Genomic DNA, 246,617 nt, shown 5'->3' on the forward strand with positions numbered 1-246,617 from the left:
GTCATTTCCCAATTTTTGTTGACAACAAATTTAAGGTAAAAGATGACATCAAATTTTTGCAAAAGGCAAGCCTTGCTAAAAATCCGAAGTAACAAATTTTCAAATCCCTCCAAACAACAAACGGGAAATTAATGAGAAGGCCCAATTCCCGAAACGTCGGCACCCGCTTCTTTGACCTCGCTAATCCGACGGTCCAAAAGCGTTCTTCAAAAAACTAGGAACTAATCGTGACCGTCAGATCTTTCCTTTATTTCTTAAGGGCTTACAACACACAGTGCGTCAGTGCCGGTTCCCCTCCCACTTCTTCTTCTACACAAACACAGTCCTTTCACTCAATTCACTCTCTGTGGGAAAACCGCCGCGCTTTTCTCAATCGCAAAAGCGGTTCTTCCTTCATCACAGATCGGCTTGTGCTGTTTCGATCCGCGTTTCTTAGGTTCGTTTCTTCTCTCACTTCGTTTCTTTTAGTTCCTTTTAAGGTTTTTTGGTTCTTCAAAACGCTTGCCGTTCTAAATCATATAAGCGTCTGTTTCTCAATGAAATTCGAAACTAGCTTCAGTTTTCGTTTCAACAGATGAAGGAAGCCTCTAAATTCCACTGCATATCTGTTTTTTTTTTAACGAAAATTTATTGTCATAAATAATTTTCGTTTCTTTTTTGGGTGCTTTTCTGGATAAATGATATATCTTTATTTAGTGTGTTTTTTCTTTTCTTTTTGGCTTTTCTGCTTGTAGTATCGTCGAAACCAAACAAATTTTCTTGGGAAAGAAGGAAAGAAAAATTAAAAATTTGAAAATTTCTTTTCTTATTTGTATTGATTTTAGCAAATCTTGGAAAACAAGAATTCCGAATTTCTCTGAAAAATATCTTCCCTTTGAGATATTTCGTTTAAAAATCTAATTATTTTGTCCTCGTAATTTTCCGCTGAGATTTATTTCGGTAAAACTTCCAATTTTGTTTTAAAGAAAAAAATAAAATAAATTAAGACGACCCACATGTCGTTATCTGAAGGAAAAGGGGAATCTAATGTTTTCCAAGGCAGAATCGAATATTTCTTGGTTTTGCTACTGTGCGCCTCTTGCATAAGTTGCCCCTCTTATTTTTTAAATTTCTTTTGAAATATATTATTTTTCGGTCAAATTTTAAATAAAGAAAACTTAAGGGTTAAGTTCATTGTGAATTTATAATTACAATAATTATATTTTTTTAATTGGAAAGTTTAATCAGTTAGGGCAACACAGCTGGGCTTCTATAAGCACTAGGAGGGGAGAATAGTGCTTTCCCTTGTTACTAACCCTTGTTTTTTTTTCCCCTGTTGTTCGGTTCAAGGTTTGAATTGTGTTTAAGGATTGGTAATGGCTGGCGAAAAGAAAATTGAGAAAGGTATTTTATTTGTTCTTTTAGTTAATTATTCACCAAGTCGTTAGTGCAGTTTGTTTGAACTTTTGGCAGAGAGTCATGTTTGCATAGTTCCTAGGTTGACAGAATTTCCCGGGTTTCTTTTAATTTATTCAATGAAGTGTTTTGCTGCAAATAATTTTCAAAGCTGTAGATATGAGCTTTAACGAAAAAAAGTTCATGGGTTGTTTGTATTGCAGCAGAACTCTCTTTTGTTACTGCAGTTGTATTTAATTGGTACTGCTGAAAAAAGAAACCGTTGTTTTTCTCCCTCAGTTGCAAAGCTGCAATTTTTGTTTATCGTCTTGCAATCTTCTGGTGTAGTGATGCAGAATGTTTCTTTCGTATGATTTCTGTACTAAAATATCAGGTGTTGGATTTTCCAGAGTTATGCAATGTGATGATTGGTTTGAAATTTTGTTCAGTATGATGGACCAATTGATTTCAATTTCTGCATACTTGATTGAAATATTCCTTTGGATGCAATTAGTTTTCTGTTTTTATAGTTGTGTTGTTTTCTTGACTGTCTGTTTTCAGGAGAGCCTATATCCACTGTACTGACGGCAGATTCTGTTACTGGATTGAGTCAGCAAGAAGTGGTATGTCAAAATTCCTTTTCTTAGTGTTTTAACCTTCACCTTTTCTCTCTCTCTCTCTCTCTGATCATGTGTGTCCCCGCCCTCTTATCCCGTTATTTCTATCTGTGTTTACTGTTTCGTAAATTTATTTGATGTTTTTGTCGATTAGTACCAACTTTGCTAAGACTGCAGTCATTGATGTGCATGAAAGCGTGTTTCACATGCTTAAAGTAAGAAATTTTCAGACTGTAAGTTGGGATGTTTATACTTATGGTGCTGAAAGAAGGGTAGAGCTTTAGAGGGAAGAGTTTAATTTTGGTTGTTGTAAGTATAGTTGTTGGCTTAAATGATTATAAGCTGCCACCTGGGATTCTTAATCTTTTGTACCTGAAGACCTGAATGAACCCAAACAGATTGAGTTTTTTATTATTTGGATTTTCTTGCATACTTTATGGTCTGGGTCTGAATACAACTGACCTGACTTGGGTTTGTGTATCGATTTTTCTTTTGGATTGTTCTATCTTATTCAAAAAGATAGTTTTTTTTCCTTATATATATTTGTTTTTATTTTTGTCGGTGAGAGCTCAAGTTTAAGTTAATGTGTGGACTTTCGCTCAACTATAATTTTTTTCTTTGCCGTTGTTCTTCTTGTATTTCTCTTGCAGGTATCTGGAAAAGACGGAATACCATCTGATCCAATCCCCTCTATGTCTTCTTTATTGGATTCCAACTCTAGCATCAAAGGTGAGACTGATCAAGATTCAGTTGGAGAGCATGGTGTTTACTATCAACCTACTAGCTGTTACAATTATTATTACCCAGGTTAGATGTGAAAATGATTTTTTGTATTTAATCTGATTTTTATAATGATATATAGTTCTAGTTGGCCTCGAGATTTTGTATATTTCCTTTGAAAAAAGAAATATTTAGTGTCTAATTGAACCTCAAGTCAATAAATGAAAAGAGCATTGTAGTTATGGCATACAAACGAAATAATATTTTTCTTGCTATACTAAAATATGTTCCTTTAATGGAACGCTATACTACCTTACTAAAAATTGTGGTGTTTTGTTATCCCTCTATATCTACTCTTGGCAGAAGAGTAAACTTTGTCTTAGACAGGGTGGTAAAAATCAGTAGGTCAATTGGGAGTACTTTTTTGAATATCGTATTTGGACAGTTTGGGATGCTCAGTTAGATTTCCCCCACCCTTGGGGTGAATTGGCTGTTACTAGTCTGGACTAGAGTAACAAGGCTATCAGTTTGAGATTGAAGTATACAGTAGAAACATGAAACCCTTTATGAATGGTGTATGTAATACAATTTTTGTTTGTTGAAACTCTCAAGTCGTATATATCATTAGAAACATGAAATCCTTTATTAGAAGTGTATGCAGTAAAAAACATGAAAACCTTTTTTGGAAGTGTATGCAATAAAAAACTTGAAAGCATTTAAGAAGAGTGCATCTAGTAAAATTTTGTTTGTTAAATTTGTACTTTTAGTTAAACTACCTATGAATTCTTCATTGTATATTCATTTTCGTCAGAAAAAAAAAAAAATGAAACTCTTGTATATTTAGCAGGTTATAATGGATCGTTTACACAGATGGATGATCATGGGTATTTACACGCTAATAATCAGCATACGGTATGTTCTTCCTTTTTCTATATGTCAATCAGGTTTTGGAAGATCAAAGTTTATCATGAATCTGTCCTTACTGGTTGAACATAAAATGATTTTACTCTTATCACCTTTATTCTGATCCAGGGTGTGCAGTCAGACAATGGTTCAATGGTCTATTATCTTCCGGGCTATAACCCATATGCCCCGGGAACTCTTATGGGAATTGACGGCCAAGGTGTTGGTCAACAGCAGTATTTTCCTTCCTCAGGATATATGCAACCTCCTGTTTCCTATGGTTCAGAAGCTGCGCCTTGTTATTCGTGGGATTCAACATTTGTTGGAGACGTCTCTACTGCAGCGAATTCTGGTTTTGGAAATGTAAAGGTCGGTCCAGGTTCTGCTGCTTTGTCTAAGTCGGGTGGCTTTATTTCGACTAAAACCAATGGCAATCTTCCAAGCAGATTTTCCAAGTCCCTCCCTCATACACAACCCTTCAAATCATTAAACAAGGTTTGCAGTTTGCATAATTTTCTGTGCAACTTTGATTCGGTAACATTATGGTTTTGATAATTTTTCACGTTAGCACTCAACTTATAGCTTCACTTTATTTGTTACTGTAGTGGGTGGCTTTGCTGCTTAAGTGTTAGAGAAGATTCCTGCATTTGCTTTAGACCATTAATAGGATGTTATGTGTTGTATTGTATTTGCTTGACATGAATAGCCTTCGAAATGTTGATATAGAACTTTTGAATTTTATTCTACAGGTACCGCATTTGGGCAATGATTTCTCAGCGGGTCTTTTGAAGGGGTACAACCCAGCTGGAAGGTTCTCATCATTTGCTAACCAGAAGTATGGTCTTTTTCCTCCAAATGGTCACATGAACTACAAATCTAATGCGAGAATTTCGAATGGAAATGATAGATTTAAGTCCAGGGAAAACTATAACAGGAATGAAGATTTTGAATCCTCAACTGAGCTGACACGTGGTCCAAGGTCCCGAAACAAGAGTGCTCCTTTAGATTCAGCAATTGAGAAGGAAGAACTATCATTTACAGTCCATAGAGATCAATATAATCTACCAGATTTTCAGACTGATTATGAAAAAGCGAAGTTTTATGTCATCAAGTCTTACAGTGAGGATGACGTCCATAAGTCCATTAAATATGATGTTTGGGCCAGCACTCCAAACGGCAATAAAAAACTAGATGCGTCATTTCGTGATGCTGAATCAAAATCTAGGGAGACAGGCACACGGTGTCCCATCTTCCTCTTCTTCTCGGTGAGTTTGATATATGCAATAATTGATATGAATTGACATTGTAGGATGTGGGATCCATGTCACACATTTTCACATTAATATCTCTTGATTTTTTGGGTTATTGAGATTTTTGTTATGTGGCATGCTCGGTAATACAATTGAACTCTTATTCTCATTCTCAGGTAAATGGAAGTGGACAGTTTATTGGCCTAGCTGAGATGGCTGGCCAGGTGGATTTTAATAAAGATATGGATTTCTGGCAAGTTGACAAGTGGAGTGGTTTCTTCCCAGTAAAATGGCATGTAATAAAGGACATACCTAACACTCAATTGCGGCATATTATCCTCGAAAATAATGATAACAGACCTGTAACTTTTACCCGGGACACTCAAGAGGTACTACTTTGTTTTTTGTTTTCCATTGGTTACATTTTATTTTAAATAACTTTGTTTTATATACTAATGAAAGTTTGCTAGGTCTTGCTTTGGTTAGATTTGTTATTTTCTTTTTAGTTTGTGCATTGAAACACTGAAACATAATTTGCATTGATGACAAGTCTGTTAAATTATTAAGCATATTTGGTCCTAAAGTTGAGGTTGTGCTATATGTATGATGCGTAAATTAGGTTTCATTCAGGTCTTGCTTAGGATTTGTTTTTTAGTGTTTCTTTTTATTTTTTGCATTGAAACATAGTTTGCATTGATTACAAGTCTGTTAAATTATGCATTTTGGTCCTTAAGTCAAGGTTGTGCTATATGCATGATGTGGAAATTATGTTTCTTTTTTTTTGTTTTCTCTGTTGGATGTTCAGATTGTTCTCTGCTCCATTGTTTTTATTGTGTTTATTATTTAGACTGTTCTTTTGTGTTTTATAATTTTCAGATTGGACTGAAGCAAGGTTTGGAAATGCTGAACATATTTAAAAGCCACACAGCTAAAACATCATTGTTAGATGATTTTAATTTCTATGAGGATCGAGAAAAGTCTCTGAAAGCCAAGAGGAGCAGTAAGCCTGCAACTTTGAAGATGGAAACTTATGACAATAATGATATTAGTGTAAGTTCTGTTTTTCCTGGTTTAATATTGGGTGCTACATCTACATCCTTTATTTGATTCTCTTATTAGCAAGCAATGCACTAAACCCGGGACACTGTAAACACTGCTTATGCTTATGTGTCCCATGATTATTATTTGGTTGATTTGTATTTTATTGGCATATATTAGGCTGTTCCAATTATATTGTAGATTAAGGTTTAAGTTGCCATTCATAAAAAAATAAATAAATAAAATGATATAGAAAAAAGGTAGATTAGGGTTGAAGGGTATTTTGCTGATGTTTTTAAGGGGCAGGCTTGTTCGGTTGGTTGCGGTTAGCGATGAAATCTTCATCCACAAAAAATAGTGAACAATAGATAGAACAAGAGCGCGTTTTCACTTTTGAGATATTTTTCCTCTAAAGTTGAATGATGTTGGAGATTCCACTCAGACAAAAAATAGTGGAAATGAAATGTTCTATTGTTCACTTCTTTGGTTAATGCTTAAATGTTCCTACTTTTCTTTATCATCTAAATAGCTGTTAAAGTAGAGTTTGAATTTCTCACTTCATTGCCACATTTTGCAGAAACATATAAATGCAGGAGGGAGAAACGTTGATGATGAATCAGCTGGAATAAGGATGGCTTCCGATCGAGCATCTCTCATTTCACTCACCAAAAATCTTTCCCTCAATGGTTGCCCATGATGGATGAGGAATGGGATACATTCCTTGTCTGCACTTTAGGCATTTTGTGAGTTAGTCAAAGCACCTTAGGTCTAGAGATTTTGTTTCTTGGTTCTCTTTTTTGTTTTTGTTTTTCAGTCTATGTTATATTTTTCTTTCCTGGTTTTCTATCTAGCTGGTGTGCGTGTTTAGTTTTTATTTTTATTTTTTAGTTTCTTGGGTCAGTTAGATGGTGAGTAGTAGTGATTCAAGTTGAAATTCTGGTGAACAATTGGAGTTTGGGAAATAATTTGTCTTTTTTCCCCCACTCTTGTAACAGATTGATTATTAATTGAGCAGTCTGCGTTTTTGTGAGAAAATCATTGCACTAGAGAAGCGAAGAAACATAACTTGTAAATCCGGAAAATTGAAAGAAAGAAACTTTATGAATCATAATTAATGGATGTCTATAAATCACAACCATTTGAGTTTAATCACAATCACATAGTGAACTTACTTAGTATCAGTGCACTTCCACTTGACAACCTATAAACGGCTTCTCACCGTGACCTTTGAGTATCAGAACTTACGTTACTGGTACCAGAGAAAGAAGTCAAGTACGACGCCATTAAACATAGTCTTAAAAAAATGTAACAGGTATTGGACTCGCTCCAATTGTGTGATTCGAGCACCGAACAAATTTTGGATTGGTTTAGTATTATCGTCTCCAGTCCAACGCAAGACATGCAAATTGCAATTGAAGAAAAAAGGTGAACTAGTAGAGAGGCATTTTCTTGTTTACTGTCAATCCTGGTTCTGGTTTGATATAGTCCTGCATCCAAACAGTAGCTAAAGCCCTCAAACCCTGTTTTCCTAACGTTCGAAACCTCACACTCGCAAAACCCTAGCAGACTCCAATTTACTGTTCGGGGCCTGAGAAATTGCTCGAAAATCAATGACAGAAAATTTGAAGCACTCACTAGATACTATTAGTAGCTCCCATTCTCCGCATAGGCCTTTAAAGATTTCCAAAACCACCGACGATCTCAGCGACGACGAACAACAACAACAACAACCAGAATCAGAATCGATGAGCCAACGCCCTGGAATTCAACGGTATCTACTCGCAATAGAGTACATTGGGACTCGCTTCTCGGGGTCTCAGCAACAGTCCAATTGCCGTACAGTAGTTGGCGTTCTTGAGGTGATTCATTCATTTTCGTTTTAGCCTTTGATCAAAGTTTGACTTTTGTTATCTTCGTTTGCAAAAGGAAAATCAATAGACGGAAGTTCATGAAATAATACTGTGCTCTGATTTCTGTTTGGTTGGTGAGAAAATGGAGGAAGTTAAAACACATAGGTGGTTAATATTTATGATACTTTGTTTTCTCCGTCTGGGTGCTGATAGAAAATGCGAAAAAAATAAATTAGAGAACTACATTTATGAATATTATGTTTTTGGTTACTTGTGGAAATTTCGTTGCTTTTGAGTTCTGTTGTCCTTTCATTTCCTTCCTCGTCTCTGCAACTAATGGGATCCTTGAGCTGCGGTTTATGCTTTATTCAAAATGCTATTTTTATTCCAAATCAAGTGGTTCTTTTATTTGTGTAGGAGGCTTTTCAAAATTTTATTGGCCAGCCGGTTTCAATATTCTGTTCAAGTCGAACTGTAAGTCTATTTTGTATTTACTGGTGACTTTCTTGTATTTGGGGTTTATTACCACTGTTTTCTTCTCCTTCTAATCTTATTAAACAATATAGGATTACTAGTATTAAGTGCCACTTTGTCGCGGTTGTTTTCTAGCATGCATTACATTTGGTGGGAAATGAGGTGGATGCATTCTGTTTTTTGTTGTTGCAGGATGCAGGAGTCCATGCCTTATCAAACGTTTGTCATGTAGATGTTGAGCGCATAAGCAAAAGGAAGCCTGGTGAAGTGGTATGTCATTTTTAAAGCTAGTATATTATATCATCTATGCACTGCAAATAATGGATAGGACAAATGAAGTTTTAACTCAATTTTGGTTTTTATTTTTCTCAGATTTATGGGGTTAGTGAGGAAATAGTAAAACTCCTCTTCTTAACAAATAAAGGAAAATAAAAATTGAGTTAACCAATTTGAGAAGTCCCATTTCTTTCTTATTTTTACCTTCAAGATTCATATTGTGGTTTTGATTTGAAGGTCTGTGATATAATCACTTAGTGGTGAAGCTGTCTCATTCCATTGAGGTCACAGTTAAATTTGATGTTGTCTGATCAATCTGTTACAGAAGCAGCATACTTTTGAATTGCACGTAAATTTCAAAGACTTTTTAGTTGAAGAAAATGTGTACATGATAGTTTTTGTCTTTTAATATCCCTATTTTGGTATTCGGCTTGGGGTAGAATATAGCCTCTGATATCCTGGAGAAGGGGAGGATCATTTTGTTTCATCTGGTAAAATTCAGAGGAATCAGTTCACCACTTCATGTTACACCGCCAGGTGACCATAGAATTGTGGGATTCTTTCCTTGCCTCTTTTGGTGTGGTGGGTCATTCCTAGATCAACAAGACACTTCTCATGGTCATACAGGGTTTACAAAGTTAGTAGGGAGTTTAGATATTGTTGGCTCACGGCTCCCTTGTGTAAAGGAAAGGAAAGGAGAGGAACAATAGTTGTGTTTTTTGAGAATGTGCAGGTCCCAATGGGGTAGTTTAGATGCATTTTGCATATCGCGTCTTTTGGGCCAAAGGGCAACCTTTCTTTCGAGCATTTTTGTCTTGTAGTTTAGAAGAGCCATTGACTTTAATTCTATGAACTAGAGAGTGAGAGTTGATTGAGGATGTGTTGCAATGCGGAGTTCTACGGGCATATAGACTTTTGGTACCTGTTAAACAGGGTTATGTAGTTCCTCATGCAACTGATTCTACGTTTGACCAACATCACTCCTATTTATTTTGGTTTGATTTGAGTCCTTCAGTTGGTTCACTACAACCTTCTACAAGATAAATTATTTCACGACTGAATATGTAGCTAGTTACTGTGGTTATCATTTAAAGTTTGAGTCTCGAAATTCAAGATGATTGGCAGTCAGATAATTAGTTAATCTCCTGTTAAAATAAAAAATAAAAAAAATCCTCCATCAAATCCTAACTTGATTTGATCACAAGTACCAGATCATCTTCATGATCACAATCTGTTGCCTTTGTCCAATTTGCCAGAAGGGTTAGTCCAATTGACCGTACCGATATCGATCCTGCATTATCATGCAGTCACATGGTGATAACATCAAATATTTATAATTGGCACACAAAATTTCATGAGTACCACATGTGTGAGGTGTCACTTTATAAATTAATCCATCTTTATTCTCTTTCCTATGTGGGACTTTTACTCAGATTTCTTGCAGGCTTTCTTCATCCTCTGAAAAATCAAAACAACAAAAACCTTGATTATATTATAAGTCAACAACACTTTACATAATTGACATTAGTATAGTCAGATTTCCAAGTTATTGGCAACTTAACATAAGGTTTTGAAGCATTTCTTCTCTAGTTTCTCTTGGCTCTGTTGCTATGATATAAGATTGTTGAAGTGTCCTAGTGTGTGTCCCTCCCCTTATGCCATTGCCTGAATCACTTTACCAACGGCTTTGTATTTTGATATGATAGTTTGTATGAATTTACATGCATCCACATGGAAATCTCAAAGCATTTTGAAAACTTTTTGTTGTATTTGTTCTTAAGTTGATTTTAGTTTAGTTTTGCTAAACATTCTTTTCTATTTCAGGTCACTTTTTAAAAATTTAAATTTTCTTTGTAGTTTGTGTCTGCCGGATAAGGTAGAAGAATTATGAAGATGTTGTATTTGAACACTTCTGGTTGCTGTAAAAGTTACGTTTATTTCTGTTGAAGTGCAGTTAGAACCCCATGAACCTGCAGTAGTCAAAAGAGCTGTGAATCATTTCTTACAGGTGTGGTTTGTTTTGATTTGTTGAAACGCAAAAATATCAGATTGGAAACTCAGTTTGACTTTATATCTGGAATTGTGGATCTGAAACCACAGCCGATTGATACTTGAAGTTTTGCTTTAATGATGAGATTCTGACACTTTGTTTTGTTCCATCAGAAGAATGAAGGTGACGTAATGGTGATTGATGTTCAAAGTGTGCCAGCTAATTTTCATGCTCGATATAAAGCCCAAGAGCGCACGTAGGTACTCATGAATCTAAAATTATGTAAAAATAATGTACAATCTAAGGTCCTGGGACACATGTCTGTGTTATTAATGGTACCCATGCTCATTTTTCTGTACGCATTTGACTTGAGTGTATAACTTTGAAGTTAGTCTGGTAAATGCACATTAGGTTGCAGCTAGGTGCCTTTTCACACAGCATGGTGGTATCCACCAGAGACAATGCTGTAGAATGAATCATTACCTTCCAATGGTTGAGTTACAGTAAGCTATTACTGTTAAAATATTTAACATGACAGTAATAATGATGTAGTTAGGCCTGCTTTATGTACGATCATATTTAATGAACCATATAGGGAAATTGTTTGACTTGCTTCATTCGAATTCTCTTCAGGTACTTCTACCGCTTGCTGTCTGGGGCAGAGCCTTTGTCAACCTTTGAAAAAGACCGGGCATGGCATGTACCAGAAGAGCTGAATCTTCGAGCTTTGCAGGTTCATTAATAGTTTTCAAAATATTATGCTTGCTTCAAATATATCTGGTCATTAGATTATCATGTCCAATGCAATTTCATTTATGCAGGAAGCATGCAAAGTTCTGGTTGGACATCATGATTTTAGTTCCTTTAGGGCAGCAGGTTGTCAGGTTGTCCCTTACCTCCTAATTAGTTAGGATTTAATAATTTTTCTCCCCTTGTTCTTGTTGGTGATGTTATTCTATGAGTTGACATCTTTATATATCTAAACGCATGTTGGCTGCCTTGCTATTGACATTATACCATAGCATACTCAATCTAGCTTGTCTTGCATATTCTTTGGTTTTATTGCCTGTCTGTTGGACGTTCTCTAAATATCCTTTTTTAAAAAAAAAAAGAAAAAGGAAAAGACTATTGTAATGTTTTAAAACTACGTTATTTACAGGCAAAATCACCAATCAGAACATTAGATGAACTTAATGTGTCTGAGGTAGTGTCAACTCCTTGCTTTCCATCAATCATGGAGAGGAAACAAAACAATTTAGAGGAAGATCCTCATGCCGGCATGAACAAATCTGAGACTGACCCACCCCCTAGTTTCAATGGAGGGGCTGATCTAGGATTTGGCTTGAGAAAAAAACACCGTTGCTTTGTGGTAACAGCACGGGCACGCTCTTTTCTATATCACCAGGTCAAGGTTCTGCTTTCTAAACATCACATTTTTATGATTGTTTTAATGGCCTGCAGTATGTTCTCTAGATTTCCGCCCTTAGGGTGACGGTCATGTTTTTTGAGTTTGTTTTGTTTTTGGTTACTTTTGAGTTTATACTTTATAGTTTCTTATAGTGTTGCGGTATACATCTAAGTACAATTTTGTTTACTTTGGCTTAAACATTATCCTTTTCTCATTTCATTTCTGTGTTCTCTAGTTTTTTATGTTGTCAATGCCTACGCAACTTTGAGCATTCATAGTTGGTCTTTGGGGTATTTGTGCCCCATTTGGCACCGTGGTATGAATTCTACAGAAACGTCTAAATTAGCATAGCCAGGGTTTTTTTTTTTCCAACTGATGCGAACTGAACTTCTGAGTTGTAGCTCAAAGTAATTGGAAATTCGTCTTGTAGTCTTATTGTAGTCCGTCGTCCTACCCTCAGTTCAAGTCTTTCTGGACCTTTTACTGAGATTGTTGAGATTTATGCAGGTTAGACTGCTTGTTGGTGTACTGAAAGCTGTTGGAACTGGAGATTTAAAAGTACCAGATGGTGGGGTGCATCAAATTATTATTATTATTTTTAAATTCTTTGTATTTTGATTGTTTTCTTGTAATGAATGAACTAATTGTTTTTGCTTTCCTGATAAAAATGGAATTTTCAGTTGAGAGGATCTTGAATGCAAAGACAGTGACTGCTGCTAGTCCCATGGCGCCTGCTTGTGGTCTTTATCTTGGACGTGTAAAATACGATTTGCCTTGAGAGGAAAACTGTAACTCTGTCAGATTTTTACAATGGACTTCGGCGGAATCTTAAAGAAGACGCGTAATCAGGGCTTGTGTTCAGGGTAAACATTCTATCTTTGAACCAGTTCCACTATTCTTGGGACGGACACTTGCTCCAATTCTTCAATGCCGACAGTAGATATTTGTGATCAAAATTTCAAGGGTTATACCCCGGCGCCAATTCTTCACAGCCTACAGTAGACATTGGTGATTCAAATTTCTCAACTGAGTTCGTAAACACCAGAAGCATTTGTAAGCAGTAGATGTCAATTTAATGGTTGGAAATATGCGAACGATTGCATGTAAACTATGTTTTATGTCCCAAAAGTATGGATTGCCATTGCTAATACTATCTGCTTGGCGCAATAAAGAAACTTGCTGCCTGTTTTGTATTTTGGTTGCATGTAAGCTTTGTGTTAAGATCATCTTGTACACTTTTGTACTCCAAAAACCACAGGTGAAGTAACTTAAATAAGGAAACTTAATAAACTCAACTCAATATATTGTTGCTTTTTGGAGTGCGAGAAACATGAAGTTTCCTCTCAATGGGAATTAAATACTCTTAAATTCAACAATCCCATGGGCGGGTACGGTCTGGATTGGATTGAATCGGATCGGTTTCACCTCAACACCACGACTGAACCAATTGCAATATAATAATTTGATTTGGTTCAATTTGATTCATGTAAACAAACAATTTCATGTAAAATCAAGGTTTTAGAACTTTTCATCTTCCACCAATGATAAAATACAATTTTCAACCATTCCACATTTATCTCATCAAAGCGTTGTGAGCCTTTGATCGTACTAAATCGTTGTGTTCTTCAGGGACATGACCTCAAGGTATAGTCGGGGTTCATGATTAATTCATGAAGGCACCCAAATGGACTCTGGCCTGCTTTTACCTACAACAATGCCAGAAAATCTGCTTCCCATGTACCAATCACCCTTTTGTGAATAAAATAAAGCTTCGATCAACAAGCAAATAAACAAAGCAATACAAATTCAAAAAGGAAAAAGACAAATTATAGTTGCTACTACAGCACTCAACCACTATTAGTGATGTGCAGCGTCGTTAGCTTGCCCTACTTGGCCACAACATTCGCCATCCTTTTGTAACTTCTTGTAGAGAGATGAAGTAAAAAAATTCCTGTCATTTACCTATTGATTCTGTTGTAGCCGAGCTGCTTGTTAAAACCTACAAAATTTGAAATAGTTTGTGGAAGATTACATGTTTTATGTGGGAGGATAAACAATTGGTTGCCACCGCGTCAACAAAAAGAGAGTGAAAATACTAGATTGCCCTCATTTAATTGCGGGAAAGGTCAAAATCAGCTCAATAATAAGAGTGTTGACTCAATCCAAGTCATCTGTTTTAGCCCGCAAAAGTAAAGGGATGTAATCTTGATCCCGACATGCCACTTAGATTTGGGGTAGGACTCAACTTTCAAGTGATCATAAACTAATCCGATTGAGGGGAAATCAACTCCTACAAGGATCCTAAAGTATGGTATGCGATCGTTCGAGGTCTACTACTGCAAGTTCGATATTTGCAAGATTAGTGCTCAAGTGTTGAAAGCAAGTAGTTGTATCAAACTCTAATAAGATTCCAACAAATTTCATCAAAAATCTTATGAAATTCAATGGAGTTCAAGAAAGGCAAATAAAATCCATACTAACTATTTTAAAATCCATTATAATCTCAATGAAGATTTTGACGAAATGCAATGAAAGATTTTGATGCGGACAGAAAGATTTGCATTGACTGATTTGAAAACTGAAGGACACATATGAAGACTTGTAAAAATTCCCAGAACCATTAGTGTAAAGATTCTTCATCACTTGTAACAAAAAAAAACAGCTATTATGAAAACACAACTGAAGCTATGTAACTGATTTTACCAAGTAGCTATTGGTTAAGTGGTATTTGTCTCTGGATTGTTTGGATGTGATAGAAAGTTAGAAGATTCCTGCTCCCTACAGAAAAGAAAAACCACAAACATACAAACAAACAATGTCTACATTCTGATTCTACTTAATTTGCTTTATTAGAACCACTGGATGGAGTGCCAAACGATGTCAAATAAATATACATATACAAAGGAAACAGGGATTTCCAGATGCTCCTTGAAGTAACTTGCTACTACATATCTAAATAAAGTATAAGTTCTATGGGTTGCTTTTTGTCACCCTTTATGGGAAAGAACCATAAACCCTTCCCCTTCTGTTGACAAAGAACTGACCAAAATATACAATGGTAAAATCTCTTTACTCCCCAAACACAACCAGAACAGAAGTAGAGAATCACCGGAAATGGAAGATTGCAATATAGGCAATTTGTCCATAAAGCTGAGTTCCATCTGTTGCTTGATTGAGATTACACATAGGTAACGATTAAACACTGCAATTGTGCACAAGCATGCATGTGTATAAGAATTTGCAAAAACCTATTATGCGTTTCGTAAGGTAGTTTTAGTACAGAAGAAAATCAAAAATCAAACTCCTTTTTCATTTTTTGGCTAGAGATTTGATGAACATATATGGGGGGAAAAGGAGGCATGGAGGAAGAAATGATGTATGAAACAAAAAAACTTTGAATAGTTTCAGTTTTCGGTTTTTAATTCCCTTTTATTTCTAACACAAAAATAAAAACACCAAATGGGTCCTTGCGTAATAAAAAGATTAAGTTACCTCATGAGCAGGCACTTAGGATGGGAACTACTTCATGAGCATGTTAATAGCTGTGTGAATGGAACTGGTATGAGAGCTGCGATGCTGAGCCAGTGAATGGGGACCACTCCAGATAGACTTACTATTGTTAGGGAAGAGAGTCCCACATAGATCCAAAAGCATGGGATTTTCAAATTGCAAGTGTTCATAAGCTTTAACTTTCTTATGCCTCTCTTGCGATTCCTGCGACTAAATTAGGCAATTTAGTAAAGTTTCACATACACATCTGAAACCTCATAAAAATATGAAATGTCAAACGTGCACGTTTTAGAGTAGGAAATTTGTTAAACTGCACAGTTAGATTGTTAAAAGAAATAAACTAAACTGTGAGCTCAATTATTTTAATTGAAAGAAAGTTCTGTTGCATTTTGGTTAGTTTGAAATTCAACGACTAAACTAACCCTTACATCCTATATTTGATTTGCTACTAAAGTACTAAAGCAAAAATTTAAATTTATTTATACAAAAAAAAGAAGATAATTTGAAGTTTCTGAGTTTTATGAATATATACTTGTATGAAAACGTTCTATGATATTCTTATACTATCTACTATTATGTACATATTTTTCTTAGAAATTGAATCATTTTTTATTCTATTTTAATTTTGGGCACGCTAGTTTCTCTTGTATATATGGTAAAATTTAAAAAGTTTGATGAGTTATAAGTTATAACCAAGGCCACCCTACATAAGGACTATGCAAGATGTGACATCTAATTATAGCAAAATACCATTGTTATCCCCCACCCCCAAAAAAACACATGGCTGATGCCAAAGAAAATAAAATGTTATACCTTAGGTTTATCTGCTACAGTTTCTTCCTCATGCTGGATCACCACATTCTCTTCATTTCTATTAGTTTGGTCTCCGGCAGCAACCTTCTCCACTGTTATTGGTTGTGATTGTCTATTAGGCTCCTCTCTTGATTTGTCAAACTTCTCTAGTGCTTCACCATTACCTTCATCTTTCATCTCTGTGTCACTGTCTTCCTCCTCATCCCCCTCATCACCATCATCCTCTTCCTCGTGCTTCTCCCCTGAAGGGCCATACTGCTGTTTGGATACCCCCATTTTCACCTCTTCTCCTTTATCTTCTACCTCAGCATCAGGATTGGGATCCAATGATCCATCCATATCGGAAGAGGAATTCTCACCAGATGGGCTTTCCCCAAGTGAAGCTTCCTTAAGAGAGAACACTTTTATTCATTAAAAGTTTAAAACAAGATTCCTGAGTAACAATAAGAACAGTAACAGCAACAAAAATAACGATAGTAATAATAACTAGGTTAACCAAACATGCAAATTTAACTGTTAAAAGGCCTTTTTCACAAGTAAAAGCCACTGTTTAAGGCAGTCTTTTTCACATAAGACCTGTCAGTTTAACTCTAAAAGAAAATTGCATTCTAAATTTTAAATGTTATACAAAGAGCTCACGGTGAATTAACAAAAGATTTTACTAGTTCATGTGATCTCCTAAAATTTCTCTCATCGTCTTTATGTTTTTATAATTTAGTTAAAAAGTTGCTGAGCAATGCATCTGATTACAGGAATTCAAAGTGAAAACCTACTTTAATAATCATTTTCCAAATGGACCAAACAGAGTCATTGGATAAACCTTCCAATTTACCTCTTGCTTTAACTCATGAGTAAGGTTATTATCACTAGCTCCGTGCTGGCTCTTTGCAATTCGAGCATTCTCCTCACGCTCCCTTCTACGGCGCTTTAGAACACAAATAGCACATAAACAATCGGATTTATGACGCCTTCTGCAAATTGAAGAAACCCCAAAGATAAGAACAAGTTTTCTACTATAACACTAGAAAAGCAAAAGCTATCTAGATTAAATGCTTTCGAGGAGAAACTAATCCTAAAATGAAAAGATGCGTGTTGTGGAACACATACATCTGTCATGTTTCAACAAACATGAGGCATCAGGCACAAAAACTTCCAAAAATTCTAGGCATGAAGAAATGATATACATTTGTCATTTTGAAGTTGTAACATTACATGCAATTTATCAGTGTTTGTGCTGATTGCATGGGGAAGAAGTACAGGATATGATGTTCGCTTCTGAAGGTCAACATTCAAACAAAAAACAACAGAGAAAAAAACTACAATTCTTGTAATATAGAACATTGATGAATACAGTAACTACATACACTACCTAGCCAGATATACATGAGAGAAGAAAAGGCAATTACAACAGTTTCGATCAACTTTCCAGGCACTTTCATCATATGGAACATGTCTCCACTCAGGAATACACCTTATAAATTCTTTTTTTTTTTTTGGGGTGAAAATACACCTTATCAATTCTCAAACATACAAATCCCTCTGCCTTAAAACACAGAGAAATTAATAAAAACGTCATGGTATTTTTGCAGACTAACAATGCAGTCAAAAAATGATACAAATATGTAAGCTCATCAGCACGACACTAACCATTAACTTGAGTGCACGAATGCACAGAGAAATCATTGTTTGTAGATGAAAAGAAAATGAAACAAGGAAGTAAGTTATGAAGTTAATGAGAAAGCACATGTCATCATCATCAGGAAATAAAAAACTTCCCCTTCCACAATACTTGGTTAACCCAACTTAACAAGGGGAAGTCATTTACTAGATGAAGGGTGGGTTTGAAGCCTTACCTAATTCTCGGACAAGAAGAGGCTCATAGCTAATTTGTTATACTATAATATAAAGATACCAGTAAATGAGGTCTGGAAACCTACTAGTATAATGGTGGTTGCCTGCTAGTATAAAAGTCATTCAATATTCACTTGTAATTTGATAGAATAATATGAGCAAAATCCCTTTTCTTCTCCTGATTAACGTTTCTATTTTAGGAATTACAAACATACTGTGCTCTCAAATTCGTAACACGGGAGTCTAAGGAATGAAAAGAAACTAAAAACAATTTCCAAACTATATGGATTAAGAGTTCAAACAGCAAATCGATAGAGACTAATATGCGAAAACATACCCATGACCCTTTCGTGTTTTCTGCTTCGATTGGCTACCTTTAAGATGTACTTTTCCCTGATCAGATGGTTCCATAGTATCTTGAGTGCTTTCAACACCTAGCATGAAAAAGATACAATGCTTAGATTGCTGTTATAAACATGGACACTAGCATCCCCAAAGTCCAAAACAGCAAAGGGAAGAGCATGATAAGCCATAATAAACCACTGAACAAGCTGCATAGGTACTTAAGTTCAGGTGATAATCTGGTATAACCAGCATTTTCGGAAAAGAAACCATCCGAATCAGAGTGCACCACTTAGCATATCTTTGCATAACACAAGCAGAGGAAACAACCAACTATGTATAAACTTCCAGGGTAAATGATTTGCTTTAATTTTTAATAAATTTTTAGAGTTAGCGTAAAACACTTCAACATTAAGCATCCCTTACACTCAACTCAAACAATATATTTTTCAACAAAAGTGGTTCTAAACATCAACCTATAGTTAGTGTCCCATCAAGGGATGCTCACTATTTCCGTCTCCTTCTTCCAATAAGGTAACACAACCATTGCCGTAAGTGCATCTTGTAGTTCTTTCAATTATTGATCGGTCATTGACTCTAGGAAATCTTGTAATAATACATGTGCAGGTAATGGGTAAATTCCCAAAGAAGGCTATAGTATTCATATCAAAACAGGAGATTGGTTGTCAAATTCAGGATAGAAAAGACTATTAAAACGGATGACTAAGGAAAAAAGGCAAAGTTATAAAGCCCTCACCACTAGTTCCTCTTGGTTGTCCACTATACAACCCAGCTGCTGTCCAATATTTTGTAAAATTTTTCTTCACACGCCTCATAAGATCCAAGATGTAGTCACCCTTATTGTTGTACTTATAACAGTTGTCCCAAATGTACTGAACATCTTTGAATACATCCTCAGAACTTAAATACTTAACACCCTGTTCAAGATTGCTGCATATTGTTCCAAAATCCATTGGTGTATCTATCACATCAAAATAATCCTGACTCCAGACAAACCATGTAATGAATCAAAACATTAGACAAACAAAATAGGCATGATGCAACATTTATAGCATAACATACAGATATAAATGCTCAACGAGACGAAGGAAAGCATGCAACAAACATAAAAATTGAAAAGAAGAGGCACCATTCAAGCTCACATCTTTGTTCAATGCGTGTGTGATGTGACAAGAGTCACATGCAATAAACATTAACAATCAATTCCCAAAACTCTTAACAAAAAAAGGCTCCTCATAATGAAGCACTTGGGTGGCAGCATGAACTTTTAGGAGTCCTGTGATCATCTGTATAGTATATTGGATATCACAAACATATAATTGAGTCTCATAAAGTCTAGGAAGCACTGAGCTGAGGGCAGAGACCAATCAATTCAACTGAGTTTTTGGTATACATATGCTTTGTATATTAGGGAGGCATGGTTTTTTTTTTTTTGACAATATCAAATACAAAATCATTTCTTAGTTGGAACTCCAGAAACCAAACCATCATGCCCACTTGTAATCACATTCCAGTAATGACCCAACAAAATGAATTAAGCCTCAGTCATAACACAATAGAAGTTGTCTTCCAGCCAAGACAACAGCATCTAGTGCCACAACCCTCTAAAGAGCCGTTGACATCACAAAAATTATAAACAAAGAAAAGAAAAGAAAAACTTACAAAGCTTACTTCATGGGGAAAAAAGGGTACGAAAAAAGCAAAGAGATTGAAAAGCATAGAGCGTCAAAGCAAATTGGAACCTTTTGAAAAGGAAATTGACATAAGATTTGTTGAAGGCAAAACATCTTTTATCTCTCCATTGGTCCATACTTTGTAAGAAACATGGGGATGCGGTTTCGCTAATGGGTTTTATCTCAATCAGCTTCCCATATTTTCAGCATGGATTTTGGAGGTTTTGCAAAGACCAAGAGGGGTTCAGTTTTATGGAAAAGTGCAGTGCAAGCATTGTCATGGGTCGCGTGGACTGAGAAATAATTGAATTTTGAACAAAATAAAGAAGATTAAGAAATACTTTGAAGGAGAATTATGTATTTGTGATTTTCCAATTGATGTAGTACAGCCCATATGTATTAGATTAAGCACTTAAACAATAGAACAGAGAAGAATATAAGAGATCGTGGAGATGGAAATATAGATCGAAAAGACGAAAGAAAGGGCAGAACAGTAGAACAAGAAGAATATCAGAGATCGAGGAGAAGAAAATATAGATCGAAGGGACAAAAGAAAGGGCAGAAATCAGAGAGTTCTAGCAAACTAAAACCTAGAGATAATAGGATAAAAATCCCTTGCTTAAACAGAAATCCTAACCCAAATAAAACAGGAAACTTAAAACTAGAAATCTGGAAAAGTAGAAATCCTACTAGAATTTGGAAAACTAGAGAATCTAGGAAACTAATAAATTTAGGTCCTACACGTCCTGCATCAATTTGGCTTTGTTATGATCTTCAATCCCAACTGATTATGAAGGAATTTTTAGTTCCCTTTTGGGAATTGGAAGAGTGTTGTTACTGTTTTTACTTTTCCTTAATGTGTCGCATTGTTTTCATTCCTATTGATCTGTTACCCTAGAATGGGCTATTGGTCTCACTTTCTTTACTTTGTATTCTTCCTCTATTCAAAAATAGGAAAAGAAAATTTGTTTTTTTATTTGGAAAGACAATGATAGCATAACATATTTTTTGCACCAAAAAACATGCATGCACGTGCTAAATTTGTACTTACCGGTATTCCCAAAGCTTCTGGATTCACAGGGACATTGAAGGGTTCAGCAGCATCCATTTTCATTACCTTCTTTATTATCTGCGATGTGATAAATGAAGATAAATATAAGTACGGAGGCATTTAAGCACACTTTGAACAGAAACCCATGACACTAGATTAAAGATTTACATGACCCAAAATAATCACAAAGATGCAAAATTCTCAACATACCATCAGTGCAGTATCTAATTCTTCCTTATTATATCGAGAATCTTGATCAGACATCTTTGGTTCTCTGTCGTACGGACTCTCACTCCGTGCAGGTACAGGATCAATACCATGGTTAACACTAGACCCCAACGCTTTCGATGATTTAATCTTTATACTCCCAACTTTCTTTGACACATTCCCAGAAGCACCAATTTTTACTTCAGCCAATGAATTGGCACTATCCTCCATTTTCTCAGAAACCACACCTTGTTTTTCCAAACCAATTTGTTGGCTACTCTTATCTGTATCACTTTGTGTATATGCATCAGAAGAAGTAGGCTGAGATTCCATTGTTCTCGAAGTCCTAAGCTTCACTTTAACTCTACCCATGGATTTCCCGACCGCCCTATCAATCGAACCATCAGGATTAATATTGGCAAGATTGCAATGTTGATCTGTCCCAGTTGAAGAAGGGGTATCAACCTCCATTGCAGACTCGGATCTATTCTCGTAATTACCGTCTTCATCCAAATTTGCATCATCCTCCAAATTTACAATAACCCCCCTTGAAAGTGCCTCATTTTCACCAGCCACAGACCCTTTAGGCTTTCCCTTCTTGTTCTTTCGCTTCCGCTTCATTTCTAACCTAAAATTAAACTCTGAACACCTCACACTGCCTGTAACCACAAAAGTAAGCTGAATTACTTAAATTTGCATTCCAATTCATTCCAAGAAAGAAAATAAAGGTCATGAAATATTTTCATATGAAAAATAAAAAATTAAAAGCAACAAACAAACATAAATTTTAAGCATAAATTTTATGACCCCATATCCCACAATGGAAAAATAGCATATCTCATGATGGTTTAAGAGCACTCTTACTTTACAAGCCAGTTTTTAGGGGCAAGTTCTACAAATGGGCTCTTATCAATTGGTATCAGAGCATTGCCATGCAACTGGGCCAAACTCTGCGAGAGGGGGAACCTGGGTAAAGATGATCAGTATTATCTATGGGCATATTATTGAGTCATTAAAATACTCGTGGATGAGTGAAGCCGCCTCAAAGGTTGAATACAGAAGCGTGGTGGACATTGGCTTGTAAGAGAAGGGTGTCTTTTAAACCATCCCAAGATATGCTATTTTTCCAATGTGGGACATTTCGTCCTAATAAAAAACTAATAAACAACCCGAGTCTCCGTTTCCATACACTGACAAACCGAACCCCCATAAAATACAAATTAAAATACAAATTTATAAATAAACACAATCCTAGACATGTATTTATAAAAAAACCCAAACACTATTTAAACATAGAAACACACCCAAAATCAACAATTGTATATTTTTTGGGTGTGTTTATCAATGGATTTTGAGTGTGTGTAATGATGGGTTTTGGGTGTGTTTATAAAGTGTTTTGGGTGTTGGGTTTTTTTATAATTTCAGCCCCCATTTTGGGTGTTTTAGTGAAACTACAACTGAAGAAAACAAAATGACTAAAGTTCCCAACAATTTGATCAACTAAAAAAAAACAATAAAAATGTAAAAGGTCTGCGATATAAACAAATTCTTAATTTTACTCGAATTTTCCAAGAATTTCAATAATTTAAGAAGAACAAAATTATTCTTTTTTCAGCAATTTTCTAAGCCCTAACAACAAGTAAAAGAAAGAACAAAACTTCATTGAAAAAGCAAACAAACAACAGTAGAAAACCCTAGATTGTTCAACACCAAGGAATTAATTTATACAAAGAAAGTATTAGTGTATATCTTGCTAAGCGAGAACCGAATGGTCCGTCGGAAATCGAATACAATCGCAATCGGTTAGCCATGAATACAGAAAACGAAAAAAAAAAAAAAACTAAACTAAACTTTAGACAAGCAAGAGAGGTACGTACCACTGATTGAAGGTAACGTTTCGGAGAAACATTTGAAAAACTAGTGTAGCGCGAGCCCTTTTGGTGTCTGCGAGAGAGAGAAAGAGAGAGAGAGAGAGAGAGAGCGGTGAGATTATTGCAAATGAGAAGTATAAGTTGCTAGCTGCTGCTGGGCCTTCTAATTGGGCTAGAATTTGGCTGATTATCCCAATAATTTTTTTATTATATATATATACTCGTTAACGCATAACACGCGCGAACTGTGCGCGGCTATACTATATATTTAAAAAATTAAAAAAGGGCCCACTGTATCGCCGCTCGGCTATACAATTTTTTAAACAAAAAATTTAAAAAGGGCCCACCGTATCGCCGAGCGGCTATACTATTTATTAAAAAAATTGAAAGGGGACCCACGTATAGCCGGGCGGCTATACGCATCGAATATATTATATTTACAACATATAGCCGCGCGGCTAGAAAGGGCCGCAGTATAGCATAGCCGTGCGGCTATACAATTTATTTAAAAAAATTAAAAAGGGATCGCAGTATAGCCAGGCGGCCAGTCAGAAGCGAAATCTGAGATTGGGTGGCAGAATCTCAGAGAAAATAGGCCGACTTCAGGTGCTTCGAAAGCTCAGCCTCCACGACAACCAGATTGCGGGTCCGATCCCTCAGTCGTTGGGCTTACTTCCAAGCCTCAGTGGAGTTCAACTAACAACAAATAGGCTCTCCGCTTCAATCCCCCCTTCATTGGGTTTTAGTCCTCTGCTTCAGACCCTTGTCTTATAGCCGGACGGCTATACGCTTTAAATATAAAATAGCCGCCCGGCTATACTCTTTAAATATAATTTTTAAATTAAAAGAGACACCGCATTATAGCCACTCGGCCAGTCGGAAGCGAAATCTGAGAGGAGTCCAAGTATTCAACAATAGGCTCTCTGGCTCTATCCCTCCTTCATTGGGTTTTAGTTCAGACCCTTGATCTTAGCAACAACTCTCTCACTGACAAAATCCCATATAGTCTTAAAACTCTACAAAGCTTTACAGGCTCAATCTGAGCTACAATTCATTTTCTGGTTCTGTCCCAGTTAGTTTCACTCGCATTCTCTTACCTTGCTCTGCAACAAAACAATCTCTCTGGACCCAAAAAAAAACCCCGAGACCCCAGACTATTACAAAGGAGGACAAATACATTATTACAGTGGGGTTTTTTGTTCTCTTTTTTCTTCAGGCCATGGGGGAAAATAACAGAGGATGGGGGGAGCGAATGGGTCTGTGTCTGGGTTTTTTCGTTCTCTTTTTCTTCAATTTTTTCCAAAATAAAAATAAAAAGTGAACGAATGTAGAAGAGGCCAATAGAAGCCGAGGCCACGACAATTTTGCCCAACCCCAGCATACTGTAGCCAAATCATTCTCAGAGAGAGAGAGAGAGAGAGAGAGAGACAAGGGGGAAACGCCCAGTTTTCCAGCTATGAGAAGAAGAAAAAAATCACCCCATGACAAGAGGAAGAAGAAAACTGGCAGGGAGAAAGAAGAAAAAAAAAGCGAGAGAAGGAAAGGAAATAAAAAAGGAAAAAGAGGAGTAAACTCGGGGTGAGGAAGAAAGAAGAAAGAAGAAGAATAGATATCCAATCTGAAGTATTAAAATCATCCCACGGTCAAAAATAGAATTCCGTAACCAATTCGCATTGATGGACTCTGTAATGGAGAAGCTCCGATGCTCTTATATCCCTTGAGTTTATCAATTACTAGTGGAACATATGTCCATGTAATTCATTCACACAACACATTTGATGCATCAAATGTAATATGATACTACCAACCAAATATCAACTTCTTGCCGAAAAACAAAACATAAACATAGCTGATATGTATTTCATCTTCTAGGTCGGGTCGTTCGTGGGCGGCCTGAAAACGAACAAAAAGAATAATAGTTACCACATCCAACACTAAGGGAATTGGACCAAAAGAAGCAATAACATTGATATTTATAGTTCAATTTTAAACATAATCAAATGCCTTTGAGGAAATCAGCAGGAATTTGAAATACCCACATGATCAAATAATACCTATTTTGTATTAAAAGATTAGTGATACCAATTCAGACACCTCCAAACAACGAGTAGGACATTATTAGAATTACCACATCTTCAATCCTGATCCAAGTGAAATAACATGAAACTAATTTGAGGGGCATCAAGAAGAAGCTAGTGGCATACTTGATTCCATTTGATTTCACAATATATGGAGACAGTAAGGGGTAAATCTTCATGCAGTTTCGACCCAGCACAGTGATAAAGACAGAGTATACACAACGCCAAATTTTCTCTAGGGAGATGTAGCACAATGTATTTGGGATCTTGCAAACCATGTGCAGTGACATCACATGATGGTGCAAACTATGGTAGTTGTTAAACCAAATCAGAAACTGAAAGTTTTCCATTCTTAATTACACAAGAGGAAGCAAACAATGGAAAATGATGACAATTACACCTCCTATCACCGCTCTCACTGATTCTAGGAGGGTGAGTTATTCATGGACCAATAGCTATTAGTACATATATGTCAAAAGTTATGATGGACAAAAAACACAATATGTTGCAACTCGAAAGGCTTTTTTCTCCGCATAAAGAGATCATTGAACAAAACAACACACATAAACTCAACCTTCATTGAGGCCCAGCATTGGGTATACTTCTTTCTCAATGAAGAATTATGAAACAGTCGAAATATTGTGGTGCCTGACTCATATTCTTCTTCCCTACTTTTACCAAACAAGACAAACGCAGAATTCTCAATTCAAATGAGTCACATAAATTGTTCAAAGATTGTAATTCCATTTTTCCAAAAACCCTATATGAGAATTCTTTATAAAGTATGTAATCAAAGATGCATACCATTTCGGGAGAGTGAAATTTCAGTACACCTCTCAATCTGGGCCGGGGAGTGCATATGACTCGTCAACTGTACTAGTAAACCTTCAAAGCGATTCATTTGAGCTGATAGCAAACCCTCAACCCGACCAAGTTGCTCTTTCAAGCCCTGTACCTCAGCAGCACTTCTTTGTTCAGACTCCTCTTGTCGCTGCTTTGATTCCTCAAGTTGCCTTCTGAGTTCATTAACAGTAGATGATGATGATGATGATGGGCCCCATAACTCTTTGGGGGTTACACCATCCCCGTAACCACGCACCCGACTCGAACGCTCAGGTCCAAAAACCTTTACAAAAATCTCGTCTTCAGTCATCTGTGAGTTCTCCGCAGATATTTGAGTATAAAGTTTCTTGAGCTTTGACTGCATTCAGAAAATGGAACCAATAGGCACAATGGAAAAAAAAACTTAAGAGAGAGCGAGAGAGAACCAAATCTATATATATTTTTAAGAGAAGCATACTATTAAATTAACTGAAAATTAGGTGTGCTTGCATATTCAATTTAATTTCGGGATCAATATATACCAATGCCTCCTGTGAAGCTGGATTTGCAGCTAGTCCATCAGGCCGCACATGGGTGAGTTCCCATAGGAGAGTACGTCCAGGGTCATTTCCAGTTTTCTTTCTCTACCATGGGACAAACATAAAAAACTAAGAACAATGAGAAACACAATAAAATATTACTCAAGAAGTGAATAGTCATACCTCTTCCTCGCGGATTTGCGAGAAACTCTTGGAGCCAGATGTGTGGATTATGTTATTTTTGGAACCATTCTCCTTGTTTTTCATACTCATTGACTGCATTCAAGGAAGACGATGAATGTATAAAAATCTAAGGAGAAAACAGAGTAGAGATAACTGAAAGGAAAATTGGAAAATTGGAAAAAATGTAAAGTTTCTTTCATCCTCAATATTTTCTTTCATATGCAACATTTTGTGGTACCTGCCATTCAGGTGAGCTCCACAGGTTTATAAGATACTGCCAATCATCGTCCGCAACATTTGGTGGTACTTTTTTCCGTGCTTCCTCAGTTGTCTCACACGTTTCATACCACATCTTCTTGAGGTGATGCCGATAATTGTGGTAGGATCTATGAATCTGATCCAATACCCATGTCATGTGATCTTCGACTTTGAAACGCTTCTGAGAACATGTATGAAGAAATATTACAAAATAAACATGCAAAAATGAGGATTTAAGGGAACTACTTCCTTCAAAATCTTTTGTTGTACTAACCAACATATGTTCAAATGCCTTCTTTTTAATATCAAATGGGATTTCCTTCCATGACTTGACCTGAAGGGGTAGGTCCTGGGTTTGCCTAACAAGGGCTGTACACTCTGCTTTGAAAAACGTGGAGCTTTCACCTACAGCTCTCCGGTTCCTCCAGCTGATTTCAAATCTTTCCCCAATTGGAATTTGAGCTAGTTTAAGGTTACGGGTGGGCCCTCGTGTTCTCCTTTTCCCCATGTTAGAGCTTGTTAAAACTAAAAAAGGAAAAAAACCAAAACCTAACGAAATTGAAACCAGAAGTAACCTACACTAATGATGAAAAATATAATATGCAGGCCTCATCCTAAGGAACTATCATAATGGAAAATTAAAAATTTGCTGTCAATTTGAGTTTCGAAGTATATATACTCACCATTCATACAGCAGAATATGGAAACTCCTCTACTTTGTCTTGAAAATGAGTGAGACGCATATAAGCATATATGAATTATTAATAAATCATTACAAGAAAATACAAACAAAAAAAAAAAAAAAAAAACCTCTAGTTCCCTAAACAAATTCAAATGCATTGAAGATACTGATTCAGAAAAAAAATGATTAAATAATAATATTTATTATTAACAAATAAAATAAACTCAAATATAATTTTTTTTCATCATAAACACTATCATCTTAATATAACAACATTATGAAAAAGTTGAATAATGATACATACAAAAGTTCAAAGGATTTATGAAGATACTGCAACCTTAAGGGCAGTGAAAAGAAGAATTAATCCAACACGATATGGTTTCCCTATTGGCTCCTTTACAACCAAAAGAAAAACGATAAATCTGTTTGTACACATATACTTAAGGCCAACGTTTGAACTTTGAAGAATTGATCAAAGCCAAAGCATATTGTATCTAAACCACAACCATGAAACACACAATGACTAAAGAGTTATTGTTCTAGCATGAGACCTACGAGGACTTTATAGAACAATTCAATAAATGCAATCTTTCTTGATAAGTGCTTCGAGCAACTGTAAAGTCTTGTAATCATTTGAAGACCACTTATTTTGTTGATACGTTTATCAGAGCTCAAACTCATCGAAGGAAATGTATGTATGAAATGCATAGTTTATCAATTATTTATGGAAGACGGTCAGCTCTCTTCTAGCCATTCTAGCAACCTGCCTCTACCCCGAGATCACAAGTCTTTCCAATCCGTTGTCAAACACTCAGCGATTGAATATTCTTAACTATTTTTTTATAGGAAGATTTTCTTAATCATCACATAAAGAAGGGATAAAAATCTAAGATATATGAGATAGGAAAGAAAAATAAAAGGTGAAATATGTGCTGATTCAAATATTCTGTAATCTTTTAATTAGTTTATTTGTTTGTAAGTGCTTATGCATGCAGGAATGGATCTTCTTTTATACTGTGCATAGAAACCCAAGTATGCAAATTATAATCTAACAAACAAACAAACAAACAAAATAAGTGTAACTCTAAAAGTACTGCATACTGGGAATAGGAGCATGCCACCTCCCGGTACCCAACAACCCAACCATACTGGGATCTTGGTAACTTTACCAATTGATATAAAACCTACTCTTGAATTCTTTTCTTTGGTTAATAACAGCAAAACCTCACTCCTGATGGTGATCACAGAATCAAAAGAGGCCATGCTGAAATGCACAGTAACAGAGACAAAATGAAATACGAGAAGGCAAACCAATATCTTACATACAAGGACAACCAAGGATGATATAATCAACCATGCAAACAATATCGTACTTAAACGTAAACATATATCGACTGATATTTCCATGTAGTTTCCGATATCAGTGACTGTCAATGAAAAATGACGGATATCGGCTTTAAAACATGGAAATTTAAATGAAACATTAAGAAATGTTAAATCATATAATATACTTTGTCTATCATATACTACAACATGTAATAAACAATTATATTTTATAGTATACTATGCCTATGATAAGTAAATGATATGTATATGAAAATAAAACTTGAACTACATATACCGTTATCTAGGGTTACTCTTGTATATGACGGAAATGATTTGACTTAATTAGCATTTTTAACACGGATTAGAGTGGAATTTTATCTGTTCTTCTTTCAGTTTCAGCAAATTGTCACTGATTCTGTCCAAATATCAGTGGCGAGATATCTGGGAACAGGAAAGAAATGGTTTCACCCCCCCTATCTATATTGGTGGCCAAAATCTGGATATGTTGGCAAGTAGGCATGTATTGAATGCATAAATGACATCCATCAAGTTTATATATGCTAACTGCCTCCCAAGTGAAAATTTATCACCAACAAGTTTAGCACAACAACTATCAAATTGAAGTATCAAAACAAAAGTAATGTTAAACCCTTACCACTACTTGTCCCTGGTTCTTTAATGCACAAACCAGCAGCTGTCCAATATGTCATGAACTTCTCCTTCACCCTTTTCATAAGGTCCAAAATAAAGTTACCCTCATTGTAATAGTTGCAGCAGTTCTTCCAAATGCATTGGACGTCCTTGAATACATCCTCCGAGTTCGTATACTTAGTACCATTTTCAAGATGGTTGCAAATTGTTCCAAAATCCATTGGTGTATCTATGACATCAAAGTAATCCTGGTTCCAACCATCAACACACCCCAGAAAGGAAAAAAAAAACAAGGAAAGTAGAAGATAAAACAGTAAGGGAGAGAAGAATTATGAAAGGAACATAGCAATGCATTTCAGAATAGATAAGACATCTATGACAGCAATGCTGCATTGTGGAACTGTCTAATTAGATAAGCTGAAGAATTAAAATCATCCCTAAGAAATTCAATATTTCCAACTTATTGTTTCAGGAAACATAATAAAACCTTAAAACCTTGCAGTTAACATATTTCTCCTTTTCAAATACATGATATGCTACAGAATGTCCAGAACATGATATGAACCCAAATGTGCATTAACTTGCAGATATATATGTACATGAAAAACAGAGACATACAATCCTTATAGAATATCCAAATCTTCCATGAACACACTATTGCATCTGCGCCAAGAATTAAGTGCATTTCAGGCATTTAATGCAGGGTCATTTTTGGTACTTTTGACCCTGACTTTGTAACCTTTGTCCTATGCCCTAGGTATTACTTATATTTTGCAACATAGACAAAGTAGAATAATATATGTATATACAATTACATATATAATCAAAAGTGACGTGTATGTATACTTAAATGAAAACAAAACAGGTTTTTGACCAGCTTTTTCAATGAAGTCATGTGTGTGTGTGTGTGTGTGTGAAAATAAAAGGTTTTGTTCTCTCTAAAATCCAAGGTGTACTGCAAATTGCAAAATAGCATACTCATCGTAGTGCAAACAGATATAGCAAACCCAACAAACATATAGATATAGCTTGAAAGCTGTGGATTTAAAGAGAATTGAATTTAAAAATAAGATCATCAAAATAAAACAGCTATACCATATATATGGTAGGAGTTGCTGGACATGAAAGGCACCTTAAAATTTTGGAATTACTACTATAGTATGTTATTAAAAAGTTAATATAAATATGTACATATATATAACAGGTCATTGCAGAAGACTCGCATTATTACAACAAAAAAATGATGTTTAAATTCAACCAAGTCATTTTTCCACTAAATTTACAAGCTTAGTGACTAGTCATGCTTGTACCCCAAAGGAAATAGTTTGACATTGTAACTCAATAAACTTGAAGCTAGAACCCACAATCCCCTCTTAGAAGCCCGCAAAAGAAATAAGGGATTATTACTCTTTTTACAAAGAACAATAAGACAGATTCTGGAGCATGGTGCATCATAACGATTACCATATCATGTTATCACTCAAGAAAAATATTTAGAAAATATGTATATTTCACACTCACATGTAATCTCAGAGCAATTGGATCCACAGGAATGTTGAAAGGTACAGCTGCATCCATTTTCATAACCCTCTTAATAACCTGAAAGGTGAAATAATTCGAGAACAGCAGTAAGTTCAATCACATTACGGATAATATGGTCAGAAAAGCTATCGCAACAAAATGTCTGGTTAGAAAAGCACTTCAATTGTTTACGAAAACCAAAAACATCTATGAATATACAAAAGACTACACACCTAAATCTAAAGCTAAAATGTCATAACAGAAACCAATTACAGAATTTCCATCATACCGACAAAGAAGCACTCAATTCTTTCTTGTTACAGCGAGGATCATGAGAAGGAGCCTCTTGCTCATGCTGGAATCTACTCCAAGAACCAAATACTTGCAATGGCTTAGTTTGTGCAACATCAATCTTCTTGGATGAGTTTTCCATCTGGAGATTCACTTCACCATACTTCCTAATCAACCTCTGCACTGTCCTATCCACGGAGCTCACATTTTGATCACCGTACGACCAGTCACTCCCCATAGAAGAAGCAGAAGAATTGCCTGAATCAATCTCCATTTCAGGGTTAAATTCCTCATCGTTATGGTCTTCGTCATCAGATTGATTCCACCCAATATCATTTCCTTCAATATTTTGACTCACAAAATTCAAGAATGCTCCTTCTTTCTCATTGACCACCTTCTCACTGACTACTCTCTCACTTACCAGTCTCTCACTGACCACATTGGGTTTTTTTCGTGGCCTTCCCCTTCCCCTGCATGCTTGTTTGCGCCTCATGATCTACTATCAAAATTAACAAATTAAAAAAGAAAACCAATCAGTCAGAGCAAACTGGGTTACTCGGAAAGCTCTTTAAGTAAGACAGACTACAATATTTAATATAAGCAGTAATTATATGCTTACAAGCTTCAAAATTTGTTAAATTCGTTCAAATAAGAGTACGAAAATCAGTCAGAAAAAATAATTAAAGAAAAAACTTTTGTTGTCACCAAAAAAGTTATTATCTTAGTCACAATGGAGCAGCATATAAGCTTAACCGCAGCCGTTTCACTTCACACCCATACAAATATACAAACAAATAGATATATAACGATTTTCCTTTATCTGAAGCAAAAAGATCGAAGACACATGTGTATGTAGAGTGAGAGTGAGAGTGAGACAGAGAAAGTTACCTTTGCTTGAATCAAATGGATCGTAGAGATCAGGCTTGGGACTAGTTGGGCATTTGGGGATTAGGGTTTTGATTACTTCGTTTTTCACTGGGATTTTGGTTTGCAGGGACTAGCACACAGACTCGTGGCTCCAAGTGTGTGCTAAACGAACATGCCGCTGCTAAATGCTAGTTTGCATTTTCCTTGACCACGGTAATGCCGCGACCATAGTGGCCACCAAAGGCAAATAACCATGGTTACTTTTTGTAACCAACCAACTACATTATTGTCATTAAAGATGGAAGTGCTCATTGTAGTGCTTAAGGGTCAGTTTGGCATTGCTGTATTGTAAAAATAATAGTTGTCAGATTTGCTATAAGAGAAAACAGTTTTGCATTTGGTAAACTATTTGTTAAAAGTGTTATTGGTACAATAATCAATTTCTAAGTACTTATTAATTTTTTTTTTTTATGAAAGTGCGGTGAGTTGTGTATAATGACTAAGAAATGCATTATGTTGAAATTGTTTTTCTGTTAAAATGTTTAATAAAAGAGAAAGTACTTTCACTTTCACTTATCACTCAAAATAAGTAATGTCAAACAGGCACTAAGTGTTTATTAATGGATTAATGTCCTATATTGATTCTCCCATCTTTAAGGGCCTGTTTGGTTCGCAAAATAAACTTCTTTAGAATAAAATGCACATGTCTAATCCCACGAGATATAAATGGTAAATATTAATTCTCGTGTTAGGAATATTGGGAAATGAGTATTAAGAAATGTCACTTTCTTTTGTGTTGCATTAGGAATTGAAAGTTGTTGACTCTTCTAATAATACATTTTTTTTTTAAAGAATAATGCTACTTTTATCACATTTGTATACCACATTCTCATACTATTTAATGTGGCAGATGAAGTGAATAACCACATCAATTAAAAAGTGTCAATAAATAATATGTTCCTTATGATTCCTAAGTTTGACCATTGATAACTCTCACACAACACACACTTTTCTCATTATCTTCCAAGTTGAGAGCTCCAGCTCTCTTTCTTCACGTTAGTCCTTTTAACTGCTTCAGAACCCACTCTCCTCAATTCAAAACAAAATCCTTCCTTCTTCAAACTTGTTCATCGGGACTAATAGAACATATAAAAAAATTAGACCAATCGAAGAAGTAAAGCTACCTCAAACGAAATTTACGTGCAAGCTGTTCATCACAAACCTTGTGTTTTGTGTTATGCACGGATTTGTCCTTGCATGGCAGTTTCAACTCCTCTTTTATTGAAATGTCTTCGTAAAACTGGTTCCTAAGGTCTACATCTTCAAAATATCCAAAATTCAAAGCGATTGGACATTTCTATCCACCTAAAATGGTATTCGAGGTGAGACCTAGTCACCACTGTCTTTCTGTCTACTCATTTCACCCTAGGATAAACGTGTTCACTATTGCATCGCTAAACCTCATCCCCCAATTTCAACCCTCTTTCTGGAATAAGGAGCTTGAAGTAAGGTTTGGGTCTTGAAAAGTTTAATATGCCGACCCCTTGCACAAGCAAAATTTTGGATGAAAAATTGGATGGTGTGTTAGTGTCAAATGCAATTTCATGGATTTTGAAAAATTGAGGTGATGTTTTTCTTAAATTTTTCTTTAAAGTGACAAATTAAAATTGGTGTAAAAGTTCATGTGACATTTTGAAAATTTTCCCTTTAATTATACTTCCTCAAGATTAGTGAAAGCACAATTATACATGGAAGTTGATCCTGCAAGAAACAAGCTCAAATCCATGATATGAATTTTATTTTTCTGAGTTGTAATAAAGTGGTATCCTCTTCCTTAAAAATAAAATAAAAATTAATGACCACGAAGTTTATATTAAGATAATATACAGCAGAAGATTCCGTGCTAGCTTAATTAAAAGATGGGAAATGACTTGTCAAGATTGTATAAATAAATTGTCAAAATTGGTGAACATGACTAAAATGACATTGTTAATTAGTATTGCACATATGCATTCAGATACATAACGTCACGCATATGAACATGTGAGAATATACAGCCCGTGAACATTGAAGATGTCAAAAGCTTGACCTAACAAGAAACTCATGGAAACAACCACCTTCCAAGACAAGCAACAACAACTAACGTAACGTTCTTATCATTTTCCATCCACCTAACCAGAGTTCTTTCTCGCTATATATAATATAGCTCTCCCTAACCATCATCAAAACCATTAATCTACCCCCATACGCCAAGTGTCTCCTCTAAATACTAACAATTCTCAAAGCCACCACAATCGCGGCCGCCAACACCACCACATCTTCCGCCACAGTCCAACATGTCTCTTAGACCAAGACCAACACCTACAAAGCAACCATCGATATCAGATGCAGTTTCCATTACTACCAACCCACCAGCCTCCACCACCAGCTCCGAATCGGAACCTGACACCCCGAAAAGCCCTCAACTGCCACAACCCACCCTCTCCCAACGTGCCATCTCCCAAACCCTAACAAGCACAGCAAACCTAGCCAACCTCCTCCCAACAGGCACCCTCCTCGCCTTCCAACTCCTCATCCCAATCTTCACCAGCAACGGCTCTTGTGACTCCGCTACGCGCCCCATGACCCTCATCCTGCTCCTCCTCTTTGCCCTCTCGTGTTTCGTCGCGTCCCTCACCGACAGCGTCAAGGCCTCTGATGGACAAGTCTACTACGGCCTGGCAACGACCAAGGGGTTATTTTTGTTTGACTACCCGGATGCCTCAGGTTCAGGTCTGCCTGATTTGAGCAAGTACAAGATAAGGTTCATGGATTTGGTTCATGCAGTTTTGTCTGTGTTTGTGTTTGGGGCTGTGGCTTTGAGGGACAAGAATGTTGTGGGTTGCTTCTACCCTACGCCTGGGCATGAGACTCAGGAGGTTTTGAACATTGTTCCAGTTGGTATTGGGCTTATTTGCAGCTTGCTGTTTGTGGTCTTCCCCACCAAAAGACATGGCATTGGATACCCTCTTACATCTGGCAAATAAATTATCATTGGTTTTGTTGTTTTAACTTAATTTTTTTTTTAATCACTTCTACCCCTCTGTTTTGCGTGGAAGGGTTGTTTACTCTTTGTTGACATCTCTCTTAATTGAATTATTAATTAAGTTTAGCTTTGGCAGATCATGAATAAACTAATGACATGTGTAGTTTGATTTGATTCCTTCAAGACTATTGCAACTGCTTCCTTTTGTCATCTCCATGTTGTTGGTCAAAGAAAAAAAAGGGTCAACTTTTAAAGGCATCTCAGAAGTTGCCTGACTTTTGGTAAATTATAATTGCTATCTACCATTCCAGACAAAGTCGGTATTGACTATGTAATTAGCCATTTGAACAAGTCACATTATGATGATTACATTCATACAAATGCTGTGAGGAAAGGCAGGCTTGCCACAATGAAGAAACCAAAGACTGATTTTTTTTCCTATTTTGGGCAAGAATCTATCAAATGTGACTTTCAGAACTTCTTCAAAATCATGTGTGTTTTTTTTTCCTGAATATATATTTTTTAGTTTATGGATAAGAATGGTTGGCCGCCTTTCATTATGATTTAATTTTTAATTTTTTTTCCATTTGGTGCAAATTTATTGTCTGCATCAGCATAAAATTTGCAATCTGCCTGCAAGCGAAATTATATAACGAAAAACTTGAGGATGGAAAACATTCCAATATCCCACAAGTGTTGGGTTGAACAATGAAATATTCTCAGATTCAAGGGTGGAAAACATAACTAATTATATGAAATGACTTTGTACCAAAGTAAAAAATAAGTGTGCAAAATAAAGTATACTTTTAAGCCTTAAAGGCACACAATGTAATTAATTATAGATGAAAGGACATATACCAAAGTAAAAGAATGACCTATATATACTTGGTAAAAATGGCTTATACTTCAACCCTCAAGGGCACAAAATTAAATTAATTGTAGGAAAGGACGGACCTATACGAAAGGAAAAAAGAAAAAAAGATCTCTAGTACTTCTCCATGGTAAATAATAATAATAAATAGAAGAAAAATTTGATAAAGAAAGACAAAGAACGAATGATATGTGTGACTTTCAAAAAATTATACTGTCCGTTTGATTATCATTTCAATTTTATTTTTTAGTTTTCATTTTTTTTTTGTGCTAGAGTATAAAGGAAAAAGAGGAAGAATAATGAGAGTGGAGATGAGATTGAGAAGGAAGATGAGAGGAAATGATGGAGGGAGTAGTAACCAAAGTGAAAACAAAAATTAAAAACTGAAATCTATTTGAAATTATTTTCATTTTTGTTCCTCTCATCATCACTCTTATTCTCACTCTCATTTTCCTCTATATTATAGCCAAAAAGAAAAGGAAAAAAAGAGAGTAGTGCTACTCTTACTACGTTTATATCACATTATGTAGATGAAGTGACAACCACATCTATTTAAAAGTATCAATAAATCATAAAAGAAAATAAAATGTTAAATTAATTTAATTGATATGGTTGTCCACCTCATCTGTCATATAAAGTGGTATGAAAATTAATATATAAATGTGGTAAGCGTAACATTATTTTTTTAAAAAAAACTTAAAAATTAAAATTAAAATAATTATCATACGAGCCGAAATTAGTGTACAAAGCCCAAATGAACCCACATCACACGCATGAGAAACAAAGGAGAGCCCACAAAGCCGCTAACGGCCATAACCAGGAAGACAGAAGCAGGAAGCAGCCTCTTTGCGTGTCCCGCTGACTGTCAGTGCCACAAATCATTACTCTGAAGAACTACAACAAAAATCACCGAATGCAAAATCTAGAAGAAGACTAGAACCGCATTGTTCTTTCTTTTCTTCCAAAATTACTCTATAGACTGAGTGATAGATTAACCATAATCTTAAGTTAACCATGCCCCTCGCTTTCAGACTCAGTTGCTTCACTTCACCTCCCAACTTAACCCACCAAAGAATCTCTGTTAGACCCAAAACGCCTTCACATTTTCCGCCACCAAAGCTCACAACTTTACCAACAATCAGAGCTGTTCAAGAAAATTCTGAACACTTTGCTGTGTCTCCAGGCAAACCCAGATGGGAAAACATACTGTCCACTGCAGCAAGCTTGTACCCTTTCTATGTGACTGCTGGGGGTGTTGTTGCTTGCCTCAAACCCTCTGCTTTTTCATGGTTTGTTGAGAGAAGCCCAGCTTCATATACCTTGTCTCTTGGGTTGATAATGTTGTCAATGGGTCTCACTTTGGAGTATAAGGACTTGCTTGGCTTGTTCCGCCAAAGACCCCTTTCAGTAAGTCTTGTCTTGAACAGAACTGCATTTTAATTTGGGGTTTCTTGGTAAATTGATTTGATAATGGGAATGCTTTACCTTTTGGCATTTTATGTGTACCTTGTTTTCTCTTTTTAATCAGATACAGTTCAATTTTATGTTTAGAAACTTTGTTATCAAATTGACTTTTCCCAGTTTGCAATTAATGCTTTAACGTATTTATTGTGAGTTATGTATTCAAGTGACTAATTACTTTTTAGTTAAGATGGTTCTGCCAATATTGGTTTTTGTCAAATAAATTGTGTTGCTCATGAAGAAAGTGTAACTCTATCTTTGCTCCACAAAGAGCTGCTAATATAAATGTGTACTCCTGTTAATAGTTTCTTATCTGTCACTTTTGTTCAGATATTGTTTGGATGTGTTGCTCAGTACACTATTATGCCCGTGTTTGCAACACTTGTTGCTAAAATATTTGGGCTTCCACCGTCTCTCTCAGTTGGTTTAATATTGCTTGGCTGCTGCCCTGGAGGTACTGCCTCCAATGTGGTAAGTTTTGTTTAGTTTTGTTTCTTCTTCAGCTTACATCCATTCCTAACTCATATAAAGCACATTTTCCAGAGTTCTTGATGTTCTGATTGACAATGATATGGCTCTATTAGTAATTTTCTAATTCAATGTAGTTAGTGACGATGCCTCGTATTTTTGTGCAGAATGTAAAAGTATTTGGTTGCATTTAATAGATTTATTTTCATTATGATTTTCTGTCTTTAAGGAGCATATCCACCAGGATAAACTTTTCTAGCATTTTAACTTCTCTTTTTAAAGGGCAATGAACCTGTTTATTTTCCTCTTAATTTGTTCCTGAACAATGCTTACAATTTACTGAAGCAAGGTTAAGGATTCTTAAAGCCAAAAGAATGATCAGTTGGTTGGTAACATTTAGAGATAGCTTGCTACTGCTTATACCAACATAGGCTTAATTATTTGAATCTGTCAAATGATATGAGTACATATGCCATAACTATTAGAAGTATATTAAATTTTCTGGATATAATGAATGAATTCTTACCCCAAATAGGTGTAGAGGGACCCCAAAAAAAAAAGAAGCATTTTCAACGACACAGAAATCTGTACAATTCAATTCTTAATTCCTGTTTCCTGTTTTGCTCTACCTTGGGCATGCTTTAATGCTTAAGGTACCATCTTTTTGCTCACAATGGATGATGGTCTTTATTCTCACCATTTCTTCTAACGATGACAAACTGGTGACATCATTTTTTTCTGATGTACTCCCAGAAGTACCATTTTGTATAGTCAAATTATCAGGCTGACCATTTTCGATTTTGCCATCTCTTCCTTCACTCTTTCTGTTTCTAACTTATTAACTTCCGTTCTAATTCACCATTACCGACCATTTGTCACAAATCATAGTCTCAGCTGTGCTTGGTTTATGCAAAAAAAAATTTATTACCTAAAATCATGTGTTTGGTGGTATGACATACTGCATGCCAGGTGGCCAATTAGGTTTGGTGGTATGACAGACTGCATGCCAGGTGGCCAATTAGGTTAGGTTTTTATGTTTTCCCAAATTCTTTCCTAATTTAGGTAATGTAGAACGTCTAGGATAAGGGAGATCAAGGAGAAGAATCAGAGATTGAAGGGACAAAGGGACGAAGGGAAAGGGAAGGAATCAGTGAGGAAATTTATCATTAATCAAGTCTGCCTTAAAATATTACAAACTGCTCTATTTACAGAGGCACAACCCTTTGCACTCTAGGAAAAGGAAAAGTAAACTTTAAGAAATAGGAAAGCAAATTAACTAATAGGAGATCCTTCAACAACAAGGAATCCTTAACTGAAGTAATAACTAATCCAAATGGAATAAAGAAAGCTAATAATAATTCATCCAAATAGATTTAGGAAAACTAATCACATGCATTCTGCATCATTAGGGTTTTCGTATTTATTATATTTTTCAGTCCTTGCCTTCCCCCTTCCTGTTTTGCTGAATGAAACTTTTCAAAGTTCTGTGCTTCTTTGTGGTCACTCCCTTACTGGTTAATCACCATTAGTAGAAAAAGACAGTAATCTTTGAACAATGCCTTTATGTTCTGAACAAACTTCTCTAGTTTTTATTTTTAATACAAAGGTGATTCTAAACTGGAAATGCAATCTTGCTAAAAGAAACTTTGTATTTCCTTTTAATATAGACTTGAAATTAGTTATGGATCTAGTGTTGTTTGAACGCAATGCCTTAATATTTTCAAATTGTGAGATACTCCATTCAATGCTTTTTATGATAGCTTTTCAGGTGACCTTAATTGCTCAAGGGGATGTTCCTCTCTCTATTGTAATGACGGTATGCACAACTCTTGGGGCAGTAGCCCTGACTCCTCTACTAACAAAGATATTGGCAGGGACTTACGTCCCTGTGGATGCTGCGAAACTGTCAATCAGCACCATTCAGGTTAAGTTAAATATAATAAACTTCAGTAATATTATATTATCCATCAGCTGGGGCTTATGGTCTCTATTCTGTCATCTGTAGGTCGTTGTTGCTCCAATTTTGTTAGGTTCTTATATGCAGAGTGCATTTCCTGCAGTGGTTAAAATTGTGATACCTTTTGCACCACTTTTTGCTGTTCTAGCTGCATCACTGCTTGCATGCAGGTACATTTGTTATGCATATAAATATCTTTTTAATTACTTATATGTAAAATATGATTGTCTTGCGTGTGGTTCTTTCCAAATATGCTCTCTTTCTCAAACTACTAGATTTTATTTTGTGGGCCAGTGTATTCTCTGAGAATGTTGTCCGTCTCAAAGCTTCAATGGTTGCTGTAACATTGCCGGCTGATCTGTCTCTAATGGCTCGTGCTCAGACAATGTTATCTGGAGAAGTTGGGGTGGTTATTCTTTCTGTGCTGTTAGTACATATTGCTGGTTTCTTTGTTGGGTAAGTTGCCTTTAACTGTTTGTGACTTTAATTGTTAAGTGTGTTGTGGAAAAACCTCAAGGTAATGTATACATTTTTTCAGTATGTATATGTAAAGAATCACTCTAATTTTAGCTCAAAAATTCTAAAAAAAATTACGTTGTAGCCTTGTATTAATGTATTATTGCTGTTTGATTTAGCTTCTGTCAAGTTTGATATATAAATCATAGAGTGAAGTTAACTATACTTTGAAAAGAAAAAAAAAGTAACATAATTTGTAAGCAACAGTTGAGAATCTATAGTTTGCTGTCATTATGACTTCATATCCATGAAAGCTATTGCAGTAAGAAAGTATATATTCAATCTTCTTTGTCTATGTGGATTTTAATTTTACATATGAAGATAGAATCTAGTTTTGTATCCAAGCATTGTTGGCAGAGTTTGCACTTATACAAATATTCTTTAAGGTTGTGGTGCTGGGCCTGTTTGTTTAGTTTGTTTTGGAGTTTTTGCGGTGCAAATGTGCAACTTGAGGAGTCTTTTTTGATCAAGGAGAGTCTTAATTTGCAGGTATATATCAGCAGCTGTTTGCGGGTTTAGAGAAGCACAAAGACGAGCAATATCAATTGAGGTATTAATCAAATAGAATGTAAACCTTAAGACATGATCTGGCTTTCTATGAATCCTTGTGTTCCAGTTTTGTTTCGGCTTTGGTCAAATTGGTAATAAAGATATAAAAATTATCTTCTTAAACTTTATTGTAAGTCCATAGAAGATCTTCATTGTTTTATACTCAGGTTGAAAATGTCAAAACTTTCATAAATTTTGGTAGGCATGCAATACTAATCCTTCGTTTACATGTTTGACATTTGCAGGTTGGTATGCAAAATTCTTCTTTGGGTGTGGTTTTGGCCACTTCTCATTTCACCTCGCCAATGGTTGCATTACCCGCTGCATTGTCTGCTGTGATTATGAATATAATGGGAAGCAGTCTGGCATTCTTTTGGAGATATGTTGATCCTTCTGACTCCAAGGAGACTCCTACAGTTGAGGTTAAGTGACAACTATAGCACCCTTTCGAAGTTTTCCCTAACCCGGCAATATCTGCTGTGAGTATGAATACAATGGGCAGCAGCAGTTTGGGTGTCCTTGGAGAAATGTATCCTTTTGGCTCCATTAAGTCTCCAATAGTTGATGTTAAGTGACAGTAAAAGCCTTTTCTAAGTTTCCTAGCATACTTATGGAGTTCAGATTCTTTGTTTTATTTTTTATGTGAAGATATTGTTAACTAATAGTCTAAAACAATGTCGTTTTAGGTCACACTGATACTTCAAATATAAATAAGCATCCTATTTTATCATTAATATGTCATGTACCTCTAGAATCTCATGGTCTTTACCTCTAGCATCTTGTGGTGCCTAGTTTTGAGCGAGATTTGAACTCTTCTACGGAAAAATGTATAGCCACGCGGCTATACTCGGGACTATACCCACGATTCTTCATATACAAACAAAAAGGTATAACAGCGGCCAGGTCTGGGGCCTCTTTTATTTATTTTTATTTTATAAATAGTATAGCCGCGCGGCTATACTGTTTATACAAAAAACTAGGGGTGGCATTTTAGACCGAAAAACTGCAAAAACTAACTGACAATATACTGCAATGGAACTGCAATCGCGGGAAACCAAACCGCATTTGTGGTATGAAGAACCGAACCGCATTTGCGGTATTTGATTTCAAAACTTGCGATTACTGCAAACCGCGACTATATTTATAAATAAATAAAAATTGCATTTTTTATATAGCATTGGTGCTCAAACAAAACAACGGGGTCCTTCAAATCCACTTACCACCACCAATACTTGAGTTTGTAACTTTAATTTGTAACATTGATGCATTGCATTTTCCTTTTAGTTTGTAACTTTAATTAACTTTGAATTGAATTTTTCCTTTGGGTTGTAACTTTAATTCATTTTGCATTGCATTTTCCTTTTGGTTTGTAAGTTTAAAGGATTTGGATTTGGAATGCTTGAGAAGTTGAGGTTGTGAATGCTTGAGAAGTTTAACTTTAATTGTAATGCTTGGAATTGCAACTTTAATTTTTTTTAGGTTGTAAATGCTTGAGAAGTTGAGGAGGTTGAGAATTTATATATGCTTGAGAAGTTGAGGTTGTGAATTTATATTTTTGGGTTAAAGTATGCTTGAAATCAAAAGGCTTCAAAAAAAGCATCAAAATTAGGCCTAAAATGTGGAAGATTGGTTTTTATGACACAAAAAGAACTTGCGGTTTTAAATCGCTAATTTACGGTAACCGTCTGCTTTTGCGGTTTCAAAAATCATCATATCGCAAATAGTCGGTTGGTTTGCGGTTTGGGCAAAAATTCGCAGTTACCAAATCGCAACTACTCCTACAAAAAACCGTAGTATAGTCGTACGGCTATACTGTTTTGACACGTGGCTAGGAGCTACACGAGTCCTTTTGTTTTAAACAAATAGTATAGCCGTATGGAATTTTTGTTTTCAAAAAAAGTGTATAGACGCGTGGCTGTACTGGGATCCTTTATTTTTATTTTTATAAAGCGTATAGTCGTGCTGCTATACTCTTCACATAGATGCTGTTATCTTTCTTTTTTAAATTGTTTTTCCCCGATTTTTGTTTATCAATAGTTTAGAGTATTATCCATTATTATTAGGCCATTACTCGAGTCTCTATTATCCTGTTTTTAGTTTTCCAGAGTTATTACACGTATAAAGAATTTAGCATTTTCACCTTTAATACTCATATTGTACACTTGCATACATATTTTTCATGTTTAATACACTTAAATTAATATCTATAAAGTATAAACTAATGCAATTAGATATTAATTTAATAATTTTTTTTTAGTATCACTAGAGAAAACGAGGTAGACCAAAGGTAAACATTCCCAAAAAAAAAAAAAATGATGAAAAAATTGAACTCTCAAATTGATTTACTGTGAAATTTTTCTCTCTTCAATATTTGCTTTGGAGATGTCGAAACTAGCAAATTAATAACTATAAAGTAAAACAATGTCGTTTGATGTCACACTAATACTTCAAATACAACTAAGCATCCTATTTTATCATTAATATGTTACGTACCTCTAAAATCTCATGGTCTTTCCTCTAGCATCTTGTGGTGTTTAGTTTTGAGCCATATTTGAACTCTTCTACTTAAAATAGTGTGAAACCAGGGCTCCTGAACCCTCTTAGAGCACTTTCACCCACAAGGGCTAAGTCTAAGGCAAGGGCAAGTAAGAGCTGCCACTATTCACGTGAATAGTGTCAGCCTTTGCATTTGTGGTTCCACCCATGAGGGCAAGTCTAAGGCAATTACTATTCATTGTACTTCATTTCTTTTTTTTTTTTTTTTTTTTATACTTTAAACCATTAATTTTGATAAGCTTTTTATATTATATTTTCGGTTGTCACGTGTCACTATTTATTATAAAATTTTCATTTAAAATTTAAGATAACATTTTTCGGATAAAATTTTCAAATAAAATTTTACAAATTTATAAATAAACCCAATCCTAGACATGTATTTATAAAAAAAACTCAAACACTATTTAAACATAGAAACACATCCAAAATCAACCCCCAAATCAACAATTGTATATTTTTTGGGTGTGTTTATAAATGTGTTTTGAGTGTGTGTAATGATGGGTTTTGGGTGTGTTTATAAAGTATTTTGGGTTTTGGGTTTTTTTATAATTTCAGCCCCCATTTTGGGTGTTTTAGTGAAACTCCCATAAAATTTTCGGTTGCCACGTGTCCATATTTATTATAAAATTCACATCTCACTCATCATACAATTGAAATACCTACTTACTCATCATACAATTGAAATATTCTTGGTTCTCATAATCCGACACAATGGAATACAAGGACAATTCCATCATTGGAGGAGGTGGTTCCACCGGATCACAACGTGGGGGAGTATTTTCCTTCGGATGACGTAATAGTGCCATTATTTCGATCTGAACGCACTGATTGCGGGCATTATTCACTTGAGGTGCCATGTGTAATGGTTTTCTTCTTTTTTGTTTTGCCTTGACTATCTATTAAAAAAAAAAGAAATTGGAAATGCAAGAAATATATATATATATATATATATATATATATAGACATTAAATTGAATAAAACGGAATTTTTTTATTTTTTACCTCTTTGCCAAGATTTTGACATCTTCGAACATTTGTCCACGACCCTCCGGCTTCGATGGAAGATGACATTTGTATTTTTGAACAAATGAAATTTTGTAGTAGAAAATTTGGTGTGGAAAGTAAATAAAATTGTTAGGTATTTATAGGGAATGGAATTTTTTTTTTTTTGTTTTTTGTTGTTGTAATTTTTAAGCCAAAAAGCAAAGTCACGATTTCTAGAAAAATTGCATCGGAGCGTCTAGAAGCGCCACATGGCATATTCCGTTAGGGACTGTCATAAGTGACATCATCTTGGCGTCGAGTGAAAATAAATTATTTTTCTTGTTGGCGAGTGAAATTCACGCGCCAACGGTAAAAATTGATTTTCCGTGCGTCACGAAACTCGAGTGAAGCTCAGCAGAACTTGCCTCGCCGCCTGGTGGGACCAGCGCCGGGCTCGATTCTCTCTGAGGCGCTCGGCTCACCTGGGGGCCCTTTCCCCTGGTTTTGGGTGAGCGCTGGAGATGCTCTTAGGCCATCCTCAATGGGGGCTCTATTTGGGGCTCAACCACCACAAGGCTCCAATATATACAAACTCTCGTTTAAAAAGGCATCCTCAATGGTGCAAATTTGGGGTTCTAAAACTTAAAACCCAACCGGAGTAGCAGCTAAATGTATGAGCTTGGTTGAAGCCCTGGAAATCGAGTGGGACCCACCAATTGAAAAAGCTGCAGCCCACTTTTGTGCTATTTCTCACTTGCCTGAGACTATACAAGACATACTTGCCTTAAATTTGGTTGTCCATTTGCATGTTGGCCCACGTGGCATACTTGCCTTTAATTTGGTTTTTCCATTTGCAAGTTGGCCCACGTTCATTTGCATGTATTACCAAATTTACAAAGCTGTGTCAACAACTCTATTTCAACTTTGGGATGAGCTTGGTATCTATGAAATAAAATGTTGATTTCCAAATCTTGTCCAAATTTTGATTTTTTTTGGTTGAAATGTTCACAAAATAAAAAACTAACATAACATGAACAAACATTAAAGTAAAATAGTTAACAAAAAAATAAAAATAAAAACATGTAAATCAAATTACATCATAAAAAAATATAGAGCCTCCTATTGAGAGATTCCTTTTTCAAAGATTCCATCAGCTCTAAATGGGGCTCTATAAACCCTTTTTAGAGCCCCAATCATTAGGGATGGCCTTAGGAACTCAATCTTATCAATATAGCCAGGCTATGGCTTTTGCCGACATTCAACCACCATTTGGATTTCCATTGTTGTCGCCTCTGTTGAAATTTTTTTCCATGGCCATTGTTTTGGTTGTTTCTCTCCAGCGGCCAGGCAAAAGCATACTTCTCTTTTTATGCCTTGTGATAAGAACTTGAGACTTTGCCAATGGGGTCTTAGCTCAATGGTAGAGATGTTGGCATGTAGGCTAGCGATATGCGGTTTGATATACCCTCTTTCTTCCTAACTGTGGCAAAAAGGAAAAAAGATAAAAACTTGAGGCCTCAGTCATTAAACTTAATAAACCAAGTACTTTAAACCTAAACCCGACTAAAATAAAGCAATGACCGTCTTAAAATTACAATCTTCTGGGATATTCATGATATGCTAGACTAGACTGAATTTGCGGTAATTACATTAATGTAAAATTTTCGAAAAAAAAAATGTAAGACAATTTCAATAAAAAGACAAGATATAGAAATTGCACTTGCAGAAGAGCATGCATGCCGAGTTTTTCTTAGAGTGTGAATAACAGTTGTCTGAAAAATTGGTATAAATTAATGACATGCCTTGCAATGCCCGGCATTATTTTCTTGTGCTTTTATATTGGTCATAGAGAGAGATTTTGTTGTTTCCTTTTTAACTGATACGTTATAACTATATAATATTAGTACTTGTAATTGTCTATTGGTCTATTTCAAGGTGTCTTTCTCATTGGTCTATTTTTTTATGGGCCATGAAAAGCACATGAGTATACATCACAATACACGTGCGTGTATGCTTATAAAAAAATTGCTAGAATGTTTGTTTTTCTCTTTTTTATTTTTTATGGATGGTGACAATTGACAAGAAATTCCAACCTCATTTGATTCCATTTGCAAGGGTTGTAGCCAAAATGACAAGAACATTTGTTGCAATGACCAGCAAATGCATGAAGGTTGTGTCTTTTGGAGCTTCAACGTTAAGATAAGATGAATTTATGTAATTTGAAAATGTATTTTCTCACTGTTTTCATAAATAGAGCTATATTAGTATAATATATTTTTCCTGATACAAACACTATTACAGGAAATAGAATCAAACACGATATAGAGCAAATGAGAGAATCAAACACAAGACATCAAGCGAACGGGAGAATCGAACACAAGAGATATCAAGCGAACAAGAGAGTAAATGCTTTTTATAACTCTAGTTACATACCACTTACTATATGTTTTGGGTGAAGCTAATTCGGTTGCATATTGGCATCATTAGATATAGGAAAATTTCAGTAAATTTTCTTGGAGAGAAGAAGCATATAGGTAAATATAGATAAATATATAAGAACATGAAATAGGTAACTTTTGCGTCGGCAGCAGCTTTCTGAGTTGCATGGAAAAAGCATGCACTCATTTTTGCCAGCAACTTCAAATCTCAAGTCCAATAATGAAAACTTTTAATTATTTGAGCTACAAGTCATTTGCTCCACTGAACTCCTTATTCACGTCTTGTTTAGGTCAGTCAACTCAAAGTAAACGATCTTGACTATGCGCCTAATCAACCCTTATTGGGGGATGATGTACCATCAGTGAATTAATTGTGGGAAGAAAAAGGCAACGCTGACCGTCCCTTTCGTTTTGTCAATTTTCATATTTTTTCTCTCTCTGATGTGCTTACTATGGTAAACTAGATTGGAGCTTCCAAGCAACATCCCATCAAGCTTCAGGCAATAACACGGCAAAGAGGTCAAGTCACCACCGTCAAGCTTCAAGCAATAACACGGAAAAAATCGTGAAAATTAGGGCATCAAATTCTCGAGTTTAATTTCCACCAAAATAGGCGTCATTTCACAATTTTCATAGTGCCATTTACAAAATTCGACATACATAATTCCAAACACTGAAATCTTCAATTGCCAGAAATTGAAATGATGGAAATCTAAATTCCGTCATTTTAGAATTCTATGTAATTATCAATTTCTTCATCCAAAATGGAGGGTAATAGTGTGCCTTTTTCCCAGAAATCAAATAGACAGATATAGAGAAAAATCAAACCTGCAACTTAGAAAAACCAAATTCATATAGATAAAGAATGAGATCATTCCTAAATATCGGTTGAACTCCTTACTTTTGTTTTTCCTAATATTCAAGAGGAAAAAATCTAACCTAAAATCTCAAGTCCAATAATGAGAACTTTTAATTATTTGAGCTACAAGTCATTTGCTCCACTGAACTCCTTATTCACGTCTTGTTTAGGTCAGTCAACTCAAAGTAAACGATCTTGACTATGCGCCTAATCAACCCTTATTGGGGGATGATGTACCATCAATGAATTAACTGTGAGAAGAAAACGACAACGCTGACCGTCCCTTTCGTTTTGTCAATTTTCATATTTTTTCTCTCTTGATGTGCTTACTGTGGAAAACTAAATTGGAGCTTCCAAGCAACATCCCATCAAGCTTCAGGCAATAACATAGCAAAGAGGTCAAGTCACCACCGTCAAGCTTCAGGCAATAACACGGAAAAAATCGTGAAAATTAGGGCTTTCTCGATGAATTATATATGAATGATAATTTATCGTTTTATTTTTATGGGATGAATATTTATGTTTTTCTTGATTAGTTGTTGAGGTTTTTTATTTTATTTTTCTCCAAGGAGGTTTAATTTTGGTTAGTTACCTTTAGTTTGAATAAAGGATTTCTTAATAATAAAAACATTTATGGGTATATTTTGTATACATTTTTTTTAACCTTTTAAAAGTTGACCCCAGAGGGAAAATTCCTGGATCCGTCCCAAGAAGGGATGAGAACATAGCATAACCCATGGATGTTCAGAAGCAAGACGACATCTTTTGCTCTTAACATGTGTTTGCCAATAACGCCAAACTGTACCAAATCGAAGGAAATCTGATACGTGCTTTCTACCTCCAATTACATATTTTGGGTCATAGGGTTATATGAGAGAGATCCAGATCTGGTGTGGAACACAGAGAGAGAGAGAGAGAGAGAGAGAGAGAAATGAGGCTTTGCTGGCGGCAAGGAGGAGAGGGTTTGCTGCCGCCGGGGTGGGGTGGAAGATGAGGTTGGGTGTGGAGCTTTGGTGGCTGTTCACTTTCTGCGTTCGGTTACTTCTTTTTGTTTATGCGTTTACAACTTTAATTTTTTTTATTTAAATTTCATATTTCCACACTTATCCAATTTTTTATTTTTTTTATTTTTTGGGGTCTGAGTTTTGTTTTATCTTTAAGAATGAGTTTTTTTGTGTTTTCCACGATGATAAAAGAAACAGGAGAATTGGACTGGTTTATCAAGGACAAATATGGAAACACAATTAATATTTTTTTCTATAATTAAAAACATTGATTTAAATGGAAGAGAAGTGACACATGTCATGCAAAGAATAGAGAAAGTCTAAAAATCTAGCATTAGAGGAAAAGTAAATGATATTCTATTCTATGTGAGAAGAGAAGATCCCATTTGGACACGTCCTCTCCCCCAAAGATGTATAAATAGCACTGTAGATGACTCATTATTGCTCACAGAGTAAGTATTTAGCTCATGAATATGGGTAGCACTGTTGTCAGGTTTCTAAGCATTGCAACCTTATTTACCATTTGCTTATTATTATGCAATGCAAATCTGAGTGCGCCTTGCAAACAAAATGAGAGACAAGCACTTTTGAAGTTTAAGCACGATCTTCGAGATGATCCTTCAAATCAGCTTTCATCTTGGGCTGGTGAAGGAGATTGTTGCAATTGGGCGGGAGTTGTCTGCGACAATTTAACAGGTCATGTCCTCGAGCTTCACCTTGCTGGATATATGCCTTTCACCCCGTCTTTCAGTGGTAAGATAAATCCATCTCTACTCAATTTAACGCATCTTACCTACTTGGATCTAAGCAACAATGATTTTGAAGGAATGCAGATTCCTAGCTTCTTAGGTTCTCTCAAAAGTTTAAGATATCTTAACCTCTCATACTCCTCGTTCGTCGGATTAATTCCTCATCAATTGGGAAATCTAACGAGTCTACAGGTTCTTGATCTGGGCGATTATTCGGAACGGGAGGTTGAGAGCCTTCAATGGATTTCTGGTCTTTCTCAATTGCAACACTTGGACATGAGTGGTGCAAATCTTAGCAAAGCATCTGATTGGTTGCGGGTGACAAACACACTCCCGTCTTTGGTAGAGAACTTGGATATGTCTCGTTGTGGACTTTATCACATACCTGGTGGTATTGCCAACATGACTAATCTTAAATTCCTTTATCTCCATCTCAACTCTATCAGTTCTATACCTAAATGGTTGTACAGGCTTAGCCATCTTCAGTCCCTAAGTCTTTCCTCCAATTTTTTCATGGTGAGATCTCGTCTTCCCTTGGAAACCTCACATCCATTGTCAATCTTGATATTTCGTCGAACAATCTCAATGGAAGCGTGTCAGAAATTTTTGAAAGTTTTTCTAGGCGTACTTCAGGTCAAATAGAGTCATTGAGTCTATCATCGAACGATCTTTCTGGCCATTTAACAGATAAGCTTGATCATTTTGAAAAGTTGCGCGTCCTTGATCTTGCTAGTAACTCAATATCAGGTCCCCTTCCACCGTCCTTTGGCAATCTGTCATGCCTAGAAGTTTTGAGAATTGATGATAATAATTTAACAGGTGTTGTCTCTCAACTACATTTCACCAATCTTAAAAAATTGGTGCAATTTGAAGCAAGTGGAAACTCATTGACTCTTGAAACTACTCCACACTGGCTTCCTCCATTTCAACTTTCTATTTTGGATTTAAATTATTGGCATCTGGAGCCATCGGAATTGCCCATGTGGCTTCAGAGTCAAACGCAGTTGGAGATTCTTATCATGCCCAACACAAGAATTTCAGGTACCATTCCGACTTGGTTTTGGAACTTTTCTTCCCAATTATGGTGTATTGATCTCTCTGAAAATAAATTGTATGGTGAGGTTCCACATGTATTTCCCAGTTCGCCGTCTCTGGTTATTCTCTTAGGTTCTAACCAGTTCAATGGTTCATTACCTCTTGTTTCATCAACAGTGGGGTTACTAGATCTTTCCAACTCATCGTTTTCTGGAACGCTCTTTCACTTTTTCTGTAATAATAATAGTGAACCAAAGGCACTTTCATTTCTTCATCTGGGCAACAATCTTCTATCTGGAAAAATTCCTGAGTGTCTCAGAAACTGGAAAAAGTTGTCAGCTGTAAATTTAGATAGCAACAATTTAATTGGGAATATTCCAAGGTCTTTGGGCTACTTACTCTCCCTCGAATTCTTGGACTTGCGCAATAATCACTTGCATGGGGAGTTGCCTCCTTATCTAAAGAAATGTACACATTTGACTATTCTTGACCTTAGTTACAATAAGTTTCTAGGAAAGATACCAATGTGGATTGGAACAAGCCTTTCAAATTTGAGGGTTCTCAGCCTTCGTTCAAATCAGTTTCATGGCCACATTCCGTACAAGCTTTGCGATCTCACATATCTCCAAATATTGGACCTCGCACATAACAATCTCTCAGGAAGAATGCCAAGGTGTTTGCACAATTTTACAGCAATGACCATCTCTTCAGAAAATACCCTCCCTATAGACTCGCTTAGAGAGAATGCAAACGTGGTGACAAAAGGCAGAGAAGTGAAATATGGAAGCAGTCTTCTTAGCTTGGCAATTAGTTTGGACCTTTCAGACAACATTATCTCTGGAGAAATCCCTGAAGAACTTACCAGCCTCATCTGCTTGCAGTCGGTGAATTTGTCTTATAATCTTTTGAGTGGAAGAATCCCTCCCAAGATTGGTGATATGAGAAGTTTAGAATCTCTTGATTTGTCCAGGAATCAACTTTGTGGTCAAATTGCTCCAAGTATGTCAAGTTTGACATTTCTCAGTGTCTTGAACTTGTCCTACAACAATTTGATAGGCGAGATTCCGAAAAGCACTCAACTTCAGAGTTTTGATCAATTCAGTTTTATTGGTAATAAACTTTGTGGCCCTCCACTTGAAGTGAACTGCAGTAATACCAACGGGACAGTACCACCGGTAGCAGATCAGAAACACGGAGGAAGTTATTTGCTTGAAGACGGTTGGTTCTATCTGAGCTTGGGACTAGGATTTCTGTTCGGTTTTTGGAGTGTTCTTGGCTCGTTGTTGTTGAACTTGCCATGGAGCATTGTTTTTAATCGGTTCCTAAATAGCATTGTGAAGAAGCTTTATGGGGTAATTGTTGAACATTTTTAACTATTTCTGCAGGTAGATTGACCTTGGTTTGTTCTTTTAGATGTTATCGTTTCCAAAAGTTTAAGAGATGCTTTAGATAGGATGTACTTTTCTTGGATATCGATGCTTGTAATCAGGGTCAGGCTTTAAGTCCCCCCCTTTTTTTTTTTTCAGTTGTTAATCAATAAAGTTATCCCTCGTACCACCGAGGTTTCTTCCAAAAAAAAGGAGATGCTTCAAAAATACAAGTCTACTAAATTTGAATGGGATAAATAGATCCCAATCAATACGATCAAAGGCTTGTTTATATGTTTTTCTTAGGAAAGAAGATAACAGCTCATGACGGATGAGAATATTATATATCTTGAATTAGTAAGAATCAAAATCCAGGAGAGGAGGAAGACATTAGATGAACACAACCAAATCACTGCATGTGTTTCAAAGGGTTGGTTATTGAGTTCACGAACGCCTCTTCACACATAAAAACAATTACATACACTGATTATACAGGCGCTCCTAGTCTTAAAGACTACCAGAAATCATTGTGCACTCGTTTATTACAAATGACAATTCCAAAACTACATTTAAAAAAATATATAAATGTTAATTACACATTTATATGTATTAACAGTTAGCTATTAATTACAGCTGCTATAGGCCTTTGCCACAAGGTATCAAAAAAAAAAAAATTTATTTATCCATGTCTGCCACATTGTTATTTGGATAATTCCCTTTATAGCACTATGTGTCCTTTGTACTTTTATTCCTTTTGATGCCTTTTTATAAATAAATAAAAGTAACTAAATTACACCCTATTCAATTACATACAAATTTACATGGAATATCACAAAATATTGAAATGAAACATTAAAATCAGCATTAAATAAATAAAGCTATAAAACAACACATTAAGTGCATGTTTGGCATTGCTTATTTGGAGCAAAAATCACTTTCTTATAAAGTTTTCTTCCACCCAGCTGTTTGGTAAATGAAAAAATAATCTGATTATATGAATAATTGCTGTCAGCCACAGCAATTTGAGGAAGCTGGTCAGGGGGTGATTTTATTTCTGCTTATGCGGAAAGCGGATGGGGAACCGGTGCTCTTTAATGAACTTTTTTAAAATGCCCAAATTATCCTCATTGGCTTTTGCAAATTACATCCACTATCCTCTTCATTTGATCCTATATTCTTGAATCGCTCCTTTCTCTCCTCTCGCGTTACATGGTGAGTTCAGTTCTTCTTCTTCTCTTCACACCTTTCTTCTTTAATTTGTCTCCAAGATTCCTACAACCCCAGATCTAAAGTTTGTTTATTATCTTTTTTCATTCTGGATTTGGGGCAGTTTCAAGGTCCTTTCTGATGGTCCAATCCTGGTAGTCGTGCCGCTAGTTCTCAACAAAGAACAAATCTTAGTGGTCCTTCAAATCAACGGATTGGATCCAGTATCAATTTCATCATTTTGGGTCTTTAGATGCTGGGTTTTCAGTGCAACAGAGTGATAATGTTTTAAATTGTTTCTCATTTACCTGCTATATTGTTTTCTCGTGTTTGATGGGTTGCAATGAATTTGTAGGTTCTGGGTTGTATCCTCTGTGTTCTCTCTTTCTGGGTTTCTCTTGTTCTAGTCCTCATTTGCAACTTTATCCAAATTGTTTTTTATAAATTCTCTGATCACAACCTTATTATTTTTAATACTCATTCTAAACTGGGTTCCTTCAATCTTGTTTTTCGTTTTCAAAATCATTGGCCCTATAACCTAGAGTTTTCTCAATTACTTGTTACTGCTGGGTTTCAATGAAATGCTATATTAATTGACAACAAACAAAACAAAACAAAACAATGTAGGATGAGCCCACATAACGCATCTGGAAGAAAGAGGAGGAGAATGGTCTTAATTTCTAAATTTACTTAAACAATAAGGAAAGGAATGCATGTATGCAAGTATGACTGTATGAGTAGCAACATATATACTCTATGGGAATTGGCAATTGGTTGTCGCCCATGGAGTTAAATGGTGTGAAAAAAATTATTAATGAAGAGGCAAGAGGGCACTGAATACTGGAATCGTGATAGGAAGATTTTGGGTTGTTATTATATTCATTTGTGAATTACAATCGTTGAGTTTTCCAATTGGTCATAATTTTCAGGTTTTAGGTATTGCAATTAAAAATAATAACCGCATGTCCTTTCTAGTCATTATACATAGTCTAAACACTTTCACACAAAAATTTACCAAACACTTATAAACTGCTTATTGTTTCAACATCACTTTTAACAAAAAGTTTACCAAACGCCAAACTGATTTATTTCACAGCTGATTTCTCATACAACAAATTTGACAGTGATTATTTTCACAGCAATGCCAAACTGGCCCTAAGTAGGGGTATTTTTGGATGCAAAATATATTAAGTTTGAGATATTATGCCTAATTATGTAACTTATTTAATTGAATTCTAGTTATTGGATTTTATTTATAAAAATTAAAATTTTTTATTTATAAAAAAATAAGATGATGGACTGCACGTAAGAAAAAATTAATCTTAAGAAAAAAAGCCAAATTTACTATAATAATAAAAGCTCGTGATTGAGATTGCTTGGCTGGCCTACAATGAATAAATATGTTCAGTATAATTTATTCATCTTGGCAAAAGTGCAAGAAAAAGGCTACTTCCAAAGAAAAAAAAAGTGTAGAATTTACCCACCAATAAAATTATTTCCAAGGGTTGAGCAAAAAAACTTTTCCTCGAGTTATATTTGTGATCGAAAACAAAATGTCTATATATAAAAAAATTTAAATATAAAAACTCTAGGCTGGATGATGTTATGTCGGCACTCCAAATTGCACCTCCCACACTTTCAAATGGTTTGAGTTTGAGAATGAAGAAGACACGGAGGCCATGAGAGAATGGTCCGTCGGTAAAAGAGAAAACTAGCACATACTTTCCTCCAATTAATTTAATAATTTTCCTTTTTCTCTTGACAGACCGATAGATAACGAGTCATTGTGGGGCTGTATGTGGTTTCGGATTTTTTTTTAATTTTCCCCAAGAAACAGAGTATACTTCACTTTTATTTATAAAAGAGTGAACATTGGGAGTTTTGTATATAAGTAATTGGGGATTTAATTCGACAATTGCAAATTGTGCAAGTTCTGCATAGAGGGAAATTGGAATGTGGAATGTGGCTGGGCAGTGTAACAGAAGAGCTGAATTGTCAGGTAAAATTACGCATTAACGGAGTCAAGGAAGTACATTAATACCGCCATATTTTGCCAAAATTAAAGTATATAAGTTGTCATTAGACATGGATAATAAGAAACAGTGCCAAAATCCCTCTATGATGATATAGTATGAGAGTCACGTGCTTTTAGTCCCTCAAACTGTTCTTCAGTGGCTAATACTATTAGCTAGTCAATGTCTTTCAGTGCCCAATAACATTACATTTACATGCTCCTTCTCTTCATCTTTACTTACTCATCCTCACGGACCCATCGACTTCTGAGTGTCTGAAGAGAGAGGATTGTCTTTTGTTAATGTGCCTAAATTTGGTTCAAGAGAGGATGATCTCTTAGAGATCGAGGTTGGGCAATTCTTACAGACTAGACTAGCATAATCAACCAAGTCGTCCTTGAGAACTTGCAAAACAAAAGAGCTAATGGTGGGTGACACCGGTGTGTTGCCGGCCAAGGACCCTCCGATGCTTAAGCCAATCGAGTGTTTGAGAGCACATCACACAATAGATTTTGGTACTTATAATGACACACCTTTGAGGAAGGGTCTCTTGATCAACTTTTATATCATCATAGACGACCTAGTCCTTCTCATAATAGAACTCTAGAACAACCTAACCCTCTTCAAACTAGGACTCCAGAACAACCTAGTCATCCTCGAACTATAGGACTCCATTTATGTAGGTGTCTTGGTGAGCTTGAAACATCTTATCTTCTCTAGGATTAGAAGTCCTCTTGGTGAACACCACGTAAATTAGGCTAATGCCAGCCTTACCCACATCAGATCGAAGCTCATGGACCAATGGGCTTACAAGCCTACCTGAGCTAAGGTGGAGAAAATGCATAGCGATCAGGCTCAAGCCCAGCTCGTCCATTGATATCGAAATCAACTCGACCACCTGGACTAGAGCTCAGCTTAGTCATTTGTACTTTAGCTCAGCTCGACCAAGAGGTACTTTACCTCACAAACAGAAATCCCCCAAGTCTCTAGACGAGAGTTTTGTGTGGAGAGTTGCATCTTTTGGACAACTCCTTTTTGGGACCTTGGTCCCTTTATCCCCCACCTACGTTTTGTGAATTATTTGGTATGCTGCATGCCAAAACTTGTATATGTTGCTTGTGTTTGTTGTACCAAATTCCAATTGGATCATGTTTGTGAAAAAATGGTCACACCAATATGCACCTAAACTGAGGCAAAAATCCAGTATAACTTGTATGCAATTCCATGTGTTTGCCAATCTGAAACTTGACCCATGCATATGCAATGCCTTTGGGTTTCAAAAATAGAAATCCATGAGATGTGCTTATGGCATTTATCGGGTGAGCTTGTCATTGTTCCATTGTCAGTAGCGAGAAATTCCCCCGAATGCAAGGCAATTGTCGAAATACGGAGCTGTCCATAGGTAATGGCTTGGGAAAAACGCTGCAACACCGCTAGGAAGCCATGTGCTAGCTGTTTTTTATCCTTTGCTGAACTCGCCTTAAACAGTAGGCTACTGTCTAAAATACCCCCTTTCCTTACCCCGAAGGCTAGGCGTAGTGCAGTAGTTCTTGGGCCAAACGAATTTGAGGGAAATCACTTCACAAAACAGACCAACTGATGGACGAATTTCCAGGAAATCTTTCATCTTTAAATGATTAGCCCCAAAGAAAAAAAGAGGAAACCCGAATCGGCATGATTATATATACACATTTTTTAAAATTTTATTACACGTGGCGCTCTTAGGATTGGTGCTTCAACCGGTTATTTTGCATAAAATCGGCCGCACCCGATTAAGTGACTTATGCGTCAATCCTCCGCCACTGTTCTTCTTCACTCGACGACGCGCAGCAGCAGCAGCTGCTCAATCTCAGGCCGGCCTCCGCCACGTCTCTCTCATCTCAATCTCAGGCTAGCCTCCGCTCTCTCTCTCTCTCATCTAGCGGCTTATCTCTCATATCAGCCTCTTCTCTAACTCTCTCTTTCTCATCTCGATGGGCAGCTTTTCAATCTCCAACTAATATGTGCTCGCTAATTTAAATAAATTAGGGTTTTTGATGAAATAATTTTGGCTTTCGGTTTCAATGGGGCTGTTGGAGTTTTCTGAGCTAATTTCAAAGGCTTTATAGCCTAATTTTATTGGTAGCCTGTACATAAAACTGAATTAGGGTTTTGTATGAAATTGAATTGGGGCTTGGATTTAATTTGTGCTTGCTGTTGTTGGATTATGTTATGTTGGTAGGTTCTTGGGATATTTCTGCTGTTTCTAAGGATGATTTAACGGGTTAATTACAGTTTAGTATCCTATGGTTATACCAGACATATGTGATTCCAGTGATTAGGGTTTTTGTCAAATATGTCCGTTAGTTGCCTACGTCGCAGTATGAATTAGGGTTTTACATTTTTTGTTAATTTTAAATTGATTAAAAAAAAATTTAGGAAAATGTTCAGAAAATGAGAAGTAAAAATCCCCCCCAACCACCTGCGATTTTCTTCTCCCCTCATTCCCCATGACCACCACCCGTAGCCATCCTCCAACCCCCAACCCCAAACGAACCCAGAACCCCAGCCCGCAACCACTCAGATTCCCTCCCCTTCCCCCCCTGCCCCGACCCCGAACTCCGGTCCCCACCTACCAACCATAGCTTGCCGACCACTCTCTCTCCATCTAAGAAGCACGGACACGGACACGGACACGGACACGGACACGGACACGGATACGGATACGGTGATACGACACGACACGGGGATACGGCAAATTTTCAAAAATTAGGATACGATACGTCATGGATACGGCTATTATAAATATATATTAATAAATATATATAACCTAAAACAGAGAACTTCCATTGAGGATCCTCAAATAAGCTTATTTGAGGACACCCCTTGTAGGCTCCACTCCGAATTGTATTTCACTAATCCAAACCGTCTATTTTGTAGATACTTATTCAAAGATCATCTTTACAAAAAATCACTTGAATCCGATATCATTTGACAATTCAATTGATTTATTGAAATTTTAGTACTTTCTTGAAGCACCGTGTTCATTGATTTTGTAGGATACAATTGGATGTCGAAACGGTTTCCGATTTGTCTAATTTTTTGTAAGGATGATCTATGAATGAATACCTAAAAAATAAATGGTTTGGATCATTAAAAAAAAAATTGTAGTGTACCATAAATGGCGTCCCTCAAATAAAATTATTTGAGGGATCCCTCAATAGAAAAGATATTTTAAATAGATTATAAATTATAAATTATAAATATAGTGTAGCATTTTGGGCTTTCTTTTCTGATTCTTTATATTTTTAGGCATCTATAGCTTTTTTCACCCAAATATATCATTACCCAAAGCCCATTTGTTTAAGACCCAAACCCATAAACAGATCTACGAAAAAATATATATATACATATATATATTACAAATCCTGTTTTAGCAAACGACGTCGTCACTTGAGATCAGTCTGACATCTTCTTCTTCTCTCCCTCTCTCCTCTCTCTCTCCCCCTCTCTGACATCTCTTCCTCCAGTCTGACATCTTCTTCTTCTTCTTCCCCCTCCCTCCCTCTTCACACGCAGCACCCAGGGGCTCCTCAACGGCAAACTTCGCCCGGAGGTTCGTATCCGAAAAGTCAGATACTCGTGTCTGGAATGTCGGATACTCGTATCCGTTAGTCAACTGACGTATCCGTTGACTGCGATACGTATCCAATGCGTATCGGACCGTATCCGAAGCGTATCGTATCCAAACGAGTATCCGATACGGGATACGCCATCCTCCAGAGCTCGTTCCCGCCCTCGCCCGACGCTTTCCGGCGAGATCTGACGGTCTGTATCTCTCTCTCCTCTCCGCTCTCTACCCCTCTCTCTGCAAATTTAAAAACCGACAAATTGGAAAAAAAAAAAAATAGTTGGTTTTTGAATTTTGGTGTTTTGATTTATTTTATTTCCTCAATACATAACTGTACAATTAGCGTTATAATTTGGTGTCTCGTAGTTGTGGTGAATGTGATTATGAGAATTTTGGGTTGGCTTGTGTCTTCTCCCCTGTTTGGTAGATCATGAACTGATGGAAAGAAAACAGCAGGCAAAAAGTTTTCTTTTCTTGAAGTCCGAGACTTTTGCGGTTTTGGTAAAAATCCCAGTTTTGCAAAAAAAAAAAATCGTTGGTTTTTGGTGGGTGGGGACTGGAGTTTGGAGTCGGGGCAGGGGGTTTGGGTGGTTGCGGCTGGGGTTTTGGGTTCGTTTGGGTGTGGGGTGTGTTAGGGTGGTTTGGGGTTTGGAGGGTGGCTGCGGGTGGTGGTCATGGGTGAATGGGGAGAAGAAAATCGGGGTGGGGGCGGCTCTGGTTTGGGAGGATTCTTTTTCTGCAATTTTTTTTTCCAAAAAACAATATTTTAATCAATTTTAAATTAATAAAATGTGAAAAATGTGGGACCCATACTTAGAGATCTGACGGAAACTCTAACAGAGGAACCACATTGTAACAAATTTAAATAACCGAGGTATTAATTGTAAAAATTGAGAAGATATGGACTAACATGTCTTAAGGGTGTAACCACATGGTACCAAAGTATAATTAACCCTAATTTAATTTATGCTTGCCAATTTATCGAAATTTGTGTCTGTCAATTGAAATTCAAATTAGGGTTTGTGAATGGCAATGGGTTTTGCAATTGAAACTATCATTTGGGCTTCTTAATTGAAAGTTCTTGCTAGCTAGTTTAAATCAATTTTGGTTAGGGCTGTTTTGCTTTTGTATTTCCAAATTAAATGCCTGCTGTTAGTTTGTATTAATGTGTTGGAACTATGTTATATACATATGCTGACCTGGTTTTCGGTTCTATGTATAGCTCTATAGTTGATGTGATGAGGTGTTAAAAACTCCATAAATATTGATAAAGCACCACATAATTAATTAGAAAATCTACTATCCACGAAGTTCTCTTGTCCTTAATTGTACCCAGGGTTATGAAAACAGTTTAGTTATTCACCAATGTTTGTATTGTTCATGCTACATGTTAGAAAAACCTTTTCACCTATAATGTATATTTTCATTTACTTCTATTAATATAGGATTCTAAATATTTGATAATGAAAAACATCAATGAGGCTGTACACAGACACTAGACTGTTATAGGGTTATGGTAAATTTAGGATTGAATAAATTTGTTCTTAGAGATTATATTTTAGCTATATTTTTTAAGTGCCTCTTTTGTCATAATCATAAATTGCATCTATAATCGCATAATTTAATTTAATTTATAAATAAATGAATAAAAACTAATTGTACCACCTCAACTCATCATGTTGTGCACCTCTTTTACAGAGATGGCAAAGAAGATGGTTAGTTGAGATGGGAAAGAAATAGAAGGATTTTTTACGATGTTAGAGGGGAGGAGGTGTATAATTTGTGGGAGAGGTCTGATCTTGGGCTACTTTATGGGCTTCAGACCATTCTTTTTATGTTATACTGTCAGATTGAAATGTTTTATTGTCTTGAGTATTTTTGGTAGTCTGCTTTCTGTTGCAAGTTTGTTTTTTTAATAAAAAAGATAAAAGATAATACAAAGAGTGGTACAAATTTAATTTAACTCGTAGTATCTGCACCGGATATGGCACCCTGGTTTATTGCCTGACTAATTGGAGTGTGGTGGAGTTCATTGGATAGCTCTTATGTGAACTTTCTACTCGTGCAGGTGGGTGTAGAGCTACTAAGAGCAATGGCGCCACCCAAGAGACCGCTTGCCAATGCCCAAGTGAACTTTCTAGGCATGCAGGTGGGTTCTTGAAAATACGCAGAAAGGCTTCTATACCATTTATACCTGCCTCAATCACACACACAAATTCATTATAGCTGTACCCTGTGAACCATACATGGCTTCAAAACTAATGCAAATCGCTCCCCACGAAGCCGAAGACCCAACAGAGCTCTCTCTGAGGCAAGCCTTTGAGCTTCTTGAACCAAAACTAAGACCCCCATTTTCAATAACGATTCCAAAGCCACAAGAATACTCGCTGCTCAACAAAGCGATACTTTATGGAGTTTTATATGAATGCCATTTGGGAAAAACACATATTAAGCACTTGCATGCCATTGTCACTGATGGGTATGGCTTGTTTGTTAGTTTCCTCACCAATGTTGTGAATGAATTGTATGTGAAACTTCTTGAACCAATCAAGTGCCAACTGATTTGGGTTACTAAGGAGTTGATTGATGTTCTAGCAGTAGGCGTTGATGGTTTGTTGGTTTGTTTGCTGAGGCAAATTGTTGGTGGGGATTTTAGTGAAGGAAATTTGTGGCTGTGTTTTGAGATGGTGAACATACTTTTGACCAAATGGGATTGTCTTTTAGAAGTAGAATCGATGATCTTGACGAGTGGGTTGTATACATATCTTCGGTTATTAGCTGATCACTGTAGGCAGTTAAGTAATCCAAAATTAGAGGCGTTAAAGCAATTGGAGATTGACTTTTGTATTAAAGTTTTAAAGGAGCAGTTTCCTTTGTGTTTGAAGATTGGCAGGGATCTTGTTCGACTCCTACAAGATTTGGTCCATTTACCCAAATTTAGAGCTATATGGAAGGATTTAGTACTGAACCAGGGTGAGTTTAAGAGTCTGGGATTTTCTGGTATTGCACAGCTCTATATCACAAGGACTCCAAGTCGGTATATGTTACTTCGGATTACTCCAGAAATGGAGGCACAGTTGAGATTTTTACTCACGCATGTGAAGTTGGGGAGTCATAAGCGTCACCAGGCATGGTTTGCCAAGAAGTTTCTATGTGAGCCAAACAGAGAGACTCTCATAGTCGACATTGTTCGTTTTATATGTTGTGCACACCACCCGCCAAATGAAATTATTCAGTCAGATGTCATTCCAAGATGGGCTGTTATAGGTTGGCTATTGAGATCTTGTACGAAGAATTATGTTGAGGCTAATGCGAAACTGGCTCTACTTTATGATTGGCTATTCTTTGAAGAAAGAGTAGACAATATTATGAATATTGAACCTGCAATGCTGTTAATGGTATACTCTGTACCCGGATACATTGATATAACACACACTCTTCTCGAATTTCTGTTCCTTTTGATGGACAACTATGATGTGGAACATTATGATATCTTAGTTAAAGGTGTGTCATCATCATTTAGTGTATGTGTAAAGAAAGGAGTGATCCGTTCACTTGATGTCTTGACCTCTTGTGATGCACTGTCTCCTATATTGAAAGAGAGGCTTGGTAGGTTTTTGTTAGGTACAAAATTTGAAATCTCTGGAAAGTTGAAACAAGCTCGTCTTCCCGGTCGCTTTGAGAGAGTGAAAAATTCTACCTGTATGGAAACTCCAACACCATCACCAGAAAGCATGAGATGAATTTTATTTCTTTTCTATGCTTGCTACCAATGAAGGCATGTTTGCTTGACTATAATACCTATTGCTATGTAAACTGTTGCCCATCATGAAATTTAGGGGGGATATACTGTTATTCATTCTTCTCATGTTATGACGTTTGAAACAGGAGTTATACTAGTGATAGGATGTATTTTCAATATGCAATAAGAACTATGACTGAAGTTGAGAGGAATGGGCAAACCATATGTATTTGCCTTTTGTTCTTTTACTGTTGCTATGGTTATTTTCATCAATTGCTTTTTGGCATAGCCACCATTTGTCATAACTTGTATTTTGCTTAGTGTAAGATTCTTTTTCAATCTGGGATATCAAAGTATACATTAGAATTGACTTTGATCCTTCTTCACCTAATTTGTTAACAGAAGGTTTTATAAGTTTAAAGGCAGTGGAAGGTGTGACGACCACAGCTCTGCTCCTCCATGTGCAGGGTAAGCAACTTCCTATGCAGTAACCTCTATGTTTATATTTCTGATCAAAGTTTCCTTTCGGGGGTTTGCTGTTGGTTTGCTCTACATTACGTGTTTTCTCAGTTGGAGTGTTAATTTTGGCATTTCTCTTCACTCATTTCAAGTAAAATTAGAATTGTCTTTTGGGTGGTTGCTGCAATGCAATACAGGGAAAATGATATGGAATCTTAGAAAAATTGGTGGTTGGGTTTGAGTGGAGAGACTGTTTTCTTGAGTAGGTTTGATTTGTATGAAGCATTTTCACTCTTAGGATTCTCTTCTTAAAATTATGGGATGATTTAAATTAGAAAATAAGGAGGCACAATAATAATCAGTGCCAAGGAGAGAATATGAGTTCTATATTTCAATTGTAGGCTATTGTATTGTATGGATGGTTGCTTTTAAAACTAAATAAATCATTGTATGAGTTATTTCTGATATGGGCTTTGATGTTTAGGTTTGATGATTCACAGTCATGGCTTTGCCTCTGATTAGGTTGCTTCCCCACCGGTTCAACACCGTCAGGGCCTTTGTAAACGCCAAGGTAAAATGGGTCAGAGATCCATACTTGGACTACGCAGTTGAAAGAGAGAAAGACCTTAAACAAGTCATTTCCTTCAAGAACCAAATCATCTCCAACCCTTCGAAGTCCCTCCCTCTCTCTGCAGCCTCTTTGCTCAAACCCCACCTAAACCTCCCTACCACATCCTCCAAATTCTTCCAGAAATACCCCTCATTCTTCTCCATATTCCAGCCCTCCCCTGGTCTCCCGCCCCATGTCAAGCTCACTCCACAGACCCTCTTGCTCCACAAAAAGGAGTCAACCATTCATACCTCCATGTCTAACAAATACAACACCACTGAGCGACTTGCTAAGCTTTTGATGCTCGCTGGAGTGACCAAATTGCCCATGCACCTGATTAACAGGTTGAAATGGGATCTGGGTCTTCCTCATGATATTGTGGGTACCCTTCTTGCTGATTTTCCTGACTACTTTGAGGCTTGTGAAGTTGGGGATGCGGTAACTGGTAAAGTAGAGATTGCTTTGGGTCTTGTTTGTTGGAGAAAGGAGCTTGCTTTCTCTCAATTGGAGAGAAGGCCAATAATGGTCTGTGCCCCGAATGCAAACTTATCGAAGCACATTGGGTTTCCAATGAATTTTCCCAAGGGGTTTGATTTGGAGAATAGGGTGAAGGAATGGGTTGAGGAATGGCAGGCATTGCCATACATTTCGCCATATGAAAATGCAACCCATCTTTCACCAAATAGCGATCAGGCAGAGAAGTGGATGGTGGCAATGCTTCATGAGGTTCTTTGGCTTATGATTTCCAAGAAGACAGAGAGGGAAAATTTGTTTGTTTTGGGAGAGTATTTGGGGTTCGAAAGGTCGAGGTTAAAAAAGGCTGTGGTGCATCACCCAGGAATCTTCTATGTTTCAAATAAAATTAGGACACAAACTGTGGTCCTAAGGGAGGCATATAGGAAGGACTTCTTGATTGAGAAGCACCCATTAATGGGTATGCGGTATCGATACATTCACCTAATGAATAAGATGCAAAGAAGGGATGAAGCGACTCTTGTTTCGCCTTCTGGTGGTTGAAGACAGATTTCCATCTGCTGATGGTGGCGGTATAGAAGAACTAGGAGAGCAGACAGTGGGAATGGCTCTTCAGATGCTGCGTTTTAAGATTGTTGCAATGCTGTGATGATATGGAAATATGAGGGAGGTTGTAGGGAGATTGATGTGATCAATATAATTCTTAGGAGGCTTGATGTTGGTGCTACAGAAGTAAGATATGCTGATCGGGATCTCATGCAAGCCAAGCTGGTATTACCTCCGGTGAGAGGATGTGAGTTGTTGGAAATTCAGCAGTTAGTTTCGAGTAATAGTGGAAGGTGATTGTGTTGACCAAAAAAAGTGGCAGGTGGTATTATAATAAACATCGACATTGCATCAATTTGAATCTTTCTTTCTTTCTTTCTTGTTTCCTTTTGCTGCATACCAATTGCATTCTTTTCCCATGGTTTGGAATTTGATCTTTTCCCGTTCTTTTCTGCTCCTTGACATGGTTTTGTTCAGATGCTTTATCAACTTAATAATTTCAACTTTGCCAACAAATGAAATTGCGTTTAAATGTCCTAAAAAAGATTGCCTTGTGTATGCTAAGGTTTGGATTTCATCATAATGATTAATTTTTCAGTTACCTCTTTTCATATCTTCTGTGGGTACTGGGTACAAGTATTAGAAGTCAGATTTTTGAAGTCCTTTTTTTTAACTATCCTACCGTGTTTACTTTTGGGAATGAAATTTGAAGTTCATATGCAACAGTTTATAAATTATAATAAGTTTCTAGACTTGAGAAGTTTTTAAATTGCCAACATTTTGGTGTAGAAGCTCATGGGGTATTCACTCAATTCTTATTGCAAAACCTTTTCTTTTGTGCATAGAATTGATTCACGTCTGCACATTATTGTGACTTGAAACTTGCAAGCAAGTTTTGACGAACCATACTCGGGATTCATCGCCTTTTTTTAATAGAGCATATCCATATCCAGCAAACTTTCTATCCTCTCATCCATAGCTATTTTGGCTAAAAAGAAGGAAAATTCTCCTTCCAGCAGACTCCTTTCCTGGCCCTCTATTTTGGAGAACTAACTTTTGGCTCTCTATATCTGGCAAGGAGAAGAGAGAAAAAGGGGGAGAGAGATGGACATTTGGGAGGTTGGTGGGGTTGAGGTTTCTATTTTTCATTTTAATATATTGGATTTACAAGAGAGAGGGAGAAAGAGAAAATAATAATAAAGTATTTCAGATTAGTCAAAATAGAGAACATAGCTAGAGGAAACACCAAGTGGTTTGCTATAATGGCTTTCTAGCTATTTTAGCTAGAACTCGGCTAAAATTTAGAGACTATCCGAGAGATGCTCACCTTCTTCTATTCATAAGGTCCACTAAGCTATTATAATCAGTCACAAGTGATACTGGTTGATGTGAAGCTGGACGGTGCCCGAGTGGTGATAGAACCAGGTAAAAAGATATATAAACAAGAAGGTCAGAGTCTAGCTTAGAAACATTGTGACATGCAGCAGTAGGCTGGGATGTGCATGTAGTAGGCTATAGCCACACTAATCCACCTGGAAAAGGCTTCAGATGTGAAAGAGGATTTTTCAAGAAGATAAAGTAACATTTCTGGATAAATGTTGCGGGATGTGAGTAGAAGACATCCTGCAACAATTATCCCGCACGCGAGAATTTATGTCAGAAGGTAGAAGTAGGTTTGAAACCTACCTTTAATTGTCAACAAAACCAGCTGTGGCTGAGAGTATAAACGTTCCGATCGATTAAAACGTGTACTAGCAATAATTGGAATGTTTATGTGAACGCTATTCTCTCTCTCTCTCTCTCTCAACAAAGAAAAGGTCTCCCTTGTTGTCTCTCTCTACTTAAAGAGTTTAGGTGGCAAGTCTTTACCAGGTGTTACATCAAACATGTGCTGATTTATTTTTCTGGGACATTTTCACGTGCTACAACCCCACCAAGTTGGTTTTTTGCTACCCTACCCTGTCTCTTTTGTTGGTTTTTTGCTCTCGAATCCAGACATGCTGGTTTTTGTTTCTCACTATCATCCGTCTTTTCACATTTTATAGGAAAATATCCAGAAAAAATATAAGACTGTTGTGGTTTTTATGACAAATGATACCTGAATTCTTTTCTTTCATTTTAGTTTTTAACTCTTAAATCAATCAATATAGTTCTTCATCTTTTGGTCTAGACATCAATTGAGTTCTCTAAATTTTCGTTAAACTTGGTCATCTGACTTGATCTTTTGGTCTAAACATCAATTGAGTCCCTAAATTTTTGTTAAACTTGGTTGTGTCATCACTTGACCAACCTTAAACAAGCATTTTCATCGAAATATAACTCATTTTAGTCTTTAAACTTATGTCTTTGTATTCTCAATAAGGTTATCTATTCACCATTTAGGGTCAGCAAAAGCAAATAGCCACGTTAAACAAAAAACTCTAACTTTACTTTTTGTGATGGGTAAATATATTGTATTTTAATGAAAATACCCTTTTTAAAGTTGATCACTGTTATCATGTGACTAATTGACGTGTTAATGAAAATTATTAAGGATCACATTGATTGATTCGAAAGTTTGTGGACTCAAACTAAAACTTTAGAAAGAGAAATTCAAGAACCATTCTTGATTGAAAACCAAAAACACCCCCTAAAAGAATACGAGAGTACAATTTTTTTTAATAAAAAATATCTCTTTTAGTTTCTACTTAATGGGTCCTCCAAAAACTCTATCATGATAACTGATCAAATTGAATCCGGACCCACCTCTCTTTTTAAAAATGAATTTGCCTAAATTTATGGACCTATTCAACCACCATGTGGTCTGTTTTGGATTGGTTTTATTTGACACAATTGACATGAGGAAGGATCACATGCTCATATTTTGCTAGATTTTTTTTTAGGGAGTTTCACTAAAACACCCAAAATGGAGGTTGAAATTATAAAAAAACCCAACACCCAAAACACTTTATAAACACACCCAAAACCCATCATTATACACACTCAAAACCCATTTATAAACACACCCAAAAAGTTGATTTTGGGGTTAATTTTGGGTGTGTTTCTATGTTTAAATAGTGCTTGGGTTTTTTTATAAATACATGTCTAGGATTGGATTTATTTATAAATTTGTATTTTTTTTATCACATCCCACATATAATTCGTCAAGTCAATCAACTTTGAAAATAGTTGTATAATTTATGCTCGAACAGTTAATGGGCATTGTACGTGATGGCATTAATGTTAGTTAATTAATTAACGTTCATGTTACTCAGTATATATGTATTTTCCAGTTTTGAAACTCCTTTAATATACACACTCTCAACTTGTACCAAATTTCATTTTGATTCTCCAACTCATTTTTTAATCATTTTGGTTCATCAACTCTAGCACATGTTCTAATCTAGTTACTTCGTAATTAGGGACAGATATATAGGATTCTCAGTATGAAAGGGCCAAAATTTGTAACTTACTTGCGTATAGCTTTCTCATCTTCAATTGGGGGCCTAACACTAAGTTAATTGGAGAAATTGCATTATAATAGCATATGTTTTGTAATAGATTATATAGGTTTGGAAAATAAATGAAGGGGCAAGGCCAGGTGTTGCTGTAGCTCCGCCCCTATCTGTGACATTTTTCATTGGGTTTTAGAAGATAATTGTATCCAAATTGACGGTTTTACTCTTTAAATAGGTAGAAAAATTAATAGAATAACTACACTGAAATATGTGCGAGAGTTTAAAGAAATAATGTTACTCTTACCACATTTGTATACTATATTCTCATACCACCTTATGTGGCAGATGAAGTGGATAGCCACGTAAGATCTAAATATAGAGACCATTGCTATTAAGATCCCATACATATATTATATACAAAGATTAAATACATAGTGATCAGAGATGTCCAATTCTTCAATTTATAAAGGATAACCTAAATTATTTCAAACAAGAAAATTCACACTATCAAAATAATCTCCAAACCTTTTTTTTTTTTTAAATTTCAATCAATCTAGCTATTGTCAGAGTCCTAGTATTTTCATCCAAAATGCCGTTGAATAAAGTTGTATCACATTTTAGGGCTTGATCATTTCATGCTATATTCTCGTGTTAACTTCATTTTTGTTGACTACATTGTATCGTACGTATTCCCTCTCACGTATAAAAATGTTTGTTCACCTTTAAGAAAAAAAAAGAATACAAATTTAGTTATATACCCAATCTTAGATATAGTCTTATAAAGAAACCCTATACTATTTTAAAACTATAAATACAAAAAAAAAAACAAAAACCCAAAAATCACAGCTGTCAATTTTTTCAATTTAATATCTATTTTTTAGTTTATTTGTGTGTGTACAATACCTATATTGCCCTTGTACTATGGATTTGAGAGGAAAAAAAAAATCAAATCTGCCTAGATTTGCCAAAAAAGCAGATTTACCAAAAAAATCAGATCTGCCAAAAAATCAAATCAGATTTATTTTCTCCTTTCTCGCTGGTGCTTTCTTTGTGTTGGAGCAAAAGGAGCTTCCATTGAAGCTCAGTCTCAGGTCCAACTATATTCTTCTTCTCTTATATACAATTTTCAATATTTCACCTTCGATTTCTTGTTCCAAAATCGTGCTTCTATTGATTTTTCTTTTTTGAATTGTTTGGAACCTCGAACGAACCTCGATCAGATGCTCTTAGCTCTACTCCTCATCTTCGAGCTCTAATCCTCCTTCGCCACGTCATTGTCGTTATCATCGTCATCGTTGTCATCGTCTGGTTTGGACTTGAGATTATGTGTTTCTCTTTGGATTTTAGTTGATTTTCGAAATGTATTTTAAGCTTTGATAATCGATTTATCTTTTGTTACTATTTCAGTTATGGATCTCATTTTTGTTTAACAATGTACTTCTATAACAGAGTATTAATAATGTACTTTATGACATAATAGTATTAACAATCTGGGCTCGGCTTGTTTTGAGTTGGTCTGGTTTGTTATTTCTTCATCTTTTCTTTGGTGAACATGTACTAGAAATAGCGACATGACAAGCATTAATCAACATGACAATAAACTAGCAATGTTATTACCCTAGATTAGAACATTGCAGAGGTAGACATGCATTAGAAATAGGATATCATAGGAAACTAGTAGTATTATTTCCATAGACTGGAACATTACAAGGGTAAATATGCATTAGAAATAAGAAGTCATAGAAAACTAGCAGTGTTATTACCCTAAACTAGAACATTACAGGGATAGATATGCATTAGAAATAAGATGTCATAGGAAACTATCAGTGTTATTACTCTAGACTGGAACATTACAGCCATTAATAAACATGACAGTAAATTAGCAGTGTTATTACCCTAGATTGGAACATTACAACCATTAATCAACATAACAGTAAATGTGTGAAACATTATAGTCATTAGTCAACATGACATGTTAATGACGCTACGGTTTTCAAAACGTTTTGTTTGTAATAAATTGTTTGGGTTTTTTTTTATAAAATTGGGATGTGCTTGTTTTGGGTGTTATTTAAATTTTTTGTGTTGGACTTCTTTTAAGTTGATCAATGACAGTCGCGTAATTTATAGGAACTTCAACACCAATTTCTTATGTAGTAAATGAGTTTTGGGTGTGTTCTAAAATGCATTCCATATAGGTTTTTAAAATAATTTCAGCCTCTCTTTTGGGTATATTAGTGAAGCTCCGAAACAAGAAAAGTACAGTTTTTTTTTTTAAACTTTTATTTAAATTTCTGGAATCTTCTTTCCAATTATTTATGGACCCCATCTCCCTCTGTGCTTATCAGCCTTTATATAACCCAGTATACTCTCTCATATCACCACCACAATAAACGAGAGAGAGAGAGAGAGAGAGAGAGAGAGAGAGAGAGAGGAGAGGATGAGGAATGCAAGTGAGTTTGAGGATACAGAAAGGTGGATTTCATCTTCGGAGCTGCCTCAGCTGTGTTTAAATCACGTGTCATTTGTTTGCAAGTCAGTAAGCAAGTCTGTGAGGTTTTATGAGCAAGTATTGGGTTTTGTGCTCATTAAACGCCCTTCTTCCTTCAAATTTGAGGGAGCTTGGTACGCCGCCCTTACCCTTATCCCACTAATTAACCTCTTCTATTTCAAAAACACGCACACAGCCTTTCGCTCACCCCTCATTATAATCTTTTTTTTTATATCTTTTTTCTTATTTCTTATTTCCATGTGTGGAACTTTTGCTCAGCTTATTCTTTTCCTAATTACTATTTCATAATTAATTATCTAAGATTATTGCTAATTGAATCATCATCATATCTCAGGTTGTTCAACTATGGAATTGGTATTCATCTGCTAGAGTCAGACAAAAATATCCCAGAAAAGAAAGGCAAAATCAACCCAAAGGACAACCACATTTCATTCCAGTGCTCAGATATGGGGATGGTTATTCAGAAGCTGGAGGAGATGAGGATAGAGTATGTGACAGCCAAGGTGGAAGAAGGTGGTGTTATTGTGGACCAGCTCTTCTTTCATGATCCAGACGGCTACATGGTTGAAATTTGCAATTGTCAAAATCTCCCAGTTCTTCCAATCTCCTCATGCCCTATCAAGCTTATTACCAACACCAACGCAAACCATACATCATCATCATCATCATCATCCTCATCATCATCATCATCTTTTTATGGTAGGTCTGCCTCTCTATTATATGTTCTTGATCTAGTGCTAGGATGCTATATGATTTTTGGTCTTCGTAATTTGGGTGAAGTTCTACTTTGGTGCCTGGATTTTAAGTTTCTTTGATTTATTAATCCTCCTATAGTTTACTAATTGTTATCATCCAAACACAATGACCTACTTACAAGGGGTTTGTAGCTCCAGTAGTTTAATCATGCCCCCGAAGTCCTAGATTTGATTCCCCTTCCGAAGTCCTAGATTTGATTCCCCTTCCCCACTTGTATTTTAAATTGAAAACCCTTGTACATAATCTCATGACTGTAATAAGAGTCTTTAAATCAACGGTTGAGGTCATTTTCATTTCATCATAAAAAAAGTGTTAAAATTAAGAAGAAAATGCAGGGGAACAAAGACAAGAGATGAGCTGTTCTGGAGAAGCTGCGACGCTGATGATGGAAGGCTTAGTGATGGACGTCATGAACATTTCCATGTGAGAGCATTGTTGCATTCTCAGGATTTTGTTTTGGTTTATTTGGGTGTATTTGTGGTGCTCTGTTGGGAGATTCATCTTTTGGCCCTCCTCTTTCTGCAAACGCCATCGATTGCTTCTCCTTATTCGGAGATGTCAACGCTGGCTGTGAAATTATTATTTTTTTAATCTTTTACTGCTGGGGTTTGCTTGTATATTAATGCTTTGTTTTGTTGTCGGCAATTATCCGGCCCTTGGCTTTGTTGGGCTTTGCCTCTTTCGGGCCTTGTACTGGAACTTTCTATTTAAATAAAGGCAAAATTGTAGCAATAATTCCTGAATTAAGGATCAGTTTGGCATTGTTGTGTTGTAAAAATAGTTGTTGTCAGATTTGATATGAAAGAAATCAGCTTTGTGAGAAAGCAGTTTGACGTTTGGTAAACTTTTTGTTAAAAGTATTGTTTATACAATAATCAGTTTATGAGTATTTGGTAAAGTGCTGTGAGCTGTGTATAATGACTAAAAATGGCATTATGTTGAAAGCTTCAACCCAAGACTAATTTTCTTCCCTTTTAGACAAAACTTTACTTTTCGTCCTTCATATTGTTAAATTGTTACGGTGGTGTTTCAATTAGATCTCATGTTGCATCATTGGTCTTTTCATCAACTTTTAATTAAATTTTCTATCAAAATTAAGGGCAAATTGGGAATTTCATATATATATATATATCTCTCTCTCTCTCTCGACGATTTCTTCTTCCCCCATGACTACCACCTGCAAGCTCCAACCTCAAACCTATCCCACAGCCACCCTCTCCTAAAATAAAAAAAAATTATAATGTCATGTGTACATTGCCAAGAAAATCGCACTATCAGGCAGTTGGATGTGCGATAGAGTCATCAATTGACAAGAAATTATATGTTCCATCAAGATCCATGGAGTTCAAGGAAGAATTAATTGAATTCCTTGATGTCTCTGAAGTACCATCTCTTGCTGCTCCAGCATCTCTTTCGATTGAGATTGCATCTTGGATTTCCTTGAGAATTTCTAAGATTGATGGCCTCATGAATCCATGTGCTTGAACACACATTAAGGCTTTCTCTGCTATCTTCCACATTGACTGGATGTCATATTCACCGTGCAGTGAAGGTTGATGGGTATCTAGGTGGGCCGCTTGCATTGTCTGTCTCCTTAGTGGGAGGATGGATCGCCTTCCATCACCTTTTGGGTTTTTGGCTGCACTGAAAATCGCTCCTCATATAGGTTTCAATTTCATGTACTATTTTGTCATTTGTTCTTGCGTTCTGTTGGCTCCTCGTGGCTTTAGCCTTCTGTTTGTATCTCTATTCCCTGTTTTGGGGTTTTATGAATACAACATGAATTTCAGACCAAAAATAGCTAAGTCATGCTTGGCTGATGAATAAATAGAGAGGCCATTCTTTTTGTCAGCAAAGAAATTTGGGGCTGGGAAGAAATTTGGGTGTGTGAAGAAATTGGTGGGGAGGAGAAGAAATATGGTTGAGTGACTAGTTGAGTGAATTTTGAAGTCTAGTGGTTCAAATTTTACAAAAATGGTGCGGTTAGGTTGAGTGAACTTTGAAAGCGGGGATGCATAGATATATATATATATATATATATATATATATAGAGAGAGAGAGAGAGAGAGAGAGAGAGAGAGAGAGAGAGATTTTATTTAATTTTTTAAATTTTGTGTGAAAAGATATTTTTGCTCAAGTCAAGTAGGATTTGTTATTGTCATGATGTTATTATTTTTAACGAAAAGATTGACTGAGATGAGGGAAATGACGATTTTGAAAGTGAAGGCATAATTAAAGTACCACCGTAACAATTTAACAATACGATGGACGAAAAGTAAAGTTTGGTCTTAGTCCAAGGACCATTGCTACAATTTTACCTTCAATAAATATTCAATTACAACCTAAATGCTAAAATTAGACAAGCCCTAGCAGTAGTACTAGCTGGACCCAAACAAAACAAAAACTCTACCTTATGTCATAATAATGTTCATTTATCATTTGTGGTTGGTTGAGGAGGTTCCCAGCAAGACGATAGAAACATGTCGTGCAATTAAAACACGTTTTCAGTAGTTTTGACTTGTCATGATTCATCAGATAAATTATAATGAAAGAAGAAGTCCCACTTGTTGAGTAGTACTTAAACCAATTTGCGTTGCCCTCCTCTCTCTATTATCTCTTCTTACGTCGCCTATCAAGGGAGGAGAGAGAGAGATTTATCATCGTGTTATTGCCTTCTTTTTATCTCTCTCCCTATGTCACCTATTAAATGAGAAGAGAGATAGAGAGAATGGTGAGTGACAGGAGGCCTATACTTTGCTTTTGTTTTTCGTATTTTTTTTTCTTTTTGATTCGGATGTTGATATGCTACATACTAATAATAGCCTGTTTATCACTTGCATCCATCCTTTCAAATTTAATTATAGAAAATGAATTGAAGAAAATTCCTTTAAAAAAAGAAAAAAACAAGTTCCTTTGTTCTTTTTATTAAGCCTAAAATCTAGGCCCACCATCTCCTTTTGGGGAATTACCTTTTTCTTTATTTATATAATTGGAAGAAGTGAGAATTGAACACATTCATGATCTACCATACAAGGGCAGAGCTAATGCGGTTTTTGAACTGGCATGAATCTCAGATATCCATATGATTAAACCACACACAATGGATTATCAAAACTTACAAAAAATGTATCGTCCAAATAAATACGAAGGATTTGAACTGACATGAACTATCTCTTGCTGTATTTAAAAGGAGGTAGGAAAACAGGTTATCCAAGAACATAAACATCATTTTTACATAAATTTTGTAATGAATCGAATTCTCACTTTCGGCGTCAAACTTAATTGAATTTACAAAATCCTAATTTAATCAATTGTCACATGTCAGAAGGATCTTACAAAGTAATTCAACCTCGGGGTTCACAGGAATTTCTCCATAAAACATATTTTCCATCACAATAAGAATATACTCATTTTTAAACAAGAAATATTTAGAATTGTACAACATGAATGCCCATCATCCAGCCAACTAACTTCATATTCTGATTTAAGTCACCATTCGCCCATTGATACAACTACCTTTTCAGGTGGGAAGGGATGTCATCCTCTTCAGCAAGAACTGGCACTTTCCCGGAATCATGACCGAATCCGCTTCCCCAATGAATACAAAATATTTCTCAGTATGTACTGGTAATATTGGTGAGGTGGGGGAGGGGAAAGAAGGGCAACTCCTGATTACTGCAGATGTCAAGCGTAGACCAGTTTAGCACTCCTTTGTTAAATTAGGTTCATTCACTTATGGAGATGACCACAAAAACGTCATCATGGGACCATTTTCTTCGTTCTGACTTCAGTGATGGGTTAATTATGGCCCGCTCTGTGTTTGCAAGCCGATATCCAATCACGATTTCCTGCCTTTGACGACCCCTAAGCATTATATCATAAAAGCAGAGTTCTTCCTGGTCATATAAATAGAGTTCTGCTGGTTTTATGCACATCTCATTCCCCTGTCCAAGCACAAAGAACCCGAAGCTTTAGTCTTTTAGTTTTTAATTTCAATCACTAATTAAAATAGAAACATATCCGAAAATATTAATAACTATCAGAATTTTAGAGTAAATACTCTGGAAAAACACCTTTGAGAAGTGTCAAGAAAATATGTGTGTTGTGGGATCCTTCTTTTAAGAAAAGAAAGGACCAGTATCGTGGTCTATCCTGCAATGTGATTCATCCGAACAGTATACTTCTAAGGTCCCGTTCATGGACACAAATCCAGCCCAATTATATTTGATAACTTCTTTCTATTCAAATCCTATTTGCTTCATCTATCCCACATAGAATATCTACAATCTTTCCTACATAAATTATAATTATATTTTTTGGAACTGTTATTGGCACTCCAAAATAGTCATCCTACAGTCCTCCAAGTGCAATTTCTCCCTTGTGTTTTTAGAATAAAGGAGTGCGTGATGACTCTTTTGGATTGCCAAAACAGCTCCTTACTTTGTAATGTAATTATAAAACATTCATCACACATTTATAATAACATAAAACAGAGTATGAAGAATACCTGTTCAGCAAATAGCTCCTCAAGGACACGATTGATTTGCTTGTCTTCAGCCACCATTGCCAGCGCCATACTAACCAGTTCATTTGATAGCACATAATCACTGATTCTAGACACCGAGACCAAGTTTCTAGTCCTAGAATCCAGAATTTCACTAATTATTATTGATTTGTCTGAAGCTTGCTGCATTTCACGGATCCAAGAGCTGTGTGAAAATGCAGACAACCGTAAAGAAGTTGGCTTTGTATCTTTGTCAGGGAGACGCTTTGACTGCAATCCAAAAGTGAAGAAGTAGCTTATATTAGTAGTCATTATTGAGTTGCAACATCTTCAATGCCAAATTTACATAATCCAACTTCCACATAATCATACTTAAAATATAAAGCAAATCCAATCCCTAAACAGAAAAAAGCCATGATCTGAAATTCTATGCACCAAAATCATAACCAAAACATGAAATTTTAAAATATTAACCATAATGGCAAATCAGATGCACCAGATTCATAACCCAAGTACAGCGAATACTTTGATTTTTCCTATAAGCAAAAGAAAGGAGATACATATAATATCTGAAATCTCAAATCAAAGCTTGGCAACCACATTTAATTGAGCGTTGAGTCTGAGGAAGTCAGGAAATGTTAAAATAAAACAATCAGCACTCAGATGGATCAGGCCAAAAAATAGAACTCAGATTATTCTTTTAGAAATCCAGCATTTCTGGTTTCATTTTGATGATGAAAGCTCCGGAATGAAGGTTAAGATTCTTGTTGGGTACACGTTTGGGAAGGAGCATCTAGAGCAGAGGTACTGCGAGTTTGTGGGGCTTCATTCTTTTTCATTTGTTCAGGTGCTCAATGAGTGGTTCGGTTAAAATTAAAGATCTGCCATTAGAGAGAGCTCCAAAGCTATACCTCCAGGTTTAGAGAGGGAGACATAGAGAGAAGAAAAAAGAGGAAGATGGGAAAATGGTTTGTGCGAGACACAGGTCCCAGCCCAACAAAATGTTAGCCACATTGGGGCCACATCAGCAATACAAGGGCCAAAGTGACAGCAGTTGACGAATGGGGCATTTTAAAATACTGGGACAAGTTAAGGCATAAAGAGAGAGAGGTGTAATAGTTCAGAAGGAATAGGTGTAATTAAGCCTAAGAAAACCCTTGACCATCCTAAAATCAATAAGCTTCATGAGGATTAATCTGATATGTTACTGCCCTCAGAGATAAACAAAGAAACAAGCAAGTGGATAAGGAATCCACAAGAGCAAAACAAAAGTAAACAGCAACCTCAACACCAAAACAAAATAAAGAAAAGAGAACAAAAGAAAACAGCATTTATCTCAAATAACAAGAATGTCCCAAAGTATTAGATTACTAGGAATGACAGGTTTACAAAATGGATTAAAACCTTGACAAAATAATTCAGATCAATAGGGAGGAATTTCTGAAGAATGAAGATGCAAGAGTTAATTTAACTGGTGGTGATGGATAATCAATTTTTGAAGAGTCATTAGGACTAGAGCTGATTCAGTCTATGCCTGATTGTCTGAACTTTCCCTTACATATGCATACATGCATGTATGTACATCAGTGATGACAGATTTTTTTATCAGCGCTCTTACACGCCTATGGCAGGATGCAGCAATTGAAGTTACCTGTATATCTCGTATAAGGAGAAGAGTGGCAAGGGATCTTGAGTCAGAATGAACAACAGAGTCCTCTAGTGATTCATCTGCAAGAATTAATATCTGTCCATTTAGAGTTAGTAACAAGTTGAAGAGTAGAGTCTACACAAGAAAGTTTCAAAGCAACTCATTTTGTCCAAGCAAAATAGAATTCTATTGAATTTCTAAAGTAGCTCTTTGGGCTACTATTACAGCATAATTTGATGACCTTTCTTTTTCTAATATTGAATTAGCTTGGAGGGAAGCTGTGTCTTCACTATGGTCAAGAATCAGATACTCTGTATTGTTTCTTTCAGGTGGATTTCTGGTCCAGCCCACCCTTTGTACAGATTTATTATTCTTAATAAAATTTATGTTTCTTCTGAAAAATTATGTTGACTCAAATAAGTTGGCATTGTGGCTTAGGGGAAAGAAGTTTTCTAGTGAAGTCCTTCCTATTAGATCACTTGGTTTCAAGGGATAAGAAGTACGTTCCCCAATAAATTTAGATTTAGCAGTTATGCACCAGCAGAAAACATTCTGAAGGTCAGGGCCAAATTCTGAAATATGAGATGTGGTGGTATCTCATTTTCTTTCTTCTTTTTTTCATCGGAAATATAAACTTTGATTACAGAAAGGAAAAAATACATACAAGATGAGAGAGAGAGAGAGAGAGAGAGAGAGAGATCAAACTTACAGAATCAAAAGTCTCCAGAGGAAGACTCTCTAAATGCCGTTTGATCACAGCATTTCCTTCTTTGTGGACAAGCTTTATGTTCTCCAATCTAGAAACATCCAGTCCACCATCTGTAAGTTTCCTATCTCTTTCTATTACAGGAACTTCATTGAACATCCAAAGTTCTGAACCTGGAGGCAAGAATGCCTCTAGAACCTGAAAAGCAGAATTCAGCAACAAATCAAGTTGGAGCTAAAACTTGAATTATGCAGAGATTCCAAAAGTACTAGTTTATTAGTGACCCTTTCTTAATTAGCAGGTGGGAAAGAAGAAACCACGAAGCCGCCCCAAAAAAAAAAAAACAAAGGAAGGAAAAGAAATAGCCAACAAAAGATTAAGTGAGAGACAAAACCATTCCTATAGTCCAAAAGTCCCAGACAGCCCAACCCAAAGTGAGAAAAGGTTAATAATAAGAGGCAGGAAAGAGAAAAATGAGAGAGAGAGAGAGAGAGAGGAGTGATTGTGATGTAGAACAGTCCGTAGGTTTAGAGTAAACACTTGAGCAGTAGAACAGAGAAGAAATAAGGGATCGAGGAGAAGAATTAGAGATCGAAGAGACGAAGGGAAAGGGAAGGAATCAGAGAGTTTAAAGTAAGGAAATTTATCATTAATCAAGTCTGCCTTCAAAGATTACAAACAACTCTATTTATAGAGGCAAAACCCTTTTTAGTCTAGGAAAAGGAAAAGTAAACTTTAAAAAATAGGAAAGTAAATTAACTAATAAGAGATCCTTTAACAAGAAGGAATCTTTAAGAATTAGGAAAACTAATAATATGCATTCTGCATCAGATTGTTTTAGTCAGCATTGTCCGATTCAGCTAAGATTTCAACTCTGCCACTAATTGTTCCCCGGATAAAGTAGAACCATACACTGAATCCACAGAAACACCACAATTTTGGTGGAAGCACCATATTTTTTAAGGAAACTGTTCTAAATGGCACCTTTTCAACTGAAACTTTGAGGTATCAAGATTCGACATAGGTTTTGTGTCAGTCTTCTTGTAAATGAAATTTTTTGCATGTTTCAAGTAAAATGAAAAAAAAAAATTGTTCCCTTTGTATGCTGAACGCCAATGAATGCAGTTAATTTCTATTCCCCATGGATATTGCTGATTACTATGCTATTTTTGTTGACTAGTACTGTTGCTTTACACTTTTTTTTCCAGAAAAGATAATGTTTATGAGACAATATTAACTGAGTTACCATAATCATATCGTCTATGTCACGACGCCAGCCACAGAACAATATCTTCTCAGGGTATTTGGGAGGTTCAACTGTCTTTGGACAAGAGCCTGCGCATACCTGCACAAAGGACACAACATGAGCTCAGGCATGTCAAATGTCATCATTCCTAATTTTCTTATACATATTCAGGCAAATATAATAATGGCATCCAAGGCATCCAGTAAACTTAGCAGATAATTTTACATTAATTTTCAGAAAGCTATGCGGGTCTGACGACAAAAGAAAAGGAAAAAGGAAAACAAGAAAACAGTGAATGTGTATGGACCTAGTTGACCATTTGCTTTCCTGTTAAACAGCAATCCATTGGTTGTGCTTCTAAACCAGCAAATTTATACCTAGTAACCATGCCAGGTGCATGTCATATAGGTGAACCCAAAAACCATACAAATTGGAGGGTGGGGGGAGAGTGACAGAGAGACAGAGCAAAGAAAGATAACCTAGTTTGATTGTTAATCCTTAAAAATTTATTGTTCAGTTGTTAATCCTGTATAATGGGGATTCATCAACTAAGAATCAAAAATATTTTCTACAAATGAGTGAGTTGCTTAATGTAACTGCTGGGGTCTTCATACTTCACTATTAAATCTGAGAATGATATCATTATCAGCATAATAGTAGCAGTGTAGCACAAAATATAGTTTTGAAACTTTCCAATTTTTACAGTATATTGTTGGTACATAAAGAAAATATTGATAACCTCTGGACAGGGGCATGGAGCATAAGTGTCATCATCTTCTGCTATAACCAGAACCTCATCCCCATCTTTCAGAACATAATTATCATCTGGATTTAAGATTATCTTCCCACCATCTGCAGCAACCTTAATTCCACAAGGAATTGCATCAGGAAATGAAATAAGCACATTTTCAAAACGAAGACCATCCAATTGAGGCCACCTTTTGATGTAAAACTCAGCATTCTCAAACCCCAATATGTCCTCCCATATCTGACCAAAGAAAATTAATAAATTAGTGAAAAAAATAATTTATTGAAAAATATAAAGCATATATGGTTTTTCGGATATGCAAAAGAGATAATATAGAATCCCAAGGTTTAAATAATGTAAGAGAGATATTGTCTATGTTCTCATGAATCCTACTTGAGACATTTGATGGATAACCCTTCTCTTTCTCCTGTCATCCCCTCAAATGCATTTTGGAGGACAAAAGTACCTCCTAAGGTTTGGGTGTTAGCACAGATGGTCACTGATGTTAGGGTTACAGTTCAAGAAATAAAAATTCCTCATTGTCTTCTTCCTTAATGGTATGTGATGTGCAAAGATGGAGCAGAAAGCGTGAACCATTTGTTTCTGCACTCCAATTGCCTTATCCTTTGGATTGGTCTGCCATTTTAGACTGTGTGGGTTGTTTGCTTTGGTTTGGTTTGGGGTCTTGCTGTTTTTGGTTTCATCTTTACGTGATTCTGATGAATCCCTCTCCATCATGTTTTGTACTTCTCTCAACTCTTCAAAATATTTCTTGCTGTTCTCAACAAAGATTGATTTTCAGCCATACAATTGGAATGATCAGTAACTGTAAACTTAATAATTGAGAATGTTTCCTAAAATGCTCATTAAATGGCATTACTTTTTCCTTGGGTTTTCCCCTTTCCACATAGGTTTCACTCTTCAATATGTGGCAAGAATCGACTGGTTCTGCACAAATAATGTTTCCTATTTGGAGTAGAACCGTTGTGGTAAACTATATCAATTCCTTGTAGAAAGCTACTCCTACCCCTAATGTAACTAGGCTCTTACCAAATATATACATAATTCATTAAAATAATGAAGCAATATTTAACAACTGTAACAATATTAAATAAAACAAAATAAAAACTATTTAGGTATACAAGTGTGAGCCTCGGGCTAGCTATTGGGCCATGCTGATTCATGGCCTAAAACAGGCTGGCACACTGTTCCCTGGGCCATTTTCGAGCCCTACTCAGCCCAGTGAACCTTGTCTCACCAGACAAATATATACTTAAATGGAATTAAAATATTATCAGAACTCAGGAAAACAAACTTAATCACAGAAGGAAAGAACTAGTCTTATATGACTTGCACAAGTTTTAAGAAGTGTAATTAAAGCTTAGCTCCCTAGAGTTACCTGTGCAAGACCAGGCTGCAGAGCACACTGTATCATCAGCCTTCCAATCACATCATGTGCTACAACTGTTTCTATGAGTTCTCCTCCAACAAGCTTCACCAGAGGCTCATTGTCAAGGTCACTCATCTCTACAACAATATGACCCCTCAAACCCTCTTTCACCCCAGTTAGGCTGAGCACAACCCTCAAAGCACGTGCATCACTCTGGAAACATAATACAACCAATGTAACTAAAGTTTGATGCGCAATAATGTAAACCTTTGAGAAACTTAAGAGGACATCTGAAATAAGAAATAACCTGATCTGCATTTTCATCAGATGCCAATACAATGATAGCACGTGCCTTTGAAACTGAGACCTGCAAATGACAAAACAAAACCCAATCTGAATCAGCAACCATGAGAGAGAGAGAGAGAGAGAGAGAGAGAGAGAAGGAGAAACAATAACATTATGAAAAGAGGATGAAGCACCTATAACTACCTTGAAAAATATATGTTCCAATCAAAATAATACTACCAGCAGTTGAGAAAATGAAATACATAGTATTGAACCCTTCTACGAACAAAACTACAATCATTAGTACTAGTAGTATATAAGAGGAATATCAAAGACACCCAACGTACCTTCTTCAGGTCAGCTAGTATAAGAGGGCTGCCACTTCTGCATATAACAGAGGTCCCCATGAAGTCAAATTCAAGCTTTGCTATATCCAGCTCCATTTCCTCCTTGTCTCTTTCAGCAAGTACAACAACAACACCACCACCAACACTCTTGTTTGCTATTGCTAGCTGCTTTAGAAGTGAACCCTGAAGCAGCAAAAAAACGAAAATTTTAATTCCCTTCTTTCTTTCCTGTTTGACTCCTTAACTATAACGCTCACACAGAGAACTTCTTTTGTAAGATATAATGGCGCTTAGTTTCATAGACGATAAGGAAAGAGAGGTTTAGGGGCCTTTAAGGAACGTTTTTCAATTGCAAGAGAAACATGAATTTACAAGAATCTATCTGTGAAACCAGTTAAAATGAATACAGAAGAAGTGAAACAACAAAGGACTTAAAATGAGTCCCTAGAGACAATTATAATTACCCATACAGCACTAACTGCCAAAAGTACAAATCTAAAAGCATATTCAAGAAGCAAGATGGACATATCACTTAAAGACTAATAGTCATGCAAACACCTAAGTTCCCTATTCTTTTTGGTATGTGTTAACAACTAAGTTCATGTTTCACATCATACAGTAAATGCCCAACAATACAATTTTAAAGAAATTCAAGTCGTATGGCATCCCAGAATTTGTGAATCACATCCCAAATCTAAAACAAAATTAGAGATCCAAAGAAGAAAAAAGTTTAAAGGGAAAGCAAGATTGAGATATCACTTGAATATAAACCATGAATTTTACATAGAGGGTGTATCCAATTTAAAAATGGTTGAGAGTTTACCAGTTTGTCACTCCATCCAAGAATTAGGATGTGGTTCATTTCAATGACTTCACTCTTCCCTTTCCGCAGTGAATCAACCTTCTCTGATATAGCATCAGAAACAAGCCCAAGCATCATTGCAAATATTAGCATGCCTCCTGAACTTATAGAGACAGAAACTATCCTTGGCCCAAGGCCTTCTGTGTCAGCATGGTTTCCAGAATCAGCAACAAAAGTCCATGAGAGCCAAAGAGCTTCAGCAAAGCTATTTTTATTGACTGCATACAATGCCAATCCACCAAACACTATAAGAAATATTGTAGCAAACAGAAGCGCAAGCAGTTTCGCATATGGATAGACAGAGAAACACACATCCACCATATATGCAATCCTCTTCTTTATGGGAACCTCCTCATTGTTACTCTTCAACCTTTTTGAGAGATTCCTTATTTGGGAAAGATAATCAAGATGTTTGTACAATACAAATGGCATAGTAAGAATAATGACCACAGCATACAAAGCAACAGTTCTTCTTTCAGCATTAGCAAAATGGAAAAAAAGGGGAGTCTTCTCAGCCAGAAAAAGACTAAAGCTGCTATTTGAATCGATATCTTTTTCGGTACACCATTCCTGAAAGCAGCGTGATTGATTATTAGGGAGACTACTAAAGAGAATGTCAAACCAAGAACCGAAATAGGGTTGAAGCCATGAAACATACCTCAAGTTGTGCAACTCTGTGCCGCAGATAAAATACATAAGTTACAGATAATACACAAGTGAAAGTGAGCTGCAACAGAAGAAGTTTATACAAAATTATTAAACTCGTAATTTCAACAATACAAAAGTACAACATCAGAAGCAATATCTGGTTGACATAGATTTGCACAAAGAAAGGCAAAGGAGGTGCTGATAAATTAACATAATTTACTATTTATTTCTTAAAAATCCAGAAAATTCCCGTAATCAGTGAGCAGCTAAACAACTAAAGAATAAGACAATGGTAGTACATCTTATTATATGACGTAGACATAGGCACATCACTTCTCCTCATGGTATTTAGCATTTTCGGTAACTTTAATACAGAAACAGCTTCTATCCATAAACAGCAGATGAAACCAACATACGACTGCAGCATAAATGGGAACAGTGTGATTGCAAGGAGTAAAGTTTCTTTTTTTTCTCTCTCCTTTTTGTTGGAAGGACTTGAGTCATAAATAAATTAGCATTATGTTATTTTAAGTAGTTCATTCAACCGATTGAAAACCTTATACATACGTAAAATTCAACATAAATTAGTATAGAATTGTGGATATGCATTTTTTTTCCCATTAAAAAAAAAAGAGCTTTTACCTATACATAGGTATATGAGAACATAAAAAAACGTTGTTTTTAAAAGCATTTGTTTCCTAGAATCTAGGGGAAGTTGAAAAACGGTATCGTAGAATTTACAAAAGCCTACATTCCTTTCAACAGAAATCAGAAAATCTAGTAGTTGAGCTCAGCTGAGTGAAGTTAGAGAGTACGAAAATTGATGCAAATTCTGAAAATGAATCAAATGGCTTACCACAACTAGTAACAAATAACGTTTAAGTTCCCCAGGCCGCCTCGAACTCGGCCGAGTCAACTCACTCGAAGAAGAAACCGGAGCTCCACTTGGCACCACCTTCAATTTCTTCCTCTCAGCCTCCGGCTTCGGCACCGACGCAGCAGGCGGAGAATGGGACGCGATCCGGTGCGACGCGTCGACAAGCTTACCATGCGCCGCAGCCGTACGCGAATCAGAGGAGGCGAGCTTCTTGCCGCGTTTGGAAGTGTTCTGTGGGACGACGAAGGAAGGGAAGACCCAGTCACGGTCGGAGAAGTCTCGGTGGTCCGCGGGCGCATTGGAGGCGCGGCGTTCGGGCGGCGGCCACTGGCGGGAGGCAACGGCGGTGGAGATGCGTCGGACGGCGGGAAACAGTGGGCCAGGGAAAATTGGGGTTTGGGTCCCGCGTCGTCAGTGGCGGTGGTGATTGCGGTCCGAGATTTCTTGAGCTGTGGTGGGCTCTCGGCCTTGTTGGGCTTCGAGGGCTCTTCGTTGCCATCAAGCATTTTTTTCGGATTTTATTTCTCACAGAGAGAGGGAGAGAGACATGTTGAGCTTCGAAGTTGCAGTGACGGAATTGATATGGTTTCTATATTTTACTGGTGTTTAAGGTGGGCCCAGAAACAAAAAAGAAAGATAAAATGGGTTGGGGTACGGTTTTTTATGCTTCTTTCTGGTGACGGTGGTAACTATTTCTGTCTAGGGGAGTTCAAAATGGGCGACGCTCGAGTCACTTGGCACACATGTTCTTTCCTCCTCCTTCCCCGACTCTTCTCTTCTCCTCCTCTTCCCCGCACTCTCTACCTCTCTCACTCGTCGCCTGAATATTTCCATTCGGATTTCCAGACCGCTGTTTAATTTACATTTTTCTTTTTCTTTTCTTGTATCATATTTAATTGTTCAATTTAATAATTAATTACTGCTAGTATCGTGGAAGGAAATTGGAGACTCCATTATTATAGCAAAGCTCCTGTATTTTGTTTCCAGTTCGAAATCCATATGCAACTTCTTTATAGTATTCGATTAGCAATTACATATTTACTTGATTTAAATAAGAACAAGAAAATGGGAAGGAACTAATCTGCATTTAAATTTCATTGATCAATCTAAGCTTAACCTCAATAAGATCAACCATGCAGGACCCTGTAATCAAAATTTAAACTGAGGGAGAGAGAGAAATAAAGAGTGAGAGATGGAGAGAGAAGAGAGAAGGGTCGGGGGAGGAGGAGAGGGAAATCTTTTTATTTTTATTTATTTTTAAAAGGGAAAGGAGGAAAAAGAGGGAGAGAATCGGGCTGTTGGCTCTTTTCTGAAATTTTTTTAAAAATTTCATATAAAATTTAACTAAGGTTTAACTATGGTAAGCAAAAATGCTAATTATTCACATTATGGTATTCCCGACCGGTATACTTTTCGAAATTCCACCTACAGAGTATCGCCGGGCGGCTATACGTTAAAAATTTTAACTACAGAGTATAGCCGAACGGCTAACCCTTTGAAAATTCTATTTACAGATTATAGCCGGTCGGCTATACTTTTAATAAATTCTACTTATAGCATATAGCCCCTCGGCGATACTTTTCAAATATTCTGTCTCCACGATATAGCCGTTCGGCTAGATGTTTGAAAAATCTATTTACAGCGTATAGCCGGTCGGCTATATGTTTGAAATATTCTATATCTTAAAGATATTTAATTACTTTCATTAGTTATTATGTTATAATTATTGTTTCAACAGTATAGCGCACGGCGATACTCTCTTAATATCATAATGTATTTTCTTTTTTAATTACTTTAATTACTAGTTATGTTTTAATTATTATTTACCTAGTGAATAATTAGTATTTAAATATTTTTTAAAGAAAAAAAAATTAAAAAAATTAATTATTATATATTAAGTAATATAATTTGTGAAGTTAATTAAAATATTTAATACTAATTATTCATTAAAGAAATAATAATTAAAACATAATTACTAAAAGAAGTAATTAAATAAGGCTAAGATATGATTCAATAAATAAAAATAAATATTTTTGTAAAATATATATATATATATTTATATATATATATTGACTTAGAGATACTAAAAAGAAACTTCTTCCGATGAAATTTTGTGGGGAGAAATCTAATCCAGCAAATATAAATTCCATATTTTTATTGTTGATGCAATGTGGAAATATTTTAAAGCATATAATATTTGAAAAGTATACTGCGCGGCTATAACCCATAAATATAATTTTTTTTTAAAGAAGAGCCGCGCGGCTAGACTGAATAGAATATTTCAACAGTAGAGCCGCGCGGCGATACCCTATAAATATCATAATGTGAGATAACGAAAGGAGCATACTTACGTCCCCCTTCAAATTACCAATATTTGACGCTCATTTGAACTCCTATAGTTGTAGAACAACGTTGGTGGTTTGCAGTTTGAATGATTTCAATTTTTTGAGTTTATTTTGTTCTTCCCTCGTAGCAGGAAATTTGACACAAAATTATCTCAAATTTTTGTCGTCAGTTCTGTTTGCCTCCTTCAGCATTGGAGTGCAGAAATGAACATTTTCAGTAAAGAAAGACCTTTGTAAGAGTTTCTGCAGCAATGAAGTTAGGTACACTGTTAACGCACAAAGATGAGTGGCTCCGAAAAATGTCAACAAAGAAATGCTGGGAGTTTTGCGGCATTGAGTTTTGGTACATTCAGGACCTATTGATGTGATAACGTTAGAGGCAAACTAATTCAGACAATTAACAGTACAAGGCTGCAAGGGTGCGGAACCAAAACTTATGGCAGGCAAGACTCGGCTAAATATCACAAGGACATTAAATAGAAGATGAAGAGGAAGAGGAACCAATGACAAATAAAATTCAAGAATCAGCTAGCACGGGTCATTTTTATTTTCGGCATTGCTTTCTTCATCTGACGAGCACGCTCTTTTGCTTCTTTCTTGCGAATACTCTCTGCGCTGAGCTTAGCCTCGGCCTCTTCCATCATCTTTTTCCTCTCTGCCTTCTTTCTTTGCAAGGCCTCTTGCCTAGCATTTTGGAGTTCCTTGTAAGCCTCTTGAGCAGCTTTTGATCTGATTGCTTCTGTTTTTGATCGAGCCTGCATTAGAACATTTCGAAATTAGAAAATTAGACCAAATGGCAATTTTTGTTCTAAACTTTGATTCCACAATATAACCGGAAGCCGACCAACCTGACTACTTAGTTTGTAGCGCCCAATCAAATCAATATAATAAGGTACCAGAGCCACCAAACGAGTCATATCCGCCATGTTACTGGCATCTGGTAGGGCAAACTTGAACAAAAGCATCTTCTTGTGTGTCCCTGGATGTTGATCTGAAAAATGCATGTAGATGAACCCCTTTCCAAATTTCTGAAAAGCTTTCTCACCAAAAACCTGCAAATACCAGATGTATCAAATATTTCTGCCGACTCTGTGATTGATCCAACAAATATTGTATAAGTCTAGAATCAACACCACAATGTCTAAACAATTGAATGAATGGAAAGAAATGTAACAGCTAATCAAGAAACCACACATCAAAAGGTAAATGTTAGGGAATCAAGAAACAGAATGGACAACTCAGACGGAATTGGGACTTAAGAGGCACAAGTTATAGGACTAAGAAGCATAATAATGAACTTGGGTGTTCCGGTTAAATGGTTGAATAAGATTTTAAATTCCCCAGGAACCCGATCATGCAATACATTATATAGAAGTCAATCAGTGCACAAGAAAAACCTAATGATAAAAGGACCAAAAAAATATGCAACACTCCTTTCTTCCCAATTGCATCTAGGTATGGGATTGAACAGGCTAATTAGGGCACCTACAGCGCCCTGCCCTGTAATCTTGCCGGATCAAGACTCAAATATAGATTCAAAGTGGATCCAGGTTCAATCTCCTAGAAATCAGGAAGATCAAATTGGGTCTTAGGCTAAACCTATGATAAGAGAGGGGATTGACTCATTAAAGGGGAAAATGACTGGGGCTTATGTTGTTCCTCGAGTATTATCTTCTTGTTTGATTTGAAACCTCTGAGAGAGAGAGAGAGAGAGAGAGAACTAAAACTAAAGCAAATTTTATTATGAGAGAAGAATAAATAAAGAACAGCACTTTTCCATGGCAATTATGATAGGGGAAAGGTGTTTTATCATTCTCACAGCCTCTCCTACAAAGGCCCATAAGGAATGCACCCCACATTACAAACAAAAGTTGCAGGTAATAACAAAGCATAATGTGACTAACAACCAAACAGAATTTCTCTAAGGCATATGAGAGTTTGTACATTACTTGCGCATCTCTCATCTGCCACTAGATTAAAAAGATTGATCCGATTTTGGAAACGCCAGCAGGTCACACTTATACAAGCACCCAGTTTGTGCCCCCATTATATTGAAAGGTTGGCTGAGATACCATCTTTTAATCCAACACCGTGGGAGAGTAATGCAAAAGTAATACAACTTTCTCACCCGCATTACATAATTCTCAGCCGCCATAATTGACTCAACAAAACAAATTCCACCTTCATCGGTACTAATTACGATATCAAACCTTAAAGGAGAAATAATACCTATCCAGAGATTCTGCAATAGTTATGCATTCCCACACATAATGCATAAATTTAGTTAGCACACTTCTATTAAAAGTAGGCATCAACATGAGAGCAATTCTAAAACAGAGTTCATTCACTCATGGCCAGACTACACATTAAAGCCCGACAAACAGAGCAAAATGATCGAAAATCCTAAAACAATTTACAAAATCACTGACAAAGAAACCTGTAAATGTAATCAGATAAAGAGTATTCAATCATTGGCCTAATGAACTGGGCCAAAGGAATAAAATATTTGATTGGAATACTAATTCCAGTTATGGCTAGAATGCACCAATGATATAATGGAAATCAAACTCTTCTTATTTCATTTCACTAAAATGCACCATTAACAAATATATATATATACACACACACACACACAAATATAACACTAACTACCACTAGTCAGAGACATTAACACTTAACCACTAACAACTGAGTTCATGAACTGAACAGTAGATCAGAATTAAGTACTCAACTAACCCACTACCACCCCATACATGCGAAATACTCAGGATAGTGGCCTATCATGGGCCTTCAATCCTATGGTTGGCCATCACATCAAACCCCAAAACAACTGTTATAATAAGCATAAGTTGTTTATGATTCTTCAGTTTTTCAGTTTTGCAGTTTATATGGTCTTCAGCATTATCATTGCAGTAAAACAGAATCTTATTATTACCTGTATATATGTGCAATACAGCCTACCCAATATATTCAAACACATAATCACTTGATCGAATGCAGTTCATACTATCAAGAAAACTAAACACTTGAAAGCACACTCATTGCAAGCAAGTAAGAGTGCAGAGCCCGAATTAAACAATAACCACTCAAACCAAATAACATCTGAATGCAACGATAAACCAGATTAATAAAAATAATAAAAAATAAAAACCATAACAAATTTGCCATGAAGAAGAAAATAAACCAACCTGATCAAGCACAGCCTCGGTGATCAAATCCCCAGCTACCTCCTTCGACTCTGAGATAACAGCCAAGTCCTCAGCAACCCACTTTCTTCCAGTGGGCGGCGACAGGATCCCGGCAAACTTCTGCAAGTCGGGAACCTCCTTCTGCATTGCTTTGGCCGCCTTCTTCCTCGCCACGGCGAAAACCACGTGGTCCATCGCATCATCATTCATATAAACCTCGAGATTGATCTCGTCCCTACTCGGCACCGCCAAGTTGAAAATGGAGGAGATCAAATCGTGGCGGCTCTTGAGCTCCATCGTCGCCAAAAGCCCCTGGCAGCACCTCCGCCCACTCGCGTAGAACTTGAACACGTTCTGCCCTTCCTTCAACAGCAACGGCGAATCGTCGCCGTCTCCGACCCCCAAAAGGCTGAAGTTCTTCTCGAAGATCGAGTCTTTCGTCGCGAATTTCGCAGCCCAAGCTAGGGCGATGTTCTCGTTCACACGCTTTCCGGTGAAGTAGTTGATAGCGAAGACGATGAGGAACCCTCCGCACGCAATCTCCACGACGAACGATCTAGTTGCGGCAAGGGGTTTGGGGTCGGCGGAGGGTTTGGGATCGGAATCGGAGGAGGGAGTGGCATTTTCGGTAATTTTCTGGTCGTCGAGGGGCGGTTGTTTAAGTGGTTGCTCAGGTTGGATGGGCAGGCCTTCGAACTCGTCCTCGTCCCAATACTCGAAGCTGGTGGAGGAGGGTTTGGGAAGATCGGTGGGCGGAGGGTCCAAATTGGGGGTCGGGTTGGGATCCGGGGAGGGTTGAGAGGGATCCGGGGAGGGAGGCGAGTCGGGCTGGGAGGGGGTGGTGGTGAGGGGTGTTTGGGAAGGGCGGTTGAGGGTGGAGAGAGGGAGGGAGGAGTCTTCGTCGTCGGCGTCGTCGATGCCGTCGGCGTCTTCGAAGCCTTCAAAGTGGGAGTCGGCGACGACGACGGTGGGAGAGAAGGAGAGATGGGAGAGGAGGAAGAGGGAGAGGAAGAGAGAGAGGAGAGGAAGGAGAGAGAGTGAGGCCATGCTGCTGCTTGATGCTTGCTGTTGCTGCTGCTGCTGCAGAGCCTACATGAAGGAAGGGAAGGGAGGAAGTGTGCGCGAGTTAGAAATGAAAGAGGAATCAAATAACTATAATTTTTTTATTATTGTTACTATTATCTAATGCGGGAGATGAATACGAGGGAATGCAATCCGGTCCAACTGATCAAACCGGCCAATTCGAATTGTAGTAGACTCTTTTAACGGTTTGGTTGACCATAAAATTGAACCGCAAAATAATGATTTGAAAACCGGCCTATACCGAATCGGATTGATCATGATTCATGACCTCACCACTTCCACTACTTAAAAATAAAATGCCAAACTAAAATGCAATTATTCATGTACATAAGTATGTGACAGTTTTTTCCCTAATCAGGCAATCTCAAAATTTAAATCCCCAGTTTTATTAATTATTTAAATAATTGTTATAACTTCAAATTTTTTACTTTTTTTTATAAAAAAAAATGAGAGTGCATGTGGAGAATGAAAGTCAAGCAGATAGAGAAAATCATAGCAGAGGATTCGAATCCTTGAAAATTCGCCTATACCAAATGGGATTGATGATTATCTCACCACCTCCAATTCTAAAAATGCCAAACTCAAATACAATTATTTATGTATACACAAATATGTGACAATTTTGTCAATAGGGTCTAATCTAGTAAAAAATAGACTTGATTTGTAGACTAGTGGTCTCAAACTCTAACCCCTATGGCATTAGTAGCGTGGTGAGAAACCCCCTCCATGTGTAGTTTAAATTATACAAATTTATAAATAAACCCAATTCTAGACATGTATTTATAAAAAAACTCAAACACTATTTAAACATAGAAACACACCCAAAATCAACCCCAAAGTCAACTTTTTGGGTGTGTTTATAAATGGGTTTTGAGTGTGTGTAATGATGGATTTTGGGTGTGTTTATATGTTTAAATAGTACTTGGGTTTTTTTATAATTTCAACCCCCATTTTTGGTGTTTTAGTGAAACTCCCTTTAAATTATCACTTGTATCAAAAATATATATCCCAATTTTATTAATTATTTAAATAATTGTTATAACTTCATAATTTCACCATTATTTTTCTTTTGAGTTAATTTTTGTTTGTAATCTCAATTTATTGAGTTTGTATTTTTATTTTTTTTATGGCCAAAGTTAGGAAGGAATAGGGCATTCTCACACATGTTACTAAGGTGTCATTGAGATACGAATCTTAGACCCAAGTGTGCATAACATAAGCTCGTTACCTTTTATTTCCGTATAATTGGAACCGTAATTAGGGCTCTACCCATTTATTCACTCGACCACATTTATTTATTTTTTATTAATAAATTTTGTTACACGCCAAGAATTTAAACATTTAAAATAACGTTTTGGACGTATTCGGTAAAAATGAAATATTCCCATAATTATCCATTGATGCGACATGCTCATTTTTCCATCCAAAAACACTACAATGGAAGCAGTAAATGTCCCAAGCGCAGAGAAGGAACATCTTGGAGAAGAAATGGCAAGTTTATGAGGCAAATTATCATTAAATTCGACAATAACTAGCTAGTTAAGGCCAAAGGTGACTTTTACATATAAAATTGAATTTTCCTGTGTTGGCCCTAGTCAAGGCCAAAAGGTGAACAAGGCCAAATCAGCTACCGTTGACTAAAACCATATTATCACATTACATACAGTATCTATAGGAGGGAACAAAAATGAAATCAACCTGTTCATATAAGAAGAGTAAAGCCTAACACTTTGTCAAAGTGGACGGCAACATTCCTTGTCTGAATGACTATTGAGAGCACAATATTCAGCCAGACATTTAAGGTCAATTAACAGATTTTTTGTCCTCAAAGAACCAACCTTGCAATGATGCAGTGAATACCCGCCGAATAGGATGGGAACACCAAACATCCGACAAAGTGCTAAAGGACACACATTTGACTACTTGAGTGACGAGCAGTCAAGTACACTTCTTGTTCAAATCAGAACAGAATTAGCCACAAAATCATGAAGAGAAAAGCATGTATCCCAACAGTGTATCTATGATCGATCAACTGTTTGAAGAAAGGACATTAAGACATACCTTGCTGTCAATATATTACTGTGGGGGCTTATCTTCTTCCAACAACAAATGGATAATAGACCTTAAAACCTCATTATAAGCAACGGTGGAGTTCTGAGAAACAGTTTAAAATGCAAAAACAAATCATTATTGGTTGACATCTGTCTCACGCAAAATAACAAAGAATGAGATGCCAAAAATATTCTAGTTAACAGAAGAAGCACTTCAAGGGCAGCAGCTCTAAGATCAACTGTTTTACAATAATAAATACAATAGCATAAATCAAACTAAATTGATGCTATGACTTGAGTTTAGAGAAATGCGTTTTTGGTATCATGGGACATTGAAATCCAGCTGCAGACATACAACTCATTCTTGATGCATCAGAGAAGCATGTTAGAGACAAGTTAAAAGTAACGACATGAAAAGCTATAAATAAGCTAAGGATACATTTGTAGCAACAGACAAGTCAAAAATTATTGCAACTTAGAAGCAACATGAAAGTTACCTCTGGCTTTCTTATCAATTCCTTCAGAACGGAATGAAGAGTTAATCGGAGTTCCTTGAACAGGACAGCAGTTTGTGCTGGTGCCGTCAGTTTTAACCATCCATCAACAATAACAAGTCCAGTCTGCAAGAAGAAACATCAATATATAACACAATAACTGGGTCTGCTTATGCTTCATTTTGTAGCAAATGTATTAATTCTTCTGCAACCTAATAATGATACCATAGAAATAGGAGTAAGAATTGGAATACGAAGACAGATCCGCATAAACACATCAAAATCATCAAGCACAGACTGTAAATGTCGTGTTAAACAACCAGATACAATAGTTAACAAATTATGCACATCACTTCCTCAGGGGATGTAGGCATACACTTCCCTTCAAGTAGATAAAACGCTAAGAGAAAAGCCAGCCATACAAATGCCCAACGGTACTGCTTTGTTTTTTGCATCCTTCCTTTTCTTTTTCTGTTTCTTTTACTCTCTTTTGATAAGTGGTTATTAAAAGTTAAAACAAAGGGAATATTTGACAGGACTTTTTCTGAATGATTATTTATTGAATTATAGAAGCCAGGACTTCTTTGAACAAGGATCACTTGGCCATTTATACTTTGGTTCAATTAGACAAATGCATAAAATAGACAACAAGACTATGTTATTAGACAAGGTCAGAAAGAACGCTTGCCTATCAACTGACAACAGTTGGCAGCATTTACATTTCAGATGTACATGTTTCAAATGCATGGCTTTGAAATGCACATATTTTATACTTGGAGAACATGAAAAATAAAAAAGATACCTGATGCTGGATGTTGATGGAGCCACCAAACAACAAAATAGAGTTGGGAGAAATGACTGTTGTATCTCGGAGAAATACTTTGTTTGTTTCAACCTGTGAATAAGATATATCAAACTGACATCCTAAGAATAATGAATTAGTAGGCTGAACAATAAAAATTCCGAAATTATGGAATAACTTTGCATCAATCCATAATTTTCTATATCTATCTCTATCTCTGTGCCACTACACTTAATAGAGAAATTAGAAAGGTATGCGGCAAAAAGTATTATTTTCCTTTCTGCAACCACAGCACACGGTAAATAGTTGTTTCTTTATTCTACTCCATCTTTTGCCGTTGGTAATTCTTAGTGAGAGACACGGGGATGAAATATTAATTATTAGTTTATTCCTTTGTTGTTGTTGTCATCAACATCATCGTATTGTTGTGAGAAAAGGTGAACAAGTAACAGTGCACAAACCTTTTCGAGGAAGACAATGAAGGGGTACTGAAATTCTTTTAAAGTACTGTTGATAGAAGAAGGGTGTATGTTAACTTCTCTTCTTCCATCATACCAGATTGGACGTTCCTTAGTTGCCGGACTGGCAGATTGTTTAAGGTTAGTGAGAGTTGCTTCAGCAATGCCTTTCCCAGTGGCTGCAATATTGGGATATAAACCTGCACATAATATTGCCTGCAAAAATACTTTTAGATTCATTGTCTCGAACAGGGAAAAGTGGTAGCAATCAATTTAAAATCGGATGTTTGATACAAACTCCACAGTTATCTATGCGACAAGCAATAATTAACTGCAGATTGTCACTTAAATAATGATAATAGCATTATATGTATCAGGACTGCATATATAACAGAGATTAAAATCTCACTAATAAGATCTTAAAACTGCATATAAGTATTGAAGGAAAAAGCATAGGATGGAACGAATCTGCAGGATGTTGAGACAATTTTTGTTAGTTTAACCTACAGATTTAGCCAATTGCGTACCAGCTTATGTTTTTGGTCTGTAATGGTTCGTTCGAAGAGGACCTGGGGTTGAATCTACTCAGCCCCATTTCCCAATTATTTGTTAATTATATGCAGTATCAGATAGGCTGCACAATGTTTTCTTCTTGCATGTATGATGTATAATTCTCCACGTGATGAGACTGCTTGTGAGGGAGCCTGTTAGCTTGATATATATTGTTGGCCTATCCCATAGCAGGTTAAGGTTTTGGGTACAGTGGTAGTCTACCAAGTTCAATTTAATTTCACCACAAGCCTTAGCTTAAATGATAATGGAGTTACGTAGGGTGAGTAGGGTCAGACTTTAAATTCTAACTCCAACAAAAATAGTTTAAAGATAACTCTTATGAAATTAAAGGATGATTTTTATATTCCAAGTGTCCTGCTTGTTTACAAATGTTACGAGGCTTCATTTCCAATGATGTACTGCTCTGTAAACCTGAATTATGATTAAGTGTTGAAATAAAGCAGTGAACAGTCCCTAAGAATCATTTGAAATCACACTCAAGACAGAAACGACATAATAACAATAATTACAATAATAAGGCGAACATGATATATGACATGAAGTGAGGAGTGTCGAACAATCTAGTACTGGTTTTACGATAAAAGTTTTGATGCAATGACGAAATTTTACCATAGACAGTGCAGATCAATGTGTAAGCAGACAGAAATCAATGTATCACTTTCTCACAATCAAGCCAGAAAGAACTTCATTGAAATCACATACGTTTAAAGCCACTAAGTTTTACCTTTACAATTGATGAATGGGTTGAATACATATTGAATGGTTGTGATTCATCTGAAAACCAAGTGTCAAGATTCTCTTTCTTTCTTCCACCAACCTGAAATAAGAACACATTTCCACGATTGAACTCAGAAGTTCGAAAGAACTCTAGTTTCTGACAGGAAACAAGTATACACCACCCTTGGCTGGCAGATATCTATAACTATAACTATAACTATCCATTTAACCTTTGTACATAGAAACCTAGCAACTTTGCATAGCAGCAATCAGTGAATGGGAGCACAATTCAGCCTACAGGCTGAAGAACATGTCTACATCTTGACATCAGTAGAACTTTGGAGTTTTATAGAGACAGACTGTTCCATAGATTTGAGATAGTGGGACAAACTAATTAGTGACTCAAGGTTGAATTGGATCACTTCCAACTTCATGCATTTCTTCATTTTTCAAGAAACCTTGTGCTTTTTTGGTGGAGGGAAACTGATGTAGAACAAACAAGTAACAAGAATTTAAAAATTGGCGAGGGATTTAGAATAGAAGAGGAATGAGGGCTCAAGAGAAGAACAGAAGGGGAAGAAGGAGAAATAGACAGAATAATGGTAATAGAATAAGAAGACAGACTATTATAAGCAGAGTTTTAGAGAGGAAGATAGAGAGAAAATCATTCAAGTCTGTGACTGCTGAATTACAAAGGATGTGAATACTAAGTGAAGCAATAATTGACATTAACTACCTGATATTGTTTTGGAAGAGCAATGAGCCCAATATCTGCTAGCAAAGTTCCAAACTGTATCCTCATGTCTCTGAAAAATCAAGGATAAGCAGAAAAGAGTTGATGAATTATGACAAATTAAAGACAAAATAATTAACACCAAACAAAGAAGAAAAAAAAGGAGAGCAAACGATGATAAAAGGTCCTTAAATAGATGTCATGGTGCATATGAACCTGCAACGATTTCATGATGAGGGTCATCTAATATTGTTCAAAAGAAATCAACTAGATTACTGAATTTTAACTGAACTGAAGTTTGAATACCAAAATGAATATACCAGTCATGTCTTTTTGTTTTTTATTTTTGATTTAATATCAATCAATTAAATTGAGTGTATATCTGATCAAAAGCTTACTGGAGCACAGTAAGCAATGGGACTGAAAACATTATACATCTCAATTCTCCGTACAGTATAAATGATTCTTAAAACTTACGATGCTAGGAAGTGATAACGTTTTCTGGTTTACCACTCCTCATAAAAGCTTAAGCTGAAAGGATATGGACAACCAATTTTAAATCCTAACACTCCCCCGCGCATGTGGGTCTCTCCAAGTATTAGAGTCCAACACGCGAAATTTTACTTTGTATCGGGGGAATGCAATTTCGAACACAAGATCTCTTGCTCTAATGCAATGATAAAGTTTTTAGGTTTACCACAATTCCTAAAAGCTTAAGTCGTTAGGATGTGGGCAACAACTGTTCTATATTCTAGCAGGAAGCATAAATTCTTCTTTTGCGTACCGCAACATAAGTAATTGATTTCAAATGTGTCACAAGCCAAGAAAGAATCTGTAAGTACACCAGTCTTCCACATCTTCTACAGATGGAACACAGGAAGACTTGGGTTCTCAACCATAAATACAAAAAAGGTTATACAAGAAAAGATCCTTGATACATGAATAGTGGTGGGGTTTCATTTATTGAACTGAACAGGATTCAATGAGATATTATTATCTTAGACAATAAATCTGAGAACTCTGAATTCTTAACCATTCAGTTACCTTCTAAAGATTAAATTCCAAGAAATAACTCAACAGTGTAGACAAAGCTAGGGGAGACTACCATATGGTCATTCAAAGAAGACTAATAGAGACATGAAAAAGATCGAAAGGACTAGTCATCTATCAAATGCTTTCCAAAAATACAAATTTTAGTCTCATTTCCAACCAACAATTTCTTAAAAACCGACTCATAAACCACCCCTCTAGGCTCTTAGCTAGGGAGTCCGAAATTTTATCTTCAAGACGTCCACCAACACACTTTCAGATATAGTTGTTTTCAAAGTGAAATTTTAAAAAGTAAATGAAAAATTCACTGATCCCTTTAAGATTTAGAGCTTTAAATCTCCCTCCCAGCCTCCCATTAATCATAATTGAAATATTCACTGATCTCAAGAATCCAATGGATCAATGATCACCATTTAATCAAATGACCATAGGAAATAAAAATTACTATTTCCACTATGATGGGATATTCCTCGAGGGGCAGTGCTATAAGAAAATCAAATATTAGAATTTAATCACATTCCATTCCAGATTAAGTCATAATCAACATTGACTTACACATTCATTGGTACATAAGATCTAGAGAAGAGAAACTGCACCTTATCATGTACATAACTGAACTGCTTAAGAAATACGAATTGCAAAAATGTTGCGCAGCTTTAACCCCTTTCTGCAACAATCAAACTTTCTACATCAGTAAACACTGTGTTCTTCCAATAACAATTGTGACAATACATTCAACAACTTAACTGTTCCACTGGTAATGGTATAAGAATGCACAATGCAGTGCAATCTGATGGAAAGCATGAATTCGCATACATATTTGCTTTAGGCAGACTGTAACAAGTATATGGGTATGATAGTGGCATGAAACAACCAAATAGTATCTTAACATATGATCGGAATTAATCTTCACTTCAGGAACCAAGTTACTCACGTGTGTGTGGGTGGGTGTGTGTGTGTGCATGCATACTTGAGTGCTTGCATGCAAAGAAATAGATGACTAACCTCACGGAGAATCTTTTCCCATTTCTGGTAAGCAGTCATCATTATGAGATGGTCGGATTGCCTGTCAGAATCATGTGATTCACTTGGACCATCTAGCTTGCCAGTCAACAGTGCCAGTTTAGCTCTTTCAACATTTTGCCTCTGTAATTTAAATGTAGTGATAGAGAATAAGTATGTAACTGAAGTTCTTCTCTTCTTTAGAAGTATTAAATAAACAGTAACTTATTTTCAGCACTGAAAGAGGGACCTCATCTTTGGGATAGACAAATGGAGATTTGTAGCTCAAGAATGCTGAAATGGAGAGAATGGGCGACAAGCAACCAAATATTCCCCCATATAGCATCATCTGCAGTTTCAAAGGAAGCAGCATGATAAATTGGTCTCACAAGATCTTGGTCTCAGCAGTCTAATGTTAAGAAAGTTAACCTAATGAAGGGTTTGCACACGTACGTGTGCCAACACCCCATTAGCTAAATGTTAAATGAAGGGAGACAAATACAAAATGTAAATGCCAATCTAAATGCTTTTTCTATCTGTTTAAGGAATTAAGGCAACACAAGTAGTATTGAAATCCTGGGAAAGAGTCGAAACACCGGCAAGCCCAATACTACACAAGTAGTACTGATAATTTTTGTATTTAATTTCTTGAGGCTGCGAAAATCATATCTTTTCCACACAAAAAAAAAATTCTTGAGGCTGCAGCTACTTTGCATGCATCCAATTGAGAAGGAAAAGAAAATGATCAAATGCACACCTTCCCAATCAATACATCAACAGGGAGTTTTGCCAAATGATGCCCAAGAGGAGTCAACTCTTCATCCGCTTCAAGAGCACCAACCTATAAAATAAGCCCGGTTGTACAGAATCAGCTTACTGTGAAAAGTTGGCATTCCTTCTTGCTGTTTCTACATATATGAGCATTTAATTACAAGCTTACACAAAGATAAACTATAAGAAATTTTACCATATGCACAAAAGCCGATTATCCTGTTACAGTGATTAACGCAAACAAAGAGAAACTTGTAGTGTTCAGTTTAGTACAACAATCAAACAAAAAAAGACTGAAGAGATAAAAAATTAAAAAATTGAAAACGTGGTTACACAGTAAGAAATATACAAGAGTCTCATTGCAGATATACAGAATAATGAAAACATTGTAGTTCCCTGTAGAAAGAAGAAAAAAAAGAGTACGAAAAATAATGACAAATACAAGAGTCTCATTGCGAATATCAATATACAGAACACAGAGAAAGACATATCAATGGCAACAAAAGAGATAAAGAAAATGACAGATTTACCTATTTCCAGAATAAAATAAAAATGAGAAAAGGAAACAATGAACTCAATATCGATCCATGAGCCACCAATGAGGGGTTAGTGGAGTTGGTCAGGCCCACGGTTTGCTCCTGTGTGGTTTGAGTGTTGTGATAGACCAACTAAGGGGCGAACTTTAGAGACTGAGTTGTGAGTGTCAGGGTGTATTGGGGACTCACTATTGAGAGGGGTTAAGAGGAGTGAAATTACTGAAGTGTGTGATTGAAGAGACTATTACCTCTTCATTGTAGAGTTGCTACCTTCTTAGTGGGGCGTCGTCATCATCATTGACCAGGGACGTAGCCCAGTTTGAGGTGAACCTCGTTAACAAATTTGTGTGTTTTTTATTATTGTTCTTCATCATCTTTATTCTATTGATATTGTACAGTCTTGGACAAAGAATTTTTCCAAAATTCCTAACACTTTGTGCTGATATTATAGATCATGTGTTCATGCATTGCCCCTTCACCTATTTTGGGGGTTGCTAATATTATGGCCTAGAGATTGTTATTCCTCTCTATCTCTAATTCAACAGTATGAAATAATACATCATTGTAGAACCAAGATAAAGTTGATAGTGTTTGTACGTTAGAAAGCAAGAAATGAATACAAAAAGAAGAGTTTTAGGCAATTATTCATACATTCAATCATCAGTATGCATTGTGGTTCTGATTTTAAGAGAAAAAACTATACCTCATACAATAACTTAATTGCTGTGGTCATAGCCTCTTCCCTTGGAGGTTCTAAAGCCTGATAAACAGAAAATTAACAAACCAAACCAATCAGATGATATCATAAGTAAAAAAACCTGTTATACAAATATAACATTACTTACCTTGGATAATAATGGCTTTATGTAACCCAGAGAAAGCAACTTAATTTGCAAACACAGCTCTACTAATGGCATCCGAAGCATCTCTGGAACCTTGGCATTCATAACAATTAGAAATTATATGAAGTGATAGTTTACTGTTCTTATATATAAAACATTAAACAATGATCAAGTGAATAACAGTAGAAAACACAAGAAAATTGCCCGTTTTAAAATTCAATTTTGGGCAGAAGTACCTGAAAAGGGCGCATGAGCTGTTCAAATCGATAACGTGTGTACAAACAAAAACAAATTCCAGGTTTCACACGTCCAGCTCTTCCTCGTCGTTGCCTAGCATTTGCTTTAGAAATCCAATCTTCAACCATGCTTGACAATTTCTGCAGTTGTTACCAATCCTAGTATTAGACCCAGCACCACCAAAAGTATTCTAACATCTACAACGTGGTAACTGCTGATAAATCAGGTGGACATACAAACATACAATGAAGGTGTGCAATGAAGTTCTAGGTCACACAAGTGTGTGTTAGTGTTTTTTTTTTTTAAAATTTTTTAATAGAAAAAAATTCTTTCTAAAAATAATAGAGAACAATCACAGTGGGCAAGATGGCCACTTCAACAGTACATCAATAAAAATAGAACAAAACTCTGTCCCTCAAACAGAAAAAAGTAAGTACAAACGTTCCTAGCAAGCAGCAGCTTTCCAATCTGCCAAATGAAAGAATGGTATAACCTGAAATTAGAAGAAACTAATGCCCATAATCCAAGATCTGACTTTGTCACATAAAATGTGCACCGCAAATGTGCAGCCCCTCCCCACAATAGTTTAAAAATCCTTTTATTTCTCTCCAACCAAATCAAACAAAACACCATTAAAACATGCATTCCATAAAACTTTAGCCTTCATCCCCCACCCAAAAGCCTTGTGCTTTTCAAAAAATAGAGCCGTGCATGCACTGGAACTATCCAGATTAATTTAGCATCCTTAAACAGCCTCCGACACAATTTTAAAGCTATTGGGAAATGGAGGAACAAATGATCAATGCCCCCAAATAATACACCAAGAGGGAGACAGACAAACATTAGTGTTCTCCTATGAATCAAGTCCCAGGTGTTAGCCCTTCCATGAGCAATTATCCAAGCATGTATTTGTACCTTAGGAGGTATAGAGGTACAGTAGCCTTTCAAATCATGGATGACGGTTGGAACAGAGAAAAATAAGGATTTTCACAAGAATGCTGGAAAGAAAAAGTTTGAGGTCACCATCCAACTTATTAATATTCTTCTTTTTAAGTATTAAAGATTAGATAACTGCAATAACAGTTTGAACACGAACAAGTAAAGATGTCTTCTATTCTCAAAATTCAAGGTTAGCAACAATGTCTATGGGAACACAGAACTTATTCCAATAATCTTAGAATGTATAAATCGTTCTCCATGGCAATGGAAATGTTCACTGTGAAAAAAATAATAATATTTGTTCCAAGTATACAATAAAGAGGATCTAACAGAGTGCCAAAATTACTATATGGAGAAAGCCCTAATGTTTATCTGATTATAAATGCTACAGCAGTCACAGCCTATATGAAAAGGATGAAAAGTACCACGTTATCATTCATTAGAGAGACTAAAAGCACAAACCTTCTGCGGATTATAACGATTCTCCTTATGCTTTCCACAATCAATAACATATACCACATCATCGATTGTTATACTGGTCTCTGCAATGTTTGTGGCTACAATGACCTGGGACATAAGATATTGAAACAAAATACCAATGAAATTTACTACATGAAGTCAAACAAAAGCAAAAACGTTAGGCACTAGGAATTATGTACATATCTATCTATCCATGAGTAAAAAAAAATTTTGTCTGAATCCCTGAGTAAATTGATGTAAGCCTTTTACAGACTTCTATTGTTGTTCATCTTGCCTGAGCCGGTGCTCTGTGTTAATTGTTGTTTAGCTTGTTATGTGTTTATAGCAGGCTTTGCCTAGGTTGACTGCCTTTTGTATTTCTGTAACTCTTCTTTTTTCAATAATAAAGTTCCAATTTCTTATAAGAAAAAAAAGAGCAAATTAATCTAAGTGAAACAATCCATCTACATCTGCCTTCCTCGTTAGGAATAATCAGCAAGACTATATGAATGAACACAAACTTTTCACCCAGAATCATTTTTCCAACTCCATTCTCTCCACTAATTTAAGTATTTGGGTTACACTCCTGAAACATTAAGGATTTATGCATTACAATGCAAAAAGCTATTGCAGGCGCTGAACTCTAATGTTATTCCTTTTCAAGTTTCCTTTCGAATTCTCCTTTCCATGAAAAGGGGTTCGCCTTAAGTTTTTCTTATCCTTTCGGTTGGATTCAGGGGGTGGCAGAATTATCTGCAGTAGGAGAGGAACTTTATATAACCACATCAAGTCATCCAATTTTTAATGAAAAGATCCAGTTCACTTAGTCTATCTGAAAAGTTTTATGCAAACTAACAAAAATGGAAAATTCATTCTATATCACATCCCCATTGGAATTTACAATCCCATAGCGCAAGAGATATAATACCAAGTTCCCAAAACCAGAGAACCCTAATATCCAAGAGCTACCCACTGTTATGAGAGTAAGGTATCAGTCAATCCAGGAGAAAACAAAAATTTCGCTTGAGTATATGTGAAAAATCTTTTAACATACAGTTCAACCATCATTACCTCATTTTAAAATGCTTTTCAGCTTTTATGCAGAATTTAAATGGTGGTTTCTGAAACAACTGCATGCAATTTTCTGTAACAACTACATGCATGTAAAATAGAAGTGTTGAATACACGATAATCGAATGAAGAACCACTACAAAAATGTATAACTACAAAAGGACAAAAGAATAAATTGAAAAGTTAGAGCAATAGACTAAACAACTTATGTTGAAAAACTTGCCTTTCGTATGTTCTCCGGAGCCCGTAAAAACACCTTCTTTTGATCGGTTGATGAAACGGATGAATGTAGTGGAAGAATCCAATCAGAAGCTTGTCCACCAAATCGGTAAGAAGCAGCTAGTTTATCAACTAATGTGTAAATTTCAGATACTCCCTGTTATGCATTATTTAAGTACAAGAAGAACGATATTATTATTATTGGTGAGGCAAACATGCCTAAAAAAAGCGAAGAGACTATCGGATGGGCTTACAGGCAAGAAGACAAGTATAGCCCCCTCATCGCAAGTTTCATCAACATGGCACACCAAGTCTTCAAGAAGATCATAATCAATGACATCTTCATTCAATCTTTTCTGTACAATAATTTTTATTACCATATTATAGGGTCCCCTTAGGAAAATGAAGAAAAACCATGCTACTTTCAGAAACAAAATCTCAAAGGCACTTACCAAATTTTGTCGAGTTTGCTCTTTGTACGATTGATAACTATCTGGAACATAGTAAGGATTAATATTTTCTTCAGAGAGTAGAGAATCATCACCCCAAGCAGATAAAACAAGATTCTTCTTTCCCCTGCGGTTGTTTACAGCACCAGCCTGGTGTTTTCAAAATGCACGAAAATCAGGTAATGAATATCAAAATCTCAAGGACATTCAAAAAACAATTGTGGAATCAAATGGCTGCATTTATTACACTTGACCAAGTGTATATATTAAAATTAGAAATATTTGGACGACTGACTAAAATACTCCTAATCAAATAATAGTAAATTACAATAACCAAGTCACCTAAAACTTTGTGAACATGGTTTCCAAAGAGGAGTTCAAATCCTGTGTTGATTTTGTGGTTATGTCTAAAACAACATTGTTCTACACAATTATTTTCCAATCTAAATCCTAAATCCTAAACCCTGATTCCAAAATTCTTAACCCTTAAACCCCAAAACAATGTTGTTTTGATCGTAAGCACGAGATTAGCACCAAAAGGATCAGTAGAGGATCCTATTTACCCAAATAGCTATGTAATATGTGATATTTCAAATACTCTAAGAATTTACTGCATGCAAATTCATAGGAGGACAATTAAAGACAAAAGATAAATTTGGTAAAAACAGAAGCTTCTCATATAGCTAATACAACACATGTTAGGATTTTGGCTCGTCAAATATGTCCTAGTTGGTTTAGGATTGTTTTAGGAAAATTAGAGGTATACCAATTCTTGTCCTAGAGGGATTAGGAAAGAATTTCAGTTTTCCTTATTCAATTCAGGTTTGGATTTCTAGAAGTCTATTAGGATTTGGATAAGTGTAATTTCCTAATCTACTTAGGAATAGGAATCCAATCAGCCTTGGGACATGTAAGCCAACTCTATATCTATAAATAGGGTGTGGCAAGGCTTATTTTAAGGAGAGGAAAAACAGCCAGAGACAGCCAAGAGTTTTGAGATTAGTTCTAGGGTTGCAAAAGTTCTGTAATCTCTATTATTAATCAAAGGAGCGGTGATTTCTCTACCTAGAGAAATCACAACTGGACGTAGGCAAAAGTTCTGCCGAACCAGTATAATTCTTGTGTGTTTCTAAGTGTTTTAATATTTGCTAGTTTAGTCTATTGCTGTCGGTTACATCAAAGAACAAGATCTAGAAGGCGAGTTATTTAACAACACAGAACAGCGCGAAAGAGAACTGTGCAACTTTGAGTCACCTTCTCCTTGGTCAAAGGTCCATATCCCAAGGAAGCTGGAGAATCCGAAGCAATCCGATAATCAATGCTTTCATATATATCCTCAAGATAGTAAGTACTGTGACAGGATGTGTTCTGCCTTCTGCAGTAATCACAGGGCAATTACCAAAGTATCTTGAAAACAAATCTGAATCAACAGTTGCAGACCTGAACAAATAGGAGGTCAAGTAATTAATACAATTTTTAAAAGTATTTATACATATAATAAAAAATATGTGTATATAAACTCGAGGAATTGAAGAACAGACATACATCAGAATAACCTTCAGTTTTGGTGTGCTAAGAGCTGACTGCTTCTCAATCAGATTCTTCAAAACTATGAGCAGGAAATCACCCTGTTTTTAGGAAGTAGAAAATATATGCAATGCTATCTGTTAGTCCTTATTTCTTAATTAACCCCTTTACCAGGAGATGAGATTCTTGCAACACTTAAGGGAAAAAGATTTGTAAAACCCAGTAAAACTAAAAAATGAAAATATTCTCTTCTATAACACCTATCCATCATCCATCTCCCCTTTCCCCTTTCCCCACCCCCAAAACAGAAAGGAGTAAACTTCTTTCGCCTATTGTACATTTTAATAAGAAACAAAGATCTTCATTGAAAAGAAAAAGAAATTATAGCACAGGAGCCAAGAGACGAGCCTCTGTTGTACTTTCTTTCTCTTTTCTATTAATTTTTATTTATTTATATTTTTTAAAAAATAAATAAAATCATTATAACACATCTTTTCCTTTTCTTTTCTTTTTTGGCCACAGAATATTCCTGCATTCCATCATGCCAACAAATGTTTTTCAAAATGCCCAAGGACATGACTGTAAAATACTAAATCTACAACTCACCAAAAGAGACCGCTCATGTACTTCATCAACTATGACATGAGTAATACCTGTCAAGTCTTTATCTCCCTGCAAATGAAAAAACATAAGGATTAGATTTGCTTAGATTCCTTGGATGAGAGTTCCAACAGATATAGCATTGACTGAAAACAAGTTTCACAAGTCATACCACACAATAAGTGTAATGCTTAAGATACATAAATAATCATCATGTCGCACTCACCAATGAGCATGAAATGCTTACTGACCCATTGGTTCAAAATCCAACAGTTGACATTCATTCCAGAAATACAAGTACTTTATCAGGATTTTTAAAATAATCCACTGGATTTTGAACCTATTATTAGTGACCATTGATTTAGTAGTCACGAGTAAGAGACAAAAGTAGGATTCAAACATACATAAACAAAAAATCTCTTAGGCGGGTGTTGACTGTTTGCAAATTTGAGGGCCAAACCAAAATCCACTTTTCACACATATGCGAACCAAACCAAAGCCCTTCAAATCTGGCTTGAAAGGTTTCAGTTGTGAAACCAAACCCATGATTTTGCGGGATCCTTTTTGGATCCAAGACTGAAATCCCATTTGAAACAAACTGAACAGGTTTCTGTTATATCCTTTCCTTTTTTTTTCGGAAAGCCAACATACACACATACAAGCACAGTGCACACGCATGAAATTACACACATAAACAAATGCAAAGTGCAACTATCTTTCATGGAGTACCAAAAAATTTTCCTTCTCAAATACTAAATATTAGAAACCAGAACCAAATATAATAATAATGCATTTGGATTGAACACCAGGAAAAGTAACAAGAATTTAGAACCAGTACATAATTATTTATCTCAGATAATGTCAAAGAAACAGAGAACTATATTCTGCAATGAAAGTCACCGTCCTCTAGTTTGCTACAGGAGCAGCAGCATACTAAATAAGAAAACTAAAATAAACAGTCTTACCATCAATTTTCTCAGAAGAATGCCTGTCGTGCAAAACAGAAGCTTTGTCTTGTCATTGCTGAGATATCATAAAACATGAATGCAAATGTTGGTGATAAAACAGAGACTCACCAATATACAAATAATAATAAGGAAATTAAAGTAAATGGAAAATTTGGCATACAAGAAGAGGATTTGAAAGCAACAAGTCACAAAAATGAACACCTTGCACTAATCAAGACGAACTTGATAACCAACCAAAGAACCTCTTGAACCAGGTGAAGGTTCACAGCGCTCATCAGAAACTCTTTCAGCCACAGAAATAGCCTACAATACAAAGAACCAAAGCATACTCACATTAGCAAGTAGTTAGAACCATTATATCTTCTAAATTTTGCCCCAGCAGCTCCACAACATGGTATCAGCAGGATCCACTGAAAATACAGACTTATTGTATGAAGGAAATTCATGTTTTTACTGACCTTGATTTTCAAGCTCTATCAATTTTTTCCTTTATAAAAGCATAACTTGTATTTGTTAATTTCATGAAACATTGACATTCATCCTAAATGGATAAATTAAAATCTTATAAATAAGGAAAATTATCCAACACAAAAGTCCATCAACTCCTCGGTGAAATCCTTCCACCTATAATCAATATCCGTGGCTTCAAAATATGGAAACTTCAATGAAACTTAAGAATCTCGATGGACATTATCAGCGAAAATGTCCATATTTGTGGTCATTTTATTCTAAAGATGCCCATTTACAAATGTTTATTCTGGACAAACTACTAGAATAATACCTCATTTGTTTTAGAAACATCCTAGGATAACAAGACAGATATATTTGCAGCGCAGCCTAGTGTGAAAATAAAAATAAAAAAATAGGAGAACCCAGGAACCTAATGATAATTACTTAGATCTGCAATGAAAAAATAATTCTTCTGGTGCAGTGCAAGTGATATTCATCCCACTTATGTCACATGAATCTTGGTTTAAAGTTTAAACACAAGCAACCTAATGCAGTGCCATACTTTTCTGCAGAGAAGATTATGTACCCAATTTGAGAAAAAAAAAAAAAAAAAAAGGAAGATTGTGTACCCACCGCTATTCTCCTTGGTTGCGTGCATATAATGTTACAGTGTCCACCACGTCCTGATTTGATCATGTCATCCAGTATAAATTGCGGAACCTAAAAGAATATCAAAAAAGGAGGAAACATACAACCTTAGAAATTCAAAGTAAATAGAATGCATGTAAACAATGTGCTAAAACGTAACTAAAAAGTTTTCAGAGAACCAAAGAATGATAAATTTCCACCTGAGTTGTTTTTCCAGAACCTGTTTCACCACAAACAACTAGAACATTATTTTCATGGAGCAATCGCAATATATCACCCTTCAGACCAGCAATGGGAAGTGCAGCTCTAGTTTTCAACATGTCCTAGAACAGGTAAACCAGCAGTTAAGTACTTAAACAACAAGTTCCACCAGAACCAAAAAAGAAACAATAGGGTCACCACATTTGTTCATCCATTGATGGGTCCGTGATATAATAAAAACAGCTGTTAAGTACTTAAAGAACAGTTCTATTTATTCAAATGAGGGCCCACTCTGAACCTCAGTTATTTCTAATGAGTGATATACTGACACCAGTGACCACCCATTCCCAGGCGACAAACATAAATTAATAAATGAATGCCAGGCTCTTTTAAAAGAAACAAAATGAAACAAAAAAATGCTAACCTTGAATTTCGGATTTTTCAGTTTATTCTCAAGTTCTTGTCTCAAATAAGAGCTCTCCACTTCTTTGAAATGATGTACTCCTGCAATATAGAAATGAAAAAAGTTCGGGGGAAAATCAAACAGTAGATAGAATTACACTTTTTTTGAGGTTTGTTCAACAATGCAACAAATAAAGGAGGAGTGAAAGTACATACTTTGAGCTATTGGATCAGTGCGAACAACACCTGAACTTATAGGCTCTTCAACATGGAGTTCTTGAACCTCTTCTGGGAGAATATCATACATAAAATTAGCAGCAGAAGTTGAAGCAGAACCATCGGCACTCAATAGAGAGTCAACAAAAGTAGCCCTTCGATCTTCCTGACTATCTTCTACAGTAGTTGATGATTCTCCTGAGTTTAGACATTATGGAAAATGTTAACTACAATAGAATCATCAGATAAATGAGTTAGGATTTAGAGAACAAGGGAAAACACCCATAATTATGTCACCTTCCTTCCATTCAATGACCAGAGAAGCATAAGGCTCAATAATTAGTAGGTGAACTGGGAGATCAGGAAACAGTTGACAAAGAGCAAATGCAGCCACTCTATTTTGAGCATCCTATGATACAAAAATCATGTAATTAATTAAAAGTGGCGTAAGTAATTTTTGGTTAAAACTTGTCTCATTGTGAGAACATAAATAAATATATAAAATATATTTGAATGACTGAGACCAACATTCCCTTAAATGTCAAAGAATAATAAAGGGTAATAAAGTACATGAATAAAATAAAATAATTAAATAACACATGGTAGACATGTTTTCCAACATGATTTAAGGGAACTAAAGGGTATTAAAGGTCAAAATTCATGATTCATACAACAAACTTTATTATGTCAAAGGCACAAGAGGGAATGGTCCTGGGGACATGTCCTTAATCGCTGTTTTCACGGTTATTTTGGAGGGAATGGAATAAAAGGGTGTTTGATGGTTCTATAGGGAGGAGAATGAATACTTGTCGGAGAGGGCTCAAATTTGGGCTTCGGTATCTTCAGAGTTTAGGGGCAGTTTTTTATTTGCTATCTTTATTTATTCAAGAGCTGCTGCTTCCTAGTGATTTTTCTGTTATACATACTGGATTTGTATTCTGCTTTTTCGTTTTCTGGCTTTTGTTAGGATTTCTGTAGTGCAGTAGATTTCTTGTCCTCTGTTTCTGTACATATTTTTTTCATAATTATCGACCTCAACATCTACTAATTCTATTCAAGAAAGAGCATAATTATAAAATATAAAAGGAGCATGTGATTACCTCAGCCGAATCGAAAGTTCCATTCTGATCAGGAAGCTGAAGGGTCACTAAGCCCCCAGCCTTTCTGCTTTTACCCCTCCCACTAGCTTTACGCAAAACACTGACAGTATAAGAGAAATTATTTTCCTTTCCACGCACTTTATTAAATTTTGGGGCTTCCCACCCTGATCTTTGACATAATTGATGAAGAACAGCCTTTGGAATCTTTCGAGAGTCCCCCTGTAATTATAAGACCATACCGTGAAATGGCAAAACATGGGGTACCAATTCAACCATCTATTAATAGCAGCAACACATGATTCCTACTTGAAAAAACAACATAAAAAGCAACACAATGATACTAATAATAAGCATACATTATGAAAGCCACATAAAAAGTACAATGGAAAACATTAAATATTTGAATGCAGATGCTTAGGAATTATGAATTCAGTATTGCACAGTTCAAAATTATTTAACAAAAAGATAAGCATACAATTTATTGTAATCTAGATGTTCCTGAGATTTTTTTCTATAAAAAGTCAAATAAAAAAAACAAGAAATATAAGAAAAGGAAGGCATCAGATATTGCAAATTTTAACCAGCAATGTAGGTGCACCATTATAAGTCTAACAAGATTATTGTAAGGACTACCTTTTTCCAAATACCATCTAATTTTTCCAAATTTTTCTCACTAGAGATTTCTCTCATCCTTTCTCTCTTCTGTAGTTCCAAAACTTCGGGAGGCAGAACTTCTCCAGATGGCCCATCTTCTAAGAAGAAATTACCAATTTCTACATCTATTGACTCTTCTTCTGCAATAATCTTTCCCTGCGCAGGTTCACTTGAAAGAGTAGAATTGACTGGAAAATGAATGGAGCTGCAGTGCTCCTCATCAATTCTGTCAACTGTTATTTCATCAGCATGGACTTCTTCAGAGTGCTTGTAAGGATTAGTGTATGTGTCCTCAAAAGCAGTATCCTTCCCAAATTCTGATGCCAAGATGTCGTCTGATAAGCCTGATCCATAAGTTGAAGAAGTATATAAGAGAGGTTATAACATACCAGAAAGGTTAACTTGAATCAGAAGAAAAGTGAAAGTTTAACCTAGAGCAGATAACTCTTGCTTGAGATTGCGGATGATGCTGCCTGCCCGTTCCTGGCTTTTCTTGTCCCCTTTTTGCTTGGCGTTTGCAGCCTCCCACCGTGCAGCACGATACTCTTTGGCAATGACATCATAAGACCTTGGTTTAAGGACCTATTAAAATAGTTGACGTTTGGCCAGAACTGTTAGCATCATGATGAAAAGAGCATGCTTGCAATTACTCCACCAGTAAACCAAAAACTGTAGAAACCATACAACTGTTTCTAAATTTTAACAAAACAAAACAGATAAACAGCTTCAGGACAAGAGATTAAAATAAAAATTATGTGTCAAAAGAACACTAATTCTTACACGAAAAACAGTTAGAACACATATGCATACAACCAAGCAAAAAGACGCAAGCCGAATAACAAACAACCGGTTAAAAAATAACATATTAAAATTTTGAACAGAACTTCTAAACCCAGATCATTTACAGTCAAGAAAACTTAATTGCCAATGCTACTCCAGGCTATACTTCTTTATTTCTTAATGTAGGCCTGCCATCATAAGAATTTGATTTTTAAGTTCGTCGTCTTAAAGAAAAAGCAACCAAAAAAAAAAGGCTGCTGGACACTATTTTAACCAAGCTGAAAATGACTACGCTCACAGATTGTTGTTTGTCTCTTTCAATCCAAAATTTGGTTGTTAGTGTTGGTGGAATCTTCAGTCCTGCCTTTTATTGCACACTGGCAAAAATCTCATGGCCACAAAAGTCTTTCAATCCCCAATTATTATCAATTCAATTATTACAATGTCTTTGATGACTACTTAATAAGCGCATGAGTGTGTGTGTGTGTGTGTGTGTGTGTGTGAGAGAGAGAGAGAGAGAGAGCTCATAAAGAACTATTAACAAAGCAGACCAATCATTTACTAATGCTGACAAAAATTACGCAAACTTCCATTCCTTCATAAACTTAAAATTACCACAAGTAAACAAAATACCTTCTCTGCCCTTTCATCAGCTGCATCATCTTCCCACGTGGTTGACTCATCCTGAAAATCATTACTTATTAGACCTTCTGCATCATCTAGTGAAGGGTGCAATATATCCCCTGTTGAACTTTCTCTTTTGAATGAAAATTTTTCCATGATGAAGATGCTTCAGATTTTCAAGCAGCAAGAGTGATTTAGAAATTTAGGGCCCCACCGAAGGTAATGATACTAGGCTGGTTGGTAGCCCATGCTAAGTTCAATTTGTTTGAGATGCTTTAGAAAAGAAGATCATGGGTGTGCTTCTCTCCACAATGGTGCATCATGTGCAAACATGATTGGGGGTCAACTGTAAACCTTTTTATTCATTGCCCAATGGCATTGAAGTTGTGGATAAATCGGGTTAGAAAGTTTGGGGTGAGCTGGGTAATTCCAAAAGACTGTCATTCTTTGATACATGAAAGACATATTTCAAAGGTGGAAATAAAAAATAAACAAAGTTGTGTGGCGACGTACTGTGTTAGCCATCCTTTGGGTTGTATGGATGGAAAGAAAATAACTTTTTAATATTTCAGCGGACTAGAGGATCTTTAGAAAGAAACCAGATTTTGGTAAGCCTTTATTGGCTTCAGTTCCTACAGAATTTAAAGATAGCTCTCTCTATGCTATTCTACTAGATTGGAATGCTGCAGTGCGTTAGAGCAGAACAGTTAGGAAGTCTAGGATGGTTTTGGATAAAAAAATATTCTACATTTGATTTGATAAGCTGTCTGTTTGCATTCTTGTTTCATGCTTGTTCTCTAGGTGGACTCCTTGTCCACCGGTTTTTTTTTATTAAGTATTGACAAAGTTTGTTTCTTCTCAAAAATAAAAATAAAAAGAAGGTGAATCTGTTAGTGGCTCTATCTATGTTACCTCTTCTTGTTGCTCGACATATTGTTTGATCCAATCTGCCTGAGACGGTTGAAACGAATCAAGAGTCTTATCATCCCGCTGTCCCTTGGTTCTGATAGAAATTCCAGGTGCATCTTCATCAATCTTGGTAGATGCATCCACCGAGGGATTCCAGTCATCCCGAGAAGTCAATATGATGCCAACAGAACCACCTGACGTATCACATTTTCGCAGGGCCATAGCATCAAACCCAAAAAAATAAAATTTACAATCAACTTCTATACCCACCATAGCACATTTGCAACAGTAACCCGTCAAATCAAGAATGAGTTTAAACGTACCTTCATTTCCATGCAGAGAAGTCCCACTAGAAAACTTCAGTGGTAGCTCATTACTAGTCAAATTTAAACACAACCAGTCTACAGCAGCCTCAAATGTAGCACCTTCCTACATTCAATACAATGCCCACAAGCTACTGAGTTCAAAAATATGCATAAGCAAACTAGTAGAAGCAATAACTCTAAAATGCTAGTATTATGCAAAACCCTAAAATTCACCTAAAATCAATAGCATTCAACTAAAATTGCAAGGACCGATTATTACTATACAAACTATTATTATTCACTGGCGTCCAAACAGGTGTGAAATTGAATAAATATAGAATCATGTTTACCTTGAGAGCAGAGAGAGCGAGTTCAATTTGATCATTGGTGAAGCCTTCGCAGGAAAGCTTTTCGTACACGGCTTTTAGCTTCTTCGTCTTCTGAGCTTTCGAAAGGGACTCGTCGACGGGAGCCGCTGGCGTCGAGGACCGGCCTGAGTTGAGCAGGAGTCGGCGGACCCGGTTCTCGTTCTCGGCCGAAATCTGGAGCCTCGGGCCCGATGACGTCGTTTTAGGCTTGCTGTTCTGCTTCGACGTCTGCTTTTTCTTCGGAGCCATTTTTCGGTTTTCCTTGTAATTTTCCTCCGATGTCGTAGAAACTGAACGATGGTGAGAGAGCTGAGAAAATGGTTAACTGACTCAATGGTCAGTGGTGTAATAATTTGCAATTTTGAAGGTTATTTTTGTCAAATCAGAAAATGTATTAATCAAACTAAAATTTGTTGACCAGCAATTTGAAAAGGTTTATTAGATACATGAATAATTTTTGCTCCAACAATTCAATTAATGCAATATTATGAAAAATTATGAAAGCATGTGAAAAATATCTATGTACTTATTATATTAAAAGAAAAAATACATTTTTTTAACATTTTCAAAGCAGATTTTGTTTTTCCAAAGTAAAATTCAACGTTTGAAGAGCCAAAGTCAACTTATCAATCATGAAAAAAGAGAAAGAGGTAGAAGATTTGATGACTGAGGTTGAAGAGGCAGTTGGAGAGAGTTTTTCTGACGTGACTCACCTATTTTAGAATTCCAAAGCCGTTGAAAATGCTATTATACATTTACATGCATCATACATACCACATAAACGCATAGTGTAAAATTGAGAGTTACTTAGACCATCTCCAACTCTTGGGGTGGAAACTCAAATTTTGAGTTTAGCATCCAAAAATCATCTCTAACCCATGTATTTTGGGAGGTGAAAATTTGAGATGCCTCAAAATTGGACTGGAATTCCACCTCAGAATTCTGTCTGGACTGATAAATCTATGGGGCCCAATTATGCTTTAATAAATATTTTTTTATTGCATGATGTGAGAAGCCTATCACGTGGGCTGTGTTGCTGGCAAGTGGGAATGAAGATTCCCTCTAGTTTATTGAAAAGCAACGGCTATTTTTGGTATGTTTTGTTATGCTTTTTCTTTTTTTTTTTTTTTTTTGAAATATTCCAACATATTGGATAATCAACGATTCAGATTCATTTTAGGCAATCTCAACAGTAAAATTTCACATCCAACGGTCAAATTAATATTTATAATTAATCTAGTCAGATCTAACCCCAAAATTTATTCCAAACTCTATAAATAGCCATTCATTTGGTAAATTAATCAAATAATCACCAAAAATCTTTTTTTTCCTTCTCCCTCCTTTGTTATAATTTTTCATTCTACATTCCGGGTATACGTATGGTGTTGTACTTGTTTATTTTTAAGTGAAATTCTATTATGTTTTGGAATTTTAATTTTTTTAGGTTAAAATGTTTAGAAAACTAAATCACGAGTATTGAAACAAAAATAATGTCAAAAAAAAAATAAGGGTTAATCATTCTTAAACAATTTAATAAAGTTGCGGACTCAAATTATGAGTTTGCAAGGTTGGAGGAAAAAAAATTTTGAGTTCTAAAAATACATGAATAGTTATATTTTGAGGGTAGAAATTTGAGTTTAGCCCAACATGGTTGGAGATGGTCTTATAAGTGAGTCTCTAGGTGTAAAACTTTTAGGAGTGTACCAAGAGCATGTGGAAATGCTTGGCAATGCACTGGAAGTGGCGGGTGGTGTTGTCTATGTGGCCAAGGAAGCGACCGAATACAGGAGAGCTGATTACGGGTACACCAGGAGGCATCAAACTAGTGGTGGTTCAGTATCACGCCAGTTCTCAAGATGGCTCCAGGAGAGCGGCATTAAGTTTGAGGCCTTGTGCAAAGGTATATATGCACGTATTTTTATTTAATTTTAGTCATTTGATTAAATGATGATTGATTACTTTTGTGTTTACAAAATATATCATGCTCCCGTCTAATTATATGATCAAGATTAGATACTGCGTGCGCATGAATTTTTATATATATTGCAATCATGATAAATGGAGACTTGGTGTGGATAATATTTACTCCACACCCCACGTTCGAAGTTCGATTGATGATTTTTGCAAGCATACGTAGTAGACAATTCATTATGTCAAATTTTACTTTAGATAATATGCATCGATCGATAAAAGTGAAAATCAGTGTTGGTAGAATATTAGGCATCGCTTTTATAAATAATAAGACTGAATAGAACATATATATTCGTGATTGTTAAATGCATGATTTTGTTATTTTAAGGTTGCTAGTTGGTCTTTGCACTCCAGGAATGATATATTTGGGAAGGGAAGTTGAGTGTGAGTCATCATGCAAATGCATATTGCTTTTGCGACAGTGTATAGTCCTCACATACATAGAGTCATTTGCCGACCTTAATCTAATGAGGTTTCTTCAATGTCGCTCATGCAGGTATCAGGTGCAGCTTAAATTTCAAGGACGTTTCCAGGACCTGAAAGATGTACAAAAGATACAGGTAATTAATGATTCCTAAGACAAACTAGACTTGCAAATTTACGACTAGACTTTAACATATATGCATGTGCAGGTGTATGAGGAAATCATGGTTGCATCCGGCGGGAGGGCAAGTGTTAGAATTAACCGGTTATTAAAGGGCTTTAGGGCTGCCGGCATAGCGGTGAACCTTTTCGTTGCAGGCCTGACGGTATGGGAAATATTTACAGCGGAGAACCCACTTGAAAAGGCAACACATGAAGCTGTAGTGATTGCAGCATCAGCCGGTGGTTTGTTGCTGGGAAAGTAGTTGGCGTTGCCCTGGCAACTTGTGTCTGCCCAAATCCTGTCTCCGTTGTGATGGTAGGAATAATATTTGGCATTGCAGGAGATTTTCTCCTAGGGGAATTCGCCAGCTGGTTGGTTAATTTAATTTTTGAGGCTGGAGGTAGTTTCAACACCCTGAGCACTATTGATGCCTAATGGCGTGATTTTGGCGCGCCAAATTGCGCATCAGAGTCAACTTAAAAATTACCTATATATATATATATGATGTGGGTATATTTCTTTGGATATGGTTGCTCCTCCTCACTAATCTTAATGATGGACTCTCTTCTCTACATTCCTACCTCTAATATGGATATGAAATAAATAATGTTAATGCCATACGTAATCATAGTTGTCTTTGTAGCTAAGGTGGGAGAGATTATAGAATACTACAATAGTACGTATATAAGTGGATATCTATAAATACTATTCTCTAAAAGAGGAGAAAATAAATCATGTCGTCCATCCATATTATAACACGTGTACAAGATACGACTATTTTGACATTTGAAACAATATATTTGTCATTAATAAATATTTTTACTAACTTTATGAATAAATCTTCAACCGCTCCCATTTACTCTCTCTCCTCCCAATTAATTGGCAAACCCTTTACCTCTCTTCTTCTTCCTTCCCCTCTTCGACCCTCTCTCCTCCCAATTATAATAACTACAATATTTGAGAAAAACCTAGAAGATGATTCCCAAGCTGGTTCAGTTTCGCCAAAAAAATAAAATGTTTAGATGATATATATTGGATTAATATACAGTACATGACATACTCCATGAAACGTTTTTCTTCCACTCTAGATGGAGAAAATAATTAAAACAAAACAAATAGAAAAAAGACAAAGGGAAGGAAATATATCGAAGAAAACAGCATATATTCTCACCATCAATAGTAGAGCTGTGGAGAAGAATTAAAAAGAGGGTTACGAAGAGGAGTTGAAGATCCTTTTTTCCAGAAAAACAAATCTTGCACAAGAGGGACAATAGGCTTCTTCTTCATTATTTTCTTTTCTCTTTTTCCTCCGCCATTTTTCTGAGTGCCAATGCTCAATATCTGAGCCAAAGAGGTAGAATCCTCCATCCTTATCATCCACTCCCTCTTGTTCTTCTCTTCCTCCATCATCAAACCATGATTGGTACCGGTAAATGGCGATGATCTTGCAGCCACATGCAGTACATTGCTAGCCATTGCTGCATTATTTGCCTCAGCCTGAGCCAACTTGGACATGTTCTTGTGAAGCTCTGCGTTCAAGGAGGCCAACGCCACCTCGGTTTCAGACTCTCTCTCCTTCAGCAACTTCAGCTCCACCTTTGTCTCCTCAAGCTCAGCCTCCAGCTTCCTAAGAGTATCCATAACTACTTTATCACCTGCATTCTCCTCCTCATCACCATAACTGCTAACATCTTCGCTTTCTTTATAATTAGCCGGCATCGGCGACAACTTCCATGACGATGAAGGAGTTCTTTGGACAATATTGTTGCCATGAGGCTTGGGGGATGAGTACATTTCTCCAAGAAGGAGGCGGTCGCCAAAGATGGCCACGGCTTCTTTGACGGAGCGGAAGGGTCTGGAGGTGTCAACATTGGCTTGGTAATTGTTGTTAGGTCTTCTTCAGGAAGCTGAGAATGTTGGGTTTCCAATTCCATGGATACGTGCTGTGTGTACGAAGGTGGAGATTAGGGTTTGAGGAGTGAATATATTTGATGATGATTGGGTAGGTTTGGCATGGGCTTTCTTTGCTTGCACTTCAAAATTACAAGAGAGAGAGTTTGTTTCAACTTCAAGGAGTGTGAATTAAGGTGGATGAAGACCTGATAACCGCTACATGGGCCGCCTCATGTTTTAAACTTTTTTTAATGGTGAATTAAATACAATTTTAAAAAAAAATTGGCACAAAAAAAAAAAGAATTTAAAAAACCTGACTACTGAAAGCAGCTTACAACATTTTGATTTTGCCACTAGTTATATTTACTTTTCACCTTGATTATGGCTCAATGAAAAATAACATTAACTTGTATATCAGTGATCTTATATTCGAATTTCCATGACACTTTGGTAGTGTGTTTGAGAACATCCTCCTCTTGTAGTTTAGACTATGATTTGTATTTTTTTTTAAATTCGGTTTTATTAAAGTCAATCATGAGATTTCATAGACCTAGGCGAAATTGACAAAGAAGTTCTCAATATCTACATATTATACAATCACACACCATAAAAATTATTCTTCGTAATATCATAATCTAAATTTTCAATTAATTCTTGGATACAAATCTCCTCAAACATGGTTTTCTTAGTCTTCACTTTATAAGTTTGGTTCTCCCCAAGCCTCTGAACCAAAATGCACCCCAAGAGAGAAAATTTTAGCAATCCTCCCTAAATTTTATAGACCATGTTTCACTTTGTCCTCTTAACTTTCAATTTGGTTTTGAACTTTATATTCTTTCAAAATGTGTCAATGTGACCCAATCTGTCAAGTATGTTAATTGCTTCATCAAATTACACTGTACCGAAGGATAAATCTATATTCTATTGACAAAAACCCTCACTTCAAAAAAAAAAAAAAAAAAACATCCCTAATGACACATACCTTGAAAAGAGAAAAAGAGAGGGAGGGGAGGGAGAGAAGAGGTCATTGTTCCTCCTACTCCCATCTCCTCTCTTCCTTCCCTCCCTTACTTTTCCATCTCTTATCCTGTCATCTTCTTCCCACCCCACCTCCCCTTAGAACATCCCCTCACCTTCCCACTCCTTTCTTCTTCTTCTTTTTTTTTTTTTTTTTTTTTTCATATAGGGTTTGAGCTTTGATTTGCTTGGGGACGACGTGGCTGCCTTTTTTAGTTTTTTTTGGGTCTTTTTGGAGATCTCGGGTTCCACCTCGTGATTTACTTGGTGTCTTTTAGTTTTTGTTTGTTATAAGTGCATCAACTCTTTTTTAGTTTTTTTGCATGTTCATAGTTTCTATTTGTAATTTTTTACTTGTTAGATTTTAAAAATTATAGTTTGCACTTGTAGTTCTGCAAAACGACCCATTAATTAATGAATAGAGCGGGTTATTTTCGAGTTGGCAATTGAACCTTTTTTTTGTAGCCAAAGTTAGAAAAGGGGAGGGGGGAGGGAACTTACACACATAGGTATTATAGGGGCTTGAACCCAAGATCACTTTTTTTTTTTTTAGGTCAACAACCCAATACCACTTGAGAGCACACCAAAGTCCAGGCCAATCAAACTAACACCCTATTTATAAATAAAGAAAATCAATATAGGTGGCTTTCTCTTTCATTAATTTGTGGAAAAAAAAATCCTATAAGTAGTGAAAAATCTTATAATATGTTTTTTTGGTAAAAAGAAAGTCATAATTTGGTCCAACTCAAAAAATTAAAAGAATAATTAAGAAAATGTATGTACAAAAATAGTATATTAGCCTAATTTAGGCAATGCGAGCTGTAATCTTACCCGGCCTGGACCCGTCTAGCCCACCCGGCCCATACTCTTCATACCCAAAAAAAAACAGAAGGTGTCTTTTGTGTTCTAAATTTCTGCTCCAGGCGCCGCTCCAGCCTCCTCTCCTTTGCTCTGTAGCTGTAAGTCCTCTTCTTCTCCGTCTTCGAATTTCAGTACTCCTCCGTACCACTGACCTGAACCACGTGCATCTCTGATTCTCTTCTTCTTATTGTCATTCAGTTTCATTTTATTTTATTTTATTCTAAATTCTACTTTAGTGATTTTAGGAATTAGGGATTCAGTTGGGCATTTAGGACTTAGGGATTAAATTTCGAAATTCTAATTTAGGGATTCAGTCAATGCCTAATTTATGAGCTGTGGCTTTATGAATTATCAAGTGGACTACTTGTTTCTAATTGATCATTGATAATTGTATCATTATAGTTTTTAATTGCTCTTTTTGGTAATTTCAGATTTTAGCCTTACAATTTTAGTGGCCGGGCAGCTTGCAATCTTGTGTAGACAGGTTAGTAGGTTGTTTTAGTATTAAGGGAAGTTGTGTTACTAAAGTACCAGTACCTAAGTTCTTGGTTGACATGGTTGTTGTGAATTGTAAGATTATCTTACTATTGATTAACCCACTTGCTGCTGATATTAGGAAATGGAGTTATTATGAAACTGAAATGAATTTGAATTTGCTTGTTTCTTATGCTATTAGATTTTATGTGAGTGTGATGCTAATCAGCAATTGAAATACACATCTTTTGGTGTTAATATTTGTTATTGACTTCTGCAGATATCTGTCTTTGTTTGAAATGGGTTGGAAAGCGGCTGAGAAACTCATTAGGCACTGGAAGGTTCTCAGAGGAGATAATGTGAGGGCGATGAAGATCTTGACCTCTTTGCGTATTTATCTATCTATATCTATAACTGAACTATTCTCATCTCATTTACAGGTGATGATAATAAGGGGCAAAGACAAGGGCGAGACGGGTATCATCAAGCGAGTGATTCGTTCCCAGAATCGTGTCATTGTGGAAGGCAAAAATCTGGTATCAGTCTATACGTATTATTGGAATAATGTTCCTATCTGATTTTGCCTTACATTCTTTGTACGATTTTCTATTCTTTTTCATTCTTTAGTTTAGCTTTTAGAAAACTTGTTAAGAATCAGGTCTTTATTTTTTTTCCTTTTTTGCATAAGCTGCATTGGGTCAGTGTATATGGTTGATTGTCTATAAACTGTTTGGTTATTTGTGACAAACATCTTTATTGGTTGGAAGCTCTTCTAATGTTCATAGTATTTGACCCTTATAGTTAATTATAATTCATTTAAATGTTCAGTGGCTATTCCAATGTTGAACAAGTACTCTGTCTTTGCAGGTAAAGAAACATATCAAGCAAGGCCAAGGTCATGAAGGTGGAATTTTTACTGTTGAAGCCCCTCTTCATGCCTCAAATGTGCAAGTTGTTGATCCAGTTACAGGGTATTCGTGCATTGTTAACATTATGTTTCAACGACTGTTGGTGTTTTGTTCTTTGTCTTACTATTCCAATGCGGTGTTTTTTTTGTGTGTGCAGGAAGCCTGTTAAGGTCGGGGTTAAATATCTTGAGGATGGAACAAAAGTTCGAGTATCTAGGGGACTAGGTGCATCTGGATCTATAATCCCTCGTCCTGAGATCTTGAAGATAAGGACTACTCCAAGACCTACTGTTGGTACTTATCTGAAGTCCCGAGATCTGTAATGTTCCTTGCAAAAGATATCTTCGTTTACCATATTTTATGCTGATACTCCGTAATAAACTTTGGTTGCAGCGGGTCCCAAGGATACGCCTATGGATGTCGTGTTGGAGAAGACTTATGATGCTAAAACAGGGAAGGGCATGCCTGAACTTTGAGAGAAGATGCGTTTCAGGCCAGATGGAATATGTTACAGAAAAGTTGGAAGCATATTAGTTGTGATTTTTGGCGAAGGCTTTCTATTTGTTATTTCGTTGGTCGATTGTACAAGCAGATGGCTTGATTTCTGTAGAGTTGTTCTCTATACATCATGTCTCATCTTTCTAGGGCTCATATTTCTACGTTCTAAGTGCGAAGAATATCAAGTTGAGGAATTTATTTGCATATCAACCTACGCATCTAGGGGTTATCAAGTTCAGTTTGAGGAGAATTCGAGATTGAATTCTTTACAAGTGAAGGAGACTGATGTGGGACAAGGAAAGTAAAACATTCAGAGTCAAGAAAAAGGGAAGCAAATTCAAAAAATGATGCTCAAGATATAGGTATGATGCAAGCAAGATGTATCGTTGGGATTTTAGATGCTCATAAACTAATTGCTCAACATTATTTGGTTGGGTTCACTCGTAAACGCAACCTGCGGGCCTATACCATGTTTTACAGTCGCTATTTTCATCCGAAAGGGTTAATTTGTTGATTCATTCCAAAATTAAACGAATTACTAAAATTCTAACTCATTAATTTGTTGATTCACAGAAACTTTAAATTCAGTTTAACAACATTAGGTTAACATGCACTTAAAATTTAAAGCAAATTACGAGAATTGTTTCAATGTTTCGACCAAGTACAGTACAAAACAACACTACCGTTATTATTATTATTATTTTATTTATACAAGCGATATTGGGGAAAATGAGGTTGAACTGAAGACCTCCACCAACTGAATTATTACCTGCTGGTAAAAAGAAAACTAAATTTGAGTTTCAAAATTGGGCTTGGATTGAGATTGGATTTGGGAGGGCCTCAACTCTTCCCTAACCGAAAAATGTTTTCAGTTTTAACCCGCTCAGTCGGGTCAAATCTCAAACTGGGTTCAGGCTAAACCGACTTTAAAAATAAGGAGGAAACCGCAAATATAAACATATAAAAATTGAAGGGAAGAAAAGGAAAATCAACGGCGGCAAACGAAGGAAGATACGCCCAGATACGAGAGAGCTCCGAGTCTATTTCATTGATATTTACAGCTTGAGAGTCTTCTTTTGTACTTGTTTGGTTTGTGAGAAAATTTAAAATAGTAAGTTCAAGAAGAAGAGGAAAACAAAAAAGAACGGAGCAAATTTTAATCTTAGCTTCTTGGATTCGAACCAGCGATGAGAGCCATGCTTCTAACTTCACCGTCATACTGCAGACCCCAACAAGCCCTTCAGCAACAACCTTCTACGGTTTTCTTCGACTTCCCTTCATTTTATAGAAATAATAGAAATTAATTTGCTTTATTATTATTATTATTATTTTTTGTTCATTTCAAATTTTTACAAATTTGTTTGCAGAGTTGGAGTTTATTTTTAGGAGGCTCCCATGTATCGTTCAGTAGAGGGCATAATCTGGCGCGGCCTTGCTCACGGGTTCGATTGCGTTCAGCTTCACGCAGCCTAGGTCAGTTCTTTGAATTTGGAAATTGATTTCTGTGTTTTTCTTATGTATTTATTAAATTAGGGATATTTACATTCCGAGACTGAATCATTTGGTCAGAGGTTGTTCTGGAAGCATCAGTTGTATTTTTCAATGATTTAATATTGAATTTCAGAGATTTCAGAGTCCTCCAAAATTGATTTCTTTTGTGTGCAATTTTGAGATAGTAATATTAATTATTTCAAATTGCAACCTATCATCAAGTTCAACATATTTATAATCTTGATTTGAACTGAATTATCTAGACTCATGTACTGACTGAACTTTAGGCTGTGTTGGAGACGCTGTTTAAAACGGATTGGCATACTATGTACTTGTTTTTGTTGACAATATATATCTTGTATCTCTGTGTATCTTGTCCTGATACAAATTGGTGTTGTTAATGGTTGCCATGCTTTTCAAGCACTGTGCCGCCCATGTTGCTTCAATGCAACAGTATCAAAATAATTCCCAAATTGAATTAGGTTTAAAGCGATGATTAGTTAGTTCAACAGCAAACATGTAGGTGTTTATTGGAAGGTTTAGGGATAGAAGTCCTGTGAATTCTTATATTAATTTATGTTGAAGCCTTGAGAATAAGAAGAGATGTGTGGATTAACCATCAGGTGCCTAGAGAAGCAAAAGCCCCTCCTAAGGTAAGATTAGAATTAATACCTGTGATTTGGTTCAAAGGAAAAGGCCTGGCTGGTATTTTTCTCCTTACTGGTGTGTTATGTGCAAAAGGGACAGCGAGACTGGATAATCTGTTTTTGCTTTGCCCTGTTGCCTCTTCCTTGTGGGCTAACTTGTTTCAGGTGGCAGGACTAACGTGGGGTAGCTTCGCATCGTGTAGTGCAGTGCTTGAAGCTAGATTGAACTTCTTTGGTGGTAAGAGGAAGGGTTCAGTGTTGGACAATTGTGCCATGATGGCTGTTTTTTGGGTAATTTGGGGGGAAAAGAATAGGAGATTTTTTGAGGATGTGTTAGGGGATGAGGTAGAGCAGCTTTGGGATCGTATCTGATTCTGGGCATTTCCATGGGCGTCTATTTCAGCAGAATAGGGAGATTAGCTTTCAGCTCATCCATCTAGACTGGAAAGCCGTAGTTTTGTAATGTAGAGTTTTTTTTAGCCTTTCTGTTTTGTGTGGTGGCCTTCTTGGCCACCTCTTGTTCCGTTGGTGTCTTGTTCTTTTTTGGAAAAAAAATTGTCTCTTTTCCAAAAGAAAAAAAGAAGAGAAAAAGAATAAGAAGAGATGAATGGGATGTCCATACTTGCTCTTTGATTTGCAATATTGACAATTGTATTATTCCAGATATGAAAAATAATCAAAGATCATACTTAGGTTCAGTAGGGACATGAACTCCAGGTATGCCATACTGTTTTGAATTTCACAGACCGTTCCAAGCCCAAACAAAAGGTGATTAACAGCCATTTTAAGACTTTGTTACATCCCAAAAGCATGCATCCAGTGGAGCAGAGAAAGAACCCATACAATGTATGTGTGTAATGCTCTTTTTGTTGTATAGGTGTTAAGATTGTCCATGTAACAGGTGTGCTGTGACCCTGAGTCTCTTTTTACTTATCCCTAGTTGGATGTTTGATGGTCATCTATTTCATTACTGTACAGTGGTTAAGGCAGTTGCTACTCCAAATTCAGCAGTCGAGTTGTCACTGACTGCGGAGAACGTTGAAAGTGTATTGGATGAAATCCGACCATATCTGATTTCTGATGGGGGAAATGTTGCATTACATGAAATTGAAGGAAATGTAGTGCGCTTGAAGCTACAGGGAGCATGTGGCTCCTGTCCAAGCTCTGTTATGACAATGAAAATGGGTATTGAGCGTCGTTTAATGGAAAAAATCCCTGAAATAGTTGCAGTGGAACCAATAGCAGATGGAGAAACAGGGCTTGAACTGAATGAAGAAAATATAGAGAAGGTAATATTTCATTCGAAATATTCACTCCCCTTCAACAATTATATTGGATATACTTTCCATGCTTACTTCTTTACACATACAGAAAGGGTTTTCATTAGATAGGCCAAGTAGCTATTTTTACTACTGCTATTTAAAGGATTATGGTTTAAGAAAAAAGTATTCTGAGTTTATTATATGTATTTGATATAGGAAATTGAACTAATACAAAATTTAAGAAAATTGTTCTGTGTTGTTTGTTTCCTTCTAAGGCTTTGGAAACCCTTTTCCAGTTGTCAACATACAATAAAACCTTGCATATTGCTTAATTGCATTACTTTGCTTCTTCTTTAGCTTACCTACTGTTTAACAGTGTGGGAGAAATTTTGTGCCTTGATTTGACAGTTGCCATCTTATGTATACATGCACAAACTGATCCAGGTACTGGAAGAAATTAGACCCTACTTAGTAGGGGCAGCAGGTGGATCTCTTGAACTTGTAACAATCGAGGAGCCTATAGTGAAAGTCCGTATCACAGGTCCAGCAGCCGGGGTAATGACTGTAAGGGTTGCTGTCACACAGAAATTGAGAGAGAAAATCCCATCAATTGCAGCAGTTCAACTACTGTAACATTTTTGAGCTGAAACAAAGAGGAACACAATATGATATCGTTACATTCTTCTGCAGATACGAGTTGATGTACTCTGCAAATTTCTACAAATAGTCTGATCATGTACAGTTAATAAGTGATAAATAGTGGAGCACGACTTAAAGGAAATATAAGAGTGAATTTCGTTGAGAGCAGCTCGTATTCTTTGCTCATTGAAATCTTTGCCGGGGGGCCATTGTCAAACTTCCAGTATGTTGTTATCGATTGACTGTACAGTGTAAACTACTTGGTAATGAATTCAATCAGCGTAGTCACCAACAGGTGTTCCTACTTTAAATGGAAAATATTATATTGCAAATTGTCTGTTGAATTGGAATGTAGCCTCCAAATGTGCTTCAAATCTTTGTTTGTTGATTTGCTTTCATCCTTTCAATCAATTCCAATGAGTAATATATTTAAAATTGGTCCCTTTTTAAAGATCTCTGAGAATATTTCAATGGTACAATTTTTTAATGTTATTAAATTTATCTCTTTTATTTTATTTGAGTACGTAAAAAGGCATGTATAACTATTGATCTAAAGTTATTAAATTGTACATTGCAAGTAAAATTGCATTTGAATTGCAATTCAATAAATACTAAAATTGAACTATTCAACAATGATTGTGGATGCTCTTAAAATAAACAAAAAACTTGACATAATTTAATAACAATGACAAAAGCGAGGGTCAAGTAAAAGCATGATTGTGGATGCTCTTAAAATAAACAAAAAACTTGACATAATTTAATAACAATGACGAACGCGAGGGTCAAGTAAAAGCGTGAGGACAAGAGAAGTCAATAACTGAATTCAGGGAGCAAAGTACAAATCAAGTACAAGTTGAGGGACCAATGCCATAATAAACCTTTTAAAAAATAGTCTGATCATGTACAATTAACAAGTGAGATGCAATGTCAACAAGGTTTAGCCTAGAGAAAAAGGATTTTGACTTGCAAACCCTTCCCGCTTGTATCTTTTTTTAAATAAATTGTAAGATGCAATTGCAGACCAATGCAATAATCACCCTATTTGCAAATTAAACTACACAATATTCAAAATTTTAAAAATAATAACAACTATATTATAAGAGTTCAAAGCGTCCCTTTTAAGACTGCATTTTCAAAGACTTCATTTGCTTTTCCAAGGAGGCTAGCTTGTGCGCATTGGATTCTTGAATCTTCTCAGAGGTCTTTTCTTGGTACCCAGGAGCACTTATCATCAACAGCAGATTTTCCCGTTGCCTGTTAATTTTAATAAAATCAATTAGTACCTACCAGTGGACTAGTGTTATTCAAGTCCTAAACAGAGAGAAACCAATGCAAAATTCAAAGCCATTTACCAAAAACACCAGATTGACAACCATCCTAGGTAATAATCCAAATCCAGAACACCTTTTGCCTCATCTTTGAATAACATTATACACATTACAATTATAATGTATTGAAATCCAAGATTTGCACAGTTTTCTGAAAAAATATGTTTGCCTTGTGATTAAGAGAACATCCCTAAGAACCATTACTACAAAATAAGCAACCAACCCCGTGACACCTTGATAGTGTGTGTGTGAAAAAAACCCCTCCCCTTTCCTAACTTTGGAAAAATAAGCAACCAACCAATCAAAGGCCAATTTTCAAATATCACAAACGATAAATAGAACAGTGCAATGCATCGCAAGTAAAATCTTTGAATCATGTGCTTACAGTATGAGTTTTTCCATCTTCTCTCTGATCTTTTCAGGGTCTGCCTTTACTCTTGGAACCTTCAGAAAAACCGAAAGGTTTTCATTTACATCAGACATCACATATCCATCGGATTCGGTTGGCAGTGGAAAGCAGTCATTCGGGCTGACTACCTGTAGGGATAAGAATAAGGCATCCTTTTGTTCAGCACCAAGGGGCAAAAGAATTATTGTCAAAAGAAAATATGCTAAAGCAGATATTTTGAAAGCAAAGCAAATCATTTACTGTCAAAGATGACAAATAGGCAAGAGTTTCAATCTCCAGTTGATGGCTGCATATTATCTGCCGATCCAAAATCGTTTGACAAATCACAAAAGCTGATAGCCTAAAAGAAACATAGAAAGAGAATGAGAAACTAGTTATATCCAACTTATAACATGACATATCAAAAGTTCAGAGATCTTAAGAAACAGGAAAGATGTCACACTGCACTAACAAGATGTACCTTTCACGACTTTCTTTTGCAAGTGAACGGAGAGATTTCACAAAAGACTCTATAAGGTTCATCTCAGACTCCACCCTTTCATTCGTCCAGTACTGGAAGAATAACATGACGGAGGTAGTTACTACACAAACTCAATTCAGATCAATAGTCAAACATTGTATGTGCAGTCCTTTATGGCCTAAGAAGAGTAATGAAGCAAGTGAACTTTTTGCAGGACCATTTGCCTCTAGTTTAGGCTGGTCAGCAACATAGTTAAAAGTTAAAAAAGAGGACGACAGGAAAAAAAGCAATTTCCTCATTTATTACACAACAATATAAGAAAAATGAATATCAAGTGAATAGTGAAAGAACTTAAAACAAACCATGATCCATATGAACTTGGGACATGGCCTGCATGAGCTTGTGGCCGCTGTGTAAAATCAGCCGAAGGTATTACACAATTATACTATGGTTTATCGGATATCATATCACATTACTACGTGCATGTTCAAAGAAAGCAACTATTTATTTATTCTGTTGTGCCTCTCTTTTAGTAAAACTAAACTAACCTCTGTAGTGGATGGGTAATCACATATCATAATTGATGTTGCCCTCTTGTGACTCCCTGAAGATGGAAGACGCTGCCACAGTTCTTCTGTGACAAATGGCATAAACGGATGGAGCAACCGTAGCCCATTTTCAAGACATAACCATAGTGTGTCTCGTGCAAATCCCCTTTCAGACACAAACTTTGGATCGTTACCAGAAAAGTAAGGCTTGATAGCTTCAATAAAAACATCACACAACTGGTACTGCCACCAAGCATGCACTGCAGTGGCTGCATCTGATAACTCGTACGATTCCAGTGACAAAACAGTTTTGGATATGGCCTTATTCAGTACCGAGAGTATCCACTGGCAACTAAATGGAAACACATTTGGATTTACACTTGAAGGTGGAACATATTCATCCCCAAGTATGCTCAGAGCAAATCGTACGGCATTCCACAATTTATTACACCAGATACTATAGCCCTCAACCCTTTGGACGTCCAGATTTATCTTATCATGCTGACAAGACAACGAAATAGATTATTAGATCCATGTGAGAAAACAATTACTTGAATAAAATAGTAAGACAGAAGTCTAAACCTGAGCAGTATAAGACACAAGAGCAAAACGCAGTGCATCTGCACCACATTCCTCAATCCCATTAGGAAAGTCTTTCTTTAGACCTTCTTCCGAGGAAGCTACTTCCTTGGCATCCAAATTTCCCTCTAAAAGCTTCTTCTGTAGACCTTCAAGGGTGACACCATTTATTACATCAACTGGATCAATGACATTTCCCAACGATTTTGACATTTTACGCCCATGTGCATCACGAATCATCGGGTGCAAATATACCTGCAGACCGACAAAAGTTCACTGTCACTTCAGTAAGCAAAACATAAAATAAAAATCATCAGAGGAAGATATACATAGCATAACACATATTCATTCTTCAGCTATCTGTGCATAAAATCAGAGCATAAAGTGCACAATCTTGCAGCTTACTTCCACTTGCTTGTTTTAAAACCCACCCTTAATAAAATGAAAAAAATATATATAATAATAAACAAAAAGCCTCCTGATTTGAATGAGGGAAAGCTTGTTTTCAGCTTCTTGCTATGAGAAGAAGCTAGCTAAACAAAAGATGCTTTAAAAAAAAAAATTCCTGATTCCTTGCTATGAGATGTGCCTCACTCCACTTTTTTTTTAAAAGCTGTTTATAGCATAGATCCCCATCTATAATATAAAAAATAAAAACATTATGCACACCTTGGTAAAAGGTACATTGCCACCCAATGTCATTCCGAGCATGACCATACGGGCAACCCAGAAAAAAAGAATATCATGCCCAGTTTCAAGAACTGAAGTCGGATAAAACGCCTTTAGATCTTCAGTGTCATCTGGCCAGCCCAACACAGACATTGGGAAGAGACCAGAAGAAAACCATGTGTCAAGGACATCAGGATCCTGAATTAATTGAAACTTCCCCTCATATGTATCACTAGCCTGTGCATGAGCCTCTTCCTCATTTCTTGCAACCACCCATCGCGCATCAACTACTCCAAAATATTCCGGCTTATCACTCTGGTATACAACATACCAGGCAGGAACACGGTGACCCCACCAAAGTTGCCTCGAAACGCACCAATCACGAATGTTTTCAAGCCATCTGTGATTGTTAGACCAGAACTAAGTAATTTTTTTTCTTTCATAGGAAACTGATGAAGTATAGAAAGAAAAGAAACAAAAACAGACAATAAATAAATAAATAACGCATGCATGTTTCAAAGGATAAGACCTCTTCCATTCAGAAGTATATTGTCTGGGGATGATCTCAAGCTTTCTATCTTCATCATCTATGGCAGCATCAAGGGCTTGCTTTCCCATACCATTGCATTTTAAGTACCATTGGGGCTTTATCATGGGTTCCACAACATCTTGGCTTCTAGAGCAAATTCCAAGGCGCATCTCATTGTTCTTTGCTTCTTTGAAGAGGCCCTAAATGCCATGAGAAAACTGTCACCAAAACATCCATAACACCATAGAGAAACTGACGCAAATAGACAGTACCCTCCATCAACTAGCAAGATTGTGCAACTACAGACTGGTGATGCTGATAAGTGATGCAATTACAAATTATGTTAAATTTCTGTGAAGTGTATGGGATGAAGGGAATGCAAACAATTTCAGCTTCAAAATTCATTGTTTGACAGAGTATCCAGGTGGAAAAGAGTATTGAAGAGAGGAAGGAGAGTGTCGGTCAAAGTGTCAGAGATATTACTTCTAGCAGCGACAGTCTAGCTCAGGAGGTCACCACCAATAACAAATATACCGATCTCTTTGTTAAGCATTTATCAGTCACATAGGTATTATGATGATCAGTACATAGGTTTCAAAGCACTGTAGTAATGTAAAATAGATACCTTCTTCTTTAGTTCTTCAGTCACTGCCTCTCGGGCTTTGAAACGTGGCATTCCTGCAAATTCTCCACCATCCTGGTTTATTTTTCCGTCATCAGTAAAGATGTTAATGAACTCAAGATTATGGCGCTTTCCTACATTAAAGTCATTAGGATCATGGGCTGGGGTAATCTGCAGGAGGCAAAGAGAAAGAGCAAAAAACCTTTACATCCCTGAAACATAAACTAGGAAAAGAAATTTAATGCAATCACTCGCAACTTATATGTTAAACTATACCTTCACAGCACCAGTCCCAAATTCTGGATCAACAAGAATTTCATCACATACTATACGAATCCTTCTTCCATTGAAAGGATGGATGGCATGTTTTCCATGAAGATGCCGATACCTCTCGTCATTAGGGTGCACAGCAATAGCAGTGTCACCAAGCATAGTTTCCACTCTTGTGGTGGCCACCACAATCTCACCTAAATCTTCCTCCAGAGGGTATGCAAAAGAAGTTAGAATGCCAAACTCCACAGGGTTCTCATATCCAGGAACCATCAGTAGTGTCCTTTCTTCTATATCAATGTAATCCACCTATATACACCAAGAAAATTCCATAAATGCTAAAAAAAATTAGGGAAAATATGATGGTAAAAGGAGAAGACTGACCTCAATGTCAGATATTGCCGTGCGCAACACACAATCCCAATTCACTATGCGATTATCCCTGCAAAACAAAACATACCGACAAATCCAGTAAGCTTACCAACCAAACTGAAGAAAAAGACAAAGATGAGAGGATGAGGTATAGGTGTATGATTGAATAAGTCAATTGTCATACACTATTATCATGATCCAATCCTTATCGCAACTGAACTATATAACTAAACAAGATATACACATGAAGTCAATCAAGAACCCGAAGGATAGAGCTAGCATCCACCACCAAATTAATATTAAACCTAGAACAACACAACAGTAATATCTTCTCCTCTGAAATTATTAACAGATATCCTATATATTGTTTTTATCAAGGAAGGTTAGATTCAGATTAGCATAGATCTCTGAGCTGGGAAACACACAATAAGCAAAGAAGTGTCCCCCTAATATTCTCCTATGCTGAGCATACCTGTAGAGAAGCCCTTGCTTATGAAGCCTTACAAAAGCCTCTGTCACAGCATTTGATCTTTTCTGATCCATAGTGAAGCACTAAAAACAAAGGAAAAGCAAAGGCTTTATCAAGAACACAGAGAGAGAGAGAGAGAGAGAGAGAGAGAGAGAGAGAGAGATATCATATATATATATATATATATATACACAGAGATCTTCATGACTCGGTCTAGTAAACAACTTAAGCAATTCAACGAGACCACTAATACTTTGTTCCAAACCAAGTCAAATCAAGCTCCACGTAACTCAAATCCGTACCTCACGGGACCAATCTAGTGAAGCACCCAAACGGCGCAACTGCTGTAAAATGGTGCTCCCATGCTTTTTTTTCCATTCCCAAACCTTTCACAATAGTAAACCAACCAACAGTATGAATGGGTAAGAACGTATTCAGAAACTTTGAGAACATCAAAATTATTTAAGGGATCTATTTCCAGCTAATTGCAGTTCAAGCTTACCTCAGCCACAAATTCCTCACGACCAATATCATGTCTGGTTAAATGTTTTTCACTCATAAGCTTCTTTTCAACAACAACCTATAATAAGCAAATGGGCATTATCGCCAGCAAACGAATACATATGTAATGAAGATAAATCCAGATCCATGAAAAGCAAAAGTGCATGCATATATGTATGGTCAACATATGATTAGATTAATAATTCATTGTCATGGGCTATAAGAAACTGCTCTAACAAGAAAGGGTGTATCCCCTACACCCAAAGTAAGGCCAGATATACAACAGAATAATATACTTGTGGCACAAGGGTTAAGTTAAATTTCTGTGAAATGCTGGAATGAAAGCAATGCAGTAACTACTTTTGCTCTAATGGTAATGTAATATTTATAAAACTTAACCATTTGCTTCCATTCCACCAAAAATGAAAAAACAAACCTCAACCATTTAGTAAAGAAAAGGAACACAACCTGTGTTGCTATCCCGGCATGATCCATTCCAGGCACCCACAAGGTATTGTAACCGGACATTCTACGCCATCGAATGATAGTGTCCTGCATATAGCAAAACGACATACAATTTTCTTTAAACACCCTAACAGATGGAGAGCACAAACTCAGGAATTTATGTAAAGATGTGACCTCAATAGCAGCAGTAAGAGCATGGCCTATGTGAAGGGTACCAGTCACATTGGGGGGAGGCAAAACCTGCAATATATGTGAAACCTGGTTAATCTTCTCACACTTTTTTTCTGTTTAACCATATCAATGAAAACCCAAGAAGTTAGTTTGGAGCGGTATGACACTCACAATCACAAATGGAGGTTTGGAGCTGTCAGCATCTGCCAAGAAGAACCCCATTTTCTCCCACCACTCATACCACCTAAATCAGCAAGTATAGAAAATATGAAGAAACTAGAAGTACAATTTAGGGGAGAATTAATCATGAAAAGAACAACACACTCACGATTTCTCTACAGCTCTTGGATAGTAGATTTTTGTCATTTGACCAGCCATCCGTTTCTTCTCTCCAAATGGAGTCTCTGGGTCCTTTGCATTTTCATCTTCCTCATCATAAAGCCTCACAATCTTCTTTTTACTCGTCTTAGAAGTACAAGGACTTGCTTGTTGCTCCTTGATGATTTTAATTTTTTTTTTTAAAAATGAATAAATAAATACACGTTAGCATTTCATCATTGCATTGATATTCTATGATAATGTGACAAAAAGCTGCATCTAAGACCAGATTGCATCTACAGGCGCCCTGGGGCCAAAACAAGTTTGCAAGGACAGCCAATTGGAAATCAATAGTCAAGTTTCTAATCCTCCGATCAACCAACAAAAGAATTATACCATTTGATTCCTTTATCAGCCCAAAAATTGCAAATAGTATAAAATAATATAAAATAATCATGGAAGGATTTTACCATGAATCCATCATTGATTCTGTAATGACTTATTACCACCCTTTGCCAGGCATGGAATCGAGAGGGTATACAATTTTTTTTATTCACTCACTTTTCCATTGAAGAATTGCTAAGTTCTTCAAAATAAAATTGACATACAAAGATAAGACAGGTTCTTTGTTATCTTGGAAGAATTGTTCAGAAAACTATAAAGAAATTGAAAAGAAAACCAAACTACATGAACCGCCATTACCTGAAGCTTGAGAGCTTTGTTTAAAGCTTTTTGCTTTTTCAACTCTTTCTCTTTTGCCTGCCCAAAAACAAAAACGAAACATATAACTTCTTCAGTAAACAACACTTCACCAAGCCTAAAAGGCCTCAGCCAAAAACTAAAACAAGCAACAGAGAACCTTTGTTTCCTTCTTCTTCTTCTTTATGACATCTGCCTCTTCAATTCCGGGAGACATCAGTGGCATGACGACGAGGGCGGAGGCGATACTGAAGGAGGCGGCGGCGATGGCGACGGCGTTTTCTTTTTTTATTTTTGTTTTTTAAGGAAGACGGCCGGTGTTTTTCCTTTCAATTTAGGGCATGTTTACGTATCAGTAACGGGTATGGAAGGAAAGAGAATGATTTCCATTCCTAACTTCTCTTGAGTTTACTTGCAATCAGGAATGAAAAAATAAGTGGGCCCTATCTCAAAATCCATAATCACATTCTCAAAACTAGGAATCGGATCAACTAGGAAATAGTCGATCGATTATTCTATTTTCCATAATAACTTCCAAAAATATCCTTATTACTTTACTATAATTCTAAAATTAATTTGGATTCTGATTCATGCAAATTAGTAAACAATAACAATGAGAATCAATCCCATTCCATTCCTAATTCCATATGTTTAGCAAACAGCTTAATAAGAATGATTCTTCCCATACCGATTCAGTAGTTCTCCGATTCCTAAATTCTTTGATTCCTTAGTTTCTCCATTACTGATACGTAAACATGCCCTTAGTGTTGTTAAACAAACCTTGAAATTAACTGAGGAGTAACCTATGTTCTAATATTTATGATGTGTTGAATTGGAATTCAAATCAGGAATTGAAGCTGGAAGATTCCTGATTCTACTTCCTAGTTTTGGAGGAATTTCAGGCATGTTTATGGGTATTTATATATATAAATCAAAATGCAGAGAATGGTGAAACATTCAAATACTAGAAACTGTCATTGGTTAATCCAAATATTAAGAATTAAAATTATTAATTAAATTATGTTAATATGGTAAATTCACACTTTTTTATTTAAAAAATAAAAATTTAAAGAAAAATCAGATAATGATTCATATTTGTATAGAACACAACTACCTATTATCTTTTTTAATTCTAAAATAAATTATTTTTTTTTTTAAATATCTCTCATGCGCGGAAACACGTGCGGAAAGGATAATGGAAAGAAAGGAAATGATTTCCACTATTGACTTCTCCAATGTTCTCAAAACTAGGAATCAATCAACTAGGGAGTAGTTCATCCAATTCTCATTCCCTTCCTTTTTCCCTTACTACCTTCCAAAAATACCCTTATAACTATACAATAATTCCAAAACACCCCAAGGCTTTGAAAAAAATTCAATGACTATTTATTAAGGGTTAACTATTGATTTGCCTCCTAAACTTATACATAACTTTGGATTTATCTCTTATCATTTTCGTTAAAAAAATTAAGGATATGAAATTCTTTTTTCATCAATTTCCCCTCAACGTCTAATCCTCAACATCTCTCTCTCTCTTTCTCTCTCTCTCAATTGTATTTTCACTCAATATTATCACCCCCTCCTCCTCATCCAAAGGATACAACCCTTTCCTCTCCCACTCATACCCACCTCCACATCCCCCAGCTCAACCACTCAAACCCCCTATCTTTCTCTTTCTCTGAATGGTCAATGAGAGTAAAGGAAAGCTCATATAGAACCCATAAGCATGATCAAAATGTTCTTCTCTGTCTCTTAGCCTATCAATGGCCAAGTCATATGGGTATTTAAAATAATAAATGTGTATTGCTTCAATTGGTGAAAACAAAACAATCGTGTTAAGTTTTTGAAATTAAAGGTGGGTGTAAATGGCTTTGTGAGTTGGAATTAGGGCAGTGGCTAGTGAAATTGGATGGAATTTGGGGGAGGAGGAAAGGAGGAGAGAGAGAGAGAGAGAGAGAGAGAGAGAGAGATAAGGCGTGGTGGGTTGATTTTTGTTAAAATTAATTTATTTTTTGTATTTTATTTTTTAGTATTTAGTTATTTGTAATGTATAAATTGATCAATTTGCCCTTATATTTAAAGGCAAATTGGATGAAATGTTGATAATTTAGACAGCAAGGGGAAAATTGGTGAAAAATAAAAGTTCATATCCTTAATTTTCTTAAAAAAAAAGGATATAGGTAAATCGAAAGTTAGGTACAAGTTCAAGGGGCAAATCAACAATTAACCAATTTATCACATTTGGAAAAAGCAAAATTTTCCCTTTTTCACCTTGTTGCTAGACTCTACTTGTCTTGTTATTCTTCTTATCATTAAGTCATATTTGCTTTTCTATTATATATATATATATATATATATATATATATTATATTCCTTATATTATTATATACTATTTTTTTCATCACTTATCATATAGTATCTTATATTATACATTAGTTATAAAATAAAATAAAAATCAATTTTTGTTTTTACAAGTTGCTTAGGTTAAAAATATATATTTAAATGTGCAGGGCATTTTTGTAATCAAATTAGTTTAGGTTCTGATTCATGAGAATTAGTAAACAATATCAATGGAATCAACTTCATTATTGTGCTGATTTCATATGGTTAATAAACAGCTTAATTGGAATGACTCTTCTCCTATGGATTCATTACTTCCCCCAATTTTTTACTTCCTCCATTCATGGTAAGTAAACAACCCCTCAATTCTAATCCTAAAAAATAAATAAAGAGATCAAATAATCGAACCTAATTTTAAATTGTATTGGAAATCAAAATTTTAAAACAAATTTACAATTATAAGAATTTTAATATAATCAAGTTTTTAATATTCGAAAGCAAATTTTATCATATTTGATAAAATTTACAAATACAATGTTTCTAACAGGTGTTATTCTCTCATTCTAGTCTTCATGATGAAATGCACAACCATCGTGATTTTGCTCATTCTCGCCGTCACAAGTGTTTCAACTTTCAATATCTCTCTCGCTATAAAAAAAAAATTTGAATTTCATACCATGTACTGATATTTTCAATTCCTAGTAAGACTATAAAATTAAATCTATCTATTGACCCAAATAATAATAATAATAATAATTCTATCCCAAATAGCAGTAAGGATTATGCTTGTTGGAGATGTTGTTGATCATTAGATACTATTTTTATTTATTTATGTGTATATATATGTAGATGTTGATATTGATTTAAAATATGTTATTTTCATTTTATTTAAAGAGAAAAAAAATGAATTCACACTTTTATTGGGCCTATTGTTAAGGTATTATAAGGATCAAAGATACAGTTTTGGCTTCATCTCACATGTTTTTTTTTTTTTTTTTAAAGTTAGGAATGGGGAAAGGGAAAAACGGGTATCGTACGTAGGGGTTTGAACTCATGATTATTTGGGAACACACCAAAGACCTCGCCCGATCCAACTAACAACACATTAGTTCAACTCACATGTTCGCAAGCATCAATTTTGACATTATGTTATCGATGTCACATCCCGGGATCAGCTCCGCCGTAGCACGATATTGTCCATTTTGGGGTCATCCTCTCTGTCCTCACGGTTTTGTTTCTAAGAACTCACAAGCAACTTCCCAGTGGGTCACCCATCCTAGGATTGCTCTAGCCTCAACTCGCTTAACTTAGGAATTCTCATGACTCCGATGCCAGTGAGCTCTCAAAAGGCCTCGTGCTAGATAGATATGGGCATGTACATATAAGGCACATCACCTCCTCTCTGTTAGTCGATGTTGGATGTTACAATCCACCCCTCTTAAGAGCCCAATATTCTCGTCGTCACACTCGCACCACATGGCAGAGTAGTTCTGATATCAAATTGTCACATCCTTGGATTGGCTCTATCGTAGCACGGTATTGTCCGTTTTGAGACTCTCCTCTCTACCTTCACAATTTTGTTTATGATAACTCACAAGCAACTTCCCAGTAGGTCACCGATTCTAGGATTGCTCTAGCCCCAACTCGCTTAATTTAGGAGTTCTCATGACTTTGAAGCCAGTGAGCTCCCAAAAGGCATCGTGCTAGATAAAGGCGAACATGTACATATAAGGCACATCACCCACTCTCCGTTTGCCGATGTTGGATGTTATAATCGAAATCTTAAACAAATACTTTTTTGAAGAAAAAAAAAAAAGACTACTATTCAAAAAATAAAATTATTTTTCATGGGTCATTTTTTATATCTTATAAGTAAAAATATATTTTTTAATACAAGCAATAGTTTAAACTATAAGAGAGAGGAGAGCTTCTCACGCATATACTATTACGGTCAATGATTGAAATATCGGTCAATACACCGATATATCTGCCGATATATCGGTATTTTCAACTATCGACATCGATACTGGGGGGCAATGCCATATCTTCCCCTGTATCGACGATATATCCCCGATAAGTGCGATATTCCCGATATTTTGCCGATACCCGATATTTCCTGATACCCATAACAGAACCCAAAAAAAATTCAGAAGTTTTGAAGGCAATTGAAGCAAATTGAAACCCAAAATTAGTTAATCCTTGCCCAAAACCCTATAATTTATTAATATGAAGAATCTATGCACAGTCCACTACCCACATACCTTCAATCCATCTGAAGAGGACATGGCGATCAGTTTTGGATCTATGAACATAGGAACTAGACCTAGTACTAACTCAAATGAATCTTATGATGTCTATGTTTATATCATGTCTAATTATAGTGGAACTAGTTATGGAGCTCAAGATGATAAAAAAAATTATGGACCTACTAGTTGGTTAATCCTAACTATCCCATATATGGGAGGACAATATGGAGCTCAAGAGAGACCTATGTGCACCATGTTCAAACATGGCTTACAAATTGCTCGGGTTACATGACTTGGTATGACTATTGTATGAATCTAGATGGTTGTTCCTCATTGTTTGAACCTCATTGGAGCTCTTCATTTATGTAGATGGACACTTATCTAAATTGTAATACAATGTTTAAACAAATTATGAATTTATGCATGGTTTATTCATTCTAATGAACATTTTATTTTCAAACTTTTCATTAATGCGCATTACATACCACTTATATTTCATCATATGTATATCTTATTATTAGTAAATTTTGAGTTTTATTTGTTCAATACATTCATTGATAATGTACATAACATCTATGAAAGTTTTACACAAAAATTATGTGTTTCAATGCCTATATCTGTCATTTTTGTTGATTTTTTCCCGATACCTAAAACAATAACGATATGTCCCCCGAAATATCCATAAACTGGAGGCCCGATATTATCTGCACGGTCGATATTTTAATCCTTGATTACGGTGACATGGGAGTTCGAATATGAGACCACTGTTATGCAAATCAAAGTAAATATTAAGACAAATATTTCAAGTAAAAAGCCATAAAATATCTCTCCTCATTATGTATAGTTTTAACACTTTTACATTAACACTTACCACAAACTATGACATCATTTTTTTATACTACGAGCACTTTTAAAATTATAGTTTACTAAACACTCAACTATATTAGTTTTGGTTTTTCTTATAGCAATACTAACTGACCATTAACTAGTTGTATCATTACCTATTCCTCATAAAGGATCAAGCTACATGTAATTGTTAGAAAATTTTAAATTGTAACAACTGTTATACCAAGTTATGAGAAACTTTTTGTAGCCTTGAAATGACATCATTTTCAACTCGACAATTGATAAAGACTCAAGCCACTTTGTAAATATCTTCGTTTAAATTTTGATTCACGATTTGTTTGTACCTACGCATGTGGAATCCATGTAAATTAAAAATAAGGTCCGCAATTACCACATAGACATCGAACACCGAAAGCTAATCGGAGCTTACCTAATGTAGAATTCTCATGACGCCGGGTACTAATTTAAAATGATTTGAAAGGTCGATACCAATTTGAAATGACTCGAAAAAGTTGGGATTAATATGTAATTTACCCTTAAAAATACAATTTTTGTAAGAAACCTAACAATTAAGGAAAAAAAAAAGGGATCAAAAGATGGAGTATAGCACTCATCAACCTTTGGTCGGAGTGAAGTCGTTATTATGGTGAAACCGAGTTAAAATTATAAAAATCCAATCTTCGATTCGCATTAACACACACGACACGCCCTCTCTTCTTCTTTCTTCTTCTTGTTCTCCTTTGCCTTCCGATCTACAACAACAGACTACAGCTGTACATTTCTGTACCCACCGCCAACTCCCAGCGCCGACATTATCTTCAATATCTTCTCCATCTAAATCTCTCTCTGTGTTGTTTCTTTGTAAACTCGATCGAACGTGCTCTCTCTCTCTCTCTCTCTCTCTCTCTCTCTCAACTCACTCCGAGTCGCTTGCCTATTTGGGTATTTGCAGTTTTGTAACAGTAATGATACACTCAAAGCCTGTGAGCGGAGAAGCTTTTTAGGGTTTTTGCTTCTGGGTTTCTCAGCCATGGCGACTGAGGGTCAGAGCCCCCCGATGAGCTGGAGAGATTCCTACAGGGGCATGTCCTCTGACAACATCAAGGGTTTGATTCTTGCTTTATCTTCGAGCTTGTTTATTGGTGCTAGTTTCATTGTCAAAAAGAAGGGTTTGAAAAAGGCCGGGGCTTCTGGCATCAGAGCAGGTTCGTAATTCACATGCTTTTCTGGGTACACTTTTCAAAGTTCAATTTCTCCTCTTTTTGTTATTCTGATGTGGGTTGTTGTCAATGGAGAGCGATTGGGTGTTTGAGTTTATGTTTAAATTGTTGTAATTTTCAAAGTTTACCCGGAATTGAGTGAAAATGGACAATGGGTTCAACTGTAGAGCGCAGTTCAGATTGGTGCCCACAGGTGTTCTATTTAGTGGATTGAAGTTGAAGGAAGTTTAGACCCTAATTTATGTTAACTATTAGTTGCTGATTGTTAAATTCTTGCTGATATCTGCAATTTTGTTTTTTTAAACCCAATTTTACTCAGTTCATCAATTGGGAAGCTATCTAAACTAAAAAGACCCTCTGGGTGTTTTAAAGTCACTTTGTCAAGATATGATGCCAATTGTGTGTCTGGATGTGTGTTTTCTTTTCTAATGTTATGCAAGATTGTTTAATGTTGAGCAGTTGTGTTTCATTTTAGAATTTGTTGTTTAATTTTCAAACTTTTTTTTTGTTACATGGAAATGGATATAGGATAAATAACTTATATGCTGAAGATTGATTCATAAAGTTGTTGAGTTTACAAATTTTCCGTCAGTTGGCAATTTGGTTTGTTTAGTAGATTAGCAGTTCAAAGTTAAAGTGATATTACTCTTGTTGAAAAAATTGTTCACTTAATTCTTACTGAGTCTTAAATATCAGTTGACATTAATCACATGCCATTTCAAATTTTATTTGTCAATGTATGATTACCATATCTTAAGCAGTTGCATGCATGGTGTATGTATGATGCCTATGGCGGAAGAAGCTCAGTATCAAAAGTTTATACATGTAAGGGATAAATTTGTGAAGGTTTCATATATTTGTTATTTTAATCATTGAATTTTTAGAATTCTTTATTTTTCGTATCACAGTGATGTGTGTGAAATGAGTTTCTCGTTTGTCGCATTATTGGTTCTCTAGACTTCCTTTGCAGTTAGTTGCAGTTATTAGTGTTACGTCTTGTAACCCTTGAATAGATACATTATGTCCTTCCAACTACTTTATTTAATTAGTACAAGTTTATTAAAAACACCAAAGGCGCTGCTCGATTCATATGATTATTGACAATACTAACAATGGGAATCCGCTAATCTGGGTTGATTTGTTATTTGAAATTTACATTTCTGCATTGATTTTGGTTGGCCAGATCAAGTAAAATATAGGAGTTAATTGAAGTATCAGTTAAAATTACGATCATTGTGGGTTTACCTTTAACAGTGTTGCACATTTATGATTCGATTGATTTGAATGAAAAGTTTAGGATTAACCTTTATCTTGAAACCATTGACCAAATCAACTATTGTTGTATGTCTACAAGTGATTGTTAGTTGCTGATCTTATGTCAAAGAATGTAATGATAGAATATTTTCAGAATATTGACTCTTTTAATTCAAGTCAAGTGATTGTTAGTCTGTGGGGTTTTTTCTTTCTTTTTATTTGTTGTTCTCAATATGAGTATTCTAGATGACTTGCATGTATTCATTGCATCTTACTTATCAGTACATATTTGGTTTGTTTACTTCCGTGGGTTTTAGTGCATCATCTTACCTTTGTGATAAATTTAACAACTCAGTATCTGAACAACAAATAGACAGTAGTTGGTTTCAGTATACTCTAAATAATGTTAAGGTGAATTTTGTGAAATTATTTGTTAGAGTTTTTAGAGAAGCTAGTCTGTATCATGTGTTATTTTTTTATTTTAGGTTATTTTTTCCCATGCCTTTGTTGCTTGTCTATTCTTTTATGCTTTATATATTCCTGTGTTTCTTTCATTTATCACATTGAATAATTGGAATTGAGTCACTTTATATGTTCGACAGGAGTTGGAGGATATTCTTACCTCTATGAGCCACTTTGGTGGGTGGGCATGATAACAAGTGAGTTATAGTTCTCTTTTCTCAATTATGTGATCAATGAAGATCAATTATTGTTTGTTTTTTCTCTGAGGATTGTAGTTTCTATTTATATATTTGAAATGTACTGAAGGTGATTATTTTGAATACTATAGGAAAAAAATGACTTCTGATTGATTACATTTTCTAAAGTGCGCGTACACACAAATATGTGGATCCTAGTTGACAGATATTTGAAACAATAAAACTGGTGAACCTTCAGAAGAGCGTCAAACTTATGTTTATTCTACAAGATACTAATTTACAGGGAAAGCCTTTTTGCACCGTAAGACATGAATAAATTGGCATCCTTGTCCTTCCTGAATAGTAATTTTGAAAATGTCTTTATGTTCTATGAATTTAAGGGTATAATTCTAGTTTTGGCTAACCTTGGTGAGGGCAATTCTAGCATTTGAGAGAGCCTTGATCATGAAATCAGTGCTTCCCTGCTGGAAACGATAGACTAATGGATTCGATTTATAGTCTAATTGATGGGACTTAACTACAGTTTACGCATTAACCTCACAATATGCAAGTCTATAAGAAGAAATTTGTTCTTTGGTATTTGGATCCTCTACTGATGCTATGAGTGCAGATCCCATGCTGATAAGTGGTACGGCGTCGTTCTGACTATCTCCAACTTAACATGTCATCTTTGTAGTTTGGCTCACAAACCCACCTTTCATTCTTTAGCCAGAACAACGCATCCACCACTCATGTATAGTACAGCCAAATCCCATCCCCACCATGCGACAATCCGATGGGAAAACATTTTTATCACAATGATGATGGTTGTCCTATTCAGAATTGAGAAATTTTTAGACCTCAATTTTCATTTTCCTGCTCCTGTTCGGAGCGTCCCTACAGATCCAAAATGTGGGTCAGTAAATGTCATCCTTGGTGAATGGTACATGTAAAATTGGGTTTCTGGGGATTTTTTGGTTTGAAGGAGTTAGTTGGATGCTATGGTCCAATGGCGACGGATACAAGTCATCGCCATTGGACCTGTTGACTGGTAACTGGTACAGTTAAATAATCCAAATATGATGTTTGCGTTTGCTCTTCTTGACCAGGCAGAAGCCATGAAACATCCTCCATGAGACCCTCCAATCTTTCTTGCTAAGTGCCAGCTTTTGTGGAAAGATTTGGTGAGTTTCAGTAATGGGACGGTGTATGTGGAAGGGTTTTTACCATCACTGGTAGGACTGAGTGGAGCAGCGACGTTGCGATTGTGGTGGGATGGGAGTTTGTTGAGATAAGCCAGTTCGGCTCTGGTATTTTTTTATTATATTTTATCACAAGGTTCCTGGGAACCAAAAATAAATAAAAAAGCTAAACGTGTATTTGTGAAACATCAAAACACAACCGTTTCAATTGGTGAACAGAAGGATCTGACCCCTTTTTTTTCTTTTTCTTTTTTTTTTTTTTGGTTTTTTTTTTTTTTTTGGGGAGGCTTGGGGGGTGAGTGCTTAAAATTTCACATTTCCATCAAAACTTCTGGCTGGCTTAGTATGATTTTCCATTTTTTGTTTTGGTATCTACCTGCTAATTTATGGCTGATCACATTTTTAGTCTAAGGAAGTAAATGGTTATTTGTGCATCTTATAGTCATGACCATATTTAAAAAGGAAAGTGCTGACAGACATTTGCCATTTTTGACAGTGATCGTTGGGGAAATTGCTAATTTTGCGGCTTATGCATTTGCGCCAGCTATACTAGTAACTCCTCTTGGTGCTCTCAGCATAATTATCAGGCATGATAAAAACTCGCACATGAATATGGTTGCTTCATAGTATTGAGTGCTGATCATAATGTTGTCTTGCAGTGCTGTGCTTGCACATATTATTTTACGTGAGAGACTTCATATTTTTGGGATTCTTGGTTGCGCTCTATGTGTTGTGGGTTCTACAACAATTGTGTTACATGCTCCTCAAGAACGTGGTATTGAATCTGTAACAGAAGTTTGGGATCTTGCCATGGAACCAGGTAATTGGTTTATTCTCTACAACCATTTGTCTTTTTATTGACTATTTGATTCTTAATTTGCATGGTTTACTCTCATTTGACTACACTGAAGGTAAAACAATTTGTTTTTTAATAATCATACTTGTTTGTTGGTAGGTTTTCTCTTGTATGCAGCTTTGGTCATAACTGCTGTGTTTATTCTTATATTCCACTTTATCCCGCAATATGGCCAGACACACATAATGGTCTACATTGGAGTTTGTTCCCTTGTAGGTTCCTTGTCGGTATGTATTGCTATATACTTCTGTTAATTTGAAATTAACTTTCTTTGTCTATGTCATCTTCTTTTCAAGTGTTTTTTACTCTTAACGGTGTCCTTTGACAGGTCATGAGTGTCAAAGCCCTTGGAATTGCTTTGAAGTTGACATTATCGGGCATGAATCAACTAGTTTATCCCCAAACTTGGGTCTTCACTTTAGTTGTCATTACATGTGTGCTTACCCAAATGAATTATTTGAACAAGGTAAGTATTAGTCCTTTCCTGTCCTTGCATAATTGTTTTATTTTTAAATTTTTTTAAATATTTTTTAAAGTTTTCTAAATAATCATCTTCTATTTCCTCTTTGGATAAAACCAAAAGTATTAGTCCTATAAAAAGGTGGAATTTTCCATTTTAAATTTCTCCTTCATTACATCCATAAAACGATGTCATCATATTCTAATTCAATCATTTCGAAGCTGTCAACAACCCAGGTGGTGGGTAAATTTAATCCATACCATTAACAATTTTCTTGAGTGACAGTGACCTCAGCTAACATGGGAGAATACATGTTCCCATAACGTGTACTTTCTGGTCTTCTTTATTGGTGGAATCCTGCCCCCTTTTTGTATATTTAAACTTTAACTCAATCGAACTTGCTTTTGATTGACCTTTTTTCATTTCACCCAAGCAAATTTTAAGACAGTTATAAAAAAAACTTAATGATAATGCCAATCATCAGAAAAGGAACAAAGGATGTATTGAGGAAGGCCTGTACTTGAGAAAAAGTCCAATCATGAAGCTTGCCCCTTTCTTGGTGCTTCAGCATTTGCTTTCACTGATGTCCAAAACCAGCCTAATGATGCATTATGTGACAGATCCTCAGCAACAGTATGCAGATTTTGTCAATTGTGACAAAACTATAATAGTTCACATTATTTGATTGTGGGTCTTGTTTTTACCTGTTACAATAGCCTCCTTTTGAATTTGTAGTCACTTTCTATTTCCTTTTTGTTTTTCTTGTACGTTTATGGAGGATGGAACCATGTTTTACCCTTTTTCTTCATTGTTAATTTGTTATTGTTTTCTAATGGCTCTTTGAATTATTATGATATTTTTTTTCCTTCCATTGCAGGCACTTGATACTTTCAACACAGCTGTGGTATCTCCGATATACTATGTTATGTTCACATCACTAACTATTCTGGCTAGCGTTATCATGTTTAAGGTATATTCTTCCTGCGATTATATTGGTACTCTTTTTATTTTTGTTGTTACTTTGTAAATGTTTTTCTGGTTAGTTAGATTTAAAATTTTCTGTCATGAAACGCTTCAGTCTCAATCGAGGTGTCCATTGCTGCCACCCTCTGCGTAACTTTTAATTATAAGCTAGTCCTCCAAATATTTTCTTTTTTTCTTATTATGATGGGGTGATATTGAGTCTACATTTTTCCTATGTTACTGTATTTTCAGGATTGGGACAGACAGAGTCCAACCCAGGTTATCACGGAAATGTGTGGGTTTGTGACTATCCTTGGAGGAACTTTTCTGCTTCACAGAACGAAGGATATGGTTGATGGTATGTTTCCTTCTATTATTTTTATCATTGATAGATTATTGTCAATCTTAACAAGGAACCTATGGTTGGGTGTTTGGTACTTGCCTGCATGGTTTTTGGACTCTCTGAAAAATAAATTCATGTTTCCCATACTGAACCTTGGATTGGTAATGTCATTGAATTGTACAGGTTTGCCAACATCAATGTCCTCCATGCGACTATCGAAGCATGCAGACGAGGATGGAATTGATGGTGAAGGCATCCCTCTTAGACGGCAGGATAGCTCGAGATCACCATGATGCATTCTTTAGCTCACATCTGCCATTCCCACAAGCTTGCATGCTTATTTTTGGGGGACGTTGCTAAGTGTACCTGTACTTTATGGAGCATCGTATCTACCCCATCCTACCCAATCTTATATATTTTTTTGGATAGCTTCAGAGATTGGTAAGAGTTTTCCCCCTTTTTTGTTTATTTTCGCTGATTGGCTTTACAGTTACTGCTTTTAGCAATATCATTGTATACTCTCTCCCCACTCCTTGACAAAGAGATTGGCCAATTGTAATTTTACGCAAATTGGTTCCGCGGTGTATCTTTTGGCTAACATTTGCCATTCAATGGATTTTTAAAGAAAATCTGAGATGGGCTTCTCTCTCTCTCTCTCTCTCTCTCTCTCACGTGCCAATTGTAATTTTACGCAAATTGGTTCCGCGGTGTATCTTTTGGCTAACATTTGCCATTCAATGGATTTTTAAAGAAAATCTGAGATGGGCTTCTCTCTCTCTCTCTCTCTCTCTCTCTCTCACGCGTGCACACACACACACACACACAAAGCGAATCTGGCTGATTGAATTTTTGTACAACACCGGCAGCAAACACATGTAAAACTAGAGAGTTAATACTTATTGTGCCCCAATATTTGTCTGATATCTTGGTGCACAAGTCACCACATGAACTGTCCTTGCTCGGATAGCATGTGTTTCTTTTGTTGTAATTTTCATTTTTAGAATAAATAATTCTAAATACGTCGGAGAATTGATCAGTGGCCCCCAATAAAAAAGAAAAAAAGAAAAAAAAAGGCCATGGTTGCCCTCTTGAGATACCTTGCCACCATCTCAAGAGGTCAACCATGGCTCTTTTTTTATGTTTTTTTTTTTCTGTTTTTGGGTTGTGGGGAATGCATGTTAAGGCTCGCATTAAGAGCAAAGAAGAGAAGCAAAACACCCCTTCCTTAAAGCAAAGCAGGGTCTGAAACTTGAGCTAAAAGGAACCAGTTGGTTTACATTGGACGTAATGATTTGTAGTCGTAATGGAAAAGGAAATCTTTAGAAAAACGTTTTGAGGCAATAACAATTCTAATTGTAGCATCTAAACTTGGGTTTAATTAATTAATCATACTCTGATTTCTTATCCAAAAATAATTAAATGGCTTATGGATTTCACGATTTCCCCTCACCATCTTGCCTTGTGATAAAATAATGAGGATTATTCTACCTCCTCGTGCCCCCTAAATCAAGCAAGAAATCATTGTCATTTCGATTTGCAGCATGTGTGGTGAACCAGAGACACAAGTTTATACTGAGGGGTAATCTAGGGCAGCGAACCTCAACCTTGTGACAAATTGGAATACAATTCATTACATTATAGTATGAAGAATGGTTGGATTTAAAGATTGATGAAATAATTGGTATTTTTTAAAATTTAATTTAATTTAAATATATATATATATATTATTCATTTATATTTAGTGCCCATGATGAGAACTTATAATTTAAAGCGTGGCTGTCCACAGAAATCAAGTACCCAAATACACATTCTGAGTGCAAATAAAACCGTAAACAGTATGCTACTGTTGCGTTGGAATAACCAAGTGTCTTTGAGGAGGAGAAAAACTTCCCTACCCCCTTTGCATTGCATTGCCCTTTTTTCATATCAATGCAACGGGATAGGAAAGCATCTCCTTGAAAAGGGTCCAACTGCTTACCAATCTTCGTTATCATAGTCTGACCGTTTTTAGAACCGTAAAACCAATCTTCGTTTAATGCTGGTTACCAGATTTCATGATGCAAAATAGTTCAAGTAAAACTGTAAGCTTGTAATGTAATGGCATATTGCATTTCAAACCAAAATAAGAAATAAATAATATAAAAAAAGACATATTGCCTTCTTTTATTTACGTGAAAAATAATCCAGCTCTAGATCGATTCACATGTATGAAAATAAAACCTTACGCACACAAGTGTATCAATCAAGACATCAACAGAAAACTTTTCTAGCATCCTTTACACTATTTTTGTTTTCCCTCCCCCACCTACTATTGCATTTAATGTGCCATAAGCTTCTCGTAACAAGAGAAGCTTATGGCAAGTCGTAATCACATCAAGCATTTGGCTGCTGTGGAATTTTGCCTGGAGTATGATAGAGGTAGAGCTACATTTAGTCATTAAGTGCAAAATTGACAAAACTTTCTACTTAGGCTTTTGCTTCAAAAGACCAGAGAGCGAAGCACAGTGAGTCGAATTGTAATTGTGTTTCTCGCAGCAAGACTGCAGCAATTCAATGACTGTAATGCACCTGCCAAGTATAAACACTAATCACAAAAGTAATAACAGAAAACAGGAAGAATATAATGCCTGAGAAGAGAGGAATCACGAATGCATATGTTTGATATTGACTATTACTCTGACATATATAGCCAGTTACACATAATAACTGATATGAAAAGTACAGATACTTCAAAGTGGAAACCACCAATTAGCTTTGAATGCAAACAAGCTAATGTCACAACTTCTGAATGTCAGCAGAACGCAGGAATCAACTCCCAAAGTTCCATAAAATTGGTTACCAGTTCAATATATACACAAATGAGCATTATATAAAAGAACAAATCCAACATACTCAAAATCCAGCATATTCAAAAGCACAAATGAGTATTACTTAAAAGCACAAAGCACAAATCAGATCATGACACTTCGAGTTTGACAACCAAGAGAAGACCTTAAATCCACAATAACTACAAATGTCGGGACAACCAGACCATGTATTTTATATGAGTTTGACATCGAAATATTGACAGATGTTGGCTCAAACAGCAACCAAAGGTGAAAAAAGACATTGGAAGAGAATGGTCTGAGTAGGATAAGTACTAATGAATGTAACCACATATTATTCTCCATGACTCGTACCAGACACTCAATTTCCACGATCATGATCAAAGAAGACTTTAAGGCGGCTTTAGCATAGCAGTTACTTTATTCACCCTAGCTACCAGGGTGACTCCACATAATTATGGCTTAAATATTTAAAGTAAAGTAAGCTGGCAAAACTATTATCAAAAACCAGATATAATTTTTATTTTCAATTGAAAGGTTGAACAGGAAGGCCTTCTAGTTTATGTCAAACAGGCACCTAAGCACCAGAGAAGTTTGTTGAAAAGCCACATACTAAAACTTAATATTCAATCTCCTTGATCAACCGCACTTACACTCTAAAAGAAGTAGATATAAATGGTGAGTCTTTGAAACTGTTCTATTCAACTTGCAATGGATGTGTCATTTGTGCCAATTGGAAACACAAGATGGTGTCAACCCACCCAAAACTCAATTTTCATAAAAAAAGAAAAAAGAGAAAAGGAAAAGGAAAAGATAGAGACAAAATGTATGCCTCATAAACCACTGTTTCTAAAGACCTGCTAAGATAGCCGAAAAGGTTAGAATGGTCCTTCATTATTTTGTTAGAAGAAAAGGGTGGAATCATTTGCTGGTCATATATGCACAAGCTAAGCGACCAACCAAGAGTTGAAACAAACATAGAGCCACAACTCCTAGTCAGTAAAGCTGGATATATACCAGTATGAGTATAACTCCATCTGTTGTTGGAGATCACAGATGCACACTTTCATGGTCCTAAAAGAAAAAATTGCCAAAGAAAACATTGCCAAGGAAACAACTAAACTAAACCATTTTCCCTTGAATTGTTCCCACTTTGTGTCAAAGCACCACTTTTTTGGGATCTTTCTTTAAAAAAAAAATTGAGTGGAAGTTTCTATATTGAGTGATAACATTATCATCCTACTTGGGTTGAACTTATACAACAATGAAACCAAATTAAGTGTATAAATTTGAAAAAACCAAACCAGAATATATATATGAAGAAAAAATCCAAAGCAAACATTGGAAATGAAAAAAAAAAACCCTAACCAGCTAAATATCACAATCCATGTATGTACAAATAAACCAGACCAAAACGAAAGATAAAGAAATAAACAGAAGATAGAGAGAGATATTCGACAATGAAATTAAATTTTCATTTCGTGGAAAAATTGGAAAGAGCATTCAGAAATGTTATTTGATGTTTCCTCTGTCTTCTCGGCAACCAAACAAGAGATATATAGATTAATTAGGCGGAAAAAGAAGACGTACTTTTGAGGGAGGAAGTTGTTCTTGGAGAGACATGCTTGAATGTAGCAAGCTTCTTTCTTGCACGGCTCTATGCTTTCTTGCTTCGCCATCTCTATTTTCTAATTTCTAATCGATTTGCGTTCGAAAATGGCAGCTTTTGCGGTTTCTCGTATTTTCAAGGGCGACCGACCACCGACCTTTCCTATAGTGCCACCTACTGTGCAGGTTCTGTCATGCCCCCGGTTAAGCAATTGCTTTATGCGATTTTTTCTTTTTTTGAGTTTTGGTGGCTCTACAAACGCTTTTTCACAATCAAATGTATTGGCTCAATAATAAAAGTGTTTATATGATCATAAAAACATTTAACAGATGGTTCTTATGAAATCAATTCGAGAAGCACTTGGATTTTTAACAACGAAAAAAGCATTTATTCTGCATCCGAGTTTCTTGGGTTCGATTCTACTTCTTAAATATCGCTAGTATTAAAAATGAATTAATTAAATTTAATGTTTTAATTCTTTAGTAAATTTATATGTTTCATATCATGATTTCATCTGCTAATTTTATTGTCACCCCCAAAATAATGAGGCACGGACGTACACAAGTCTCAAATTGGAATTCATGACAACTTATTGGTATGTGTTTGGGAGAAAACTTATACCCTTTCTAACCTTTCTAACTTGGGCAAACCAGAAAAAAAAAAGTTTACTCAATTTTTTTTGCTGGCACCATAGTCTTAAATATAGATAATAGCGACGAAATATCGAGGATATTTCGGTTTTTTCGAATCACGGATATTTCGGAACATATCCATGTACGTATCGTATAAATATCGACGATAATATCGAAAAATATTGATGTCGATAATTTCGCTCACACTTCAGCAATATTTTGTCAAAATATCGATGTAATATCGCTAAAATATCGAAAATATCGATGTAAAGAAAAAAAAAAAAAAAGAAAAAAGGGAGGAAAAAAAAAACACAAAGGGGATTTGAACCCCTCCCATTTTACTCCTCCAACACCTTAACCACCATATATCACTTATGTTTTAGTGATAATATGTTAAAATATTTATATTTATATGAGTGACATGTTAACAATTACATGCAAAACTATTTTGGGGATTTATCATTTGATGAATACTCTTCACTATACACTTAGGCCTAGTTTGGGATTCTTTTTAAAAAGTTGCTTCTGCTTTAAAATAATTAGTTGTAAAGTAAAGCATGTTTAGTAAACACTATTTTAAAGTCATAGTACAGATAAAACTGTTTGTAAATTTCAATATAAAATTGTTTAACTGAATAATGACTAAAATAGACATGATGTTGCAAAGGACCCACTAGTATAGCGGTTTGGAGTATTTACTCCCTCATCCTAGTGTGTAGTTTAATATGCTATTGCCTCTCAATAGGAAAGGTCTTAAAAAAAAAAAAAAGACATGATGTTAAAAGTGTTATGCACTAATCATGTGGTGGTAGTGGTAGCGATGGAGTGGAGTTTGTGGTGAGATGAAGGTGGAGTTGGTGGTTGTGGTAGTTGTGGTGGTGAGGATGGCGGTTGTGAAGGTGGTGGTGGTGGTGGTAGTGGCACCATGGTGGTGGTGGTGGATGTGGAGGTTTTGGAGGAGGAGGTGGTGGTGGTGGTAGTGGTGGTGGAGGAGGTGGAGGTGGAGGGTGATGGTGGAGGTGGTAGTGGTGGTGGTGGAGGATGAGGAGGAGGAAGATGTGGTGGTTGTGGTGGTGGTGGTGGCGGTGGTTGTAGAGGTAGTGAATGTGGTGGTGCAAGTGGTGAAGTTGGATATGGAAGTGGAGGTGATGTCATTTTTAAAATGAATGATGATATTTTGGAATTAAAAATTCATTAAATATTCATCTCTACTTCTTTTAAAGCAAAAAATAATCGAGATATTTTATTTTTACAAACACAAAAAAAAGTTAAGTTTTTGGCCAAAAAGCAATCCCAAACGGGCCTTACTCTACACGTAAAGATGATGACGATAGTGAAAATTTGAACCTCATAGGAATTCTATGTACTAAGTCGCTTATGTATCTTATCATGCAATGTATAAAGTGTAAAATATTGTAGTAAATCATTATATATAAACGATTATGGTATGTTTAATCTTTTTTTTATTAATTACTACATATTTTCTACACTCACAGATTTCCATTTGTATAATCAACTTAATCAGTTAAATCCATCATGTAATATATTTCTTTCTAATTTTTTTATTATAAACTAATAGATAATTGACTAAATAAACATTCTCCAAAGTTTCAATAAAAATTTCCAACTATTTATTACAATTTTCGTGGTTTTTATTCAATTTTTATCGATATCGATAATATCCCGATATTTCCTTCAAAATTTTCATGTTTTTGAACTACCAATATTTTCGATATCATCGATATTTTAGACCATGTGGCACCAACCAATTGTGATAGCTGACGCCGTTAAAGAATAGAAAACGAAGTTACCCTCCTCCTTAAAAAGGCCGTCTCGAAGTTTCTGTCACAGAAGAAAACTCAGTTTTAGTTGTGAATGTGTTGTGTTGTGTTGTGTTGTGTCTCGTTTTCAAGTAATTTAATTCAACTCAATTCTGAAAAGAATGGAAGCTGCAAAGCCATTGATAAACGCTTTCAGAACAAAATCAAAGCAGGCTACGCTGCTTTGGCTTGAGGGCTTCAGAGAGGCCTGTTGCCTTCACCGTGTCTTCATCCTCTGCCACAGGTCTCTCTCTTCCGATAATTACTTCAATTGCACGCTTTAATTAGTTTCAATTTATTTTAGTTAAATTGCCTCTACTTCTTGTTTGGTTGGCGAGAAAACGAAACAAACGAGAGAAAAATAAAGGGTTTTTCTTTTTCTTTTTCTTTTTCTTTTTCTTTATCCTTTTTGGTTGCCTTTTGTTCGCCTCCAGGCGTTGGATAAATTTTACTTCACTTTCCAAGGACCCAACGGGGAAAAAAATTCATAAATTTAGTTTTATTTGGTTTAGTTTTTATTAACTTAAGTTCTGATGGCAGGTCGAGAAAGCTTTTGATACGTACAGGACAGTGTTTTCTATTGAATGGCTTCATTTTCTTAGGAAGGTAATCTCTTTCTGTTGCTCTCTGTGTAAGGTTGGCCTTATTAGTTATAAAAGAATGTATCTGGGATACGTTTCATCACTTGTGAAAATTTGAGCTGCTCATAGCTGATATATTGGGTACTTGAGATTTTTCTCACACTTCCATGGAAGAAAAATAGAGAAGTCTATCACTTTATAAATAAAAATTAATGAAGAAGAATAGGTGATATAGGCTGAATAAAATGGCATGAGAAGGAGTAGAAATAAATTAATTAATTTAGTGGCTGAAATTGAAAACAGTGCAACGGCTGCTGTGGTCGCTGTGAATCGTAAGTAATAAATCTGTGCAATTTGTTCTGCTTGCCTTACATTGTTCCACAGTTCAAAATTTTCCATTGATTATAGTGTGTTAGACAACTCATTTGGTAAATCTGATTATTCTTTTTCACGGGTGCAAGTGGTTTTGGCAATGGAGTTGGTTTGATTAAACTAAGTATGGTTTCGTGCCCCCCTCATAGTAGTTTTTAGACCAACTTCTTCGAAGATGTATATTCTTGTTTAGAGCATTTTTTAGATCTTAGTTTATGTTTAGGATTTTTGCATATGATTAGGTGTATCTTTTTCAACCCCAACTGAATATGTTTCATTGTTTTATAAGTGTTTTTTTGTTTCCTGTTTAGAGTATTTTTAGGATCTCTGCATATCTTCAAAGGTAATTCCTACAACATTTTGGGAGATGCAAGCAGTTGATTATTTTGGCGAAGTTATAGGGTGCTCAATATAAGATGCAAATTAGGTTTTCTTGATCTTTTCATGAGGAGTCAAAAATCTTAGGAATTACTTGAAATAAACACTTTTTGATGATTATACTAGTCTTTAGACAGTTTGTACAGAGTCTACTATCCTCAAAAGTACTCTATAAAGGTGAGCAACTGGTGTTCAAATTTGGATCTTGCATTCTTTCCATTTCATCTCGTGATGCTGCCCTTATCTTTGGCTGTGTAACAGTAGGCGACTGAAAGATGTCAACTAAGATGTGCTTAGGTCTAGGACTAGGTCAAGATGTAATTCGGTTGTTGTAGAAGCTATGAATAATGTTGATCAAAGTAGAGGGATTAGAATGATAAAAGAACCCCCAAAGGGCCTAACCAGGAACCTCAGACCACATGAAATGTTTCTCCAAGGCTCAAGGGAGTTTACTAGAACCCCTCAACATGACTTGGAATCCCACCCTTGTTCTTTTTTCAGAATATCCATTGTCTGCTGTAGGGCTAATCTGAATTACTTTCTTCTGTTTCTGCATTCAAGAAATCAATATTTTAACTTTCTCACAGGGTGGGTTGTTTCCAAAGACCACATTGGTTAAGAAGAGTGTTTTTGTCATCAAAGTGAACTGGACTGAATGAAGGAATTTGATTAACATGATGATACATGTGATTCTTATGTCTAATAATATTGAGGTCTAAAAGAATCATTTAAATCAATGATTTCCATGTCACAGTTTGCTTCCATTCTTCTATCAATCTAAATAGTCTAGTTATTTTTATTTTCTGCTGAAGTTGTGCTCTTATTACTATTAATGTGGATGCTCTCAAGCTTGAAGATGCTTATATCTGGTTGCCTGAGTTGATTTATTTCCCAGTATGACCTCTGCTAACAAATTTGTAAAGTAGAACCTACTCATAAGAGTGCTTTAAGTGGTTTGGTGGACAAGTGCATTTTAAATCCTGCATGTCTGAGACTTGAAATTTGAATTCCTAATTTGTCTTTGTGCAGTATAATTATCCTTAACTCAGTCATCGTCCCAGCTCTACACTGGATATTACCTGATAGGTGCCCGGAATTTAGTTCTCAAGAACTCTGCTCATTTGGTGGTATTTTGAAATTTTATTCCTTCTTACGTCTTGGGCTCATACAACTCTTTTATGTAAGTTGCAGTTTATGTCAAGTTCATTTTTGTAATTTCAACTGTGTGGCTTTCTTGAAAACCATTGAGCTAATCTGTCCATATAAAAAAATTTGTTTTGGGCATGCATCATCGAATTTTTTTGATGTTTAATTCTGTTTTGTTAAATTATAATTATGTATTATGTACTCATACACACTACTAAGTTTGTTATCTTATAAAGTATATTATTATGGACACATGAATTGCCCATTGGTTTGTTCTTATAAAAAAAAAACTATCTATCTGTTTGCTGATTGGGTTAGGTTAACTGGTGAACCGAAGTATTAAAAAAATAGTGCATACAGATTACAAGAATAATCAACATGCTACTTTAGTTGTCAAATAGTACAAGGACACACATGCCCACCAAAACAAACTCAATGTTTATAATACTTCATTTTCGCCAGGCAATAAACACACAAAAATATGATTACCACTAGGCTAATAGAGATCCCCAAACTTAGATGTTGGCTCGGATTTCTGTGCATTCCAACTGTACTTTGCATGCTTTTCTTCAAGTTTTTGAGATTGTGGTGTGAAAGGACTTGATATGTGACTTTTACATCCTAAAGGAGACAAAGTAGTTTTTCAAGAGCAGCCTGAATAAGACACAAATTGATTAATGTTCGTATAGGAGCTAATGATAAATTATAACAAAGAACATACAAATAAAAAATGAAACTGCAGATGAATTAAATCAGTAAAAACTTCAAATAAAAACCAAGTGAAATGTACCTAATTCCTATACCTGAAATAAGCAAAGTTTTTTTTTTTTTTTTTTTTCTGCATAGATGGTTAGTACAATTTCAAACGTCTATTGGAGAATGAATAAAGCCCAATTTTGTTGAAATTTGCAGCAAACTAAGGTTGCATCCTTTTTCATCTTTAATTTGGAATATCCTTTAGGACCTCCATCAAATTGCACGCATAGTAGCTTTTCCTGGTTACCAAAATATCTGCAATTCTTGAAAGGGAAACCTTTATTAAGGTAACTTGATAAAACTTTACCTTTGGAAATTTATTGTTTATTTAAATCTTCCTTGCACCTAACCTGGATCACGTCCTTAAGGTGTTAAGACTAAGTGTATGCTGTGGTTAACTTTGAAAAATGGAATTTGTTGAGCATTTATATGATTTTTTTTTTCCTTTTGCAGGTAACTTGGTTCTACCCATTGTATGTATTCAGCATTATCCTGAGCAACATCTGGTACCTACCAAACTAACCCCTTTAATTTCATTCTTAGCACCCTCATACAGAGTTTTTAAAGTTCTGGAGGTCCCTTTGATCCCATTAGTTGTTACATCATGATTGGAGTGACAATAGTTATTAATTTATGATAATTTGTTTCCCAAAGTTTTATGCATTAGTTTCTTATTTTGTATAACACAAGCCAGCATGTCTTTTGATGTGTTCACTGTTCATTGCATTTTTCTCTTTCCAACTCAAATCTACAATTTTATTTTAACCAAAGGTACAATGACATTGCTAAGTATGGATTTGCTGCAATGGGGAGATCTGGGCCAACCACATTGGATCCTGTCAGACAAAATGAGGCATTGGCCTTACAAATTGGAGCTGGTACGGAAAGACCTACTGGCCTGGGAGGGTAATTAACTTAGTTGATGGTTGATGGTTCTTAAATAGAGACTTCAATTTTGTGATGTATCATAGGAGTTGTGTATGCATCTGTTGAATTTGCAGGGTCATGATTGGAATAGGAGAGCAGGTGTACTCATTACTTCTTTTGAGCTGTTTCTTCCTAGAGGTAATTTATATGTTTTATTATGTATTTACTTGGGTGTATATTGTTTTTTTGGGGGGGGGGCTATGGGAAAGGCATTAGATTTTGTAATTATTAGAGAGAGAGAGAGCGTATTTGCAATATTCTCCATGTCTTGTGTGTCAACTTTTGGATGACAGACTTGATGGCTTCTGCAGGTATATGTGACAGGCTTTATACCGTATGTAGGGAAGGCACTAAATTTTCTACTTCTTTCCTGGATGTATGCCTATTACTGTTTTGAGTATGTGGTGCATATACCTTTTTGTTGTAATATTTGAACTTACTGTTGCCTAGATAAGTGTGTGCTAATGCACTTTTGAACTTTCTTAGGTACAAATGGAATTTTTCTGAAGTTCGTCTGGACAAACGGCTGGACTTCTTTGAATCTAACTGGGCTTTTTTTGCTGGTTTTGGTAAATATGCTTCCTTTCTGGAGTCTTTGTTTCAGTTGATTTGCAATTTTTTTTAAGTGAACGATTTTTTGTTATTATTTATTCTGTACACTTTCCACATGGAAAATTACATTGATCTAAATGGCTTCTCTTAGAATTTTGCTTCTGCAGCCTCCTCATGCATGAAACATGATTTTTTTTATAAGCAGATAAAGCTGAGTATAAAGACAGTTATCTAAAGGTGTCTCAAATTCGTTAACCCACATTTCAAAGTCCAATATTTTGAATTTAGACTTCGAGGACACACATGGGAATATGTTTTAGAGATTTTATATACTCTCACTTTTTATATTGCTTATATTTAAAACTCTTTTACTTGTTTTGAGGTATTAATATCTTCAATGGCTCTGCAGGAAGCCCTTGTGTTCTGCCTGTTCTCTTTTTCTCGCCTCTTGTGAGCTACGGGTTTATGGCAATACTCTTTCCATTGGTACACTTTTCTATTTTTATTTGGTAGTGATTGAACTTGTACCTAAAAGTTCACTTTGCTCCTATTATTCACATATGGTAAATAGTAGATTTTTCCAGTTTGTTTTGACAGCAACAGGTTCAGAGGCTGAGCAAGTTATTTCTTCTCAAAGAGCAAAATGGGAAGTTGCTGGGTTTGGAAGGCTTCCAATATTTAATGCTGCAGATACTTTATCGTAAGCTATCCTCATTACTTTGATCTCTGTGCTCAAAATATGTATTGGTTTTATGTGTTTATTTTTTAATTTTTATCTTTTTGTGGAGATAGCTCTGTAGTAAAATATATCCTAATTTCATTGACGTGGATATGGAACATTCTCTGTTGAGCATGTGCATTGAAAATGGATGTTATGCATAGAACACGAAAAACCTCGAACATTTCCTCAGTTGTCTTGCAACATTATTTGACACTTGCAGGGGACTTGAACTCAGGTATGATGTCTGTTGGACACGTACTGGACATGTGCAGTATGCAAAGGATAAAAAAAGTAATATTTCTTTTCCAACCAAGGAAGGACATGGCAGATGGAACTAATTCTTTGCTGGATAGTTTTATAATACTGAGTTATGTTATAAAAGTTGAAATATATGCCCTTACCTCTTTTAGTTTTTGTTCTTGAAATTTAGAGCTCTAGTATTTATATTTTATAACCTTGTGCTTCAATACGAAAGGCTGTGGGCCCTGATATCTAAACTTGATATTTTTAATGAAATTATTTATATCTTTTCAATATCATATGGTTGGTCCAGAAATTGAAGAACTGGCATTATTTGAGTTCTAATGGGGTCATGGAACAGTGACAGTTCTACTTTTGTTGACTCTTGATTGATCTTCTACAGGATGAGGGTTTTGTCTCTGTTTCCCCAGGAATCCCAGGAGCTGCTTCAGAAAAAGAAAGACAGCTAAGAAGCTTGGCTTGATGCTTACACAAGTTTTAAATAGTAAGTCAAAGTTGTACTATTTTGATATAAAGTATACGTTGTGCTCTTATGCAATGATGCTATTTCTTGAATTTTCCATTCAAACCACAAAACTGTGGATTGGGTTTGCCTTGCAATGTGTATTTTATTGATATGATAATAATTTCTTAGTCTTGTGTTTGTTGCCACAGGATCATCAATTCTACCCAATTTGCACATAATTTAAGTGCAATTTAAGTGCAATGGCTCAAGATAAAGCATCAGAAAGGGTTGATGTTTCCATTATGTATTTTGTGAGAAAAACATGGTTGCAACGGGATACCACTATTTTGCTATCCCTGGCCAATAATGCTATGCCACATGAAAGTGTTATCACGTGTGCCACAACGTTGTTGGCAGAGGATTACAAAAATAATGCTATCTCAGTTTCGTGGAAGTCTTTCTCGTATTTTGTACATAGAAAGTAGGTTTTGACCAAAGGGTTATCTTATGTACAGAATAGTGTGATGAAAAGACCAATTTCAATGGTCAAATTTGACCAGATGGTTATAAGTGGTGCTCAGCTTGCTTTATTATACGTGTTGCTGTCCAAATTTGTTTCTCTTCTTTTCAACCATTGTCAGGTAACACTTTGTTATGCAATGTCAAGGTTTTGTTAGAATCAAATGCGGAATTCAGTGGATTTGGTCGGTCCATGTCTTGAGTCTGACCAGGAACAAAAGATCAAGTGAATATTGTTGGCACTTGTTCAGCCATTTAAGCAAAGTTCCATTAAAACTCAAGTTGGATAATATAAAAAAGTACATCATATTATAGCAGCATTAGTCGTCGATGTGAAATGAACCGGCAACGCGGTCAGCCATTCTTTGACTTCTTCATTTTTTTTCTTTCTTTTTGTGATTATCTTCCTCCAAAATTGGAACTTTATAATTTTATAATACACAAACTATAGGCGTTTGGTGTGCATAAAGAAACTCATGTGAAATGAATTCAAATATCCTTCTCAGGGGAAGATTTCTATATCAAGTTTGGTAACACTGATAAAGAACTATAAATATCATTTTATTTATTTTCTCGTGTCTGGTTTGTGCAGGAAATGAAAACATAATGTGTTCAGTTTTTCAATTATACCCCTAAATTAGAAATATGCAAACCTTAACTTAACCTTCACACGTATAAAATACGATTAATGTTTGCCTTGATTTATCATGAGAAAGGAAAATGAAACTTGAGATGGAGGGCATCCTTCATTTTTCCTATGAAGCAAAAATTAATATTCCAAGTCTAAACTAAACAAACATGATAAATGAAATAATTACTTGTTAGAAAGCCCCTTTTCCCGCTTAGTTTGTATACCAAGTATTCTTGATTTAGTTGTATTTCTCTTTTCAATATTAAAAATTGTTTCAAATAAGAATTAGAAATAAATAAAGAAAAACAAATTTTTTTAAAAGACAAATTTTCATGATACAGATTTAAGTTGAGGGAGTGATTATTGTTGGCGCTTTGTGCATATTATTACTTAGTCTTTTGACCCACGCGCTTTATCTCTGTCCAGTCTAGCCAAAACCGCACTTACAACACATATGATTGGCGCACGTGAAGCGCCACGCGCGCATAATTAAATAAATGATCTGATTTATTCCCATGACAAATGAGACAAAGCACAGCAATCAATCCTGACCGTCCATCGACCCGATAAGCTTTAAATTATAGAAGCTCCCCCTATTCCTCCTCATGATGAGTCATCATCGCTCATCCCATCCCACGTCCTTTCCCTCCTCATCAGAATTTGAGATTAAAAGTTTAAATTATAAAAAAATCGGCAACTTTTTGTGAACAAACAAGTCAAACTATATAGCATAATATATCTAATTAATCACTTTTTTTTATGCTTATGGTTACAGCTTTGGGTTAATTTAATTAATTAATCCCAGTTTTTAGCTTTATCTTGCGTAAATTGCGGGATTAGTGGATCGCTCACCGATGCCTAATTGCCAATTGCCAATTGCCCAAACACAATAAATTATGATTAAGTGAATGTGCTTAGATTAGAATTGTATTTTTAACATTTTGTTATGAATTGGGTGAAAGTTGAGTTTTGTCTCCTATGCCCATTACCAATCCTAGGGCTTCAAATGCACTGGTTTCACTTGAGGTTACCACTTGCCCCGCCGCTCATTATTTTTCTTCAAATTTTAGATCACAAAAACTATCTTAAGCTCTCTTTGACAATACTTTGATGAAATTACCCAAAATAAATCAATTATGTTTAATGTTTTGAAGAAAATTACATTTGTATTATTCGTCATTAGTCACGTACATCGTGTCCAATTGAGTGTTTTTTCCTTCTTTGTTTGTCGATTTTTACAATTCTTTTACTAAAAAATTTGTTTACCAAACGATGCCTCAATATCTTATTTTTAGAAAAGAGTGAGGCCAACGGGGTCTAACCTAATTGAAAGGGTTGATTTGCAGACTAGTGGTCTCACTCAGGTTTAAACCTCCATGACATCATAGTAGCGTCTCCTTGTAATTTAGACTATCGCTTATACTAAAAAAGTAAATCCTCATGCATTTGTATTAGCCCTTACAGCTGAATTATGAATGCAAATTTTTTTTCATTTTAAAAACAAAAACAAAAATCAGAATTTGGTGGGGACATATATAAATAGAAACAAAATTCTAGGGGACCCTATACAAAATCCACATCGTGTAGACATATTAATTATGGGAGAAAATGATTAAGCAATGAAAACGAAAAAGTCATCTGAATTGACTGTACAAGTCAAAACAAAAGTCACCCTCACCCTCACCCTCACCCTCACCCTCTGTGTTATTTCCCCTTTCATTTCGCAGCTAGCTTTATATTAATTTTGCCCCTTTTTCTTTCATTTTCGCAATGCCTTTTTCCTTTCTTTTCCAGAAACCCAAAAAGAAAATTACAGTACTTTGTTTTCATTTTTACTCCTTTCATTTTTAAAAAAAAAATACAAGTGCTATTAAAAAATTGTGGTAATCAAACACACGAACTCAAGTATAAAAGCAAATATTCTTAACTACTTGAATTATGTCTTTCTTCTTTCATTAGAGGTAGGACAGTTGAGTTTAGTACGGTATGATTCACCCTTCAAATTGAAATGAGATTGAAACCAAAAACTATGCACGCTTTGGTTCGGTTCGTATTCTTCATAGTTTTCTTATCCTTTCTTAATAATTTAATTTAAATTTTAATATAATTAAAGAACATAATCAAACATGCCTGGGGAAGGCTTCATGGACACGGTATATATTTTAATTATCACAGACATTTATAAATTAGGAGGACAATCACAAAAGTTTTAGGATAAAACTGTGTATTAGAAAAAGGGGAAAAGTGGTGGAAGGTAAAAGCCAGCATGCATGCCTTCTCAGGTTTGTTTTAATCTCTCTCTTCTCTGTCTCTTCTCTGTCTTGGATTGATTAAAGTTCATATAATATTTGCTCTCTCTCTCTCTCTCTCTCTCTCTCTCTCTCTCTCACATGCACATCAAACTTGGTTGGTTGCTGGGTTTCTTCTCCTTGTCCTATATGTTTTGTAAGAAAGGGTTGATGCAGGCATTGAGCTGGTCTCTGCATCTGGCAACTTCTTTCCATCTCATAAAGAGAAGCTCAAGATTTTTTTGGTTGGCTTTAGCCTTTTGCCAATTGAGAGGGAAAAAAGAGATGCTTTATACAACGTGTGAATACTGAAAAGAGAAGAGATGAATAAAATTTTATTGAATTTTTCTCTCTTTTAAATTCTTTTTGCTTGTTTTCCATTTTCTCTTCTCAATACAAACAAAACAAATATTTTATATAAAAAAAAACACTCAACACAAATATCCTCCTATACAATTTCACTCTGCCTGTTCCCTTTGAGTCCCTTTGGACCAAATTCACTAACAAATTACATACTAATCTTGGGGTTTTTCTCCACACCAATCTAGAAAATAAATTGAAGAAATTCAAACTGAACAATGCTACAAATGAGAACTAGGAAACCTATCTTTTTCATCAGATGACATGACCATATCCCATGGAAATTTTCAAGCACTCTCAACCCATCATCTCAAATTCAACTTCCAAATCTGCAAAAACACAAACCCAACAATCTCTAGTTTCCTGCTGCTCCTATAATTAATGAAAAATCGGGAAGGACTAAACCAAGCTGCATTTTATGATGTACATATAAAGTAAGAAGAAATAAAACTAACCAATATTTATGTCATTGAGAACTATTTGGGGCCTCATCTCCACTATCAGTAGTTTGAGGCTGGTGTTGTTGTTGTTGATGATGATGATCCAATGGATGATTCTGCTGGTGGTGCTCAGAATTCATATTCAAACCACCTCTAGAGTAAGAAGCATTCAGAGCAGCCAACATGCCTAAATTCGAGTCGGCGACTCCAAGCCCAAGATGCTGTGATGGCTGTTGCTGCATTAGCATGGAACCCAATTGGAGAGGGCTCCCTCGGCTGCCGGCTTGCTGGAATTCAAGACTGCTTGGAAGGTTAAACCTCGGCATGAAATGCAATGGCGCTTGCAATGTACTCCCGTGACTGGCAGGTGCGGACGGAAACGTCCACATCTGTGCAGCCTCGGAAGGACCAGCGCCGGACGTCCCGGTGGGCATTGAGGGCCCACCAGCACCAGCGGTTACTGGCAGCATCCAGAATGTGCTGCCAGCAGCACCGCTGTTCGGGGCAGGTGCCACTGCCCACATGGCAGTGGGTGGCAGGATATTCGAAGTTGGCCTCAGCAGCCCTGAAGGTCCTGCCTCCCCCTCCGACCCCTGTTGTTGTTTTTGCAATTGTAAGCCTCCGCTGCTCTTAAAAGCCTTATTCCCAGACGGCGACCCTCCTCCTCCGCTGCTGCCTCCGCCGCCTTCGCCTCGCCCTTGATTATCATCCTTGAACAGATCTTCTCTGAAGCGCTTTCTCATATAACTGTCGGTGGAGTCTCCACCGCCGCTGTCTCCGCCGCCGCTTGGAAGCGCTTCTGCAATTTGATCCGCGGTCATAAGAGGAGACTGATGCTGCTGATGATGATGGTGATGATGCTGCTGTTGATGTTGTTGATGATGTTGATGAAACCCCAACAAACCCGAATGGGGAAAACCCTCGTCGTAGTGAGGGTGATGGGCAAGAGCCAAGGCGCCGGGAAAGGAATGAGAGGCGGACTTGGAAGGCGGAGCGGAGAGCGTTGATCCGCTGCTACGCAGGGATATGTTCAAACTGGAGAAATTGGCCGGGATGGTCCCCGTTCCGGTGGCGGCGATGATCGCAGGCTCGGCTTGCTGGAGGAGCCACTCGATTGTCTCGCCGTCGGACTTGTGGCTCAATTCTCTCGTCAACTGGAAGACTCTGGCGGCGCAGGTGGCCGGCATTCGTATGCGGCGGCCTCGGCCTTCGACTTTCGTGTGCCGATCCTTGGTGGATCGTTTCACTACTTGGGTTGCTGCTGCTGCGGCTGGTGGTGCTGGTGGTGTAGCAGTAGTAGTACTGGTGGGTGAAATTGTCAATTGCTGCTGATGAATTTGGTTTTTCTTGGCGGAGTCGAGGAGCGGGGCTGGTCGGGTTGAGGGGTGGGAGTCGGATCTGGTGGCGATGGCGAGGGAGGCGTCGACCAAGTGGGGAGGAGGAGCGGTGGAGGTGGAGGTGGAGGAGGGAGAGGAGGAGGAGGAAGAAGACAAAGAAGAGGAGGAAGGAGCTGGTGGTTGTGCAGAAACAGTAGCAGAAGTTGTTGTCGGTGTATGAGTAGAGGTGAGGCCAGCTTGAATTGAGATGGAGCCCATGAAAGGGGGGCCCCCTCCTCCTCCTCCTCCTCCTGCTCCAGAAGAAGATCTGCTGCCATCAAAGGGGACCACAAACTGGGAAGAAGGTGAGGACTGTTGCTGTTTTGGTTGCTGTTGATGATGATGATGAGGATGAGGATGAAGAAGGTGCTGGTGGAGCTGGTGATGACTTGTGTTGTTGTTACTAGTGTTGCTCTGTTGCTGCTGCTGCTGCTGCTGCTTCTTGTTGTTGTTGGTGCTTTGGAAATTTGATAAGTCCATTTGGTGGGGAAGGGTGGGGGGTTTGGAGGGATATCTTTTTTATTTTTATGTTTCTTTGGGTTTTCTTGGGTTTTAAGCAGCTGCTGTCTGATTGATCAACCCCATCTCTCTCTCTCTCTCTCTTGCTAGCTAGGCTCTTGCTCTCTCTCTAACTTACCAGTCATTCCCAATAAAACTCTTTTTTTTTCTTTCTTTTTTTTGTTTATCTTTTTCTCAAAGTCTTTCTCTTTCTTGGGGTTGGACTTTGGAGAGAGAAACGTGGAGTGAGTGAGAATCTCTTTAAAATGTTTGCAGGGGTTGGACCTAGCTAAGACTAAGAGTTTGTGGGGTTCTCTCTTGGTCTATGATTAACTGTTGTCCTTCCCTTCCCTCAGCAGCAGCAGCAGCAGTAGGAGAGAGAAACTAAGAGAGAGAAAGAGAGCGTTTTGATTGAGTAGGTCAAGATGACTTAGATACAGAGAAGAAGCAGCAGGTGGGGGACCTAATAAGACCTTTGTGGTGGAGGAAAGAAAAAAAGAATACAAGAGGAGAAGCCTTAGCCCACTCGTGGGGTCTCTCGTAAAAGGAATGTTAAAAATCAGCCTTTGTTACACTCGGATTTTTATGCCCCCCAACCCCAGTAATTATGAGAACATTTGTTTATGCTCTCTCTCTCTCTCTCCCTCTCTCTATAAAGACATTCTCTCCTTTTCTTTTCTTTTTTTCTTTTTGGGCTTTGAAAACCCAACATTGTCCTGCATCATCACCTACTATTCTGTGGGCAAATTGGTCCTTTCATGACTCAAGTATCGCATTTGACAATTGCAGAGGTGCCCACAAAATCTGAGATTTTACCTCTCTCAAGGCTGTCCTTCGGATTGTTTTTACCACCCACTCTCACTCTCTCTGCATCTCCGTGTGAGATTTCAGACCAGAATAAGGAGAAACAAGATTTTGAAATCCATTTTCTTGTGAAATCCTAATCCAGAAGAAGAAGCAAGTGAACTTTTCATCAACTGTCATGATTCTTGAGTATTAATTTGTCTCAGAAAAAAGTTGAGAATTAATTCAGAAGAGGCCAGCAGAGGAGATGGGTGATAAGTGTGATTAGGTGAGGAAAAGAAACTGGTGTGTCTGCACAGAGAGAGAGAAAGAGAGAGAGAGCAGTGGTTGAATGGTAAATATAAGAGGGTGAGTCCGGACTCCAGGGCAGCAAGCAGCAAGACAGCGCAGGTAAGCATCAGATAAAGCATCTAATGCAGTAAGACAGCTCATCCCAACCCAAAACCCTACACTGTTTTTGTTTGTTTCTTTTTTTTTTCCTTTTTTTGTTAGTATTTATTTATTTATTTATTATTATCTTTCTTTTCTCTATTGGGGCACCCTCCTGCCATATTTATTTATAATTCTATTGGTGAAGTGGAGGAGGAAAACTTAGTTGTAATTGGGATACTAATGTTTTGTTATTTCCGGCCGATAATGCTATATCGCGTAAAAATGTTATCACATGTGTCTAAATTTTATTAGTCGAAAATAGCAAAATAGTGAGGTTTAGAGACTGTTGCTGCTCACTCGTGCTATGAAAAGACAGGAATTGTGTCTGCTGCTGTTAACTAACTTGTAACTTCAATAACAAGACCTCACAAATTACCAATTTATATAAGATCATCTTTGGTTAGTGGAAACAAAACTCAGTTCCGATTATATGCTTTTTGTCAAATTTTTATAGAGGTATCATTTTATATTCTAAATTTCCATTACAACTTATATTATGGGTGAAAATTGAGCATAAGAACTCAAGTATATGGATAAATACTCATAATTACTTAAGTTACAAGTCAATTTACGATATTAGTTTCAACACTCAAAAAAAATATTGTTATTGCCATGAAACAAACCTATGAAAAATAACTTAATAGCTTCACGATCTATCATAGTGTTTGGTAGTTGGTCCTTGGTCGGTATCAAGACCGTTTGCGTAATGTCTTATTTTGACCGCTTGATCCATTAGTTGTGTACCGAGTGAGAGTTAATGTTTAATATAATTTTAGTGATACGACGAATTATCTATCGCTAGGTCAGTCATAATACAAAACAGTTAATCATTGTATTTAAACTGGACCATTACCTCATGCACTTGTTTAATTTCCCATTAATTAGAAAGGCGGTGCAATTCTCCCTAACTGCCATTATAAGGTTGACAATAGGGTGTTTTGCAAATGAATTTGGAGAATGATTATAAAGCATCATTACTAACAATGATGATGATAGGGATGCACGATTTGAAAATACAACAAGTCATCTATATTATATGCTTAAATGACAAACGGACATAAAAGTATAGTTTCTTTATATTTCCTTTTTTTTTTTCTTCGTTTATTCTTATGGTTAAATTAAAGTATGATAATATATCGATCCTCATCACAAACCCATTTTTTTAAACGTTTTTATGACTTCGGTTCTAATTAATACCCAATTCAAACTCTAAACTGATTGGTTCTACAAATATATATATATATATCCTAAAACCTACTTAGGATGCAAGAAAAACCTAAAAATATAAATAAAATAAATGACTCTTAGTAAGGGGGCTTGTAGCTCAAGTGGTTAATAGTATTTATCCCTATGCCTAAGGTCTTAGATTCGATTATGTCCTCCGTCGACATCGCTTGTATAAAAAAAAGAAAAAGACTCTTTTCTCAAATGGGTATGCGAGTATCCAAAACTAGCTTGTTGCCTTTTTCTTGCATCATTTTCTCTAGTGTTGAACCATTTATTTTTCCGCAATTTCTATCTTGCCCTTCATCAAAAAGCCATTTATATGATTACTAATTTAATACAATCGTTACATTTTATTGATCAAAATATAACTATGAAGTAAAGATGATGAGTGCTTGAACACTATTCTTCTAGTGTTCGAGAACTTTCATAGGGTTTGAACAATCGACGGAAAATTTATATGGTCATTTAAAATTGAACCAGACTTGCAGGGTTTACTTAAGCAGTCATATGTGCTTAATGTAAATGAACCTAAGATGTTATTCATTAAGAACAACGGAATCTAATGACAAAGTTAAGCAAATGCAACTCTTCCACTCAAAATTAAGGATGCTTAGTGTTTAGGGTTTAATATATAAATGTGAGTTATGGTCCCAGTTGCTCTCCTCCTTGTACTCGAGTTCGATCTCTCTTCTCGTAAATTAAAGTAATTTAAATTGTTGATTGTTTAAATAAATGCTAAACTTGACCTTATTGGGTGCTCAAATCAATTTAAACTTTCTCATATTTCAAATCAACAACAATTTATTACAATAGAATAACAAAGGGATAAATTCATGCCACTAATCAGCCAGACAATTTGACTTGGACCCACTCTCTTACATAAAATATTTTAATTTGAACAGATAATCATCCAGCTTAATTAATTCTATTAATAACCACACAAACCAACCCACATCTTTATCTTTATCAGATTAACCATTTTTAATTCAACAAACATATAACTTAATCCCTTAACATGATTATAAATTAGAGCCGACTTTACCACTCTCTTCTCTCTCTATAGTCTAGAGACATATAAATACCGAGGGCGGAGCCACCATAAGCCCTTGGGGTCATCTGCCCCTATAACAGCAGTTGGGCTCCACAAATTTTCATGTAACTTGGGAAAATAGTGCAAGAATTCATCAATTTGTAAGCGAAGTGTAAAAAAAAATAAAAATAAAATATTAGCTGAACAAATAACACTTATGTTTACTTCCAATTGTAAAAGAAGTCTCATGAATTGGGGAACTTAAGAATTTGGGAATAAGAAATAGGAATCAGATCAACTACTCTCATCTGGTTGGTATGATTCCCAATTTTGAGGGTACAATTACGAATTTTACCATGTAACTCTCATGATTTTTTATTAAACACAAGTTTAGAACAAATTGGAATGATTCCAATACTCATAAGTCATTACTGATAAGTAAGTAGACTTCTAGCAATGCTTGGAGGCCAGATTATTCAAATTCAGGGTTTTTTTGTTTTGTTTTGTAGAACTTGATGATGATGGATAGGATGATTTTAATTTAGAATTATGAGAAAATGAGTATAATGTGAAAAGGGGGATTAGGACAACAAAGTAGGGCATGAGAAGGAATGTTTCGTATTAGAGAAGTTCAAACTTTTTGTGTTTGTTTTCTTTTAAGTTTGAATGAGACTAGTCATTTTACTTTACAACAATTACAAGAGTTTGTATAGCATTTGAAATATATATATTTTTAAAATTATTGTTAGAGTCGTTTTTTTTACATAAATAACATTGGGGCGAAAGAGACAATCGAGCACAGTACATCAAATGCACATTCATAATTCTTGTAGCCATTTGGAATAAACTTTGTTCATTGATTAATCAAGTTACTTTATTATTTGAGTTACTATATTATGTTTACTTATTAGGAATGAAGTATGTAATGATTCGGAAAATCTAAGAACAAGGGAATTAAGGAATTAAAATTACATCAACATTTGGTCGAAGATAATAGAATTGGAATAATTCTACTACCCATAAACTGCAATAATTTCAATATCCATTCATGATAACTACACATCCCATCAATGATATAAACAAAACAACGTGGAATATGGTGTGGGTTGGAATAGAAATATAGGTATACATGAAGGGTAAAAGCGTAAAGTGGGGTAATTGCTCATATTAATTTCACTGTATCGCCTGTTAGGAAAGGACAGTGGTCACAGTGGGGAATTACTGTTGATGCATTATACCCTTTTGTTTGGTTCTCCGTATAAAAAGGGATTCTCGATGGAGACACATCGCAACCCTTTTTCATTTCCTTTTTTTTTTTTTTTTTTTTTGAAAAAGTCTTAAATTCAATTCCAAAGTTTCCAACCAACAAAAATTGATTTCAATTTATTTAAAGCATGAAATTCCAAAATGTCTGTGTCACAGCTCACAGGCCAAGTCAGAAAATACTGAGGCTCCCTCCCTACCCACTTGGACGACTTTCCTAATTAAGGCCATTAAATTATTGGTCTGTTTGCTTCAGATTTTGTGCACCGCTGTCAACCTAAATTTACCGTCTCCCGTCAGACATCATTGAAATTTTCAGTGCTGATCTTCATTTCTTTCTGTTCCCATTAACTTTCCCCTTTTAACCTTTACCCCCTCCCACTTATTAACCTTTTCTCTTTGCCAAACAAAGTAAGCGGTAAAAACAACATAAAAGCTGAATCTGCCGCTCAATTTTAAGTCAAAGTCCCGCGTACGTGAGAAATTCAAAATAATTATTATTAAATAACGAATTTCCCATCAGCTAAATTTTTAAAAATAAGAATTCTCTTTTCCCACCACCATCGTCCCAAAATACTCTCTCTATTTTTTTTATTTTTTTGACATAAGCGATATTGGGTCAGTTGAGGTTCAACACATAATCTCGATCTCGAATGCATAAATAACTGCTCTTATCTTTCTTCTTCTATATTTCTCTATCGGAAGACCTAATTATTTTTTCTCACTCAAGAGAGTCTCGTACTTGATATTGTGGCAATAGGGAGGGGGAGGCTATGAAACTCTCCTAACCATGAAAAGAATGCAAAACTATTAATTATGCATCATGAAGTTGTCTTGTATATATTAGTTACTATGCTTCGACAGTACAATAAATTCTGAGCTCTAACCACTAGTATAACATGCAACATATTAAGGAATAAAATCATACTATGCAGTCTATTTGGGCGGGACCATGCATAATTAGAGCCCATCTCATGGGATTGGTAATAGTTTGGTAAATGTCTTTTAAAATTAGATAAACAACTATAAAGTTATGAATAACTCGGGTGTAGAATAGGTAGCACATTCATTCTCATGATTTTCAGATTTTTCTTGTTTTTAATCAAGCCGTCTGAATGAATTTAAAAGGTCAAAATTTGCCTGCATGAAATGAGGTTTTTATTTATTTATTTGCATTAAATGTTTTGTTTTTATTTAGATGTCTATGGTAACCCCTACAATTAGGTACATTATTTGTACCTTGCACCATAGGTAGAAACCTTCATGCGTCTCTATCGGCATTGATAGGGCTCCACATGCATATGCGGTACATGCATGTACGGGTGTGCGTAGGACCTTCACCTTCCTAATGTCTAAATCAAATCTATGGCCTACGGGCAAATTTCACTCATATGATTTCAGAAACATCAATTTTCTGAGGACTCTTTGAATCCGAGTTTTACGATTTTTATTAGAGCATCTTCTTAAATAGTATATGGTTTGGTGTGCCAATCTCAAAATGTAATCGCTTTCCAATTTAGTTTAGTATCTTGAACTTGCACCCTTAAAGCATGTTAGTATTCACGTTTTCAATTTCAATATTTTGGTACCTATCTTGAACTTGCACCCTGAATATCTAATTTGTTAAATTCAGATAGACGGGCCAGTAGTCCACTACTTAACAACACTGATATTATCCATAATTTAATCACCTACAAAACCCAGTAGTGTGGAGTTTTATCACAAAATGCTTCGGTGTTATTAGTAGTAGAACCATTTATTATATTTTGTATTTTATTTAGTCAAATTTTAGATGTGAGGACTCATATTCTTCAACATGTAATAATTATTTTTATTTTTCTTCATATGAATGTATGGTTTAACAAGTCTTTAGAATGGTAATGCTACACCATGTTTAACATTGATGACCATCCTTGTTTCCATTCCAAGAACACATATATGACAACCAAAAAGCATGCATGGAAAGCTACCCCTCTATGGGACCTAAAGGACCAAACCAAACTGGCCCACTGACGAGCCTAAGCAGGTCCAAGTTAAAGCCCAATCGGCTCGTGAGCAACGGCCATTATTATGCCATTGACTAGCATGTTATTATTAGTGGTGTTTTACTATTTCACCCTCTTTTAATTAAAATGAATGAAGGTTTTTTTAACCCACAGAAAAGGACATTCCTCTTCTTCCACTAAACTTGGGAAAAAACAAAAAAGCTTTTCATCATTCGCCGCACGCCTCTGCTACACCGTCTGTTTCATCCCTCCGGCGCCGTCGACTTGAACCGTTTCTATCTATTTCAGTCGACGCGAAGCCATAACCGAAGAGGCGCACAACATCGGTCCGGCGTCACTCCGGCTGGAGGCTCTCATCTCTGCGACTCCGTCTCACATTCTATCATCTCTGGCTCGCTACTTTGGTTAGTTTTTCGGTTTTTTCTCCTGGGTACTTTTTGATTGTTTTGTTTGATTTTTTTTGGTCATTCACTGTGGTCTCTCTAGTTTTTGTTACGAGACAATCTTGCTTAAGCCCTGTGGTCTATTTCTCTGATTGCTCACCCTCCCTAATTTCCTGCAAAAAAGAAAATATGATGGGTAAGAAACAGACTGATTCTCCTTAGAAAAGGCAAGTAATATACATCTAATATGTGGTTTAATGATTCATAACTGTTGGATTGAGTTCATGTCATGCCCGTTTGATATGAAACTACTTTTGGTGCTTTCTGTTCGAATTCCTACTTTTCTTTTGGTATATGATTCTCAATTCTAGTTTTCTCTTCCTCTGATTGTCCACCCTTTCTAGTTTCCTGCAAAAGAAAAAAAATTAGATGTGTAAAATTCATTTGCTATAGCATTCATTAAATGCATCCTGCTTCATAATTGTGTATATGTAAAAAGATATTGACAAAATGGGTCAGGACTGCATTTGTTGCCACTGTTTTGATTTTTCTTCGAGTGACCCCTTTGTTGGTTCAATGAAGTGAGCAATAATGTAACCGCTGCTAGTTAAAACAAAGAGACATCTTGCTTTTGACAAACTGTATGGGATTCCATCGACACAATTGATAAATCTGTTATGTTCATGCTTGTAATAGAATCTGTTGTGTTCAATAAGTCGATTGATAAATCAGTTCCTTGTTGATGAATCTAATAGAATCTGTTGTGTTGTGGTTCAATTGATAAATCAGTCCTTGTTGATGCTTCTCATATGCGATCTTGTTTGAGGCTGTAAATCATACCACTTGTAGTTTTTAATATTCTCATTACATGCTATTTATAAGTTTATATTTCTTGGCCAGAGAATCAGTAAGAAGTGCTTTGGGAATGTAAAAATTTGAAAGATGTTTCTTTCAAGCATTTCCTGGTTTCAAAAATGAATCATGTCGCTTTTCCTGTTTCTTTCTAGCATTTCTTGTTTTTTTTTGAAAGGATTGTAATGTATGAGTGGCATCTGTTGAATCTGTTTTGGTATTTATGCCATGTCTTGAATCTTCTTTTGATGCTAGAGGTTTCATGTATTGTCCAAGTGGCAAATTCTAACAAAAGTTTATTTTTTTCACTTTCAGCAATTTTTTTTATAAATTTAATAACTTTCAGTAACACTACGAGTCATTGATTTTCCTGTTTTCTGACTTGAAAGTGAAAAAAGAAACTTGGACTCAGAACACCAGCATTCATTACTTTCTTATATTTCTTACTTGTTCTTAGCAATGAAACACAAAAAACCAATTTTTTCTAGTTTGCATATTGATTGTTTTGGGTATATGCTGTTTTTCTTTGAAAAAAATAACATCCGTTGTCTTTGGTTGCTAAGAAACAGTCTGAAAAATAGAAAATCAAATAATGGTAGTGTAGCTGAAGTGAAAAAAGGAAACTTTGGACTCAGAAGAACACTATCACTCATTTTTTTAACCAAATTCGGTGAAAATTTTGCATTTTTCTGTTGCAAATTGTTTCCGAAGGATATTAACTTGTTTGAGTGTTTTTGTTTGCTTTCTTTTCCTGTTTCTCTGCCACCAAAAATAGTCTTTCAAATTTAAGTGAATACATTTTTGGATTTTACGTTGTATCTTATCCCATAGAAAGTAATGATTTATTTTTTAAGACCTCAAAAAAGAAACAAGTCTTAGAGCTTTGTGATGTAAGTGTCAACAAAGTTTCTTAATGTTGTTTTCTTTACCCCTCGACAGGATCATAGGATGAGCAGACCTTCAGCACTCAAACGGAAACAGCCAGACTCTAATTCCCCGTCGGAGTCTTTGACAGAGCACGAGAAAATCATATATAATGTGATCCGAAGCAAGCAAGATATGGGAATTTGGACACGAGACATGAAGAAGGAAGCGAACCTCCCTGACAATCTGGTTGGCAAATCCATAAAATCACTCCAAGCCAAGAACCTGATAAAAGAGGTTGTAAATGTCCAAAGCAAGGGGAGAAAGCATTATATGGCTTCAGAGTTTGAGCCCTCCAAGGAGTTAACCGGTGGGGATTGGTATTCTAATGGGACCCTCGATAAATATTACATAACCTGTGTAAAAGACGGGTTTGCAAAGATCATATATCAGCTCAAGGTTGCTACCTTGGAGGGAATTTCTGATGAAGTTAAAAAGAGTGGAATATTCAAAACTTCGTTCACAAGACCGCAAATTGAGGAGATTCTGAGGGTTTTGGTTTTGGACAAACGGATCACGGAGGTGAAGAGCACTGGGATGGGGGAGTTTGCTTCATTTCCAGTTGGGAAAGTTTGCTATAAATCCACAAGCAAGGGAGGTACTAAACGGGAACCCAAAGTAGGGGCCATGGCTTCCATTCCATGTGGAGTTTGTCCGCGGATAAGTCAGTGTACGCCAGATGGTATTATTTCCCCAAGGACGTGTGTCTACTTCACCAAATGGTTGGATTTCTGAAATTATTGTATGCAGAGACAATTGTTTGGTATGCTTTTGGAGGTCTTCTTTTGTCCATGTGATGTATGTCTTTTTACCTTGTTTAACAAAGTTATTGGTTTCTGAATCTTTTTGGTTCAACCTATTTTCCTATCGATTTTTTCTGTGCTCAATTATAATGCACTTATCTTTCCAGGGTTTTAATCACAAATAGTCCCTAACGTCTGTGAAATACTTAATTTTACACATTTTTGTTTTTAGCAATCAATGTTGTCCTCTACGTTTTGTCCTGCACACCGAACCCCCTCCCCTATTGTAGCCACCAGCCCGACCACCATGTGCCGTAATCACCGCCCTCTTTCTCTGTCTCCTCCCGATCCAATCACTGACCTAGTTCCCCAACCCCCTCTCTCGTCTCTCCCTCTCTCCGTTTCTCTTTATTTTCTCGATGTGCAGGTTTCTTTTTTTAAATTCGAAGTTTTTCCATTTTTTAAAGCTTTTTTATATCATAGATTTGTGAGTCGTACATGCACGACATGCCAGCAAACTAACATAATTTTAACGGAATTAAACAACACGGGCAACACTGATGTGCGTGACAGAACTTGGACGACGACATTTATACCTCCAATTAAGGACTGCATGCACATGCTACAATCTCACGCTGTTAAAATCGCCCAATCCTAATAAGAAAGTTAGGATAAGTTTATATAGCTAAGAGCATTCATGATTTTTATCTCCAACACATAAGACATGCCTGCTAAAGGCTCTACCATGATTTTATAATCATGCAGCGCTCGTGGTAAAATAAGTTTGACACATCATACATAATGAATAACTCTTGCTGCATTCATAATGGAAATTTTTTATGCGCATCAACTTTTTTAATACAAGCGATAGTTCAAATTACAACGGGGAGTGGAGTTTCTCACACACACTATCAAGGTACCATGAGGATTCGAACATGAAATTATTGATCTGCAAATCAAGTTACTTTTCTACTGGGCTAGATCCCGTTAATTACGTCAGTTATCTTTTATATCATGTAGCTGTTGTGCACCCATTTCAATCTTTCCTCACTTGTACTGTTCTCTTGGGAAAACCAAGCACCACTAGTGGATGCAGATAATGTAGCAGCACTACTTGAACTGCAAGAAGAGGCTGTGAATGGAGCTTGACTCCAATCTGTCTTTACAAGTCCACCACGGGTCGCTGCTCCTCCATGGAGCATAAGAATTCATTTTTCAATTTTTTTTCTTCAATTTATTAATTCTTTACAAATGACAGGTGAAATGAGGGACTTACCCTAAATTTGACAGAAAATTTTGACGGAATTAATGGTAAGGAAGGACTAAAGTGAATAAGAAAAAAAACCAGGACAATAGATTTGAAAAAACAAATTTAAGGATTGAAACAACATTCGGGTAATAATTCAGGGATCATTGCTGCAATTAACTCGATCTAAATTAAGTTATAATTGAAAAATAAAAAAGTGTTATAGGGTGGGAGAGGGACCAAACAACCAGGGAAATCAAACCAACAAGCATATCTAATCTAATGGAGCATCATCGATCTCATCCCTGGTCAGAAGCATTTCGTTGTAGGGTTTTGCTTTTCTCTCAGCACACTGCTACCTTTTCCTTTTCTCAATAACTCTTTTCTTTCATTTTATTTTTTGTTTACTATTTGCTTTTTCCTTTTGATGTCCCCCACAGCCTCTTTATTCGCTGGCATCTCCAAAAGCTCTTCCAGTATTGCTCCTACCCACTCTCACCTACATGAAACCCATCAACCTCATCAAAAAATACAACCCTCATTTCCATTTCCCTCCACATCTATCCAAACTCATCAAAGTTTAACTTCTTGGTATATTTTTCATCAAGATGAAAATGGTGGACTTTGATTATGATCAACTTGTGAAGGCAACAGAAAGCTTCTCTCCAACTAAGCTCATTGGCAAAGGAAGCCATGGCATGGTGTACAAAGCCATACTAGTCAACAAACTGGTTGCCATAAAGAAGCCACTTGATCAATATCATGCCCATCAAGTATCACTCCTTAAGCTCGACAATGAGATATGTGTATTGTCTTCTCTACCCGAAAACCCACATGTTATAAGCCTTCTTGGAACAAGTCATCAAGACTCAAACAAGAACAAGCTCCTTGTCATGGAGTTCATGCCCAATGGCTCTCTCCATGACCTACTTCATGTTGCATCCACACCACCTCCGTGGCCTAAACGTGTGGAAATCGCCATTCGTGTTGCCCGGGCGGTCCAATTTCTTCACCAAGGGGAACCTATGGTGATCCACAGAGACGTCAAGTCCGCAAACATTTTGTTCGATTCAGATTGGAATGCCAAGTTGGCGGACTTTGGACTTGCCGTGCTCTTGCGAGTCGACTCGCCGAGTCACCCGAGTCAACCCGCTGCAGGTACTATTGGATACTTGGACCCTTGTTACACCACTCCTAGCAAACTAAGTACCAAGAATGATGTGTTTAGTTTTGGCATTGTGTTGTTGGAGATTATAAGTTCCAGGAAAGTCATTGACATCTATAAATCACCAGCTTCAATAGTGGATTGGGCAATTCCATTAATCAAAGAGCAAAGAATAGAACAAATCTGTGATGCAAGGCTAGGGTTGCCCACGTACATGTCAAGCACAATAAGGCACATGTTAAATGTGGCAGCAAGCTGTGTCTCATCAGATGTAGCATGTCGTCCAACAATGATGGACGTTGTTAAGGAGATCGAAAATTGTTTTATTGAACGAGTTAGGTTACCGATTTGGAGTAACATGCTGAGGAGTTTGGTGCCCACGAGGATGAAAAAATTAGCAAAAAGTTTGCAGCAGGCAAAGTGTGCAACAGAACGAAGTGACGCTGATGTTCCAAGTGGGAAGCTATTTTTGTGGCAGGTTTTGGATGATGCTGCAGATATTGGCTGAGTTAACTCTCTAGGACTCAGTTGAGTCAGCAACTCGGCCTGGTCAGTCAATGGGCAGAGCATGCCTTTTATTTTTATACTTTTTCTTTTTTCATATATATATATATATATATATATATATATATATAGAACTTTTGGAAAACCTGCAGGGCATGCATTCCAAAGTCCAAATAGAAGATTCCCAGAAATTAGGTGGGCAGAGAATATTACAAAGATTTTGTTTGATGGGGTGTCATTCGATGCTGATGCTTATTCTCTGTTTTTCAAGTTAATTTATTTCCCATTATGTATGGGGTTGTTGATGCTTCTGTGTGTGTGTATATATATATATACATGTGATGACGCAAGAGAATGTTGACATAGCTTTTACGTTTGATGTTAAATTAAGTTTGGAAACCAATGTTTGGCAGCAAGACTTGCACTCAAGTTTCAATTTGGTTTTCCAAATTAGTTTTGAAATTTTATGGTCCTTATATTTTAATTTTTGTGTCACTTTTGTTCTTACCGTAAATTCCTTTAACTTTTATATTAATATTAGGAGTTTCTAATGCTGACAAAGCATGAATCTATCATTTGTGGCAGAGATTTAGAGCATGAATTCATCTTTTGTGCTTCCATTCTGACAAATGATTCAATATATCTATCAACGGATTTGACGGTTTCAAACAACACGATATTTAACAGAAATTCTTCAAATTTTGTGATATTATCAAAACAAAATGGGAGCTCAGTTAGATAAACACATTTAAGCAAAACATCAATTTGATATAAAACATAAAAACGATCGTACAAGGATTGGGAAGAAATACAAATCCACCTAAGTACAAAAGGGTACTTTAACAAAACCAATATCTAATCAAGACCCCGTCCGCTGAGGCCTCTTCCTTGGAGGCCCATGGTTATCACCCTTCGCACCTACTCCTAAGACCGGCTTGGTTGTGAACAAGGTCTAAAGTATCGATGGTTTTAGAAATATCGGTAGTTCAAAAATATGAAAATTTCAACAGAAATATCGATAAAAATTGAATAAAAACCACAGAAATTGTAAGAAAAACATGATAATTTTTCTTGAAACTTTGGAGGATGTTTATTTAGTCAATTATCTATTACTTTATCACAAAAAAATTAGAAGGAAATGTATTGCATGATGAGTTTAACTGATTTAATTTGATTATATAGCAAGCTGATAAATAATGGGAGTGTAGAAAATATGTAGTAATTAATGAATAAAGATTAAACAAACCATAGTCATTTATTTATAATGATTTACTACAATATTTTACACATTATACATTACATGGTAAGATACATGAGTGATTTAATACCACATAAAGTTCCTATAAGGTTTAAATTTGTGTTATTTACACTAACACTTCCTGAGGTTTTCGGATTTTTCACAAAACTCCTTGAGGTTTTGGAAATTACAAGAACACCTCATGAGGTTTTAAATTGTTTTATAAAACTTCTTATTTTCATTGATTTTTCATCCAAAGATTGATGATTTTATACACAAAAATTATCTCAATGACACAGTTGGCCTTTGAGATTAGATTGCATATACTTCATTGTGGTTAATTTTATCATATGCATAAGTTTTTTTTTTCCAATAAAATCATCAATTTTTGGACAAATAATTAACGAAAATAGGGTTTTATAAAAACAAACTGAAACCTCATAGGGTGTTAATGTAATTTTTGAGACCCGAGGGAGTTTTGTGAAAACACAAGAAACCTTCACAAAACCTCAAGGAGTGTTAGTGTAAATCTTCAAATTTTTCATTGTCTTCATCATCTTGATATTATCGATATTATAACGATATTTTAGCCAAATGTTATTGAAATGTGAGAGAAACTATCGACGTCGATATTGGTTTTAGACGTATACATGTCTCTGTAGCTGAAGTATCATTCTATAATTTTTTTTTTTATGAACAAAAGTTTAGGGGGAGATTGTCTACTCTCACCACCAGTACTAGGACATACCCACAACCTCGAGCCTAAAGAACTAATACTTGGCACCCAACTGCCAACTGCCAATTGCCACCGATATAAATTTAAGTATCATTCTAGAAATTCAAAATAAATAAAATACAGAGTTTATGATATGCAAAATAACTATTTCCCTTGGTTGATACAATTTTTGTTAAAAACAAAAGAAACAAATTCATGACCAAAGAAAAAGAAACAGACTAAGCCTCCGGCCGTTGACCCGACCCGGCAAACAGACATGAAGTGATGAACCGACATTAGCAAGAGCTGCTCAACCCAAAGCTTTATCTCCTTCACAATCTCTCTCTAATATCCAAACGCTAATTCTAGCCCTAATTCTGGTCTTGGAATTCAAATAAGGGCGTCGAACAAAAGGAGAACGAGATGGAGACCCAATTCCATCACAATTATTTCGAAAGGCGCCCCATCTTCAGATCCAAGACTCCCGCTGTTAAATGGTTTAAAGAATGGTATCTATTTTTCCTTTTCTTTAATTTTTAATTTGATGTTTTATGAATTATGTTTCTAGGACTCAATTACTGATTTTGTTTGGTCTCCGAGAAAACTTAGATAAACAATAGGAAATACAATCTTTTGAACTTCCTGGGTTGGAATTTTAGTGCAAATTCAATTTTATCACTCTCTGAAAATCACTGCTTTGAGTGTTGTGTTTTATTTTTATTTTTGTCCTTTTGGTGTCAAATATATGAAAATAGAGGCGCACTTAGTTTTATGTTTTCAATTTTCTGTCATACTGAAGCAATGTACTTTCATGGGATTCAATTGTAGTTGATGGTTGCTGAGAAGTGAGAAGGATGGGTTGGGCTATGTGATAATTTGAAAGAAAAGTAGCAATATCTAAGCCAAGATGCTGTTCAATGCTTTGTTTAGCAATTTCAAAACCAAAGTAAACATAAAAGTTCACTCCATGAAATGGTTCATTATTTGGTTACTGTACAATTTGGGTTTAAATCGCGTAATTTTATGTTTCCCCCTGAGTTTAATGCTTAGGAACTCTCAAAGTAGAAAATCAGTTTATCGAACACTTTCTTTTTGTTTTTCTGTATAATGATTAAGATCAATTCATTTAGAAGCAAGCTGCCCACTGCAGTACCGTGGGCTTGTATGTCCTGTGATAGTAAGCATTTACCCTCATACCCAAGGCAAAAATTTGAATCCCTTCCCGTTTGACCTCCTTCCACCAATAAAGAAAGAAAGAAATAAAGATTCCAGTTGTGGCTGGTAATTTTGAAGTATTTATCTTGCATTGGCTAATAGTTTGATGAAATTTTCTGTTAGGGTTCCCCAAGATGTTGTAGCAACTGGTGGGAAGTGCTCTCTATTGAAATGGGTCACAGGTACACCTTACTTTTTCTTTCCTACCGTGTTCTATAGTGTGCTTCCTGAACATACTTCTAAGCCACCTTACTTTGCAAGTCATTTTGTAGGAGTTTTGCAAGAGTCAAAATTATTATATAGAATTAGTAAGTGTTTATGAATATAAAGAAAAAGAAAAGCAAGTTTCTTATCAGAAAAGGAAAAAAGAGACAAACATATGGAATTAGTACGGTCTTTAGTATGATGTGTGTTTTCTGCATGCTAAGCTGTGATTGATCTTATAGAAGTCATGGAAGCTTTCTTGTGTACTCAATTCTTTCTTTTTCTGTGATTGTATATATATATACAGAAATTCTCTTATGCGGACATCCGGACGTTATTATCATGTGGAGGCCATATATTTTGTACTACCCCTCTCTGCTTTCCTGCCTGTTTACAATAGCATCCGCAAGATAAAAACATGCGGACATCCGGATAAGAGAATAACTGATATATATATATATATATATATATATACATAATGAATAGGCCATTAGTACATCAAGGTCATATACTTTCATCATTGTATGCACTAGTACTCATATTCCATTAGTGCTAATGCATCTTCTGTCAGTCAATAATTTGACTTCTAAATTGTTTTCTGGGTTGTACATTTTTTGAGTTTGTGTTGTCATGTGCCGTATAATATCTTATCCTTAGGTTTTAGTTTCCTGATATGCCATGTGAGTGATGCATTATTTGAATTCAATGTGTTAATTTTACTCTAGGCTTGAGACTTTATGGATCACAAATGAGTTTAGGCTTAAGGGAGTCATCTTGGAATGACATGAAAAGAGAGCTGTTGTTTGTCTTTGTTCTTATGAAGCCTCAGTTTGGCCTGATTTTTTGTTTCTCATTTTTTGTGTTTTTGTTAGCGGATACAATAAAGGCTTTGAAGGAGAAATCAAAAGAAACTGTGGCACCAGAGCCAGAGCCAGAACCAACAACCGAAGTGCTTTTTCTTTGCAGCTATGAAGGCTGTGGGAAGACCTTTATTGATGCTGGTGCTTTGAGGAAGCATTCACACATCCATGGGGAAAGACAATATGTTTGTCACTATGAGGGTTGTGGAAAGGTATTATTTTCAATGTTTATGATGTTTTTCCCTGCCTTTTGCTGTCCTTGTAGTGTCTGTTTACACAGATACAGTAACGCTATGGAATTGAGATAGAAAGTTACTATCTCGTCAAAAGAAATGGAGAAGATTTATCAGCTTACTATTTTAAATTCAGATGATAAGGTGAATGTTGAAGTTAAATCCCATGCGTTATCATTATTAACTTACCATGAAGGATGTATTTGTTAACTAGTTGGTCTAATAACTTTTCTGGTTGGGCTTAGGGAGGTATTTGCTAAGTGGGGTCTACCATTAGTCAATTAACGTGAAGAGAGTATTTATTCAGCTTGGTCTATTAACTTATTTCTAGAAGTTGTAAAGTCTTGTGTTGTCCCAAATATGCCCTTCCTTATAATTCTTTGTTGAACTGAACCGCTTTAGTTTTAAGTAAGTATATTGGCAAGTAAATCAATGGAACTCAGGGAAAAAGAATTAGTGGTTGGATACCGACTTTCCAACGAAATTTATGTTTTCTTTCTCTTCCTCTCTGGATTTCAGTTTAGTTAAACAAAAAAACAAGAAGAAAGTATTTTGTAAGTAGTTGGCCTGTAACTTTTTATATATTCTGTAACTTGTAAAGTCTTGTGCTGTCCAAATATGCAATCCCTTTAGTTCCTCATCACACTTTAGTGTTACTTTAAATTAAGGTATAGTGGTAAGTAAACCAATGGAATTTCAGGGGAAAAGGGGAAAAGGGGAAAAGGGAAAAAGAAAAATCAATGGATGGATACTGATCTTCCAGCAAAATTTATAATATCTTGCGTAGTAATCAGAAAAATAATATTGTGAATGTTGCAGAAATTTTTGGATAGTTCAAAGTTGAAAAGACACTTTCTTATTCATACTGGGGAGAGAGATTATCGGTGTACTTTTGAAGGCTGTGGTAAGGTATCATCTTTTCCATTATTAAAAACAGTTTTTCCTTGCTGTTTTCTTTCTTTGTTCTCCTGGCATCTAATGTTGAATTTGTGATGGTTGGTTGTACGTTTCCCCCCACAACATATGATCAATATTGTTTGTCTAAAAATGCAGTGTGTGTGTCTGTCTCACCTTCCCTTTTCAGAATGAATCAAGTATATCTAATATAGGCTTGATTAGATCCTACGAGCCTCCTTCACAACCTTCGATGCTAGATTTTAAAAATTTATATGGAAAAAAAAGTGAAATTTATAGGATCAGCAAAACAGAATATGGTCATGAATTACAGTTATGGGCATCCTTAACGAAGGCTTCTTAAGATAATGATTACTGTCATACAAGTAATCAAATATTACACATCCAATTAAGAAAATAAATCCCACTATCACCCGAGCTTTTTGGGCTTAATATATTTCCTTTATTTATTGGTGTGTGACATGTAGAACTTTTTATTTTTTGTGTTGTCATTAATTTCAAATCTCACATCTGCAGGCCTTCTCCCTGGATTTCAACCTTAGGTCTCACATGAAAACACATTCGCAAGAGAACTATCATATTTGTCCATACCCAGACTGTGGAAAGAGATATGCTCATGAATACAAGCTTAAAAACCACATTTCGTCTCACCATGAGAAGGTTGGTAATACTCCCCCACTTTTATTGTTTATGAAATATTTTGCCGTTATTTTCTTCATTTTTTTCGTCTTTCTTATACTGAATATAGTGTTAGTAATATGGAATTTTTTTTTGCCCAAATTCATTTAGGCTGTATGAGGGATTTATATAGAAATTTTTACATTAAATTTGATTAAAAATGTTGAAAGAAATATAAAAATATAGTTTTGATACTCTTTGTAATAGATGGAAATAGATTCAAATTATTTTGAGAGTGAATTTGAAGTAGCACATCTTTCTCAAATGGTTGGAATTCATCCTGTTTAGAAACTTGACATGTGTTTTTTTTAAAATCTAATTATCTTCTTCTAGATTCACCAGTCCAAATCAAAAGCAGGTAAAGGCCATTTTCAGTACAATTCAAAAGCTTATGTTGGTTTTGATACAGAAGATAAGAATTTTTTAATTCATAGGCATGGGACAGTCCTTACTCCTTACTAATAGAAATATCTGAAAATAGGGCCAAACTATCTGCGTTCAATTTGGTCACTCATACTTTGCTAGACTTAAATAACATAGGAAGTATGACTTGATTCTCAATATTACTGTTAATTTTACAGAGTGTGATGGTGGACGTGCCAAAATATGCTACCCCACCTGCAGAGAAGCAAATCAAAACTTCCAAGCCTTCCGCAGGGGTTTATGGCTCTGCATCATCTGATCGCCCTTATGCTTGTCCTTATGAAGGGTGTGAAAAGGCCTACATCCATGAATACAAGCTTAAACTACATCTCAGGAGAGAGCATCCAGGCCATATGTCCGATGAGAATGCGGAGAATGCGCCTAATAATGCTGACAATGAGATGGATGAAGCCAGTGATCAAGATGCCTATGCTGGAAAACGTGTGAATGGCAAGAGCCAGAAACAAAACAGGCCCAAACCAAACTTAAAGTACCCGCCTGCAAAAGTTGTTCAGCGTAAAGGCTCAACTCCATCTCCTGCCACTACGAACACAATGAAAAAGCCCTGGCCCGTCAAAGATGAAGTAGTTTACGAGGAAGAAGATAGTGAAGAGACAGAGGAGGACCGCGACAATGTTGAGGATGGTTGGAGGTACGGTGAAAACAATGACGACGATGATGAAGAAACAGAAGATGAAGACTAGATATAGATGGAGGCACTTTTATTTTTATTTTCCTTTTTCTCTTGATGGACGTGGAGGCACTTTGTATGTAACCCACCTACTGCCATTTCTTTTTGTTATTTCACCTTTGGAATGGACAATGCAGTTAGGCATTTATACCACTTTCCAGCCTTTATTTTTTTACCAGTACCATTTTTTAGTAGAGCAAAATGAAAGTTCAACCAAAAAAGAAAAGAAAAAGAAGAGATGAATAACTGGCGGACTGTTAAGGAGCACAGAGGTGCAGTTGCACCTCTCCTCGCCAGAAAAACTATTGTTAGTGCTTGAAATTGCCCATTTGCACATTCATTCCATATTCAACATTTAAGTAAATGTCTTTGTCTTTTTACTTTCATTTATTTTTATATTACTTCCATTTACTTAAGTTTACAATGTAAATAAGGAAGTACCCTCCATTTGATTCAAATAAAAATAATAGAAAATGAAAAATCGGTTTTAAAAATACGATTTAGAAAAATGATAGCTCATTAAGTCAATATATACGTTTTCTTATTTGAAAAATAAAAGCCGCTAAAAATTATCTTGAGAAAATAATTATTCCGAAAAACCATTTTTCATATTTAGTCAATATTTTTACATAGAACAATTTTTCATGTATGATATGAATGCATAAAGGGACCTAAGGTCAATCTAGGTAAAAAGTCTTAGATGTTCAATCCACAAAGAGTTTTTAACCTTCAAAACTGCACTTCCGCTAAAAAATTCTTGAATCCGCCAGTGAGATGAATAGGAGGAAAAAGGACCACTGTAGTAGTATTGAGGTGTGTTGTTTTCACTAATTGTGATTTACACTTTTCTTATCGAAGGTTTATGCATAGCTGGAAAAATTGAATATGCATTGGACCTTTTCTATGGTTTATCATCAAAAGGACTTATGAGACATCGGGGACAATGGTACTTATTCAACAAATAGTGGGGAGGGGTTTCTCTGCAGATGCATCAACTACGGAATTGATCGTTGATTTGTTGCCATTGATGAAAGCACATTGTGAAGTTTATTTTAAACTCAGCTTATAGTTAGAGCTGAGTGTAGTAATTACCTAGTATTTGTGAGGGAATTGTTCCTCGTACCATCACTTATGCCACTCTTATGGATGGTATAAGAGAAAGTCTTCTCATACACATATTGAAAGTTGTTTTTCCCTTCCATTTGATGACGATTGACAGAATTGTTTTTACTTTTAAATTGGAGATTTTCCTGTTAATATATGATTTTCTTTTGATCCCACACGTTCAATTTTATATTTACTTTTATTTTCATCAATTGTTCAAACTTAACTTCTAATATTAATAGAATATGAATATTTATGTCTCGCGCAAGGAGAGGCTAGTATAGTTTAAGTATTTAATTTACCCAAAAAAAAAACTTAAGAGTTAAATTGATAATTATGATATAATTCAGGGCAAGACCGCATATTAGCCTTTGTAAGTAGTAACATTAAAAAAATATCAATATTTGGGCTCTAAATTTAATTCTAAGAAAATGAAAATGAGCACAAAATAAGAATCAGAATAGAAAATAGGTAGCTTCTCCTGAAGTCTAAACCTCAACGAGAGAGAGAGAGAGAGAGAGACACACACACACACACACATACACAGATTGAGAAAGTAAGCAGTTGTTTTTTGCGCAATGGCAATGGCAGGAGTAGGTGTAGGCTCAACCTCAACGACGTCGTTGCCGGAGGAGGAGATAACACTGACAGTGAAGTGGAGCGGGAAGGAGTATACGGTTCGCGTATGCGGGGACGACACGGTGGGCGAGCTCAAGCGCCGAATCTGCCAAGCCACCGACGTCTTGCCCAAACGTCAAAAGCTTCTCTACCCAAAACTCCTCCCTTCAAAGCTCGCCGACGACGCCGTTTTGCTCTCCTCTCTCCCCTTCAAGTCCTCCCTCAAAATGACCATGATTGGGTCTGCTCTCGCTCTCACATTTCTCTATATGTTCTTTCTGTATGATTTTATGCACACCAAGTGTTTGATAATTTGTTGCTGAATTAAATTAGTACTACGGAGGATGACATTATAGTGGATCAAGTGGAGTCTCCAGACATTGTTGATGATTTTGAGCTTCCCCAAGATGAGGCTGTTGAAATTAAAGATAAACATGGCAATAAGCAGAAGTTGAGGAGGCGTATAAGTCAGTACAAGGTTAGCTATTTCTATTTATTCTTGTACTTTTAAAGTAATTGCTGTTATTTTATTTGGTCGTTTCTGCTTCAAATTCAAATTTATTTGTGTGCAAATCGGTTTGCTTAGGAAAACGAAACAAACAAATAAACTAGGTAAACAGTTACCCAATTTCAGATGAATATATGGTGTTTTTTCTTCTTCTTTGCATTGGATTATAGATTGAACTTCGGAATCCATGCCGGGAAGGAAAGAAACTGCTTGTGCTGGATATTGATTATACTCTATTTGATCACCGGTCCCCAGCAGAGAACCCACTTCAGCTTATGCGGCCTTGTGAGTATATTCGTCATAGCAAGTGTCTACATTTCAAGAGTCTCCATGTGTCTCTCATTTAACATTCCCACACTGTATTTTGTAGTTCTTCATGAGTTTCTTGCAGCTGCCTATGCTGAATACGATATCATGATATGGTCTGCAACCAGGTAAGTTGTCGATTTGAAATTCCATTGCTATCTCAATTCTATAAAAAGGCACAGGTAGTGATGGATTAATCAAAATTTCTATACAATTTCTACTCGTAAAGAATTTGCGGCACATATGTCCCTTTTTTTTTTTCCCATGTTTGTAAGTGTTATGCTAATTTGCTAACTAGGAGATTGTTGCATAACATTGGAAGTGAATTAGTTGGTTATTTGCTGATATTTTACTATCCTTTCTTTTGTTTTTTATGTATTGTTGATCATTATAAATCCCAAATCCTGTAAGAAGCCTCCCATTACAGTCACTTGCATATAGATTTTTGTGGTTCATTTGAAGCAACTAAACCGCTTGATTTCAGAAAGTATACCAATAAATTCCTTCATCCAAATTGAACTGTTTTGGCAGCACAAGACTTATTTTATCGATGGATACAAATAAAGTTAAATAAATTCAACATCAAAGTGACATTGGTTCCCGTCACTCTTGTTGAATGAATTATTCCTTTCTCTTTCTATTCCTTTATGTTCTTTGACATAATTTTCTTTGAAATGGATATTTTATTCTGGAAAACAATGGCCTCTATATCTGGCTAAATGCAATGATAGTGCTCAGATGATAAATACCTTGATAAATAAGAATGATCAAAATAGTGGATGAAATCTAATTTGTTATCTCAACCTTTCTATCATGTTATCTTGCTAGACTGTGAATTAGGCATTTAGAAATGTGTCAAGAGGTCTGCCAGATATGTTTGTGTCTATGCGTGTATAAATTTGAGAGAAGTCATTTATGTTGGTGAGACTAATGAGTTTGAGGAGAGTTCCTTTAAATTGCTTTTCAGTACTCAAGCGTCACCTCTTCTTGCATGTGAATGGACTCTTACAAATCACTTAAGGCTTTGTTTTTTTCCCTTAGATACAAAGGAATTAATTTGAACTGATAAAAAATTGCTTTAGTCTTTTTTTTTCCCTCTTAGTTTAAATGTAAGGTTATTTCTGGAAGCTTAAGTATACAAACAAATAAAGGCTTCAAACTGCTTGCTATTAGTAGATTACAGGGAATTTGAATGAATAATGAATAACTATGGTCATAGATTTATAATCTGTTCATTTAATTTTAATGATATATATATATATATATATATATATATTTCCTTTCTACAGCATGAAATGGGTTGAATTGAAGATGGCTGAGCTTGGTGTACTCAGCAATCCCAACTACAAAATCACAGCTCTTCTAGACCATTTAGCAATGATCACAGTTCAATCAGATTCCCGTGGGATCTTTGATTGCAAGCCGTTAGGCTTGATCTGGGCTCAATTCCCTGAGGTATGGAACTATGGATTTATTAATTATCTCCTTTTGCTCTTTTTCTTGTTTCCTTTTTCTTAACTTCTGAGTGATGTTGAGAGTTTGCTAACTCCTTTGCATAACTTATGAAGACACAATACCATCATTTATAATTTGCCCATTACAAGTTGTAAGGGGATTATTTATTTATTTATTTTCTAGATGGATTGCCATCATTTTCAGGCACAGTAATGAATTTTGTCTTTTTGTCAATAGCATTTATTTGGAGATGGATAACAGTTCCTATGCATTGTATAGAAGTATTGTGATTTTCTTCTGCTGTCTAACGATCAGTTAGTTGATGAGTAGTGGTTTCTTGTTGTGTTCAGTTCTACAGTTCAAAAAACACTATAATGTTTGATGATCTGCGAAGGAATTTTGTGATGAATCCACAAAATGGTTTAACCATCAAGCCATTCAAGAGGGCTCATTCTAGCCGAGACAGTGATCAGGAGCTTAGGAAACTTACAACATACTTGCTTGCCATTGCGGAACTTGATGACTTGAGCAACCTTGATCATAATAACTGGCAGTCATTTAGTGAGGACAATGTCAAAAGACGTCGGCATCAATGATCTTTAGAGGTAACATCATTTTATATCTTTTTCCTAATCAAACTGTTCTCTTGATAATTAAAAAATAAAAATTATATAACTGTTCTTTTATCCTTAATATATATTTACAATTGTGTTAGTCTGTCTTCTCCCCATGTTCAATAGTGTGAGATTAGACCCTTTTCACAAGTTAATTGTCTTATTTATTTTTGGGATCCATAACTGGTCCATTCGATTCTCATGGAAACTGTCAGTTTGGTTGGTTCATGACGAGCCTGAATACGTCTTAAATGTGATTCCTTTTAAATTCTTGCAATTTCTTTGTTCTTGGATCATCATATTTGTAATGTTTCAAAGCAATATGATGTTTCACGTCTAAATATTTCTTCTTTCATTTCAGGGTTGCCAGTATTTGCTTCCTCTCCTCAGTGATGAGCTGAGTAACTTGAAGCCTTTCATGGGATCATATGTAACTGATACTCACAGTTTCCAGATTTGTATAAATATCTTCTTAAATGTTAGAGCATATAGTTTGTGCTTGAAGGGCACTGTGTTTAATATTTAAACCTATATTTCATCCACCTAGCTTTTATGTTATCTATCTAAAATCTAATTATGCTTATTTTCCTTCAATTTGAAGTTGAAAATTGCTTCTGTCCAGGCTTTAAAATAAAATAAAAAATAATAAAAAATTGAAGTTGGCGAACCAAAAATAAAAACAAAAGTAAAATAATTTTCTTTTAAAAAACAAAAGTTGGCTCTGTATGTCTGTAGCATAATTTATAATGCCAAATGCGAATTCAAAATTACACTGGCGGCATACATGTTTTGAGATATTGGTTTACTCCTTGCTTGGGTAATTATTTTTTTTCTCATGTTTGAGTTGTTTGGGCTTTTGAGCCCCTAGTTTCACAAAAGAAAACAAAAATTGAATTGAAAATGTTGAAGTTTAATGGTTCCAACTTGAGTCTCTCATCCATACCCCGTCTTGTAGCCTTTCCGCAACACCTTCTCTACCCATCCCACTTTGATATGGTAACATGGAGTGAATTAGGAAGACATTGTGCCGGCTAAAACACTTCACAATTTTCAACGCTTGCATTGTAGTCGAGCTTAAAACAAAGTCGTTCTCGACCTAAATTTATTCATAGGATTGCTACTTACATAGAAATCATAGTATTGTACTCGAATACGCTCAAAGTTAAGATTTCCTATTGTTACCATACATTATCAATGAGTAACCATTTACCGCACGTTAATTTACTAGGAATGAAAGAAGTCATGAATCAGAGAACCTAAGAATTAAGGAATTGGAATTGGATCAACTAGTTGATCTACATCCTTGTTTTTAGGGTATTGGATTAGGATTTTAACCTCAAATTCACATAATTTTTTTATTAGATAAAGTACTCAAATGCTCCTCAAACTTGTACTCGATTTACGTTTTGGTCCCTCAATTAAATTATTCTTTCAAATGGCCCATTAACTATATATTAATCGCTCCATTGGTCATACGATCTAATTTTCTGTTAAATTTAACCAAATTTTAGGGTAAATACGACTTTTCATAATTAACAAATACAATAGGGTTAAAATAAATACAAAATTAGAAAATAATTGAAGAAAAAGAGAAAAAGCTCATGAGACCCAAACCCCCCTCCCTTTGATTTCTTCTCCTCCATTCCCCACATACGTCTCCATATGGGCATAAATCCCCAAAACCCTAGCAGCAATTTCGGTGTCTTGGCCGAAGAACTGGTACTTGTAACCCACTTCCACCATCAAAAGGACATATGGGTATCTCTTCTTGAGGTCCACCACTTGCTGCTCCAAAGGCGTGAACTTGGCAGGTGGGTTGGAAGAAGGAAAAGGTTCTGGAACGTCGGATGATGGTTCTAAAAGCTTATGGAGGAACTTTTGGTGGAGGGAAGGATTGGGTGCGGTGGGTATAGAGTTGTGGGTGTGGGGAAAGAGTTTGGGTAGTTTGGATGGTTTGGGAGATGAGGAGGTGAGGTGGGATGAGAGGAGAGTGCACTTGGATGGTGAGAAATTGACAGTGACTGTGATTTTGGGAGGTGGGGTTGGCGGGTGATAAGGTGGGGAGGAGGGTGGTGGGTGGTTATCTCTCAACAACAAAGGGAAATCAAAGGGGAAAGGGAGAGGGTTTAGGTGGTTGTTTGGGTTCGTGGGGAGGGGGTCTGTGGAAGATTTTTTTTCTTATCTTTTTCTGTAGTTGTTGGCTCGGGTGGGGAGGAGTTGGGGTTCTGGGTTCATAGGAACTGGGGTGGAGGGTGGTTGTTGGATGGGTTTGGGTGGAGAGTGGTTATGGGATGGGTTTGGGTGTTGGAGCTTGAGGGTGGTGGCCATGGGGGAATGGAGAGAGAGAGAGAGAGAGAGAGAGAGAGAGAGAGTTTTTAATTCATTTTTCAGTATTTATTTATTTTTATCATACGAAATGACCAATTTGCCCTCATATTTAACAGCAACATTGAAAGAAAGTAACGATAGGACCAATGGAGCGATTAATATATAGTTAATGGACCATTTGAACGAATAATTTAATTGATGTACCAAAATGTAAATCGGGTACAAATTTGAGGACCATTTGAGTAATTTACCCTTTTATTATTATTATTTTATGTTAGTAAACGCTAGGAATTGAAATAATTCTAATACTCATGTGTCAGTAGACACAGAGAATCATGAATTTGAATAATTCAAATATCCATTCATGATAAGTAAACATGCTATAACACGTGAACGAGTTATATCACGCGACCATATATACTTTAGTACCACACTATAATTACTCCAACAGAAGTAACAAAACACGAGTAGAAGATTTTATTCTTACAAGGGAGTTAGATTGACATTATTTAATCATGCTTTATCATTATCATCTTTGGCCACGTTCCATCATTATGACACTTTTCGTGAATATTTCTTTTCTGGGCTGATTTCCTTCTTCAGTAAGTATTATTATTTTTTATGTATAAAAATATGCACGAGGACGTAAAATTTCCAATAGTGTCTCAATTATAACCCAAGGACGATACTGCAGATTGGTGATCAATGTCCCCAGCACTAAATACCAGGAATCGAAATTATATATGACCACGACATTTTAACATCCCAATTGCTTTTTTCCATGTTAAGCCTACACAGAAAACAAAAAACAAAAACAAAAAGATGTACAAATTGAGGAAGAATCTTCCATGTTGTAATCGCAGATATTGTACTATTCTGTTTAATAAGATGGTGTTTTTGGAATGGTGTAGGGTAGAGAGAGAGAGATGCATGCATGCAGCAGCCACGACCCGGCAGGCATTTCACACCACAGATGATGAGATGAGATATGAGCTGTGATTTCTTTTGATGGAAATGTGGGGCTGTGATCTTATTAATTCTCTTTGCCTTTTATGACTCAATCCCTAGGCCCCTTCTTCAGGCTCCTTTGGACGATATCAGCTAATGTTAATCAGCAAACCCCCCTAGTTATTATAAACCAGCAACATTGCTTGTGATTATTCCCTTCATAAACATCGACTACTAATTAAGTGGGTTTGTAGCTAACAGGGGTTAAGAGCGTTTATCCTGCATTCGAGGTGCTGTGTTTGAATTTCCTTCTTGATGTCGCTTTTATGATTTTTTATGCAATCCTAAATTATTTTGCACAAGTGGTGGAGGTACAAATGCTTAAGTAATGGGTCAATTGACTTTGCTATGTATAGTACTAATAATCCAGTGATGCTGATCCATAATGCGGTCCTCATACCAATCAACCATGACATTATGGCCCTCACACTAATAATTTTGATATGCTATTTTCAGGAATTTGATCTATAATTTATGTGGAAAAGATATTAAAGAAATGTGCATGAAAAATGGTACGGGAAACTATAAACAATTTCGAGTACGTTTTATTTTATGATTTTTGTTTTCATGTATTCTGTTTCATTTTTCCCTCCTTTACCCCCACCCTCCCTACCCTTCTTCGTTCATTTTTTTTCCTCCATATACTTTTGGATTAATAATCACTGAAAAATGAGTTTTGTGAAAATAATTTGAAACCTCAAAGAGTGTTCGTGTAATTTTATGGAAAAGAAATTTGTGAAAACACCGAACACCTTAGTGAATATTAGTGTAAATAACTCTTGTATTGTTTGTAATTTTTTATGCACATGAAGTGCAAGAAATAAAAATGGGAAAAATACAAGTGAAAAATGGTAATTAAAATGACTAAATCCAAACGGCAGGCCAAATGCCCCGGATGGCATTACGCGTGAGCTTTGAATGTTTACACTCAAAAACCTACTCACTCATGTACAGACTTTTAGACGCATTCTAAGCACCTCTCTCTCTCTCCCCCTCTCTGTCTGTCTCTTAATTGCACCCAGATTTGGAAAACACCAGTCTCACCCTCTCTCACAACATTAATTGCAATATAATTTCTTAATTTCCTCTTTCCTTTTTTTCCATCTTCTTCTTTTCTTTTTCTTTTTTATTATAAAATTTTTGGTAATTACTTTTCTCTCTTTTTGTTTTAGAGCATCTTTTTAGAGACTTCAGAGAGAGAGACAGATATATATACATTCATACATAAAACCAGAGCATACAATCTCACACATATTACTTCTTTGTTTTTTTCTATGGGATTTATATGTATATATATATTTAGTCATAATGTTTGTAGGCAGTGAAGCACATTTGTGTGATCTGTGAGTTTTTTATGCGTTTTTCGATCAAACTGGTTGTTTTATTAAGTGAAAGAAAAATAGCAATTAGTGCAGTTTGGAAAGTTTTATTAGAACATTGATCCCAAATTTTGGTGTTTTAATTTGGAGAGATGATGAGCCCCCCCTTTCTGTTTGGTGCTCAAAGATCAAATGCTGTGCTCTTCGTCATTTTCATCTCTTCTCTTGTCACCTCCTTCTCATCATCATGTAAATTCCTCTCTCTCTCTCTCTCTCTCTCTCTCTAATTTCTTCAAAGTTTTGGGTAATTTATTAATGGCATAAAAATTTGGTGAAAATGCAGATGGGTATGATTCATTAGATCCTTATGCCAACATAACCATCACTTGGGATTTTCGGCTTCAAACTGGGAGCACATATGATGTAAGTTTTTGTTAATTTACCCCATCAATCAATTTTGCATTAGTTATTATTTTTTTTATATCAATTCTCAAATAGCCCTCTTACAATTGAAATCTCTATGGAAGAAAACAAACCCAAAATCACTTTCTTATATTACATACAAATTAAAATTAAAATTAAAATTAAAAAAGAAAAGAAAAGAAGAAGTTATTATGTGTGTATGCATGGTGTTTTGCATTCCAAAATGTTTGTTTTGTTCGAGGATATGAACCTTCAAACCCTGCCGTACTGTTTTTGTCTAATTCTGATATGGTGGGCGAGGTTCACGTTGAGCTCATCACAATTGGTTCAGAAACCCAATCACTGTGCGCCACCTCAGCACACTGAAAATTAGACCATTTGTGATGGGACAGGATGGATCACAGTGTTCTGCATGACTGCCTTCTGTCTACTTTTTATTTTGTCACCTAAATTACCGCCATGCCCCTCAGAGGGCCAAAGATTCAATTATTTTAGTTTCTTTTCTGATTTTAGGCCAGAAAAGGATATAATGCAAAAACCCAAATCATTTAGATATGGTGTTAATTGACTCGATCACTATTGAGGATATGAAAATGCGGATTTGGATCCTTGAAACTTTCGCTTCACATTTTATTTAGGCTTTTTTTGGAAGTGAATTTAGGAGATCTAAAATTAATTATGAGAAGAAGCATTTCTCCATGTAATAGTGATTTTAAACGATTCTGGGAAGGAGGTACTTTTTCTATAAAATAATTCAAAACCACCTAAAATGATTATTGGTCTATTCAGAACATCTCCCAAGCCATCCATTTGATAGATCAGTGTGAGTCCATTTAAATTTTACAATCCTTGCCATAAAATGGTGGATAAAAAGGATCAACATGTATTCCTTGTTTTTTTATATTCAATGAACTAGTATATATACTTTTTAGATTACTCTAAATCCACTTGTTACCAGCAGCTAGATTGTGGTGTGGCTTAGGAGGATTTAATGAATTTAATTATGAGTTAATTGCAGCTCAGTGTTCATTACTACTGTCAATTTTACATGATTTTTGGCTATAATTATTTTATTTCAGATAAAGGTATCAATATACAACTTCCAGCAATTCCGGCATCTGGATCGGCCTGGTTGGAAATTGAGTTGGATATGGAAAGATGATGATCAAGTGATTTGGGACATGTGGGGAGCTGAGGCCATGGAGCAAGGAAACTGCTCCAAGTTCAGGAGCTCACCACAACTTCCTCACTGCTGTAAAAAGCAGCCAGTGATTATTGATTTTTTGCCAGGAGCCCCTTACAACAAGCAGTTCTCCAATTGTTGCAAGGGAGGGGAGCTCTCTTCCATGATCCAAGACTCTTCCAAGTTTCTATCTGCTTTCCAGATGAATGTTGGATTTGGAAAAACCAACAACATTACAGAAGTTATGCCTACCAATTTCACCCTCGGAATTCCTGGTTATACCTGTGGAGACGCATTTCTTGTCTTACCAACTAGGTCTAGTCCCGATGGCCGCCGATGGGTACAAACTCTAGGTGAGTACTGAAAATGAAAGGAGGGATACACAGGGAAGAAGAGTAGCAATAATATGAATGAAGTAAACAATGTTTAATTTTCTGCATAACACATGATTCCTTGTGGTTTTATTGTAGAGACATGGAATGTGACCTGTATGTACTCCCAGTTCAGAGCATCACCTTCTCCAAAATGCTGTGTTTCCTTGTCTGCATTCTACAATAGTACCATTGTTCCTTGCCCGAAATGCAGCTGCGGCTGCCAAGGACTGCCGGGAGCAAAATGCCTAAAGTAACATACATCTCTTGGTCGTCTATTCTTTGACTAGGAGCTTTGCAAATTGGCATCATATTTTTGATGATTTGAAGCAATTTTTCTGAAAGTTTTACAAAATCGGCAGGTCTGGTGAAAAATCTCCGCATCTGTTGGAGCTTCCACGAGCGCGGGAGAACGAAGAAGTGCCACCTTTGGTGACTTGTTCACAGCACATGTGCCCGATTCGAGTGCATTGGCATGTGAAGCAAAGCTATAAGGAGTACTGGCGGGTGAAGATTACAATCACTAATCTTAATTTTGTTAAAAACTATTCGTCTTGGAGCTTAGTCGTTCAACACCCCAACTTGAGGAGTGTAACTCAGTTGTTCAGCTTCAACTACCACCCTCTCAATGCCTATGGAAATATAAGTAAGTTCAACAAACCAAAAATCACCAACATTTTCTTCATCATATGCAAAACTCTAGCTATTGCCCATTAGGGTAGTTTTAATGAACATTGAGCTGTCTTTTTTTCCAGATGATACAGGGATGTTCTGGGGGATCAAATCGTACAATGACATGTTACTCGCGTCCGGCCAGAGCGGTAATGCTCAATCGGAGATGTTACTGCACAAAGATCCTGGGATTTTCACTTTCAGGGAAGGATGGACTTTTCCTAGAAGAATTTCCTTTAATGGTGATGAATGTGTCATGCCCCCTCCAGATGAGTACCCTACACTTCCCAACAGTGCAACAACATCAAGGCCTTCCTTAGTTTTCTTTTCATTCTTGATCCTTGCATTTGTGTTCTGATTAAAAAAAAAAGTCTGCAAATTGGTGATTTTAGATTCAATTTTATTTATTTTTAGTGTTGTAGTACTGCAGAAATACTTGAATGTCTTAGTGGTCTTTCTCCCCGGACGTTTCACTATATATATGAGAGTCCAAAGGGAAATGCACAAACTAAAACCAAACCTTGTCATGGATTGAAAAATGGGACATTTCTTTCTCGTGGTTTACTGATTTTCTTTTTGTTTTGCCAATGTACCCATTTTTACTACTGAACTCACCATTGCGGCCAAAATGACGGCTGAAAAAAAGTAGGGGTGTTCTTTTTCTCAAGTTTTTCAAATTTGTAATTTTATTGCATAAGATAAAAATTAAGAAATAAGTCCAGCTGTCAAAAACAGTTCATTTCTGTTTCAAAAAGGGAAACATGCCATATTTGAGTGCTGACGTAGTATATCCGTATATTATTTCTTGGCGATGCAGCTTGATCATTATGTTATATATATAATAATCATAATAAGTACATAAATTTCTGGTTGACAATTTAAATTTCAATGGAAAAATCTTCTGGACACAATATATTTCTGTGAAGTTTAAATGAAAACGAAAGAGGTAATGATGCATTCGAGGAATTAATACCATTCACGAAATTAGCATCATGGCAAAGCAAATATTAAAAGAAGGGGAATTCTATTGAAACCCCCAAATACTCTCTACACCCCCTCCTTTAAAGAGGAAAAACCCAGCAGCCCCCAAAACACCCAATGACAGCGGCAGTCCCCGTCCCACAGCTAGCGGTCCCTCCCCTAATATATATATTTTTTCCTCAAATAAAAAGGTGACATATGATAAAAATAGAAATAAAAATAAAAAGGTGCTAAATGTGCATCCAATCAATTTCTCATCACTAACGAACAAAATCAAAGAAACTACAGATTTCATTTGAAACATATGTTACGAGTACACATTTTCCTACCATAATGCATTACAACTAGTGCACATCCAATTAGCCCAAAAGATCTTTTGTACTATGTTGAAATCTGCAATGGGCAAAAAATGGAACATACAACATTTATGAATCATGATTACGTAAGACATACAATAAAGATTGAAATACCGAACCTGTTTTGAGTTACCACCTCCGGTAAGTCACCTGCCCCAAGTAGAACTACTTTGGCCAATGACTACCAGGCGCACCAATATTAACTTAACAGAGAAGGGTGATAAACAGTGAAATCAAATTGCACAAAATGAGAAGAGAGAGGACGCCAAGAGTGGAATAGCTCAGCCTTATCCCGCACAAGGGAGGCAACGAACTTGGTCAGGCATGGCAATATCAATGGGAGAAGAGTAGAGGCAAATGACAGCTCTGGCTACATTACACATCTATATGCGAAGTGTGCCTGTTACAGGGTCACGACCTGCATTTGCATCCTTGTGTTTCAAAGAGAGGTTTGCAAATTGGGAATCAAGGTCTTTGCTGTTAGAGCGTCTGTGGCTAGAAGAAGGTTGTTGCTGTTGCTGTTGCTGTTGCTGTTGCTGCTGATGGTGCTGCTGTTGTTGCTGATACAAGGCTCGTAGCCTCCCGATCTCTCTCTCTAATAATTCTTGCTCCACTGAATATTAAAACACATACTTTAGTGACCTTACAAGTACTGAACAACAATCAGAAGGGTTTAAATAAAATGTTCTGCCGATGAAATGGCATATACGTGAAAACCTTTCAGATAAACGAGCCTTTTAAATCTTCAACACGTCTCACTGTTTCTTAAAATATGTTTGTTGTTATGTTGGATAATTTTGAAAGAGCCAATGCATCCACTAGCAAACCCATGCTTCCACGAAGCAGAATAAACATTTTTCCAAAGAGACTGTAGCATGCAACATTAACATCCACCGTATTCTCAGAAAATAAAAAATTAAAAAAAATCACTGTATTCAATAAATCATAAAGAAAAACAATTCAATGCTTCCATGAAGCAGAATAAACATTTTTCCAAAGAGACTGTAGTATGCAACATTAACATCCACCGTATTCTCAGACCCAAAAAAAATCATTGTATTCAAAAACTCATAAAGAAAAACAATTCATCAGCCACAGTTGTTTACTCAAGATCTACCAACCTGCCATATGGCAACCATTACCACAAACGAAGGTACATCTATGTTGTAACTAATAAAGCATATGGTTCTGAATAGTACAGGAACCTTTAAGTGAGGGGGTTCACATCTAAGAAAACAATGATTTGAAACGTCCAGTTTTTAGGTTCTTCAAGCCTTCAAGGATAATCTATGCAAATAAAAAATAAAAAATCTGCCAAATTGGAAATCTTTAACCATTTAAGTACCGTCATTACCATCTCATTTTTATCTGACACAGTGCATTTGTCTGTACAGTATAGATGACCAAATAATTTCTGTTAGGGCTAATTTTTTTAAAGGGATGGCCCTTGAAGAACCTAAAACATAGACAGTTCCAATCATTGAACTGTACAGCGAGGAAGCCCTAGAGAGAATGTTTACATTCATTTTTATATGCAAACATCATGACTTCAAAATTCTCCTTAAAATGTATTATCATTAATCAGATAAAACGTCTGCTAGAAAGTGACTATTATATCATTAGGCCTCATATTGTATTATTTGAATTTCCATCAGTCTAGAGGATAATTATAGCTGCAGTTACATCCTATACCAGATAATTAAAACTGCAAATGTAATAAATAGTTAAGCATAATCATAACATATCAAGTATCCAGCCTACAATTTTACTTTTAGGCCCCATTAGAGTGATGTCTTCATTATGTTTGGGACCAGGCCTGTTTCCTTGAATTAAAAATTATTTTCGAATTTGTTTCTATCAGGTAGTTTAAAATTGGAAGTCAAAAAGTCCTTTTAGAAAAATTGAACATATTTTAAGAACATTATTAAGAAAATGGTGAAATATTATCCTGAATACTAACATTTCTTAATGTTATCTAAGTGTCTCCAAATCTTTAGAACATAGATTCCAATCATTCTCAAACTGTCATAGGGTCTACCATGTATTTTGATAAGAGCTTCATCCTTCACATAACTGATTTTATTCCAAACATTTTCTCCTAGACAGATGAAGCAGAAAAATGGACAGATTATCAAAACCTGAACGTTCAAGGTAGAAGCTTACAGTATTTGATAAGTTGCTCCTGTGCTATACTTTCTAAGCGCTGCTTGAGGGCTTTGTTCTCCATGCTCAGAATCAGATTCTGCTGGTTGAGAAATTCCAGCTCGGCTGTAACTCCAGACCCTTCTGCCTGTAGAGTAACACATACAAGAACAATATTAAATTTTCATAAAACCACTCAATGCAGTACCAAATCAATCTTAATACTTAAATACAGTACTTCAAGCTTCTGGTGACACTTACCTGTAAAGCTTGTACATTCCTCTCCAGCTCAGCTATGTATTGAAGTTTTCGAACCCGTGAGCGTTGAGCAAATTGCCTGCAGTAAAAAGTATTTCAGTCTCCATACGTATAATTTATATTCCCATTATGGAAGACACCAATCCAGTTTCCGGAATTATGAACAACAACTGTTACAAGGAAACTGACATTATAATTTGCAGAATTTCTCAAAGTTACGAATTTGTTTTGATTCCTTGAAACAGTGAACTGCCATATTTTATGTATAAATAATAAAAATGACAAATTATGATTTAAATGCATTAGCTTGCCGTTGCATCCTCAAAGTAAAGTTTTTTAATCTAAAGATTTTCCGTGTTAGCATATTCACATCTCTCAATCTAAACCCTCAAACTTATGGAGACAGCCCTTTAAGTGAATTACTCTTGGGACATGAACAAGCCTAGATTCATGCCTTTAAGAGAAAAAGGACTGTCCTAGTTCGATCCTTCACATTCAACTGTCTTCCTCCACTTTTTTCCAGAAAACTAAACTATATTAATTAGAATTGTTAATATTAAGGAGAGTACAAGATATTAAGCTAAAAGGACGATAAATACTACTTAACATTTAGCTTTTCCTCCTCTAGCTGTAATGTCTTCCCAAATTAAGAGTAATCACTGCTAATTCTTATGTAGTACGTTTAATTTACAATGCTTTACAGCTACTCAGCCCAATATGAACGGCCGCATACCGGTCAACATCATGCACAATACCAGGTGATCTAAGCTATTGCGCAGTCCAATACTAGTGGCCGGATATTGGTCAACATCATGCATAATACCAAGTGATCTAAACTACTCTGATTCATAATTTACCACTGATGCATGTGCATAATAGTAATGACCTAGATTATGGCTAGCAGTTTCAACAAACTAAAGGAATCATCAGGCTCAACTCCGAGGAGCAGGCTGTAGAGCAGAACAATAGGTAGTGCTCAATTATGGGCCCTCTAGAGTACCACAGTTGCAGCCTGCACCTTTATACATTATAGAAAGACAGGAAATGCCTCTCTAACTCACAGCTAAGATTAGAAAAGCTCTTTCCCTTTTACCATTACCACCTTTCTTCTATCCTTCACCCTCTTCCCAAATTTTGGACTTAAAGCAATAAAGAAGCAAGAGCCACATATTCAAAGGAAATATAAAACAAAAAGAAATGACATGTGATTTTGTTGTAATACAGGTATTGGAATATCCCTAAACGATGTAAGCCTCCTACAAAGCATAAGTACAAAATGTTTATTATCTAATAGATGCTACCAGTATTATAAGAAACTAACAGTATAACTACAGGCATACAATTAAATCTAAGATTTCAAGTAAACCCAGTAGCAATAAACATCATGACAGTACCGCTCCAACTTCCTTGTAAAACTGTTAATGTTTTTGACCTGGTCCAGAGCAGGAGTTTTACTAGATTTTCCTACCACCCCCTCAGCCACAACCCAGATCTCCCAACTGACAGTATTTTGATTATCCAGTTTTTCATAACTGGAATTCCTAACATATATGGCGGAACAAAAGACTTAAAATGTCAAAAATAAAAGAAAACTAAGAACAAAACAGGTTTGACATATTGCAATTTAAGACCAGGTTTGTGCATTTACAGCCATTTACATCCTTAAATGCTTCCAATACTAATGTGATGTGTTTGTACTTTGTATGCAAGTTTTATGCATTAATGTATGCTTGTATGGATGCACTTGAAGTTGCACTGTAACAAACTAAATGTGGGAATGCAATCCCTAATCCCCGTATAGCACCAAGTTACACACAAGCAACCAAGTATACAGCCAATGTATTGTGTACCAGGCGTAGGAGACTATTCATTCCTGTGTCCTTATAACTCCATTGAACCGCTTTCCCCTTTTTCTTTGCATTTAATATGCAATTGACCGCATAAGCTTAGCTTAAAGGAACAGTAGTCATACTAATGTTAATGTAAACAACATTCTTTGCATTCTACCTACGGTTAAGAGTTTTCATAAAGCAGCCACCCATGATCGTGAGTGTGAGATAGAGGGTGGGTGTTTATTTCAACTCGAAAACATATGCAAAAACTGGATAAAGAAAACTAGATGCAGGTCAAAAAGACAACCAAAGATTATGCAAGAATAATATTTCTATGTTACTATGAGGTAAATCAGTATGGGTGTAGAAAAAAAAAAATTTAATCAACTACGTACTGTTTAGCGCGTTTTGCATCCGTCTCAGATGCATAAAGCTTAGCATTAGAATTGTCTTTTTTCTCAGAAGAAGCCTTTGGATCATGCGGACCAGATTCAACCTGATCCTGCCTTTCGCTTGCAGTAGAAGCAAACCCATCTGCTTCTTGTGGTGTAGATAATGATCCTGAACTCTGAAGAACAATGTTATCCTTGACAGAAGGAAGGCTGCTCATGTTATTTACACTATTCAAAGAAGACTCCCATGCCTTATTCTTCTGCTTCACCAAGTTCAGTTCAGTGTATAATGAAGCATGTCGCAAATCTTTTTGGGGATCAAAGTCTTGAGATCCCCAAGAGGGTGCAGAAATCATATGATGATATTTGTACTCGTCTTGAGCTGCATAATCAATGTTAGAAGCATTAGATGCATCCACATATGCAAATGAGTCACTTGATGAACGACGATGACCTCCTCTGCGTATTGGTGTGTCCGGCTCATTAAGGAGATCATCAAGCCAAGAAGGTTGTTCCTCTATAAGAAGGCTCTCCGAGGAAGTTCGCTGGTGATGTGCATTTCCCTCTCTAGGCTTCTGAACAGTTTTTGATCCAAATGCAGGACTGAGGACGTAATCTGCATATGACGGGGAAACGCTAGGAAATGGACTTTTTGGAGGAAGCAAAGGATGCTTTCCAGAATACATGAAATTTCTGATATTTGAACTCTTGGAGTTTGCCATCACTGAAGCACAACCAGCCCCTGTCAACCAATATAGTGCAAGATGATGGATAAAGAAGGGAAGTAAATTTAATTTATTAAGGGGGGAAAAGTTTGCAAGCACAGTGTTGACAAACCAATAGACAGATGGGTCAAGGAAAATAGGAAAAGCAAAATGCAGGTCTTCTTATTTTTAAAAATTAAGGGGGAAAAAAAAAGTAATAACTATAATTATATCCTTCTCCATGCTAACATGAGATAATGCACAGTTACATGAATGGTTATGTTTATGAACATGCCTACTGGAAACATCAAAATAATCAATAACTTAAGGCAGACAAACCCTAAACCTGGACACGCACATGACACAACACACATATCCCAGTCCATGTAGCATGGCAATACATTCAATCAACATCACTCTCACAACTACCCAATTTTATGTGCAGTATGCTGATCATAAAAAAAAATTAAAAAAATAAAACAATTTACATAATAGTACATGGATCACTATAATATCTAAACCCAAATTACAACATAACTAAAGTTGCTACCCAACTGGGTTTTCTGTTTCTTTTTCTCCGTGAAATAAAACCAAGTACACTAACACTCTAAATTAATTGGTGGGTTCGGCCACAACACTTATTGTGTTAAAGAAGATGCCACAAACTCCTAAACACCATACGCAACAGACTCAAACCCTCTATTTGTTTCTCAAGGAAACCATGGAAAGAGAGAAGGGGAAGATAAATTTGGAATACCATCTCCCAAACAATTGAGTTGTTAGCCTCAGTTGGTTGAGGCGAAGGCTTCTGTTTTCTCAGCCCCAAATAACGAAAACTTTCCGAGATTCAAATACATCCGCTCATTACCCTTTGCCACATTTTCCCAGCATCGAAACACAAAATGAATCTCACAATTTCTGAATTGAAATAATAAATAGTGCCCTAGGAAACATTTATATAAAATTTAAAAAGAAGAAAATCAATGATTCGACGAAATGCATAAAATGTGTCCGATTGTCCGCAAAACTAATCAACAATTCCAGCTGATTTGATGAAAACAGAAACAGATGCATGAAACCAAATGTTTACTTTGTTTTAAAGAAAGAAAATGAATAGATAAAAGATTGATTACCTATATGGAATGAACAATCGAGATCTTGAGATGTAATGATCGAAGAAACAGAGTTTCCTCTGTCCTAGGGTTTCTGTGTGTATCTATGATTCGTTTCCCCTCTTCTCTTCGAAGAAGCCCTCTCTCCTTTCTCTCTCCTTTCTCTCTCTACTATGTCTTCTGGTTAAGGTATGGGGGTTGGATGCAAAACAAATTCCCAAAATTAAATACATTTTTCATCTTTTTTCGTTTTTTGTTTTTTTTGTGTTTTTTTTTCCTTTCTGAAATTTGATTGTTTTTTCGCACTTCGTTTCCGCGAAGGATCTTTCAATTTTCATATGTCGACAGCCTTTTGTTGTGTCCTTTTTATTCTCCTTTTCCAGTTCAATTTTTTTTTTGGTACCACTAAATTCTATTCTAGGACTAAAGATGTTAAAATAAAAATAAAAATATTAAAAAAATTCATCCGTAAGTTTCTGTTTTTAGAATACGCAAGTTTTCTCTCCTGGTATAAAAGAAAGTTTGGATTGTGTAAAGTGATGGTCAAACAAAAAGAGGGTGACCCCAATTAACTATTGATCCGACAACTAGGTGGGCATAGGTTTTATTACCAAAACCCTAAAGAAAATGAGTGACAAAACAAAGTAGATTAAAAGTTGAAGTACATTAAATTTACAGATCAGTAGTCTCATATTTAACTCTATAAATTCATATGACATTATTTTATTAGATGTATAGACTCCATATATATGACACGTCAACAAACTAACAGAATTCTTGAGGAAATCTAACAATAAGACTATTTATGAGTATGGGTGTTAATCTTAAAGACCATTAATGACATCGAAAAAAAATAAAGAACGTAATCTAATAATTTCGTACATATTATCAACGTTTTGTGATAAAAACCCCCCCAAAAAAAAAAGTTAGCCAATAAAATGTGAGAATCCAAATTCAGCACTTACTGCAAAGTGGTAATATTCTGTTCATTGATAAGTCTTTTTTTATTTTTCAAAATTCAGCAAGTAGGGCTTTAACTTTTCTTTGTGGTGCTATGCAACTTTATTGCATACAAGCATTTCCCTGTTTTTGCTTTTTCTTATTGCAAACGTAAAGCAGGACAATGTGGAGTGAGTTGTTGACAACGACATTAATGATAAAATAATGGGGCATTGGCAAATAGAAATAGAAGAGAGAGAGAAGGAAGGCAGTTGGCACATAAAGTGTGCATGAGGGGAGACAGCCAGCCAATTCCTCATCAATAAAGTCTACAACAAGACAACAAAATCCGTACAATATAAAAATCAGACATGTCCACACATTTTGACCACATTTTTGCCTGTGAAATGGTTGGCCTTTGCCCAACTAAATAGGGCTTGCTCTCTCTTTAAGGCTCAATGAATTCCAATGATCATGAAATACAAACTACTAGTTGATAATCTAGTTGTCAAAGTGCATTCCTTTTATAAACAATAATGCTAGACTTGTCATATTTCTATATCCGTATACTAATACTATTTCATGTGGCAAGTTAAGATGGACATACATGTCCAGCCTTACCACATTGTATATTATCTTATATGGGAGGCCAAGATAGACAACTGCAGCACTTAAATTGATTTGAGTCTTTATTCTTTTGATAAGTTTTTAATTAACAGAAAAGAATTAAAATTTTACCCAAAAAAGTTAGACCCTTAATACGCTTTCACGTTTGTTCCCTACTGTCACTCCTCTCTCTTGAATCCCTTTTCCCCTCTCTCCCTGCTCTCTCTACACTCCATCTTCTTCGGTACACAAACATCTATATTTTTATACCACATTCATATATCCATCTTATGTGGCAAGTTAAATTGGAACAATCATGTCAATTAAACTATAAGCTTTTAACTATTCTAACATTTTCGTGTATTTTTTTGGATAAATTATAGGATTGTATTCATAATTCAACAAAAGAGGCCCAATACAACTAATCAGTGGTGAGCGCTCTCAACTAAAATCACACAGGAGACAAAAAAATTTTGGCATAGACATCCCAAATAAGTTGCAAACTTGAATAATAAAAAATAGATAAAGCTGAAAAAACCAAGCCAGAAAATACAAAAATACAAAAACTCAGTAATTGTATAATTTTTAAATATTTAATCATGTTACTCAAAAACTTATCCTCTTCCAATTTAAATTCTGTTTCCCTCCATAACTCATTCACCAGAGAAACTTTAAATGCCAAGAAATTAACCACATTTAAACTATTTCTTTTAATATTTCTAATTAATTTTGGTGAGACAGAGAGAATTTTGGATTAAAGGGGGTATGAGTAACATTTTTGCCCAGAAAGGAAGGAAGGAAAGAAAAAAACAGTTGCTGGAACTAAAAATAAGAGCATGTGGCAGAAGGAAAGTTTGCCGATAGCTAAGATTTGGGCAGGGAGATGTGGAGATAAAGGAAGTAGGAGGAAGGAAAAAACTACAGACGTTAAGTAAGTTAAGAGTTTAGTCAAGTTAGGGCTTTTTTATTATTTTTTTTATGAGTAAATTGGGTTTTTATTTTAGACGATGTGTCCAAGTTTTAAATTCCTTTATGTTCCGCTTTGGATGAAGGAATTGCAAATTATAGAATTTTAAAATGACGAATTTAGATTTCATCATTTCAATTTCTGCAATTGAAGATTTGTTTTGGATTATGTATATCGAATTTTGTAAATGACAGAAATTGAAAATTTAATGTTTGGATAGCTCATGTAAATAGTAAATGACAGAAATTAAATATTTGAAGAACAAAAAAACTAATAACCGAGATAGAAGGTATTCCTCAAGTATAAATAATATATCGTTGATGAACTAAATAACTCAACTTAAACAAACAAAGCATATTAGCAAACAAATCACTCCCCACGCAATGAACATGACAGCGTGATTTTTTTTTTTTTTCTCCTCAATTGGGAGTGCCTCATGGAATTAGAACTAGAAGCAATCAGACCCTGATACTTCTCTGGTACCTATGGAATTAGAACTAGAAGCAATCAGCAATCAAGACCACCGATACTTCTTTTCACTTGGCAAGCGACCAATGACGAGAAACTGAAGGGCTTGATTAAAAAGTTGCAAACAAAAGTATAGGAATAAATGATGAAATCAATTAATCACTGTCATAAGACTTAATTCAGGGTCCCAAAGAATGAAGGAGCACATTGGCCAAGCTTCAGCTTACGAGCAAGTTGGTGTAGATTACAATCAACATCTAATGGCTCACACAAGCGATAAAGCTAACAAACAACTACTGAGAGCACAGGTGATAACACAAAGTGATAAAGCTAGCGAACAACTACAAAGCTGTACCATAAACACCAATCACACACCAATATCCATGGGCATAGAGTATTTTGTTAAAACTTCCCAAAAATTCAGCCATAGTGCTGCAAAGATCACAAAACCCATGCAACACATTCATAAATTTAGTTAGAAACACCCAATTTTGATAGCCATTCAGAAACCATGGTAACCCTAAAATAAAAAAATATAAATTGAAGGAGAGAAAGGCTTGAAGACTAACCTTCAAACTTGATCTAAAGAGCCATGTAACCCAAGAAGAACTCCTCTTATTCTCAGCTATACTCCGCTTTCATAGGTTTTAGGCACTGTTTTTTTTAATGAAAAGTTGGTGCTTTTTTAATGTAAGTTTTGGCACACTTGAAAATATGAATTCCCGCACCATAGGAAATTGTGAAATGCGCCTATTTTGTGGAAATTAAACTTAGAATTTGATGCCTCAATTTCATGATTTTTCCACGCGTCATTTAATAAGTTCTGCGTTTAAGTTACAAACAAGGGAATTGTCAATTTCTCTTCTTTAATTCCTGACTTTTACCTAAATTCTGAGTTATTTTTCCTTATCCAAACGGAGGGTTAGATTAAATTTTAATGAGATGACATGTGGAGAACCAAAGTTAAGCAGATCATTAGTGATTATAGTTGCTTTTCATGTATTTATATCATAAAGAGCTGGTATAAAGTTTAAATAGTTATATCCTTTATATATTGTCATATTATTTTTATCAAGTTACAATATAATTGAAAATTGTTAATTGTGTGATCAACATGTTTCAAATTCGAGTGATTTTTTATTTTTTATTGCATAAATGATCTTTGAATGAATACCTAACGATAGACGGTTTGGATAATTGAAATACAATTCATAATGGGCCCATAAGAGTGTACTTCAAATAAACTCAGTTGAGGGATCTCTTAATTTAAGCTCTTTGCCATTGCATTGCAATAGTATATAACTTATTCTTTATTTTTGAGATAGAGCATAACTTATTCTTTATTTTTGAGATAGAGCGATTAACAAATCTAGGGGATTAGGAGGAGGAGTGCACACAAGGGGATTCGAACTGGTGCCATGGGGTTTGCAAACAAACACCTCTAGCTAAACACCCATTGGCATTACATTTATTCTACATTTATTCTAATTGGTTAACTGTAAGTAATATGCAAGGGTGTTCTAGCTCAAGTGATTAAGAGCATTTACCCATGAGGTACAAGGTTCGATTCTCCCCTCTCCAAAATCACATCTATTAAAAAATAAAACTATAGGTAATATGAATTATTTAAACATAGAAATCTAAACTGTTCTTTAGAATTAAATTTTATTTACAAAAATAACATTTTGAATTAAAAAATTAAAAACTAGAACTAAAATTAACCAAAAACTAAAGCAAAGACATTATTACTAAAAGAGGCATTATGTATTGATGACATGTGAAAATACATTCATCCGTCTGCCATATTATACAACCGTACACCGACAAATACCTACTTGCCATATAATTTCAAAAGAAAACTGAATGATGTTACAGCAGTTTGTCATATTAAGTCATGAAATCCCTAAAATGTTTCACCTAAAATGTTATCACAAGCAATTCTTTGCTGGCCCTACATTTCAGCATATACTTCAAACCCTTCCCGTTAGTAGGGTTCTTGAATAAGTGTGCGAATCTAGTATTATCTACACAAGATGACATAGTGGACTCATGAACCAAGCAGCTTCTTCCATCTGGCATACCCAAAGATAACAAAGAAGAGCAACACACAAAATGCTGTAATGCCTCCGACAAAGGGCTCAAATACCCCATTCATTTCGTATAATACACAGGGGATGTTCATACCAAAGATCCCAGATATCAAGGTTTCTACTGCTACAGCAAATGATGCAATGGTCAACGTCAACTGGAGCTGAATGAGTTCGTTTCGCTGGTTGTCGAGTTGAATGTTGACATAGTCCTCTGTGTCGTCGATATACTCCCGTACCTAGATCCAACGAACACGATAAGAACATGAGGAAGTTTTAAGGAGAGAATAATACAATTACTATGCCCAGTTTGTACATTTCAATTCTCTTCCAATTTACCATTTAGCTGAAATGAAAAAGGTAAATGGTCATCCACTAGTATTTAACCTGCCATTTCCAATTTAAGGATCCATTTAGGTTCAGCCAAAGGAACCAAAAGATCCATTGGGTTCAGCCGAAGGAACCATAGACTGTGTCTTTCACCTTAAAAATCAGTTTTTAGCTTCAATTATCACATCATTGAACATGACTAAATTACATTATGAGACAGGTCTCTTACTACCATTTAAAAGAAAAAATGTGCCAGACAGAGAGCATCATCAAAGTCAAGAAGCCAATGCGATAGCTAGCTATTATCAAGTGATGGATAGGTTAATTAATAGAAAGATCTAACTAGACTGATCAATCTTTACAGTCAATAATTCCTCCCCAATTTCAAAACTGGTTTCAAAATTAAAGTTTTCGTATACCAGTGTTAGTTAAATTAGTTCCGACTGGGAATCCACAAAGGTCTGAAGCCTCCAAATTATTCCAGAGCAAGTGCAACCACAGAACTTCTTATGGAAAACTGTGCAACATATAAATAATCCTACCTAAATTCAGTTATATGAAACTGAATCAAACGTGATAACTGCAAAGGTCAACCTAATGTTGAGAACTGATCCCTAAAACTGTTTATAAAGGGTTACCTTATCCATAATCAGGTCCTAGGAGAGCATTTTCAGAAACTGAAATTTAAAGTCAAGTTCCAAGTCGAGCCAGAAATTGAAATTAAACTAAGTCAGTACAAATGCCACTTACAGACAATATCTTGTTACGGGTTCCATCTAGTTGCATAAAATATGCCTCAAGAAGCATCTCTAGATCCTCTACATCATCATAATCCATATTGTTGCTAGTTACCAAGCTCCCGCTTTTGTTAGAACTAAGACGACGAAGATGGGGTGCGGTGTTGCTGATGCTAATTGAGGCAGAACGGCCCAAAAAAGACTCAGATTGTTGATTCTGAATCCATTTCCTTGTCAAATATAATTGCGCCATATCTTCATTGTCATCCAACAAATGCTCAATTTCATCCCTCACCTGACATCAGATAGATACATGCTTCATGTCCAAAAAGAAAATAGTTATAGATATCATGTGTATTCTATCAAATAGTAAAGAGTACCAACTTCTCTATTCCGACTGCATTTTTTTAGTAAAGACTTCTGCATGCATTAATAACTCAATGAGGAAAAAGAGAATAATGGTCAAGATTAAATGAAAGTTTTCCCTTTGGGGACCTCTGGGGACATCTGGTAAAATTGGGTAGAGCAAATGACATTTGTGCAAGGCAAGGCAAGGAATATTTTTATTTTTATTTTTAAAAAGTAACCAACCATTTACAAAAAGTGTACATGCTACAATCCAAACAAGAAAAAATGGAGTTCTGCAGAAAAACACATCCTAGTGGAAGAAAACCTCCTAAGGATAAGAGACGGAGAGGTAAAGAGAGCCAAAAAGGCTCTTTTGATTATAGTCCAGCATAATACTGAAATAGGCAAACCCTCTATCTGACACAATGAGAAATATCTAAATCACATGCACCTAAAAAATTATCCATCTCCAAAATCCACTTATAACAGGAAACCATCAAGCTGCCATGAGAAAAGTACATCTTTCAGTTATACATAGCCCCAGCCTCTTCCCTAGCAAGAATGACAACAGTTAAGTTTATTTATTTTTTGGTCGGACTTGAGTTTAATTTTATTATAAAGAAAATGAAACAATCTATGGGGATATTGGGTTTGCCACCCCATCAAGTAGAAACATTGATGACCAATATAGTAAAGCTCAAACTCTTATGTCATTCACTTCATATCCATGAGACCAGGCAGGAAGCATATTAAGAAAATAAATCTCATCACAAATTTATCTATTATTGCCCAGAACACGAGCCACCCTCTTAAAACTTATTCAAACCTGCATGTTACTCATCCATAAGAGCATTTAGAAAATGGAATTATGACATCTTTAACGTCGTAATTTCAATTTCCTAAGTGGATATATATTACAGTTACATTATACTTAGGCTAAGGTGTTATTTAAAGTTTGGGATTTAGAAGCCAGAAGCCTTAGACAATTTCATACGGCTTGAATGCGGGAGAGGCTATGAAGAGAAAAAAATTGTATTCCGACCTCACTACAATTACGAAACAAAGACCAAGGTAACTAAATGAAATCAGATTCCATAATAATGGCTATTCAGTGTACCAAACAACCACAACATTAATGCCAAGACAACCAACTAGAGTGACTAGGAAGGCAAAAATTTATGCTGAATGAATCTATAGGTGCTTTTATTAGTCAATTGAATGCATTTTAAGATAGCCCCTACTACCAACAACAAGCTAAAATTTACTGCTTTATGTTGATATTCACAGTTTTGTATTATTTGGGGCATCAATGCTCCAGGAAGCTTTTCAGTTATCAAAACAAATCGAAATATCACAAGGATTATGACTCGACAAACAACTTGACTCCAAGATGGGTCAGATTATTGATGTGAGACACACGATTAATGATGTGTGGATCATCTGGACAAATATAATAAAGAGATCCTCGTTAAGAACAATTAAGCAAGCATACCTTCTGTACACGTGCAAGCAAACGGGTAAGATTGCTTTTCAAACTCCGCACAAGTTCAAGGTTCTTGGTGCTAACATTTCTGGCAAGTTCATCCAACACAGGGTAAGCTTCTCTCTCAAGGTCTGCCACACTTGAATCCAAGAATGTACAGACAACCTCTAATGCAATCTCCAGAACCTGAAACTCAAATGGGAGATCACACTGCAAACCTTCAGTGGCCTCTGGAACAGGTAACCATTGCCTTCCTGTTGAAACATCCATTCCATTATCTTGTTCATCAAGTGGACTTGCTTCTTCAATCCTGGATTGGCTTTTCTGAGGAAGCTGTTGCCTTAGCTGATCTGCAAATGGAAGAACCTCCTGCCTAAGAGGATCAAGCAACAGAACCTCTTCAGCTGTAACTATAGCCTTTATAAACTCTAAATTAACCACCATGGCCTTCTCCCTAGCTGCAATTGAAATGAGGAAAACATAATTATCAGGAGCTAAAACTTTTGCCACGATCATGGTGTACATGTAGTCCAACAATCCGAAGGTCCTAAGCGGTAACTTCAAATGTACGAGTAGGCTGCTTACCTATCCATTTGCACAAAGCATTCCTGGCAACACCCTAAAACTACAACTCCACAACCAAGTTAATGGTGGAAGACCCAAACAAAAACAGGACAAGGAAAACCAACTAATACAAATTGCACTCAGAACCCAGAATCTCAATCTCCTAAAAGACACCTAATGTAGCATAAATTCATAAAATTTCGAAAACCCAGAACACAAATGAACACAATTAACAAAACAAACAACTTAATTGATTCAATAAAAATAAACTGGAGAAGTACCAAGGATGCTGGAGGAATGGGAGAAGACAGGGCCAAGAATCCTCAGGTCTCGGGCGGGAATGGCAGCGCGCCGAATGATAGCGTTCTTGTCGCACTCGACGAGCTCTGATCCACCGAAGCTGTCAAATCGCATCCAGAGCCTGGCTCCTCCGGCCTTCTTCTTCCCCTTCACAGCAGCAGCACCACCCGCCACCACACCCAGATTATTATTATAATTGGCATTGTTATTGTTTGTTGGCGGAGATCTCATCGGCTGCGGCGGCGAGGGGAAAGGGGAAGGTGGGGGGCCAATGAACTTCTTGGGGCGGCGTTTGCTGCTACTGCTTCGCTTGAAAGAGAAGGGCCCTTCCCCATTGTTGATTGTGGCTGGTTTTCTGGTAATTTCTTCTTCTTCTTCTTCTCTGTTCTTTTTCTTCTTCCTGGGTTGGTGTGTGAGTGTGTGGGGTGTGAAGTTTGGTTTTATGAATGGGAGTTTGGAGGGCAGTGAGTGATGGATGGGCAGAAACTAGCGATAATCGAACATCTTCGGCTCCGACTCCGCCTCATCCTCCCCTGCCGCTTCTTTCACTTTCTCTCTCTCTCTCTCTCTCTCAACACACTAGTTCTGTTTTTATTATTATTTTTTGGTTACAAGGAGGGCCGAAGCCCAATGTTTTTAATATTATTGAACACTGGACAACTCTATCACATGAAAAGTGGGGTGCGTCATTTATTGACGGATTTTTCGGTACTTTGAGTCCACTTTTTATTTAGGGAGACTTTGGAAAAACAAAAGGATAGAAATTTTGTAAAAAAAGTTCCAAAATGAGATAAAAATTGTCATTATTTATTTTGAATTTCCTAAAGTTAATCTTTATATTTAGTAAATGTCTTTAATTTGAAAGTTGATAGTTTTGTCTTTTTTAAAAGCTTTGGCTTTTTTCAAAAGTAATTTTTTTTTTTGGCTAAAACCTAAATTTACTTTTTATTTATTTATTGCCGTTGCCCTATTTACACGAGCAGGTGGTCGCCCTAATAGTCCTATATATATTGGAAGGAAGGAAGGAACTGACTCACACAGAAATCACAAAAGCCCTAGCCCACATCTCTCCAAGAAACTCATTTAAGCATGCATTATCTACTACTCTTAAGTCTCGGAGAAACGTCCATTCCAAGAAACCAAGAAATATTTCATCTTTAACAAACCTACACATACTTATATATGGCACCTTGTGAGTATGTTGATGTTCCAATTGGATTTAAGTTTCGTCCAAGCGATGATGAGTTATTGAGGTATTGTTTTCTTAACAAGGTTTCTGGCACACCTGTTGATACTCTTTTTGGGAGATCAACTTAGAGAGTAGGTGATAGTGAATGATGGGTGAAGGTGAGGACCTTCAGGCATGTGTGTTAGGACTTGGGCAAACGATAAATGTAAAGAAGACAAGATATACGTGGTTCACCCTTAATGAATGGGCTACGTCCACGGAGAAATATATTTTCATTATAATAGTGTATGATTACATTTGTACATGAGGTTAGACCCAAATATAAAGATGACAAGTGAGGGATCTAGAAGAGAGTCCCAGGCCCTAAGTGGTCTAGCTCGAGACCGGATCCTTCTCTAAGTGGAGAGAAGAAGTCCCCCTTTCATATGAATACTATTTCCTATTTATAGAGAGGTGAAAGTGGGAGGTTTGTGTAGATTTTCGATGTGAGACTTTGTGCAAGTTGCTGTGGTGATGACATGTGTCTGCCTTGGTGCTAGTTGCTTTGAGGTCGGATATGCTCGGTTGATTATGGTATAAACAGTAGTCCCCCAAGTTCGCAATCAAGAAGTGACTCCTGGGTGGGAACTTGTGAAATTTTTGTGCAATCATGACCGAGCATTCTAGGTTCAGTGGGAGCCGTAGGGCAATTCCTAGTCCCTCAAGTTGGCAAGTTAGAAGTTACGTTAATACGTGGAGGGTATGATAAAAGCAGTGAGTCTCTGGGACTGTTGGTAGCTAGGTACTTGGACATTTGACAAGTCCTTAGAGCCGCCCTTGTGTTTCGGGAGCTAGGCTTCGGCAAGGGAGAATTGGGGAAGCCATTTCATGCTTCAGTGCTCTTTGCCGTCGGCAAGGAGGCTAAGACCTTTTTTTTTTCTTTTTCTTTGAATGGCCATGTGGCATGGGCTTTGGGGAATTTTGTGAGCCCCTTATATATGGCGGCTTGGGCTAATTAGTTTGCAAGGGCTGGGCCCTGGATTGGCTTTGGCAAGTCCTCATGGGTTTGAGCCCGATGAGTTTGGCAAGGGTGTTTTAAAGGAGGGAAAAAGAAAATATAGCCTAGGCCCGTTTCTATTCCAGCAGATATAGATGTGGCTAGGGTGTTAGAGTTGGGGCAAAGGTTGCAAAGGTTGCCTTTCTGGCAGGGTTTTAAAGAAACAAGGGCTGGGGTTGTGGAAAGAGGGGTATAAATTCCACTCATGAAACTTGCCGTTTCGCAAGGTCCAAACGAAAGAGTTTAGGTACCTTGTGAGTAAGAGTGAGTCCTCAAGTTTGAGTTGGCGCAGTCATTCCCTTGTGAACCGATCTATTTTTCTTCAACCCTTGCCGAACGGCAAGGAGTGGATCAAGAGGTTTTCAAGGCCCCTTTGTTTTTGCGTGTCCTCCGATCCTTTTAGCGGCCCTTGCCATTCGGCAAGGGTGTGTTGTCTTCAAGAGTGGTTTTTCCTTCGAGATCAAGGCCTTCGACAAAGGAGCCAGAGCTAGGCACCGACATGAAGGCGCTAGAGCTAGAGCTGAAACTGCTGGTTCGGGCGTGATTTTGAGCCGCGCCTTGTAGGGAAAAGCAATGGGTACGACAAGAGTGCGGAGAGTTGAGCTTGCCCGTAACATCAAGGAGGTTGGGCTAAGGTTGCTTTCGACACCATCGGTTAGGCGCCACGATCCTTGTCATTCGGCAGGACCATCCCCGGGGCTGGGCCCTTGAGCTTAGGCTTTGTAGCCGGGCTATTTGATTTTAGCAAGATTCAATTTCCCTTCCACACGGCCCTACTGCCGCTCGGCAAGGGTGTGTTGAGTAAATTTTGGGGCGGTGGGCCTCACATGCGTATTCTCTGTAGGAGGTGAGTCGTGAAGGGTTGGGCATGAAGTGTGTCTTCTGCACCTATCTCATTCGAAGGGTGCCTTGAGTTTTAGCTCTGGGCTATACGGAGTGCCCAGTTTTACTCAAGTCCCCATAGAGTCCGCTCCGAAGGACTCTTCTAGAATTAAGTCTGTGGTTGCTTCCTAAATTCGAATGTTGGTTGCCGTTCGGCAATGCCCATCCGAGACTAATTTGGAGTATGCAAGGGTCTTCGACAACTCGGGACAAGCCGAGGAGCCTTTGGTGAGACTTGGTAGGGCTGAATGAGCGGGAATCAAGCTGGGCCTTTGGTGGGTGCCTAGAGAAAATTTTGGATTTTCTAAAGTGCCAATGTAGCCGTGACTTTGGGTGCGCGGTTGTTGTGGCAAGTGACTGGTCCAAGTTTTTCGGCAAGGACGAGTTTGGAGAGAGGCTTCACCGCGTTCGTTGTTCGGGTTTCTTTGACAAGTGTGGGCCGCTGGTTGCTCGGTGGAGGCTAGGACATGGTCCGCCCAAAGTCGAGGTCAACTCCGGTTGGGCAAGACGGTTGGTCTATAATATTTGAGTCGAAGTTTGGAAGAGGATTCTTCCAAACTTACGGAGTCGGGCTTTGTGGAATCCTTCGGTAAGGTTTGGGTTGTCTACTTTTGTAAGGCCCCATATTCTTCTATTCGAACCGCTGCCGTTCGCAAATGTGTTTGGGAAACTATAGCGCGGAGGTTGGTATCATCTGTTCCCAGCATTCTCAAGCTTCGCAAGGCTGGTTTGAAAGTAGGTGCCGTGTGATCCTAGTCCACCGATCGGCAAGAGACTCAAGAAGGGCTTTTGGTGCTCCTCCCGGTCCCAGGCCCTCTGCTTGTGGGTTTTCCGTGAGCACAAGGGCTTGGTGAGGGCTGACTCAAGACTCTGTGAATCTGGAGAAGTATTTCGTGAGCCCGTGCACATAGTCTTAGGGTTTGGTCTTCTATCCCACTTGCCGATCGGCAAGGTTCCGAGAAGATCGAGTGTGAAGATCAATGGTGTGGAGTTGGTCCTTCGCAAAAATCTGCTGTTGTGACCCTTCGATTTTAGCATATGTCAATCCGTAGTACATTTTTCCACATCCAAGGGTTTAAGCATCCAAGGGTTCGTGAGGTCTTGGTTCTCTAAGGGCCTAGTTTTTGGAGGAGGGGCTAGCATAAGGGAGAGTTGAGCTTGTGCCTGGCTGTCAATCTGTAGTACATTTTTCCACATTTGCTAAATTATGTCTAACTTGCTAGCCCTTAAATCATAGAATGACAGTTTACTAAGCTTTTGATTTAAGTGATGAAGGATGCTTGGGTGCCAAAAGGAATTTCTTGGCGGGGTGTGCCATATTTTGGAGACAATATGTGAGGTGCCGATCTGAAGCTTGTTTTGCCTTCAGATGGTGGGATTTTCGGGCTTCCTTTGTGCCTTGTCCATCAGCATGTTGGATGATATAAATTTGATATTTCTCACCTTGAGATTTGGTGCGTGTTGCAAGCCATGCAAAGTATAGCCAACGTTTTTTTTTTGGTTTTTGTTGGTACCTAAGTACTACGAATACTTAGGCTTTCGACAAGCCTTTGGTGGCAGACCTTTAAAGCCGGCAAGAAAGTCGTGAGTTTTTCGACCTAGCCTTGCGTTGTTGAAATGAGCCGGACCATTCGGAAGCGTGGCATAGTTTCAGGGCGGGCTGGTTTTGAAGGAGGTGAGCCATCATATTTTGCCATTCGAAATGCTCAGATTTTGCATGCAATTTGGGATTGGGCTCTTGGAGTCAGGGCCATGGATGTAAGAGTGGCCATTCGGTATTCAAGCACTGCAATCTTGGATTTCGAGAGTATAGTATTATGTGTCCTGGTCTTGGGCTTTGTCAAGCCTTGGAGCGTGCCTGAGGGCGCAAACTCTTGCAAGGCTCGGGCTATGTTGGTTGGGCACAAGCAGATCCCTTGCTTGGCCTTCCTGCTGTGGCTGAATATTTTCGAAAGTAGTTGGGTCTTGAAGGACAGATTTGGAATCCTTGAGGTCTGGGCCTTTGACATCGTGGTGTTTGCAGTGGTGTTGAGTCGAGCCGTGGTTTGGTATGGTGACTCCTTGCCTTCCCCTAAAAATTTTTATGCTCCTTGCCGTCGGCAAGGAGGCCAAGGAGGTATCGAAGATAAGCCTAGGCTAGAGGTGAGCAAGGGCTAGTGTTTGTTGGAAATGGAGAGAGCAACCTATAGCCATTACACAGCCCTTGCCGTTAAGCAAGATTGTCCTTGAGCTAAGCTTCTGCAGGGAGCCGGATTGGTTCCAGAGCTGGTCTTGGTTTTAGAGAGACTTCGCAAGTAGTGGAGCTGGGCCTTCAATGTTGTGGTAGGGTTGATGCTTAAGAAATTTGGGAGCAAGGTCCCACCACTTCTTAGAAAGCCTAGGTTGCTTCAGTATGGTCCTTGGGGCTAGGGACCGAAATGGGCTTGGACCATTAGTTAAGCAATGGTGGGCCCTTTGGAGCTAGGCCTTGTGCTTAAACATAATCCTTCCAGGTAGCCTCGTGCAGCTCGGATCTTCTAACGAAGGCTTCACGAGTTGGTCATGACGCTCGTGACGATGAGCGGGCATCGAGGTTGAGCTCGAGCAGGAGTTACCGTGACGATGAGTCGGGCATTGAGGTTGAGCCCTCGGTCAGGGGCTCAGCGTGGCGAAGGAAGCTGGGCGCGAGTTGAATCTCGGTTAGGAGGACTTGGAGTTCATTCTTGCATGCCTCTGCTTTAGCTCGGTGAGTTGGAGCTGGGCCTATATGGAGGTAAATAGGTTTGAAGAGGCCCCCCCTTTGAACTTGTTTGACATTTAGCGAGTCTGAGGGAAAGGAGGCTAGCTCGTGTCCGCGCCATTAAAGGTCTTGATTTCTCTCCTGGCATCAGGTGCTTTCGGAAGTGAATTTCATGAACCTTCATTCAAATTGAAATGATGGCTCGTTCCTAACTATGCAAGCCATGCAAAGTGATACTCTAATTGAATTGGTTACCTGGGTAGCTATTATTCATATGCAATATTTATATGTAAGAAGAGAGATTTTATATTGTGGTGAGGATGTACGTGGGTGTCGCTCATATCAGTAGAGGTTTGCCAAGGCATCGTATCGCCTTTATGATGACGAGGTGCCGAAGGCATTGCTTGCTTCAATGATGATGAGGTGTCGAAGGCATCACTCAAGCTGAATGACGACGGTGCCGAAGGTAACACGAAGCTGGCATGTTGTAAGACATTGTGACTAGGCGCGAGGTGCCGGAGGAAACACAAAGCTCGCATGTCACAAGGCAATGTGGCTAACGCGAGGTGCCGAAGGGGGCATAAAGCTGCGTGTCGTAAGGCGATATGACTATGCACGAGGGTGCCGAGGGCAACACAAAGCTCGCATGTGGTTAGACACGATGGTGCCGAAGGCAACACAAAGCTTGCATGTTGCAAGGCATTGTGGCTAGGCACGTGCGTACCAAGGCATCTCTCGCGGCGGTTGATGGCTGGGTGCCGAATGATGGCGCATGGTCTGAAGGCATCGCCGCGCGATTGATGGCTAGGTGCGAAGGCATAGCTCATACCAAATGATGGCGAAGTGCTGAAGGCATAACGCTGCGCCAAATGATGAAGGTGCCAAGGTATCGCGGCGCCAATTGATGGTCGGGTGCCGAAGGCATCGCTTAGCGTTGCTGATGGTCGGGTGCCGAATGATGGCGGTCAAGGCATCGCTCGAGCCGATTGATGGCTAGGTGCCGGCGCATAGCTCATGCCAAATGATCGCAGTCTTTCGAAGGCATCACTCGCGCCAAATGATGATGGGGTGCGGGCATTGCTTGCGCGGATGATGGCTGGGTGCGAAGGCATAGCTCATGCCAAATAATGGTCGGTGTCAAGGCATCGCCTAAGCTTATATGATGAAGATTGTAAGGGTGCCGAAGGGCACCGAGGAAGGGGAGACGACATAAGCCTTTTGTATCAATTCCCACAGACGGCATGAAACTGTTGATGCTCTTTTTGGGAGATCAACTTAGAGAGTAGGTGATAGTGAATGATGGGTGAAAGTGAGGACCTTCAGCATGTGTGTTAGGACTTGGGCAAGCGATAAATGTAAAGAAGACAAGATATACGTGGTTCACCCTTAATGAATGGGCTACGTCCACGGAGAAGTATGTTCGCATTATAATAGTGTATGATTACATTTGTACATGGGGTTAGACCCGAATATAAAGATGACAAGTGAGGGATCTAGAAGAGAGTCCCCGGCCCTAGGGTCTAGCTCTGATACCTGGATCCTCCTCTAAGTGGAGAGAAGAAGTCCCCCTTTCACATGGATACTATTCCCTATTTATAGGGAGGTGAAAGTGGGAAGTTTGTGAGATTGATGTGGAACTTTAGCGCAAGTCACTGTGGTGATGACACGTGTCGCCTTGGTGCTAGTTGCTTTGAGGCTGGATATGCTCAGTTGATTATGGTATAAACAACACCATTTAAGTATAGCAATATTGTGCCAGAATTCAATCTTTATGGTAAGAAAGAGCTATGAGATATATGGAATGATTTCGGTGGACAAAACTTAGAAAAGGGTGAAGACCTCTACTTCTTCACGAAATTGAAGTTAGTGACACTCATCATCAACCAGCACAAGGTGCTGGTTTTAATTATGACCTCAGCCAATTTCTAGATTCTGATGATGTTGATGCCTTGATGAAGGATCTCTCAAATTTGGATAACATCCAACCACTTACAGCACAACCATTGGGAGGAGGATCACATCCATATCCATGCATAATCGAGAGTCTGCATTGATGAAGACTCGGGCAATATTAATTTTGGATTTGGGATATCATCGAAGATCAAGCGGTGGTGAACTTGGTACTGAAAATGTTTCACTCAATGTGTCCGGCTTCCCTGTTCACGATGATGGGATGCTCGATGTCCCGAACCGTGCTAGTTTTGATGATCTGGTGGACATGATCCAGGTTTGAGGATAATGATGATGAATTGCAAGCTTTTGCAGCTTCACAGTCAATTATGGGAATGGAGAGCACTACCACTGCTACTACGTACTAGTGATGTGAAGATGTAGATTAGACTTACTAGTTAATGGCCACGTTCGTGAGATCAATGCAAATTACAATACTGTTCTTTTGCTGCAATTAATCATTATCTGTATTTACTTATTTGTTTCCATATTTGGCTGACATTGTGTTGTTTGTTTCTACAAGAAATATTTAAAAGAAAAAAAATCTAATTCGTTCCTAACAAAACAACAAAGATATCGATGCTAAATGGCTACAAACTAGGTGACCAAGATACTTGTTTTTTTTTTTTGGACATGGCTGCTACAATTAGAAAATAGAAAAATATCATCTTTATAATAAAAAATTAATGCAAGTATCTGGGTTACTTCTCAAACTGACATGGCAAATCTTTTTATATACTCAATTTCAAAATAGACTTCAAGCTGAAATTCGGACCTCCTTGCAACCAAAAAAGTATTTCTTAAGAATCTTGGAACCATGTGTCTCTGATTTGGATAACCAACAGTTACTTCTCTGGAAATTGACCAAGCCATTTCTTGAAGGGTTGAGTTAGGCCTAATGGGCCTCGAGTTGTGAGTTTTATACTTAAAAGCATCGGTGCAATTAACAGTGGACTACCTATATATATAATACAGTCTCGATCTCTTGGACCATAGGAGTCCAAGAAATTGTGGTCACCCACTATTGGATATTAATCCAATGGTTCAAAAAAGTTTCTTAAAAGGAGTGCAAGAGTGAGTGAACCGTTGAATTTACATCCAACGGTGAGTGACCACAAATCTCTTGGATCCCTGTAGTCCAAAAGATCAGGACTGATATATAATATATATTTCTACCATTATTATATTCTTTGATGTGGAGCTTACACATCATAAGTTTGTATCAAGCCACTAACCATCTCAGATCTCTCTAGATGGGATGTTGCTTGAAAGGTCCAAGCAATGGGTTATACTTCACTTCTCTACCTTTTGTGTCATATCCTCGGTTTGGCTCCCCGTAGCACGATATTGTCCGTTTGGGGCCCCCTCTCTGCCCTCAAAGTTTTGTTTCTAGGAACTCCAAAATTAAGCGATTTGGGGCTAGAGCAATCCTAGGATGGATGACTCATTGGGATGTCATATAAAACACATCACCCCTTCTCGGTTGGTCGATATGGGATGTTACATTTTGTCACTAACAACATTGCATTCTCTAAGGGGATATTTGTTGAAATGTCACCTGAACTTATACCTTAGTTTCAATTTGTAACCTGAAAAAAAATTTAAGAGAAATGTCACCTGAATTTTTCAAAATTTATAATTTGTCATCTGACTTTAACACCATCCAATTTTCCATCCATAATAAGGGTATTTTAGTCTTTTCATTTTTAGGATAGTTTAAAAATAAAAAAATCAATATACAACCCTTTCCTATCAAACATTAAAAAAAAATTAAAAAGTGCATTTTTTTTCCATCCCCTGTCGTCTCTCTATTCCCCGCCTCGCTTTTCTCCCCCAAGACCTGAGCATGGAAGGAATAGGCTGCCATATCTGCCAAGCTGCAATCAAAACCACATTGACAGGAATTCCCACCATACCTCCAGTAAAGCAACTATACAGAGAAAACAAGTGCCATGTCAATTGAAAAAGAAATGCATTTATGAACCTTTAATTTTTATTGCCTAGTAGCTTACCTGGGAGATAAAATAAAGATGGGAGACAAGAGCGGATTGGAGAATAATGGGCATGTTAGAGGAGAATTAAAGGTGGGGATGAGGTGCTCAAGTCTTCGGGGAGAAAAAAGACAGAGGAGAGGGGAGGTGTGGTTGGGAAGGGAGAATAGAGAGAGACGACAAGGATGGAAAAAAAAAAAAAAAAGCAATTTTCACATTTTTAATTTTTAATTTTTTTTGTCGAAATCAATTTTTTAATGTTTGGCTTGATTTTTAATAGTTTATTTTAAAATATATACAACTTTGTATAATTATTTTTTCATTTTTAAACCTCTTAAAAATGAAAAGACTAAAATACCCTTACTTATAGATGGAAAATTGGATGATGTTAAAGTCAGATGACAAATTATAGATTTTGAAAAATTCAAGTGATATTTCTCTTATTATTATTTTTTTTTAAGTGACAAATTAAAACTAGAGTATAAGTTCAGATAACATTTCAACAAATATCCCTTCTCTAAGTTATGTTATTAACCTTGTGCTGTCAAGAGTGAAAACAAAAGATTTGAAAACGGAAATAGTTGTTCATTGTAGCCCAAGCACTGGGAAAGTCACCCAAAAAAATAAAAAAGAGCCTCCCTTTTTTTCTACATATCCAGCCCCACATCTGGTAGACAAAGTTAAGCCTCATCATTTGGCCCGCGGGCTCATGGGCGATGGGGCCCGCCCACCATTGAAAAAGCTCGGCCGCCGTTATGGGCTTTGAGATGGCCGACTTGGGCAGGCAGGCTGTGGTCTGCCCGCCCATAGGCCCGGCCCGATTAAGAAGAAAGCCCGGCCCGCCCACAAGCCTGCCCGTTAGGCCCGCATAGATATATAATTATGTATAAATAAGAGTTTAGGATTAGGATTATATCACTTAAATCACATATATAATTTGTTTCATTTCATTTACTTTTCTTTACTCATTCCTAGTTTATAATTGGATGATTAGCACATTAATTTGTGTCAATTATTAATACAACAATTATATATCCCATTCTATTGAGGGATCCCTCAAATAATTTTATTTGAGGGACGCCGCTTTAGGGTACCCTATAATTTTTTTTCCAATGATCCAAACCATCTATTTTTTAGGTCTTCATTCATAGATCATCCTTACAAAAAATTAGACAAATCGGAAACCGTTTCGACATCTAATTAGGTCCTACAAAATCAATGAACACGGTACTTCAAGAAAGTACTTAAATTTTCAATAACTCAATTGAATGGTCAAATGATATCGGATTCAAATGATTTTTTGTAGAGATGATCTTTGAATGTGTATCTACAAAATAGACGGTTTGGATTAGTGAAATACAATCCGGAGTGGGCCCTACAAGGGGTGTCCCTCAAATAAGCTTATTTGAGGGATCCCTCAATGGAAGCTCTCAGTATATATATATATATATATATATATATAAATAAGATGAACAATATATCATATCACTAAACATAATCGTACTACTACCACCAAATATAATCATGTTTTTCTTGAACACATCACCAAACATTTACATATTTATTTATATCATCCTTTAAAAAAAATATCTTTTTGATACTTATTATTTTTTTAAATTATTTCCTAAAATGTATTATGGTCTAATTATGTAATAACCTCAAAAATAATACTTTGTTTTATTATTTTTGTGGAAAATCTTATTAAGTTGTGTGACTTTATTGAGTATTTTATGAATTTGGTTTGATGTGAAAATATTGGAATTAAGTGAGTTTAATCTCAAATTTAGACTAAAATGCCCTTATGATTAAGTTTATAATTTTTTTCGAATGAAGTAGGCCCGTTTCGGCCCGGCCCGTTGGGCTTAGCCCCACCGGCCCAATGGGCTTTCTCAAGCCGACCTATGGGTCTGGGCTTGGCTAATTTTCTAAAAACCCTGCCCCGCCCGATATTTTCTCTCTCTTTAAAGCCGGCCCGACCTGCCCAAGCAAATTTGGGCGGGCAATGCCCGGCCCATTGACGAGCCCTAGACAAAGTCAGTATGGATGGACTAATAGGTCCACAAACAAGTCCGTCATGAGAAGAAAAATGAAAAATGAGAAAACCAAAACGAACGTCAGCGTTTCCTTTTCGTATCACAATTAATTAATCCTATGCACTGATTGTCCATCCCCAATAAACATATAAACAAGCCTCTGATCGTATTGATTGGGAATATTTATCCCTCTGCATTCTTTTATCTTTCATCCTATTCAAACTCAGTAGACTCGAATTTTCTGAAGCATCTCTTTTTTTTTATTTGAAAGAAACCTCGGCGGTACGAGGAATAACTTTATTGATTAACAACTGAAAAAAGAAGGGGGGGATTTAAAGCCTGACCCCGATTACAAGCATCGATATCCAAGAAAAGTACATCCTATTTAAAGCATCTCTTAAACTTTTGGTAACGATAACATCTAAAAGAACAAACCAAGGTCAATCTACCTGCAGAAATAGTTAAAAATGTTCAACAATGACCCCATAAAGCTTCTTCACAATGCTATTTAGGAACCGATTAAAACCAATGCTCCATGGCAAGTTCAACAACAACGAGCCAAGAACACTCCAAAAACCGAACAGAAATCCTAGTCCCAAGCTCAGATAGAACCAACCGTCTTCAAGCAAATAACTTCCTCCGTGTTTCTGATCTGCTACTGGTGGTACTGTCCCGTTGGTATTACTGCAGTTCACTTCAAGTGGAGGGCCACAAAGTTTATTACCAATAAAACTGGATTGATCAAAACTCTGAAGTTGAGTGCTTTTCGGAATCTCGCCTATCAAATTGTTGTAGGACAAGTTCAAGACACTGAGAAATGTCAAACTTGACATACTTGGAGCAATTTGACCACAAAGTTGATTCATGGACAAATCAAGAGATTCTAACCATCTCATATCACCCATCTTGGGAGGGATTCTTCCACTCAAAAGATTGTTTGACAAATTCACTGACTGCAAGTAGATGAGGCTGGTAAGTTGTTCAGGGATTTCTCCAGAGATATTGTTGTCTGAAAGGTCCAAACTAGTTGCCAATCTAAGAAGGCTGTTTCCATATTTCACTTCTCTACCTTTCGACACCAATATTGCAGTCTCTATTTCGTTATCTTCAAATGTATCATCATAATGATTATAATTTCCATCTTCAAAGGAAAAACGAGAGATTTCAGAGTTTGAAGCCATCGCCTGAAATTTGTACAAACATATTGGCATTCTTCCTGAGAGATTGTTATGTGCGAGGTCCAATATTTGGAGAGATGTGAGATCGCAAAGTTTGTACGTAATGTGGCCATGAAACTGATTTGAACGAAGGCTAAGAACCGCCAAACTTGAAAGGTTTGTTCCAATCCACATTGGTATCTTTCCTAGAAACTTATTGTAACTAAGGTCAAGAATAATAAATGCTGTACATTTCTTTAGATATGGAGGCAACTCCCCATGCAAGTGATTATTGCGCAAGTGCAAGTATGTGAGGGAGAGTAAGTAGCCCAAAGACCTTGGAATATTCCCAATTAAATGGTTGCTTTCTAAATTTACAACTTCCAATCGTTCCCAGTTTCTGAAACAGTCAGGAATTTTTCCAGATAGAAGATTGTTGTCCAGACGAAGAATTCTAAGTGTCTTTGGTTTACTACTATTATTACAGAAGAAGTGAAAGAGCGTTCCAGAAAACGATGAGCTGGAAAGATCTAGTATACCTACTTTTGATGAAACAAGAGGTAATGAACCATTGAACTGGTTAGAACCTAAGAAAATATCGAAATAACGCGAACTGGGAAATATATGTGGAACCTCACCATACAATTTATTTTCAGAGAGATCAATATGCTGTAATTGGGAAGAAAAGTTACAAAACCAAGTCGGAATGGTACCTGAAATTCTTGTGTTGAGCATGCTAAGAGCAACCAACTGCGTTTGACTCTGAAGCCACATGGGCAATTCCGATGGCTCCAGATGCCAAGAATCTAAAATCAACATTTCAAGTTGAAATGGAGGAAGCCAGTGTGGAGTAGTTTCAAGAGTCAATGAGTTTCCAGGTGCGTCAAATTCCACCAATCTTGTAAGATTAGTGAAATGTTGTTGAGAGACAACACCTGTTAAATTATTATCACCAATTGCCACAGCTTCTAGGCATGACAGATTGCCAAAGGACGGTGGAAGGGGACCTGATATTGAGTTATTATCAAGAAAAAGGAGGCGCAACTTTTCAAAATGATCAAGCTTATCTGTTAAATGGCCAGAAAGATTGTTCGATGATAGACTCAATGACTCTATTTGACCTGAACTACACCTAGAAAAACTTTCAAAAATTTCTGACACGCTTCCATTGAGATTGTTCTCCGACATAGCAAGAGTAGTCAACTTACTAAGATTTCCCAAAGAGTTTGGGATATTCCCTGCAAGTTGATTAGAATCGAAGTCAAGATTGACAATGGATGTGAGGTTTCCAAGGGAAGACGAGATCTCACCATGAAATAAATTGTAGGAAAGAATTAGGGACTGAAGATGGCTAAGCCTGTACAACCATTTAGGTATGGTAGAACTGATATAGTTGCCCTGGAGATCAAGGAATTTAAGATTAGTCATGTTGGCAATACCACCAGGTATGTGATAAAGTCCACAAGCAGACATATGGAAGCTCTCTACCAAAGACGGGAGTGTGTTTGTCACCCGCAACCAATCAGATGCTTTGCTAAGATTTGCACAACTCATGCCAAGTGTTGCAATTTAGAAAGACCAGAAATCCATTGAAGGCTCTCAACCGAAAGGGAGTCAGTCGTACCTTCCAAATGGTCATCGTAATCATAAGAATCTTGTACTTGTTGGCAACCGTGCAGATCAAGAACCTGTAGACTCGTTAGATTTCCCAATTGATGAGGAATTAATCCGACGAACATTGAGTTTGAGAGGTTAAGATATCTTAAACTTTTGAGAGAACCTAAGAAGCTAGGAATCTGCATTCCTTGAAAATCATTGTTGCTTAGATCCAAGTAGCTCAGATGCTTTAAATTGAGGAGAGATGGACTTATCTTACCACTGTAAGTATCGGCAAGGTGGAGCTCGCGGACATGACCGGTTAAATTGTCGCAGACAACTCCCGTTCAAAGAAGGCAGCTATGAATTATGTAAAGGAGCGTGTTATGGACAAGATTTCGGGCTGGAAGCAGAGCTCGCTTTCATTAGCAGGGAAGGAAGTCCTTATAAAGGCTATTGCCACTGCTGTTCCAACGTACCCCATGCAGTGTTTCAAATTTACAAAAGGTCTATGTGAGGAAATCAACAGTGAGATGGCCAAGTTCTGGTGGGGAAAGCCTGACTCGGACACTAAGATTCATTGGAAGTCTTGGTCTGATTTATGCCTTCCTAAATCTGAGGGTGGGTTGGGTTTCAGAGACCTCAATACCTTCAATTTAGCCCTCCTTGGTAAACAGGCATGGAGACTGATTCATGAGCCTAATTCCTACTGGGCAAAATTGATTAAGGCCAGGTACTTTCCAAATTGTGATTTTATAAACGCTGTGGCTGGTCACCGTCCTTCTTGGGGTTGGATTAGCTTGCTGGAAGGCAGAGAGGTTGTTAAGGAAAATATGAGGCATCAAGTTTTCAATGGACTCAATACTAAGATTTGGCAGGATCGTTGGCTTCTGCCTCCTCACAACGGTTTTGTTGTGCCGCTGAACAATGTACCAATGAATGCTCCCCAATTGGTAAGCGAGATTTTAGATGGCCAGACCAGAACATGGAACACTCAAGCTCTAGCTCAGTATGTGAGCCAGGACACCATTAGGCTTATCAGGGAGGTCCCTATTGGTAACTTGCACAGGGATGACAGAATTGTTTGGCCCTGGAACAAATCCGGTTTGTATTCTGTGAAGTCTGGTTACAATCTGAAGGTGGTCTCTGCTTCTTACAGCGGAGGGAATAATCGGTCGTCCCATGTGATTGAAAAAGGTGTGTGGAAGGATATTTGGGCGTCTCCCACTCTCCCAAAAATCAAGTTTTTCCTCTGGCGCATGATGGTTAGGGCCTTGCCTACTAAGTTGAATCTGTATCGCAGAAGAATTACTTCATCTTCACTTTGCCCCATATGCAATCAGTATGAAGAATCTGAGGAACACGCTATCTTTCTGTGTCCTTGGACCCAAGCTGTCTGGTTTGGCTCACCATTAAATTACCGTGTGAACCCGCAAAGCCTCACTACTTTTGATCGCTGGTTCAATGGGCTGTTAAATAGTCAGATGTTCTCAAAATCTGATAGAGTATGGGTTTTGTCTTTGGTTAGTTTTATCTCGTGGGAGATATGGAAAGCAAGGTGCAAGTTTCTTTTTGAAGACATTACAATCGATCCCAGAAGTGTGGTGGAACGGGCTGCCTCAGCAGCAGAGGAATTTGGTGCGCTGAGGCATCATGCTTTCTCCACCAGAAACGGGGCTGGTGTCCTCTCCCAGCTCGCCGGTATTTGGAAACCCCCTGTTAACGGTGCAATTAAGATCAATTTCGATGCCGCTTGGAAAAACCATGAGGCAGGTTTGGGTGTGGTGATGAGAAATCAGAACAAGGATTTCTGCTATGGTTTTGCTAGTAAACGATGTTGTAATAATGCACTGAATGCAGAAACTGAAGCAGCTATAGAGGCTCTAAGATGTGCAAGGCTGAGAGGCTACTCAAAGGTGGAGATGGAATCAGACTCAAAAGTCCTCATTGACAATATCAAAGGTAATGTATGCACGAAGGCCTGGACCATTCTTCCTTTACTAGATGAGATCAGACGCCTGAGTACAGGGTTCTCTGATGTGGAATGGCGTTGGATCCCTCGTGGAGCAAATCGCGCGGCTCATGTGACGGCGGCGATAGGATTAAGGGCGGTGTGTCCGCAAGGATGGGCTAACCAGCCACCTCCGTCCCTGGTGCGGGTTCTGGCTTCTGATGGACTTCCTAGTCCCCCTTAATTGTAATTTTTGTTTTCAGTGTTTTTGTCTCTGTGGGGAAAAACTGGTTTCTAGACTCTGTGAGTTTAGTTTTTTTTCCCTGAGTTTCTATTAGCTTTTCAGGTTAGTATCTTTTTGTACGCCTCTTTTGCTATCAATGAAAGCTCCTTGGTCCAAAATTGCAACAATCTCCTTCACCAGCCCAAGATGAAAGCTGATTGAAATGAAGATGGTGCTTAAACTTCAAAAGTGCTTGTCTCTCATTTTGTTTGCAAGGCGCACTCAGATTTGCATTGCATAATAATAAGCAAATGGTAAATAAGGTTGCAATGCTTAGAAACCTGACAACAGTGCTACCCATATTCATGAGCTAAATTATATCAACTACTTACGCTGTGAGCAATAATGAGTCATCTAAAGTGCTATTTATACTTCTTTGGGGGAGAGGACGTGTCCAAACGGGATCTTCTCTTCTCACATAGAATAGAATATCATTTACTTTTCCCCTTTCAACTATTTTGTAACACATAATTTATCATTAAAGTCCTCTTTTCTCACTAGCTTGGAATGTTTCAATGAAAAATAATTTTGATTGGTTGATAAACTTCAGATTTTCTTTATTTTATTGACAAAACGAAAGGGACGGTCAATTGCTATATCTTCTCGGTAATTGTAAATTCAAAGAAAGTTGTGGTATACATATAAATGTGTATATATGAGTGTTGTTTTTTATTCTTGTGGAAATTGGGATGTGCAATTAGTTTAATTTTAGGTGAATCTGTTGGTAGGCCTTTATTTTGGTTATTTTTAATTTTGATTTGTTTTTAAGGCCATTTAGTAATTTTAAGCCATTTAAATAGTTCACTGGGTTTTTTATTAAAATTTTTTGGACTTAATGTGTTTTTTATATGATAGGATGCTTTGATGGGTTTTTTTGGTGAACCTCCTTTTTTTCCCCCCCATTTTACCTCTTTTCTTTTCTTTATCTATATGAAATTGGTTTTTTCTAAGTTGCAGGTTTGATTTTTCTCTATATCTGCCTATTTGATTTCTGGGAAAAAGGCACACTATTATCTTCATTTGAATAAAGAAATTAAAAATTACATAGAATTCCAAAATGATGGAATTTAAATTTCCATCATTTCAATTTCTGGCAATTGAAGATTTCAGCGTTTAGATTTATGTATGTTGAACTTTGTAAATGGCACTATGGAAATTGTGAAATGACACCTATTTTGGTGGAAATTAAACTTGGGAATTTGATGCTCTAATTTCCACGATTTTTTCCACACATCATTTAATAAATTCCACGTTCAAGTTGCCCAAACAAGGAAATTGTCAATTTCTTAGTTCTCTTAAATTCTCGACCTTTAACTAAAATTTGAGTTATTTTACCTCATCCAAACTAAATTCTGAGTTAGTTTCAATGATTGTAATTATTTTTATGTGTGAGGAGGCATTCGTGAACTCAATAAACCAACCCTTTGATACACATGCAGTGATTTGGCTGTGTTCATCTAATGTCTTCCTCTTTCCTCCTCATGGATTTTGATTCTTACAGTATGTTTTATGTTTGTCCTTTTTCTTACTAATTCAAGATATATAATATTCTCATCTGTCATGAGCTGTTATCTTCTTTCCTAAGAAAAACATATAAACAAGCATATGATCGTATTGAAAAGAAAGTTAATGATTATTTGCATGACACTTCCTCCTCCTAAAGTAATTAGACTTAAATTGAAAATCATACTACATGGGGTATACACACTATCAATGTGTCATGAGAATTCGAATCTGCAACTACTTATTTACAAGTCAATGTCCTTTTTCATTGGGTTAGACCCCGTTCGTCCTTTTTTTATTTTTTTTAACCTATAAATAATGAATGAAGAAGTAAATTATGATAGGAAATACAATTATTAACAAATTATTTCTATTTGTTTGGTAAACTTTGGAGGTCAAAGCAATTGGCAAGTCAAGAGAGTTTATTAGACAAAGTCGTTAGTAACTAATTTATAGGTCAGTCAAAATAAAAAAGACACAAGGAAAATCAAGTGCCGGATGCCCTTTTTCTAAGCACTGACAATCCACTTACGAGCATGCCTTGATGCACCACAATAAATTGGAGAAATGAAAATTAACAAAGACAACTAGACTAGTAAGTTGATGATTTTACTTTCATAATTTACCACAATTTTTTATTTTATTTTATAAACACACATATTTATACAAGATAAACACACAAAACAGGACCACATCCATGATCTGCTTCTGCTAGTAATTGAATGAATCATGGAATTATTAATTTGGAACACAGAATATCTATTGAATTATAGTCTTTGCATAAAGTTAATTAGGTAGCCTTTCTTTTTCTTCTGGTCTGAACATGTATTTCAATGAACGGGGGAAATTACTGGATGATGAGACTTGTGGAAATTTGGTATTGGTTGGAAGAATGAATGTGTGTGGCTCCACATAAGATTTTAACTTCACAGACTTGAGAATCACGAGTTCCACATCAAAATTCATGACAAATTGTTGTAGGTATTGACTTGACTTGAGATGGTTTCATACAAGTTTGTCTGCATCCTGTGGGTCAGCATCATATGGGTCATGTCCACTCAACTGTAATTTGCCTCCCATGATCCCCTCCCATGATCCCATCAAAGCCTGGAGCTTTGATGAGATATTTTGCTTGGAAGCTCCAATTAATTCACTGATCGTTTACTTTGAGTTGACTGACTTAAACAAAACGTGAATAAGGAGTTCAAGGTCAGTGGAGCAAATGACTAAGATTTAAAAAAGCTAGTCTTTCATAACGTGTAGGACATATTTTGGCATAATGTCATTTATTTTTCATTAGACTTTATTTTGGCAATTGCTATATCATCTCGATAATTATAAATTCAAAGAAAGTTGTGATATGAACTGTTAATACATATAAAAGTGTAGTAGCATAATACATATAAATGTGTATATATGAGCGTAAGTTGATGATTTTACTTTCATAATTTACCACAATTTAAATATTACAAAAAAAGTTTGATACAACTAATTTAGTTCTCTTTGCATTCTAATAATTCCTTTACTATAAAAAGGTTAAACCCATGCTACCTAACCAACACTAAATTACCTTATATCAGGCAAATCACAGTCGAGATCAGCTAAGAAGTACCCCCAAAATACCACAATTTCAATTCAAACGAGGACATCTGTGAGAGATTAATTTGGTATGGATTGATTTAAGTAAGGAAATTTAAACTTAGAAGAGCTTTATATTAACTGATGTTGGCTTTATAAGTTAGTTTGATTTGAACTTTGTCCCACATTGGAAATTTAGAGTTCATTTGAACTCTTTATAAGACTATGGGTCAATAAATTATTAAATATATATAGGGTTTTTGACCGAAACTTTTCACGGATTAAATTTTTGGGTCTACTGATTAAATTTTTCGGTCCGACTGTCAAAGTCTATTAATTATTTCGTGAAATTGAGGAGTAAAACCGTCAAAGTCAGTCCATCCCTGCAACCCACCAATAGCTCTTCACCTAATTCCTCTCTGTGTCAATTGTTTCGTTGAACACGATACTTGTCCGCCATAGAAGATGGTCATGTGTGCGTTTTGAGCCTCTCCTAAGGAAGATTTCTTCACACTGAGAGCCATGATGAACAAGCCACTATTTTCCAGCATTTGACAAAGTATTGGCTGAGGGAACCCGACAATGCTTTAAATATATAGAAATTATATCTGGGCATACCTAGAATCAGCCATCTTGGGAACCTGTTATCTAGGAACAGAGGAGCCAAAAACATCTTGATCTTGTTGAGGGCACAAATCCATGGATTTAAAGTCCCTAGGAGTTGTTGGCGCATTCCTTATACATATATATACAGAGAGCTTCCATTGAGGGATCCCTCAAATAAGCTTATTTGAGGGACACCCCTTATAGGCCCCACTCTGGATTGTATTTCACTAATCCAAACCGTCTATTTTGTAGATACTCATTCAAAGATTATCTCTACAAAAAATCACTTGAATCCGATATCATTTGACCACTCAATTGAGTTATTGAAATTTTAGTACTTTCTTGAAGCACCGTGTTCATTGATTTTGTAAGACACAATTGGATGTCGAAACGGTTTCCGATTTGTCTAATTTTTTATAAGGATGATCTATGAATGAAGACCTAAAAAATAGATGGTTTGGATCATTAGGAAAAAAATTGTAGGGTACCCTAATGGGCGTCCCTCAAATAAAATTATTTGAGGGATCCTCAATAGAAGGGGACTGCATATATATATATATATATATATATAAATGTTGGCACATTCCTTGAGTGTGCCATAAATGGAAAAAAAATTATGAACATATCTTCAATTTTTAAGATTTTTATAATTGTTTCCTTTAATTTTTAATTACTGTATTAATATTTTAATTCATATGAACAATTTTACTCCTCAATTTAAGGTAATAATAATATTAACAGACTTTAACAGTGGACCATTTTAATAATAGAGAGTTGGAGTACTATTATGAAAATTTTAATTCGTTGACCAAAATGAAACTTGAGCAATAGTTGAAGAACCATTTCGGTTAAAAATCCTTTTTTGGGGCTTATTTGTTCAAATGCCCCATGTGGTTTCCAAATAGTCTATGTTTGTCCCTTGATGTTTTAAATGACTCAATCTCTCCCTTGAACTTCCATTATTTGACCAAAGTTGCCCCATTCGGTTAGTTTTGAAATAAAAATCATTAAATGAACTAACGTGGCATAGGTAGTTTTAAAATATTTTTTTTCTTTGGAGAAATTATTTGAAATGTTTAAAAATATATAAAAATATAGACCTCTATCTTTTTATATATAAATAAACAAAGACAGAGCCATGAATTTTTAGAGGAGGGGCAGTATTTAAAATACTAAAAGTAAATACCCTCACAATTTAAACAATACTAAGGTCATTCATAATTCATGAAAAACAAAACATAAACAAAATGCAAGCAAACAAGAAAGCAAAGCCTCTTAGGAGTGGGCACATGTATAGGGGCATATTCCGGCCTCTCTAAGAGATTTTCCCTAAATAGGAGATGCAACTGCACCTTCTTGCACTTACGCCACTGTAAATAAGTATATATGTATTTTATCTTTTATGGGGGTTTATGTATATATGGTTAAATACTTTTTTGGTCGCTAGATTTTACATGAAAATTCAATTTGGTCACTGAGAAAAATATTTTGCTAAATTAGTCACTTTTTAACCAAAATTTACAATTTATAGGTTCATCGTTAAGTTTTTAATGGAAACAAACTGTAAGTATATAAATTGAAAACTTTTAATAATACAATGATCAATTTAGCTAAATTTGTTTCTCAGTACTTAAATTGAAATTTGGTGTAAAATACAGTGACCAAAAAAGTACTCAAAATATATGATTGCATGAAAATTTGTAGTTTTGTTGTGTCAGCAAAGCTGAGATTTCTTCTACTTGTTAAATATCTGTCTCTCTCGCGAGTCGCAAGAAATGAGGGCCCAAAAACAAAGAGACTAAAAAGGCCCACAGCTAAGATATCAGAGACATGCAGGCCCAAGTTGAGCATCTACCAGGCAAAATTAGCAGCTTGACTAGGGTTTTAACAACTTCGATTCGATTAATAAAGGACGAAGACGAACGAATTGATCAAAAACACAAAAAAGAGGGAGAATGATGTCGTTTTGATCCACTGCAACCGCAACCTCAACCGCATCGTCATCTCTGAACTCACCCAACCCAAAAATCCCAACAATCGATAATGAGAGTGAGCTCCGGGGATGCCCTCAGTGGCGGCGCCTCCTACACCGCCTCTGCCACTGCCGCCTCGGCTTCTAGGGACGCCGAGGCCTTCTTCCGCTCCAAACCCATCTCCGAGATCCGAACCGTCGAGTCCACCACCCGAACCCAGATCCAATCCAACATGGAGGAGCTCCGCCAGCTCCAATCATGTCTGTAACAAGCACGGTCACAAATGACCATTCGTGTCTCCGAATGCTAAGAAATTCCATGTCCATGAGGTTTTATTTTTAGGTTGTAGTGGAAGAAGAAGAAGGGGAAAGGGCAATCATGGAATGATAGAGGGAAAATAGGATTCGATTTGGGAGTGAGAATATATAGAACATCATACGTAAAGAAACTACTTCAAGTTTCTGTCTGAATGAAAATGCTTGGGGCACAAGTAACTTACAAAGTTGTTACAACTTAACCCGAACGTATAGATATAGCCTTATCATATTACAAATAGCTGATAATTATCAAAGCCTGACAGCTGTATTGTACTGCCATGAAAAGTGGGAGACACAGGAGGAAAAAAAAAACAAAAAAACCAAAACATGGGAGACGGATTCTTCGGGATTTTATCTTTGGGCCCACCTTTTTTTTTTATAGCGGTTGCCCTATTCGACCTGGACCAGGACTGGGCCTGGTAATAGTCCTACATATATTGGAAGGGAAGGAAGGAACTCGTTCACACAGAAATCACAAAACCCTAGCCCACATCGCTCCAAGAAACTCATTGGAGAATCCGTTGTCACTGCCACTCAAAGTCCCAGAGAAACCATAACCAGCCTACGTACTCCTTTTCTTTCCTTTCCAAGAAACCAAGAAATATTTTATCTTTAACCTTCTCTTCTCAGCAAAGTCCAAGAGGAAACTACACATATTTACATATGGCACCTTGTGAGTATGTTGATGTTCCAATTGGATTTAAGTTTCGTCCAAGCAATGATGAGTTATTTAGAATATATAATTAATGCAAGTATCTGGGTTACTTCTCAAACTGACATGGCATATCTTTTTATATACTCAATTTCAAAATAAACTTCAAGCTGAAATTCGGACCTCCTTGCAACCAAAAAAGTATTTCTTAAGAATCTTGGAACCATGTGTCTCTGATTTGGATAACCAACAGTTACTTCCCTTGAAATTGACCAAGCCATTTCTCAAAGGGTTGAGTTAGGCCTAATGGACCTCGAGGTGTGAGTTTTATACTTAAAAGCATCAATGCAATTAAGAGTGGACTACCTATATATATAATATATTTTTTTGTCAATAGTGGACCACCTATATTTGAATCGTAGATAATTATTATATTCTTTTTGATAAGGTATTATTATATTCTTTGATGTGGGACTTACACATCATAAGTTTGTATCGGGCCATTAACAATCTCACATCTCTCCAGATGGGATGTTGCTTGAAAGGTCCAAGCAATGTGTTATACTTCACTTCTCTACCTTTTGTCACCAACAACATTGCATTCTCTCTGTTATGTTATATTAACCTTGTGCTGTCAAGACTGAAATTAAAAGATCTGATCACGGAAATAGTTGTCCATTGAAGCCCAAGCACTGGGAGAGTCACCAAAAAAAAACAAAAGCCTCTCTTTATTTTTTCTACACATCCAGCCCCTCATATGGTAGACAAAGTCGGTATGGACTAATAGGTCCACAAACAAGTCCGTCAATAGAAGAAAAATGAAAAATGACAAAACCAAAACGACCGTCAGCGTTGCCTTTTCTTATCAAAATTAATTAATCCTATTCACTGATGGTCCATCCCCTGATGGGGATGTATTCAGAAAATAAGTGAGGACGCTCTTCATCTGGTGACTTTGAACAATTTTTTGTTGACTGACCTTTTTGGGGTATTGTTGCACATTCCCATTTCTTTTTTTTTCTTTTTTCTTTTTTAATTTTAGTTTCCCTAAAAGTTGGAGGACTTAAGCAGTAATTTCGTAGAAGTCCCTGAAAGGACTTGAAGGTCATTGATGATTGATCCTGCTCCTGCTAGTAAGAGGAAAGTATCACTTCAGATAAATAGCACTTCAGATAACTCATTGCTCATACACATCAGGTTAATCAATACAACCTTATTCATAGAGCCATGGGAGGAGTTGTTTTACTTGTCAGGTTTCTAAGCATTGCTACCATTATCATTTGTTTATGCAATGGAAATCTGGGTGTGCCTTATTGCAAAGAAATCGAGAGACGAGCCCTTTTGATGTTCAAGCAAGATCTTAATGATTCTTTAACTCTGCTTTCATCTTGGGTTGGTGAAGGAGAATTCTGCAATTGGGCTGGAGTTGTCTGCCACAACTTAACCTGTCACGTCCGCAAGCTCCGCCTTGGTAGTTACTATTTGAGCGGTAAGCTAAATCCTTCTCTGCTCAATTTAAAGAATCTCAATTACTTGGACTTAAGCAAGAATAGCTTTGACGGAAGCCAGATTCCAGACTTCTTCGGTTCTCTTGCAAGTTTAAGATATCTTGATCTCTCACAAGCAGATTTTCAGGGAGTGATTCCTCATCAACTGGGAAACCTCTCTAGTCTACACCATCTCGATCTCCACGGTAACTATTTTGATGTTAATAACCTTCAATGGATTTCTGGTCTCTCTCTGTTGCAGTACTTGGACATGCATGGTGTAAATCTTAGAAAAGCATCTGACCGGTTGCAGGAGACAAACATGCTCCCTTCTTTGGTAGAGTACTTAGATATGTCTGATTGTGGACTTCATCACATACCAGGTGGTATTGCCAACATGACTAGTCTTAGAGTTCTTAATCTTCAGAGGAACTCTATCAGTTCTACCATACCAAAATGGTTGTACAGCTTTAGCCATCTTGAATACCTCATTCACTCAGACAATCATTTGCATGCTGATATTTCAAGTTCCATTGGAAACTTGACAGCCCTTGTCAATCTTGATTTCAATCATAATCAACTTGGAGAGAAAATCCCAAATTCATTGAAAAATCTCTGTAAGTTGACTGTTTTTGATCTGTCCTGGAACGATGTTAGCGGAAGGGTATCAGAAATCTTTGAAAGTTCTTCTAGCTGTAATTCAAGTCAACTAGAGTCTTTGAGCTTATCCTATAATAATCTTTCTGGAGAGTTAACAGATGAGCTAGGAAATTTTAAAAACTTAGCCGTCCTTGATCTTTCTAGTAATTCAATATCTGGTCCCATTCCACCGTCCATAGGAAGTCTGTCATGCTTAAAACTATTAAAGATTTCTAATAATTCATTGATGGGTGATGTCTCTGAAGTCCATTTTACTAATTTAACAAGATTAGAGGAACTTCATGCAAATGATAATTCATTGACTCTGGAAACCAGTAGAGGTTGGCTTCCTCCTTTTCAACTTTTCATGTTGCACTTAAATTATTGGCATCTGGGACCGGAGTTGCCGAGATGGCTTCAGAGTCAAACGCTCTTGGAGGAACTAAGCATATCCAATACAGGAATCTCTCTCAAAATCAATTGTACGGGCAGGTTCCAAGAATAGTTACTGCCCCTTCAGCAATGGTTGACCTAAGCTATAACAATTTCCGCGGTTCATTACCTCTTGTCTCCTCCACAGTTGCTGTGCTAGATCTTTCCAATTCATCATTCTCCGGATCTATCTTTCACTTTCTTTGTGACAGGACAGATGAATCAAAGCAGCTCACAAGTCTTTATCTTGGCGACAACCATCTCACAGGAGAGATTCCTGATTGTTGGATAAATTGGAAAAACTTGATCGTCGTCGATTTAGAAAACAACTATCTAACCGGGACCATTCCGAGCTCCATTGGACACTTAATTTTCCTCCAATCACTGCATTTACGCAATAATCACCTCTCTGGAGAATTGCCTCTGTCACTGCAGAATTGTAGGAACTTGCTACTTATTGACGTTGGAGAGAACAATTTTATTGGAAGCATACCAACATGGATAGGGAAAAGCCTTTCACAATTGATGGTTCTCAGCCTTCGTTCGAATAAGCTTCATGGAGATATTCCTTATGAACTCTGCAATCTCCCAAGTCTTCGAATCTTGGACCTCACACATAATAATCTTGTCGGGACAATACCAATATGTTTCGGCAATTTTAGAGCGGACTACAGAGTTAAAATGGAGGGATTCATCTTCATTCTTCAGATATGCATGGTTTTTATGGCAAGTACAAAGATAATGCGATCTTGGTTAGGAAAGGTAGAGAACTTACATATAGCACATTGCTTACTTTGGTAATTAGCTTGGATCTTTCATACAACAATATATCTGGGGAGATCCCAGAGGAATTGAACAATCTTTTGACTGGAAGAATCCCATCGAAGATTGGTGACATGACACAGTTAGAATCTCTTGATTTGTCCATGAACCAACTTTCTGGTGAAATTTCTCCGAGCATCACGAATTTTTCATCGCTTGGTTCTTTGAACTTGTCCTATAACAATTTCACGGGACAGATTCCAAGAGGCCGTCAATTTGAGACCTTTGATGAGTCTAGTTTTGTTGAGAATAAGCTTTGTGGACCTCCACTCAGAAATGTGGCAATTGGGAAACACGGAGGAAGCCATACAATCGAACATAATTGGTTCTATATGGGCATGGGACTAGCTTTGTTCTTTGTCGGTTCCTAAATAGCATTGTATGGTGTAATTGTGGTTTGCAAATATTACGTACTATGTTAGATATATAGAGTGAACCTGTTGTGTTTTTCGTGCAATAAAGAATATGGTCGGATGCTTTTATCGCAAGCGTAATGCGTAATCATCCCTTTTCTTCTTGGTTTTTCCCCTTTCAGTATTTGTCCCTCATAAAATGTTGGTCTACTAATGCTTAATGGTTTTGATCATTTAACCAATCCGTGTTGCTAGGTCCATCGTCTCGAAAAAGTCTTCTTCTCATAACATCCCTTCGTTCTAGCTTCTAAAATTGTTTTGTTTCAGAAGACATATGGCTTGTATCCATGGTCATGTTTCCTGATCCTTCTTCTCAATGTTTTCTCTGCATGCATACCCCCTTTCTTGGCGTGCATACTCCCATTCTTTTGCATATTCTACTTGAATTGCCCTCTCGTCTTCTTGGGCTTTCAAGTCTATTTCAATTCTTATGGCTCTTTGCCTTGCAATTTCCTCCAAAAATTTAGATGTATTATTGCTAGATTTACTCCATCTCTTCGCCTTCGCCGCCTTCTCCCAATAGGCCTCGGGTCCTTTTGGATGGGTGAGTCTTGACTCATCAGGAAATCTATAAGCGAATCCGATGCCGATGAATCGTGGAGTGGCATCTCGTTCAACACAACGGTTGGACTCTTTGGAATAATTTGGAATCTTTGACAATTCTTTACCACCTCCCAACATTGGTCATGGTTGAAAACTTTTTTGCCTTGCCCAATAGCACCAAACCACATTTATGCTTGCATAATCTATAATAAATAAATAAAAAAGGAAATGCAAAAAACATTCACAAATTGTTTAGAAATGCAAGAAACATTACAAATGATTGGAAATGCAAGAATGATTAAGAAAAAATTGGAAATGCAAGATACATTAACACAATATTATTTATGCAAGAAATATTAAGAGAAAAAATTAGAAATGCAAGAAACATTAAAAAAAAATATATATATATATATTAGGACATTAAACTAAATAAAACGAAAATTACAAAATATTTACCTCGCTACTAAGATTTTCCCCTCTTCTATGGTTGTCCTTCGCTTTTGCCAAGGCATCTCTCCATTTTTCCAACTCTTTATTGAGAATTTTCCACCTACTAGACAATGCCATTTTCGTAAATGCGAGTTGACCGGAACTCTTTCACAAAATTCGGCATGAATTTTTTTCCACATATGACAAAATTTCATCTCATTGCCTGACACGGGACAATGACTAATTTGGACTCAACACTCACATAACAAAACATCTTCGATGGTGCTCCACGCCCCTCCGGTTTCGATAGAAGAAGCCATAAATATGATAAATAAAAATACAATTTGAAAGAGAATAAAGTGTTGAGTAAAGAGTGAATAATAGTAAAAGTAGAAGAAAATGCATGAGGATTTGTGTTGAAAGTGAAGGGTTTTGGTAGGTATTTATAGAAAAAAAAAACATAATTTTTTGGTATTTTTTTAAAAAAAATTTGAATTTTTTTTAATATAATTTATAGCCAAAAAAATTCAGCCGTTGGATTGGATGAGAGAAGCGATCGGAGTGCCTGCAGACGAAGACACATGTCTTCTAGCCGTTGGAAACGCACGAGATTGACGCCAAGACACGCGAGTTCAAATTTTTACCATTGCACGCTCCAACGGTAAAATAAATTTGAACCGTCCGTGACATCATCCTCCTGTAGGGCTACAAGTCGGGCGAGACCGCCGCCAGCGGTCTTCGTGGGTCCCGCATCAAGCCCTGGCAAAAGTGGCCCGTTGGAATTGGATTTTTTACTAGGCCTCCCCTCAGCCTCAGGCCTGGACTCATCGCTGGAATTGCTCTTATAAATAAAAGTGAAGTATACTCTGTTTCTTGGGGAAAATTAAAAAAAATCGGAAACCACATGCAGCCCCACAACGACTCGTTATCAGTCGGTCTATCAAGAGAAAAAGGAAAATTAACAAATTAATTGAGAGGAAAGTATGCGGTGGTTTTCTCTTTTACCGACAAACCATTCTCTCATGGCTGCCATGTACAACAAGTCACCACAATTAGTTGTCGCCATCTGTTGAGTCCTCCGTGTCTTCTTCATTCTCAAACCATTGAAAATTGTGGGAGGTGCAATTTTGAGTGCCAACATAACATCATCCAGCCTAGAGTTTTTATATTTTAAGTTTTCTTTTTATATAGACTTTTTGTTTTCGATCACAGATATAACTCGAGGAAAAGTTTTTTTGCTCAACCCTTGGAAATAATTTTATTGGTGGGTAAATTTTACACTTTTTTTTCTTTAGAAGTAGCCTTTTTCTTGCACTTATGCCGGGATGAATAAATTATACTGAACATATTTATTCATTGTAGGCCAGCCAAGCAATCGCAGTCACGAGCTTTTATTATTATAGTAAGGGCTAATTTGGCATAAAATAATCACTATCAATTTCTTTGTATGAGAAATCAGTTATGAAAGAAAGCAGTTTGGCATTTAGTAAACTTTATGTTAAAAGTGATTTTGGTATAATAATCAGTTTCTGAGTGTTTGGTAAATTTTTATGTAAAAGTGCTGTGAGCTGTATATAATGACTCAAAAGGGCATAAAGTTATTATTTAAGATTGCAATACCTAAACTCTGAATGTTATGACCGGAACTCACAAATATATATAATAACAACTCAAAATTGTTATGACCAATTGAAATTCACATATGGATATAATAATAACTCCAAATCTTTACATCATGCTGCTAGTATTCAATGCCTTCCTTGCCTCTTTATCCATGGCCAACACAACAACCAATTGCCAATTAATGTCCAATTCACTTTGACCCCTCATTGTCACTTTCCAGATGTGTTATGTGTGCTCATACTGCCTTGTTTTTGTTTTTGTCAATTAATATAGCAGTTTATTGAAACCCAGAAAGAAAGTAACAAAATACACCAAAGCTCCAAAGAAAAACTGGGAGATACAATTAATATAGCATATATGCACTCCTTTCTATATATTTTAAGTAAATTTAGAAATTAAAAGAGTCTAGATTGATGATGTTTTCAATTATCCTCTTTCAAGAAGGTATGATGAGCCCCCTCTTTCCAGATGCGATATGTGGCTCATCCATTAGAACCCAGAAGCTAGGATGAGTCCCCCCGTTTTTTTTCTTTTCTGTTTTTATAAAATCAATTCATAGCATTCCATTGAAACCTAGAAAGAGAGTAAAGAAGATACGCCAGTGATCCAACAAAACCAATAAATTCATAGCAACCCGCCCCGAGGGTGATGCGGAGTAAAACTTTGTTTGAGAATACAACCTAGAAATGAAGGGAGAAATTTTTTTTGTTTTTTTTTTTTAAAGATGAGAAACAAACCTTAAATCTAGGTAGCAGGAATCGTGGAGACAATTTCAAGAAAAAGGTGTGAAGAGAAGATGAGGAAAAAAAAAACAAGATGAGGAAGAAGAATAACTGAGTACTGATCGTGAGGGAAGAGAAAGGAAGGTTCAGCAAAAGTGAAGAGGACACTAGATGTCATTTGTAAAAGCCTAAGAGGATAATTTGGGCATTTACGAAACATTCATTAAAGAGCACCGTTCCCCAAACCGCTTTCCGCATAAGTGGAAATGAAATCACCCTCCTAGCAGTTTTGTCAAATCGATGTGGCTGACAGCAATTATTCTTAAAATCAGATTATTTTTTCATTTACCAAATAGGGAGTAAATTTGGCTTTTTCTCTTGTTTTTTTTTTCTTTTCTTACGTGTAGTCTATCATCTTATTTTTTATATAAATAAAATTAGATTTTTATAAGCAAAATCTAATGACTAGGATCCAATTAAACAAGTTACTTAATTAGACTTAATATCTCAAACTTAATATATTTCGTATCCAAAAATACCCCTACTTAATGTATTGTTTTATAGCTTTATTGTCTCTATTTATTGTGCTGATTTCATTTCAATATTTTGATTTTTTTTTTCCCACTATTTTGTGATATTCCATGTAAATTTGTATGTAATTGAATAGGGTGTAATTTAGAGACTTTTATTTATTTATAAAAAGGTATTAAAAGGAATAAAAATACAAAAGACACATATTGTAAAGGAAGTCATCCAAATAACAATGTGGCAAACATGGATAGATATATGTATATATATATTTTTTAATACCTTGTGGCAAACGCCTATAGAAGCTGTAATTATAGCTAACTGTAATTGTTTTTATGTGTGAGGAGGCGTTCGTGAACTCAGTAAACCAACCCTTTGAAACATATGCAGTGATTTGGCTGTGTTCATCTAATGTCTTCCTCCTCCTGGCTTTTGATTCTTACTAATTC

The 246,617-nt window shown here is 36.4% G+C and overlaps 30 protein-coding genes and 1 pseudogene across 54 annotated transcripts; 19 read left to right on the top strand and 12 right to left on the bottom strand.

Annotated features, from left to right (window-relative positions):
• The first annotated feature begins 277 nt into the window (after positions 1–277).
• On the top strand, positions 278–6,937 carry LOC103319019 (YTH domain-containing protein ECT4). Of its 5 annotated transcripts, none has more exons than XM_008220505.3 (10): positions 278–436; positions 1,330–1,383; positions 1,936–1,997; positions 2,642–2,798; positions 3,556–3,623; positions 3,744–4,109; positions 4,364–4,879; positions 5,041–5,253; positions 5,741–5,914; positions 6,480–6,937. In XM_008220505.3, exons 2-10 carry the CDS (start codon positions 1,356–1,358, stop codon positions 6,597–6,599), a joined length of 1,704 nt encoding a protein of 567 aa, XP_008218727.1. In that variant the 5' UTR covers positions 278–436; positions 1,330–1,355; the 3' UTR covers positions 6,600–6,937. The 5 variants fall into 5 exon arrangements, with proteins under 5 accessions (XP_008218727.1, XP_008218728.1, XP_008218729.1 ...); XM_008220506.2 differs by having other exon boundaries at positions 3,559–3,623; XM_008220507.3 differs by having other exon boundaries at positions 2,642–2,720.
• A 261-nt stretch (positions 6,938–7,198) lies between these two features.
• Positions 7,199–13,093, top strand: LOC103319020 (Pseudouridine synthase family protein). Of its 5 annotated transcripts, none has more exons than XM_089045970.1 (10): positions 7,199–7,761; positions 8,170–8,226; positions 8,419–8,496; positions 10,457–10,510; positions 10,666–10,748; positions 11,126–11,225; positions 11,314–11,376; positions 11,652–11,903; positions 12,408–12,468; positions 12,581–13,093. In XM_089045970.1, exons 1-10 carry the CDS (start codon positions 7,513–7,515, stop codon positions 12,676–12,678), a joined length of 1,095 nt encoding a protein of 364 aa, XP_088902096.1. In that variant the 5' UTR covers positions 7,199–7,512; the 3' UTR covers positions 12,679–13,093. The 5 variants fall into 5 exon arrangements, with proteins under 5 accessions (XP_088902096.1, XP_008218733.2, XP_088902099.1 ...); XM_008220511.3 differs by having other exon boundaries at positions 11,652–11,897; XM_089045972.1 differs by lacking the exon at positions 8,170–8,226 and having other exon boundaries at positions 7,212–7,761.
• Positions 13,094–14,730: 1,637 nt separating this feature from the next.
• Positions 14,731–23,430, bottom strand: LOC103319021 (uncharacterized). Of its 2 annotated transcripts, none has more exons than XM_089045968.1 (9): positions 23,246–23,430; positions 21,372–22,027; positions 21,162–21,239; positions 19,174–19,417; positions 18,412–18,508; positions 17,056–17,194; positions 16,224–16,610; positions 15,393–15,614; positions 14,731–15,102 (listed from the first exon to the last, which is right to left on the bottom strand). In XM_089045968.1, the coding sequence occupies exons 2-8, from the start codon at positions 21,987–21,989 to the stop codon at positions 15,420–15,422; spliced, it is 1,758 nt and encodes a 585-aa protein (XP_088902094.1). In that variant the 5' UTR covers positions 21,990–22,027; positions 23,246–23,430; the 3' UTR covers positions 14,731–15,102; positions 15,393–15,419. The 2 variants fall into 2 exon arrangements, with proteins under 2 accessions (XP_088902094.1, XP_016647892.2); XM_016792406.2 differs by having other exon boundaries at positions 15,393–15,620; positions 23,246–23,422.
• Positions 23,431–24,884: 1,454 nt separating this feature from the next.
• Positions 24,885–32,670, bottom strand: LOC103319022 (uncharacterized). 6 transcript variants are annotated; one of them, XM_008220513.3, is made up of 10 exons: positions 32,479–32,670; positions 31,589–32,089; positions 31,300–31,377; positions 29,783–30,026; positions 27,394–27,644; positions 27,100–27,300; positions 26,862–26,954; positions 26,682–26,783; positions 26,122–26,518; positions 24,885–25,132 (listed from the first exon to the last, which is right to left on the bottom strand). In XM_008220513.3, exons 2-10 carry the CDS (start codon positions 32,081–32,083, stop codon positions 25,101–25,103), a joined length of 1,893 nt encoding a protein of 630 aa, XP_008218735.1. In that variant the 5' UTR covers positions 32,084–32,089; positions 32,479–32,670; the 3' UTR covers positions 24,885–25,100. The 6 variants fall into 6 exon arrangements, with proteins under 6 accessions (XP_008218735.1, XP_008218736.1, XP_088902090.1 ...); XM_008220514.3 differs by having other exon boundaries at positions 31,589–32,086; positions 32,479–32,649; XM_089045966.1 differs by lacking the exon at positions 24,885–25,132 and adding an exon at positions 25,648–25,988.
• Positions 32,671–34,584: 1,914 nt separating this feature from the next.
• On the top strand, positions 34,585–35,611 carry LOC103319023 (protein DMP3). The gene has a single exon (XM_008220515.3). It carries the CDS (start codon positions 34,794–34,796, stop codon positions 35,481–35,483), a length of 690 nt encoding a protein of 229 aa, XP_008218737.2. The 5' UTR covers positions 34,585–34,793; the 3' UTR covers positions 35,484–35,611.
• Positions 35,612–37,134: 1,523 nt separating this feature from the next.
• On the top strand, positions 37,135–42,039 carry LOC103319048 (putative sodium/metabolite cotransporter BASS2, chloroplastic). The gene is made up of 7 exons (XM_089045974.1): positions 37,135–37,760; positions 38,145–38,285; positions 40,051–40,206; positions 40,288–40,409; positions 40,534–40,695; positions 41,245–41,305; positions 41,550–42,039. The coding sequence occupies exons 1-7, from the start codon at positions 37,368–37,370 to the stop codon at positions 41,733–41,735; spliced, it is 1,221 nt and encodes a 406-aa protein (XP_088902100.1). The 5' UTR covers positions 37,135–37,367; the 3' UTR covers positions 41,736–42,039.
• A 7,548-nt stretch (positions 42,040–49,587) lies between these two features.
• On the top strand, positions 49,588–52,448 carry LOC103319025 (receptor-like protein EIX2). Its single transcript, XM_089046921.1, is given in 2 exon segments — positions 49,588–50,398; positions 50,401–52,448. Coding segments are annotated over 2 exon segments (2,688 nt in total). The 5' UTR covers positions 49,588–49,611; the 3' UTR covers positions 52,302–52,448.
• An 8,819-nt stretch (positions 52,449–61,267) lies between these two features.
• Positions 61,268–63,113, top strand: EMB2739 (embryo defective 2739). The gene has a single exon (XM_008220517.3). It carries the CDS (start codon positions 61,370–61,372, stop codon positions 62,864–62,866), a length of 1,497 nt encoding a protein of 498 aa, XP_008218739.1. The 5' UTR covers positions 61,268–61,369; the 3' UTR covers positions 62,867–63,113.
• A 713-nt stretch (positions 63,114–63,826) lies between these two features.
• LOC103319027 (Ubiquitin carboxyl-terminal hydrolase family protein) lies at positions 63,827–65,329 on the top strand. The gene has a single exon (XM_089045975.1). The coding sequence runs from the start codon at positions 63,827–63,829 to the stop codon at positions 64,949–64,951; it is 1,125 nt and encodes a 374-aa protein (XP_088902101.1). The 3' UTR covers positions 64,952–65,329.
• A 5,443-nt stretch (positions 65,330–70,772) lies between these two features.
• LOC103319028 (glyoxylase I 4-like) lies at positions 70,773–72,500 on the top strand. Its single transcript, XM_008220521.2, has 3 exons — positions 70,773–71,013; positions 71,235–71,599; positions 71,992–72,500. Exons 1-3 carry the CDS (start codon positions 70,829–70,831, stop codon positions 72,081–72,083), a joined length of 642 nt encoding a protein of 213 aa, XP_008218743.2. The 5' UTR covers positions 70,773–70,828; the 3' UTR covers positions 72,084–72,500.
• A 2,362-nt stretch (positions 72,501–74,862) lies between these two features.
• On the bottom strand, positions 74,863–85,633 carry LOC103319049 (ion channel protein). 2 transcript variants are annotated; one of them, XM_089045976.1, is made up of 12 exons: positions 84,897–85,633; positions 84,051–84,119; positions 83,354–83,962; positions 82,531–82,713; positions 82,206–82,265; positions 81,908–82,111; positions 80,500–80,748; positions 79,761–79,859; positions 78,518–78,712; positions 77,812–77,904; positions 76,164–76,430; positions 74,863–75,600 (listed from the first exon to the last, which is right to left on the bottom strand). In XM_089045976.1, exons 3-12 carry the CDS (start codon positions 83,822–83,824, stop codon positions 75,382–75,384), a joined length of 2,040 nt encoding a protein of 679 aa, XP_088902102.1. In that variant the 5' UTR covers positions 83,825–83,962; positions 84,051–84,119; positions 84,897–85,633; the 3' UTR covers positions 74,863–75,381. The 2 variants fall into 2 exon arrangements, with proteins under 2 accessions (XP_088902102.1, XP_088902103.1); XM_089045977.1 differs by lacking the exons at positions 84,051–84,119; positions 84,897–85,633 and having other exon boundaries at positions 83,354–83,610; positions 83,705–83,724.
• A 1,929-nt stretch (positions 85,634–87,562) lies between these two features.
• LOC103319029 (uncharacterized protein At5g49945) lies at positions 87,563–91,646 on the bottom strand. Its single transcript, XM_008220522.2, has 3 exons — positions 90,451–91,646; positions 88,111–88,314; positions 87,563–88,017 (listed from the first exon to the last, which is right to left on the bottom strand). The coding sequence occupies exons 1-3, from the start codon at positions 91,495–91,497 to the stop codon at positions 87,787–87,789; spliced, it is 1,482 nt and encodes a 493-aa protein (XP_008218744.2). The 5' UTR covers positions 91,498–91,646; the 3' UTR covers positions 87,563–87,786.
• A 1,496-nt stretch (positions 91,647–93,142) lies between these two features.
• On the bottom strand, positions 93,143–114,981 carry LOC103319030 (RNA helicase family protein). The gene is given in 35 exon segments (XM_089045978.1): positions 93,143–93,687; positions 94,082–94,204; positions 94,881–94,973; positions 95,342–95,554; positions 96,636–96,728; positions 97,365–97,434; positions 99,008–99,078; positions 99,417–99,557; positions 99,664–99,762; positions 100,171–100,254; positions 101,424–101,480; positions 101,566–101,655; positions 101,799–101,939; positions 103,201–103,305; positions 104,492–104,644; positions 104,742–104,843; positions 104,940–105,086; positions 106,191–106,286; positions 106,289–106,376; positions 106,482–106,564; positions 107,070–107,135; positions 108,029–108,086; positions 108,240–108,334; positions 109,115–109,201; positions 109,330–109,452; positions 109,755–109,834; positions 109,949–110,146; positions 110,246–110,357; positions 111,049–111,267; positions 111,682–112,046; positions 112,134–112,284; positions 113,116–113,166; positions 114,019–114,209; positions 114,339–114,444; positions 114,671–114,981. Coding segments are annotated over 35 exon segments (4,296 nt in total). The 5' UTR covers positions 114,938–114,981; the 3' UTR covers positions 93,143–93,609.
• A 1,354-nt stretch (positions 114,982–116,335) lies between these two features.
• On the top strand, positions 116,336–117,680 carry LOC148919389 (uncharacterized; annotated as a pseudogene).
• LOC103319050 (WEB family protein) lies at positions 116,965–119,208 on the bottom strand. The gene is made up of 2 exons (XM_008220545.2): positions 118,417–119,208; positions 116,965–117,195 (listed from the first exon to the last, which is right to left on the bottom strand). Exon 1 carries the CDS (start codon positions 119,037–119,039, stop codon positions 118,419–118,421), a length of 621 nt encoding a protein of 206 aa, XP_008218767.2. The 5' UTR covers positions 119,040–119,208; the 3' UTR covers positions 116,965–117,195; positions 118,417–118,418.
• Positions 119,209–121,008: 1,800 nt separating this feature from the next.
• On the top strand, positions 121,009–123,106 carry LOC107880405 (uncharacterized). 3 transcript variants are annotated; one of them, XM_016791801.2, is made up of 7 exons: positions 121,009–121,114; positions 121,448–121,500; positions 121,771–121,849; positions 121,931–122,026; positions 122,358–122,461; positions 122,556–122,692; positions 122,792–123,106. In XM_016791801.2, the coding sequence occupies exons 3-7, from the start codon at positions 121,790–121,792 to the stop codon at positions 122,872–122,874; spliced, it is 480 nt and encodes a 159-aa protein (XP_016647287.1). In that variant the 5' UTR covers positions 121,009–121,114; positions 121,448–121,500; positions 121,771–121,789; the 3' UTR covers positions 122,875–123,106. The 3 variants fall into 3 exon arrangements, with proteins under 3 accessions (XP_016647287.1, XP_016647289.1, XP_016647288.1); XM_016791802.2 differs by having other exon boundaries at positions 121,090–121,177; XM_016791803.2 differs by lacking the exon at positions 121,448–121,500 and having other exon boundaries at positions 121,048–121,114.
• A 772-nt stretch (positions 123,107–123,878) lies between these two features.
• Positions 123,879–127,253, top strand: NFU2 (NIFU-like protein 2). The gene is made up of 4 exons (XM_008220524.2): positions 123,879–124,155; positions 124,264–124,369; positions 126,013–126,323; positions 126,741–127,253. Exons 1-4 carry the CDS (start codon positions 124,084–124,086, stop codon positions 126,927–126,929), a joined length of 678 nt encoding a protein of 225 aa, XP_008218746.2. The 5' UTR covers positions 123,879–124,083; the 3' UTR covers positions 126,930–127,253.
• A 535-nt stretch (positions 127,254–127,788) lies between these two features.
• LOC103319051 (valine--tRNA ligase, mitochondrial 1-like) lies at positions 127,789–135,725 on the bottom strand. Of its 2 annotated transcripts, XM_089044836.1 has the most exons (20): positions 135,505–135,725; positions 135,348–135,404; positions 134,656–134,822; positions 134,499–134,571; positions 134,331–134,396; positions 134,160–134,243; positions 133,693–133,770; positions 133,493–133,576; positions 133,194–133,273; positions 132,734–132,791; positions 132,356–132,658; positions 132,083–132,250; positions 131,458–131,657; positions 130,929–131,328; positions 130,263–130,514; positions 129,681–130,181; positions 129,133–129,224; positions 128,913–129,012; positions 128,649–128,800; positions 127,789–128,189 (listed from the first exon to the last, which is right to left on the bottom strand). In XM_089044836.1, the coding sequence occupies exons 1-20, from the start codon at positions 135,568–135,570 to the stop codon at positions 128,054–128,056; spliced, it is 3,117 nt and encodes a 1,038-aa protein (XP_088900962.1). In that variant the 5' UTR covers positions 135,571–135,725; the 3' UTR covers positions 127,789–128,053. The 2 variants fall into 2 exon arrangements, with proteins under 2 accessions (XP_088900962.1, XP_088900961.1); XM_089044835.1 differs by having other exon boundaries at positions 134,160–134,396; positions 135,505–135,708.
• Positions 135,726–141,396: 5,671 nt separating this feature from the next.
• Positions 141,397–148,341, top strand: LOC103319032 (putative magnesium transporter NIPA4). Of its 2 annotated transcripts, none has more exons than XM_008220526.2 (9): positions 141,397–141,981; positions 143,853–143,909; positions 145,587–145,677; positions 145,750–145,910; positions 146,046–146,173; positions 146,275–146,412; positions 147,284–147,376; positions 147,622–147,727; positions 147,896–148,341. In XM_008220526.2, the coding sequence occupies exons 1-9, from the start codon at positions 141,807–141,809 to the stop codon at positions 148,003–148,005; spliced, it is 1,059 nt and encodes a 352-aa protein (XP_008218748.1). In that variant the 5' UTR covers positions 141,397–141,806; the 3' UTR covers positions 148,006–148,341. The 2 variants fall into 2 exon arrangements, with proteins under 2 accessions (XP_008218748.1, XP_088900963.1); XM_089044837.1 differs by lacking the exon at positions 141,397–141,981 and adding an exon at positions 142,769–142,821.
• A 1,505-nt stretch (positions 148,342–149,846) lies between these two features.
• LOC103319033 (Cox19 family protein (CHCH motif)) lies at positions 149,847–152,418 on the bottom strand. Its single transcript, XM_008220527.3, has 2 exons — positions 152,128–152,418; positions 149,847–150,280 (listed from the first exon to the last, which is right to left on the bottom strand). The coding sequence occupies exons 1-2, from the start codon at positions 152,214–152,216 to the stop codon at positions 150,175–150,177; spliced, it is 195 nt and encodes a 64-aa protein (XP_008218749.1). The 5' UTR covers positions 152,217–152,418; the 3' UTR covers positions 149,847–150,174.
• A 2,195-nt stretch (positions 152,419–154,613) lies between these two features.
• LOC103319034 (etoposide-induced protein) lies at positions 154,614–161,332 on the top strand. 3 transcript variants are annotated; one of them, XR_016124182.1, is made up of 13 exons: positions 154,614–154,842; positions 155,139–155,204; positions 156,959–157,109; positions 158,285–158,337; positions 158,603–158,737; positions 158,833–158,896; positions 159,070–159,134; positions 159,245–159,327; positions 159,720–159,796; positions 159,895–160,010; positions 160,252–160,322; positions 160,675–160,776; positions 160,947–161,332. XR_016124182.1 is itself a non-coding variant. In XM_089046112.1 (12 exons), the coding sequence occupies exons 1-11, from the start codon at positions 154,721–154,723 to the stop codon at positions 160,739–160,741; spliced, it is 1,020 nt and encodes a 339-aa protein (XP_088902238.1). In that variant the 5' UTR covers positions 154,618–154,720; the 3' UTR covers positions 160,742–160,776; positions 160,947–161,332. The 3 variants fall into 3 exon arrangements, 1 of the variants encoding a protein (XP_088902238.1); XR_016124181.1 differs by having other exon boundaries at positions 154,615–154,842; positions 159,070–159,155; XM_089046112.1 differs by lacking the exon at positions 160,252–160,322 and having other exon boundaries at positions 154,618–154,842; positions 159,070–159,155.
• Positions 161,333–164,569: 3,237 nt separating this feature from the next.
• Positions 164,570–167,078, bottom strand: TCP8 (TCP family transcription factor). Its single transcript, XM_008220529.2, has 2 exons — positions 164,991–167,078; positions 164,570–164,864 (listed from the first exon to the last, which is right to left on the bottom strand). The coding sequence occupies exon 1, from the start codon at positions 166,829–166,831 to the stop codon at positions 165,002–165,004; it is 1,830 nt and encodes a 609-aa protein (XP_008218751.2). The 5' UTR covers positions 166,832–167,078; the 3' UTR covers positions 164,570–164,864; positions 164,991–165,001.
• Positions 167,079–173,747: 6,669 nt separating this feature from the next.
• LOC103319036 (uncharacterized) lies at positions 173,748–176,611 on the top strand. 3 transcript variants are annotated; one of them, XM_089047548.1, is made up of 3 exons: positions 173,748–174,015; positions 174,098–174,221; positions 175,786–176,611. In XM_089047548.1, exon 3 carries the CDS (start codon positions 175,795–175,797, stop codon positions 176,503–176,505), a length of 711 nt encoding a protein of 236 aa, XP_088903674.1. In that variant the 5' UTR covers positions 173,748–174,015; positions 174,098–174,221; positions 175,786–175,794; the 3' UTR covers positions 176,506–176,611. The 3 variants fall into 3 exon arrangements, with proteins under 3 accessions (XP_088903674.1, XP_088903675.1, XP_008218752.1); XM_089047549.1 differs by having other exon boundaries at positions 174,098–174,190; XM_008220530.3 differs by lacking the exon at positions 174,098–174,221 and having other exon boundaries at positions 173,749–174,015.
• Positions 176,612–177,970: 1,359 nt separating this feature from the next.
• LOC103319052 (Protein kinase superfamily protein) lies at positions 177,971–179,963 on the top strand. The gene has a single exon (XM_008220547.2). The coding sequence runs from the start codon at positions 178,368–178,370 to the stop codon at positions 179,430–179,432; it is 1,065 nt and encodes a 354-aa protein (XP_008218769.1). The 5' UTR covers positions 177,971–178,367; the 3' UTR covers positions 179,433–179,963.
• Positions 179,964–181,601: 1,638 nt separating this feature from the next.
• YY1 (zinc finger (C2H2 type) family protein) lies at positions 181,602–186,752 on the top strand. 2 transcript variants are annotated; one of them, XM_008220531.3, is made up of 6 exons: positions 181,602–181,889; positions 182,719–182,777; positions 183,672–183,871; positions 184,712–184,801; positions 185,324–185,467; positions 186,067–186,752. In XM_008220531.3, exons 1-6 carry the CDS (start codon positions 181,804–181,806, stop codon positions 186,610–186,612), a joined length of 1,125 nt encoding a protein of 374 aa, XP_008218753.2. In that variant the 5' UTR covers positions 181,602–181,803; the 3' UTR covers positions 186,613–186,752. The 2 variants fall into 2 exon arrangements, with proteins under 2 accessions (XP_008218753.2, XP_088902645.1); XM_089046519.1 differs by lacking the exon at positions 184,712–184,801 and having other exon boundaries at positions 181,603–181,889.
• Positions 186,753–188,136: 1,384 nt separating this feature from the next.
• LOC103319038 (ubiquitin family protein) lies at positions 188,137–191,787 on the top strand. Its single transcript, XM_008220534.2, has 7 exons — positions 188,137–188,562; positions 188,655–188,799; positions 189,000–189,114; positions 189,200–189,263; positions 190,425–190,590; positions 190,941–191,195; positions 191,566–191,787. Exons 1-6 carry the CDS (start codon positions 188,282–188,284, stop codon positions 191,184–191,186), a joined length of 1,017 nt encoding a protein of 338 aa, XP_008218756.2. The 5' UTR covers positions 188,137–188,281; the 3' UTR covers positions 191,187–191,195; positions 191,566–191,787.
• A 3,761-nt stretch (positions 191,788–195,548) lies between these two features.
• COBL6 (COBRA-like protein 6 precursor) lies at positions 195,549–198,967 on the top strand. Its single transcript, XM_016791894.2, has 6 exons — positions 195,549–196,108; positions 196,203–196,282; positions 197,362–197,818; positions 197,936–198,089; positions 198,199–198,482; positions 198,592–198,967. Exons 1-6 carry the CDS (start codon positions 196,012–196,014, stop codon positions 198,864–198,866), a joined length of 1,347 nt encoding a protein of 448 aa, XP_016647380.2. The 5' UTR covers positions 195,549–196,011; the 3' UTR covers positions 198,867–198,967.
• A 792-nt stretch (positions 198,968–199,759) lies between these two features.
• LOC103319039 (basic-leucine zipper (bZIP) transcription factor family protein) lies at positions 199,760–206,627 on the bottom strand. The gene is made up of 5 exons (XM_008220535.2): positions 206,307–206,627; positions 204,473–205,211; positions 202,249–202,324; positions 202,009–202,135; positions 199,760–200,458 (listed from the first exon to the last, which is right to left on the bottom strand). The coding sequence occupies exons 2-5, from the start codon at positions 205,189–205,191 to the stop codon at positions 200,229–200,231; spliced, it is 1,152 nt and encodes a 383-aa protein (XP_008218757.1). The 5' UTR covers positions 205,192–205,211; positions 206,307–206,627; the 3' UTR covers positions 199,760–200,228.
• A 4,380-nt stretch (positions 206,628–211,007) lies between these two features.
• On the bottom strand, positions 211,008–215,721 carry LOC103319040 (magnesium transporter MRS2-4). Its single transcript, XM_016792419.2, has 5 exons — positions 215,096–215,721; positions 214,260–214,708; positions 212,433–212,714; positions 211,450–211,591; positions 211,008–211,337 (listed from the first exon to the last, which is right to left on the bottom strand). Exons 1-5 carry the CDS (start codon positions 215,343–215,345, stop codon positions 211,183–211,185), a joined length of 1,278 nt encoding a protein of 425 aa, XP_016647905.2. The 5' UTR covers positions 215,346–215,721; the 3' UTR covers positions 211,008–211,182.
• An 11,446-nt stretch (positions 215,722–227,167) lies between these two features.
• Positions 227,168–232,299, bottom strand: LOC103319054 (receptor-like protein EIX2). The gene is given in 3 exon segments (XM_089047449.1): positions 227,168–229,627; positions 229,630–230,014; positions 232,017–232,299. Coding segments are annotated over 3 exon segments (2,829 nt in total). The 5' UTR covers positions 232,209–232,299; the 3' UTR covers positions 227,168–227,375.
• A 7,376-nt stretch (positions 232,300–239,675) lies between these two features.
• LOC103319055 (receptor-like protein EIX2) lies at positions 239,676–242,463 on the top strand. Its single transcript, XM_089044701.1, is given in 3 exon segments — positions 239,676–241,114; positions 241,117–241,785; positions 241,788–242,463. Coding segments are annotated over 3 exon segments (2,520 nt in total). The 5' UTR covers positions 239,676–239,757; the 3' UTR covers positions 242,282–242,463.
• The last annotated feature ends 4,154 nt before the right edge of the window (positions 242,464–246,617 follow it).

The sequence above is a fragment of the Prunus mume genome, linkage group LG2 (assembly GCF_029339155.1).
Source record: "Prunus mume cultivar Tortuosa linkage group LG2, ASM2933915v1, whole genome shotgun sequence".
NCBI classification, from domain to species: domain Eukaryota; kingdom Viridiplantae; phylum Streptophyta; class Magnoliopsida; order Rosales; family Rosaceae; genus Prunus; species Prunus mume.

Coding starts and splice junctions, on each gene's coding strand:
- LOC103319029 (XM_008220522.2), bottom strand. CDS start 91,497: ATGGCCTCACTCTCTCTCCTTCCTCTCCTCTCTCTCTTCCTCTCCCTC. Junction 88,315..90,450: donor CCGAGGCTGTGCTTGATCAG/GTTGGTTTATTT, acceptor TGGTATTTGCAG/GTTTTTGGTGAGAAAGCTTT. Junction 88,018..88,110: donor GCTACAAACTAAGTAGTCAG/GTTGGTCGGCTT, acceptor GTTCTAATGCAG/GCTCGATCAAAAACAGAAGC.
- LOC103319032 (XM_008220526.2), top strand. CDS start 141,807: ATGGCGACTGAGGGTCAGAGCCCCCCGATGAGCTGGAGAGATTCCTAC. Junction 147,377..147,621: donor CTAGCGTTATCATGTTTAAG/GTATATTCTTCC, acceptor CTGTATTTTCAG/GATTGGGACAGACAGAGTCC. Junction 147,728..147,895: donor AACGAAGGATATGGTTGATG/GTATGTTTCCTT, acceptor TGAATTGTACAG/GTTTGCCAACATCAATGTCC.
- LOC103319048 (XM_089045974.1), top strand. CDS start 37,368: ATGCCCCTCGCTTTCAGACTCAGTTGCTTCACTTCACCTCCCAACTTA. Junction 40,410..40,533: donor GCATCACTGCTTGCATGCAG/GTACATTTGTTA, acceptor TTTGTGGGCCAG/TGTATTCTCTGAGAATGTTG. Junction 41,306..41,549: donor GACGAGCAATATCAATTGAG/GTATTAATCAAA, acceptor TGACATTTGCAG/GTTGGTATGCAAAATTCTTC.
- LOC103319050 (XM_008220545.2), bottom strand. CDS start 119,039: ATGTACTCATCCCCCAAGCCTCATGGCAACAATATTGTCCAAAGAACT.
- YY1 (XM_008220531.3), top strand. CDS start 181,804: ATGGAGACCCAATTCCATCACAATTATTTCGAAAGGCGCCCCATCTTC. Junction 183,872..184,711: donor ACTATGAGGGTTGTGGAAAG/GTATTATTTTCA, acceptor TGAATGTTGCAG/AAATTTTTGGATAGTTCAAA. Junction 184,802..185,323: donor CTTTTGAAGGCTGTGGTAAG/GTATCATCTTTT, acceptor TCACATCTGCAG/GCCTTCTCCCTGGATTTCAA.
- LOC103319034 (XM_089046112.1), top strand. CDS start 154,721: ATGGAAGCTGCAAAGCCATTGATAAACGCTTTCAGAACAAAATCAAAG. Junction 155,205..156,958: donor GGCTTCATTTTCTTAGGAAG/GTAATCTCTTTC, acceptor GTCTTTGTGCAG/TATAATTATCCTTAACTCAG. Junction 158,738..158,832: donor AGACCTACTGGCCTGGGAGG/GTAATTAACTTA, acceptor TTGAATTTGCAG/GGTCATGATTGGAATAGGAG.
- LOC103319019 (XM_008220505.3), top strand. CDS start 1,356: ATGGCTGGCGAAAAGAAAATTGAGAAAG. Junction 4,880..5,040: donor CCATCTTCCTCTTCTTCTCG/GTGAGTTTGATA, acceptor TCTCATTCTCAG/GTAAATGGAAGTGGACAGTT. Junction 5,915..6,479: donor ATGACAATAATGATATTAGT/GTAAGTTCTGTT, acceptor CACATTTTGCAG/AAACATATAAATGCAGGAGG.
- LOC103319033 (XM_008220527.3), bottom strand. CDS start 152,216: ATGGCGAAGCAAGAAAGCATAGAGCCGTGCAAGAAAGAAGCTTGCTAC. Junction 150,281..152,127: donor AACAACTTCCTCCCTCAAAA/GTACGTCTTCTT, acceptor TATACTTGGCAG/GTGCATTACAGTCATTGAAT.
- LOC103319023 (XM_008220515.3), top strand. CDS start 34,794: ATGTCTCTTAGACCAAGACCAACACCTACAAAGCAACCATCGATATCA.
- EMB2739 (XM_008220517.3), top strand. CDS start 61,370: ATGGCTTCAAAACTAATGCAAATCGCTCCCCACGAAGCCGAAGACCCA.
- LOC103319022 (XM_089045964.1), bottom strand. CDS start 32,083: ATGAGGCGCAAACAAGCATGCAGGGGAAGGGGAAGGCCACGAAAAAAA. Junction 30,027..31,299: donor CAATTGCTCTGAGATTACAT/GTGAGTGTGAAA, acceptor GGTTGGAACCAG/GATTACTTTGATGTCATAGA. Junction 25,133..26,121: donor AATTTCACTCTCCCGAAATG/GTATGCATCTTT, acceptor GTTCGTTTTCAG/GCCGCCCACGAACGACCCGA.
- LOC103319036 (XM_089047548.1), top strand. CDS start 175,795: ATGAGCAGACCTTCAGCACTCAAACGGAAACAGCCAGACTCTAATTCC.
- LOC103319038 (XM_008220534.2), top strand. CDS start 188,282: ATGGCAATGGCAGGAGTAGGTGTAGGCTCAACCTCAACGACGTCGTTG. Junction 189,264..190,424: donor ATGATATGGTCTGCAACCAG/GTAAGTTGTCGA, acceptor TCCTTTCTACAG/CATGAAATGGGTTGAATTGA. Junction 190,591..190,940: donor TCTGGGCTCAATTCCCTGAG/GTATGGAACTAT, acceptor TGTTGTGTTCAG/TTCTACAGTTCAAAAAACAC.
- LOC103319040 (XM_016792419.2), bottom strand. CDS start 215,345: ATGAGATCTCCGCCAACAAACAATAACAATGCCAATTATAATAATAAT. Junction 214,709..215,095: donor CCATTCCTCCAGCATCCTTG/GTACTTCTCCAG, acceptor TTTCAATTGCAG/CTAGGGAGAAGGCCATGGTG. Junction 211,338..211,449: donor CTTGATATCTGGGATCTTTG/GTATGAACATCC, acceptor TGGGTATGCCAG/ATGGAAGAAGCTGCTTGGTT.
- COBL6 (XM_016791894.2), top strand. CDS start 196,012: ATGATGAGCCCCCCCTTTCTGTTTGGTGCTCAAAGATCAAATGCTGTG. Junction 196,109..196,202: donor CACCTCCTTCTCATCATCAT/GTAAATTCCTCT, acceptor GTGAAAATGCAG/ATGGGTATGATTCATTAGAT. Junction 198,090..198,198: donor CCGGGAGCAAAATGCCTAAA/GTAACATACATC, acceptor CAAAATCGGCAG/GTCTGGTGAAAAATCTCCGC.
- LOC103319052 (XM_008220547.2), top strand. CDS start 178,368: ATGAAAATGGTGGACTTTGATTATGATCAACTTGTGAAGGCAACAGAA.
- LOC103319028 (XM_008220521.2), top strand. CDS start 70,829: ATGAGGAATGCAAGTGAGTTTGAGGATACAGAAAGGTGGATTTCATCT. Junction 71,014..71,234: donor TTCAAATTTGAGGGAGCTTG/GTACGCCGCCCT, acceptor ATCATATCTCAG/GTTGTTCAACTATGGAATTG. Junction 71,600..71,991: donor ATCATCATCATCTTTTTATG/GTAGGTCTGCCT, acceptor AAGAAAATGCAG/GGGAACAAAGACAAGAGATG.
- LOC103319039 (XM_008220535.2), bottom strand. CDS start 205,191: ATGGCAAACTCCAAGAGTTCAAATATCAGAAATTTCATGTATTCTGGA. Junction 202,325..204,472: donor GATGCAAAACGCGCTAAACA/GTACGTAGTTGA, acceptor TTTTTACTGCAG/GCAATTTGCTCAACGCTCAC. Junction 202,136..202,248: donor GGAATGTACAAGCTTTACAG/GTAAGTGTCACC, acceptor GTTACTCTACAG/GCAGAAGGGTCTGGAGTTAC.
- LOC103319049 (XM_089045976.1), bottom strand. CDS start 83,824: ATGCCATTTGTATTGTACAAACATCTTGATTATCTTTCCCAAATAAGG. Junction 80,749..81,907: donor TGCAGCCTGGTCTTGCACAG/GTAACTCTAGGG, acceptor TTCTTTGGTCAG/ATATGGGAGGACATATTGGG. Junction 79,860..80,499: donor CTCCATGCCCCTGTCCAGAG/GTTATCAATATT, acceptor TCCTTTGTGCAG/GTATGCGCAGGCTCTTGTCC.
- LOC103319051 (XM_089044835.1), bottom strand. CDS start 135,570: ATGCCACTGATGTCTCCCGGAATTGAAGAGGCAGATGTCATAAAGAAG. Junction 133,274..133,492: donor CACTAGATTGGTCCCGTGAG/GTACGGATTTGA, acceptor CTTTGTTTTTAG/TGCTTCACTATGGATCAGAA. Junction 132,659..132,733: donor CGGCAATATCTGACATTGAG/GTCAGTCTTCTC, acceptor TGGTGTATATAG/GTGGATTACATTGATATAGA.
- LOC103319021 (XM_016792406.2), bottom strand. CDS start 21,989: ATGAAGCGGAAGCGAAAGAACAAGAAGGGAAAGCCTAAAGGGTCTGTG. Junction 21,240..21,371: donor AATTAGATACTGCACTGATG/GTATGTTGAGAA, acceptor ATCACATCGCAG/ATAATAAAGAAGGTAATGAA. Junction 17,195..18,411: donor AAAACACGAAAGGGTCATGG/GTATGTTTTCGC, acceptor TTCAATTTGCAG/AAGGCGTCATAAATCCGATT.
- TCP8 (XM_008220529.2), bottom strand. CDS start 166,831: ATGGACTTATCAAATTTCCAAAGCACCAACAACAACAAGAAGCAGCAG.
- LOC103319020 (XM_089045970.1), top strand. CDS start 7,513: ATGACAGAAAATTTGAAGCACTCACTAGATACTATTAGTAGCTCCCAT. Junction 10,511..10,665: donor CTGTGAATCATTTCTTACAG/GTGTGGTTTGTT, acceptor TTGTTCCATCAG/AAGAATGAAGGTGACGTAAT. Junction 11,377..11,651: donor TTAGGGCAGCAGGTTGTCAG/GTTGTCCCTTAC, acceptor CGTTATTTACAG/GCAAAATCACCAATCAGAAC.
- LOC107880405 (XM_016791801.2), top strand. CDS start 121,790: ATGGGTTGGAAAGCGGCTGAGAAACTCATTAGGCACTGGAAGGTTCTC. Junction 121,850..121,930: donor AGGTTCTCAGAGGAGATAAT/GTGAGGGCGATG, acceptor TCTCATTTACAG/GTGATGATAATAAGGGGCAA. Junction 122,462..122,555: donor GTTGTTGATCCAGTTACAGG/GTATTCGTGCAT, acceptor TTGTGTGTGCAG/GAAGCCTGTTAAGGTCGGGG.
- NFU2 (XM_008220524.2), top strand. CDS start 124,084: ATGAGAGCCATGCTTCTAACTTCACCGTCATACTGCAGACCCCAACAA. Junction 124,156..124,263: donor TTCAGCAACAACCTTCTACG/GTTTTCTTCGAC, acceptor ATTTGTTTGCAG/AGTTGGAGTTTATTTTTAGG. Junction 124,370..126,012: donor TTCAGCTTCACGCAGCCTAG/GTCAGTTCTTTG, acceptor ATTACTGTACAG/TGGTTAAGGCAGTTGCTACT.
- LOC103319027 (XM_089045975.1), top strand. CDS start 63,827: ATGGCTTTGCCTCTGATTAGGTTGCTTCCCCACCGGTTCAACACCGTC.